Consider the following 288358-nt stretch of genomic DNA (forward strand, 5'->3'; position numbering starts at 1 on the left):
AATTCTTAGTTAGACACATAATGTGGGACTGATCTGGCTTAACTCAGACATCTAAATGCTAGATGCATAAGTCTGAGCCAGTCACTCCCAATCGCTTCAGTAACTGAAGAACAGGCATCTTTAAATGTTTATAATTAGATCAGATAAATTGCATATCTCCCTCTCTCCCCTTCCCCCTGATGCTTTACAAATAAAAGAATTGTCCTTGAAAACTAGACATGTGATTGTCTTAAAATTCTTAAAGTTTTCCATGTCATTGTTATGCAGTGTTTTGTTCACAGTGCAAGTTGAGAGACTGAAATGAGAGTGATAGTTTGTTGCACCATAGTGCAAGGTCTCCATATCTTTTCTGTACTCTTCACTGTAAATACCAAATGTCAAAATGTTGAACTTACTATCTTGCAATGGAACTTCAGTTCTTGTTTTCTGTTTCTTCATAGCCTTAGTATCCTTAAGTGTTTTTAAGGGATTAGGATAACCTTGAGAACAAAAGAAAAAGCAGAAGTAATTTATTGCAAGCAGTACAGCTGCAGAGGATATTATATTGATAAGGGAATAGCCCTGGAACATGACAAATGCAAATAAGGCAGGCAGTAATGTACTGCATGTTTAAGAACTACTTATATAATAAGTAAGCACTGGAGAAATTATTTCGTATCTAGTATGGCAGCTTTTGATATATGTTGTGAACACCAAAATGCCATTCTTAGAGATGAACCACTGCTTATCAGTCCTCCCTCCCTCAATACATACATATTTGTAAAAATTATTAGTAAGAACAAGCAGAATCAATTGAAATAAACTGTTTTATATATTTTAAAGAGTGTATGATTATGGGATGAATTTTAAGTAAGACAGCCAGCTCAAAGTACGTTTTAGTATGAATTACTGCAACCATAGTTTAAATGAGACAAGATATTTACAAGGTAATTAATCTAGTTATTAGAAAGGTAATTATGAGAACAATACATGTAGAGGTAAGTAGCTTCAAAAACATTCAGAAAACAATCCACCGTAAATGTTATGAAGTTATAGAATTAAAAGGGGAAAAGATGAACCTTTAGTAGCTTAGGGTTTTGCTTAGGGAATACATCTTTTCCTCTCTCATGCTCCACTGAAAGCTTTTCAAATCCTTCAAGATTGTAGCATGACATTTCTAGATGTTCATGTAGCTAATGGACGAATGGGGTTCTAGTTCATCCAAAGTGAAGTTAAGTAAGCAGGAATTAACACAAAATAATGAAATCAATATTAATTTTTCATCTTTTTACTCAATGATCAGACCTCCTTTTGCCTTCAGTTGTCTGTTTCATTATGGACAATTCAGTATATTTAGTATGATGGTCTCTGTCCTGTCAAATGTTTTGATATGCAAGGAAGCAATATTCTCTAATAAGACTTGGAGCTTCCACTGGTTTGTCTGTCAGAAAAATCTGCAGACTGGCAAATAACTCCCACAGGGCACTTTCTTCTTTAAATTTTTTAAATCTAAAAGGTTATCCATTCTCCTTGCTCATCTGGAGAGGTATGTCACTGCAGAACACTTACATGTTAAGGTACCACATTATTTTCTCACTTCTTGAGTGAGCTAGCTAAAAGAAATAAGAAATTTAAAAGTCAGAAAATGCAGAAAAATAAATTTCAGATTAGGAAACAAAAAAGTTATGGATCTGGTGTTCCAATACACTAAAGACTGATTGCTCCAGGATTTTGCTTCAGCTGATGAGAGAAGTATTTGTTAAAACAAGAAAACAGTTTTCCAGCATCTTGTATAGAGGAAGTTATACTTCTGTAGCTATCACTTCTGTTTGGAAGTCAGTCTGGTTTAACCTATATTATCCATGGAAACTGGTATGCTCAAATCCATGGTTAAGTTACTGGCATTTCTCAGAAAGTAAGAATGAAATCTTTGAACCTTGGAATAGTAAAATCTTTACTGATGAAAATTTTATTTCTACTTCCTTAGGAGTGACAACTTTAAAACATTTTCATATCCCTGTTTCTAATGGTCAAATAATGTCTTTTCTGAATATTTTTTTATTAAGGTTGCCTTTTGAAACGGAGTTCAGCTTTTCAATCAGAGTAAAGCCACTTATTTTCTTTAACTTTCCACTTTGTATTTAATGGAGACTTTTCTCTCTTCAGATGTTCAGATTATTTTTCTCTAGTGAAGCTAATGCAAATTCATACGGTATATGAATATACTGCTCCCCATGTTTTAGACTTTTGCCTCAACTAAGAGGATGTTTTATAGCCATACATAAATCAATAGTTCAGAGACTTCATTGCCAAAAAGTTGCTACAAGGCACTAACATACAAAGCATTCCAATGCACAAGATATTAAAGTAGGAAAAATTTGTCGTTTATCTCTCCTATTCCCTGATATAATTCATTATGTAAATCTTTACCATATGGCTATTGATTTCAAGATACAAGAACACAGAATGTTTTCTTTCTCCTTTTCTTAAAACAAAAAGCATTTTTAGCCACCTTCTGAGAGTTTTTGGCTACAATCCACTCACTAACTTGGAAGCAGTGAGACTCTAGAAGCCTTTTATGCTGCTGGTTGAGGAGTAATATATTCACTGAAACCAAAGAACTTAAAAGTTCACCATGTATCACTTATGCACTCTCTCTCTGCAGTTTTGCCTCTTTTGATATTGTTGGGCTTTTAGCTACACTGCTGGTTGTTTTCCTAGATTGTTTGCAATGAGGGCGTATGTGTGTGTGTTATTTTTGAGGCTTGAGGTATTGAGGGGAAGGGACATGAAGCCCTGGAAATGACGGCTGAAAATGCAAAAAGCTAACTTAGCTATTTAATTCCTCTTTGTGCTGAAGTGAAAGGGCTGACATCCTTTTAAAATTATTTTTGGGCAGGTGTGCAGCTCTTAAGCAGTTTTCTTCATTCCAGTCAAACATATTTCCATATTCTAATCTCTGTGTAAGAAAGCTTATGTAGAACAAAAGCTTATGGCTATTGGTATTTGTATTCCCCACACAGTCAGAGAAACCACACTATCTAGCTCATTACTGAAAATTGCTTTAGAATGTCTTCAGTATGAAAGGTGTTATTATAGTATCAAATCCTGTCTAGTCTGCATTTCAAACTCTTGATTAAAACAGTATTTTGGGCTAACAGTTTCTCTATTAACATCTCGCCTATATACTTCACCCTGAATAATTCTAAATAATTTGTTACAGCTAAGGAAGTTTAAGGCTGCTTAGAATAATAGTCTGCTATTACTGCTTCAAATGAGATGTTTATTGCAATACTGGATTCGGTATTATAAAATATTACATTCAATCAACTACTGCCAGTGATAGAAGCTCTTAAACTTCTGTTGTGAATGGGAGTTATATGACTGGGGCTGGCATCGTACACTGATATTATAGGTATACGTTCTTTGAACATAAGTGAACAGTAGATTGAGAATTTTTTCATTCATAGCAGAATGAAATAAAATTTTGATTACACTAAACTATCATCAAATGATGCATGCACAGACTGTCTTTTCAGTAAGTATTATATATACTTACAGTAGCAAGAGTATGGATAGGACCAGGATCTCTTGCTCTTACTTTTGGGAATCCAATCACACGCACAGCCTTAACATATGTGTCTCCATAAAGGCAACCACAAAGATGTACCTAAAAGAAATTAAACTATGAAGTTCTGGACATAGAAAACCAAGGCCTGTTTGTGCATTAGTGCTTGGTTTAGCATCACTTACTGTGGACTAGAAACAGGTAAGTATTCTGAAGGAAACCGTGTCAGAGACTGCATTTGTTGCACTCCTTGTCAAAAAACAAACTCTAAAAGCACTAATAAAATATCAAGGATTTTTTGGTTAAGGGAGCAGAGGCCTAATTTAATTTCCTGAGGTCAAGTCTAGAAGCTCTGAAACCCTGAACACCTCTGTATCCCAACCCTACAGCTGAAGGCTATGCTTGTAGGCCTTGCAAACCAGGCTGCTAGGAGAAGCTCTGTGGGGAAGAGCTGTGGGAAGCCTCCCTGTCCCTTTGTCCCAGGCTGTGGAGCAATGTTTACCTCAGGCCCTCAGCCCCTGCCTGAGCAATGGCGTCCCCACACCTGCGCTGGCCTTGTGCCCAGCTGACAGGGTGTTCCGGCCTGCCCTCATCACAGGGCAGCAGGAGGAGACCGAGGCTGCCTCCCCTGCAGGCCTGTGTGGGCCGGTGTAAGGTCTGCGTCCTGTCACGGGGCCTGATTCATGGGCCATGTCCTGCCATAAAGTGCTTCCCACTTATAAAATTGGCCCCAATATCTCAGGCTTCAGAAGATTCCCCTTCATCGACAACAAAAAGCCTTTTCTTCCCAGATTGCCAGTGCACACCCCAGCACTGGGATGCACCTCACAGAATCGCTTCCCTCTGCACAGGTGTAGCTGTAAGAGAATACCTCTGTTAATTTGAGATTGGATCTCTCCGTAAACTGAAAGGCCCACATCCTGGAATACAGAAGTATAAAAGCACTAAATCTGCTTCAGAAGCGTTTAATGCTCAAGACAGCAGGGAGTAGGCTGAGACAAAGACAGCTTCAGAAGTGATCTAAGAAATTAGGTCAGACTTAGTTACCATCAGGGTATGCCAATCCGTTAAGCGACTGATATATGCGTGTAAACTGCTTTATCAGAATACTTTCCTGACATCTTACACAAAGGAAAGTTTCTTTCTACTATTCATACAGTTGATTTCCAAATCAAATCAAAGGTTGAATTTAAAAATCAAATATGTGAATTTTAAAGGAAATTCCTTCTTAAATAACAGGTCACAGGTCCCCAAAGGCAAGAATTACCAAACCTGCAGGTAAATATGCAGGGATGGCTGATAGCCAGGAAACTGCAGCCGTAGGGATCGTCAATAGTGGGAAGACTGTGGAACTGCATCTGCACAAGTAAATGTCAGATACCTCAGGAGCAGATCTACAGAAAGGAAAATAAATTAGACATGCATTTAGCCTTGTAACATAACTTGGTTCAATAACCTTAGAAAATAGTACAGTTAGTAGGAATGTATCAGACACATTTTCATCTGCATCTGAAAAAAAACACTGAAGCTTCAAAATCTGTAATAATTTATGGCAGTTCATAATATTCCAAAATAAGTCCTTACATATCTTGGATGATATTTACATTTTCAAAAGACTTCTTGAATTAATTACTCATTTTAAATTTTTCACAGCCTCTGGAGAACTGCACAGACTGTTTTTCCCTGCATATCTATGGCGAGGAGATCAATTTGTTTCAGGGTTAACTGAGGCTGTAATGTTTCTTTGATAAAAGTATAGAGCAAAATATTTTCAACACTGAAGAAAGTAAAAAAAAAAGCTTACAAAATTTTTTGACAAGCTCAGCCTCAGTTCTGATGACCTTGCTCTAAGCATCTTACAGACTTTGAAATGCAGAACACAACTTAAAAGGAATGACAAATAAGTTGAGTCCTCTTGAGGCTCAAAGTTTAAAAATGCATATCTTTCAATACAAGACGAAACATGAAATTTATTTGGTTTTGCATTATATTGCCACTCATTCACTGTAATGTTAATATTTTCTAGCAGAGATCTTCACTGTGATGATTTTATCTATGGATTTGAATAAGAAGTAAGCAAAATATGTTCCAACCATAATTCAAACCAATCAGATCATACAATCATCTTCTACTTCATTAGAAGCACTACATAGATCTACTTCATCTCTCATTTTCAAATGCTTAGAAATTTTTCTCCTCTCCCTAACTCCTTAAATACAGCATATACGATGAGGGCACTAGGCACAAAACTATTATCAAGTTTCAATATCGATCTGGTTTAGCGAACTCTGAAAAGTGAACAGCTGAAGGTTACACTGTGCAAGAGGGAGCTGGGCAGCAATTGTATTGCTACAGACTTTTGAGATTTCAGAATATTCTCACTGTATATTGCAACAAACTACAGCACTGTCAAAGCTTTTCATGACAAAGAAAGAGGGAAGAGGAAGGAAAAAGACCAAAACTACATCTGTACTATTTGGATGTTCACTTAGGCTGTAGGGAACTTGCAAGTGTTTTTCAGTCTGCTAGACTGAAAGCAGGAACTTTGAAGACAGTTTTTCTTTCACAGGAACTACAATGGTGTGGGTAAGGAAATCCTTTGTTTTGCTCAGAATCAGTCTCTTGGTTAATCAGAAATTACCTTCTGGTCAGGAAAAGGGATCTTTGGGAAAAAAAAAAGTGTATTCTAGTGGAAAGTTTCAGTTTTTATAAACTTACTTTTCTTAAAGAAAAAATATATATCATCAGAAAATTCCTACTCACTTCTAGGAAAAAATTTTTCTTCAGTCTTTTGTTTCAGCTGCAAGCTTTGTCACTATAATTAAATGATTTGTTTCACAAGATAAAGCTCTTCTAGAAGCTAGTATTTTATTTGCATTTCTATTAATTATTCTGATTGCATGTTATCTTGAAAACACAGTGCTTAAATTACAGCATTTACTTTCTTCTACTGTTTATTTTGAAGGCATAAGATGTTCTCTGTACAGATATCTATGGAACTTTTAATAAGTAATTAAAATGTTTGGTTATTAAATGAAACTCATTAGTTCTCAAATCAATTTAGAATTCAGCATTTGTTCCTTTCTCTCATTCAGTGTTCAGAATCAATCTGCTCTATCCTGATACATTGTTCATTTTAAGGCTCATCCTGGAAAAAGGTTTCTGCAAGTACATATTTCAAGTACATATAAAACAAAATTTCTACAAATGTAACTTATATTTTAATGTTTTCTTCCTTCTGACCATGAATTCAAAATTCACAGTTCTCAGGATCAAACACAAGCAATCCAGGTGGCAAGGTATGATATAACATCTGACTTACCTTACCACCCACCTCAAGTTGGAATAGCAACAGATATAAAAACATGGGGAAGTGAACACAATTATACACATCTCTTAGCATCTTGATTCACTAACCTTGCAAAAATCAATTGCATCAAAAGCATTGACTGGAACTTTAATGAGAGTAACTATCATGGTTCCAGGTGGTACCAACTCAGTGATATTCACTCCACCCCTCTGCTGTAGAGGATGTCCTCTCCCTGCAAAGTGAGGACAGAACATGTGCCCACCCCCAAGCCTTTGAATTTAAACCCAACTGCAACTTTAATTAAAGATCCAGAATGTGACTAGAAATGGTTGAAACATTGTTGCATTTTACTGACTCTGTTTAGACATCAGTCACTTCTGACATAATGGGCAATAACAAAGAATATAGGAACTTTTTTGTTTTATGTATTTGTACTCATCAAATATGAAACTTGACTCCTATGAAAGAAGCTAATTTTTTTAAATCCTCATGTTATTCTATGAACAGAGGCCAAAGTATACACAATGTTTGTGTTGCATGTTGTGTTTCACAAAGCAATGTTTACATCAAACTCTGAGCAGGGAACAAAAGCCTAAGAGCCACTGTTCCAGCTTTCTAGAACTGCAGTACCAGACCAAACAACAGGTGGTTACCCAGCTCAGAAGAATGAAAGAGACATCGCTATCAGTAATAGAAGTCAAGAATGTAGCGGAAAAATGAAGAAGATAAAATAGGGTTGTTAGCTCTGTGCCTTGGAATAACTGCGGAAATATAAGGAGGGCACAATCACGTAATCCCTTTGTGAAGTAAGGATATTGTCTCTTCATTTTATTTAGTGCTTTAGAGCTTAGCTCTCCCATGTCAGTCACTGAAAAGCAAGTTTTAGATATAAAATGAGAGCTTTATCTGAGTTGTCTGAATTTCATGCCTTTCCTTGTTCTAAACTCTTCTAAACTTAGAACTTAATTTTATTCCACATTTTCTTGTTTCTCCCATTGAAATGTGGCAGGTTTTCAAGCACTCAAGAATTCATCATTTTCTGGCCTTCTGAGGACATAAGCTCTCATTGCTAGGACAAGTGAAATCAAGACTTAACAACTAGGATGGTGTGTAAACAGATTTCTTTCCTTAACCCCCTGTTGCTCATAGGATGATATTTACACGAATGTGTTTGTTTGCAGAGAAAGACTTGGAAAAGCTTGCATACAAATAATACGTACTATTTGTTCCCTGTGTGTTAAACACTAGATAACCCTGCTTTTAGTAGTTGTATCTTGAACTACCACTATATAAATAACATGGCTGTGCAGATGCCTCTAATACTGTTAAAAATACTTTTTTCCTGGTTAATATTTTGTTACATTTCAAAGAGCAACTGGGAGAACCTGTGCAGTAGTACCCTGGAAATGGTATTTCATAATACACAAGTGTTTTCTTCATTGGCTCATAATAATAGGGAGAAGATCCAAAAATCTCTTTCCTAAGTAAAACCAAGACAGCTGAAGTAATCCATTTTTGTAACCAAAAATCCCCCCCCCTTCAATTCCACACAATTTGCTTTCTAAAAACTGGTATTTATACAATTTTCTTTAGAAAATTTGGTATAATGGAAAACTGAGGCACATGGGAGGAGACGAGGAGAAATCCTCACTTTAATTCTGGCAAAGTAAATTGAAACTGCTTGGCATTCATAATTTACTATTTCCTGAGGAAAATAAAGCAACTATGACTTTTTTCTTTTTAAGTTTATCAAAATTATGAAAAGCTCTAAATGGTTATGAAGAAAATTACTTACACTGATTGAAATATTAGTGAGGTAAGATTGCCTAGATATAACAGCAGAGATAATGTTATTCAGGTAACTTTTAGAATGTAAAGCTTTTTAGAATGTAAGCACAACTTCAAATTTTCAAACTACTATCTGATGTTGATTTATGAAGACTGCTATATTCTCTTCCTAGACTTTTTTCTTTAGCCATTCAGATATTTGCAAGTTACTCTCCACTTTAACAAAAACTCAGTTTTGTTTGGTTGATTTTCAGAAATTGTTGTCTTTTTTGAACATACTCAGTTATTTGCTAATTAATATATGTGGCAGATTTTTCTCGCCACTATTGTAATAAAGATTAGAGGAAAATAGAACTCCTGTGATTAAATTTGCTTGTAAGAGGATAATATATTGTAAATCAGCAGCAATAATGGTCCATTACAATTAAAAGACATGAATTGAATGACCACTTTATGACAAAACATTTCACAAACCATGAAAAGTAATCTCATTAAGTATAAACTTAAAAATAGAAGAGTACAGCTGCATATGCCAAAGGTTTCACATGATTTTGAAGTCAATATGTAAAAGCAACTATGAAAATGGACTTTCATACCAAGTCATACATAAATTTCAAGGGATGTGCTGTCATGTATTAACATAATTTGTATTAATTCCTACTGTCAAATATAAATTTAATATCAATAATTAGTCGTCTTATGTTAATATTTGAACTCAATCCCTGTGCCTTAAAATACTCTTTATAAAAAAAACAACCCCAAATCATAATCAAATCAGTTTAGCCTAAGTTACAAATAATAAGAAGAGCAGATAAGACATCAGTGGCTGTAAATTGGTGTAATCCGTCTGCAGGATGTGAGAGCACACTATCACACATTTGAAGATGTGGCCTTTGCTTATTTTTCTTTAGGAACTGAGTGTGATATACCTATTTATTATAAATAGCATATAGCTCTTGGGTTTTCTTCTTGGCAGAAACTATCTAAAATTCCAGAACTAAGTCAGAGAAAGCTATTTATGAGAAAGCAAAAGGGAGTAAGCCAATAACAAAGACAAAGCCTTCACACTGAAAAAGGGCTTTTCTATACATGCATGTGCAATTAATTGCTAGTTCTATTATGGGCAACAGGGCTGACAAAGTTTTCTCTTCTTAAAGCTAAGACATCCCAAGAGAGTAAAACTTTTGAATCTGAGGTAATCAGGTAGTGATGAGAGAGAGCAGAAGGTTAGCGAGGATTTTACAGGGCTGAGAGAAGTCGTCCTGACTCTCCTTCTGTATGGGACGATGCACTCTACTAGCATCCTCACCGATTTTAGTCCTTTCACATCATCTTCCTTTCTGTAGAGCAAAAAAATACTATGTTTGATTTGAAAAGGTTTTTAAACCTTTCTGATAAGGTATGGTCACGGGCTCCTAAAAGGAAAGATTCATAACTGCTGAATTTACTTGGTCACGCTGTGTTTAACATAGTCTGGATATAGAGGACAAGTTCTATACTGTATTTAAATGCAGGGCTTCTCACTTCCAGAAAATAAATTATGTTTATATATTGTCTATCAGGATTTATAAATTATCTATCAAGATAATTGCTCTTTTTTGCAGTAATACTAAGTTACTGATGTAATAAAATAGCTCAGTGTAAAATAAATATCTCAATTCAATTTACAGTCATAAATGGGATAACTATTAACCAATGTAAATAAACTGGGCCTTAATTTCCCTCTCTCTAGATCCGTTTTTTCCCCTTTAGATTTAAATAATGTGTCATTTTTCTCTACAATACATCCTAACTTCTTCGTGTTCACTTGAGTCATTTTTTCCTTTATTGTCAGTTTAAATGAGATCTTAGTGCTCTACAGATCCTCCTGAGTCTCCAGGTGAACGTTATGATAATTGCCAAAACCTCTTTTTGAGGTTTTAGTAGCAGCAATAAGATCAGCAGCAAGTCAAAGATAATCCAGGGAATTCTTCTCGATGATCTGTTCTCCTTCGAAGATTTTGGACAAAAGGTGAAATACTGGTTGGGACAATGTCTTCCTGTCTAATATATCACCTTAAGTTGCTATCTTAACTTCTCTTGTCAAGTTTAAAAGTTGTTAGGCTAGGCAGATAGATTCAGCTGAATTCATTTTCATTTAATTTATCTTTATCTTATGTCTTTCGTACAAAGAATCTCAAAGTGCTTTAGAGTTGAAGATGAGAAATGGGAATAGAGTATTATAATAAACTGGGTACAGTTACCCTCATACAGATAGAAAGACACATGATTTTTGAAGATTGACTAGAGTCTGAAGAATAGGGTTAGTAACTGGGCACAGCAAGAAACAAAGAAAAGACAGAGATTTGAGAAAATCTTTCCAAAGCTGTATGTGTGAGTTTACGTATTAATACCTGTACATTCTTCACTTGGAAACACACAACTCCCAGCTATACTAACAATTCATAATTTACCCTTCATATTGGTACTGAAAATTAAGCAACACTAAACACTGAGTAAGAAAATTGCATTGATGTGAACATACACTCACTTGTCCGATCTAATGTACATTTTTTGATTTTTTTTTTTTTTACTAGAGTTCGAAAGATAATACAGAAGGAGCAAGGCTGAGTATTTCCTTCAAAATTCTGCCTCTTGCAGAACTAGCATCCACAATTCACTATCCTATTGGTATCCTATTAATGCAACAAAATCATGAAATTCTGTTCTTAGAATTTTTGTCAGGAATGAAACTCAGTAAGGAAAAAAAGAATGGAAAACCAAGAACAATTCAACAGATGTGGAGCGAAATTATTCTTTTAGTGTCCAAAGGTAAATACTAAAAATAAGATAAGAAAATAAAAACATCTACTGGAAAAAAAAAAAATCTGTGGAAGTAGAGAAACACACTTGGGAAATTGATAGGATCACGAATGGAAAAAAAATAAAAAAAGAGATGGGATTCTGAAATTGTATGTACAGAGTCAAAGATTAGTCTCAGTATTCTGAGAAAGATCTGAAAATCAGAAAGGAGGGATTTGGAATTTCTATAGTGGATATTGCGATCAGTAAAGATGGTTTTGCAAATGACATGAATATGCACTGCTACATGACAGTCTCTAAAACATAATTCATTCTCCTTGTGCAATTCATATTTAAGAAATTACTTCAGAACCTTGTTAAATATGCTTAAACCTTCAAGTATTTTGCAGTAGTAGAAGTCGTTAATACTTCCTTTCTTATATTTCAGTATCCAGGAATAACCCAAAGCTGAGTAAGAGCCCCAGGATTTGGCCATTTATTTTTCAAAAAGTAACACTTTGGAAAGACAATTCTGAATCAAAGTCCCTGCTCTATGCTTCTCTAAGACTTCATCCATATATGAGTTCAATTATTAACTTGAATTTTACTACTGGACTGACTTGTAACTGTTTATAAATCCTGGATTTAGTTTTGGATATTAGCTGAAATCCTGCTCAGATTTCTTCTTTGTTTCACCTTAAAAATAAGAAGATCCAGCAAGAAGAGGTAACACAGAAGTATATCTGGCTAGCACACGGAATGAGCATGTTAATACCTTAAGGACACTGTGGTCATCTTTTTCTACATCCTTTACCAGATGTAGCTCAACTGGTGCTGAATTTACCGCTTACTTAGAATAACTTTGAAATGTTAGTTTCTGTTAAACAGAATTAAACCTCAAATCTCAGCCAATGAAAATTCATGATCTCTCAGTCAGCACTGCATACCTCAAAACCAGACTATGTGCTTTTCCTGAGAGGAAACGGTTTTATCCATATAAGATGAAAGAAATGGAAGTCTATGAAGAAGTTTCATTATTTGAAGACTTACTGCAAACAGTTATTCCTGGGGATTGCATTTATTGCTCTATCTATTCTCATTGCTTTATTTAATGAAATGCATCCTAACTAAATGTGTTTCAAACAGCTCTATCACTTTTTCCCATTTTAAAATATGAGTAATAAATACAGTAATCATAAGTGCTTGTTCTGGAAGATCCTGTATCTTCATTATGGTGAGGAACACTAAGTGACATAAGTATGAAATATAATGCAGACAGACAGTTCACAGTTAACATGAAGGATGAAATGTAGGCAAATGTTCTAGAAAACATTAAATGGAAACCAAAATTAACTAATGTGCCCATCAATCCTTAGATACATTATGAACTAGATAGAAGATCACTTGATAGAGATTGCCCGTAAAAATACTGATATAAAATTAGAGTGCCAAATGGCTAAGTCTAAAGTTAAGTTTATAATTTAAATTTCAGGAATAATCTTTCTGAGAAATTACACGCTAAAGCAGTTGCTGTTGCCAGAAGGTGACTGTATTATTTCTTGGATCCTCAAGATAAAAGCTCCATTCATAAATTATTGTTTGAACAATTCTTGAATGAATGTACTTTGAAGTGGATTAATTTGTCACAAAGAAAATGTGGAATTAACAAGCTAATACCTTTTAAAGAACATGACTTAGTACGACTTGAAAGCAGACCCATCCCTCATATACACAGAAGGGCATTTTTACATTATAGATTCCATTCTGAGTGTAATAGAATCAAGAGATCGGGAAGTGAAAGAAGACAAACAGCTGTGATTCTGTCTGCTCCTGGGATTTAAGAATGACTATTTTAAAATTGAGCTTTAACTTTCTATAAAAGAACAACTGAGCCAAAATACATAGTGGAACAAGGGTTTTACGAGGAAAGAGTGTCAAGATCCTCTTGAATAGCCAAGTGGTTCTAACCTTTAAAAGGAAAGGAACTGGGAAATTATTTTGCTTGAAGTGAGATGTAAGTGAACATGGTTCCTATTTGAAAGCTAGTAAGTCTGGTTACTGTTATAAATCACATGCAGAAATGGTGACATTTCAAAATTTCTTCTGTTGTTTGTTCCCACCTCTACAGCTTGAACAGGCTGCTCATGAAGAGAGAATGAAGACATTATTGTGAAAATGGAGACATTTTCTCCCAGTATAGTTTTAAAGCTATATTAAAAGAGCTATTCCCCTCCCTATACCTTCACCTTATATAAATCAGGTTAGCCTACTGATTTCAGTGTGAATACCCCTGTTTACAGGAGTTGTCTCATTGTACCTCAAGAAGATTCAAACATACCACAAATATCAGAAATCACAGCTGTAAAGACTCAGACAATATTTTTCTCATCTAAGACAATAAAGTGAAGACTCTGGTAACTGACTGTACTGAAACATTATTCCAGTAGAAACAGTAAACTTCATATGTTCTACAAGAAAACATATAACATCTGTTATTGCATTTAAAAAAAAAACCTTAGCATTTTTTTCTTTCTGGCTTTAGTGACATTCTTTTTTTAAGCCTTGAAATCTCTGAACATGTTCGCAAGTTTTTTTTTTTCTCAGATGTAATGAAAGAATGTAAGTGTCATAGATTATGTTAGCTTTGTTTATTGTAGCTTTGTTATTCCACCATAGCTCCAACAAGCAAGGTTTTTAATGTGTAAAGACATTATCAGCAGTCTCCTTTCAGTACCTCATAATTTAAAAACAAAATTGACTTAATGGACTGGATGAAAGATGGTGTTTTCAACTAGGGAGGAGGCAGTCATTGAAAAGTGAGCTGGTGGAATTTAAGCTTTTCTGAAATAATGGCATTCAAACAATGTTACTGTTTAAATCCAATATGAAATAAACGAAGAAGATGGATGTAATAATTCGGGTCAACATGCATATAGAAGCTATACAGCATTTTGCAAATGTGCAGTTTGATACAGTTTCAACTGTTCTGGCTGCCTCTACAGGCTGAGCAAATCATAAAACCAAGGCCAGTCTCCAGTAATGAACCATATCCATACCCAGAAAAATCCTCATCAGCAGTCAACTACACATCTAACTATCAGGAAGAACATTGAAATACATCTAAGGCATTCACTGAAAAGCAAAACTAGACTTATTACATTACTACTAAAGAAATAGTGTGGAATTTTAAAAAACAAGAAAATGGTTAATGTTACGAATATGCAGAAAACCCATTAAATTATTTCCTGCTGTCCTGTCCCTATAGACAGTCTTCTGGTTAATGCATGTCACTGCAAAACATTTCTGCAATTGTTGTAACCGAGAATTACAAGTTTTCAACTTACTGCCACTTACTTGAGGAGGCTCCCTGGGAAGGGAATACCTGAATTTCCAATTTCAAAAGGTATCAGTTTCAGCTCATTAAAACATTTTCAGGATGTTTACAGAGCACTCAGAACTGTATTACAAACCTTACACAAGAAAGACCTTCTGCCTGGATGTTGTTTTCACTGATGAAAATCTTGGTGAGGACACGCAAGTATTTGTAAATAGCTGCTCTCTTCTAGAGGTCTCACTCGTATTCAAAGTTGACCTCACAAGGAGATGCTGAAATTCATCAACTTGCAAATTACTTCAAAGTACAGGTTTTAACAGTGCAACAGGACTATTGTCTGCCTGTTCCCAACTTTAAGTGTAATACATCCCTTCAGAATGACTAGACAATCATCCCCTGAGCAAAACAGAATTTACTAGTGTTTCCACAGTACAGATACGAACAAAACCTCAGGATGTGTTTCCACAGCACCTCTTTTCTAAATCAGTGCTGCCGTAATTTTGTCTTGCTCTGGCTATGCATTCCTGCTTCTTTCCAGATGCCAGCAATCATCATTGATGAATTGTGTGGGGGAGAAATTCAGAAGCTAAATTGGGGGTGATATTTCTCAGCAATTTTAACTCTCATCTGACACAATGCACAGACAACACAAAGGAAAGGACTGCTTGCCCAGAGGCAAGGATACATGGTGGAACTTCAGTAACACTGTCTACATTTAGCCCATGTCCAGGGACTAAACTACAGCCAGCTGTTCTATCACCAAATGACCCCTTCCCAGCTGAGAAGAGGAATCAGGAAAAAGAAAGGAGACCCATGGTTTGAAATAGAAACAGATTTAATAAAACAACAAAACTAATATTAATACTAATGCTAATAATAAATACATAGAATTATACTCAGCCCAATGAACACTGGATATCAAACACTGAGCGACAGTCACAACAAACGAGAGCAGGCCTCGGGAGCAGAATGACAGACAAGACCCTCCAGGGATGGTAACCATTAGCAAACTTCCCAATTTATAGTGAGCATGATGTTTATGGTATAGAATACACCTGTGAGCCAGCTTGGGTCAGCTGCCCTGGCTTTTGCTCCTCCTAGTTTAAGCACCTGGCTAACTCCAAAACTGCTAACAGCTTTGATCACCATGGAAACCCACATACCATGGAAGGCCACCAACTTAGGTGTCTTATCACCTTTGTTCTGCCATATCGCGTGCTGCAGTCTTCTCAAAAATGCAGCTTTTCTGAACAGAAAAATAATTCTATGATTCTATCCCAGCAAAACCAGTACAGACTAACTTATAGTCTTGCAGAACTGCACACTTATTGAGCAGCCATGCTCTTTCTAAGCTGAAAACCACATGTACACAATCAGCTAGAGAATCAGGTACAAAACAGTATATGTAGCTCCTTACGACTGCTGGCCATAGAGGGAATCAAGTGATTTGGGATGATAGAGGGTTTAGGGTGAATTTACAGATTTAGATTTCACAGATCTCAGCAATCCTGTGATGTACCAGCAACATACATGATACTTCTAAAAACACCTAGGAAGGCTACTAGACGTGGTGTCAGAAGTGTTCATCTCTCTCAGATTAAGTTCAAGAGGTAATATGACAGAACAGTGAGGGAAAAAGTTGAGGATGTGGTCTAGAAAATGGTTTTGACTCTCTGTATTTAATTACAGACCTCTAAATCAGCTGACTACATCAAAGAGCCACGTGTTCCAGTTTTTGGCTATTGCTGCCTTCTGGTATGATGTTTCAATTGTTACAACAAAACTCAGGGAGCTGCCAAGCTGGGCAGAACACAGCCTATCTCAATATCTTCCTAAACACTGGTGGCAGAGGGAGGGAGAAAAAAACCCCAACATAAAATATCAAACACCACACGGCTTGAGCTTGAGATAGCCAGAACCTTAAAGTGGGTCTGCCCCACATTTCCTTGAAATAAATATGCCCCCTTCCCCGAATTCCAGTCTCTGAAGGCAGGTTTTATTAGAACACAATACATCAGAATAAAATAATTCTTGAAATAATGACCCCAGTGGTCAGCTGGGTGCAACTGACTTTGGGAGAGCCAATCTGCGGTGTTCCCTGTGTCTTCATAGGGCAGCTACTTTCCTCTATTATTTAGTGGCTTTGAGGGCTGTATGAACTCCACAGGGCTGCTGGTCCCTGGCAGTGCCCCTCCCTCACCTTGAGGGCTGGTTGTGTATTCACCCCCTTCCTGCTGGCAGAAACCCTGCAGTCACCTCCCTTGCAACACCCTCTCCCAGTTTGCTTTTTAAAATGTCTGGAAAGCAGAGCATGTCCTGTTTCTCTAAAGTAAAATGCCACCCCCATCTTCCTCCTTACTAGGATAGATGATCCATAGTCCAACGGCCAGGGTATCCTGCACAGCATCGTCTTTTCTCCTCTCTCCTACCCGGCTGAGTCCTTTTTGCCTGTGCTGCACACTTAGACTTTTCATCACAAACAGTGTATAGAAAAGGCCTATTACCTATGTCAGGCAGTAGTGAGCTCTGAAAAAATTACCAGAATTTATTTTTTTTTGTTGTCGCTGGAGTTTTTCTTCTTTCCTTTTTTTTTTTTTTAATAAAAGAATCATCTGGAAGGAAATCAAATGGATTAAATTATGGGCTAATTATATAAATAAAGTTCCATTAAATAACAAAAGCAAAAAAGAAAACATAAATTACTTTAAAGCAAATCTGTCAGTCTTTCACTGTGGGGTGCCACTTGAATATGTGGCATTTTACCACAGTATTTGATTCTCTATTTATGTTTACATTTATTGTTCCCAGGAGACAGCAGTTTCCCTGTTTTCAGCAAAACAGTAACTAAATCAACTTTCTTGTAACATACCAAATGTAAAAGGTGCTAATCTTTAAGAGGAAGGGAAGAATTTGAAAAAGAAGAGGGGATAAAATGCATTCTACCCTTCTGCTCGGGTTTTGTCCTCCAGCCAAGCATCCATTTTTTAATACCTAGTTAAAGACTTCCCACTGCTGCTTATGCCTGGACCACCTGTTCCCATAATGCACTCAAATCAGCAGGTTTTGGCACTGCATTAGATAGTTCATAAAAATACTAGTTCAACATCAGGCATTTAGGGTGAGCAGTCTAAACCACATGACCTGAGTGCTATTTCGTCTCCATGAAAAAAGAAATGGTTATAAGTAGGAAGGAAAGAAGGAAAAATATAAAATAAATCTGATTGTAGGTCAAGTTGGTGGAAGTGAAGGAGAAGGGACTTGAAAGAAGTGCCTAAAGTGTATTTGTAGCATGAATGTTGCAGGGAGGGAGAAGGGGATGGTGAGGAGGAAGGAACGTAGGTCGTAATTTGTGGAGTTAAAGGAGTGTGGATGATGTTGAATGAAGAGAAGTAAGAGGCAACTTGTCTATTGATAGATACGAATAGGAAGAGCATGTGATAAATCATCTCATACAAAGAGGCAAATAAGTGCTCTATAAAAGAACAGAGCCAAAGGGGAAGGAGAAGGTGAAGTGATAGATGGCTAGCAGATTGAATAGGCAGGTTAGTTAGATAAATAATTTTTGAGTGCTAGTTTTATAAGCTCTCTGAATTATAAATTTTAAATCAACCATCACATCTGGCCTCTGACAAAACTTTGCTATCCATAGGTATATGTTCACATCTGGAAGAAAATATCCTGAAAGACAGATACAAGCCTTTTATATTTTGCTCATAAGAAACTCTTCTAGCTGCAAAGCTGGAGCTTTCTGATTTGTTTTCTTTAACTTCCTCTCATTGCTCCAGACATTAGACTCTCAGGCAGTGAGATAGTATTGCCATTCCAGGAGGTAAGGAAAAAGAAGAGCTCCTCCTCTTTCTGGAAGGAAGAGCTTTTCATTCACTCCAGTTATAGCAGCCGGCTCAGACCTCTATCACTTGACTTTTTCATGGAGAAAATACTTTATTTCAGGTCTTGGCACTGCAGTGTTCTTTGACGACATTCTGTCCACAGGGGTGGACAGACATTATCCCACACATAACACCATACTATGAGTGAATCCCAGCCTTTTAAATAAACAACACTAGATCTCAAACATTTCATCCACTAATTCTGGAAAGATTTTTTTTGTACTTTCACAACTTGAAACTGAATGTTCAACCTCATCAGGTCTGTGTCCACTGCATATTTCCTGGTAAAGTGAGAGGCTTGCTTGGATAGAGGTAGCTTTCTCTGAAAAGAACATGATACTTAGCTAAGAGGTATGTTAGTTCTGGAACTTCAAGAGAGGTTGAGAGATGGGTTAAAAAGCCAGTTCTTTGTATGAAGTAGTTCGGGAAGGTAGAAACAAATGAATGGTGAAAAAGAATTAGACTTTTAATGAACCACCTTGTACCTGACAGGGCTGGTACAGATCCAGAGCCAATAAAGCCCAACTATCCCCTTGTTCATTCACTCCAGTGTCTCTGCTTGGAGACTTACAATTACGGGCAAAAGGCAGGTCCATGACAGCTGGGTATGCACAGAGCTGGCTCAGATCAACAATGCTCAACAGTTTTCATAATGTACTTAATGGTTTCTTCATACACTTTAGAAGTTTTTGTAGCTCAAATGTTTCATCATCCACGATGACCTATAATACAGCAGATAAGTGAGAGTTAAAAAAAAATTTTTTAAAACAGTTAAAAAAAATCTTTTTATCCTAGTCAAAGCAGAAATCTAATTTTTCAGAAAAGATGTAAGAGAACTAACACAACATGAACCTAAATAAGTATTACAGTAGTATACCTCCTACTTCAAATACATACCTTCCTTTGGGATTCTGCTCATGTAAATACCATAAAATTTTCTTTTTTTAGATTTCACCATGCATGTGAAGTGGATATAAAGAAACATTGCTGAATTTCAGACAAATTATTGAAAGAAATTTAGATTTTCTTAGTCCCTAAAACTCAACTGAAGAATGAGTCCCCTGTTTATCATGCAGGATCGAGCCCTTCGTAACAGCACCTTTGCAGTGTCTTGTCACTTAACAAATATCAGTACATAGAAGAAGATAGAAATTATTCATATTTTCTGTTAAGAAAATATAGTAAATTACACTGCTTTTTAAGCTGTTGAACCTATTCTTTTCTGTTTCTTTCCAGGAACAAGGGTTAAGTAAGAAAGTAAGTGAGAGCGCTACATTTATTGTGTGATTGTCATTTCTCGATGAAAATAGAAGAACTATAATACTGTCTTATTTGACTGAGGTCCAGCTGACACACGGTCATTTTGTTTCCCCCACTGCAGAGGATTTAGGACTTCTGTATTTCCTGTATTCCCCTTGGTTCCCATCCCTCCACTAATATTGAACACGTGCATATTTCCTACACTTTTTGACATTATCAAGCTGGCAACTGTCTCATCCAATTTGCTGGAGCAAACCAAGGTGCTGGCATGGCTTTCTTGAATGGTAAATATCATCACTGAGTGTGTAACAGCTGAGAATGTTGCCTCTAGCATCTGCCCACATGCTGCAGGAGTATCTGGCACATCCACAATCTGTCTGCTAGCAGGAAAATAATAAAAAAACCCAAACCCACAACATACACACACAAAAAAACCCATTCAGCTCTAACTGAATTTAACTCTTTCTTTAACAAAGACAGAAACATTACCATATCTGCTTGAAAAAGTAAGGTTAACAATGAGAAAATCACTGATGCTACCTGCACTCTGCCTCCTCCAAAGCTGCAAACATGATACAGTTACAGAGGAAGAAATTCTGTCAAATTTTATGTGGTTACTGTTGCTTGGGAAACCACTTCCTTGGTAACTACAATGAATTTTCAGCATGTCTCGATATCAGTTTCTCTCTGGCTCTGAGACATGCAAACCTGCAGTATGGTGTGAAGAGAGAAAACCAAAAAAACAATTCAACAAAACCAACCTGAAGGAAAAAGGAGAGAATGAGCAAAAGATTTGTTGTTACTGTAGTTTCAAATATGTCTAAATGAAAAATAGCATAATTGAAAGTATATCTGGAAGTTTTTAACATTCATTGGAGGAGAAATTGTTGATGTATGTCAGTAAGTGTGTCTTGAATCATAAGCATGAGGTTGAAGACAGGTGCTTGTGTCGCTCTGGAGCACCAGCACTGACCCTGGTACAGACTCTTGGTTGTCGCTGGTGTTTTCTCTTCTCTGTTCCAGTTTGTCAGGTCATTTGTTGCTGAAACCACACTATGATTTAGAATTCAGCATCAAAAAACATCTGTTAAAAATAACTCATTCATATTCTAAAAATAATTTCTAAAGAAAATCGTTATAAAAAGAAGAGATGGTAAGCCATAGAGTCCTTTCACAGGCTGCTCCGGAAGCGTGGCTCTGGGAAGCCGTGACACCAGGAGATACTGCTGCTGAATCAGTGCCAGTTTCATCATTGCTAAAAGCACACTGATCTTTCTATTCAGAAATATTTACTTGAGCTTTTTGCATAGAATGCAAAACTCTGTTTATTCATCATTTCATACCAAAAACCTTGCCTTCTGCTTACCTGGACCTCCAGTTTCTCTCTGACACCAGGGCCATGCAGGCAGCTCAGCATAGTGGTTGTTCATGGACATCATAAAAGAAATCCAATTTTTATATCAAACAAATGGAAGGAGTGCTATAGTGATAGCATTAGTCTTTTTTTTTTTTTTTCAGTTTTGTTGTTTCTGGGCCTTCTATCAGAATCATTACTGTGTCATTTCAGCGGTCCAAATGAACTAACACAAAGTGAGAAAAGGAAACACTGAGAATTAGTGCCACATTAAGTATCCTATGTGCTATTCTTACAAGGCAAAGCAGACTCAACATCCTGTACCATATATAAATGTGTATGTAAAGGAGGTTTCATTTTGCACACATAGAAATGATTAGGACGGCAAAGAGGAGGCAGCAGGACCTCTCTCCTGCTCCCATTTCTATTAACTACCTTAGGACTGAGAGTACCTCTAAGCAAGCATGGAAAAACAAATAAGGATACTACAGAAATAATTTAAATCATCCCTGTTCTCACTGTAATGAACTATTCTTTTTATGTGTGTCTGTATAAATATATGAAAGTGTATCTGTACCGAGACACACACACTCCTGCCTTTTCAAGGACAGTAGTAAGTCCTTTTGTTAAATTTTTGCAGACCAAAATATTAACTGGCTGAAGTTACTTTGTTCTCATAGGGGGAGCATCATCCAAAACCATTAATAGTGTCATTTTAACACCTTTAGTTCAAGCATGCCTTCCACCCACACTCCAAATGGTGGAGGATATATGTAAACCATGTCTCTTCCAGGAACTCAGTAACTTGTTGAGTCAATGGACACATTGGTGCTAAACTGTAATAATATAGTCATCCCTTTCCTGGTGCTGTTTCCTGGATTATATACGGGGACAAATTAAGAAATCTGAAAATAGAAGACTAGAATTTAAAGTATGTTCTCTGGGAATACAGCAGTTTGTATGATATCTGCAGTATAATATGTGGCTAGGAAAGAGAGGCCAGGAGGATTACTCCTATTCTGATTACTAGAAAAGAGATGATGGAGGGCTGTAATAGATCTCTGTGACAGTAATGGGAAAGATAGTATCTCTTTCTGTGATGACTACCTGGGTGGGCACTAATTTCTCTTGAAGTATAGTGTCTTAATTTAGAAAAATAAATGAGAATGTCCAGAGGAGTTGAGCTGATAGTATATTGTGCTACTATTCCCAGGTACTTGAAATATTTCTTCGGCATATGTTTATGATACTTCGAGAATGAAAAATGACAGTGGGAAATGCCAAGTCTTCCATATTGCTGAGATGGCACTTAAAATGTTTTGGCAGTACTCCTTTCTCTCCCTGTGAAGTTTGATTACTCTATCCAAAAGCACCAAGTAGCCATTAAGATCAACATTATTCAAATACTGATGCCATGAAAGCTCTAGCCTTGAACATGAAGTTGTAGGTTTTCTGGTGTATAATTATTGTCACCAAATTATTCTTTGATGAAAAGCAGGAAGTTACATATATATGTAAAAAAAACCCCACAAAACAACCAAAATCACAAAGGGAATGGGGATAACTGAGGTTTTCTGATTGTTTTTTTAAATAAGTTTGCAAGGGTTGAATTGAATATTCCAGAAATGCACATGTAATAGAGTCTTCATTCCTGTCCTGTCACTAGTACTCTAGTTTGAATTTGAATACTGCAGTTAGACTCCTTCCTAGGGGTGGATGAAAGAAAAATGCTTGAGTATATCAAGTTTATTTGTAAAAGCTTATCACTGTAATTTCACCTATAAATTTGCATCTTGTAGCATAATAATATATATTCTTGAGTAATACAATAATGTATTAATATATCAATTAATATATGGTATAGGCTTTCACAATTATTTAAAACTTACTTCAGTGTATAGACTTCATCGAAAATTTCACCATTGCAGTCATGATTAAAAAAATTAAGGCCAATATTAAGCACATGTGAAAATAAGCATCCAGTGTCATAGGATGTTAGACTTGCACCTTGCATGTGGCCTTTTTCAGTGAGCACCACATAAAACCAATAAAATCCAAGGAGACTTGAGTATTTCGCATTATCAATTCCTAACTCACATAATAAAGATTCGTTGGTTACTAACAGATCAGGGTTCTAGGATTCACTGAGCCGTTGTCCCACAGGGTCATTGTGCGAGAGCTACTATTACAGCCTACTTCATGACTTATGAAATGAGGTGACAACAAATATATATCCATGTAATAATCATGTCTTGTACTGACTGCTACTGAAGTGATTGCAGATGTCAACTAGCAGTGATTTGAAAATCTGTGTTTAGAGATATATTTCATCAGTTATCAGAAGCCTTCTGCATGTACTTCCTAATGTCTTTCATTCTGGTATTTAAATGAAAATGAAAAATTTATGTCCTCCAGACTGCAAAAATTCATAGAAGATGAACCAAATCAAGATTGTATCTTTGAAGTCTCTATACATTGACATTTAACTTTCCTTGTCTCCAAATATCAGCTAAATGAGAAACTGCCAGTTTCATCTGGACTACCTTCTAATTTTCTCACAACACACTAACATCTTACTTCAAGAGGAGCCCATCTAGTCTGGGTGGGATGACTTACTAGAAATGTTTTAGACAAAGAATAATTTGGAAAAAATAGAAGCTTGTTTTAAAAGTCTCTCTTGTACTGTCTCACGTAGGATCAGATTCTCTGTCCCTCTGCCTTTAGGTAGATAAATATTGCTGCTTCTTGCATATTCCTGGCTTGATTCAAGCAAATCCATCTAGCTTTTTAAAAGTCAGTGTTTGTATATTTAATTTCTCAGAGGATTCAGTTATGTCTACAGTCCATGGAATTAAATTGAGATCATTATTCTTGCCTTCCAGGCATTCATTTGCAGGCACACCAGGTTTTCTGTGATTTTTTTTTAAATATGTTTGCCGTAAATCTGAGGGAGGAGTTCTTTTAACATGGAATGAATAATAAACTACCGTTTATCTTTTAACATGTTGGAAATCAAGGTATTAATTTATGTTACCTCAGTGTGCAAGAGGCACTGCAGTCCTTTGAGGTGAGATACTGTGCAATCAAACCCATTTCCAACACTGTTTCATTACAGAATTTTGTCTTTCTTTGAAATGTTCAGTACCTGTCCGTGAAGCTTTCCAAAGCATTCACAGAAAGTTATATTGCTCTTCAATATTAGAATACACTGATAAATTTTCAAAAGAAATGTTTTTAATATATGAAGATCCTCTAAGCATTTTTGCACAGAGACACAAATTAAGAAGGGTTATTCAGAGCAAAATTGTGCTGGAATAGTGGGGACTTCTAGTGAGAGCAAGGATTTACACAGAACAGGGACAGATATCCATCTCTTTCATACCTTTGGTGGAAGTCCTAATCGCCGGGATATTGGTATTCTGTGCCACTTCTCATACTTCTTTAAATATTCATCAAACTAACGAAGGGTGATTTGGAACATTGCCCATGACGTTAATGAATCAGGAAGAACAACACCTCAAACCTCGGGCTCCCAGCAGCTATTCCACTGTTGCTTTCTCTGATGTTTTCACAAACTTAATTTGTACGGTCTTAATTTGTTTCAGTGCAGGATAAAGAACAAATGTCAAACGCCTGCAATTTTAACAGAGCTTCTATTTTTCAGGCAGCCTTCCCTACCATTCTAAAGACTTCTATGGCCCAGAGGAGTCACATTCACATAGACAAAACCCAAACACAGTCCCATGGAGTATAGGTTTCCTCCAAACTAGGATAAATAAGAAAACAATTTGTCTAAATGCTAGTTAAACCTTTCCCTGTAGCCACAAAGAGCTCAAGCAAAAGCAGCTCTAGGCAAGGAATGATTTGCAGAGGAGCACACTGGACCATTTGGGCCAAACCAAGACCCCGTATTTCCAAACATCCTTCTAAACCCCAGCCAAGGAGCCACAGGTTGTACCTGTAAGGCATTAAGAAAGGTAACAGGGAAAGTCCAGAGAACACCACTGAGCAGTGGGAGCAACTGTTGTGGTGGTAAAGCAGGGATATTCCAAGGAAATATCCACAGAGTTTTAATAAGACTTTCATTATCTTCAGCCCATGACCTTGCCTCTTTTGACACTTGCCCCTCACCACCACACTACAGCTTATTCTCTGTAGTCTCTCCATTAAAATTAATTTTTGTATTATCCCTGCTCTGTTGCCCCTTGATTTCTTTTGGTTTTCTTCCCACTTAAGGTGTATGTTTCATCTACCTCATTGGTAAGGTTAAGGCAGAAAAGTGTAGTTGCTATTATTCTGCCCCTTGTGTTTTTAATCCACTTCTCTATTCATTATCATAAAACCATTATTATTAGTAAGTAAAAGTAACTAGTTTTTCTGCTGTTGCTAACTGAAGTGCAGCTGAACCAGTGGAGGCAGGTTTTCAAAAAACAGTCATAATAAATTAGCTGAGAGTATTCCAAACAAACTGGTTTTTACTCATTTTTGATGAGTAAAAATTGTCACTCCAGTTGGCATAGCACACCCTGGACTTAAACATCTTGCCATTTCTGTCTTCTCTTTCTGAATTACCAGTATACTCACATGACCATAATCTCAAAGCTCTCTTCAGTGCATATTTGTATCAACACAATTTCATATGAATGGTGGCTCAGACCATCGTATATTATCAAATCACTTTCTAAAACAAATACGTTAAAGCTAACACAAATAAGGCTGCTGCTAAATATTATGTCTACCATTAGGTTATTTGCTTTTTGTTTCCAGCTTCCTAAATAATAACCGTATTAGTGAGCATTCCTATAACTGAAAGTGTTTATGATACTTCTGTTAACACTTCTAACACAACCAAGTACTGAATATACAGCAGAGAGTCAGGGATCTTTCCTCTCATATTTTAAAACTTCAGTGGCATCATTAGCCAGGTTAGGTAAAAAGAGAGATGAAAGGGAGATACAATAGAGATCTATAAAACTATGAGTGCTATGGAAAAGCTTAACAACAATATTCATTGTTTGTTGTAACTAAATGACTAGAAGTGAAATTCAAACCAAAAGGAGAAACATCTTCACACAAACTAAACTATGGAGATTGTTGTTAATGCATGGCATAGACTCAGAAGTTTATATGGATTCAAAAAGTACATACACTAAGTTATGGAAGAAGAATCCACTAGGTTTATTAAGCACAGGATACCGTCTCTGATTCAATGAATTCTTGAGCCACAACTCACTAGAAGCTAGCAAATACCACTCTACAATTATCCTCTCATATTTCCCCCCTAACATCTGCACGTACTAGAGGTAGAATACTGCATTAGGTGGTCGTACATAGGCCAGGCCTATAACATATCCAAAAATAGAAAGCTCCAGCTGGTAACTTGGACCAATAATTTAAGACGCTCATCTATGTGGATTTAAACACCATCAGGGTCTAATTGTACCCATAGTGAAAAGATTCTGTCAAGTCCTGTGCTGAATGTTTGAGCAGGCTTTTCATGATGCAGGAGATCACAATCAATACCACAGAGAACACAGAAACCCTCAGCTACTCCTAGTCCCAGAGGCGGTTAAATACTTGTATGTCCCTCCTTCTAGTTTCACATAGTCCTATAGCTATATAGCTAACGCTCTGACCACCATGATTCTACCAAACTGAACTCACTTGCAAGCACCAGAGCTGGACTGGCGTATCCAACAAGAAAGCAGCCCTCCCCTGAGACAGCTTTTGTTAACATCACACTTGCACAGGGCAGTGATGCTGTTGATGGCACAGCAGTGCCAGTTCCAGATAGCCTTCAAACACCTTTGGTGAAGCAGCTGAGAAACTTGATTGATCTACCTGAGCTCAGAGCCAGGTCTCTGCAGCTGCTGCAGCTTTGGTCAGTGCACCATGATGGCTCCTGCAAGGGTCATCTCCCTGTGCCCTGGGTTGCCTCTACTTCTGACCCAAGAATGTTATACACTTAAGTTACTCTGTTCCTTGGGATGCTAAAGCCTCACTTGTAGAATCCACCTCAGAGGATCCTGGGATAGAGGAGCCCACAGCAAATGAAGATCTCAGATTGTATCAGTGCTTTTTAGGATTGAGGTACAGATCTAAGCCACTAACTTCCTGCTTTACCTCCTTCTCACTGTTCTTTACCACCTATACCCAAGCTTCATTATCTAACTTTATGAGTAGCTATGGTGATCAGATAGCACAATTCTACACTGTTTCTTGGGTAACATTATTTATCAACACATTTACTGACACATGCGTAAAAGTTCTAAGCAAGCCAGGTAAAACACAAATGAGACATCAGGCTGCTAGTGTACAAAGAAATCTTTTCTTTCCATCCTAAAGTCATGGGGTTTAGAATGAAAGTTGGGAGGAGTACAGTCTTTCCTTTACTCTCCTTAAAAAGTGACAACTGTGTGATCTTATATTGGTGGACAAAGGACCTGAGAGGTCATTAAGACAGCAACTACTAAGATGCAGAACAGCAGCCGCCTGACAAAACAAGGAAAATTGCTTCTTGCATGCAGCTTCTGCAAAAACAATTGCAAATGACGTGGCCATGTGTTGCTTGAATGAAAAAGACTACCTTGAATTTTAAAACCTAAAACCCCAGAAAATGTACAGTGCTTAAGGATCTGAACCACACTTTTGCAGATAAATAGGCTCTGGTTTCATCTAATGGAACTAAGCGCTTGAACTTGAACAGAGTTTTTCCTTAAATTTGGCTTATTGTTTCAAGTAGTATTAAGAACATGAATTGTTCTAAATACGTCATTTTCTTAACATTGACATTACCTTCATTTTAGATTTCCACAAAAATGAGTAAAGAGATAGTCTGGTCAAAAATAAAAGTTTTCCCTTTTACTTGTTCCTCTAATTACACCACAGTAATGTGACACTGTAAATATAGAACATACCCATAACTTTGGGGAGTACTTGTGTGAACTATGACCTTAAAGATGTTGCTTGTATTGTACTCAAAATAACCTCAGTTGCACTGAATTTTTTATACTATTATCAATGAAATGAAAAAGAGAAATGAGGAAAAATTAACAATTTGCCTTTGGAGCAATAGTTTATGCACTGATCATTTTTTTTAAAGACTATTTTTTGACCCATGTGTGTTATTTAAACACAGCCATCACATGTCAAGAGAGACTTTCCCCTTTAGCTGCTGGCTATAGTCTTGCTAATGCTGCCCAATATACAGCTGGCCTCATTGCTGCAAGGGCACGCTACAGACTTGCAGTCAGCTGGTTGTCCCCAAGGTCTCCCAGGCCCTCCTGTGCAAAGCTGACACTTTCTAATGGTAGAAGACTACTACTCACAGCAAAAGAATCCTACTAAACCTGAATTTCATATTCCTATCCCCTTTTACAATATTGATATTTATAAAGGCTGAAAAGAGCCCTTTTTTTGCATTATTCTGGATTATCTTCAGTACCTTCTATGTAATCATCAGATCTAGCACAGAAATGCTTATGTTTCTGAGTCTGACAAGGATCTTCATTAAATTGTTGAACTATTTTCCTACCCAGGAGTAGTCCAAACAAGGAAGCAAAATGGTACTACATTTCCAGTTGTCTTCACAGATCAGTAATTGCAGCCTACATTAACCTTTTTCCATTCAAAAGCTAACCTATGAAAGCTCTGGTTCTTCATTAAAATCAGCTTAAAATACCCTTTTTTATTATTTATGAACCTTCAGGTTATGCATGAACTTTCCTGATGTCCAGCTGATCTGGAGGAGCTTATTAGCTCCTTGACTTCACACAGCCTGCAAGGAATGGTTCAAATTTTAAATCCTCAAAACTTTTTGCCCCAGACTCTTGACATTTTCACTAACTTCATTCGAAATGGTGGTATTTGTATAGTACATTTCTTTGAGTCTCACTTGAGTGTATCTTAGAGCAACACCCTAAAGCCAAAAGAAAGCTGCAAACACCTACACGTAAACAGGTTTTTTTATGCAAACACAGAAAAATATGTTTAGCAAACTCCTTAAGTAAAGAAAGTATTTGTTGCAGAATATGGTTTAGCATGCCTTTTCGTACCCCTTCAAGCCTTCAGATGAACAAACCTTATTTAGACCCCGCATTTTGAAAGTGTGTTTTAAGTTCAATTGGAATGCACATCTTTCTGTGCGTTTCTGGTAACAGACACACCTAACTTAAGTCTATTTAAAAAATAAGAGGACTGGGCACACAATGTTGTAAAATGATCAGGATAACCATTCTGAGTCTGAAATTTTAAATGAAGACATTGAGATGTTCGAGATTCACCTCTGCACTCCTTTCAATGGTGAAAGAGAAGGAGCATTCAGAGACAGAGAGGAGTCCTTCCCTTGGGTTTGTTAAGTAACTCCCTAGTCCTCTTCTGTTCTAGAGAGAGAGAGAGGATTATTTTCTTAAGAAGGAATCCAAAAGAAGAAGGGGTAGGAGTAGGGACAGCATGATGTTTACTATTGCAAAGACCATCACTGTAACATAATTCCAGGCCAACATTCAGCTAAATATAACATGTGGTGCCAAGATATCTGGAGGAGAGGGCATACTTTCATTACCCAACTCTGCCTGTCCAAGAGTGGAATTTGAGCATATGGTACAGAAGAGTCCATTATCACTGCACATCACTTCAGTTCCACAGTTTTCAGGACTAATGGATGCCGTGCTACTTTCTTTGAACAAAAATTCGAATAGAATAGAATAGAATAGAATAGAACAGAACAGAACAGAACAGAATGGAATATTTCAGTTGAAGGGATCTCCAACGATCATCTAGTCCAACTGCCTAGATAGTGTAGAATCACTTACAAGGAAGGAGATGTTTCTTGCCTAAAAGAAGCCTCATTGCTGGGGACCATTTTTCATCATCTTAAGATGATTTAGAAAAAAATCAAGACAGAAATATTTTCAATTTTTACTTGCCTCTCTTCTTCCCTATATTCACATATAAATGTCTACTCAATGGAATATATTATCAGCTATTTAACCATGTCAGGAAGCCATATCAATTAGTTGCATAATAGTGTTGACATATATTTTTCATACTACATGTTAAAGCTTTATGGCAGAATTCCTGTGGATGTACTTCTTGCAGATAATGATTTGTAGTATATAGTATCCTGAAGGCATTTTAAGACTAAGTCTGCTCTTTTTCTCCCCTCTAAAGTGGTGACACTTTAACAGAATCAGAGTGTTATGCTTTGTTTTTAAAATTTTGTTTAAAACTGGCTGGAATTTGGAAGGATTCTTATTCTCAGCATACCTCAAAAAAGCAAAAATGAAAAAAAAGCTTTTAAATCTGTCTCACAGGGCACATTTTGAAACTATACAAGTAAAGTGCCATTTTCTATACGTTAGGGCAACTTGTGCTTCACAGTCTTTTCTCTCTACATGCTGTGTAAACTGCTTCGGAGCAGAAGAAATCATAAGCTCCAGGAGACAATCTGCCACTGTTGTCTGTTTATGTAGTCTGATAGAACTTACATGGGCTGGCAGAAAAAATTGCCCTTTGCATGCTTTGTCTCTAGGGGAATTTGGAAGTATGTCCAAGTTTTATGAAATAATGATAATCACACTATACACCCAGCATAAATAACAGATTTTCCAAGGGCCTTTTCTGAGCAAGTTAAAACTGTGGACAAACAGAAAATAACGGATAATACTTAAAAGAAAAGCAATCCATTTATGCATCAAAGTTAAAGTGGGTCACTCTGCAATGTAAACCACATTTTTAGTGGATATAAATTTAGCAGCTCTCTGCAGCATTATGCATGACAGCAGTCTTGTGATATTTCAAGTACATAACAGGTCCCTGGAGACACCATGTAATTTATAATGGACTAACGATAATAAACTGCAGCAGTCAGAAAAAGATTTGGTTCCAATGAAATAAGGCATGTTGGTATACTTGTCTTATAGGAACTTCCTATTGAAGATCTAACTTGTCTGAGATGAGACAGAAACAATGGGGAGGTTGGTTGTTTCATAAAAAATAATGCCAAAATGGAAGCTCTCCTTCTTTGTCCTTCAGAGAGTAAGAAATTAAAAGAAAGAAAACGAATACAAAGGATCGCAGTACACTTCTTCGGTTGACTAATAACTAACATCCCTTTCCTCCAAGTGCACAGCAAATGCCTTACTGTTTTTTGTGCTGGCAATGCTTTATCATAATTGGTGCAGTAACAAAATCCAGCAATACCTGCAGGGCCATAGGCACTGCCTTCCTCAGCTTTGCTGCGAATTAATTAGGCACCAGCTGTCTACAAAAGCACTCTATTTTTGACATATCTGTTACTTCATTATTTCACACGGTCCTTGCAGGTAGACTGTGGGTGTCTGTTTGCTCTGTTCATAGCTGCTGAGGACTGATCTGAGGACTGATACCTAACCACATGCACAGAAATATGAGAAAGGATAAGCAGATTAAAGGTGCTCATTTCCAAAACACAGGTGTATTTAGCATGTCTACTCAGTGCTGGGATCTAGACACTCTACAATTAATGAAACAATAAGGTTAACCCATTGCTATTTAAAACCTGGAAACTTCATTTCTAGCTACTAACTTCTTATAGGCCTTTGATGACCTGAGGAACTGTGAAAGACGTTATAAGCTTGGATGTCTGAAAGTTTCATTAAACATGCTCCTTTGAAATAACAGTAAAAAGTGCTCCAGTTAAGTCATGTTTTTCAGTTATCAATTAATATGTAACTAAGGCACAGTGTGGTGGGTTGACCTTGGCTGGACACCAGGTGCCCACCAAGCTGCTCTATCACACCCCTCCTCAGCAGGATGGGAGTTGGGGGAGAGAAAATAAGATTGAAAAAAATTCGTGGGTAAGATAAAGGCAGTTTAATAAAGCAAGAGCAAAGGCCGCACGCAGAAGCAAAGGAAAACAAAAGGTTTATTCTCTACTTCCCATGAGTAGGTGACGTCCAGCCACTTCCCAGGAAGTAGGTCTTCAGTATACGTAGCAGTTACTCCAGAAGACAAACGTCATAATAATAAATACGTCCCCCCGGCTCCGTTTTCTGAGCTTTTATTGCTGAACAGACATCCTATGGTATGTAATATCCCTTTAGTCAGTTTGGGTCAGCTGTCCTGGCAATGTCCCCTCCCAAGATCTTGTCCACCCGCAGCCTACTGGTGAGGGGGGGAATGTTGGCAAGACAGCCTTTGTGCTGTGCAACCGCTGCTCGGCAGTAGCCAAAACACTGGTGTGTTATAGAATAATTTTGAGTGGAAAGGACCTTTAAGATGATCAAGTCCAACCGTTAACCTAGCACTGCCAAGTCCACCACTAAACCATGTCCCTAAGCACCACATCTACACGTCTTTTAAATACCTCCAGGGTTGGTGACTCCACCACTTCCCTGGGCAGCCTGTCCAGTGCCTGATAACACTTTGGGTGAAGAAATTTTTCCTGATACCCAATCTAAACTTTCCCTGGGACAACTTAAGGCCATTTCCTCTTGTCCTATCATTTGTTACTTGGGAGAAGAGACCAACACCCTCCTTGCTACAAACTCCTTTCAGGTACTTGTAGACAGCAATAAGGTCTCCCCTGAACCTCCTTTTCTCCAGGCTAAACAACCCCAGTTCCCTCAGCTACTCCTCGTAAGACTTGTGCTCTAGACCCTTCACCAACTTCGTTGCCCTTCTTTGGACTCTCTTTATCACCTTAATGTCTTTCTCGTAGTGAGGGGCCCAAAACTGAACACAGTATTTGAGGTGCGGCCTCACCAGTGCCCAGTACAGGGGGGAGTGCCACCAACACCCTTCTAGCTAGCAGTACACAGCACAGTACTATGAGGGCTGCTATGGGGAAAATTAACTCCATCTCAGCCAGACCCAAGACACGCAGGTATTACAATACTATCAATGTAATACTTAACAATAGTTGTAGGACTGTCCTGTTGCAAATTGTTAGCAGATATCAGTGACCTAGGCAGTGCCATGTCCTCAGTGTTTGAATACAGGGACTTTGTTGCCTTCACTCTGCCACATAACACCCAACCATTCTGGAACAACAGAGGGGCACTTCTCTCTCCAAGGAGAGGAAGGGGCATGCCACATGGGATGAAAACCTGAGGGAAATCCCTATCTGACAGCAGGCCTGTCTACCTGAGAAATGTACTTAGAAATCCCGAAGCATCCTTCTAACCTCACATTATGCAAAAGCTATGGTAATCTTAAATTAATTCCTCAAAACAAAGTGACTTGAGTGCAACAAACAGTGCAAAGCAATTGATTATTTCATAGATATGCATATCATGGGTCTTACCTGTTGTAGCAAGCAGAGTTGAGGAGGCCAAATCTGCAGAGAGATCAACATGAAGGAACCTAGTACTCACCCAGGTCTCAGAGCTATACCTTCAGCATATCTCACATAGGAATTTTAAGCTTTTAAATGAAACAGCAGCTAAATCAATTATAAATTGTACATAATGAATCAGAAACTTTAAGGGTATGATCATCAAAGCATGCAAACTTTGAAAGTCTAAAAATATGTCAAATCACTACTAGAGTTTTCTTGTCCTTTCCTACTATCCTGATTCCTCATCATGCCAAATCTAAGTATTTCAGAGGTAAGCTGACTCCTGAGCTGATGTGTTTAGATTTTATTTTTCCAGACGTCTTGATGGGAAAAAAAAGATAAAGAAATTTTTCACTTATCCCTTCACATTTGAAATGAAAAATATTTTAGTTGAAAGGAAGAATTAAATCTCCCAGAAAAGAAAAACATTTCCATTAGGATATTAAAATAATTTTTTTTTTTTAAAGAAGCACTAGATAATGTACTAACATGATAACCTCCTTCTTGCATTGTGGAAAATACAAGTTTGGTTTTTTTTAAATTTTATTTAAATGAATATTTTATACAAATTCAAATCCAAATATATTGCAAGAGTTTACAATAGTATAAAATACCTACACAAAACAAATACCATGTTTTCACAAGTAAATATCCACAATGTAGGTATTTTTTCTATACATATTTTTGATAGAACTAGGCTCATCTAATAGTAAAAAGAACACTATGTTTTGTCCACGCAGTCACGACTGAGCAGTCCAGCTATCTATGGGGATATAAGGTACATAAGAGAAAATCATTCAGTGTCTTCAAAAGGCAAAGTAGTATCTGGAAAGGTCAAATTTAGACATTTTGTTAATGAAACAAAATCAAAACTCACCTATTACTTTATGCATTATGAATTACTGACAAAGACATGCTTACCATGTGCTTTTAAGCTAGGAAAGTACTGGCACACAATTCTCATCCTCTTTCAGAGATGGATCTCAAACACAGAAACTAGCAAGAGACATTCTGCATCTCTTCTCTGCTAAAGAACAACGGTGCAAGGGCATTACAATATGACTTTTTATATTTTCCAATGTCCATATGACTCTATTTCATTAGAATTAAATAATTCACTTTAATTCCGGCACAAATGAGAAAAGCCAACTCTGTTCTCAGTACTGTACACATTTTGCATAGTATAGTTTCCAGTTCAGCAATAGGCATGAGTGCTTGCAAAACCTGAGCAAAATGTTTGCATTTACAGCCCAAAGATTTGTCTTGTTATCACAGTTACTAGAGGAGAAAGACTTTCCCTCCCCTCCTGTTTTAACCACAAACATTTTTCAGGGTGCGCACAGGGATTGGAAGTGCTTGTTTTTCAACAAGGTGCTTAACACCTTGTGAAATCCTTTGGGCCTGAGCGTGCTCACCTGAGTAAAGGGAGCAGGATTTGGTATTTGATTTCAAGCCTTGTCAGGTGTAAAATACACACCTAGGGAAGAAGTACAGACTTATGCTGGTCCTCCTTTCCTTTCGTCAACACCAGGAGAGATTGCCTCATATGGCTTCCCCGTAAGCAATCTGAAATAGGAAAACCGGGTGATGGATGGCTCGGCTGCAGTTAAAAGACAGAGAAACATGCTATGCCAGAAAAGCAGCTGGTATTTACTTTAAAATCTTACAGCATGAGTGATAAAACATCCTTTACGTTTCATCTGCCTGTCCTTTCCATTTTTTTTTTTTTCCCTTTTCTAAATTTTTGCTTGGCTCTCATATAAAGGCTTTTTTTTCCTCTTTCTCTCATCCTTAATTAGTTTGAATGTCAAACCTGTTCAGTAATCACATCACTTTGGGTAATACTGAGGGCAAACAAATAATGCTTAACCTTTCTTAGAGAGATATGGAGGCCCTTCCAAAACCAATTAAGGCTTGTATGATTTGCTGGAATTAGCCAAGGTCTTCATGCTAAGTTTCCAAACTCATGTATGAAAGAAAACATTAAAATTAAGGGGTGGGGAGAGAGAAGAAAATACTTGTCCTTCCTACAGTCTTAAACCCTTCTAATTTTAAAGTATATTATGAGCGGGAGAAAAGAAAATAAATTAGGCAATGTAGATTACACTTTGTTGCTGCTTGGGAGGCTGGGAGGGTATTAGCTGGATTTCCCCATGCTGGTGTTCTTTTGCTTTTTGCCTTTTATTTTCCCCTTTTTCTTTCCAGTGAAATCTTTTTCTGTCTGTTTGGCACATATTTCTACTTCAGATATCTCCTGAATGGTGACTAACAACAACAACAATAAAAAAGCCTCAATCTTTCATAACGTAAAATACAGAAGAACAGCAAAACCAATTCAATTTATCTGAAAATCTTGCACATAAATCTTGCTGTCCTGACGTGTAGGTTTCAGTCTATTATCCACATTCCTTCTCCTGTCAATGTCCTCTCACCTGAAGAAACAATTCCTTTACATGACATGTAAGGGGAAACAGCATCCTCAAAACCAGAAATGCACTGATCCCTCCACGACCAAATTAGCCTCTGTGCTGTGGGTTTATCCCTGCCCATCTTGTCAATTTTGCTTCTATCAAAGAGCATATGACAGGACTTCCTTCCCTGTAACCTGCATGACATTGTACTCCTGTGCCTGCCTGTCATTTCTTTGTCATCAATGCCATAAAATTTCAATAAAAAGCTGAAGATTAAAGACTGATGTGATCAATTAGACTCTTCAGAAAAGATCTTTGGGAATATTTAACAAGGAGATCTCAAAGGCCACAGACCAGTATCACGTGGGCTTAGAAGGCATCCGTCTTTAGACATATCAACCAAGCTTAGAAATGTAAGTATGCGTGACTACACAGATCCATAGACATACACACCTGTCTAAGTACCATTTGAAAAACAGCACCAAAACTGAAAATGTACAGTTTACATGATTTAGTTTTCAAAGCATTTGTAAGGGAACCTAAGTAAGTCAATCAAAGACCCAGAACTTCAGGAAGATTTGGTTTCCTTGGCTATATTCTTTCTAAAAAAATAGAAAGTTTAAAAAAAGTAGTCTCAGCTGGAAGCATGTCCTTAGCCATTAGAGTGCCAAAATGAATGCAGTATGTCAGCTCTGACAACCTGTCAGAAAGAGGGAAAAAATACTTTTGTTCCCAGAATAAGACATATTCCAAAGTTTTACCCTGAAATTAAAACAAAAAACAAAACCCAAAACACACACACACACAAACACCTGCCTGGGGCAGAGTCTCGGTCAAAACAAGCATATCTCCATTTACATCACCTCAATACCCAACCCCCATTTCTGTACATAACTTTTTTTTTTTAATTTATTGCTTGCTACACTTGTATAAACATCATAATAAAACAGTCACTCCAACCATCCTTCAAGAATAACAAGCATTACGAATTAATAATGTCATGCTGGTCATTAATTTTGATAACCGAAGAATTTGCATTAGTGAACATACTTGCTGTGTAGTTGTTAATGTTACATTTCTTTAATAAGCAACAGTTACAATGTGTCAGAAGTCCGTTTCCATTATTTGATTCTTTCACAGCTGTTCAATACTTCACAGATGCATAATTTCATTCTTTAAAATATTGATTTTCCTTTTATAAGTTGAGAACTGTGATGTTAGATAATTTCTGAGGTTTTGTTAATTTTAAATTATCAAGATATATTCAACAGTGCAATTTACCAATAAGAAGCTGATACTAATGTTTCTAATTTGCAGTCAAATAAATTGAATGGAGAGGCCATGTTACACAAGTAATGAAGCAAGTGTTGAAGTCCAGAACAGAATAAAGGGAATAAATTATTCAAACACTCTGCAGCACTAGTCTTATTTTTGTGCCAGTGGATTTGATATAACACCTATTAGGATGTGATAACTTTAAACGCATTTATAGGTACAGACAGGTGAAAAGGTAGATAGACAATTTGCTTTATTTTGATTTGGAAATGATACTCACCAAGTATAAATATTTTTAGACCCTAAAATCACGAACCAGTCTTAAAGGTGAAATACTTTGCTTCCTAGCTTGTAATAATCTCTGAAAATAGGGGCCAGCAGTACATCACATACTTGTAACAAAGCAACTGTGCTGGCATTTTAGTCTTTTTCAGAACTTGGGTCTACTGTTCAGAAGCTTCAGAGGAAGATGTAATATATTTTAAACAGCAAAGAGGTGAAGTCGTACTTGAGTTTTCCTTAAGAGTCTGGAGTATTTTACTTCTCGTGTTCTATGCCTCCTGATACAGAGTCAGCATCCTGCCACCAGCAGCTCCTCACCTCAGTACCAGAGGCAAGACTCATGGATCTCCCCATCTTCAGTCTCTGCTCTTTCTCTGCAGAACTGGTGCTCTTTATCCACAGAAAAGCGAGACAGAACAGATCAGTCATTAAAGCAGTGCTGTTGTGGGGCTGGGAACAGAGACTAGCCAGGTGGATAACTTCAAAAGGAATTACCAACTGCTGTCTGCATTTCCAGACAAAAATAAGGCTTTGGCAGTTTTAGCCTTTGGCAGCTTTTTGCCTGATGGCCATTTGCTCTCTGTTCTCGTGCTCCATCTGCTCCCCCTGGTTAGATCAACCAAGGAATCAAGTTGTGGCAGAACCTGCGGGTGTGTACAGCTAAGGCTACCAATAAATACCCTGCCATCTCCCCAGTGTAGTGATACTTGGGGTTTGGAGTTCCCTTTTATCAGACCTGGGCTGGCGTAGAACAAGAAAAACGAACAGACCTGAACTGTTCTCTCAGGAGAGCAACCAAACATGTCTAATTCTGAAGTCTATTTAATGCTCAAGATCTACTAGGACAGAAAGAAGCAGCAAGAACATAACTGTATTTGTGGACATTTTACATCTTGGGAGCACAAGAAGAGATCCATCTTCCAGTCCCTGCTGCTGCTAATGATGTTTTGCACAAAACAGTCAGCAGATGGAGTACAGCAATACAGATGCCTCTCATGGCCACGCTTGACTGCACTCTCCTCCTGGTCTGTTAATCTGGAATTGTTTCTTAAGCAACAGAACTGCTCCAACATGAAAATCTGCTCAATCCACCATGCTGAAAGGGTCAATAATTTGGTCATCCAGGATCTCTCCTGTTAGACGTTAAGCAGGAAGAGGAAGGAATGGAAGTTGCGTCTTCCATATCTTAAATCCATGTAGACACTTCAGGCTGTTTAGACCTTTTTCTGTAAAAGGAAATACCATCTCACTGCAAACAGCTGCTACTGTATTTCTGTAAGGATAACACCAGCAACTTTCCATCAGTAACAGATTCACAAGAATCAGTTGACTCTGAGAAGGAGTCACCGAACTTCTGAGATTTTTCAGCTGTTCCCCTCTTCTCTGCATTTTCTTATTGACCAGCACTAAGTGCCTCACTTCACATTGCTTATATTCCCCAGACACTCAACTCCCCCGACTGCAGTACAGGCAAAGTAACACCGTGTTACGATTACCCCTTCGCATATGAAACCTACACTTCAGATGCCTCAACACCCAAATTCCTGGTGTCCCTTTCTGACACAAATTCATAGATATTCACTTTAGATGAGAACTGTAACCTTCTGCAGGTTTAAGAAAAGAGCCTGCCCAATATAACACAACTACATATACATCTTTTAGGTTTTCTTTATTTATATTTTTTAGTTCAAGAATTACACACTAGCCAACATTATTATATATTTACATGCTGAAACTGGCTGCAATAATTTTAAATTCAAGAAAATATCTCTTATGTGCTACTCATTTACAATCATCATTTTACTACCTCATATATCCCAGAGGTTAGCAGTCCTTTTGAGAAAGACATGAAGATCTGATGCAATGATATCCACTAGTATTTTGCATTTTCTAGACATTGGAAAATGTGCATTATGTGCATATAAGAAAGGCTACAAGGTCATTAGTAAGGCTGATGATTACTACATTATGAAGTAAATAGTACTAAGTAAAAAAAGATAAATCAGAACTGTGCAAAGACAGTACTAACAGAACCATTTAAACACCCATGCAAATAAAAACGTGTTAGAAGTCAAATCATAGTCAGCTTGTTAGAATTAAACGTGTTTCAAATGTTCTCTTTGTCTTCAACTGAAAGTAACAGGACAGACCATGAACAATATAGCCTGGTGAGTATCTGTCACATGACAGTAACAGTGAAAACATACAAAATGTTATCAAATTGGAATAGATGACCTCATGTCAAAAACATTAAAAAAATACAACCCTTAGTATGAAAGTAGAGGCGAGATTTTTCATTGTTTAAGTTTCATTTACTTAATGCTTACAAAGCACTTACAAAGAAAATAATTTTATACTTATGAAATGTTAGTGTTGCATATTACTTCAATTTTATATTAATGGATATTTAAATTATTACTATTTTTACAAAGTAGAATAGGGCAGTATTTTTGATCAACATTCCATTTGCTTCTTAAAAATTTAGACAAAGTTCCTAGTGCATTTTATTAAGCTTTACCTTTGGTGTTAAGCAGTGACAACTTAGATTTCCCTTTTAAACTTTCTGGAGTGAAGATTCTTTGGCTTTGGGGGACCGTGCTATCTAAAGACAGTCAAACATCCTTTTTTTTTTTTTTTCCCAAAGAAAAATATAAGTCTACTATTAGATACCATAAGAGAGACAGATTTCAGAAACAGACAGACGCAATAGGCAGGCTTTCTGTAATGAAATCACAAACAGCTGAATTCTCACTTACTCTGGATTCCTTCACGTCTCCACTCACTGGAGCAACATAAAGGTGCCTTATTGTAAGTGAAAACCAGGCCCTATTTGTTTATACTAATCTGAGTACTGAGTGCCAAGCTACTATCTTCTGTTGCCTGAACATTTTAACCATACGAAAGAATCGATTGTGCTAGCAGTACCATTGCTGCGATGGCTATTTTACACTACAGTACTTTCTGTACTTTTTAATACTGGAATCCAAATCTGTTTATGCAAAAGGGTGTTTAAATTACTCTGCTAGAGCACTGCAATTATTGTACTTAGTAAAAAAAAGTCACTAAACAATTACTGTATCTATCAACTGCTCATTTACAGCTTAATTATTTACATAATTTTAGGACACATTAATCTAAACCATAAGTAGAATTAGCTTTTTGCCTTACCATAAAGTACAAATTAGAAGTTAAAAATGTTTAAGAAATCTGATAATATTTACACATGTTCAGCTTAAGTTATGGTCGCTCACATTGTGTGTTCTATGTACACATAGCAAAATGTTATGATCGCTACTGATATAGTATTATACCCTGGCCATCCCACCTAGATTTTTTTCCAGAAATAGTTAATATTTTTGCCTTTTTTTCTTGGTTCCCTAAGGAATTTGTTGGTTTTGAAAACCTACTAGTGGACAATGCTGTTATAAAAAGAGAGAGAAGAAATAGGCAAGCAATGTGAGGACTAGTCTAATTTCAGATGCTAGGAGGTACAGTACTATCACCATGTCAAAGAGTGCAATGCTCCACATGAATTATAAGCATTGATCTGTTGATATAGAAATGCCCAGTTACCCTGTATAGTAAGTTTTTTTAAATACATTAATCTTTTTTTCCTCAAAAATATATTCATACAGTGGTTGATGGTAGAAACAAAACTATTATTAGCTTATTCCTTTAACACGCCAACATATGAATGTGTGTGCATATATATACTCAGTACGTGCACATATACACACATATGTCCATACAGACATTTAGGTATATATCCATATGCACATATAGCTGGATAATGTCTAACATCCGTTCACTTATGTTTAGTACTGTGTTATAGCATAGAATTGGAACACAGTCTAATAATTATAGTGAAAAGTAATTGAGCTTTAATTTTAATGCATATATGTCTGAAATAAATAGGATTTGTTCCCCAGGTGTAAGACCACCACTCATTTTCTCTATGCATTGTGCTTTTGTACCTTACAGATGTTATGTCCTTTCTATTAGAATGTAAAAACTCTCTGAAGAACTCTGCAACACGCTGTTATCTAAGACTCTGTTTTCCTCCCCTGGGAATGAGAAAAGAAATGGTGACAATGTCATTGCTTGAGTCTTTCTTCCCAGTCATTAAACTGCGATAAGATAGAAACATAACATTCCTTATGCAAACACAGAAATATGTTGCATGAGTTTTCAGTTCTGAAAATGTGTATCAATACTTACTAGCAGTCATGTACAGTATATATTTACAGTTTGATCTCAAAGATTTCATTAAAACTGTGCCATGTTATAGTCATAATTTGCTTATGAATTTCACAAAGATGAAAAACACCTTAATTGCTGGCTATCATGTCTAATAGTACAGTAAAATGTGCAACTATAATTATATTACAAGGTTTATCTAAATTATTAACTTTGATATTTTGCTTATTGAAACTAACAACAATTAACACAATTAAAAGGATCTAGAATATTCATTTTCGGTCAATTCTAAACTAAAAGCAAATTTATTCTAGTTTACCTGAAGGGTAGCACACATAGCAAACCCCGTATTTCACGTATGTTGGCATAACTTCTGACTTTCACTCAAGTATCTCAGAAGAGGAGTAAGTGCTCACCTTGGGCTTGAGTTATACTTTTCCCTTGACAGTGCCTTGCCACTCTTTCTCACCCCCATCTTTTTGTATCACAGTGTTAAGCCTTAGTACAAAATGATAGAATTCTTCTCATTCACTAATTTTATACATCACATTAATAACCAGTAGGACATAGTAAAAGCAAAAGTGCTCCTTCCCCCCATATAATATATCTTTCCTAGTGACACCTGAGCAGAAACCAGACATTTTCTTTCACTCTCTGAATAGCGACACCAGAGAGTATTATGGCTTGTACTGTAACTTCAGATAAATTAATGTGCAGTTCTAGGATTCAGTCTCTGTGGTTTTCGTAACAGCTGATGCAGTAAACCAATGCAGAGAGTCAACCTATTCTCTGTAAGGTTTTATATTTGCTGTGTATCAACCACAAACAGGCTGTGAGCTCCCTGTATTGACACTACGTATCTGTGAAATCAAAAAGGAGTTGGCAGCAATTTGTAGAATGAAAGAAAAGCTTGTACAGAAGAATACTATAAGACTGCTTTTATTTATGATAATTGACACCATTTTTAAATAACAGACTTTGAAGAGAAATACTGAATTTTAATGTGGCTCCTTTTCTTAGAATTGGGAAAAAATTCCAACATGATTCATACCTATCAGTTGAAATTCCAAATGCCTCTGCAAAGCTTGTTGCATTATGCATGAGATGTAGTCAGAAATTAAGTATGTGAACAAAAAAAGCAACATTTTGACTTGGAAAGCTAATCACATGGTGAAAGCCTGTCTCTACACATTGCAGAGACTGAACCTGGAGGCATTACGTGAACGTACACACAACTCCCTTGAAAATGACAACAGGTGGTGTGTGTGCCTGGCAAATCCCATTGAAGGCTCAAAACTATTCTCTCCCATTGGAAGCAGAAATAAGCATATGATATGCTCAAAACAAAGTCAGAAAATTGGCCTATTAGTTCCCAGAACTGTTTTCCTCCTATCACTGTCACTCACTGTCAAATGGGGAAAAATACCCACAGAAACTTGTAAGAAAATTACTCTTTTAAAGTAAGAAAAAAAAAAAAAAAGAAAATATTTTAGGAAAAATATTCTTAAGAACTATCTTGAAGTATTGACAAAGGAATACTTAAGTGGGGAAGAGTATCTGCCTGAAAAATTTTCTTTGCTATTTGGAAGATACTTGAATTCTTCTTTCTTTCAGAAATTTGTACACAGATGAAAGTTAGCATAGATACAACAGATGTGGCTTTTGCTTTGTGAAATATTTTGTGTCAAACAATATTGGGGATCTGATTTAGTAAAAGTCATCAGGAATTTATACTGTTTATACAGTACTTGTGAATTTTTTTTTCTTTCATGACAGAAAAAGGTTCCACAATGGACTACATGGCAAACTCTACTTTGCCTACAAAATTCTAATTTTTGTCTGTTCTATTTTCCCTGTAAGACTGAAGCTCTATGGAATTGAAAAAAAAACCCTTTTATTTCAAAAGGTTTCCTAAAGCAAAACTGAAATTTGCGAGTCTTTCAATGGAAATCACCCTAAAGAGGAAACATTCAAGACTGTAATTAAACCCTTAAAGTGATGGCTACCAAATGTTTCCCTTTAAAACAGTGCATTAAGGAAAACAAAATAAAAAGTGAAATGGTATTGCCTAATCCAGACCGAGAAAGTATCCTGTCAGTACTTTTTGTACTGAAGTACATATGCTCAGATCTTTACTGCTGAAAGAGGTAAGATAACTTTAATCAAGCTGAATGTAAGATGTTAAGCATAACAACAGGGGCAAGCATAACACTGGAAAGACTGCAAACGTGGAAGGAATCACACAACTCCACGTGACTATTTCAGACTAAGGTATGTACTATAACTGACAACATTCATTTGCACTCTCTGTGTGTGTATATATATATGTACACACACACATACACACACACTTTTACAACCTGCTCTAGTGGAAGGTGTCCCTGCCCATGGCAGGGGGGTTGGAACTAGATGATCTTTAAGGTCCCTTCCAACCCAAACCATTCTATGATATGTAGCCTGTCCTCTCCTTGACCCTGTATTTTATAATTGCTCCCTAGCTCTCCCTGTCCTAGAAAGGCAGAGCAACATTGGTTTCCTTCAGCCACCTAGAGAATTACTATTTGGCCAACCAATTTTGGCACTTTGAACAGGTGATTTCCTTTCCCCAACACAAACCAGCAGCATACGTACCCATTCAGAGTTAATTCATTTTTATACCACTATTACATTCCTCTGCTGATCACAACTACAGTCACTGTGATTGTGAGCATATGTTCTTTCGTTAAAATCCAAACAAAACTAGTGCTTTTTGCTTCAGCTTCTGTGCAAACACCCAACCTTAATATTATCAGTCAAAGGTTTAGTTCTTTCAATAAATAACAGGAAACACCTGAATATGGTTGGGAAACCTCTGACCATCATCATCTTGGAAAGATGATAGGCACTACTTGTTTTCAAGTTTACACATTTAAAAGATAAAGTGTATATGTTTTATAAGCATGATAACAACTTAGTACACTCTCAAGTGTAGATGTGTCTCTTGGATATGCAGTTTCCCTGGGAATGGTATGTACTGCTTCTGAAACTAGAACTTGTTTCTCAAACACTGCTCTGTAATTTATATCACTAAACTTAAATGGCCATTAAAAAAAAGAAAAAGAAGGGGGGGGAGAAAAAGAGAGTGTGAGGGACTATGAGACAGAAGTGATTGTCAAAATCCAATTTACCTTGTCACTCAAAATGCACTTATGTTTTGATAAGGGAATATGTCCATACTGCAACTTAACATATTTATGTTTTAGCAGATACAACCAAAACATTGTAAAACCAGACCGTAGAGTGGGCCAGCAACTAAGGTGTTTTGAAGTAACTTTTTGTCCTGAATAGAATTTTTCTAAGTCCCACTTTTGGTTGTACAACCGATTTGAAGAGAAATCCAGTTCTTGCTTCCTGTGTGGCTTTGCTTCTTAGTTCACATAGTAAAGCCAATAGACAATATTGAAGAAGGAAAAAACAACAGGGAAGAATATGCGCGACCATCGATCTATGGCATTTACATCAGTCAAGTCAGGAATGGTAATTTTCAGCTGAGATGCACGCCTCCGTAGCCTACTTTTCTTCTGTGCCACGTGTCGCTCCAGGGCGTTGCGACCAAAGCTGTGTCTGGGTAAGCCAGCTTTCCGGTACTGGATGCTTGAAGCGTCATAGGCCAGCATAGTGCTTCTAGGGTCCCCAAGCCCCATCACAGCCTCGGAGGCAGCCATCTCATTTTTAATTTCAAGTGTGCTCAACAAAATATTTTCATGTGGATCCATCTGTAAAAAATAAGTAAGCAGATTTAACAGGAGAGAAAGGAAGCCCCAACAGTTGAAAACAAGCCATGCTGACAAGGCCTAGAACTAACATTACCAATTCACTGGATGTCAGCCTGTCTAAAAGACTTTAAGCATAGCCATAACTATATTTATTGTCATTTATTTGTGAACTCAAGGAGCAGTAAGGCCAGTGTAGTATGATGGTACAAATGGTATATCCCTAGACCCCATGTTCAGTGAGCAGAAGCAATGCCTGGAAATGGAGGACATGCTCAGCTCCTGAAAGTGGGATTCTGCCACTGGGTAGGATATCTGGGGCTGACATTGAACTTTTGGGGGTTTTTGGAGGAAAATCAAATGGAAAAGGGTCTGCTTTGTTTTGGTTTTGCTTCTTTCAAATGAGAGGTTCTGCTCTGACAAAACCTCCAGGTATTCACAAGGTCTCTGTGCCTCTATGAAACAAGGCCCAGAGCACTGCACAAGGGAAGGCAAATTTTCAGTCCCTATATTCCAAACAGAACTGCTGGTTACTGGGGGAAATGGACCGACACAGTCTAACTATACCTATGTGGAAACTCCATTCCCCAGTGCTAATGAATTTCATAAATACAGTGCACGCTGTGGAGACCTGAACACTGGAATAGCAGAGATCTGCAATTTAGAGCAAGGAAAAACATATACAGATTGTAATCACATCAAATGTACATTGAACAGTTGTTTCAATGGGTAGTTTTAGCTACTATATATTTTTTTAAAGGCAGTTCAGTGAAAAAAATATTAATGCAATGTTGTTAAAAAACCCTTTAGACGATTAAGGGGATTTCAAAGACGAAATAAATTCTACTCTTAGGCAATCTGGAGTAGATCTGAAGTATGGTAGGAGAAGTTCAAAATAGTCCATTTATAGATAACAAATGTAAGGTTATTTAGGAAGTCCTAATTCTCCTCAGCCTTCCCTCTCAGTATATTTTTTGAATTGTGTGATTACAGAGTATAATTAAATAAAAATACTTTAATAGCAATAATAGCTAATGAGCAGCTAATTAAGTACACTGACTTAGTGATGGTAGTGCAGATACACTCTGGGCTAAATAAGAGATGAAACTGTCCCAGAGCTCCTTTAAGAGTAACTCATCCACATTATTAATTTATCATGTACACAACATATACAATTATTATTACTGAAAGAGCGCAAACTGTGACTTTTGTGGATTTCTAAACAATAATATAGCATTAGTGTATTCTGTAATATTTAGAAACCAGCAGTCGACAGCAGGTACCTTGCTGTACTACCCAATATAGCACCATACTTGCCATTATTTTAAAAAAAAACCCAACTGTGTAATACTTCACATGGCACAGTGAGAGAACTGCATTGAAAGCAGTTGCTTTTTAGTAGCATCCACTGAACAGTATTATGAATAGGGAAGTTGGATACTCACAAAAGTACTTTGTACCTACTGAAACACTGCAATTTGAGTGATTACATCTGTTCAAGTGACGCATAAAAATTGGCATCACTGAGACGCCAGATTTCCCTCTCTCTCTTTTTTTACCCCCCAGTCTATGTGAGTTTGCACCCCTCTAGTTTCACTATATTTTAGTTTTAGATTAAATGTAATGACTCAATGTGAGCAGCCAAAATCATCTATTTTTGCTTGCTTTCCATCAAAGCGATATGAAATCTTTGAATTTTCTAGTGTGTTAGGGAAATCAATCTTTTTTGAGAAGCACTGGAAAAATGGGAAAGTTGAGCTGGAACTCAAGAAAAATTCCTTTAAGAACTCTGTAGCATGATAACGAGCACAGTAAGGAAACACTGTGTTCTAGCCAGGAAGGCCATCAAATCAGCTCTCGTCTTCATTAGACAAAACTAAGACAAAAAGAGTATTCTGCTATCGTAATATGAACATAAGCAAACATATGCAAAAGCTTTCAAATAGATCTATGAAACTCAAGAGAGCTTGCAAACATTTTCTTATAATGAATGCAGTTATTTAGAAAATTCTTATGTGATTTTTGGGGTAAGACAAAAGTGGCTGTCATTTTTGTTATAAGATCTCAGACAAATAATAAGACTTTTGGTATCCTGAGAATAAAAGCAATTATAGGCACTTGGCCTTCATTGATCCCAAGAATATCAAAAAACAAATAGGGGTATTATCTTACAAGAGGGGTGCAAAGCCATTTGGAAACTATATTTTGCATAGTTTCACATAGCCTTAAGAAAATAATAGAAATTTTAGTTCCAATGACATCAGGGGAAGCGTAACGTAACATCCACTAATGCAATGGTTTTACCCCTGATCCCAGAGCCTGGGTTATTTTTCACCTCAATGTTGTGCATTCTAAGATACTCTCTTTGGAAAGATTTTAGTGCCAGCAAATTTGTTCACACTTAAATCTTCTTAAGATGAATCTACTTTAAGCATTTTATCTTTTTTGATCTGCAATGATATTAGAAATTGGAGTGTTCTTTACATACTCGTATACTTTCTGTGCAACACAAATGCAAGAAAAGTTATTTTAGTCTACTAGAGTTAGATAGAGACGTGTTTTACCAACATGATATCACTCCTTCAGTTAACTTTTTGCTTTGATTTTTTGTCACTTCTCATTTCAGTAAATCTCTTAACACAGCAAACTGCTGAGTTATCTGGTAATCTTGGCAGTAGTTAGTAAGATTAGTGCTGCTGGGCAGAAAAAACATTTAGCAGTATTCTAAACTATCTTCAAGGGCACAGTGTCTTCTTCTGCATGTATCACACTGATATTAGAGTTGGAGCACAGCATTTTTAATATTCCAAGTATTTTTCATAAGAAATAATGCAAAATACAGTAGAAATTAGTGATGGGCGAACCTTCAAGTGTTAGAATAGCCAGGTAAGCACCACAAAGTTCAGGTGCTTCTCAAACACTAATTTGACCCTCCTGCACCTGTAACAGTGGATTGAACATAGCAAGAACTGCATTTTTCATGGTATTTTGAATTCCAAATCTGAAGAACTCCCAGAGTTCCAACCCAGTAGTACAAATGAATGTGAAAATAAAAGCAAAAAAGAAACAAACGACAACAACAAAAAATAAAACCCAGAGAGAAATTAACCTAACTTTTCAACCTTTCACAAAACGTTCCTTTTCAGAGTAGAGAGAGCTGCGAGAGTTACTTCCACCAAGCAGGTTCGCCCAACTCTAAATAAAACATGCTTTTGTAACTAAGTGAAGCCTGAGATAGAATGATAATGAATTGCATTTATTGTACACAGCACCGCCCATTCAAAAGGATCCCAAAGCGCTTTACAAGCTTTAGAAAGAAGAACCACTTCACTTCCCAGTGAAGCACAATCACCTCTGAGGTGAAATGTGGTGACTGACAGTGCAGAACAATACACTATATTTTAGTTGAGGAAATGGAGAATGCTGTAGCCAATTGAAACTATGGGGTGGGTGAGTGGTGGTGGGGAATGTCAGGTAAGCAAAACAGTTACATAAATTGGTATTTGGCCAGACACTCAGGGTTGAGATGATCGCGCTCTAAAAAGTGCCATGGGATCTTTGATGACCATAAGTGGTCAGGACCTGAATTTTAAGTCTCTGAGGATAAAAACATTAGAAAACAATGAAAGATACCTTTGTTGAATACATTTCTGGACAATGATATGTGCCAATTATTCTTCTGTCCTGTAAGTTAATAAAATCAAGACCAGATTCCTTAGAGATAAGGCAGCTATTATCTTTCACTTAAAATTAAAGCACTCTAGGGTAATAATAGGACAACTATTTAAAAGATACAGGGACCTCTAAGCCAACAATTAGCATAAGTATATTCTGGCTTCAGAGGCACTATTACTGCCTGCCCTGCTCCTCAAGGTAACATAACTTTGTGATGCAAATGTATTTTTTCCAACTGGTCACTTGACCAAGGAAGATATGATGATATGAAAACAATTGTTAAAATTATTCTGGGGGAAAAGTAAGTGTAAAAGTGGTTTCAAAAGGAGGTGGAAGAAGGTTAAAAAGATCTCTTGGTGCTGAAGGATTGTTCAACCATAGAACTTGACTCTTTATGGTGAACAGGAGAGTTCAAACTTAATGGAGAAATTCCCAGGGACAAGGAAGGAAAGGAGGATGTGAAGATGAAGAAAAAGCAGCAGCAAGTACCATGGAAATAAAAGGTGAAAGCGGAAGTGGCAGAGAAATGACCAGAGCTCAGCAACCATGCAAGAGGGTGGGCTTTTTATAAATCAGTCATAAAGGTGGATGACAAAATATATGATGCAAATGATATTCACTTATAGGTCCAAGTCAACTGGAAGAAAAGCTGACTCTGGAGCCTTGAAAGAGGCCATGACTTTTCTGATGGCCTCAAACAAAGGGAATACAGAGGAAAGTGTAGAAATGTTACCATTATACATTCTTCCTGCTACCTAGAAACTCCAAAATGATGGCTTTCTTGAGGAATTCCTCTTACACTAATACATTAGCAACTGTAAAATACAAGGAAATTACAACTCCCACACACATACACACATACGTACATTAGGAATCCTCCAAGGATGACCAGCTCTTTGAAACTACTAACACCTAGTAAACCAGCATCTTGATGATTATGCTCTACTGTTATGCCAAACACAGCTTTATAAGTAGGAGGTAAATTTATATTGATGAATTGAAAAGATACAATATTGAGGCACTTGCTTCCTCATACGTTGTTCATTTTTACTTATAATCTTCAATTACAGGCAGGTACTAATGGCTCATTTTATGGCAGAATGGCTCAGAAGCCATGCATAAAATAGACAGTAGGGCTGGAACTTCTGATGGAAAAACCCTGTGAAACAGAACAGTTGTAAATTCACAAGAAATATCCTTTTGTTAAGTAGGGCTGCCACTAGCCAAAAGCAAAACATGGTGAGCTAAACCAAGAAGGGAGAACAGAAGTACCCAATCTATTACGAAGATTAAGACCTGAGATTAGGTCTCAGCATTTATAGGTTCTGTGAACTTAAGAACTGAAGACAGAAATAAAGATCCCTTTTGCAATAAAGACCAACATGATATGCCTAGACATATAATTTAATTTGTTAGAGATAAAGACCTTAGTATTATCTATAGCATAGTTTCCCACCTCTTACAGCTGAGCTTTGCTTGGAAAACCAGTAACATCGTATTCCTGACTCGTCACAGTAGCTCTGGCAAAATTAGGTTAAAGTACAAAGTGCACTTCATGTGTAACAGGGATCTTCCACCTCATCAGCAAGGTTTGGCTTATTGATTAGGAACCACTGACCTCTGGGGATTGCACTGACTACACAAGGTAATGTATGGAAGGTAGACAGTCCTGTATAAGCTGCTGCTAGATTCACTCTGGAAGAAAAAAGTATTAATGATTTTCAAATGGCACCTTCTTAAAGCTACACAGACATTTTTGACACGATAAGTCTGCTGAGATAAAGCTATATGAACTCACAAAGCACAAGTGCCGAATATTTCAAAACATCCATACGTGAAACAACGTCCTTAAGAATGTAACAAACACTGCATTTCCATTGTCTGTACAAAACTGAATTTATTGCCAGCACTGCAGTAACTTTTTATGAAACCACATTAGCATGCATTGGCTCAGATTGCATTATACACTTAAGATTTGGGTCAGGCTGTAAAGCATGCAGTTAGAGGACAGTAACATTAGGTTGACTTATAATTTCAGGTTACTCTGGTTTCAGGTCATAAAATCCAGAGAAACTCTGCAAATTGAATCACGATTTTCTTTAGGTTCTTGAGCTTTTTAAAGCCTAAAGTCTAAGCAAAAAAAACAAGAGACCTGTAAGAATTTTTTTAAAAAAAAGAGAAAATGCAAGATCTGGACACAGAGCTTTAACACTGCTCTAACTATTTGTAGTTCAGTTTCTAGGCATCTAGTTTTACCCTCTGATATATGTGATTTCTTGATCATTATCATTAGTAATGTACCAATAACTTAGTCGTAAGTATTGTAGGATTCTGAAGAAATGGTTGAAAACATGATTTCTTTTGGCATCCATTACTTACACACAAGATTCCATACTTAAGACATTGCAGGATAACTGCCCACATAAAATGAAAGAGGCTTAAGTATCTTTGGCTTGATGACATTTGTATAAAAATCATGAAATATGAACTTGTTCTAACTGCTGCACAGAATCCAATGTTCTAAATCAAAAGCCAACAAGTGAAACAGGCAAAATGAGGACTGTTGTTTGAATTACAGCACAGAATAGGAAAAAAATGGGCATATGGCCTACTGGTGTCCTGTCCTCAGCTTGAACCTTACACCAACATCTAAAATATTGCAAAAACATCCCTGGGTTTTTTGGAGTAAAGGGAGATAAACTGCCTTAGCCAATCAAGAATGAAAAATAGAGAGTACACTGTGATTCTGTAGAAAAACATCTTCCTCCATTCCACTTTTGGCCAAGATAATTCAGTCCAATGCAATCTCTAGTGAAGTGGAAGGAATAAATTATGTAAGGCCTTGATGTTGTACATGTAATTTCCGTTCTAGTGCAGCAATATAGTTGCCCATAAACAGTAAACAGATATCTGAATCAGGAAAGGAGCTTGCAACTTTCCTTAAGCAGATATATTAATTTAATGAGACTTAAATAAATATTAAGGTTAGTAATGCTTTAAGTGATATCCTGTGAATGAGACTTTCGCTCTCAATCCAAAACAACTAATAATACATATATACACAGAAGGAGGAAAAATTTTCTGTTTTTTTATCTTATAAGAACATATCACAGTGGTGGAGCTAAATATTAGTTAAGAGAAATGCTAATTGGGAAGTCTTCAAATGTGAATGTTTCATATTGTTGATATTTAAAGGTAGTTGCCCTCCCTTCTAGAAATTTCAGGTACAGATTTCTTTTTGCCTCCAGAAGATTGCAAAAACACAGCTCAGATGAAAACAATTCCTTGTAAGTGATTCTATCTTAAAAATGAACCTTTCCATGAAACAAGAAACCTCTTCTATGTTAAAGATAAACATCAAAAACTTCTCTAGGAGAAGCTGAAAAATTGAAAAATTAAATCTATCTGAACTTCCTGAAACCATTTATTTTTACAAGGCAAATTTTGTAAATACTAAACGGGGAAAAAAAACAAATCAGTCTTTGACTGAAAATAAACATAAAGGAAATAATGTAAGTAGAACTGGAATTTTTGGAATTTCAGTTACAATTTTCAGTGACAATTTTTTACTACTGAGACATTTAGGAGCAAGCAAAGGCAGGTGATTTAGAATAGAAGTCTTCTGGGGTAACAATTAACAACAGCTCTAAATCCTACCGTTTCACCAAGAAACAAGGTGTTAGGCTGCCAGATGCTTACTGATACTTCTCTGCTAAAATATTTGTTATTTATTTGTTAAAATATCATCCCATTTACATGTAGACATTTAATTCTCTTGGAGATAATATGAATTAATAACACACCAGCAAGAACCTACATCCCAGAAGATGCTCTCTTCTCTCTGTGATAAGTAAGACCAAAATTTCATCAAACTTCCATTATGCCCATCAGCTAAGTCTCCTATTACATTGTCTTACAAAATATACTTTAACAGATATACTTAGCACCAAAAATCTACTACAGAAACACAGCAAAATTGCTTATATACGAAAGCTTCATGAAAGATGAAAAAAGCACAGAATAGTTGATAATCATTGCAAATGGCAAAATTTCTAAGGTATAATTTGCATATGGTTTTGATCTATGAACTAGACAGTAAAAATAAGGGTGATAAAGTTACTCCTCTAGAACAGACTTCTGTAATATATATGCATGTTATTTTTCCTGTTTGAAGCCAAATACAATGAGCAAAGCACTATACAGTATATACTTGTCATGAGAGGGGTGGACTGTATAGAAGTCTACCAGTGTTTCATTCACCTGACCATGATATACCCACTTGTTAACAGATTTAGGCTCATGATTTTGGGAAAGACCAACAACATAATTCTTGGGCCCAACCCAAATATTAGCATGACCAGGGGCAGCATGAGGTCCAAGGGAAAACTCTGTGAGCAGTGACAAGGGCCAGATAAAACATTGGAGAGCAATTGCAATTAATTCAACAACAGCAGCAAAAAATTCTTGAGATTTTTCTATGGAAAATCACTGGCAAGTTTTCATTATAAGGAAAATAAAGATGAATTTCCAACTTTTGACAACGACTTTCCAAACTAAAAAAAAAAAAAATCTAGAAATGTACTTTTGATGATCATGTTCAATGCTGATTTAGAAGCAGTTCCACAGCTATAGATACTGCAAGGCTCAAAGGACTAGTCCTGACAATATTAAAATGAAAAATATTCTGCTTTAAAATAATCAAAAAATCTGATTTTGTTGACCGAATTAGAACATTCCTGCATGATTTACTTGTACACTGATAGTCTGCTGTTTTGGGGAGAGTCTAACATTTTGTCACTCATTTAAAAATGAGTGACAAGAATTAAGAAACTTTGTTGCCAAGACATGGTTAGTAATTTCAGATTTGTTTCTAAATAAATTTCTGTGTATGTAAAATATACATCAATATTATGTATCATTGCAAATTTTGTATTAAATTTTTTTTCTGCATACATTAATTCTAAAGAAAATGAAAACTGAATTATAGTTTTCTTCCCGACATTTTGGTGGTCTTTTGTGCTTGTAAATTTAAACCAAATTTGAGTTTGATTAGTTAAACATATTATAGTTCCATAGCAATATATGTACGCACACATACACATATAAAATATAAATATATGGATAGTAGGAGAATTTCAGAACACAGTTAAAATGAAGGAAAAAAGACTGCATTTTTTTTTGGCCATAGTGTGCAGTTTGTTCTTGACACGCAATTTTATAGAGACGAGAAAAAATAGTTTACTAACATGCAAACATGGTAGGTATTTATGTAAAACATGATGATGTTCCATGTCATAAAATTTTCATACGATTCAGGAAGGGTCATCTACTCACAACTGAGAAAGCTATTAACGAGTTAATGAGACCAAAAATAGGCTTATTTTTAAATTGCAAATTATTATATATTGTATATGCCTCATGATACAAAAAGGAAGAAGAAATAAAAGCTGAAGAATCATCCCCCACAACAGCTAGCCCTCTTCAAATGATGCCTACGTGGAATCAGCTTTTGGATCTTCTCTCCATCTATATTATCATGTACTTTAATAAACAAAAGACCTTCCACGCAACAATTGAAACTTACATAAACACACTTTTCCTACCCAAAAGTGCTATAGCTTGAAAGAAAAGCTCAGAATCCCATCTGGCAAAACGTAAGCTATAATCTTCCATTTCTGAAGACCTTCATTTCCAGTTGCCTGCAGGAACCTTTGAATACTCAAAGAATGCATGGACAGAAAGTGGCCCAAACAAAATACTACATGAAAATAATCATGTTGATCTAGGCTGTGTGACCTTTACTGTTGCATCCCTCAGGCCAGCACAAAAGCATTAAGTTTATGGCAACTACATTATGAGAAAGTTGAGTTCATTTTGAGGACCTGGGCAAGGACAGGTAAGCAGGACTTTTTGTACATAGCTTTAAGATGCTTTACATTTAGGGAGAAGGCTCAACAAGTTTTTTGGGTGCAGAAGAAAACTAAATTCCTGTCTCTCACATTTCTAAAAAGAGGAATGGAGACATAAGAATAAACAAGACTTAGACTTCTATGTTTTAATGTAACCTTATATCATTACAGAAGGATTATTAAAACCAGTATCTAAGGAGTAAAAAAGATACATTCATATATATAAACATATATGTCTGTATATATACATATGCATATTTAAATTTAGGCATAATCCTACCAGCCTCCTAACATATTTCCCAAGTTATGTGAGAAACTAACTCCTAGTGTCTATCTTTACCCACATGAAGAATTCTGGGAAAGCAGCTAGTATCCAAAAGAATTTACTAAGTGAATTTACCAATAAACTTAGGTCTTCATAGCCCAGGATGACTGTTTCATTAAATTTAACACACATATATGCAATACACACCCTCATACCCTTTTTAAAAAAGAAAATACACATATAAGAAAGTATACAATTTGTACATGTTTACATGGATGCCTAGTTCATATGCTACATTAGTAATATTTTGTTATGAATACTGCTAGCTATGTTATTTCTAGGTTGTTTGGGCTATTCTGCTCATTAACCTTGCTCTATCTTTATCTTTATGCAAGACAAGCAGTCTCCGTGGCATGCTGCAGAGTGACTGCACCATATCTCTCCTGGGAATTAGAGTGGTTCCACCGTTGAGAGGGGGAAAAAAAAAAAGATTTTGAGGAAATAATATTTTTGAAATATTGGGAAAAAGTCTTTAGAATGTGTCTGACACAGCAATTAGCTGGTTTTTTTAATAGAGTTGAAAGTATTAACTTGCTTCAGCCGAGGCAATCTTACAGCTTAAAGAGCAAACAACAACAAAGGTAAAGCATCATAATTAACAGTTACCAACAGACTAAAGATGGGCAAAAACTATAAGAGAGGGATTTGAAATACGTGTCCTCCTCCTTACCAGTTTGGGATACTATCATTCTGATTATGTAAACACTTCTGATATGAATTCTGGATCACCTGAAATCGATTTCCCCTAAATTAGTTATAACAATGTTTGCCATCTGCAAAACGAAACCAAACATGATCATTTTAGACACTATAAAAAAAGCAAAAGGGTTAACAGTCATCTACATTATAATAATATTTTTACCCCTTAGTGCCACCCTAGTGTACATAATCCAGTGATCTCAAGATTCATGAGCACAACTAGGTTACATCCCCTAGCACATAACGTTTAGAGTTACAACTTATTTTTTTGGATAGAAATTGGCTGACTCATGGCCATTCAATTAAACCTTACCAAAGTCTTTAGAGCTGATCTGCTCTGGGAAATCAATTTACCAAAATCACTACTCAGACATTCCTTCTGGACTGCAGCTACATATATTTCTTCTATTTCACTGTCCATCATTTGCCTTTTTTGTGCATTATTTCCCCACAATCTGAAATAATGATATAGACTACATTAATGGATTCTTTTTTTCAACCAAAAGTGTATTTGATTCAGGGTCACTGGTGGATATCAGGCTTGTAGATGCACTACAAAAGCAAAAAGGGATATCATGCTTTAAACAAATGGAGTGTACATGCACTGTTCTTACATTAATTAAACATGGCATTCGACAGAGTGCGGCTGCAGAAAGAAAAACTCATGCAGTTGACTTGACCTTTATTCCGATGTCATGTGGAATACCACTACGGATCACGGAATTAAATCACCTTCTGACTGCTTCTGCAAAGTGCTGTGGGCTAAAACTGGAACTTCCTCAAATTTCACTCCTATCAAACCTTGGGTTTCAACAAAACAAAACACAAAGAGGCTGGCTGAGCACTCTGTGCATCGCTGATTGTTTTATATGCAAGTTCTTCCTTAATAATGCATGAATGTAAATTTAGGAGAGAGGCTGAGCTTTTATAGTCCATGCCTGTTTTTATTACATGTCCTTCAATAAACTTCTATGCAAGGAATACCTTCTGACCTTGGATCAAGAATCAGTCCTCCTACATTTTTACCTGTACTGCAAACAAAAGGAAAACTCTTATTGGAGGGGAAAAGGATGAATGCTGTCACTGAAACCTGGACAGTGGCAGCATTAACTCCAGCGATATAGAGCAGTGAGGATTTGAGATTTTAGACTGAAATTTTAAGAGCTTCCTGTTGCCTTAGTGTTTTAATACCCTGTTCAGTTTATTAACGGAGTCTGTGCATGTAGCCATTTTAAAATTCCTCTTTTTTCCAAAAGTTTTAGTCTTCTGCTTACTCATGTTTTATACTAGAAGTACGTCTGCTACATAGGGTACAAGGTACAGTTCTATGTAAAAAATACTGGCTGGTTTTAGGTACCTTTGCAATAATTGCTGCTCACTAGAGGTGCATTTATACGATTTCTTCAGACAGAAATGAACAAATACTGCTGTGAACTGAAAAGGCCGGAGGCAAGCCAGCAGTAAATCAGAAGGGAAATAAAGGCATTAGCCAAGCCCAAGCTAATGAGCACTGCTTTGGAGCAAGGTATATTATCTCAGGCCTGCAGCCCTGTTAATGCATCTTTACACCTTAGTCTGAAAATTGAGGAGAGCGACCTTGTCTGTTTGCAGCCCACTGAAAGCTATCGCAAGTTGGCCTGCCAAGGGCCACATGTACATATCAATGGATTCACATTGGCTCAAGTTAACAGACTCCATCTAATTCCACCCCTCTTTTTCAAAAGAGACATCTATGGACATGACAGGGAAAAAAAATGCGCAGGCTTTTCCACTTATTCACCAGTGAAGTGGTGAAAAGAAGTTTGTAAGCTGTCATAGTAAATGGCTGCTAGCAAAGCAATACCTGAGCTGACTCTATGCCATTTCAAAGTGTGCTACTGTAATGGATGGCACTGTTGGCACAATGGAACAGAAAGTACTCAGTCTTCATGTTCTAACAGCACACGTACGAGAGCCAGCGAATCTGAAAAAAGGCACCTGGAGCAGAATGATGCTGTGGGAGCCCCGTTTCCTTGCTCGACTATATAGTTGCCAGAAACTGTCCATCCTCAGCCTGCACAGTTGTGGAGGTGAAATAATTAGGTGCAATCACTTGTGAAACAGGTAATTGCATGGTCTTGTTTGTCTTAAAACTCAGATAATGCAGTGGAGTCCTCTAAACATGAAAGATCTGAGGGGAACTATACAACTTTTCTGGTTAAACTTGGTCAGACTCTTTTCCTTGGTCAAAAAGGTGTAGGGGAAAAACTCAGCAGCTGAGACAATTTGAAGGGGAAGAAAGTTACAATGTTAAGTGCAGCTAAAGGCAGGTTAAGCTTCTATTTTTTCTTTCCTTGCCATTTTATCTCCTTTAGCAACTGTGTGCTAATTTGAACATAACAACACTGGATCAGGAGGGCAATGAATTGCAAAGATACTTATATTTATTTAAACCTTCTTAGCTTGCTAAGCCCTACATTCATTCTTCAGGAGAACATTTCTATTGTGATTCAAATCTATTAATATGCTGTTTAATCTCATTATCACATTCAAGTTCTGTATTCTCTACTTGGTACCCAAATTTCTGATAGAAAAACATTTGTCTGAGTGTTTCACTTGTTTGTGACTTGGCACTGTGTAACAGCAATGCACTGTAACTTTCAGGCGTGCTGACTGAATACCTTACGTAATACAAAGACTACCAAGTAAAGAATTACTCATTGTTTCAAAAATAAACTCAGTATATTTAAAAAAGTCTTTGTGTTCAGAAAAAAACCCTATCTAAAATGCAGAGGTTAGCAATGTCAGTTCACATTTATTTAAAAAAAAAAAGACTGAATAAATCTGTATAAACAGTTTCATGAAGTGTTGCATAATATCCTGACATTTTCCTCCTCTTTTCCAGAGGGAAATTGATTTATTAATTCTCACAACAACAGCATGATTGCAAAATTAGAGGTAGAGCTTAATTTATTTGACTTACGTTATCATATACTACAGGTACATAGCCTGTACACTTACAGCATCTCTGTGCCTAAGCTAGGTCGGAAACATCTAAGCTTCAATTATTACTGCAATTGTATACATGCTAAAACCACATTCAGTGGTGTATTTACGTTATGCCAAACATAATGCCGTTTCTGTGAAGAAGAAAATCAAATTACTTTGAAAGAATATACCACACAAATTTTATATAAGAAATGTTAATTTGCAATAATTAACTGTTCTAAACCTAGATACCTAACTATAAATAAAAAAAATAAAATAGTTTAGAAATAATTTAAACACTACTTGAATAACATGAGTGTAAGAATTAGAAAGACAGGACTAGAAATGGAAGGCAAGATGCACTAAATCATTATATGTTAATGCCTCTGTAAGGTTTGATATCTGGGTTGAAAAAATGTAAGTATCACATCCTGTTTCTAGCTAATATCCTGGTAAGGAAACCTATTGATGTCTAAGAAAAGATTGAGAAGGTGCTCCATCAAGAGATAGATCTGTAGTCCTTCTTTTAACAAGAGCCTTGATGTAGGAACTGATAATACTCACAGCAAGTATTGACTCTGTTGCTTTGGAAGAGGATGGCATACAGCTGCTTTTCCATTATAATCATCCCTTGTTAAATGTACAGCTGGCAAGATGCAAGAAGCACTTCTTTACAGAGGGAGAAGAATCAGCCTTTCATTCAGCCCAGTACGTTTACCATGGTCTTTACAGTGACAGTTCTGGTTTCCATTAAATTACCACATAGCTGTAGCAGAGTTTTTCAGATATATCCAGACTAACAAATAGAGACATATCACTGATATTGAAAAGCATTTTCACCTTACTTACACCTCCAGAGAAGTCAATTAATGTATGCAGTAGTCTGGATCAATTCAGTTAGATGAGCAACTACATAAAAACAGCAATGAATCCAAAAGGAAACATACTTGAATACAGAGCTTGGGAGGTGATCAGACTGCAGATCTTGAACAACACAAGGACTAGAAGATGCATCAGACACATCACAGTGATCAGCATCAGCAAGTCCATCTAAGCCACAGTTTCAAGATGGAAACATCTAAGGTAAAATTATTGGATCCAACAATGTACGAGAAAATTTTAAAATTAATCAAAACCATTTTGGCTACTAGATCCTGGAACAAACTTATGGGGAATAAATCAGTACTGAGAGAGCATCAAGAAGCTCATTATTTTAACTGCAATAACAGAAGTTAAGTATATTAAAATGGCTGGGGGTCTACATCAGAAATTATTCACTGTTGTACCAGGCTCTACACTGAGATCCTGGTTAGACTAATCATCTCCTTGAAGACAAAGCCAGACTTCATAAAGGAGAAAACTTGAATGGTTTTATCACAGGAGCTTGTTTCCCTCCCCCTGCTCCCTTCTATCCCAAAAGGAAACAGAAACCAATATTATAATTAGAAGAAAAAAAGATGCATAGAGGCTTCTAGACCAAATCCTTCTAGAACATTTTTATGTAATTACAGAATTAACAGATGAAAGTTATGGATTTCAGTAAAGCCTTTGACACATTATCTTAAAACTGAAAAGATGATGTGTCCCAGACATATGTACAATCACGCATAGGAAGACAGTCAGCTGAACGATATTGTGAAGCCAGAGGTCAGAATTTGGCCCTATTTTTAACATATCTCTTAATCATCTGGAAGAAGCACAGACAATATACTTGATTAGTGCCCTGAGCCTAAAGAAAAGATAGCATGAAATGTGCCTACAAAAGATCAAAACGATGCTGGTGATCGTCAACATTCCTATTTAAAATAGAAAAGTCCACAGAATAAAATTGTATAACAATGCATTAGAGTATATATACACCATATATTATTACACATATTAGGTCTTCAAGCGGAAATACAACACTCTCAGTTTACCTATCCCTATATACACACTTGCAGTACTATGTCTTTCAGAATAGAAGAGATTCAAAAAGTTGAGACTATAAAGATAATGAAGGCATTTGAAGAAAAAACGTAAGACAAGATGATAGGCTTGAAAAGAGAGGTGGGGAAATGATGTGAATGCTATATCCAATAAGTGAAGGATGTCTAGAATAAGAAGAAAGCCAGTGATTTACCTGTAAGCAACAATGTGACTGTTTACAGAGAGAAAAATTAGCCTTGACAAAGGCAAAAGATGACAAGTTAGACTAAAGGAACAAACTGCTGAATGCCGCTTGAGAAACTTCAAGAGTGGAACAGTCATACACACAGCCATTTTAACCTGAAGTCACTGCAAAGAAAATTGAGCATGTCCAATATGATTTAGCAAGTCTGTGATAACATATCTGCTGGTAATCGAGTCTGAGTCTTTCTTGAGTTTTATGTCCTTTAAATTTCTCCGTGTTTTTATTACTCAGGTTTCAGAATTCAAACAGCAAGTCAAGATATAGGCCCAACCCCTTCTCTTCCTTTCCCTTATCCCAAACAGAACCAACGCACTTTGAGAGTAAGGGAGTATATGAAGTTACAATCTTCTGTGGTGATTCAGACTAGACATAAGGAAGAAATTTTTTACGATGAGGGTGGTGAAGCGCTGGAACAGGTTGCTCAGAGAGGTACTAGAATGCCCCATCCCTGGAAACATTCAAGGTCAAGTTGGACGGGGCTCTGAGCAACCTGATCTAGTTGAAGATGTCCCTGCTCATTGCAGGGGGGTTGGACTAAATGACCTTTAAAGGTCCCTTCCAACCCAAACTATTCTATGATTCTAAAAACCCAAACCAAACCCACCACATTCATTGGGCATATGACATGAATATAATATGAAATTTAAAAAAAGATTTGGCCACAGTTTTATCTGGAATAGCCCAGAGGAATCTCTGCAGCCAGCCTGATGGTGTTCGCCCAAATGGAAAAAAGAGGACATTCTCCTCCTGAGTCACCAATTCTCCAAGGCATTACGCTGGATTCAGCAGATACCACAGTCATGGAAGAACAGCTTCTGTTGTGCTTCCGTACTGTTTTGTAGGCCCCCTAGTATATTCTGAATAACACCGAGCAAAAATAGAGAGACTACCAATGTCTGTGCCTGCCCTTGAATCTCTCCCAGCATAAAGGGAGTATGTATTAACTTCTATTTTGATTTTGCAAGTAGTTGTGGATGGAAGGACTAATCGACCCTTCTCTCATCACATTTTGTTCAGAAAAGTTGTAAGAGGCTGTTACAAAAATTGGTGTTGTAATCTGCAGAAATCTAGTACAGATTTGCTGGTCTATAATGTATAAACAAAGGTGCTGCACTACAAGCAGCAGTTCCAATAACTATTCATCCACCCTTTTTACAATGTCTATGCTGAATGCAGTAACAGAGCTGTATAGAAGTTTTCATCTTCATGTTTTGAGGTTTGTTACTCATGGCATTAATCTTTCCCACAAAGTATCTGAAATCATAAACATAAATCCATAGTATTCCACTTAATGATATAAGAGGAATCTAGTAATGTCACAAAAAAGTACTCATACTTCATAAAATTAGTTCTTCAATGTTGGATCCTAATTAGAGATGGAGTGTTTGGTCCCATTTCTAAAATATTTGGGTTTTCATGGAAACCTGCATCTGAACCAAATTCAGCAGTTCAGACCCATTTTTGTTTCTTGTACATTAAAATAATTATATAATATTTGGCTCCCTTTCATAGATAAAATATTCAGGTCCATTAAATATGAATCTGTTTTCTCGCTGCTGGTCAAACAGCAAGAACAGCTGTCAGCTCCTTTCCTCCTCCCCAGAGTAGTCTACACGCAGCAGGACAGCGTTCTCTGATCACTACTCTTTTCTGATCCTCTCCTGTTTGATTCTCTATCTATTGCTTAAGGGATTGAAAACCTGATGATCAGATCAGAGTGTATCTGGATACCAGAGCAGACCTGCCATATACTATGAACCATGCTGGCCCAGTATATTAAGCAAAAGGCTCAGTATAATAAAAATATAAATAAAGTTGTTCCCAGTATACTTTGTGTGAATCCTGTAGGGCTGGTGGATTTCTGCAACAGTTGTGGGAATTAATTTACTCTGCTTAAGGGACTGGATTAGCACACTAGTTAGCACGTTAAAATTCGAGTTCATGATTAGCAATTTGCCACTAGACTTTGGCTATTCTGTTACTTGGCTGAAAGATCTATTGTATGAATAAGTATATAGAAAATATCACAAGCGAAACAGTATACAAAAATATACCTCAGCTAGTGGTGATACTCTGACAGCTATGGACCTTAAACTTCCATTGATGTTAGAGGAAAGTCTTCAGGTAAATATAGATCTAGTCTCATAAAATTACCTACAGGGTTTCTTAGTTAATAGCTTTGATTTTTTAAAGGGAAACTGATTTTTTAAAAATAAACTTGACAAACTAAATAAAAGCTTGCAACTTCTTTTACATTGCTGAAAAATCACCAATAGAAAGAAAAGGATTTTACAGAGTCTTCATGAACTTTACAATGGTAAAATGTGATCTATGGTACCATAACATCAAAATTAATCTCATCATTATGCATTTACTTTCGTTCATATTTCTGTCAAATTAAAAAGATAAAAATAAATTAATAAATGGGTGAGATCTGAGCCATGACGATATAATCTTAAAAGACTATAAACTATAACCTATAAAACCAACTGTTTTACGCTATCAACATGTGATGGATTTTTGTTGTTCCAGCAAAAATGGAACAAAATGTTCTTCTGTCCACAGGCACACTATGGTAGTGTAGAAGTTCTGAACAAACATGAGAAATTCCACCACTAGAGCTGTATGAAACTTACGTTTCCACTTCACAAATAATCACTTGGGGTTTTTTTCCGATTTATAATTTTATTTTTAAATTCTGATTTTGATTTTTTCCCCTTGGAGCATCATGCTGAGTTACAAATTCAAAATCTTCTCATGCCTCGTCCCCCCCAAAAAAAGATAATTTAATTTTATTTAACTTTCCAAACTTGCATGTGTGTGAAAGTTTATATGTTTCACACTGAGTGCATTTTAGCATTCAGCCCAGATTTGCCACTGTGTGAAACTCATCCAAAATGGTCAAAGTGAAAGATGACAAGAGCTTTGTGATAAGTGCTCCATTTTCATTAAGCATAATGGATACTTTTTCCAAAAGTGTGTATCTTGGTAACTGTATTTTTTGCCTCAATTCTGCATCCCCAGGGGACCACTTTTAGGTTCAAAATTAAGTGCACAGCAAGTTGATGCTTTATTTCTGAGCAGTTTCTCATTTAGTCAACAGTATCCTGGGCCATTATATGTTGAAAATATGCAAACTTTTCAAGCTTTAAACACTTCTGTAGCAAATATTTCTTATCCAGGTCATCTGAAAGATTTACGAAAGTAGGTTAAATTTAGGTTTTATTTCCAACGTTCCATACAGCTCTTACTAGAATATCAGCTATAGCCATCATTTTGGATTTGTTCCTTTGGAAACAGATTAGACATATTTAACTCTACATCCTGACTGAGAAAACATCTCATAGTAAAGCTTAACTGAGTGCATGCTTTAGAAAAAAGTCATTCAGTTTTCCAGGCTAGAGGGCAGCATTCATTGCTGAGGTGGCTAAGTACGCTGCTCTGCAGAGCTAAGACAAGATAATAATAATCCCACTCCACTCATTTTCTACAAGAAATTACATTTTAAAGCTCTGTCTGGCAGAAGTGAAAGTCTGCCTTCCCGGGGCAATGCTGAAAATATATCCCCGTTGCAATTTACCTTATTGACATCCATTCGCAACTTCTCATTGTTGGCACTGGCAGCTTTTTCTGCCGCTTTCTTTTGACGTTGAGGTCCCCTACCAAAGAAGATGTAGTTGACCAATGCATACTCCAGCAGAGCCATGAAAACGAAGACAAAACATCCCATAAGGTACATGTCAATGGCTTTCACATATGGAATTTTGGGAAGAGTCTCTCGAAGATGGGTGTTAATAGTTGTCATTGTGAGCACAGTTGTGATTCCTGGAAAAAAGAATTGACAAGCCTATTGATTGAATTAGTTTTAATTTTCTAGCATAATAGCTCATAATATTCAAATACTAGAGCCAAAAAATTCTAGGAGATTTTTTTTTTCTCCTGGTGGGAAAAAACACACCCCCATCTCTGTATTCCTTATCTTTGTCTTCAATTTTTTGTACAGCAAAGACGATTACACCTGTGATAAATTGCGTTCAACCAAACAAACAGTAGTTGGATTCTATGAGTCTGTTATTAACCAGCTAAACTGTAACCTTCTCTAATGAGTCTCAGTTGTAAATTACCAGCCTAGAGTCACTGTTATCTTGCTTTCCTCCAGCATTTTCAGGATGTCTGCAGTCTTGAATTCTTATGGGAAAACACTACACAGACAGGCCTGGAAAAACTCAGACAGTATTCTATAAAATTAAAATGTCAAATTCTGAATTGTATCTTTTATGGTGATTTACTTATTTTATCTATATGAGGGCTGTACTGGTAGGAATCCATCTGAGTTATTCAAAATTTGGCAATTGATACTTGTATTTATTTTTGTAACATGCTTGGATCCTCTGATGAGGGGCACAGTATAAACAGACACATGGGATTAGTGATGAGATATAAATTAGGGAAATAGTTTTGCTTTTAGAATGTAAGGTAACAGTAAGGAAAAAAGCCCTCAACTTAAGGGGAAGTTAGCTATACAACCCTAGTGAAACTTTATTTAATTCATACCTTAAAGGAAAAGTAATTTATAATCCATAACACAGTGCTGAATCTGTATTCTGGACTGCCATGGGCAAAGGCAAACTAAATGCATTCTCCTTGCAGAAAAACAAGCAGTAAACCAACAGAAAACGTTGAGACAATTAAGCTAATTCTGGTTACAATGATTATACAGTTAGCTAATCGAGACATGAAATCACTTTAATTTTTATTTAAGTTGTGATGATTTAAATGCTGATTCAAATAATACAAAGCTTAACAAGCCAGACACAAAAAGATCTAACAGATTTATTTTTCAAATCATGCACTATCCACTAAGCCAGAAGCAAGAAAAACCTTCCGCTAATGCACACTGCATGAGATGTGTAAAAATGCCTACCTAAAGCAACTCTTGCAGCTGAAGCGTCATAATTAATCCAGAAGGAAACCCAGGACAGGATAGTGATCAGAATAGAAGGCATGTAGGTCTGCAGAATGAAGTAACCAATGTTTCTCTTAAGTTTAAAGCTGAGAGACAGCCTTGGGTAGGCACCTAAAAGAGAATATTTGGTATGGCCATAATTTACTTGTATAAAGCCTGAAAACATTTTTCTGTCATTTTGCTTTTATTGTTTCATGCAACATAGAGTACACACAGAGTTGAAAGATCCAGGATAATTAGCTGCAGAATTTCTAGCAAGAACGGAGATTAAATAATCTTTATTCTAAGGGTACAAGTATGCTCTAGGTGCATATCTGCTGGTAATCATAATACTCAACAATCAGCAGCCAAAATACACTTCAGAGCATCAAAGCATAGAAATGCTTCTTCCCTGACAAGCTGCAGTATGCCTACTTCAGCATAACCCTTATTCTAACCTTCTCCCCAAGCAATGCAACACCTGCCCTTTGTCACTGGACACCAGAAATATTTTGGTGTATGAAACACTTGTTGAAATAGGTGCCTAGAGATCACTGTTCAAGTCCTATTTCTGCTTGGGTTTGAAGAATTTGGGATGCGCAAGCCTTCTATACTCCCTCCAAAGATGTTTTCTATCCTTATCTAGAAAGTGAGTTTTGAAGATTTCTTGTTTTAACACACCTAGTAGCTTTCTCAAGTAGGCAGAGAACATCACGTAGTAATAGCCTGACCCAACTCTTGTCTCTCTTGAATGATTTAATGTCTTTTAAATGTTCTAGTTGTTTCGTGTTTTATTTTTTATGAAATCCAATCTTATTTTCTACTCCTTCTCACAAAGCATCTTTTCAGCCTTCAGAAAGTCATGTGCTTGCTAACACACGCTAAACTACAAATCATGTGGAACAAGGATTTTAAAGGCTTTACAACGAAGACAAAATAATTAGTCTAATACATCCACAGCCTGGCAGAAGAAACATCTAGAAATAGCGAGAAAAAGGTTCCTAAACTTCCTACAGGCTGGGTTACTTCTTGTTGGGTTTAGGGAGTTGAGGTGTGTACGTGGCTTAATCAGCTTTGATAGGAAAACAGAAAATACAGCTTATTTGACTGAGCCTTAACATGACAGACTACTGTGTCCTCTTCATATGTTAATGAGTGATGCCTTATACACTGTGAAAGCTGTAATAAAAGCTGTTCCTTTCAAAATTCACACTTGCTGCTTTAATTTATTCCTGTTTCTAAAACTTTTGCTCAGATCCTGAACTACACATTGAAAATTAACCAATTTCTAAAAGTCTTCCCACTGAATTCCCCTTTTAGCTTCCCCTCCACAAACCTGTAGAGAAAACAACATTCTTGGTGATAAGCTTGTAGTCTACAATGGAGAACTGTGGCAGTTCGATCTTTGTCACTCCTGTGACGGCATTATCACCCCCACGCCAGTAAAATTCAATGTCATCTGTTGTATAGCCATCTATAAAAACAGGAGTAAACAGTTAAGATACACATCTCTTCTGACATCATGGAGAACAGTTCAGAGAATTAATTCAGAAAATGGCTTCAAATATATTTCTAAAACTAAACCGTTATTAACATAATACATATAAACATACAGACAGACACAGGTAGTTCAAAATATGGCAATCCTAGGCGTATTTTAATCTTTGTTGTTTTAAAGATATATTATAGCAATATATTAGTAAAGCAAGCCTTTAAAAACAAATTAAGGCTACACACATCGCGTACACAGATAGTAACTGTACATTCAGCTTAACGTAACTTCTGATCCCAAGGCTGGATAAAACAGTGTGGGTTTGCTGTAATTTCAGCCCCTGGGCTGAAACATCAGCACTGGTAGCAGAAACATGAGCAGGTCACCAAGTGAGGCCTGGAAGAGATGCTTTTCTGTCTTGTGCACCATGATGAGCATAAGAAAGAGGACAGTGAGAGTAATACGGGTAAGAGAGAAGTTCAGCATACAGTTATGATATTTCCTCTGTATGCTATGTAGTTTATAATCTGACTATGGATGAAAAGGACAAGCTCCAGTTCAAATCCATTTAGATCTGACTTGTAAAACCAGGATCATTCTTTTTCTAAAAACAGCTTGAATGCAATAAAAGAACAGCCGCATTCAGTGAGGCCCTTATAAGAAGCAATTGTAGCAGATGCAACAGCCATCACTTTGGATGGCAAAAAACAGCCACAAAAACCCACCCCCCCCCAAAAAAAATCTCACCACCCACAAAAAAATCCCCAGAAGACAGCTCATGTTCACACAGTCATAAAACATATGCATGAAATACGAATCTGGGTTGGCCAAATGGCAGCTGAGCTAACTTACATACTCCAGAGCTGGTGTACAGAACTGATCAGTAGACATGAGAAATAAATCTGCTACAAAACCAGGAAATAAGATATTCATGAAAGTTTGTAGCCTTTTAAAATTTTTTGTTGATGAAAATTGAAAATAAAATAGACAACTCACAGACAGAATAATGACTGTGTCCTTTTGGGAAACTGACATAATAAAATGATATCTATCTGACCTTGATTTTAAATTCTCACCCACAGACAAAGGACAAAATTATATAATAAACACAATTTTAGAGTCCTCATATAGCACTTAATTTCAAGGAATAATGCAGATTATGCATATTTTGATAAACTAGAAACTATAAAACTGTGTTCATGCATCATTAATTTTTGATAATCCAAGTATAATCCAGGTGCACAGCAGCAGCAGCAGGTGAGTTTGAAGGTATCAACCCACTAATCTGTAAAAACATTGAAACAACCATAAAAATCTATCCCAACATACAGCAAGTTTTAAAGTATTTTGGTAGTTACATTCTTATAGCATATTGATAACAATTCCTTTTTTTTGTATACATGATTCTTCCGTTGTTTTTCATGGGGCTAGCAGAAAATCTAAGTAGTTTGAGGGCAGAAAATGGAAAACTAATTTCAGGAATCAGAACCATCTCATGCATACAGGTCAGATTTTGAACAGCTTGTCAACATCAAGAATTCAAGATGGAACCTGCTCTTCTTTCAAAGTTGGTGACACTGACTGACAGCAAAACTGATGAGAGAATAGATTTTTAAAATTTTTGTGAAATAAATTCTTCCTTAATCTTTCCGTTTACCCAGAAGTTCAGTAGCTGTAGCTGATGACATCAACCAAAGAAAAAAGAGGCTTGTATCTTCTAAATAACCTTCAACAGTTAAGGGAGAAAAAGCTCTACAATGTGGAATATGATATGCTTTTGACATATCCAGAACTCCTTCAGAAACACAGTTTAAATTCATGTCAACAAATAGCTTACATCAATGGTCACTGATTTGTATCACCAAGAGGAGAATCATTAAAGGAATAACTGAACATAATTTGGGCTAATAACTTCCCATAATATTTAGCTTCCCTCCTTTGTTTGGACAGTGCCATCAAAAAAATTGGCTACATTCCTCTATACTGAATTTTTGTCAAACGAAGAGTCTCATAGATATCATAATCTTTGCATTTATTGTATGTTACTTGTTCAGTGTCTAAAACATGAGAAGTCTGAAAAGGAGCCAAGATCTGTCAGTAGAAGGCCTATCCTCTGTAATCAAACAAGCATTAACCGTGACTCCACAATCATACTGATGCTTCTTACACACCTTGTGATGCAACAAAGTATATTCAAATTTGCTTTTTTAATCATCAGAACTCATCAGCTTTGAAGTTGTCTCATGAAGATCAACATTTGATTGAACTTTGCTTTTCACTTACTGCAACTTTGCATAGGAAAACCTTTAGCACTCCACATAGAATTGTCTCAGATGAAATTTACAGCACAAAATTGTTGCACGTTAACCAAGAGATGCTGTACTTAGAGATAAGAATAGTTTTAGCACATTTCCAATGGCTAAGCAATGTATCCTTAGTTCAGTCAAGACTGATAGAACTGATTTTGAATTGTCCTATAGTATCAGTTAAATTATTTCAAAAGAGTCAAATTACAGACTTGCCCAGGAGATTGGAACTGTTTTGTTCTCATGAGGAAATACTGTATTTTGCTGCTTAATTATGATTTTCTGAGACTGCCTAGTTATGCGAGAGCCTTCCTTCCTATCTCTCATTTCTTCAATTAACCTTATTCTACTTCCTCCACAATAGAAAGACAGCAAAAGGTACACAATGGAAGAGCACAATACTTTAAAGGTTTCTTTCCTTCCAAAATGACCTGAAATACTGAGGCACTTCTAAGTATTAAACATGTTAAGAAATGAGGAATACTTGTACTTAGCCACATGACTGAGATTACCGTAGTTTCTGAACTAGCAGACTTGAGCTGTTAAATACAACTTGAAAACTTTTGACAGTATACTGTAGTCTGGCCCCATCCTCCGGTTCTCCAGTGGATACCTGGAAAAGCTGTATTCCAGCAAACAGACTTTGTTTTTGCAGATTGTTACTTACCACCTGAATCCACTAATAACAAAAGCTGTTGTCATGCTCGCAAATACTGCATGGAAAGAAGGCTCTCAGCCCCTTCTGTGATTTACATAGGACCATTACACCTATTGGTGTACCTTCTCCCAGTGGAGAAGCAGTTGTCTGATGGGAAGGGAAATTACTGTTAGCACTGGGGCAGTGGCTGTTGACAAGTTGTTTCTGCTCTCTGCAGGATACCAGATTATAAGTACTGCTAGATCTGCTTCATTTGCTTTAAAAGGTACTTTTCCAGGAAGATCAGTGGTACATGGACAAAGGTCATTAACGTTTGTGTTTCTGGCAAGACAGGCCCACTTCAATAAGACATTTAAAGGAAACTCATTTGTTTCAGTATTTGTGGGAAGCACAAATCCTTCATTCAGTGCAGTAAGTTCTTTGGTCATTTTTCCAAGGGTTACATGGTATGAGGAATATGTGCAGATTCTGCAGACCTGAAATTCATCAGGTTGTCATGGTATCCTTTACTTTTCCAGTCACGTCTATCTTCAGAAAAAAGGCAGACAGCTTACTTATGTTTCCTTCTCTATCACCACTTTATATTTGTCAAGTCTCACTCTGAGCTTTCAGAGAGGAAAATAAAATAAAATCTAAAGTAAAATAAAGAAAAATGAATAAATTGACTGAACTTGAAATGTAAAAGCAAGTATATGTTATGAAAAATACCAAAGAACATCCTTACAGAGTTTAGAAAGAATAATATTAAATACCTTGTTGTGAGGGTTCACTCTTACTCTGTGATACTGCTGAGTTTTGCTGGTGTTCTATCTCAAATTCACCCTGCTCTCCAACAGCAAGTTCCAGATTCTAATACCATTGACTGAACTTGGTGGTATTAATCAAGGTAATTTATTTAATTTTGAGGTAATTTAACTGTTAAACTTCATAACTAATAAATCAATCTTTTCTTTTTCTTTCTGACAGAATAAATGCTAAAATAACTTACAGCAAGAAAAAACCAATTTTTTTATGTAAGAAAAAACATGTTTATAAAAACCCAAATGGCTCTTTATTTTATTTTTAGACCATCTGTTAGGAGAACTTTTCTGCTCAACTGCCTATACATGGTTTGGCCTTGAAGCATCTAATCATACCAGGCTTCGCGCAGGAAAGAACTCCAGGATTTGTGTTCCAGCAGACTGCGAAATGCACCAGCATTCCCCCTCTACCAGGAAGATGTGGTTAAGCTTCTCCCTGTATTCTCACAGCCTTAATACTAAGCAAATATCAACGACTACCTCTTGAGGAGAGCTGAACTCCTTTGAAAATCTCACCCAAAAGTTCAAATCAAAGATTCTAAAACAGGCAGCTTTGGGCTGCTTTGGGGAGACGGTCCAGAACTCCCCGCTGCTTAAGGTGCTTACGCTGGGAAACTGCTAGGCTGAGACTTTGACACTGAATGACAAGACTCGTTAGCAGGTATCAATAGGAATAATTTTAGAAGTCTCTTCAAGCTTTCATTAAAATACTTCTCTCTCTTTCCAAGAAGGATAAATTATCCCATTCATTTCATAACATGGAGAAGGAGAGCAAAGACCATTACAGTCATCTGTAAATGAATGCTATTGTGTACTGCTAAAGTACCCAAATGTAACTGGATATAAGTCTAATATCTGCAAAACATCTTCCAGGAGAGAGAATGGGCCTATTCAGGTCTCTGGTGGATGTTTTACAGATATTAAAGTCCAACTGCCTGCGGATATAATAAAACTACATCTGCAGATATTTGGGACTCAAAACAACTCTACTTACAAGTTAAAATTATTTAAAGACCAACAAATTTAAAATAGTAATAAGTAGACCAGAAAGAATAATCCGTGGCTCTTGACAACGAAAAGGCAGAATTAATGAATGTCAGCTCAATATTTCCAAATTATCAGATCACATCAGTAATGTAGAAAGTAAAGCATGCTAAAACCAAAAATGCTGCAAGTCATTTTTACAAGAATCTGAGTTTAGCACAAAACACTATTCGATTTAGATTGTAAAAGAACTGTTGGTTTACTATATATTAAATTGTATGTAGCACTGCTACCAGAACAAAGAATCTGATTGATTGCTTTTCCCTAAATCATTTATATAACAGCAGCAGCAAGATTTACTTCACATTCAGAAAGTTCAGTTTCTCATTTCTGCCATGCATCACACATCGGCAGTCAACCAAATCAATACATTGTCCTGGTAATATGGCACCAGTCCTGAGAGAAGCAAAACATTCTCGACTCCCATTAACATGGACAGGGAGTTTATCATTGCCCGTACTTCATGGAATGACAGAAGATGAAGCACTGTAGAAGAAAAATAAACAACTAGTACAACATAAAGTAAAAACCTCTTCATACAGAAACTACAAAAATGCCTATTTTTTTTCAGTCTATTTAAGAGATGTCAAAATTCAGAAACTCTTTAAATACAAACAACCTAAAATGAAAGCTCTAGCATTACTGGCTGAGCATGAGAATATTTAGACACAAGACAGTTATCAAAAACACCACACAAGGGAAAAATAGAAGCCAACTTTTCTGAAAAACTCAGGATTTATCAGTAGGATTCACTGCCTCACTATCCTTTTGTTTGTATATGACAGCTGGGCTGTATCTTATATTGATATATAGATACAAATACACATCTAAAGTGTGCACCCTATGTAGGAATTCAAGTGGTCTGTGTCACTAATACCACGGTAACACCTGGGGACTGAAGATAAGAAATTTGTTAATTTGTGGAAAAAAAAATAATGACATAAACATGCAAAACACTGAAAATGTGGCTAAAACACAGAGAAGATTCTGAGGCCATGCACTAACCTCTCTGCTCTGAACCACCAGCAAATTGTCTGAGCCTGGCTGGAACAGCAGTGGGCAACACATGCATACAATCAGCATCACATCCGAGCTAAGGAGAACTACTTCAGCATTAACAATCAGATTTTCTTTGCCTAGCCAGTCACAACACGGTAGCTTCCCAAAATCAAATGGAGACAACTGATGGATGATATCTATAGCAGACTGAATGTTTTGATTAAGAATACACAAAATATTCTTAGCTGATAGTCTTAAGACATATTAATTTATTTAAATTACCAAAGTAATTTTTAAGGTACCATGAGATTAATGCTATACAGAAATATTAAATAAATGGTTAATCCTGTTTATATAACAGATCACAGAACATCTTTAGTAGCAATATCTGTGCATTTTATTTATTTTTAAACATAGAACCACCAATTTCTCCTTTTTCAAGAATTTCTTCAGCAGTTTCTCCTTTGCATAGAGCAAACAGCAAAATTACTTATAAAATCATGAGTAACATGCAAAGCACATTTTGAAAATCTGAAACCCTTCAGAAAACTCAAACTTGGTTCACTGCATCACTTTATTCTTCACCATCCACTTATTCATTCAAAAGCACAGCCAGAAAGAAGTTAGAAGAGTTTCTTTGAATTTGCAGAGATCTTCAAAGCTAAGAAGAATACAAGTCACCATACACTGAAATCAACGGGCTAATACAAAGGGGAGAAGGAAACTCAGAGTTTGTGTATTGCTGAACACATTTGGCACAAGAGAAACTGGAAAAAGCACTCACACTCTCCTTTCTCACCCCCTCAAAAATCTGTCTTTCTGCATAAAACATTAAAATTCTTTTTACATTTCACTTCAAAGACTTTTTCCCCTAAGACTCTGAGGATTCGGATACAAAGGAGGATGTACAATTTTCTGACAACAGTGAAACTCAATTGATTTTTAGATTAAATTGGTAACATTCTCAAAAAACAATCATCTTCAAATTGTACAAATGGTTCCTTACTGGAGAGAGTGGCATGGGGAGAAGAAAGAAGGGAAAAAGGAAATGTGACTCCATAATTACTGTAGGACAGTACACAGCTATTAAAAAAAGAGGTGTTTTGATGGACAAGTGAAATTACAAAATTGATTCCAGGGCTCACAGTAGGCTTTTCATGGTGTTAGCAGAACCAGGTTTAATTTTCGTGTAGGCACTTCAGGCTGATTCTTGCTTACAGTTAACCTGGTAACTTATAGAGTAGATGTCCTGGTGCAACACATTAAATGTCATTGCTGTTTTTTTCCCAACTATTTCAGTTAAATCACCTGTACTTTAGGGCACTTGCTGCAAAATGCTTTCATAAGTAAGTTTCCACTGTTACAATACTTCTAGGAAGAAAAAAAAGAGAGATCAGAAACAGACAGGGAGACCTGTAACAATGCAATAGTATTCAAAAAAATTTAGCTTCTAGAACTTAGCAGTTTCTTGCAATCTTTCTGCTTCCATAAACTCAGTTACTCCCACGAGCATGAATGATCTAAAAAGTTATTGGATTCAACACCGTGGAGATCTTGCAAGTCTAAGTGTTCCTCACATAACGGAGAGATGAGTATATGCAGCATAGTGGTGCCTGGTGATATGAAGCTAACGATGCCTACTTAGCTCAAAGCGGTGCCACGTCATCTGAACTATATTCTTTCTGAGACTCCAGCAACAGCTGGGCACCACACCATCCAGTCCTAGTCTCTGCAGAGCTATACACTGATACTTTCGGAGTGGCTTGGAGTACAGATCTTTCCCAGATCTTTGGGAATTCACAAATCACGTGCAAGAATGCTCTTCATCTTTTTCTTCTGATCTCCGTCATTCATTTGTGCTTGCTGTTTCCTGCAGACCAAGTGCTATGTTTATGTATTAAGCATATCCCAGAACACAATAATGTATAATACATCTGATCCAGTATTATTTATTTAAATATCTAAAGTTCAGGGATTTCCATCACTGTTGAAATTACACATCTGATTTCTGTAGGCAAAAAAATAATGTTAGATAACCATGCATATTTAATACAGTACCTAGAAACATCCTATCCCATAGTTCTGCCACAGTTTATATTATCTAACTCACTCCATTTAGTAGAGGACCTCCTCTGAGGATAAGGTTGACAATGATATGTCAGTTTTGTGCACTGATTAACTCCGCGTCATCTTTGAAGGGGAATTTAGTGTAGCATAGGTGACATTAAGAGAATGTTATGTGAAGAAAACGTGGGTGGTGACTGTTGCCAACATAAAGATAAACATACTTATTTCTCACTTCCACTAATAGTGAAATTATAAAGAAAAAATCCCTCAATCTGTAAATTTCAAAAAGCAGATCAGTATACATTACAATTCAGCAGTAAAGTTTATTAATTCCCTATTAAACATATCACATAAAAAAGGAGTTCCTGAACACACAAGTAACTATATTAAACATGACAAATCTGTCTTATATGTAAGAGACTTTTTAACGGCGGGGGGGGAACCTTAGTTTAATTTGTAATTAAAAGTAGGCTATGGTAGGATACTGGGAAGCTGAATATTAAGAAGCCTAGGATAATGCTCTATTTTCTTGAAGCTTAATTTGATTTTCAGCTATACAGAAGAATCAAGAAATTTACTTTCACTTCTTATAAGAGTAGATCTTCAAAGATGCAGTAGGAAATTGCAATATATAACCATGAGGATGATATTAATTGTTGCTGAGGAAAGCAACATCTAGGCAGAAATAACAAATTGCTATTTAAATATGAACCACAGCTGATGTAAATATGGTAAAAATGAATACATAAATTCTTAAGTGATCTATTTCAATGCCATTAAATCACAAAATGGACAGAACTGAAGTGAAAATAACCATTTTGAAAAGACAAGTGCAATCAGCTATGAGCAGACAATGGGTTTTCTTTTCAGAGTAATCTACAAAGTGAAAATGTAAAGTATTTACTATGTTTCAAGGCTTAAGGAAATGTTACTGCATCATTCACAACCATTTTCTTCCACACTTAAGTCAATGAAATCAAATCAAAGTCAAATAAAAAGAATAAATATCTTCAATACCATGGTTTGGCATCAAAAATGGCTTACAGAAAAACGTCTGTTTCACACAGCTCACGAGATTTGACCTTAATAAGAAACTAAGCACATCTCCCATGAAGCTGAACTGTTGTATACATGTTGAAGGACTAACTCAGAATGCCAAGAGACTACTCAAGGCCTATGTGAACCTTCTACCATATGCAAAAACCTCCCGTGTAAAAAGTATTATAATTAAGTGCACATAATTAATATACAGGGCTAAAAATGTTCACCTGAACAAAATTTATTCAATGAATGATGCATCTCTTTAATATTAATTGGATCATTATATAAAATCCATAAACAAACAGGTGGACAAGAGCTCTGACTGTGATACTTCCAGTGGATTTGTGCAGTGTTCTGTTAACTTATTTCTGAAGGGACTGAATAATTAAACATGTATAGTATAAAAAAAAAATCAACTTTATAGATCTTTCAAAAGATCTATGGTACATTTTTTTCGCACAAGCAACCCATAACAATTGGATAATCAGATTGAACACAGTAAGTGCAACATTACCCATGAGAAGTCAGGCAGAGCTCTTTTGAATGAGTGGAAGGAAGCCACGAATACCTGAGGCAGTAAATACCATCATTCTAGCCTATGCTATTATCCTGGCCTTGTTCTGTTGACAGTACATTTCCTCAACCAAAGCAATTTTGAAGACTTGCCAGGGAAAATAATCAGTCTCTTTCAGCCTCTGCTTAGCCTCCACTAGCAAGTTTCTTGTGCCATGCTTCTGTGTATCTGAGCAAATTAATTTGATGGTATCTAACTAGCAGATTTGAGGAAATACCTGTATTAATAAGGACATACCTGCAAAATAGCTAAAAATGGAGCAGATTTTGCATGGGTAGCCTCATCAACCAAAGAATCAAATATGAAATCTCTTATGTGTTCTTAAATGAGGCATATGCATAAGTAATGATTCATTTTGAAAGTACTGTTATCTTTTTGCATAATATTAAAGATCCAACTTGGGTGCAGAGGGAACAATTTTTTGTACTTTGATGCAAATATATACTGAATTTCTCAACTGTATTCTACAAAGAGAGTTCTGAAGATTGATGGAAATGCCGTAAACCCCAACTTTTTGCACAAAACTGAAGACTGTTTCTGATGTTTGAAAGCAATTATTAGCAACTGTCTTATACTCTTGAGTAGGCCATGTTTCCAGGAACAGAACGTTTATGGTAAAATGTACATCTACACTGAGTGAGTGTAAATGACAATTTATTTTCTCCTCCCACCCTTTATTGACGACAAAGACCATGTGGGGAAAAGAAATACTTACATTTGCACCCTATCATGAATATCATCATCGCAACCTGTACTCATCCTCATGTTTTGAGCTGATCCCTACAATTTATCTCATTTAGCTACATTAATCTGAAATTTATGCAGAGAAAAACTGGTGCCCAAAACAATTATATATGCTTTTGAAATGACGAAGAGGCTCAGACATTCAATGTTGTTTTCCAACAGGTAAATAAATCTTCCAATTTTCTTAAGAGAAGATCACAGAATCACAGAATGTTAGGGATTGGAAGGGACCTCGAAAGATCATCTAGTCCAATCCCCCTGCCGGAGCAGGATTGCCTAGACCATATCACACAGGGACGCGTCCAGGCGGGTTTTGAATGTCTCCAGAGAAGGAGACTCCACAACCTCTCTGGGCAGCCTGTTCCAGTGTTCGGTCACCCTCACCGTAAAGAAGTTTTTCCTCATATTTATGTGGAACCTCCTGTGTTCCAGCTTGCACCCATTGCCCCTTGTCCTGTCAAGGGATGTCACTGAGAAGAGCCTGGCTCCATCCTCATGACACTTGCCCTTTACATATTTATAAACATTAATGAGGTCACCCCTCAGTCTCCTCTTCTCTAAGCTAAAGAGACCCAGCTCCCTCAGCCTCTCCTCATAAGGGAGATGTTCCACTCCCTTAATCATCTTCGTGGCTCTGCGCTGGACTCTCTCTAGCAGTTCCCTGTCCTTCTTGAACTGAGGGGCCCAGAACTGGACACAATATTCCAGATGCGGCCTCACCAGGGCAGAGTAGAGGGGGAGGAGAACCTCTCTTGACCTGCTAACCACACCCCTTCTAATACACCCCAGGATGCCATTGGCCTTCTTGGCCACAAGGGCACACTGCTGGCTCATGGTCATCCTGTTGTCCACTAGGACCCCCAGGTCCCTTTCCCCTACGCTGCTCTCCAACAGGTCTGCCCCCAACTTGTACTGGTACATGGGGTTGTTCTTGCCCAGATGCAGGACTCTACACTTGCCCTTGTTATATTTCATTAAATTTCTCCCCGCCCAACTCTCCAGCCTGTCCAGGTCCCTCTGAATGGCTGCGCAGCCTTCCGTTGTGTCAGCCACTCCTCCCAGTTTTGTGTCATCAGCGAACTTGCTGACAGTGCACTCTATTCCCTCATCCAAGTCATTAATGAATATACTGAATAGAACTGGTCCCAGAACCGACCCTTGAGGGACTCCTCTAGACACAGGCCTCCAACTGGACTCTGTCCCATTGACCACCACTCTCTGGCTTCTTTCCTTCAGCCAGTTCACAATCCACCTCACTACCCCATCATCCAGACCACACTTCCTCAGTTTAGCTGCGAGGATGCTGTGGGAGACCGTGTCAAACGCTTTACTGAAATCGAGATAGACCACATCCACAGCTTTACCATCATCTATCCACCTGGTTACATCCTCATAAAAGGCTATCAAGTTGGTTAAGCATGACTTCCCCTTGGTGAAGCCATACTGAGTGCCCCTAATGATCCCCCTATCCTTGATGTGCCTAGAGACAGCACCAAGAACAAGTTGTTCCATCACCTTTCCGGGGATGGAGGTGAGGCTGACCGGTCTATAGTTACCCGGGTCCTCCTTCTTGCCCTTTTTGAAGACTGGAGTGACATTCGCTTTCCTCCAGTCCATTGGAGGAAAGACTCCAATTCATTGAAAGACTATATATGTTGGACTTTTATCTGATTTAAGAGTTGGTCTTTTCAAAACTGGAAATAGAAGTGAAGGGTATATCCAAACGAATCAGTAAAGCATCATCTACATAAGCTCAATTTTTAATACCTTACAACATTTGGTCTTACATATCTAAGTTCCTCACAACCCACTATGAGCCTACATTGTGAATGCTGATGTACATCAAAAAAAAAAAAAGAGGAAAAATGAGCAACATCTGGCAACCTTAACATTATTTATAAAACTGCATTAATATTCCACTCTGCTTAATTATTCCATAGGTGTATTAAAAATACAAGGCCACAAGGAGAAAAATGTAATTTGTAAAAGAAAACCCTGCTGTCTGGTGCCTGTGCCATTTGTTCAATTTAGAAAAATATTTCTTAATTAAGATATGTTAGCTTGCCTTGCAGCTCACTGTGAGGCAATGTTCTGAAATATTATTCTGTCTTTACTTGCAGTATTCAGGACACCATAGTATCTAAACCACTTCTACTTTTAAGTAAAGATCTGGTTATGAAAGAATAGGAACAGTGCTCTTATCAACTGCCCAACAACATGTTAAAAACTGTTATTGATAAGAGTTAGACATCATTAGAACATTAAAAAAACCCATGTTTTTACCATGTAGAATTAAGGTTGGGTTTGGACACTTAACTGAGCTTGCAAAAATTAATTTTCTTTTAGTAATGAGTAAGTTATAATGAATAGTCTTCCTAAAGTCATCCATATATATAGATTTGGGAACTTTTTCTTAATATAGTTTCCTATCTGGATAAGTTCTCTGTCTTCTAAAAGATTTTTCAAGGATAATTACATGTACCTTTGCTGTGGGGAACTATTTATACAGTACTATGTGAATGAAGTTTATAGGAATGTTAATTATAGACCCTGACCTTGTTAAAACTACATCAATATTTCCTCAAAATTGCAATAGACCTGTAACATTCTTACACATCCTTCTCTCAGCCTGGTTGGTATCAGAAACCACATTGGTGCCTTCTCAAAATATTTCAGTGGGAGCTGAGTGCCTCAAGGCTCAGAAGACTTTTCTGTAGGAAACTCTGTTGTGGCACCTATACCAGAAAAGACAGCACAGGTTTCTTGGCAGTATCCCAACTACTTTCCTAGGATGCAGAAAGAGGTGAGAATAAATTTCTTTTGACACCCAACCCTCCAGGTTGTAGAAACAAAGAAAAGTTATTTGCTGGGTAACAAGCTGCTAATGGGTGTGGATAGGTATGCAGCACAAGGTAGCAGGAGCCAGGAGTGTTTTAACAGGAGATGGGACAAGGCCACAGAAGGAGGAAGAAATCTACTTCAGCTATCTGCATTTAATTGGCACAGAAGACTGTAACCCTGAAGAGTCCCAAACATGCCATTAAGCAGCTACCTTCTGTGAAATCCATGGCACAAGCAACCTCTTTTCACATTTTCCTCACTAGAAGAGTTCACTTACTCTAGTCCAGTCTAAAGTTTCAGCTCTTAAGTACCACAAAGCCATGTTAAATCCTGCTCTATAGGCAATATCCTGTTTTACTTGGTATCCTGTATTCCCTTCTGGTTTGCATTGACATTCCCAGGTACCGTACCAAGAAAACTTCATCACCACATTTCACATTTCAGAAGTTTTTAAGTTAACAAAATGTCTGTAACTTTTCTAACATTCACTTTTCTTCTGAGTAGCAACTCCAGGCATTGCTTGAGGCTATGCCTATTTCCTGAAGTAGATGTGATTGACACAAGATAATGCCAACCTTTAAAGGAACTTTTCCCTGCAATTAGATTTTAACACACTCTGTTGACTTTTATTCTGTTTTCCCCTAGCTCTAGTATCCTAACTGTGCCAGTATGCAAATATGTATTACATAAGGTTGCCTCTTGGGCTGGAAAAGCAGGATATCTGCATGTAAATGTTCATTAAAAAGAATCCAGTACAATATTTTAACATACATAAAAGAGAATCAGCCTCAAATACAGAAGTTAAAGCACTACATCTTTATGCCGAGAGCCCCATGTGGACTGCACCTCTCTTATGCCTTTGAAATAAATATCCTTCTTCAAAAAAAAAAAAGAGAAAAACACATGAATAATACAATAATGTGTAATACACAATGCAGCAATGGAAAATGCTATTATTAGTACTTCATAATCACTATATTTTTTCTGACACAACTGCACAGCTTCATCCTTGACGGAATTATGACTCAAATTCTGTTGCAAACTAAAAAAGAAAAAAAAATCAAGCAATTTGGCAATATTTTCGTATGAGCTTACAGTATTCCACACCTGTGCTTGTGTGTGCCCTATTTAAACTGCCTTCTTCCCTGCACAGTGACATTCCTGGCATATCCTTACAACCCAAGGCTTACTTGCATCATGTGTCAGTATCTACATTTATATTCCTATTTTCTAACTTTGCCCTTCCTTTGGAAAGTGTTATCCTGTATGTGTCTATGGGATTCATGAATCAGAAAATTATTTGCAGTGAACACATTGCTTCTGTGTAGAAGCAAGAAGCTGAAAATACAGTGAGCTTTGTTACTGGAAACATGAAAATTGGATTTCTCCCCTGCTCTGCAGCATCCTCAGTCTCCGGGAGGCTCTCATGGCTCAGGAGCACATCAGTGCCACAGGTATCTAACAGCCACCTTATCAACATGTTTATTAAGCCATTGTCCTACCTGTGTTGCTTCCAACTTTGTATAATATTTGAATTATTGCTGCAGTCTATGTTACAAATACATATATGCTGCAGTATTTATTGGGAAATATTTTATTACTACTATTGTATAAGGTAACTATTTGTTCAAAGCTTAGAATGAAAGGGCTCTTATGTAGCAAAGAATAAATGGGAATATGCAACATGTATCTTTGAAAGGCACTGAGCTGAAGGTACTGATCTGTCTCATTAGGGTTTTATCATGTCATTTTGCCACAAGTTAGAAGTGGGAACACTGAAGAGCTGAACTGTCCCAAGTGGCTTTTAACAGCCACTTTGCCTGGGAACATCTCATGGGACTGTTAGACAAGTGGAAAGGCTGCAAACTCAGTGTTTTCCTGGGCACAAGGTCTGTAATTACATCCAACTTGTGTGTACAGTGGTGAAATGGCTAAGAAATACTTTATTACCTTCCCTATACCAAGCACTCATATAGAAACACAGACTGAGTCTGATTCTTGCTTTGTAAAGTACTAAGAGTTACTGAAACAAAAAATGTTGCCAAGTCAAAAGGGAAGAAATAGGATATTTTTTCTTCAAGGAAATAAAAAACGATCCAGGTGTGCAAACTCGTAACAATGCAGAGCTATTTAAAAATTGTCAGTAAAGACACTTACGAAAACAAAACTAAAAGGGCCGAAGTGAAGTAGATCTTACTGTCGGACCACATGGGCTAGACTCTTCATTTTGGTGGAATTGTCTGACCATTAACAACATTAAATGCTATACTAATAAGAATCATAAACATAAAAGCACGTGAACATAAAGAAGAAGGTCAACCTCAACTCCATAAAAAACAAAGCACCCATATTCCTGTGGTCACAAGCACAGTAAACACCAGAAGCCCAGGAGCAGGATGGTGAGGAGTAGCTGTCTGAGAGGATGCCCCACTGAGCTTTAAGTTGTATGCTCGACCTCTGCACCTCCTCAGGCACACCCCAAATTCTCCCCGCAGCCTTACTGTACATATAGCTGGAGATCACTGATAAAAAAAACTTACAGTATCAGAACCACAATTATAAAATAGATCAGCGCCTGTAGAACACTTACTAGGACAAAGGGGGGAAAGTGTCTAATAATATTAAATGCTAAGTGGACCATAACTTTCCTTCCACGTTTGTTTGTTTGGTTTGGTTTTGGATGAAGTCACGTACGTAAGAGGAAGCCTGCCAGCTTAAGTGGAATAAATAAGACAAAAATCTATGGTGCACTGACCAAACTGCTGTCCTCTTCACTAACTGAAATGTATTCATGACTCTGTTCATTATAACTATTTGATGCATCATTAAATAAGGAAAATAGCACTATATTGTTAACATTTTCTGTAGGATCATCAGCACACTTGGAATAAGGTCGATAGTTGAAGATATGTAATTAACATAATACCAACATTTAAAGAGTCTACTGGCAAACTAGCAAGCAATCCATTAAAAAACAGCAGAATACAGGAAAAAAAGAAATGGAAATTTCTTTATAAAAACATACATAAAATATACGCTAAATTTCTTTTTAAATATCCAGATTTTGAAACGTTTAACCACTCTAAATAGCAGACTATGAATACATTGTCTAATGCATAAAACTATGCATACAAACATACACCTAGCTACAGACATTCTCTATATAACTTGAATATCAAGTATATCAAGAAAGAGCCCATATAAATAACAATGAATATCAGGAAAAAGAAAAATAGTAAACCACAAAGCTGTCATATATATTTGTTGAACATGATAATGGCAAAATTCCTGAGGAGTTATATCTGAAACTGCATATTCAGGAATGATACAGTCTTTGAAAAAGAATTTTCACTGACTTTGTTGAGAATAATCTTTTGAGTGTGTGCTGTCTTACCATGAGCAGACACATCAGAAGTTGCACTTATATCATCTGTGTTCTGCAGAGTTACCATAGGTCAGTATGTCAGAGCCACTGGTAACTCAGAAACCGCAGTAAGAATTTTTTTTCTGAGAAAAGATAGTGATACAGTGGCAGATGCTCAGATGGTGTTGATTGTCAATAGAGCCATGACGGTTCACACCTGTTGAGGATCTAATCAATAGATGTTTTTCAGCCCAGAAAGGTGATCGGAAAGAATGTCAGGCTAACCCTGGGTACTTGTTTGCAGTTGCTTTTACCATCATGGCAACATTAGACAGCATTAGAAACTCAATCATATGAAAAATGGCATTATCAAGGGAAAATTAATTACAGTTTAGAAAGACCAGAAGTATTTTAGCACTTAAATTACAGGAAGACAAAAATCAAATCAAATTTGGAAAAGAAAAAAAAAAGTATTGCAACAAAGAAAGGCCCTTCTTAAAAAGGAAAATTAATTATAAGCATATTAGGAAAAAAACAAGCAAAACAATTTTGCTTTCAAGCTGTCTGCCTTAACTTCAACCTTGGTAGACTAGAACGTGTTTATGGCTCTATTATTACCTAAATCCAGTTCAAGTATATGTTCAAGGTATGTGCAAATTAATCCATAACTTGTGAATGATCTAAAGCATAGAGAAAAACAATTTTTGGTAGCATACTTCCCAAATATGTCTGCCTCACGAGAACAACGTTTCAGCTTAGTTCATTTTACAATCTGTCTTTATACTATACTCTCTTTTAAATCACTTTTCAGTATGGATGAATTGGGGTTTGTTTTTTTTTTTTTAAGAAAGAAACACTTTACAGTTCTACCTGTACATTCCCTTGAGACAATTCTCTAACACAGTTTTTAGCAAAATAAAATCACTTGAGAGGACTGGGAGAAACCAAGAATGAGTTCTGTCTGATGAAGATTTCATGGAGTGTTGCTACTAGCATTATTACATTTTAAATCCCTTCACAACTGATAAGACACTCTATTAGGGCATAAGGAGTATGTCACCTACCAATTAAATGCAGCCATTTAATAGCACAAAGCAGCCTCACACAACAATTTATGGCATACAGTGAGGAATACAAAATCTAATTAAAATTTAAGGGGGAATTTAACAGGGCAGAATTTAATTAGCAAAGCTACATTTTTGCCAGGAGACTGTGGCTAACACCTGTTCTGAAGTGTAAAGTGACAAGGAATATGTAGTAACAAACGTTTGGGTCATAATTTACGTCACATTTCCTAGACAGCTCCTCTAGTCACATTTAGATCCTTGTTTCCCTTCGACTGAAAGAAGCACTGCTCTCTCAGTTACCAGCGCTGCTTACAGAAGTCTCTGACTCATTCCAAAATCCTAATCCAACCCAAGCAATACTGTTGAAACACTGAAACATGTTTATTTTCATATTTCTGTACACAGTTTAAATCCCACTTATTAGCATCTTTTATCTACTCTCTGTGAATAGCTACAATGCTTCCTATAAGCTGTTGTGAGTGGCCACAGGGATAAAATGGTTGTGCCTACACCACATGGCAAGTGTGCAAGGATGTGGTGTGAACCATCCTGAGGTCTTGTTCCCTTTGGAAGAAAACGAGGTCAAACAGGCAGGGAGAATGATCCGTGAATGAAATTGTCTTCCTCCTTGGGATACAGCTGGAATGCCTCATCTGAGAGAATGGTCAAGTGTACCTTAGTAACGTATGCAGAACCAAGAAGACACAGTTCCATTGTATTTTTAAAGTTGACTTGACCTGAGACTCTCTGAAAACTCACTCTAACTTTTGCATGCCCAAAGTAGCAATTAGAACATTAATTTACTTAAAGATATTAGAACACCTCCTGAAATACAGATCACTAATTTTTATAAGAGTTCCCAACAGTAGAAATCTTAACAATGAACTGAAACAAATCATGAACTGAATCACCATCATTTTTTCACTTGCTTAGGAGAAAGTTGGTATTTGCCTTGATACATATGCAAAACATCCACAGAAACATACCCTTCATTCCCAATTTTAGCTTGCAAAGTCTAAGAGCATTTTCTACATCTGGTAAATTGTTACAGTTACCAATGTTGTGAATTAAAATCCAAATTCAATTCTACTACCTTAAATGATTGCAGTTAATGTTTTTTTCTCTAGGTTCACTGGCAACTTCATTAGCATTAACAGCAAGTGACTGGACTACCTCACTGATGAGGAGATGAAGTCACTGATTAAGCCATTCATTATATCCATCAGCATTATACTTATGAGTTAAAATCCTATCCTATTAATGATGAAATGAAAGGAATAGATATCAGAAACCCAGCATTAATGAACCCTACTGCTAGTAAATCCACATGTAGCTGTAGTCCAGGACAAATAAAGAATCAAGATTAAAGCTTTGAGCTTTGATAATTAGAGAAAATAATTTTGAAAACCTTGCTTAGAAATTCTGGCAATGTCTTCCTAAGTGGAAATGCAAAGAGTGTTTCAAAAATGTTCACCTTTGCCTCGAGGCTGTCCTTTGAACAACAGAAATACGGAACACCATTATTTTAATTCTCATGTGGCATTTTAGATTCATTACTGAAAATACAACTTTTCATCATAAAATGAAGGTGTATGCTCTGTGTTTCTTACAATTACTTTTATGAAAAGGAAAATAAAATCTTGTGATTTGGGAAATTGTGAATTAAGTTTATGTGTTACTGGTTCCCCAAATCGACTAATACAACTTGAGGCTTTAATATTAAAAAAACACATTGAAAGATGAAAAAAAGAATTGAGAAATTATGTGACCAGTTCAGCTGTGTGTGGTCGAACATGGCATTGCCAGATCACTACACTATCTTTTTTGGAAAAGTGGAAAGGGAGAAACATCTGGTACTAACTAACCTACTGTTTTAACTAAAATGTTCCCACTGCACGGAATAGAGCTGTTGAAATGGAAGGGGATGATCATATTGTGTAGCATGAGGAAGGGCAGAAGTAGTTAATCCTTTAACTGAAATGTACTAAGTCCCATACGTTAACTATGACAGTGAAAATTCAGTAAACATCTGTAGAAAAAAGTTTCATAATTATTCAGTGCACTGAGAAAACGAGGCACTTTATATTCTTCTATCAAACAAAAGGATACTGAAGATGTGAAACTATCTGGCTTTGCCTTATAAATTTATGCAAAATACATTATGATCTGACATTTTAATGAGAAAAGGTGGATACAGTGTCAAAGTGGAGTAGGAATGGTTACAGACAAGCCTGTCTACGGCAAACCTTTGCCTTACTGTCTACAATATGACACTAATAATAATTTTCTTAACCGTTATTCCTGGTGGCATAAATAGGGAGAAGTAATGTGATAGATTCTTGCAGAGGGGAGAAAGAACATGAACAATCAGGCAATAATAGAGGAAAATATTTAGAGTAACATATCTAATTTGGCTGGAATAGAAGCGATCGCTGGTATATATGATCTTGAGTGAAAATAAGAATGTTTCGAAAGTCCCTCTCACAAAACCATTAAAACAATAGAAATTACTGTATTTTCTGTAGTGGGTTTGTTAAATATAGGCAGCTTTAACAAATCCAATTTATTTTGTAAAAATGTTTGCTTTTGTAAAGTTGCTTTTACACTGGCATGAAAGTCTCCAGGGCATGATGCGTGCTGTGTGAATGCTACTTGTTTGTGCACTGTGGATTTTCTTCCCAACCCACTTCTCACCTAAAGCATTTGGTTACCCTAGCTCAGCTCTCACTCAGCAAGTGACATTAATTATCCACTGTAAAGTGGCTGTGAGCTGTTGATTAAAGAAATGACTCAATTCCCATGTGTGCACCTAGCATCAATTATAACCTGCATCTATAAAATCAGGTATTTTAACTCTTCCCACAACAGCACTGCTTTTAAAACTCTACAATATGTAGGAATCAACATTTTTAAGAGACTAACATGTGACTTAAGATATCTTAAAGGGAGTTTCAGTTCTAAAAGCTTGATTGCTAAGGAACTTCTGAAAAACAGGTGCTGTCTGAGAAGGTATCTCAAAAGCTCTGTGGAGTATAATCTGTGAAGCATAGTCCTTTGGACAACGTTTCTGTCCTGAAACCTTTGCACTTTCCAGCAGTCACAGTGAGAGCCTATCTTCCATTGAAGATATACAAGCAATGAAGGAAGAGTGAGTGAAGCACTGTCAGGTTTTGAGTAAAGACAAGTATTGAGCACTGGCAGTCCTTATTCTGAAAAGCTCCTCTCTAGACTTATGTTCCATTTGTCTGTTGCAGTTGCCCTCTTTCCCAGGTTGCAATTTGGAGTCCAAGTTTGCTCCAAATCTGACTGACAAAAGACACAATTAATAAAGAATTACAGCATAGGCTTGAATCTCCATTTTCCATTATTGCCTTGTCTCCCACAACAGAAGATTTAAGTCTGTGTTATGCTGATCACTATTGCTATCCTTTCCACTGTGCTCCCACTCCGTAGCCACCTGGGTCACAAGTGCTATGACAGTAAGACAAGACTAAGATTACTATTGGTAATAGATATGAGAAATTCCAGCATGTGCAACACACCACCCTGTTCTGGGAGTTAATGCAACTAGGGACATATGTAATTGCCATGGAAGAAACAAGCTTCTGGTGCTTAGGTTGGGACTCACAGTCACATGAAACCATTTATACATTTTGCTGTGTAATGATTGATGCATATCTAACAATTGATACAGGCATAACCAGAGAGAAACATATACATATATATCCTTTCATCTAAGTTCAATGAATATAAAATGAAAATTCCTGGTAAATTTTCTCTCATCTAGTTCATCTTTCTTATTTTAATAAATAGTTTCTTGCATGCTTTCTGTCTGTGTCGAAGACGGCTGGTCTTAACAGTACCCAATAGTGAACTTTTTATTCTTTTAATTGCATGTACTAACAATAGCAAAATGATAAAACAATCTGTCAGCAGTTCACTTTTGCTGGTCAATTTTTGGTCACCTGCCCTGTCTGCTCCCCCCTGCAGCTGCAACCCCCCTTTGGTTCCTCACTCGTAAGCAGTGAGGAATTCAGCAGTGACCTTGGTTTCTCTAAGAACAAGTACAGCAAGAGCCTTACTGCACAACATCCCTACCGGTGCCTCAGCGATAACTACAAACTTCGAGCGTTATCAGTCCTGGAAGCAGACACTGTCTGCAAAACATGCAGTTAGTTTCAGAAAGTGCAGTTACTTAGGGGAGACTTAGCTGAAAGTAAAAATCACTGAAAGGAAAATCAGCCTGGTTTAGGCCAAACTGGTTTAGGACACTGTGGGAACACAAAAGAACATTTTGAGTCACTTGCATATGGAGATCACTCTCTACTTGATTTAGACACAAGGCACTACTTTATAACTGAGCCTTTAAAGACAGCCATTCCACCTCTTCCATTGATTTTCTGTACATTAATTTTCATAATTAAAAACTAGATATCTGTATTAGTACACATATCATTTGCCTACTTTAAATAGGCAACTGATGCTTCAGAAGAAAAAAATGCTACCTCATCTTACCTTATATACATACATGTAGATACATATACTCTGTGTATCTTTAACACAGACCTATTTAAAGGATTTCAATTTATATATACATTTTTTCCCCATGGAGTATTTACAAATTCCTCTTGTTTTCTTAAGACATATAATGAACTACAGGAATAGTTCAAGAATTTGCAATCACTGAGAAATCAACAATACCCCACACTCATATTTCCTCCCTCGCATCCTACTGATGTGCTTGAAAAAAACCACATATTCAATTAATAGAAAAGAGTACTAATTCCAACTGTTTCTTTTCTGTCTAGGAATAACCACCACTAAGCTGGATCAGCTGTTACTGAAGATTGGAGAAGTCCCACTTCATTGGCATTTAGACAGCTTTGATCAATATGCAATGCTGAGAAGTCACTTTAACACGTTATTTTTTCACATAATATTGTTCCTTCTTCCTTCTAAATAATGAGTTCCCTTAATAAGAAAAGGTTTATAACTGAAATGGGGCAAAGCAGCTGTAAGAAAATTGAAAAATGTGCAAGAAATATGCTTGCATACATTACATTGGCTTTATCCATCACATACTTATCAAAACTATCAGATTTAAGCAATACAACAACAGATTGATTCATGACGCAACTGTGTTGATCAGTGCTCTATTCCTTTTAGCTTTATTCTTGTGGCTCTTAACATCTGTGGCTTGTGGCTTTCACAGAGTGAAGAAGCCAGCTATATCAAATTTACCCTTTCTCTGAAATCATATTTAAGTACCAGTGATCTCAAGCAAATATGATCCACATATCCCATATCAGTTTTATATCTTACTCAGTAAAAAAGTAGGTAATAGTGTAATATCATCATTTAAATTTGTAACCCAGTCTCAAACAGAAAACCTCACACAGTATCTTATGTCCTCTATGTATTTAGTCCTGACTTGTTCTGACCTCTCACCTTTGCTTTCAGGGTTTACATTCCAGGAGAAGGGAAGAAAAACCACACCCCAAACAAAAAACCAAAGCCCCAACAAAGAGCTCTCAAACACTTCCTACAAACCAGATGAAAGCCCTGTCTGGCTGCAAAGATGACAAAATAATTGCAGTATCCGAACCAGCATGACCTTGTTGCTCAAGTTTTGCTGAAACCTCTGACCTGAGTGTTCCTCATTGAAATGTTCCAGATCCTCGTGTCTCTTTGAGCTCTCTTATTACTGACATGTGCAGCACGGCTTATCCTGGTCTCTGTTTTGGCTGTGTGTTGGGTTTTTTTTTTTTCATTTTTTTAAAAGTTCTACAAAGGAACGTCTATTTCCGCAACATTTTTCTTCCCACTGCACTCACACTCTTATATGCGAATGCCCTCAATATTCAAAGTGTTTAGTTTTAGTCAACGTCAACTTCCTCTACAGTAAAAAATAAAATGCACCAATTGAACCATTTCAGATAGAAGGAGGCTGGCCTGAGTGTTTCTGAAAATTACACTCTCTTAACTAGCAAAATTCAAAGTATTTCTCTGTTTTATAAGGGGAGGGGGGGAAGGGTATAGTCAAAGAAATAGACAAAGGGGATCAAATCAGGAATTCATGCATATATTACATAAATGCAATCAGGTGAAGTGCACTTAATTCCCTGGATTTCAAGATACCTGCTCTATTTTTCAAATCTTGTTGATATTGAAAATATCTTGATTACCTGAAATAATTTACTTTCCTTGAAAATACATAGATAAATAATACTGAATCCCTCTTTTTTTAATATTATGTGTGAGTACTGATAGGATATAAAAATTATTTTTAAGTAAATGTATCAAAAATATAATATAATCTGTTAATTGTGTTCAAGCAGGACAGACAGCATATAGCCAGTAATCTTCAGGGAGGACAAATCAGATTAGTGTACTCTTATATAGTGCCTGATGCTATCAGTTTCTGCTTGGAATCTGTAAGAAAAGCAAGAAACAATCATTGCAAAAATAACGTGTAACAGACTATAGTATTATCTCTTTACGTGATTTGCACTAATGGGGACCATCTGTATACAGTGTGCTTTCTCTTGGGGAATCATTAGATGCCCGAATCATAAAACAGTATGTGGGAGAAAAAGCTTTACGAAAATGGTTTTATTGAAAGAGGTAATTAGATGTAAAGGGCACAATGCTGATAGCAATTATTGCTGATAACCTGAAAATACAATGGACTTCAGTAGTTACTCCACAGTAGTATCATTCTGTATTAGAAATCACATTTCATTTATACTTCTCTTAACTATGAGTAGCTTCCTCCTAATATTCTATATTACTAACAACCAAATCATTCTAGATCGCAACAGCTTCAACTCTTACAGTGGGTTTGTTAGCCAGAGAAACATTAATATAGTAGAAAAAGAAACTATAGCACAAATAGATGTCACTACAGGCCACAGAAGTGACCATATCAGTAGTAAATGTAGAATCAGAAATCTGTTTCCCAGTCTAGTGCTATCCTGCACCAGATGCTCACCCTTACGGAGACACAACTCTCATAAATATGTTTTCTTTGAGAGGTACAAGATTTTTTCAACCTAGCAATAAAAATTAGTGACTTGATCCATAAAAAGAAATGCATCTTCTCTTACACCTTAGAGCAGCACTCATTAAATGGAAACTTTCATCAGGTACAGCCTCTAGGGGCTGGTGCCAGTGTGCACCACTTTGAAGTGGGTTACATGCCTGAGATACTTGACATTTCCTGCTCCTTTTCCTTGTAACAGTTGTACTCACATATCAATTAGCATTTAGTCACCAGTTTCATCTACAAGATACAAATTTAGCCAACAACTAAAATTAATTGTGTACATGGATATCTTTTGTTGCAACCTAGTCCTTTCATATTACTGAATCTACAAAACTGGGCATTGATTTCTCTCCCACTATCATTAGTTAAGGGGAAAAAAAAGAGAGAGAGAAGAGTAAGAAGACATGAAAGAAGTGTAATATTCATACATCTTCCAGGGTATCCAGTATCACTCAGTAATAACTTTCATCCTTACTTAAAAGAACTATTCTTCTATAGCAATGTATCAGATAGGATTTTCTTCAGTCGTCCTGTAACATAGTTAAAATAATTACGGAATGCAAAACCTAACTTTTAAAAAGAGGCTGGAATATGTCCATTTAAGTCAGCTATAAGAGTAGCCAGAATCAAGAGTGCCTGATCGTTTGTGAAGAGCCAAGCCCTTCCAACTCCTCGCCCTGACAGCATGAGACTGATAACAACTTTCCCTCTTGGGCACTGCCACTTCCCCGGTGCCGGAGAGCACAGTGCAGTGGAATGGCTGTCGTGGCTCCCCAGAGAGCATCAAGCTGGCTGGGACTTGCCATCCCTCTGCCACGCTTTACACCTGGTCACCCAGGAGACCTGCTGGGAAATGCCTCTTCGCCATCATGTGCAAACACTGCCTTGCTCCATCACAATATTTAGCATGAGTTTACCTTTTGAGAAAAAAATTTGGTAAAGAGATTTCTGCTCTCCTGTCCCAGCGTTTGGTTAATCAGTGTAGGTATAGCCATTGACACAAAGTATACTAGAGAGTATTTTGACTGCATCACCTGTGGAATTTTAACAAAATCAGATACATTTTTATGGGGCATTAGTGATATATGACAGCTTGTCACATTACAAATCACCTTCATTAAAAAAAAAAGGTATATTTAAAAACCTTCCATAACACAGAAAAATATTTACACTAAGGACCAATATGAATACTGGAAACTCACTGTGACTCGTATTTTTTCCATGTAATAGCATTTCTATAAAACCAAGCAGCATGATAATCAAAACCCTAGTCTATAAATTGCAATACATTAAAATAATTTAGGATTTTTCTTCAGTGTTAAAGACAGAGTTTTTTAAATTCCAGTTCCACTACAGAAAACCTTCACTTGATTACTCCTATATGAAATTCTTTCCCTCAGAGCTTCCTCTGAACGAAGTTTTGTCTGCCACTTCAGCACGACAGTTCTGTAGTTTATATTGTATTTCTCTAGTCTCCCTTTGCTGGGCTACACATGCTAATGCCCAGAGCAGCAATCCATGAGAACAGAAGACAGCAGCAACACAGATTCCCACACAGTGGGCTGCCGGTCTTCAGCATACTCCAAACTAGATACATCATTTCTCATTTTATAAATGCATATAGAAGAAAAAGAAAGTTTTGGTTCCAGCACTAAGACTGTTTTTGAGTAAAACTTGTTCTTTACATTGTTCTAAAAAGACTGCAACTTTCATTATCCTAATAAATTAACAAGAAAAGACATCTCTGTTGCAATCATGTTACATAAACATCTCACTGATATATCTCTATCATTAGATTATATTTTAAGCTCCCATATGTCACTAGAATTCATGCTGAAACCACCTTACAATGCAATCTTTATGACAGATTTCTGTGGATTAACCGGTTTCCAGTTTTCTCTGACATTTTGTTAAAACTTTAATACTCTAAGCACCACCGTTTGACATGCTTTCTGCCACTACATTTGCCAAGCACGAGCATATGTTGCAAAACAGTAAATGCTGCCCTTTGATTTACAACTTTTAGCAAGAAAAATATTTTGCACTGATACTGCATGTTGTTTTAAAAGTACTAAGCTGAATAATACTTTATTTTATACACATGTGACTCTGCTTCCACATGTTTTGTTATTTTTATCACAATCTGTTCAAATAGAATAATATGAAACTCATTGACTGTTTAAATATGCCATCACTACCGTTCCTTATCATATAAGAAAGCTGCTAAGGTTAATCACAGGAGAAAAAAAATTCCTTATATCTAAGGAGCAGGACAGAGTACAACACATACCAGACAGGAATAAAATGATGCTGTTTGAAGACAGAAAATGGACAGCCTCTTTCCAGCTTCTGGGCATAGATCATAGACCACAGACCACACGTTACACAAGTGCGCTGGCAGGGGAGACCCCTGGCATACCCACGTTTGAAGAAATACTATTATTCTGCCTTCTTGCTGAAGGTTGAAGTTTTTTCTTGAAAAATCTTAAATTAAGAAAGATGACTCCTAGATTTGAAACAATGAATAATGAGAAACCACATGGCATGAAGAATCCAAAACTAGATTTCTGTTTCATTCCTACATGTTCATCTGAAAAATCCTGGAAATACTTGCTGCAATATGGCATCTTTAAATAATGCAGCATGACATTCCCTCCCCTGCTGAGTCCATTCTGTAAAGAGAAGTGGAACCACAACATCAACATTTCTTCCTCACACTGGTCTCCTTTGGGATATTAGGACCAGCTATAAGTAATACCTAATTCCCAAAAGAATAATGCTTATTAAGCAGTAATAAAAGAAGAAACTAAATCAACATAAAAGGAAAAAACCTCATTTCCAGAGCAAAACATTGAAAGAAAAACAGGGTTAACAGAAATATATTAGTTCCTAAACAGCAACCCAGAACATTGCCAATTTCATAAACATCCAAAGCCAAGAATATTGACAATCTGAAATTGCTCAAAACCCAGCAATGACACTGTTAGTTCCAGAGGACATTAAACAAAAGCCTTCCAACAAGTCCATGTTTCCTGGATTATAACATCACATGGTTTTATGGGCTTTTTCTTTCACTGTCATAAGTAAGAGAAACAGTGAACAAAACACACACAGTACTGAAGCCAGATCATGTCTGCAGGTAGAAATTTGTCCCTCAGAAAAAAAACCCACAACCAAAACCACTAGTATCCATTCTCTTTTAAGGTATTTTCATAGCAGAGAAATTACACACACAAGGTAACTGAGGCATGATACCTACTTCCCAGGGCTATTCTAGAGGAAGACCCAACACAAATTTACAAAGTCCAAGCTTATAATGCTCAGCCTGTTCTGCAGCTGCAAATACGGAAAAGATGTCCTCTTTATGCGTACTTAAATACTCCCCAATGTGAACAGCAATGTATTTATTATTTACCAGTCCTTGTACACATCTCAAGAGGAAGCATATGCTATCACATGCAGAAAGTGTAAATGACCTTCTACTAGAAAATAAGTCAAAACAACCTTTACTCTCTTCAGATCTGAAAAGGGAGGGGAGGAGAGGGCACTACTATAGGTTAAACTCAGATTATTCTTGTTCTGCTTCAGACTGGTAGGAGAGAAATGCAAATATAGTCCTTGAGTAAGACATGTCAACTTCTTGAACTGTTTGTCAAGCCTTACTTTTGGTTTTTAATCAACTGTTTATACAATGATAATTTCATGCTAGTGTATCCATCTGCCATTCATACAAAAACTATTTATTTACAAGGTTAGGGGCAACTATATCTCCACAATTCCTGTCAGGCAGGGTTTTTTTGCTTGTCTTGAAAGCCCTCCTGTGGGTGGGCTACAGCAGCTGAAAGAGCCGCAGTCTATCCCTGCATCTCACTGTGGTTGTCATTATACTTTCCCATCCCCACCATCTTCACTTTCAACTTTCACTGCTGCAATTCAAGCTCATTACTTCTCGTATTAACCAACATCACAGAGAACAGATTATCCGCTTCCTCTTTGCAGTACATTTTGGATATTTGAAGATTCATCCCATCTCTTCCTTAGATTCCTTTTCTACCAGAACAACCCCCACCCGATCTTTTTTCCAAGTCATGTTTTCCAGGTCTTGGATTAACTTCATTGCTATCCCTTAGCTATTCTAAAATTCAACTAATCTTTCTTGAAGGTGCCCCCCTTGGAAGGACATAGCCTGAACATCGAGTACTTGACACTATAGAATAGAGCAGAAATATTAGGTATTGTACAAGTAGCATTTCCATTTATAGACCCTGATGTCAGCCTTACCATTGTCACAACACACTGATAAAGAATCAGTGTCACATTGCAATCTATGATATCTCCCCAGGGTTATTTTTTTTAATTTTGTTTTGATTCCCACACCCCTGTCCTAGACTGCCATCTACCTAGTTATCTCCCAGTTCTGAAGTGCCATTCTTAGGTGTAAAATTTGGAATTTCATTTCTTCAGACCACCTCTCCAGCTAGATGAGATCCTTTAAAATCTAACTCTATCCTTTCAAACTACTCAAATGTTTAGGCAAGTTTCATAATTTTCAGATCATTAAATGAAAACACTGAAGATAGACTTGGTTCAAAATTGTTCCCTTCCAGTAAACTCAACCATCATGTTCTTCATGTTATTTTCCAAATGTGGTTTTCTCTAATCTGTGTTTCCCTACCTTGTTTATAAGAATGTAATTCAAGACAACATCAGGAATCTTGTTAATGTCAAAATATAGGGCATCTACTGCCCCCAGCAAACTACTCTGCTGATAAGAAATGGGCACCACCACATGGGATCCACTCATGAAAAGGAGTGTTAGGTTCAAAATGAAGAGACAGTCACAGAAATAGGAAATATTTGCACTGGGGAGGGGGGGGTGCGGAATATACAGCTGACCAGCTTTGCAGACTAGAGATTTAAAAATAATAATTGGGAAAATAATTCTGTTGCTCATTTAAAATCATTAACATTTCCAACTCTTACTGTGACTGCCTAGACGTGATTTTTCTCAGGAGACTGTGCCTCTAATGGTACGATTGTGCTGGCAGCAGCCTCGAGGGCTCCTCAGCTGGCAGCAGAGTGTGCAAGGTCTCACTGTGCTGCCAGCTTTGCAAATACTCTGGTGCATGTTTTATTAAAGAAGGTTTGGAATAAGGAGAGCAATCCCTTGTTGACGATTTCAACACAGGAACTCAGAAAACAAATAATCATAATTTTAGCATAAAGCCGTCAGTAGTGAGATAGATTAAACTCTCTGTAATGTGGCAGGGTAGACATACAGACTGCGTTAACTCTTTGCATTTGCGCCTGTGCCACTGAGCAGGACGTACAGTTAAAGGCATAAGGAAAAACCTAGAAATATATTTTCTGAGTGAGGCATGCGTTACTAATCCACTTAACAGACACATACAGGGAAGTACATGTATGCATTTACTTCTACAAAGGAAAATGGTCACAGAAAACAAGGTAGAAAAAGACAAGGACGATCAAAAATCCAAACAGCCTAGAATTGCTTTTATGACAAAAAGGCAACTTGCCAATTTTCTATAGGCAGACATCCTTTTAGGAAAATAACAAAGAAAAAATTTCAGGTTTGATCAAATGTATGGACATCACAGGACATTTAACACGTCTGGAGTTACGACACAGATAACAAGTAATTCAAGTAATCAGCATGTCTAGAAATAACATGGAAACATGTAAGTAATCAACTTGGTTTACAATAGATGGATAACAACTGCTAAGCTGGTGCTAGGCTGCCATCCTGACATTGTGGGGTTTAGTACCAAATTGTTAGGCTGTGAGTTCACAAGAACATGGACTTTGTGAAGCTTTGAAAAAACTCCAGATGCTTTAAGAAAGGGTGGAATTTTACACACATGTGCAAGATTTTATTCATTGCTCAAGAGGCCTGTGATAACTCCAGCCTTCTTTTATGTAAGAAAAAACAGTCATCAAGTCAGCTGTTCCCTCTCATTTGTAGACTGAAGATTAATAAGCAAGAATGGATATCCTCATAGAAACTGAGGTTCTAAAGCTGATACTTTGGAAACACTTTAATATAAGAGGTGGAAGAATTAAGACTGACCATGTAAGGAGAATGAAAAGTGAATTTAAAAAGTAAACTTGGGACCTGGGGATAAACCCAACAGCTACACTGGAGGGGAAGCTCACACAGGCCACTGAAGCAGGAAAACTCCATAATCTGCAGTAAGATCCTAAAAAGCATCTTCTGTGTGTAAAAAGCACGGTAATGAAGCATTAAGTATATGACAAAAAAACAAATGGGATGGAGTGAAATTCCTCCTTGTTACGAATAAATTGACAGAGTGCTGCTAACACAGGGCTCTCCTCTTGTTCACCCAACCTGCCTCATGCCTTTTTTTTCCTCAAGTATTCCAAAGCGGAAACAAAAAACTTGTATTTTTAATCCAAGTTGAAATCCCCCCGTTTTTAAATATTTTATATATAAATTACCTTCTTATATTTGATTCTAACAACCTGGAAATTCAAATCATCAACTTCAAGCATACATAACATTTGAACTAGCTGGGCCAGTCTTCAGGAAGATGCTAGCTTTTCTTCATGTTCTGAAAAGGGAATGCTATGTAAGGCATCAACTCCAATAGGCCACCTTTTCTTTCTTAAAGTACCCTCAAAGTTACAGAACTTTTTTTCCCATTCTTTACTATCATCAATTTTCAGAGGAGTCATGCAGAGCATACAGATAGGCAAAAAATGGATGAGGAATGAACAATAACCCTGTCCTATAGAAGAAATATTCAACCATTAGCAAGATTTATGGAAGCACAATCATGCTTTCATAAGCCAGCGTATCTATCCTTGCAAAACAGAAATTTCCAAGAAATCTATCTGATCATACACATCCCAAGGTCTTTTTGCACTAGCTTGGACAACATAAAATGCAACAATATGTAACTGAGCTGCAGACACCCAGTAAATAACACCCAATAATTCCCTCATCAAAAACAAAATTACAAATACAGAAAACTTATATTTAAATGTGTTTAACTAAACTGTTATATTTATTCTGAAACACAGACAAAACAGTTTTACAAATTAGTATTTATTTTTGCATTTCTTACCATAATTGTAATGCTGTATTTCAAATGTGGCTATGTTGATCAATGTCAGTCAAGAAGGAGTTCATGTTGTGTACATTGAGGCACTGATGCCAAAGTTAGGAGACTACTCAGATAGTCACAGGAGACAGGTCGCCCTTGAGGACAATACAAAGCACCAAAACCTGCCTTGTCCAGATGGCGATTCAGAGCAGACTAACCTCACAACTCTGACATTTAACAGTAGCCATCAAGAAGAGACTGCACAAGTTCCTCTCCAAATAGGAAAAATCTCATTTAGCCACTGTATCACACTGATGACAGCAGAATGCTTCTGTGGGTAAAACTCAGTACACTGATAACATTTTCCCATTCTCATACAATAATTGGGAATACAAATGTGTTTATTAAAGGGTCTAGGTCTATTGATCACCACGCATCAACAATAGCAGGTATTACGAGAGACCAACATTCAGCTCAAGAGGTACACGCATTTTCAGACCATGTGTTCCAGTTGCAATAATGATGTGTTTAGATGAAAACATCTCTTCATACACAAACATCTTTAAATGGCAAGACCTTTTAGTCAACATTTATTTGGTCAGATTTTAATAAGAGATAAGGACTCTGCATCTCTTTTTGCCATGAACTCCTCTGTTCATATTGACCAGGAAACTACACTGGCATCAGCCATTCCCATCACAAGCAAAATCAGAACTTTTACGTTCCACATACACTGTAGGATGCACTGTAGAAAATAACACTGAACTACTGTTAGATATTCCTTTTTGCAGGGAGCTGCAATGCAGTGGACAGATACTAAGATAACCAAGGGGCTGAAAATAGTCCAGGTTAAAGTACACAGAGCTCCACATCAGCTCATCTGCCCTTCTTAGAGTCTGTAAGAACAGATGCACACTATCTGCTAATTATCTTCCTCTGTGCAACTGATTCCGATATCTTGCTCAGATATTTTTACTGCACACTTTGGTATTTTTATCATGATTGGAAAAACAATTTAGATAAAGAAAGATCTAACTAAAAGGCTTGCCTAATCATCATCCTCATAATTATTTAAGGCTTACATTTGGAAGCAGTTTGTAATCTATTCTGAATAACTCACCAGGGATGATAGCGCTTGAGCGGATAGCTGAGCTTACTTCTTCGAAGGTCAGACACTCATGGAACAGCCAATATTCATAAGCAAATTACAAAATTTGGAGATATATTTGTCATAACAGAATTACAGGCCCTTAATAATAGCACTTAAAACAAGGTATTAGCTCCTTTTTAACAGACTGAGGTCATTTTTGGCTGGTCAAGCGGCCTCAGGTAACACTCATGAACATGTGGAACCAACAATGCGGTATTTTCAGTCCCAGCTGGAGTCTGCCTAGTGAGCTTTGTTCTACCTTCTAGCTAAAATACTTTCCACAATCATCCAAATCCCTGAAGGGAAAAAGGATTAAAAAAAAAAAAACCTGAACTCAAAAACAAACCCACACAAAACAAGCAGCTGCTTTAGGTTGCCTAAATCACTGTATTTAAGGAAAACATGCTGCATTCAAAAACGCAGTATTTTCCCAGTAAGAGCAAGCTATATCACAAAATCACATTGTTTCTACATAACCTGAGATCCTTCTCATCTCCAGAGTAGCCATGTTAATATCACTGTATTAGTTCAAGATAATGCTTTTCTATTCCAAGAAAAAACAAACTTACAGAAGTGGTCACAGGAGCTTGACTCAGTGGGAGGTGCTAGCTTATACTCAAGCAGGAAAGACAAGTGCACCAGCCCCTTCAAGAAAGTTCTTCTAACAGCAGATTTCATACCTAGAAAAGTGCAGTACTCTTTGTAAAGGAGAGACAGAAAAGCTGCTTAGAATATAGCACTGTTTTTTTGGATAGTATCTCACAGGTACAGCAATACAAGGGAGCACTTTTTTTTTTATTAAGTAAGTTTTTACTGTATCTAACTGCCTACTTTTCAGCATAATCTTCATACTCATTCTATCTGTAAACCAGTGAGTTCATGCACTGAAGAGTGAACAAAAGTGGTCGATTCTACCTTCCAATCATAGAACAGTTTGGGTTGGAAGGGACCTTAAAGATCAGCTAGTTCCAACCCCCCTGCCACAGGCAGGGACACCTTCCACTAGACCAGGTTGCTCAAAGACTCATCCAGTCTGGCCTTGAACACTGCCAGGGAGGGGGCATCCACAGCTTCTCTGGGCAACCTGGGCCAGTGTCTCACTACCCTCACAGGAAAGAACTACTTCCTAATATCTAATCTAAATCAATTGGTGATATATCATTTATTTGTTTATCATGTCAGGATATCCCAAAGTACTTTTGAATGTTGCATCTGTAAAAGTCTCCCTCTGTCCTATTTTGTTGGATGAATTTTTTTCTTTGACTTACTGTTGAATGCCATAGACATCAAATTTTCCAAGTACTTCTCTGATGTCTCCTAAACAGCTAGAATTCTAAATAAATTGCTTAGTTTTTAAAACTTTGAACTCATCTGTTAAAAGTATTTTCCTCCCCCTGCAAAAGCTCAGCCAACCAACCTTGACCACATTCTTGCCTATAGGTACACCAACCTAGAGTGAATATGTTCTGAATAGTCTAAATAAAATTGGGAGCCCTGATATTTGTAAGCATTTTCTATGTCTACAAGAATATTTTTCAAAGGCTGAGCTGGGCCTTTGTCTCAGCAAGGGATCGAGTGTCATGAAATTTGTTTGACTAATATGGCATACAGAAACAATTCAAACAATCCTCAAGTGTCAAGAGTTCAGTTCTTTTGTTGGCTTCTATCTCCACAGTAAACTGCTAACAGGCCTTACTAATGGTCTTTTAAAAGTAGAAAAGATCATATGGAAAATATTTTAAAATAACAAGCCCTTAATTTGACTTTGCAACACTACCGTGAGAGATTGTTGTACAGGATCTGTGTGAAACTGCTATTTGCATTTGCAATACTCTGCCTCGAGGCTGTATTATATCAGAACTGGCAATGGTGGATTAAAACATGTAAGATTGCTTATGGACACTTGAAAACCAGAACAAGTGAGAAACGGAATGGCAGCAGAGGTTGGCTGACTGTCACTGGTCGTAATACACTCAAAAAATACCCTTGCTCAAAAATGGCTGTAACGTTGTAGATGAAGCACCCTGGTTCCAATTTTGAACTCTGGTTCAGGATTCCCAGAAGGCCAAAGCCCAGGTTTTAACCAGGCTAGAGAGCTCTGGAAAAACAAGTCATTTTAAGATATGCTTTGAAGTATGAGAACATGTTAAGATGCCTGTTCATATATGATCATTAAAACGATGAAAAACATCCTTAAATTATAATTACACCAATGTATTTATAATTTGTTGTTTGGTAAGATTACGGCCATACCATTTGTAACAGGCATAATGACCTAATTTATCAAATATCTTTTTTTTTTAATTCCTTAAAATCAAAAGCAAGTTGGCATCCAGCCACAGAACAAAGTGTCCCTGAGGACAGTTTCAAGGCCAAATAAGAACTAGTACATATGTAAATATGTGCAAACAGGAGCCTAATGTTCAGTTGCAAAAAAATGTATCTTCAGAAAGAAAAGGTGACTAAAAGTCTGTACATGCAGTAGTATAAGACAGGAATGTGCACAGTACAAATGCTACTTATATTTGCATCACTTTCAAGATCTCCCATTCAAAATAAATATTTTTTAATATATAATTTTTTTTTTTTTTTTTTTTTTTTATTTTGGTATATAAAACCTGAAAAATCGGCTGTCAGGGATTGCAATCTTGCAGTTGTCTTCTCTCAGCAGACTTTAAAAGTTTCCCATGTTTTACTGTGTTCAGAATTCCTTTATACTCATAATGAAACACACAGACACAATAGTTTAAAACACTGTTTTATTTCTTTAAGAAAGCTAACATATTTAGCAAAGACCTTGTAATTTTATAGCGAAAGTAAGTTTCCCACACCCATACAATCAATTCCACAGTATTATCAGCAGCACATGAAGAGTCATTGTAAAAGAAAAAGAGAAGGCCATGCTGCGCAGAGCACATTATAGGGTAAAATGCAAATTTTGGACACACTGAGGTAGAGGTTTTTCTGCCATCATAACAAAATGTAAAACCCACTTCTTTAATCCCATCTTCCATAAATTAATAGAGATAAGCAAAAGCTAGTTCTTCTTGGTCAGCAAGAGAACAAACTTTGATAGGAACTTAGGTAGGTTTTGCAGGACAAAAGTATCATGCATTTACCTAATAAGACTGTGATCTGCCCGGACTTGCATTAAGTTGTTCTTGAAACCTGAAAGGAAAACAATACTCTAGTTAGTACATGTATACAGCACCACTAACATCAAGTATGCTACAGCAACATAAGCAACTTACAGCATAAATGCATTACAGTTGTAGCGCTTTGATGCTCATCTGCTCCCCTGCACATTCATGTTAGCTGTATGTGAAGAATGAGAAGTTGCTTGGCATGGATACCGTCCCTAGGACAATAATTTTGACAGAATAGGAGTCACCAATGTTACTGTTTATATTACTCATTTTGGCTCTGCAAAGAAAAGAAGATAGAGAGGGACCACAGGTAAAAAGAAGAAGAAGAATCTACTGTTGTGTTCTTTGCCCCTTTCCAGAATTACCCCAAAATAGTGATAGAACATATGTCAGGCAACAGATTACAAAGGTCCAGACACAGAAAACCCAAAATGAATAAAAGCAAAATTCACAAGCAAAAAGTTAACTTACCAGCATTTCAGTATCACTCAGGTTGTCTGTGTAACATTTTGGTACAGATCAGTCTTCCAGAAGCAAGCTGTTGAAGAGACTTGATCATTCCAGGCTGCGGTCAGGAGAAAGAAATTCCTGTTTTCTTGAAGAGCCCCTGATGTGCACAGATGAGCTCCCACACAGTGAACGCAGGTGCCTGCTCTGCTTTTATGAAACTAGTTTGCGTAGCAGCCCACAACAGGTCTTTGCCTTGAACAAAGCTGTGTCTGCTATTGAACACAAACATCTAATATATGTTGACTGCCAATTAATTGTTTCAGAAAACAGGATAAAAGCGATGATTTTACCAGGAAATTGTTGTATGAGGTTATGCAAAAACCATCAAATACTTGGATAATCATCTTTCACACATCAATAAAGTACCTGGATTCAGCACAGTACTTTATTCCATTCATGATAAATGTAGACTACTAGTATTACAAGTTGTTATTTCCAATATTGCATAATCTTCTCTAGAGCACAGTACCTGTACACATGTCAAAGTGGAAAGGTGTATTCTTAGACATATGGCTGAATGCCGACTTCTGTCAATTCCTTGGGTTTTCCGTCACGTTACCCCGTGATTACACAAGATAATTGCCTGGGCTGAAGCCTGGCTACAGTAACAGATCAATCACAAGATGAGACACGCTTGTGTGATAGCAAACCTGAGCAGTGGATTGCTCTGCAGCTGAAGAGTAGAAATATGACATACCACAAATTTCAAAGCTGTTACCTAAACAAATGCATTTCCAACATATTCCTGCAAAGCTGACTATCCATATCTGTGCTCCGTAGACATAGACAATAAAGACAACTTATAAGTTTTGTAGTTACAGAATACAAACAATTGCCTTTTAGATGTGTATAACAGGAAATGTGTTACTAAGCCAAAAGTTGTAACAAAAATGCTTAGATTATCATCCAGGGGAAAAGAATCCTTATTTTGAGAGTTTTTAAATCTTAAGAGATTGAGAATGACAAGGTATACAGAGACACTTCAGCCTGTATCTCAGAATCAGCTAGGTTGGAAGAGACCTCTGGGATCAGAGTCCAACCTTTGACATAACACCACTGTGTCAACTAGACCATGGCACTACGTCTGCCACATCCAGTCTCATGCGCTCCTGCCCTGAGCTCCCTCCATCTCATGTGCTCTGCAATTCCTCCCATCAGCCACAATGGTCCAGGCAGCCCCTGCTTGGCTGGCCTACAGGACGCCAGGGTTATTAATAACTCGTATATGGTGGGAATAGTACCTGTGTAACTAAATCAAGAGATATGGATCAGATTACACCACACCAGAAGATCATAAATAGAAGGAAAACTATATAGTTTAACTTATTAAGTCAAAGATGCTTTTGGCAAATTACAGGGCTACTGGAACGATATATTAATTCATTCAGAGCATTCTCATGATATTGTCATTCATTTATATGACTTATAACTTATCTTTTTAACAATACAGGTTGCACAGCACTTACATTCTATTTCAGATTAATAACAGTAAACACTTCTTTATGAGGTAGATGCAGCATGCCAGGACAGGATAAACCAGATACACAACATGGCCCCTTTCCACAACTGCAATGAAACTTCTTCACTGTTAGGAGGGTCAGGCACTGGAACAGGTTGCCTAGAGAGGTTTTGCACTCTCCATCCTTGGAGGGTTTCAAGACTAGACTGGACAAAGCCCTGCGCAACTTGGTCTGACCCCAGAGCTGACCATGTTTTGAGCAGGTTAGACTATAGACCTCCTGAGGTCCCTTCCATCCTGAATTATTCTTGAAGTATGCCTTGAAATATAAGCACACATTAATAGTCTACTTAGTGACTTCTCTTTCCCCACATAAAAAGGAACATTGAAAACAATACACCTAAATTATTAAATAAGAAAAAAAAAAAAAACAAGCAAAAAACCCCAACCCTTTTATAAACACAACAGAAATGACTGAGACTATGATCTTTATGATTTATCTCAACTACTTAGATATCCCTTCCTTTATAAATGTTCTTTTACAAAACATATTTCTGAGTATACTTAGAGTAATAACAGTATTATTTGCATTTAATTTTGACTCAGAACAAATGCATATAATAAGAAAGTTTACCTAAGAGTTAGAATTTTTCATACATAAGAGATACAACTCTTCTGAATTTCCATCCAAATAATTTTGGACAGCTTGTCAAATGCATATTGAATACTACGAGTGGCATATGTACTAGGAATATTTTGAAATTAGAATAATTTCCCTGTGTAGTATTGCTTTTATGATTTGCATACCAATGCAATGCCTTAACAAATTTGCAATCACATTTTTTCACATCAAATTGTAGTAGCGTTAGGCTGACAAAAGACAACTAATTCCCTAGCAATGCCAAAAGTTGGATAATACTATGACTGAATTATTTTTAAATGAACTACTACTACTGTAAGCAATACTAACTCTGAACTCAATATATAGATTTAAGACATGGGAAAATGGGACTGCATCCAGTAACAGAAAGTAGCTTATATTTTCTAGATGCAGGTGGAATTTGAACAGTCTGAACTACCAGTACCAAATAACATGAGCAACTGAACAAAATTAACTTTGTTTCACAAAGCTCTCATCATTAGAAAGGTGCAATATACTGATCAAAGGAATGAAAAGATTGTGATGTTTAACCTTGCCAATGCTTCTGCTAATTCAGTTTCTTCTCTGTTATTCCACCGAAGCAAAGCAATGTTTCCCAGGCTTGTCTACTTGAAAAGTCAACCCTTCTTCCACCCAAACCCAATGTCATAATCAAAACAAAAGATGATCTCATTCACTCTGGCTTCTATTTGCTGAAACAAAACCAATGAAATTGTTTTTCCCATTCAATGACCAAAAATGAAATATTGTGCATCTGAGCATTAGTAAGAAAAGTAAAGGAAATTTAGAGTTTGGGAGAAACAAAACAAAACCACTCAAACAAGAAACCTCAACCCTGCTGGAGAATACAGATATTTCTTCTCTTTAATAGGAGCCACTGAGGAAGTTTAAGCTCATATTTGAGAGATGAAGCTCCAATTCCTACTCTAGAAACTTATGCCAAATGGAACAGTATCAATGGAAAGTGACCCAACACAGAACACTGAAAGTCTGGTCATTTGGCTTGTCCTTCAAGAAGCAAATTCAATTCTCTTCAAAGACAGGAGGAACCTGAATGAGCATTGCTACATCTCACCCAAGTCTGACTGCTGTCTGTAGGCAAAGAAGGGACACTGTTTCCCAGTGTAGGGTATGAGTTGATCCTGTTTTGTTTGTTGGTTGTTTTGTAAACAGGCCAAACCTGCTAGTCAAATTTCACAGAATCACAGAATGGTTGGGGTCGGAAGGGACCTCTGGAGATCATCTAGTCCAACCCCCTGCTAAAGCAGGTTCACCTACAGCAAGTTGCACAGGGTCGCATCCAGGTGGGTTTTGAGTATCTCCAGAGGAGACCCCACAATTTTATGGTAACTCAAATGTGCATTTTCCAGTCTTTTCCCATCTTAACTAATTCAGTGTTAGCATAACTATTTGAACTGCTGTTATCAGTGGCCAAGTGCAAACACACATCAGACTGAAAACAGACTCAAACAATTGCCTTCCTGTTCCTAGATGTTTTGCACACTCTTCTAAAAAAAAAAAAAATTCATTCTTTAAATGTTGGTAATCGAATTTGATGAACGAAGGACAAGTACAGTTACCTAAGAAAAATACTTCTCATTGCTGAAACATCCTGATGACTAAAAGTATATCTGAAGCCACATATAGTACTGCTTATTATTTGAATTTCAAAAGCTAAAGTATCCAGACAGATGTTTGCCTCAGCCTTTAAAATTAGGGATAAATAGTTTATTAACTATTTTTTGAGATAAAAGGCTCAACACTTTGAAACTATTTCCTTGAGGGAGAACCAGCAAAGGGGTTTTGGACGTTAGCTACATCTTCATGAGTTTCTCAGCTGACTACTTTTTGCTTCTTTGTCTCCAAAAGACATCAGGAACTGAATATAATTTGATCAATGGGTAAAAGGTGAATCAATGGAGTATATTTTGATTTCTCACAATGAAAAGGAATTTATACTTATTTTCTGTAAAACAGTGAGAGAGATGCTGGGGAAAAAAATGATCTTAGGGAATAAAATGACTGTAGAAACACATTTCAATTCTTTTCACAGGTATGTGATCATCACGAGATAATCAGTCTCCATTGCCTTCTAAAGCACAGGACCTGAGATCAAGTGATTCCAGCATCTGATAAATATTACTATTTCATAAAAGCTCTACCATCTTGAAGAAATTATTTCATTTTGAAAAATATAATTGACTACTTAAGTAAAATGATACTATGGAGGAGAAACCATTATTAGCTTTCAACGCTGCTTCCATCACTTACAATGACTGTAAAAAAATTATTTTTAAAAGAAGGACCTAAACTTCAGAAGTGTTTGTTTTGTTTTAAATCTCTCCTCTCATTTTAATTTACATTCAAAAGACAACTTGAGACCTAACATGTGGGCACAGTAATTTCACTCAGTAATTTTTTTTTCCTTGAGAGAAGAAAGGATGGTCTTCTATCGTTAAAGTAAAAATATTTTTTTCTCCTCTGAAATCCATAGTGTATAGGAATTCCAAAGTGAAGGAACATTTATCTAAATCTGTGAATGAAGTAAAATGACAAGTTGCCTGGGAATGGGGAAAGAAACAGTAAAGGATTATTTATTTATATAAAACTTTTCACATTCAAAGAACAAGAAGTTACATAAATTGCAGTAACTCTGATTTGGCCACAAAGTGTTTTGTAATGAGACACAGATTTAGGTGAATAAAACTCCTGCCAAAAATGTAGATTTTGTCTGGGTTGTTTTTTTTTTTTAAAAAAAAAAAGCATAGACTATAATATATTTGAAGTTTGCTACTTACAGAAAGCCTGATGAATATTCTCATTTCATCATGAATTGGACATATCCAAAGAAATAAAGTACAATAACCAGAAGTGGACTTAGCACTACATATGAATGCTGAAACACTTCACTCTTGCACAAAAAATAATGCAGTAATTACATGTTACCTTTCTATCTGCAAGAGAGACACAACTGCCACATACAAGTTTTTTTTGACAGAGGTTGGAGTAAGTGCATTATTTACAAATAGCACTTTGTTATTTAGCTTATTTCACTAAGTCCTGAATAAACCTTCGTTTGGCACGAAATTCTGCATTCCAAGTAAGCTACGTATTGCAGGGAAGCAAAGCATTGTATGTCAATAATGGTTTTGTTGGGGGAGGGAAAGGATTATTTGAACATCCCACTGCAAAGCCAGGTATGTTAGCTGTTATGAACCCGATGCAAATAAACCTCACAAGAGTCCATAAAAGTTGTTACATAAGCTACAGCTGTCACAATGATAGAATAAAGTTTGACAAATTAATGTGCCATTAGGCCAAACTCAAGAAGTGCTGCCACCTTAACCCAGTGATCAGAAAATTGATGGTATTGCCTCTTCAAAACAATGGCTACTTATTACCAGGAACAACAGCCTCTGATGTAACGCGACCTCTTGCTGGCATAAGACAATGCATGCCAGCACTGAGCATATTTTTTCTGCGCCTTTGGGAGATCTGTGTAGATTCAACTGTGATTCTACAGTTAGCAATGATCAGGTCCAACACTTAGAAGCACCAGACAGCAAGTGAAAAAGCAATTGCTTTTGTGCCTAAACCAAAGTAGGAGAACTTGGCAGGGCAATGAATATTACTAATAGACTCGACATACACCAAATATTCTGCCTAAATTGTCTACTGACTGAATCAAGGCTTTAAAACATTTTAAGTACAGCAAACTTGTAATAAAAATATATGTACTCCAAGGAAAATAATAAAAATAAACTGTAATATCAGGTCACACAGCACATAGACCTAAGATATGTAACAGTATCACAGATGTCCTTTCCAATAGCACTTCTTTTTCTTGAACAAATCACCAGTTACAAGGCGTTTGAAAAGAATACTAGACTGACAGAAAAACATTTGCATAAAGTATGAGAAGTTACAACAGAGATCCTATTACTCAGTTTAGTAAAAAAGTGAATATTTACCTTGTAAAATTCATACCTTCTGGAAACAGGTCTGTAAAGTACTGACCCATCAGCTTTCCACACTTCTGTATAATTTATTGCATATAAGATTATCAGAGTAAATGTTAGAAAAATAGTCTTTTCTCTTGGAGGGCATCTTTCTACAGCATCAGAGATGCCTTCACGGACATTTAGTTTTTCCCCAAACCTTTATCAAATGAATCTGGTGCTTTCTGAATATGGATTCTTGAACTGGGCCCTTTCTGTTTCCAATAATCCCTTGATAAAAGGGAGGGTTATGCGCAATAAGGACAAACGTACTCTAGCTCAGCCTGGATATAAAAGGCAAAATGCTTTAGAACCATTTGTGTTCTGTCTCTGTGTCCTTATTATTCTATATATTCTTCATATTCAATTGTAGAATGATAAAAAAAAGGAGCTTTGAACTATGAATTTCTCTGTGGAAATCTACATTGCCTATATTGTCCGGTTCTGATAAGCAGAGACTGGATATTAGTATCTTGAATTCCCTTCTAAATTTAACTCCAGGTTGCTTCAAAGTATTAAGAAGCTGTCGCAGAGTTTGTGTATAATTCTTCTCTCATTTGCAAACAGTACATCATCTTGTTTGTGTTATGAGAGCTTCCAAGATGTAGACTGCTGCAAAGATGCACAGAGATATAAAAAAAAAAAAAAAAAAAAAAGAAAAGAAATATACTTCCTTCCTGTCAGCATGCGGGATGTTACGTGAGCTCCAGTCTGAAAGCCTGACTGAAGTCCCCAGTTGTTGCAGGGGGGTTATCAAAACCTTACAAACATTGGTTCACTTGTACGCAACCCGCCCTGATCATATGCGCCGATGGTCAGTCTAAATTTCCCTCCCCTCTTCAGACCAGCCAGAAGAATCATCTACTGTTGGGTTTTTTTTCAGCCCTTACTGAATCATCCTATCTACACACTGAAAAGGAGTCAAGGATTTCGTGTTCACTGCCAGTGTGCATTATGCCACTGCAATTATACCTCTTCCCTTCTCAACATACTTGAGATGAAATTACTAACGACAAATAAAAAACGAAGTATCTGTCCCAAGGAAGCCACACTATAAGCTGATGTTGCTGAAATGGACAGAGAGTCCGTACAGAGGTGGAATTCATCACCGTTTGCTAAACAATCTATGTCTCTTCCCTCCACAAAGTGCTGTACAGGTTGAACTATCATAGAATCCATATTAAGACATTAGAACATACAGACAATGAACAAGGGGGAAAAAGGGGCACTTTGATAAGGTCAGCTTCTACTGATAGAGGAATATCCCTCCCTGTACAAGGGCCACTATGTAAACCAGACTTAGCTGAAGGGACAAAGGGGACAGGACGCATGCTCAACTTGATAAATGGAAAGAAAAAATATTAAAAAAATGAACCACTATTAAGATTCTAACCTTCAGCAGCCCAAAAGTCATATATTTAGCTTTCCACTTACTGTGTAATTGTTGGAAGTGACACGTTCCCATGGTATCCTCCTTTGCCTCTAACCCAGAAAAGCCTTGCCTGGTCGGCTCCTGGAGTTCTACCATTTGTCTCGTATGACCTGATTATAGCTTTGATCGATGGCCAGAGCAACCATCTGCAAAGTACTCAAGGCTTCAGCAAAAGGCATCTTTGATTTCTTTTCAGTGCCTTAAATGTTCTTGTAAAGTCACCTTGAGCACACAAAGATGACTTCTGTTTCTCTTGTTGACGAGCTTTCAGATGATCTGATTAGAAAGTGTTTGATATTGGGCTGCACTGCCACTGGGAGGAATGATATTCTTTCACCTCTGTTCTTTCAGGCTTTTTCTAGATTGTGTTATCGAATGGAAGTTTTTAACTTATCTTAGTGTGCTTCTCTGGCCTTTTTGTCATGAAACAGAAAAAAAAACCCTAATGATTTCTGATCCAAACACTCCAGGCTGTTATATAAATGAAATTGCCCGAAAACAATTATTTCTCATTTGTCAGCAAAGCAGTCCTTCCTCCCCTATCTGTGTGTGCTGTTCCGACTCTGCCCTTTTCCCTGGTCAGTTCATCTGAGTGGCAAGCTCCCTGTTTGAAAAGGCTTCAGACAGCAAGGCTTTAATGCACTTTTGTTAATGCCATGTCTTTAATACACTATGGAAAATGTTTCTGAGAATATACTTCTAAGGAGAAGCTCAGTGTGTCCTTGTTTGTTCCACAGCAATAAAGAAATATTAACACTCTCCCCCCCCCCCCGCCAAAAAAATCACTGTCACAAGGCAGGCAGATTCTGAATTATACCTTAGTACAACATAAATATAGTTATACCAAACACAATCTGAAATGAGACAAGAAGGAATTGAAGTGAATATTTTTCTTTATGTGGCACCACATAATTGAAATGGACAAAGGTCCAAATGTACAAGATGAATCTTGAATGATTACATTAAAAAAATACTTAAAAGAATCACACTCGTTTCTCTCTGTTAATCTAGAGGATGTGCAATATGATATTTTATTTGTTTATATGAATAAGAAGCATTCTTTAAACTCCCTTGTACTACTTTTTGCCTTTTGAACTTCCACTAGTCTTATGGTTGATTAGCAAAGATGTTCCTTTCAACAGTTACAATTCCAGAGAGGCAGGAAACAGCAGAGAAACAAATTTATTCTAGAGCATCATCAGAAACTCAGCAATTCATACTGCAGTGGCAGAGGTAGGGAGCAGAAAGGAGAGGTTTTTTACTGAGTCAAGTCAATATTCAACTAAAAAGGAAAAAGCTCTCTGTTGCCTGCAAGTTGGGAAACTAAGAAATGAATACACAGGAAAACTGATTTCCCTCTGGTATTATAACCCTGCTATTCAGTGTGATGGGAAATAACAAAAGAAAGGGAGAAGTAAAATAGCTCTAATTAGACCCCCTTGGAAATGATGGCCTACAGGTTTAGAAGCATCATAGCAAAACCAAACATTCAACACATTTCTTCCCTTTAAGGATGAGCAAAACAAAAAATGATCACAGAGATGTAACTAGTTATACATGAAAAAAACAGGATTTCAGTTCTCTAAAGTGATACTCTTTGAACTAACGGGGAATAGTCCTCTCTTACACTTTCAGCATCTAATCTCATTAATACACACATACAATCCTTTTCCACCATAATTTTTATTTTACAAAATAATCTAGATTTATGCAAATCTAGATTAGCAAAAATTTGATATTGGCCACAAATTTCAGTAAACACAATGACACATGGAAAAATGTAACCCAGTCAGCTAAGCAGCAGCCAGTCAACTCTGGCACCAATAACAGGATGAGGTGGGGAAAGGAAGGAGGAAGCAGAGAAAGAAAGGAAGGACATTAGAGGAAATGGGATAAAAATCTATCATGACTTAATTCAAAGGATCTGGTTAGATAATAATTCCTTTTTTAAACAAAGTATATCTAACCTGGATTTTATTAAAACATTTGATATAGGACTGTCTAAGAACAGACAATTAGTAAAGATATATAAAAGACGTGTAGAAAATTGTACTGCACTGAAAGAACAGATCACGCTTAGCACCGAGAATGATTATAAGCAAAGCTCTTCCGTCTTGGCATTAATACACTTTAGCATTTGTGTGTTAATGAAATTTCTAATGAAACAAAATCTGCAGGCACTGTTAAGACAAAAGATGATCAGAACAAATATCACAAGAACTGTATAACCTTGAGGACTGTAGTAATATTAAGAACGTTTATTTCTGTGAACAGTGTTATGAAATGCCAAGTCATGTGTTTTTAGTACTACGCAAAAAAAAAAATAATCTACCAAAAACTAGAATCCACTGCTGGAAAATGAGTGAGGAAGGGAAAGGCCTTACTGTACTGTTCCAGGAAAGACTATCACCTGTGAAAGTTGTGCAGTTGTGAAGAAAGGCAAAGGTGGCTCTTGGAAAAAGGGCAGGATTAATGCCATAGTGTAACAGAGATTGCATCTGGGATACCGTTTATGGTGCTAGTTATTCCTAATGCTAGTTCTGAATTTCTCTTAACATACTCTTGCATGAGAAAGTTAAAAGGCACTGGCATATTCAGTTTCATTAAATGAAGCCTATGAGAAACTATGACCCCTTTCTTTAAATGTATTGTGAAGGTCTCAGTAGAGCTGGGGAAGACATCGAACAGAAAAAAAATTGTTGACACAAGCAGTGTATATAATTTCACGCCCTCACAGCCATGAAAACACTTGGGGTAGAATTTAGGGAATTTCTACCCATCATAAGAGAGCAGTGGTGAAACAGACATCCACAACAGGATTAGAAGGGTAACAAACCAAGCTACTTTTAGCAGGCAGCTTAACCAGTTTAAAGAAGTGATTGTGACTTGAGTACCTGCATTGAATGACTCAAAGCCACTTTCAATCTTTTTCACTCTACCTTTCTACCTACCAGCATTTTTGTCTGAAGTGATTCATGAAGATTAGACAGACTCAGGTTTTTACCTGAACAGAATGACATAGATAAAGAGCAATAATTTTCTAAAGCAGCATGAAAGTATTTCAAAACCCAGTTCGAGTATTACCTCTATCCACATTCTTTAATGGCCTTTTTTACTGCAATAAAACAGGCTAGCTACATACAGTATCCTGATTTAAACCCATTTTACTTTTGTGATGCTGCAACAGAGCTAATAGATCCACAAAGGCGCTCTCCTACAAGCATACTAACTGCTATGGTAAATTAAACTCCTACCCTTTCTGTGATACAATGAATACTGTGCTCTTCATACTAAGCAGAGCAACAATTTTGAGAGCTCAATACCCTGTTTTCCAGGATTGTTTCTTGAAAGATAACTGATCTGGCTTCAAACTTCTACTCCAAATCAGATGAAAGGGAAATTTCAAGAGGTCCCGCATGCGAAGTCTGAAGGAGAACAAGTGCTCTTATTGAAGAGCAGACATACTTTAATTTTCAGTTTTGAATAATGACTGATCTGGGAGGTATTTCCTGCGAATATTTCCCAGAGTTGGTCCTGCAAGCATGACAGGCAGAGGATATCTGGTTTGTGAATCCCAAGAAGATTCAGGCATCTCAGCAATGCAGAGAGATGGCAAGACTTTGTTGACTGTTTAAACAATGCTGTAAGCAGAGAGAAAGGATGTCCTCTGACTCTCCAACTTTCCACCTTACACACACAATTGGAAAAAAAAAAAAAATTCCAGGTCCATGCTACAACAACAATCAGAAGACACCGTCATAGTAAGCCACATTCTCAGTAATAATCTCTGTTAACCTGAAAAATGTTATGCCAGTAGTTGTCTCGCACATTAAGATCAGCCTACTATACTGGTAAAAGGCTGCAGGTATGAAATTTTGAATCAAATACTATCAATAGAAATTCTATAACAAACTGAAAAAAAACCCACAAAGATTTTATCCATTCTCAACAGAGCGAAGTCCATCATCACATTTGCTGCTTGTGTATTTCAACATAGAGAAGGGACGAACTTTAATGATAAAGACTCATTGTACTTATTTTACGTGTGTAAATTTTTTCAGACAGCAGTGTTACAAGTTTAATTCACAAAAGAGATTTTTGTATGTCTTTAAATTACACTAAAATGGATGAAACCTGGACACAAATTTAAAGCACATTCTTAAATGCTTTCTGGAATAGGAGAAAGAAGCTCAGCTGTTCCAAGTTCTTACCAGACTGTAGCACAAGCTGCTATCATTTTGTACTTCAGTGCACACAGAAATCCCACATAATCTTTCATAATACAGAAGACACTTTAGAAATACACATACTTTTATGTACTATATCTTAAAACATGCCATTAATTTCCATTTGTCTTGCCACATACAACTTAAAACACCCCAGCTGAATTACCTATGGTTCTCCTGAAAAAGGAAATGTATCTTGGAAGTACTGATATGATCTTAGAGTGCCAAATAACGCACACTTACAATATTGTCTTTATAAAAGTGATCATGAAATGTTTTCTCTCTGATGTACTTAGATTCCCTAAAGATTTTTTCAGTGAAAAGAGATTCCAAATTTTATTTCACAACACAAGTTTTATATATAGAGAAAGTTTGACAGAAACGCCAGCTATTAAACCAATATATATAACGGACTGTGTTATATGTGTTCAAAGTTTAACTACAGCATAGGGGTTAGAAAAAAAGCTCCACAAAACGCCTGTTTCAAGGACAATTCTAACCTCTTGCCATCATTTATAAATGGAAGCAAGCTGCCACGCAGTTCAGCAGTAAAGGAGGACAAAGAACTGATGATAATCCTCATGTTCCTCACACAAACTCCAAGGCATTTGAATGACACTTTTAAAGCTGTAAATTGTCCATCAAAACACAGAACAACTTTTGCTAATCCTTGTGCCACAAATTACTAATCCATTGGGAAAGCTATTTTTTTTGCATGTGTTTACAAGGATCTAAATGTCGTCAGACAGAAAGACAACTAGGTTAGTAGCATGTTAAAAAAGAAAAAAAAAAAAAGACAGAAATAACAACTCTGAGGCAGTTGACCACAGAATAAGGAGGATTTGCAGAAGTACTTACAGCTCTCAATCTCCAGCGTGCAGTTCTGCTCATCCAGTGGATATCTCCGTAGGTCCATCATACAAGCCGCTGTTGTTGTAATCCTAGGAAGAAAACAGAAGAGCTTATTAATGTGTCTTGTTCCAGTCTTTCCTTGATCACACATAGTTAAAAGAAGAAAATGTATTTCTACATAACCAACGCTCTTGCCTATTTTTACTGAAATACCTTGTCTGCTGCTTACTTGTAACTAATGCTGTTCTAAGAAGGTTATGCCAGTCTGGTGAGAGAGCAGAGTGCTTCCCCTTTACACGTCATTATCACAGTAGTGTAAGCTTTAATAATCATCAACAAATTTATCCTGACAAAATGAAGCATGAATTAGGGTAGCAGTATTTCTTTCATTTTATAGTGGAGGACTGCAAGCCAAAAAGGAAAGGCTCAAAGGAAAGTGGCAGAGGAAATCTAAAAAAAGAACTGAGAAAGACACATACTTCATATCCTGGGTTAATACCTTAATCCCTTCATGAAACTTAATTCTTCTTTCTTCTATTCAATAGTGCTTTGTAAATGAAGTATTATTTTATCTTCATGTTTGAAAGCAAATATTTTCAGGACCCTTTTCACAAAGCATTTAGATCATATTTGTGCCTCCAGATTACACCAAACCTACTAACATCAACATTTGTCAAGCGTGCCTTTTGGATGTTGAGAGAAACATCTTTACCATCAATAAATCTTTTCCTGATAAACCTCACAGAGGAAATATGACCCTGAACTGAATATGAACCAAGGCAAAATTCTCAGCAGCATTTTATTAACTGTGTTCCCATCAAGTCTTAATATGTAGACAAAAATCAATTCTTTATCTGTTTGGTTTTTTTTAACCCTGACAGCATCCTATATAACTCTGTAGTAATTTTAAAATATTGCAATTTGGAATCTGCCAGCAGTCAACACATACGCCACAAAGGGCCAGGTGTGGATTTAGTGCATAAGCTGAGAGGTTTCTAGCCTTTCTTCTTTCCCCCTCTACCTGATCAGAGCCTTTCTCCTACAGCTGCTAGAGACTGGTGATTTATACAGACTCCTCAGAGAGACAAGGATTTTCTCCTGTGTGTTAAGTACTGCTGACTGGCCAACTGCATCAGGGGAATCTGCTTCCACACCCGTAGAAAAATGAGAGCATTGCACAGCAGCCAACTGTACAAGCTTACTTCGAGCTAATGGTTGACCAAATGATTTAGCTCAAATCATAAAATCCAAGATGATGCGGGTGTGCCTCCAAAGTGGGACCCCAGTGAATAGATGGAGTGCCTACAGCAAACACCGACACCGCGTCACCCGACAGGAGCAGCAGCGACATCTTTCCAGGGTATTCATGACAGACTGGGTGATGAACAGTTTTCTTCTCAAAATCCTGTCCCCCTGTATGAGGGTTACTGGCCTTTCACAGTAGATATTTAGACTGTTAAAAGAAGCTTTTTAAACAGTTATTTACTTTCTTTGATCTGACAAGACAGAGAACTCTTTCATTTGATGGACCTCATTCTTTCTCCTTAAATACCTTATAAGAGCTTGTTAAAGCAGAAAACTACAATTGCCTGAGAGACGCTCAAAATTCACTCAAAATTGACTCCAGCAATCCTTTCCACAAGACACTTAAACATTGAAGCTATACAATCTTTTCCTTAGTATCTTTACTGTCCTATCTAACAATGCTTTACTGTCATTTTCAGAAAAAAAAAAAAAATCCCTGTAAATTTCTTCAAAGAAAAGAGAGCAAAAGTAGGAGCAACTTATTCCTATAAACACTTGGTAAGTCCGACCTCTTTCCTGTCAATCTAGACAAGATCTCTTCATTTTATATTTTGACCATTCATATGTATTGAGCTTTCAGAGAAAAGGAACACCTTTTGTCACTAAGTTCTTCCTTCAATCACTACCTGGGTACTCACAGAATTACTTTTGAAAATATATTGTTTTCAATCAGTGTGGGTCACCACAGACGCCTCAAAAGAAAGCTTCCTGGAGTGAACAAAAGCAAGGGAAAAGAATCCCTTGGCTCTCCTCAATAGAAGTCTTCCAGCTTTTAACAAAACCAGGCTGCTGAGGAATACATGTTTGTTGATAGCAAATACAAATGGAGCAAGCAGCAGCATATATTGTTAAAAAAATACTCTTGGCAGTTCATACTTGGTTCCTTATTTTAAAATTTGGAGGAAAATCAAAGAAATTCCCCTGTTCCAGTATCTATGTAAATGGATTGTTTTGGGGAAAACTTCAGGAAAGGTGCAGTGTGACCAGACAAAAATTAGAGCTCATGTTTTTTGGTTGGTTGGTTTTCTTTGGTGAGGGGGTTTGTTGTTTTGTTTAATACCCTCAGTATTTCCATATCTATGTGTATATTCTAGTCACGAGTTTTAGAAGACTTTCAGTAGTTCACAGAGAAAAAGGCAGAAGCATAGATTTACAGGCAAGGTTTCAGTGCACAAAAGAATCGTGGTAAATACTAACCTGGCTGACTACCACATTTTCTAATACCTTCCTGTGCGCTGAACATGTTCTTCCTACCAGAGTCTGCCAGACTAGGGGCTTCAACACAGAGATAAAACCACACCTGTGCTATCCTCAGCAAAGCGTCTGTCCATACTGATGGCAGAGCTGAGCACTCACAATTCTGACAGATCTTCAGTAGGATTTCTGGGCGCAATGAATACCACAAAAGGGGCCAAAGGCTGCAGCTGGCTGGAATAAAAGCTCTGTAAGGAACATTATCAAATCATTAAAAGACACAGTGACTTACCTCATCAGAAAGTAAAGAAAAAACGTGGCACAGTAATGGAAATAGTCGGTAGAGTTTTAATCACACCAAAACAGCAGTTTTGAATAATGTATTTAATTCGACATATTTGTTCATTCATATCCATAATGCAAATGCATTGAAATAAAATAAGAACTTTGTCCTTTCCTCTCTTCATACCTCCCTCATATTTTTACCCTGACTTTTCTCACATTTATGGTAAAGTAAAAAAAGTTCTCTTTCATCTTCAAAATTATTTAAACAACAAAACTACCTTTTGATAAATCTTAACGCTTTGCAACTCATGGCGAATAGCTAAATCAAATTACCAATGCAAGAGCATGCAAGAGTTACCACCTTAGAGTACTTTCAGAGTCAAGACACATGACCTATGCCTTTTCAGACAAAGAAACAAACAGCAGTTCATTGTAGCAGTTAGAAATACTTGAAACCGGCATAAAGCCTCTTCCCCAGAGCAGAGCTATTTCAATTTTCATAAAAGGATTAAAAATATTTTTATACAGCCTGGACTAGTGTACAAAATATAACATCGTATTTTGCATAATATAACCTTGAGAACAAACAATGAAAAAGTGAAAGCTTTTAAAAAACAACACTGTGACTGAACATACTACACTTACTAGGGATGATAACAGAATTACCATGCTCTCAGAGAAACACCATATGAAATTAAACACATCACAGAACTGTCTCATTACACTAATCTATTCTTCTGTTGTTAAAGAAAGAGAAACGTTGTGATATTTTATGATTCCTAACAATGCAAAGCAGTCTTCATCTTCTTCTCTTTTATGATGTGTATTTTGAATGCAGACTGATTATGGATCACCAAAAAAAACCCTAAAATCTGAAGCATTAAAATATTATGAAGCAGACCTAAAGAAAACTTCATATGTTAAAACATGCATAGCTAGAGTGCAAAGAAACCTGCACCGTAACTAACTTGCAGGGAAGGTAAAGTTTGCTAAAAATCATTCAAAATATTCAGATAAACTATTATTTCTGAGAAAGTTGAAAATATGCCCTTGTCTCCAAACCTTTGGGGAGGTTCTATGATTCAAATAAGAGCTGGAAATTGGCACTGTTCCTTTCACAGGCCAAAGTTGAAGGCCATAAAGAACTTTTTTGTAACACTTACAAACTTGAAGTGATGCAGAAAATAATACCCGTAACAAATACTATCCCAGCAGTGCTAATAGTTCTCATTTTTCAGTGCTATGTAAGGGACAGTTTTTCAAAATCCCATCGAGTTTGCTCTTCTGACAAGTTCAAGTGGGATTTGAAATTCAAAATAGCAACTTAAACAGTTCTGACATCACCAGTGAAACAAAAACAGCACTGAAAGACAGGAGAGCAATGCTAATGATATGCAGAGATGGACAGAATCCAATTCCCCCTCAGAGCTGCAGTGGCTCTGCAAAGCTACGGGGAATAAGCAGCAACAGAAATTTATCTGCCCTGACCTGTTATTTCAGGTTTACAGACACAACAGAAATGATGAGCAAGAAAGTGACAATTTCAGATAGCTCCTCTGAGTAGAGTGGTTGTATGAGAACTATATAACACTCTCTCAACTCTAGCACTGACAAATCGTGATCCTATTGAGTCAAAGACAGCTGAAGCCCAGGAAAATACAGAAAAACTAGTTCTTTCTTTAAATGTACGCACATACATCTTGTTGAAAGCAGTGTGGTTCTGCTTCAGATTTGCATATCTGAAGGAAGACTATGATTCCCCATTAACAATATCAGGAGCAATCCAAAGAGCTTGCAAGGATACCATGCTCTATAACAGACTGCATCTCTTCAGCATGGGCTTCATAAGAATCCTCTGCACACACTGACTGGGAGTCACAAAGTCTCTGAATTAGCTACTGAAACCATGTACTGCAGCTAAACCCATTGTTCACTTCTGCTTCTTGGAAACAGTCCTGCTGCGCAAGAGTTGGAAACAGCGGTGGCAGCAGCAGCCAGTAGAACCAATTTCAAATACATGGAAATCTGGGAACAAAAGTGTAATGTGATAAACCTCTCTCCTGAGCAATAATATTGGATTTAGACATATGTGTTAAGGTTGGTAGATATACTAACATATCTACTTTTAAATTAAAATAGATTTATTGCTAATTATAGAGTTCACAGAATTCTTCCTCCTTCTGCCTATTCATGTAAAAGGTAAGCTTCCCTTCTATAATCGTAGGTCAAGAGTTGGTTTTAGGAAAGGATAAACCACAGTGACCTTTTTACAAGTCCACCATTAAATCTGAACATTCAGCTACTGTCTCCTATAATCTTTCAACTGTAAACTGCATATAGAGTTTCTCAGTGTAATTTTATAGGAAAAAAAAATAGCAATTGTTTTATTGATGTTGATGTCTTGGTTTGAGATTGAATGATATGCTCAGACTACACAGAATCTGTAATATGCTCTCTTCTAATACCATCTCTCAACATTTCATGAGTATTCCAGCCTAAGTTCCAACTTAGCTCATTTTTCTTACTCCATTTGGGACTGGCTATCTAACAACATGTAGATATTTTTCCCTTGTTCCTGTTGTGTGCAATCTTTGAATAGTTAGGTACTCTCTGAAAGCACTTTGTTAAAGCTAGGAGGCACAACCATAAAACAAGTTGAGGATAAGAAGAATAACATGCTAAAGCGTTTTCTAAATGTAATACAAGATAGGAAAATACTTTAGTAGCTGATAAAACACAGGGAGTCAGAATATACACAGAAACTTCAACCTCGTTTTGTTGTTTACGTTGCTGGTAAAAGAAGCATACAAGATTTTTAAGAGGAAACTAAAATATATGTGCCTCTGATCCTTCTAGGAAGAAGCTCTGCATTTCTCTGCTGAAGGATAGCCTGTGGTGCCACCTGCATGCCCGCTGGGAAGGGTCATGAAAAACTGGAGAATATGGCTGTTATTTCATGGTAAAACAATTCTCACTCAGAGGAACCAGAATTTTGTTGCAGATTTCCTTGCAATGATGCCCAATTTGCTGCTATATCTTTCTGCATGTAGCTTTCTAAATTGTTCTTTAAATTAGATAGCTTTGCCTACTACCTTGTCATTGAGTCCAAAACTCAGCCACAATATCATGTTCATAATTTAAATCCCTGGAAAAAGCACACATCACTCTTCAGTAAAATCTGGTACAATAACCTCAGCTTTAGACCAAAGTTATTCAAGCCTTTCTCTGAAGTAATATGTGCTCCTCTAGAAGATAACACCCGTATAACACAATGCAGCAGCTATGGCAGAAGAGCTCAGAGGAGCACTTCATAATTTTTATATTTTATCACTGGGAAACAGATCCTTGCCTTTCAGCATTCACTTCATTTCTCCCTTTCAAAAGACATAAAAATAAATAAAAGGGAGAATGCTAAAAAACTACAGGACTTACAGAACAATGAAACAATATGAGCACAATGGCTGAGTGACGCAGTATGTAACAACCAACCTTGAAATAAAGAGCTAGTACATCTCCTCCACTTATAAAGAGTTTATAGTCCTTTTGCTTTATGACCATCACTGGAAAACTGAAAGTTTTACTTTCAAATATTTAACAAAACATGTTCCTTATTCTGGTTGTGAAAATTGCATGTCCATTTCACTGAGATAATGTCAGCCTTGAAATAAAAAGTGTGTTATTTCAGCTTCTTTCTCTTAAAGATTTATATTGCTACCACCCAAGACACGTTGCATACTACAAATAAATCATATATACAAAACGTCTTAAAACCTGTTGTGTCCTCTTGAACAGGAAAACAGTTTATCATTCATAAATTTCTCAGAGAAAACTGTAAAACTTAATGCATTCCAGAACATATGAAACACCTTCCTCACAACCTTTCAGGGGGGTGTTCTAGTAATTCAACTTTATATACTTGAGAGTACAAGATTAAAATTTATTGCACTCTCTTTAAAAATAGCTATCTTACAATTCTGATATTACATTAAGTTTAATACACTCTCTTAAACTATTGAAAAGAGCTAGAACTTTGTAAGGAGACACATGGATGTGGTGGCTTTTTAATTAATTCTCAGTGCCTGAAATAACGGGTGCTTAGTTCTAGTGAATACGTTGGACAGTATACATACCCTACATTAACATTTTTTATTCCAGGATGATAACGATACAATGTTTAGTTAAATAATTAAAGAGCTAGGGGAAAAAGGGAATATATTCTCCACAAAATATGCACTGCTTCAATGCACAAATTGCGAGGATAATACTGCTGTTAAAGCGTAGAAATAAGGAAGTATAGATTATCATGGATAAAATAGTACAAGCTTTGCCCATAGGCTACCTTTTTACATCTTAAGAGAGTAACAACTGCAGTAGCTCTACCACCCTATAGTGCAACACTTGCCTTTGGAAGAACACCGTCTTGTTTCCTTCAGTAGCCTGTGTCTGAATGTTATATCATGAGGGTCTTAGAAAACAGTGTGTAACCCTATCCTCCCTACCCCTGAAATGTCAGCAGTAGTCGACCTCCAGCAACTGCTGGACACCGCTCCTCATGGAAACCGCCTTCAAGGCGGGTGTCGGTGGCGTTTACACAGCCCGTGGCTCCTGCGCCTTCCTCTGTTAGTGAAGAACTTGTGTTCTGCATCATGATGATCAGCTCACGCGGAAACTGCATTCACTTCTTCGCTATATTCTTAATCTACGCTTTCTGTGACAGATTCAATCCTGCAAAATCCTTTCTTCCCACAAAATGCCACCTAGAATATTACCGATTACTTGCCTATTCAGGAAGACACCTGAGTGGAAAGTATTGCCACTGTTCTGGAAAAAGGAAGTTCTACTCAAGTTAAAAATTAATGTGAAAGTCAAAACAATCTTCAACAGAAAAGGCACATTCAGTTTTATGATTGCAGCTTATTTAGTAATTCTTACAGAAGAAGAGCCCAAAGAATAAGAGCCCAAAGTTCCTATTCCTCTTGCTTTTGTAAGTCGGAATAAGGCGGCTCATGTTCCGCAGGGAAATGTCAGTAGAAATAATAAATTTAAGTGGATTCTTCATAAGCAGAATTACTCTCAGATCCAAAAAGTTTGAAAAAAATCAGTAAAAACCCTCTAGCAGAGACCTGAAATTATTAAGTTTCTTTCAAGAATCTTTACAACAAAGCAGTAACCCATAAAATTCAAACCCTCACAAAATTCTGACACAAAAGTAAAATGAACTCTCCCTGTCCTAAAGCAGAAGTCATACTTTAAAAGCAATCAAACAGGGAGACAATTAACAGTCAGAAAAAAGGTAAACTGTGTAAAGTGTAGTAGAATGATAGACACACAGGTTATTACTGATTAATTCAGTTATGATTAGAAATTTTCATCCACACAGACAGGAATGCAAGGGTAGTTGCACTGCCTCTCTATGTCACTGTAGAATTTCAATTAGAACATTTACTTTCTATGCTTTTTTCCCCCCATTAAACAATCTACTATATAACTTTCTAATTCTAGCAAAAAAAGCTCACAAACGTATAATTTCTTACCTCTTCACTCTGCTCTAACAGAAGTTCAACACTGCTAGGAATGAATTATTTAATCACCTTCTACTTTCTGTCTACAGACAACCTGACATTCCTCAAAATGCATCAGAAACTTTTTCAGCAGCATGTCAAAGTGACCACTACACAAACAACCATGGATTATTTGCTTATCATGAAAGAGAATGGGTAAGGGAAAAAAATCCTCCTCTAAGCAGATCTGCAGCCAAAGCACTGTGTGCTAACACTGGTGCCTTTGAGTAACCGCTATTGTCCAGGCTATTTCTAGTGCCCCATTCATGTAAACTTTGTAGATAGCATTACTCTAGCCTGCCTTTATCTATGATCAAGTCTCAAACAAATTTAGATGCCTTTTTTTCCCCTGCTTTTACTGATGACAGTGAGGATGTTCTCCCCTTCCTTTCTCCCTCAATAGGTCTAAAAACCAAACTGCCATCCACCAGATGCTCAGATTCAGAAAACAGAGCATGCCAAGTGATCCCCAAAAATAAGAGCCACAGATCTCCTGTGTCACAAGGGAGCTCACCCTGACCAGTTCAACCCACTTCAGCAGTTACCTCACCTACTGCAGCTGTAACGCACTCTGCATGCCTTGAAGTACTCTTGCAAAATGGATCTCCTTACCTCTGGTAACAGATACCTCTTTCATTCTCTACCTGAGAGAAGTCAGCCACTATCAAGCAGCGGTACAAAATCAAATTTTTTTTTTTTATTTCTCATGAGAGCTGAAAGCACAGACAGTAACTAAGCACATCAGAAAAACCTTTATGTTGATGTAGTTAAAATCTCTGCTGTCCCCACCTTCCCTCTCCCTTCATGCTTCTTCTAAGCTTAACACGATGCAACAAGAAAAAATGAGAATGAGAAACTACCCCTTTTTGTACTACTATTGAACAAGCTGATTAAATCTACTGTAATCATTCAGTACAATAAACCAAATATCCTTGTAATTGACTATTGTCATAAGATCAATATCTGTTGCTTTGCAAATAAATATTTCATCTTTGCTCTGGTATTTAGGGAACAATAAGAGACATATCCACATATGTAATTCCATCCTACTGACATCCTTTCAAATATCACTGTAATATCAACTGTCAATAAAGAGAGAATACAAAGAAATAACACAAATTATCTTAAAGCTCCAAAGCATCTGAAGTACTGCCCTCAGACTTTACGCCTGCTACGCTAACATATTAACATTACCATTGGCTAGAGAAGCACATTGATACTAAGATATCATTTCACTTAATTTTACTGAATGACCATTATTTTTAATTAGCAGATGGTAATGCTTCACTCCCCTGTGGCAACAAGAGTGGGGTGAAGCCCATGTGATAGATTGTGAAGTCCATGACAGATTTTGCAGGGCTCAGAAAGGCATATATCACTGCTAGTGGTAAAACAAAAAGTAAAGGGATATTAAATTTCAGTGAGGTTGAGACTGTCCATACCACCATTAATCTTGTATCTACAACGTCAATGCATGCAATACTAATTGCAAGCATATTTGAGTATCCTCACCTGATCAGCATCTCCAGGGGCTGTGTACAAGGTTTTAAAAATATATAAACAAATAAAATTACACCTGTAACAAGATTCCTGCTTCCCCTCTCTCCCCTGCCCCTCACTTTTGATTGCAAGCTTCATGGTTGATATTTTCAAAAACACACCTTTCAGGACTCAAATTCAACCCAATGACAAAGAAAAATGGGAACCCTATTTTTTAGCACTCCTTGGAAGAATCTGTCTTGCTATATATGTTAGGTGTCAAGTTATATGAAAGTATGATTTAAAAAGAAGAAAATAAAAATACCTTTGAAACATTTACAGCAATTCAATCAAGTTCACAACTGAGTAGCCATACCAAAACCACTACTGACTTCATTTTGTGTTCATATGCATCATGAATGACAAGTAACACTAATATATTCACACACACACATATATATAAAACACAACATAAATAATACAAGCTCCTTAATCATCCTTCCTTGATGCATCCTGTTTCTGATATGTAGGGCTTCTCCCTGCAGTTGTATTTTCCTTTTTTTGCAGTCAAATACTATTTTCAATCCCTGCCAAACAGGCTTACAAGACTTGGCTTTCAGTGACTGAGAAGTATTAAAATCACCTAGTTTGTTATCCTTGATTTTACACAAACCTTTATCATCAATAATTCATGAACTGTACTTCACTGCTGCATCATCTATGTGAATTTATAGATTTAACACAGAAAACAAAAGCTGACCAAAGTATTAATGCCACGAGTCCCCAATTAATACCTAGCACTAATCTATACAGTTTCATTCTCAAGAATCTTATTTTTTACTATGATTTTTATCTTATTTCTTCACACTATTTGATTAACATATGAGTTACAGGAATCAGTAAACAATAAATCTATCCCCTTATCTCAAGGTTTTTTTAGGTTTTAGTTTTTATAGCAAAAAATTAACATCATATGACTGGCAAAAAGTAATAAATATAATTAGACTGAATTGTTCTTTTTTTTTTTTTTTTGACAGCTCTGATGTCAGCACATCACACAGACTGCATACAAACATATCATTGGCCAGTTTCCACAGCCAGTTTTCAAAACTCTAACACATGCATGTAAGAGCGTAGGCACAGCAGTACTGAGGGCCTATTTCAAGATATTGGAGTGGTACAACTGACTTAATACATAATGACCTGGAACATCTTGTAGAATTAAAAGGGGCAGTGTGAAACTACAGACAAGTCCTTGGGGGAAGGATTTAACGGTTCTTTCTGCAGCAATTGTCATGTCCATAGACTAGTTATTACTGAACATTATTGAGTTTATCCTTCATGAGTGAGAAAGTGTTTCCCTATAACAGGGAGACATTTAAAGGGTCAAAAGCATGCAGAGAAATTAGATATCAAAAAATACGGACACCGCCCCCCCCAACAATACACCTGTCATAAAATTTAGTTTTGATACTGATGTTAATCTTGCACCATATATAGTAAGTACTTCACACTAGTCTGCTTGTACAAATACAGATCTGCAAGACCTCTAGATCCAACTATCTTTAAGTGCTTTACAGGCATCAGTTACTGAAACCTCACAAAACTGCAGAGGCAGAGGCATAGGCTAAAGACATTTTTAAGGCAGAAAGAATTATTTCAGTGGCACAACCTCAATTAGGATTCAACAGTCAAATTCTTTAGTCCAGTGTGGTTAATCATAGACTATTTCCAACTACTTCTCTTGCTTTTAACTTTTCTTAGGAACCACTCCTCACATGCTTGCCCTGAGCTACAGAAAGAGGCTGATGCTGCACTGGTAGGTGAGTGGGAGGCAGTATTATCAAACAAATGAGAACAAGCAGTTATGCTGCTGAGGGGTCTTGAATTGCCTGGCTTTGTTTCAGTGATGTCTTTATTTCCAGATTTGTTTTGGTTGTATTAAACATACCACATCATTTATTCTGTAAAACAGACTTTTATTTAATATTTTTAAAAATATGTATTATTTATCAGTTAATGTTTTAGTACTCATTTATTCTTCCAAGTTACCTAAGCAGATGTGCATGTATGCCAAACAGGACCTCACATCCTGTACTGAGTAAATAAGATGCCATGTCTGACAAAGAGCATAAAAATACAGACAGTGAGTATGCACATATGAAAAAATGTATCATACTAGTATACATTTTTTCCATTCCAGAACAATATTTTGAAATTATAGAAGAGAAATTGTCACTTAAAACAACTACCAGAATTCTTAAAATTGGCTACAATTAATTCCAGGTTTTCCTAACCATTAAATTACTGTCTATAAGGCACAGATCAAAGAGACACATATTATGTAAAGCATCCTATATGTATGTACCAAGAACTAACCCCTAGGGATATAAAGTTACAGAACTTCACCATTCACCTGAGCATCTGCCGGAGGTTTAATAGCCGGCCCAGCTTTAAACCGTGACAGCTCTGTATGCCCAGACTGTTAGTGGGGCTTCTTCAGCTCAATTAGCAGCTGGATCTCAGGCAGTTTAAGCTGCCTTTAATAAATCACCTGTTTGCATCGTAGCCACATACCCCATCTGAACAACTATTCCCATGTGAACAGTATTTAATGGAGGACATTGAATAAAGATTTAGCAGTTATTTTTAGGCCTAATTCACAGCAGACAGGTTTCAAATCACAGATTCCTATTAACATCAATTGACTTTAGGTAAGGCTCCTGCAGGGGCGGCAGGGCGAAGAAAAAAAAAAAAAGACAGATGATTTTATATATAAAATGCTACAATGAGGAGCTGGGAAAGGAAAAGGATCCTTCTTATTAATATAAATACTTTAATGTAAGTCTGACTTGAACAAAATATGAACAGTTTATTCTGCACATTTTATTCTTAAATATTGAAATTTTTGCTACTTGGGCTAACCTGCAAGCAGACATCTGTGGAGAAAAGCCATTTTGCAGCTATTTCTGATCATACCCCCTCTTTTCTTTCCCCTGACAGAGAGGTCTACTGACATGATACCTAAACCAGCAGAATTTTTTTTTCTTTGACAATGAAAAAATAAATTACCTAAAACTGCCCCCATCACATTCCAGATGTCATGCCTGGCCTCAGTGCTCTGCTCATCTATTGTGTTCGGCTTATACTGTCAATCCTCCATTTCATATCTGGTCCATTTTAGACACCAAATATACTTATTACTTTAATACAGTACTAAAGTAGCAGAAATATTATTTTGAAAATGGGAAGCCGTGTTCTCCTTTAACATTTCCAAATCAGTATCCACATTTCAGACGAACTTTAGTTAAGGGTTTATTGAATGCATGAGAGAAGCATACAGGTTTTTTTTTTTCCTTTAACGATGAGTCAAACCTAATGACTACAACTAACAAGCATCTAAGTTAACTCCAGCTATCCTGCTGAAATCCACACCGTTTTCCAAGGGCCATATCTCCTCCTGTGCCAAAGTTAGGATGTTCAGTTACGACCTTTCTCTTCCTCATCTTCATTTCAGAACATTCATAACTTTGCTCCAACCAGAAAGGAAAAAAAAAAACCTAAAACTTCTGCCATACTAGCTACGTCATACTGGCAAGAACTTAAATCTTGATAAGCTGTATAAAACACTGAACATCTGAAATCTAAGTAGAAAAGCTACATAGAGGCCACTTTTTGATATTCCTTTGGTCCTTTCCTGTTTCTGAAATAATACCTTTGAAACTTCTGAGTCACTGGATTGCAGGGGCTAGAACTCTAATCCATACACTGCAAAAAAAAGAGGGAGTTTCCTCCCAATGACCATATTTTGCTGCAGAATATATTTTCTAATAAATAAAATTTGTATTAATTTAAGACAAGCTTCAGTAATCATACCAAGGTCCCTCTTTTCCATTTTAATGCTAGTAAAATCCATCAGTTTCTATAGTCAGTTATTTGCATTTATGATCAATAAAGATATTAGATTTGGACGATACTTGACTCTGACCTGCCAAACAGCCTGAGATGATCCTGTATACGATGGAGTATCAGATAGCATATGACCTGAGTCTTAAAGAGAATCAGAAGGGTCCAACTGATCCTGAACAGAGTTTAATCAGGTCTCTGCTTTTCATATACTTATGCAGACAGTGGGTATCTCTTAACATTTCGTATGTCCAGAACTGCATTTTAACACTTCATGCTGCAGCAAAGTTGAATCAATACACGGGTTACATATGAAGGATTTCTTCCTATTGTGTATTTTACAATTTAATTTAGAAAACATGTCCCCCATTGCTTTTCCTGTTACCTTGGCTATACATGAGACATTCTTTTCTCCAAGAAACAAGTTATGAGCACTTCACATTTGAGGTAAATGAAGAGACAGATGAAAAATATCAGTCCTACCCTAAATACAGCAAATATACATTTGATTAGAAAATAAGTGCTTATCAGATATGTGCTGGACCTGTCCTGGAGCCATTCCCTGTATTCGGGGAATTTATTTTTTTTAATGTCATCATTTTGCTTTAGAAAGTGCATCTTTTTTCTTCTTTTTTTTATTTTTTAAAACAATCTCTAAAATTACTACCATGATTTACTTAAAAGTCTTTTATACATAAACACATGCTGAAACACAGTAAACTAAATTCAGAGCATCAGGAAGACATTTACTTGATTAAATGCACAGGTACTTGGAGGTGAATGAAAACAGTGGCATAAACTCACAAGGTGAAAGCATCACTTGCATAGCAGGTTCAGCACAGAGCCATCCTAGAGGCACAGTGGTGAGTTTGATGGCTGCCATGTCCTTTTTTACACGTCCTTACCCACTCCTGAGCCCAGGCGTCGGAGCAATGGCCATCCAGCCACAGCCCTTTGGCAAAATGTGGATGACATCTCACAAAATCAGTCTGTTTGATAGGCTTTAGAGGAGGGAATTTCCAGCAAGAAAACAAATATTTCCTGGTATTCACACTTATAAAGCAGTAATTTCAAAACTCAAGAGGTTGAGTTTGTCCCATTATATCAAATCTGGTATTTATCAGAGGAATTTTCACTGTGAAGACCACTGAGCATCCTTTTAAATGTTATTTTTCACATTATGAATGTTTCCATGTCAACACTTTTATCTGATACAAAATGATGGTAAGAGGACATGCTAGCTTCCATTAACCACCTGGCCAGAACACCTTTTTATTTTCTTAATGTACAAGGATAATTATAGTTTGCACCACTCCCTCCATGAGGCAAAATACTTATGGGAAAGATGTTTGAAGAGCTTTTTAAAAATTATAACTCAACAGAAAAGTCTTCACAGGGATGTAGACTTCAAGTCAGCACTGCCTGCAACATGAGGACAGTAGGAGAGAAGGCTGCATAACGAAACAGCCACACTTTTATAGGCAAGCGGATTTCTCAAGTGAGAAATATGGAAAGGCACATGAAAATTATCTCTGCCATGTCTTGAATGGTTAAGATGGTTCTGTATAAGCCAGTCCCAGCATTCTTCTCATTTCACAATACATGTTCCCAAGTATCTAGTTAAATGATGTACAAGGAGAAATATCCATCTCGCTGTTTTTTGCTTGGTTTGGGTTTTGTTTTTTTTTTTTGTCACAACATTTCAGTATTTCACATACAAACTTACTTTCAGATATTTCAAGCACTGACCGGAATTCATCACTACTGTCATGCGTTACATATGTTTATTTAACCTAAAGCTAGAGCTAGTGACTCTGCAAAATCTCTTTTATAGGTGGTAAATCTCATTTCTAGAGACCATAGACCAGAAATTTAGCAAACAATGTCAGCAGTTTAATAAACTTCTTTTTAAGGATAAATATTTTTCCCCTGATGTTCCTCCAAGCTGACAAATGAGAAGACTAATCATATGAACGTCAGTACTGCACTAAGGAAAGCAGGCCTTCAGGAGCTGGATGGAGTCTGCTTAATATTGTAATCCACATTTCATAGAGATACAGACACCGAGGTGATAACCAGCTTGCTCAAAACTGCTGTACTTTTCAGAATTTTCAGCAGTCAACAATCTCAAATTTATGATGCTGAAAACATGCAAGTATGTTTGCGGTGCAGTGGATCTGTCTCAGCTTTTCATTTACTTGAATAAAGTCATTTTCTAGTCAACTGGTTCAATCATGATTTCAGTGCCTTAACAAGGTCTTAATAACTTCTCTCTTCTTGAAATAGCAGAGAGCCTCCGAAATTCAGAATATCAGCACCTCACTCAGAGGGCAAACTACATATTATGCAAAGCCTTTGCATCTTCTGCGTTAGGTAACAGAAACAATGCACTGGGTGCAAGCCTACAACTCTCTACATAGGAAAAATGAGTTCCTTTCTGGTCATTTCTACTCCTTTTTACATCACTTCTCCATTCACATTTCTGACTGTCTATATCTCAGGAACCTTGACACTTGCCAAACATAGCCCTCAAAGCCACTCCTCTGTCTTGGTGTCACTTCTCTCTCTCTCAGCATCACTCCTCTGTGATGTAACGACTCATTACGCCCTTGCCCCCTCCCCTTGCAAGCAGCTTCAGGTACAGAGGTATTGAACACAGAAATGGCAATACTATTCTGTGAAAGAAGCTCTAGCAGACAATTTGCTGAGTAGGATGGCCATGACAGACAGACAGCATCAAAGAAGAAATGAAATTTTAAGGAATTTTCTTTATTAGTTATGCCTAAACTGTTATTTTTTCCTGTTGTTTCTTGCAAACCATAAGAATGACTAAATGTATGAGTAAGAAAGCAAAACAATAAAAAAAGCAGTAAAAGTATTTACTTTCCATCTGTCACATACAAATCACATTTGAATTTGCAGTGTAACTTAAATACCTGTAAATCTTGGCTTAAGTTTTGGCTAGGTTACAGACTGATAAGTCTGTGAGTCTTTTGAACACATAAGGAATGACTTACAGTTACCCACATAAAACAGTCACTGCAAGTTTCATGTGTTGTCAGTAGGAATGAAGATGAAAATTCAGTGCTTCTGGCTGTGATTCGCCGGAAGGGTTCATGCAAAGCTTGGCACAGGTGTGCTTAAAAGAAGAAAGCGCACATACAAATTCTGCCTCTTAGCAACAAGATATAATCTTAGTATTTGATTTAAAAAGCAGGTGATGAATCACAAATCTTCATAACTAAGAAGATGGCAATACACCCTCTTTGAATGGTGTAAATGTCATGAGAGGAAGAGATGGAAAGCAAACTATCACATAGCTAAGTCACTACCATCTGCACAATTAATATATGTTCTAAGCAATCAGGGAGTAGGAGGGAAAAGCATCATCACTTATGACTATGTAGTCATTAGCCAAGATCCTAATCTTCATTAGACAAACAAATTAAAACTCACCATTTACTGAAGCTGTCACAGTGGCTCCAAAACAGTACTCTAAAACTGGTCCCACTGGAGTTGGATGAAAACAATGCACTTTGAAGGAGCAGTTAGTAAGTAGAAGCATGACATCAAGACAAATTGACAATCTAATGCTACTAATCTAAGGCAACCCTCCTCCCTCCCCCACCAATTCAAGCAATTTTTACAATAAGGAGGAAAAGAAAATAGAGCACGTCGCAAACTTTAGAGGAAAATGATGACTCAGGGGATAAACAAGGTCTGTAATTGAATTAAAAACTGACCACAAAAACACAACTGGCTTTCCAAAAGATTTAGAGATTGTACAGACAGATTGTACACTAGGAAACTGCTGAACAGAAAAGCCTGGATGAGCACACACTGATGAGGCAGAATAGCAGAGTTAAGCAAAGCCAGAAGGGGAGAGGATAATGCATTTTCAAAGCAAACACAAGGAAGCAGGAGAACTTTGTCAGTGCTAAGAATATATTTGGTCAATTACAAATTGCATGGTGCGGGAAACCTTTCACACTGTCAGCCACAGATCTCAACTTCCTTATACTGTTTATTTTCATTACTACTCAATATTGAAAATAATATAAAAAGTAATGCTCAAATGGGTAAGGGGAATGTTTTTGCTAACATTGACCCTTTTTGCCAACATTGAGAGGCACTTGTTTATCTAAATGGAAACTCTCCCATGTTCCTAGCTACAAAATGGCTTCACTAAAACTTTTTTAGCAGATAAATCCTCTGATGCAGAGCTGACACCCTATTCTCTTAACTGATATCACACTTTCAGGATGAAGGACAAAAGATTATTTGTCACGCTAGACCTGAACTATGAAAGTCTTTTAAAAAGCACTTTGCACATCATATTTTCCAGGGCTGGTAAGAACTGCTGAACAACAAATAACAGCAAGGAATAGAAATTTTCACTGGCTCATCCCTATCAAAACTAATGAACACAAATGAACCCTCATTTTCTGCTCATTTCTCTTAACTGAAATGGAATTTTAAAAGTCTGAAAGTATGAGGATACCTTATTTCTATAAATACTTGTGTTTTTCTGCCGTGGGCACATTATTAAGTTTGCCACATTCCCACTCCATTTTGCAGGGGTGGGAAATTTAGGAATACAGTAGTGATATTCTGAGATATTTGCTCAGACCCAGCAAACTTTCCAGGTGTATCAGCTTGGCCATCAGTAACACAGCTAGCATAAGACAAAACGCAATAAACAGATCCATTACTTAACAAAGCAAAACTAAAAGCCATTTTTGGTACTTACTGCACTGACAAATGTAACGTAATAAAAAAAGAAATCTGCCTGAGAAAAACGGCTTTATCAATGTTTTTTTTTCTTTCATAAGGTTAAGTCATAATTATCTTTCCCTTCTTGAAGCTACAGGCATTGCATCTTAGTCATGTATTTCCTAATTGCCTTGCACTGATATAATATCTATGCCTTCCTCTGGACAAATTACTGTTAAGATTCTGTAATAGTTATAATGAATAGCAGAGGTAACATTTAATATTTAATTTAATTCTTGACATTAAACAAATATTACTCTCCATGCCTGTTTCTTGTGTTCAATTCTGTATGGTAGTATTCCCACTGCTAACAATCTCAGTGCCTTTATTCAGCTTTACCATTATTTCTATGACCAGGACACAGAGCATATTTTCCTAGCAATCCCATAGATCACAGATATGGATTGTAGTGAAATTAAAGCTGTATTGAAATAAAATGAAAAGATGTAGCTTAAAGAAAATTAAATGAGGTGAAGCAGACAAGATGTGACCAGATAAGACAGATGGAATGGGAGTCTATCTCCTTCAATACCTGAAAAATACCTTCAGTACTTGTAGAAACAAAATATTAACACAGAAAAAAAAAATACCATACCACCACAGTATCAGCTTCTGAAACATCCCTACACATAACATTTTCAGACGATTTTTGAAAATAATTAATGTTAAGTGTTCAATACAACAAAAGAAGGAGTGCCACGGTATGTAAATGTATTATAAGCTTCGGGTCTGTACAGTTAGATCAAAGCAGGAGCAGAAAAGAGATGATGACAGGAAGCCAGACTTAAATGGCAAACAGCAGTTGCTGTTGATTTACACAAGTGGGACCCCACGTGCAGCATCAATGGGTACCTACAGAGCCACCTGTGCAGGGGGAATGTTTCTTCCTAATCCTTGTGTAAAAAGATCTTTATACTCTCAAACAATGGGATTTTCATCTCTTCTGTAACTGTAACTTGCACTCATGCCTCCTCAGATTTTTCACTTTTTGGGTTGGGTTTTTTTAAGCTAACTAAGTATTTTCAAAACGTCGTAACTCTGAATCCTGCAGGATAGGTATCTGGAAAAGACTTCAGGACCCTTCAGAACCAGGTTAAGTGTTATGTATTTGTATTATTAAAGACATATATAACTGCAAACTAAGATCACCTTCCTGGACACCAGCATCCAACATTTAATCAGTATCTTTCAGTCTTAATTACATGTAAACAATTTCCCTGAAATTATACTGTGTCTTCTTTACGATATAAAAACATCTTGCACGAGAAGCTGAACACAGAAGGCTATGAAAAGTAATTAATCTTGACTATATCTTCAGTATCCCTTCCTTCAAAAGGAAATTAACTACTCAGTTTGGGGGGGGGCATTGCTGTTTGTTTGTTTTAACACACAGCAATGCCTTTACACAATCCTTTTTCAGATAAATATTTCAGCTGTAGAATCCATTTTCTTGAAAGCATATCAAAGTTATATAAAAATGACTAATGGCATATCTTTCTTATGGCTACTCTATTACCTCTTTAAAAAATCCAGCAGCAACAGAAGTCATTTCCTCTCTGCTGTACATGATATTTCTCCAGAAACACTAACCCTATGAAACAATATTCAAAGGCATTTCAGGATAACCATAACATAGTATTTGTACATTAGAATTATATGTGCTTTAGTGACTGAGCCTCTTGTAGAAACAGCCCACAGACTAATGTTTAAAGATGCACAGTGCTTTATTCTCACTTGTTAGTCGAGAACAAAATGTAGTCAGGGATGTAATTATGAAATAAGCTTCTAATGTGTATAATTAAAAATAAAAGGATGGATGAATATCCAGTACGTTCCTCCTTGCCTGTGTCTTGTTTCCCATCTTGTGCCCTGGTTGTCATCTCTACTTTTTACATATAGAACCAAATGGAGCCGATATGAGCCATCTTCTAGAGAGAGAATGATAAGATGAAAACGTAAGGTGAAAACACAGATGATGATATCTCACTGAAAGAATAGAGCTTATCAGCAAGGTCTAAAAATAATTTACCTCCTCAGCTGACCACATACAAACATTCTGTAGTCGTCTGAGTTCAAGGGATTTCTAAGCTCTTTCCAAGTGGTTTTCATTGCTTGAAATTTGTAATATTTTGGTAAAAATACCTACAAAGTAGATTGCGAGAAGCCTTATGATGATGGTAAATTAACGTTTTGTTACTCTCCCACATAAGCAGAAGCATTCAGAATTTTGTTGTACTGTTTCTTCCAGCGCAGTACCAGCTATATTGCCTTGTTAAGGTACATGGCTATTATTCCAAAATACACACCTTGTTTCTAGATATGTAAAAAAACCTGACTACACAAAGACCAATTATTGTTAGCTATTTTTTCCTAGCATTTCTACCAGTAACAACTGCCGTAAAAATTGGCATGACAAAGAAAGTCACAAATAGCGTGTGACAAAAAGGAGACATAATTTGTGGATGGCAATATTGTAATAAATTTTTTTCTTCTAGCTCCAACACTTCTGATGTTTACTCAGACACCTCCAAATGAAGGCAGGTTCAGGATTGACAGAAATAACACACCAAAGGGGTTTAGAAAAATTATGGTCCATGAGACGGAAATCTGCAAAATAAATGCGAGAACACGTGGTCCTAACCATACTGCACCAGTTTCAGTTAATGCAAATGAAATAGAGATCTTGAAGTGTTTCCCCAGCAGCTACTCATCCCTCTTTTTTTTTCATTCTGACACTGAAGAGAACATGCGATAACATTTTTCAGTATATACCGAATACATTTTCCATAAGCACTTTGAATATGCAAAACACTGGCATGCAACGCCCCCTACAGTAAAACTAACTTAGTCTTGCAGTGGTTGTTAAGATCTATCTCTACATTTTCCAAGTGGAAACAAAGGTTAGCTTTATAATCCTCAGTGACTTTACAACCCTGCACAGGGCTTTGGGAAAAGTAGGATTTTTTTTTTCATAAGAAGTTCATATGCTTTTATATGCCTTTCACTTTTTAAGATTAATTTTTGGAGCAAATATTTTTAAATGTCAGAGTTTTGAATTACAGTCCCAAGAAACAAACCTTTGTCAGTAAATGAAAACATACTTATAAGCTGTAACTATTTTCACACCATTTGTGAATTGACATTCACTGTCAGTAATAGTCATCAAAGAACGGAATTGTAACCCGTTGAAAGATGTCATATATATGCAATAGTCTGCATTTATTGCAATTTTTTTTAAAAAAGCGTGTTCTCAAGAATGACGTATTGTACCATAAGAAGATGGAGAAAACAATGATTTCTCAATTCAGAAGCTGAGGAGGATAATGCACTCTGGCGAACCTTCCCCGTGAAATGCTCAGTGTGGATTTACAGTCCATATGCGAGAATAATTTAGGGACCTGAACATTTGTTCCTTTCTGGCAGTTGCCCAGAAATGAGAGTGTCCCCAGACTACGTGCCATGAGGATCTATACAGTATTGATTACAGCTCCTTGAAACATCTTTTGCTACGGAGCCAGTAATTTCTGAGGGACCAGTCTCCAGGTCACATCACTGCGGTAACTGCTAAGGTCCTTTTTGTTCTGACACTAGGAACATGTCTGCATGTAGTTGTTTCCTTGTGATTTGATCTCACAGCCTCCTTCTGGCCCTGAGACATTTCTCCCATCTGCTCATACAGATGGCACATTCAACTGAATTTAAAAGAATGGTTTTCCAAGCTTTTTCTGTTCTCCCTCTCCTCAGATCACATGGTTCTAGACCAGCAGAAGCAGGGAGTGTTCTAGCGATGCCTATTCAGAAAGAAAAAAGCACAAAAAGAAAAAAAAGTCTTGCTTTTTCACACAAGTGATTTAGAGGAAAAAAAATACCTATTCACTGAATAGCTAATGCAAATGCCTGCATTATAGCCTAAAGATCAGTGATAAGCATGGCTTAAAAGTGCTTTTCTGCAGAAGTTTACACACATCCCTGGAGTCTGGAGAACTCATCTGGAAGCACAAAAGCCCCAGAATTTCTTGTAACTTTATCCTAGTTTCTCTCCTTCTAAGCAGGACTGAATATCATTCCAAGAAAAGTTCTTCTCAACTGCTTTGCACATTGAGGGCCAAAAAAAGTTAAAAAATAAATTTATAAAGAAATAGATAATAGACGCAGGAGATACGGAAAAAATATTTAAAAAGTAATACTTGGATTTTAGGAGTTCAGGCAATTCTTACTCCTCAGAAACCATTTTACCATTTTGTAAAGCTCAATAACAAAATATCATAAAACAGTTGGTGAACAAATAGGCTATTCTCTTCACAGAAAGTGCATTCAAAAATAAAGGAAAACTTTTTTAAAAAAAATCACTAAAACTAGATATTTAACCGGAATGAAAAATAAGCCCAAGTACTTGCACTCTCAGATAAAACACTTGCTAGGGAAAAAAAAAACCAAACCAACCCACTCCTTTCATTTAACAAACAGTATTCAACAATGTCTTACAGTAATGTTCATAAAAGTGTAAAAGAAAAACTAAATCTGTACAATCACAAGAACAACTAGAAAGTGACTATTTGTAACCCACAGAAACAGGGGATATAAAAGTTATTAGCTCTAAACACAATGTCATAACATTTTTTTTTTCTTATACGTGCAAGGCCTTAATATTTCAGTCATAAAGCTCTCTGACCCTGCCCCTACTTATGACATCAGTCTTGGATTTTACTAATTTTAGACAAAAATTGTGTGCAAGTTAAACTTTATACATATATAACATGCACTGTATTTATAAATCAAATATATATATATATCATGTATTTAAGCATACGTGTGTATACACACATTTAACATCCATCTCATTAGCTAAGTCTTGATCAGAGCATTCTGATATTTTATGTATGTCCTTCCTATATGAAAATTTCCATTGTCAGGGTCACCAACTACCAGCTAAAATGATACAAGACATTACAGAAGGGAAATAAAATAGATTGCTGTAATTCTAAATTATGCTAATATTTACATTTCAGATTAAGATTAAATGTGTTTTGGAATATGCAATACCCTTGGAGCAACTTAAACTATTACATGGCTCTATAGCTGATGGAGTTTTTCTTGCTTATATACAGTAAATGCCACAGTTTGTCTGTTAGGCAATAAAATTCAGAATTTTTTTCACTTCATTGCAATCTAATAATCTTGGATAATAGGGCTTTTAATGGAAGAGAATCCTTTGACTTAAAGCTTTTTCCTTATTAAGCTTAATTGAATTAATTATTCATATACTAATGATTTAACATCCACTTCATATAAAATAAAAGTAAAAGACGCTCTTGAACACTTATCTCATACTTAAGATCTAATAAAGGAACTGAAGTAGAAAGACATCTTTATTTTCTTTCAGATAGGGGAGGTATTTAAAATCCAACCACGCTCCCTCCTGCTGTGGATGGAGGTGTTCTGAAATGATACCATTCCAAATCCTATAGCAAAATGTGTCTTTAATCTACGAGTTTTTAATTGAAAAAGATATTTATGACAGTCAGTGATCTCCACTTTATTCCAAAAATTGCATCTTTCCTAAAATTGGCTCATTTTGTTAATGGGATGCTATGTAGGAAAAGTGGAACAATGTGATTCTAAGGAGAATGAAACAGATTTGTATCTATAAAACAGCTATCCCAAGGTGCATATGAAGGCTGGCATTTTATAATTCTTCATAATAACACTTGGCACTTATGTGGTGTTTTATGGGATCAAAGCACTTTCTAAACTAATTAATTAATCTTCATAACATCCCTGTGAAAAGACAGGGTTTAGTATTTCAGTTTAATAAATGGAATAACTGAGGCAGAGGAGCTGTATGATTTGTTTCACGTCACAAAGAGAGTCCAGGTCTTTAGTTTATATATCATTGGAAATAACAGTAGTAGTATTTTTGTGGTGAATTCCTTGGGACTTTCAATGGAACTATCTGCATGAATAAGGAAAACAGAGTCTGGCCCATACCTTGGGCCAGAGCTGACACCTTGTTTGGTTAAAACAACAATTCACTTAAGCAACACGCTGGGATTCAAGTTCCATTCCTTATGCTTATCTATATTCACTGTGCAAGCCAAGAGCTGTTATCTGACTTGTCCTGTCCTAGGATTTCCAAATGATGAGATTGGGGTGGTAATGCTTCCTGGTTAATCCAGATGATGCTTTGTAGTCAAAATTCTACATAATTGTGCAACATTCTTCACAGGTAATTCAAAGTTTCTCAAGTCTTCACAACAGCTTCATTTTGAGACAATGTTTTACTACATTTGCATTTATTTCTGCCTGTTTTCATTAAGTTCCTGTTTTGAATACCTGCATGCATGATTTAAGCGTTCTTATAAATGTGTATATACACTCGTAACAGCCTCGACAATTTGGACACCGAAACCCAATTAATCTCATTTCTCATGCAAAAATAAACAACTGAATGTCAGACTACGAATTAACTTTGGCAAGTGTTGGCAACTGAAAGTTGCACGTATGAGCATTAACTAGCACAAAAAAAATTACGCAGTTAACATAACAGAAACCCTTGTTCACAGTACTGAGATACTCATGTTCAAACAAGCCTTACTCAAATTACTTTTCAGTTACTCTCTGCAATGCTTGTATATGCTCTTATTGTCACATCAAGAAATTTAGTGTTATATGTTTACATGAGATAAAAAGAATGACAAGAAGTGATATCCAAAATTAAGAAATGTTTAACTGGGGCAACAGAAAGCTACCATACCATTTAATTTCTTATTTTATTTTAAGACAAATTTCTGAAACTTTACATTCAAGAAAACATTTTCAATCTGAAGTTCTGTGTCATTGCATGACACATTGTCTTTCCACTGGACCAAGAGACAGTAAAAGGGCCTAGTGTCCAAGACAGTTAATATATTTTTCAAATTGTCATTTAACATGTAAATTTTTGGCCCTCGAATTTACATTATGCTTTTATGGTGATTTGATGTCCCTGGCATGACAGTTTCAACACCCGTTTACAAACGGCAACACTACTTTGAGATGCTATTGAAAGAGAAAGCTGGTGCTCAAGCTGATATACTAGAGTGATAGAACATCATCTCACTGTAGGGCTCTTTATGTCACTACAGGGCACACTTCATTACAATGTTTATTTCCTTTTCTCTCCTGAGGCTAGGCAAGACAGTAGTTTGAGTGGAGGGCTGCACAGCCAAGAGAGGTATCAATGTGATGGAACCACAAACACCTGCCCCCTGGACAGTTACCATGATCAGGAACACAGCATCCAAAATAACATCTCCCCCCCCTCCTCCCCAGAAAAGCAGCTCAGGTCCTTTTTATCCTTTCTGAAATCCCAAAATTCAGAAAGATAAAATGCTCTATTTTTCAGAAAATTTTTGCTTAGCGTGAAAGGGCATTAAAAAGTCTTTACACAACTTCTGTCCGCCATCTGGAAATATACTTTTGTAGCTAAAAGGCAGGACAGATCTCTCTTTCTTTCAGAGGACGTTTGGGACTCACAAGGATACTTGAAATCTTATGCGCAATCCAAAGAGGTAATTTTAATTCCAGCTAGCACAAATGATTGTATGGTCCTGAAACTGAAAAATGGTAAATGGAAATTTACCTCCAAGTTATGCTTATGATTTTAACAAAAAAAAAAAGCTCTATCAGGAAAGAAAAAAAGAAAAAATAAAACAATAAAAGTAGCAATAAGTAGCAAAACAAATATCAGATTATTTACCGAAGGATGTCTGGTGTGAACAATTCACCTCTCAAACAATATGTTCTGAGAACTAAAGGCATTTAGAGAAAAGCAATTGTTTTTTAAACTGTTAATCAGATTTTGTAGATAACAAGATATATATAAGAAGTTAAATTGCTGAACAAGTCTAATTGACACAATAAAAATGCCCAAGGCTATTTTAATAGGGCGAAGTGCGGAAGAATCTATTTTACTTGCAACGGTGCAAATATCCAAGCAGCTGAAACTGAGTGAGCAGACAGCAGAAGGCACAGCTGAGACAACACAACATGCAAGCACCCAAGACTGTTTTGAATTCATGTGACTCAGTGCTGGTAGCAAGAAATAAAGAGAGAGCAAAGCAAGATTGTCATACACATAATTCTCTCATTTACGGGAGATTACTAGGTTATAACTGTCAAACAGCTAGGAATTATTGCTGGTTGGGTTGGATATTTATAGTTGGCAATGTCTTGAATAAATCTTGGCAAGTAAAACTGTTGGATTTTCAAATGGGACAAGTCTTTCATTTCTAACAAAACTACTCTGTTCCTTTTGTTTTTCTTTTGGCTAAAAAGGATGGAGATGTCATCACCTCACAGGATGGTGCCCCTATCAGAAGTTCTGTGTGTATTTTATTTTTCAGCAAAAAACACCCACAAGCTTCAATTACAAAAAGCATAAAACTGGCTTATTGAAGAGATACAAAAGTATACAATACTCTTTGTCACATGCTTATCGGTCCTCAATGACTAAACACACTGTCAAAGAGTTCACTTGTGAGGACTGTTAGGAAAAGTGTACGTAAGACTAAATATCTCTAAAAACAGCCTGTTAACGGTGCAAAACCACATGAAATATCTTTGTCTTCAGCCACTTCTTCAACTATATTTAATCCTAGTATTCTAAACTTTTCATCCTTATTCTGACACACAACGCCCAAATACTCTCTTCCAGCAAAGAGGCGAGTTCCAGAAAGACACCCTAAGGAAGTTACATGAAAACTAGTAATTCCAAATTGGCAAACAGAAGGGTCTTGCTCCTCACCCTTCTCAAATGTTGCATTCCAACCCTGGAAAAACCCTCAGAAAACTTTCAGTGCTTCCATAGGCCACAAAAATCAAGAGAAGTGATTTTCCCTTTGAATTACAAAGAATAAACCAAAAGTCAGCTGAATTTTCTGCATTTTAGAACAGATTTGATGTCAAAACTCAGGAGAAAATTTTATATATATAAAAATAAATTTAAGAAACAACAAATCTTATCTACCATAGCAACTATTTCTGCTATGTGTATTATATAAATCAGATATTTTAACATACAGAAATTTAGTTAAAGCCATATCTTTTCCTGAGTTCTGGCTGCATATCTTATTCAAGCTTTGCTCAATCTACTGTAAACTGACTGTTATCCTAGATTTGAATCTTGGTCCTCTAAGTTTACTTTTCTATACACGTTGTCAGATCACTAATATCCTATTATTAGTCATCGTAACTACCAACAGATAGTAACTTTTCCTGCAATGACTTTTCATTTGAGACTATATGTTGCAATTTTCTACCATTTTAGTGCTTTAAGTATATCATCTATCGAACGTCCTGGTCTCGGCAACAAAGAACAATTTTCTTGCCAGATGGAATATGAAAATAATATGAAATAAAACATTTTTTTAAATTGAAAAAAAAAAAAGAAAGTTCAGTCACATTTGTAAATACTGTACTACAACTAGAATGCAAAAAAAGCATTTTCTCAAAATATAAATAGCTGGCAGCTATCCCTCAGAAATAAAAATCCTTCTAAACCTAAAAGTAACCAGCATGTTACGTTCTTTGTAACAGTTTCATTACAATTCAGTTATGCCCTTAACTAAGGCCCTGTAGCAGTGAATAGGGCAGGCTATGAGGACATCATAACTACCACATAGATGTCTACATGCATTTTAGCCATTTCTCTCTCTCTCCCCCTCCTTTCAGTGACAGCATAAGCCAGGTGCTTACACAACTGCCTCCTAGTCCTTCCTGAAATTTACCTTCACAATGTTAAATCTAATCAGATCTGACATGCATACCATGTATGAGTTCTGTTAGGAAAAACAAAAAGAACAATGTTAAGGGATCACTGCTTGCTATATCCAACATAGAAATTAAACTATAGGGGCATAAAAGAATGGGATGGTTACATTTATACATTACCATTTTGGTAATAAGATCACTTGCAGTTCAAGGAATTTGGTTACAGCAATCAAGGTAAATGAAATCTAATTCACAGAAACATATGCATATATGTGTGTGTGTGTACATTCATACACGTATTTATATATAGATGCATGGGGAGGCAAAAGTAAAAATTTAAGACTGATATTTAAAGGAATCTCAGTGTAGTAGAACACGTCTCAAAGTAAGAACATGCCACTGCAACTATAAGCTTAAGTTAATGCAGCAATAATAGTGATTTTCAGAACAATAACAGTGTACAGGGTTTTTTTAAATGATATGTGGAAATTAATACAAGCAGCCATTCTTAAGATATATGGAAATTAATACTAAGCAGGCATTAAATATATCACTGCTGTGAGACACTTTAAATCACATTAACTTTGAATTAATTTTAGATGAAATAGATAGTTAAAGCTATTTAAAGCTATAAAACTTAAACCTTAGCATTAGAATCATATAATTGATTGCTACATGGTCCAGTGAAGGCAGAAGCAGAATACGCCCAATCACATAATTCTGTTGTGTTGCCAGCATGTGTATTTGCCCCATCCACCCCAGTGTTTGAAAGACATTTTAGCCAGAAACCTTTCTGAGACCTACTCAGCTGAGTCTAAGGATGAGGAAGAAGAATCTTCTACATTTCATCACAAAAATTTGTCCATGGATCATTAATAATTAGGACATATAAGAAGGGGGTTTTGAGGGTAATTATCCAACTATGACAGACCTATATTGATATTCACAGAATCACAGAATCAATCAGGTTGGAAGAGACCTCTGGGATCATCGAGTCCAACCGTTGCCCTGACACCACCATGTCAACTAGACCATGGCACTAAGTGCCATGTCCAGTCTTTTCTTAAACACATCCAGAGATGGTGACTCCACCACCTCCCTGGGCAGCCCATTCCAATGTCTAATGACCCTTTCTGAGAAGAAATGCTTCCTAATGTCCAACCTGAACCTCCCCTGGCGAAGCTTGACGCTATGTCCTCTTGTCCTACCGCTAGTTGCCTGGGAGAAGAGGCCAACTCCCACTCCACTACAACCTCCCTTCAGGTAGTTGTAGACTGCAATAAGGTCACCTCTGAGCCTCCTCTTCTCCAGGCTAAACAACCCCAGCTCCCTCAGCTGTTCCTCATAGGTCAGACCCTCCAGACCCTTCACCAGCTTGGTCGCCCTCCTCTGGACTCGCTCCAACACCATCAACATTAAGGTTTGTCTCTTGCCCTTGACAATCCCCTCTTCCAAGGAGGACTGCAACAGGTTACATCCCAAGAAGGACAGGCAGATAGAAATCTTACAAACTGGGGGAGGGGGGGAAGCTAGAAACAGACATACTTCTTTTCAAAATCATAATAATATGGCCTTTGCAACACATTCTTACCCAAACGGTGTAATATTTTGATATAGATATATCACAAACATACATGTACACAGATACAGTCTAGTTTTCCCTAAAACAAACTTAATTATCCAAATAACTGAGACCAAAGAAAAACTCTTCATCCAAACCCATTACCTATTGTGTCTTTAAATGTTTTCTTTTTCTTTTTAACCTGAATACATCACAAAACCTAGAGAAAAATGCTTAACCATAATTTTCTTTTTTTTTCAGTTGAAGAATCAAACATGGTTATGTTTCCTCCAATAGTCAGAACAGAGTATGTGTGTGAATTTATATAAGAGGGGCAGAACTGTATGGTAACCTATCTACTGTATCCACTCTGAAGTGCATCTTTCTAAATGCAGCAAATAACCTCAAGGACCATCCCCCACAGGTGTCAGTAAGGTACAATGACAAAAAGAAAGATTTTTATTAAACTGGCATTGCGAGGTCCCCATTTCTGTGCAAGTGAGGATAATAATTGTTTTATTTCTAGTAATAGCTGATAACTTTAATCTGACACTCCTCCCAGAACTAGAGGCTATTGAGTCACTCTTGCACATGAAAACAAAAAGGACTTTATGAATATCCCATGGTCAGAACCTGGACCTTTTCTTGCCCTGTCCTCCTCTATTAGGTTTCTGTTTGTGTTGCAGAGTCTTTATGCTGCCTCTCCAAGAAACAAGAGGTGTCCTTCCCCTCTTTGCTGTTCAAGCACACAGTTGCAGTAGGACCCATGACAATTGCAGCCCCTAATCTTTTCTGACGGGTAGGGGGAGTACAGGGTGACAGTCATCTTGCTACTGTGTACAATTCATTTCAGCATAACGAGAGAACGAAGGCAGAATTCACGTCCATCATTCATCTTGTACCAGCTTACAGGACAAAGAGAACACTTGAAATGTACCAAGCAGAGTCTTAAAAGGGATTTAAGAATTCATAATCACAAATATGAGACGGCTAAGTATACTGAAATACTAGAAAATTATTTCCTGATCTGAAGTTCTTGACCTACAAAAAAATTCTTCTAAACACCGTTATTTTGGGCTGTGCACAAGTTCTACAACAGAAACAACATACAGAGTTATTCTAAAACCATTTTGGATACCATTTTGTGATTGCAAGTATTGAAAAAAATAACTCTGGGAAATAAAGGATCAAAGCATTAATAATGTTTCATCTAATTACACTAAACAGCTTTAGGTAAAAAAAATACAAGATTTCACTTATCACATCATCAAAGATATTAAAACTGATTTGTTATATGTGCTCAATGAACAGAAGGAATGGTTTCACCCAAGACAAAGCAGCAGCACCAACACCAAATCAGCTAAAAAAAAAGACTAGTAAGTTCATTCTTGTAGTGGTCCAGAACATTTTATGCAAAGCATTTTCAGAAAAAAAGTCATCTTATGTAAGTATATTAAAAACATACAGAGTCTTAAAAATTGTGACAATCAGAATTGTTATAAAGAAAAAAAGTAAACCTAAGCTTTTAGTTGCCAATTTTTTTAAAGCCATCAACACCTTGTTTCTTTTGTGAAACAAACAAACAAAAAGCCCAAAAACTTAAGAAAAGTATTTGTCATGAATGGTTTTAAAGATTCTAAAGAAAATCTTTCTTTTACTTAATTCTTCTATAGAACAATTTTTTGTGAGCTCTACTTACTGCTTACCAACATTTTCAAAATAGAAATTATTATGGATTGTGAAGCAGTCAGAATGAAAATTACTTGTCACAAGTATCAATGAAAAGTCAGAATTACTGAAAACGTAATTTATTCTGAAAAGTAATAATAAACATGATGATTTCAGAGTCTTAAATTGAAAACTATACCAAAACCTTTGTTATGCTGTTATTGCTCTCACTCCATTAATGCAAATCTGTGTTAGGTATTTGTTTCATATTTCACTTTATTGTAAATAAAAAGTTTCACCATTTTAAGGAACCAAGTATCTGTTGTTTCACTGAACAACTACAAAAACTCCAGAATTGCTCCCAGCCATAGTGCCAAAGCCTGAACTGCTCTCACACACGGAATACACAATTGGACATAATACAAACTGGGAAATATAATAACCAGCACAAAAGAGCAGAATCTGTAAATCAAAATTAATTCCATTTAGTTATATATGGCAAAATGTTTCTCTACAGTTCATAAGAGAATATCTGGTCTGTGTTACAAATCTAACAATGAAATACACTGTTTCAGTTTCTGTTAAAAAAAAAAAAAAGGATATTATTTTTGCAAGTTTTAACAAAATTGTCCATCTGGTCTCATGTTTCATAAAAATTGCCATGCTGCTGCTCTTAAATTCACTTACATGCTTTCCCACCGTGATCATACTTCAAGAAGGCATACTTTTGCTATGTACCAGATGTAGCTACTTAATTTTATTTCTTGTAGTAGCTACCACAGCCATTTATTTTTCTTCCTTTACTTTTTAAGTAGAAAAATAATCTGTTAGCCATAAAAGGCAGTGCTATTCCTTAAACACAGAGGAAGCTAAGGAACCTGGAAAAGCCTTCCCACCAAGTGGAAGATGTTCTAGGTTCTACAATGAAGGATGAAATCAGCGCCTTGCACATTAGGAGAGTGCCTCAAAAGCATGAAGTACCTGCTAAGTGAACATTTTCACACTTTTCACCCCCTTGTTCTGGAGGTGAATCACCATCTGGCACAGACTGCAAGAGTCCAAGGATCATCCAGACAGGAGGCATTTGAAGCCTGACTCCAGCATAGTGGTGAGAGCACTGATCTAGTCTCTCTCAGTCTCAAGGAGAATGGTTTCTACCTAAGAGCTAGAAGCTGCCCGTCCTGAAAAAGGAACTTCCTGGCACAAGTGACTGGCTAAACTTCACCATCCTGGAAATTTTCAGGTTTGGGTGAAAAAATTGAAGTTAAATGCCACAAGTGTTAAGCCTGAAGTCCTAGGACAGCTTAGGACTTAGTTTTAGCTGTTTGAGTTCTGCTTTAGGGGGCCACGTTCTAAACAAAAACCTCTAAAGCAAAACATATTAATACATATCGACATTAGTTATATTTGCTCAGCTGTCTCATTAATCTAAGTAGTTCATGGTAGCAATTTCCAGAAACACCTGGACATTAAAGCACAATAACAAAGCTAAAGACATCCAGATTCGTGACTTGCAACAGATGATGTTAATTATATACAAACTTCATGGCCCATGTTTGTCCAAGAGACAGAACTAAATACGTAAGACTCTGCCGCTTTCCTTTACAGCTGGGTAAAAATAACCAAGTTAAAAGTGCATGCTTCTTGACATGACAGTTATAGGCAGACAACAGAAAAATCCCACTGAAAATGAAAGAAATACATTAATAAAAGTTTTAAGAATTTGCTTTCCCAAAATTATTTTTGTATATTATTCTCCATATGAAAACATGAGACATTCTACATTTAAATTCTGCAGCATTTTCTTTTTTTTTAACCCAGTCAATGCTTGCTTTCTATTTTGTTACCTACTCACATCATATTAAGTCAGTCATCTTTTGCAGGAGTATATTTAAATCACTTTCTCAGTAATTATTTTTTCTATAAACACTGCTAAACAGACATTTTTCCCTCAGTTTCAGAACTGCTCAAGAGTGAAGTTCTTCTGTTGATTTCTCCAGTAACTATTCTCCATACAGGCATATACAATAACAACATCAGGCTGAAAAAAATTTCGACTTGTACCTCATCTTGGTGAAAATCAGAAAACTGATTCACCTGCGTAGCATACAAACTGATCTAATATTCGATCAAAAATACTTATAAAAGATATCATTAGTTAAACTATCAATTCAGCTGTCTCATACATCTTCCCTTTTTTTCCTCTAATCCTTATTTTGTGTTTCTTATTTCAACTCCTTTGAGGAAGAAGTTCTAAAACTGGCTTTTAATCCAGAATGAGTAATTAAAGTAATATTTACAGTCTTATCTGTTCTTAATGGGACTGAACTGTACTAAAAATGGTAGTTTATCTCCAAAAAATTCAAAAAAATCTTTATCTATTCTTAGAATACTTAAGTTAAAATTATTTCTGGAATATCATCAGTTATATAGAATACAGCAATACAAAGAATAGCATTAAAAAAGGCAAAGAATGAGTTTTAATTTGAAGCCGTGATTAGAAGACTAAAAATAAAAGAGTTAGAAATGATTCATACTGACCTGAGTCCATAAAGGACTGTCCCATCGGGATGCAAACGGATCATTCTGTTCTTCACAGTGACACCATGTACAAATGACTTCTTGTCATTCAGAAAATAGGTATCGGGAACCCACAGCTGATCAGCTACTCTGTTGTCCAGAGTAAGGTTTAGAGGGATTACATTATACGACAGCCTCTTATCCCTCCACGCTTGCTGAAAGTACATTGTCAAGGTATAGTCCTGTGATTATAAAAAACAAAAAAAAAGTTTGCATTGAAACATAGAGCATACATATGCAAAAAAAAATAATGCAAATAGACGTTTATTCATTGCGACTGTTCTTAAAGGCAAACATTTCTGTTCAGAATGTCTATAAGTAGATTTATTTATTTGTACGGTACTGAACATCTTGTGTATACTTAACAGAAACAACAATACAGAAAGGATGGGGTGTTTACATTTTATGAACAACTTGGCAGTTCTCATTTCAGTGTTTAAAAACAAAATGGAAAAATATTTGTAGACGCTTAATGGTCTGCAATTTCTGTAGCGCTTTACAAGCCTGGGAGTTCTAGGAAACAGGAACATTCACAGATCTGAATTTCATCTCATGGTTTCCACTGTATTCAATAGAGCTCTGGATCAGGCCTTGTATCTCTGAAGTTGCAGCTACCACTCAAAACACTTCTCTAAATTAAAATCTCTTCAAAGTCTATTAACTTTCCCCTGGGCACTGAAATCAATGGGAAGTCTCTGAGGTTTCTATGCTGCAGAGTCTTAGTCTTCTATTTAATTTTACAGATGAAGTAACTGTGGTTACTTCAATGGAACAATTCAGAGAACATAATTGAGCATCTGGGTAAATATTTGCAGTATTATGAGACTTGCTTTGTCGTGATGCAGGCCACTAATGTACAGTACTTTGGAGATGTTTGGATCCTTTGCTGTTTCAGAGAACAATATAATTACAAAAAATATATTTTTGTAAGACCTGTTATACAGAGGCAGAACAGTCATTATATATTAGCCTATACTAAAAAAACTCAATAAATAATACACAAAGGAGCTGTATATCTGATCACAGATCGCTGGGTCAAGGGCTGTAAAACAATACTGAAGCAATACCAAAAGGAGCAATGTTCTAAAATCAGTATTTTGTTTTGCTTGTTCTACAGAAGTCAAAATCAGGCCTCAGACTATTTTGATTTAGAATTCCTAATTAACATGGACTTCATTAAACAGTGAGAACTGTTAGTTTACAAAGATTGCTTTCAACAGAAAGTCAACAGAAGCTGCTGCGATTATCAGCAACCCCAGGATTCAGTCAGAGTCTGAAAGTCTGTATCTATGCATCAGTCTGAGGCACTTGAAATCAAGAAATCCCACCTAACTTAAAACAAATCATTTGCTATGGTGACTGCCTCTCACAAACTAATTTCTAGCACTGCATAACAGAGAAAAGCATGCAAGATATGAACATTTTAATAAACTGCAATATTAGTTCTCATTAGCTACTTTATATTTTAAAGTAGAGACCTCTATTAAAATTATATTTCTATTACAGTTGGTAAAGAAACATTAATCTTCCTGCTGAAATACTTTAAAAGCAGCTGTCACAACTGTATTTTACAAGCATTTTCGTTTTTAAAAAATATGACACAGAACTACTCACAAAAAACAAAATTAAAATCTTATTTTGCAGTTTCACAGACTAAACTTAAAAAAAAAAATCTACAAAAATACCCCTGTAAGAAATCACTGAAATGGACTTAAAAAGAAAAGTTTTACATTTCTAGAAATTATCTTTTTACAGGACAGCCTAGGACTTGATAAACACCAAATCTCACAAAAGATACATGGAAAAGTTACCTTCCTTGGTGAATGGGAAGACAGACACACTAAATTTCTTCCACTGCTATGCAGAGAGGTGGGATTCATTCTGCTTAACTTCAAGCCCTGGAGACACATCTCTCTCCACTGATTTCAGAACATCTAGGGCAATCAGTCCTAACCTATGCACATCAGTGGAGCGCCTCCAGTTAAGTGACATGAATTCAGGCCAGTGGCAATGGCAAATTGAAGAAAATCAAAATCAGATAACTTTTATTACCTGTGTCTGAGTAACCAGAAAGCTGTTTTTCCTTTCTCTATTAACGAAACTGTTTACACATAAATTAGGTTGCTATAATCATTCACTTTAAAATGTACACGGTCCACCCTTAAATACATGCATTAGGGTGGGCCTGTGACAACGACGGCTGTTCCAGAAGAGTTCTCTAGTCAATGACAGAGCACCTAGAAACTAATTGACCCTTCCTCTTCTACAGAACAGTATGCATGCAGGTGAATCAATATGAACTGGTTTTCTACTGAGATGTGTATTTCCGTGGTGGAAACACCCTTATTTTTTATGCATCTTTCCCCAGAAAGGCTCACATAGATGACCTTCAAAATGCCTCTTCAGTTTTCACTGAAGCAGGGAGAAACACATGTTCCTGTTGAGAATAGTTACAACATTTCTTCCTTATCAACACAAAACCAGAATAGCAATGCTGTCCCTTCAGTCTTCTTCCTATTTGTGATGGTTAAAGGTTAATTATCATCACTTGCTATGCCTTCAGCCCTACTCTGCAGTTGCTAATGGAAGCACGTACACCCAGCTCCTATACAGAACACTGCTCAGCTTTGGTAGCGTGTCACAAACATTAACAAAACAGCATGGCTACTATTAGGTAAACACCATATAAGTTTTTCCAATTATTTTACCACCAAATATATTTACCTGGTAACTATTCTAATCTGATCAGTTTTAATGATCTGAAATCTCTTCCCCTTCCACCTCCCCAGGATCAGGATGAGACTCTGCTTTCAAGAATGTTCCACCTACATCTGAAGAATTTTACTGTTGTGCTTCATCACTGTTCCGCAGTATTTGATTCATAACCAAATACCAGAAAATGTTCAGTAATATATTGCCAGAAAGAAAATATATCAGTCTTCATTATACTAATATATCAGAAGATAAAATAGATGAGCTGTAGCAATTTCTCCCCTATTATCCTTGGAATGGTGCATTTTATTCCTAGTCTAAGGAATAATCTACATGCATTAATATATAGCATATATATAGAACATGCTTCCCTCTTTACACCTCAGTGAAAGGGGAAAAGAAGAGGAGGAAGAAAACTAAACATGCATGGTTCAGTGCATAAAAATGAATTACATAAAACTGTAAATTTGGAGCACAGTATAGCTGAAACAAAAGCCAAGTCACCAGGCTGGAGTTCAGAATCAAACACACTGTGTTCCAGAAACAGGACTGGTGTTCCAACTAAAAATTATTTCTCCTCTGTTGGCTCTAGTTTTCAGATGTGACTGGAGTTTCTGATGGTCAAAAACAGGATACCTTAAATATTTTTTTATAAAACTCTCACACTCTTTCAAATTTAGGTGTTTTTTTTAATTATTATTAAAATTAAATGTGTTCCAAACTACATATTTCAAAGTACAAGTGGTTAGAAAAAAAAAAAAAGGAAAAGCTGTCACAAGCTACAGTTCATTCTTTAGAAAGGAGGGAGGCATCTGTTTTCAAATCCCAAATGAAACAATTCAAAAAGATGATGTGCAGGTACAAAATGTCCCTGAAGTATCCTAAGACACTTTATACTTTGAGACTAAGAACGTGCACATCTAGCAGAAATACTACAACAAAAAGTCTGTTAATCTCACATTAAATATGGGAATTCCCCTCTATTCTTAGGATAAACATCAAAACAAACATGCAAATATCTTGTCGTTTTAGGAAGACAGGCACATAAAAGAAGTAGAGGAATAGAAGTGGCTAGTAAAGGATGATTTTAATTTGTTAAGGCCTTGACATCCTATTAAATTCACAGGGTGGGATTGTTAGAAGCTTAGCATGAGTATGAAGCTGAAGCAGGAGCGAATTCATTTAAAAAGCCTAGCATGAGGCAGTAACTACAATGAGTTGAAAGACATATGAAACCAAGCCTCATGATGACTATGTCTGTGCATACCATTACACAGACATAAACTGCAAAGGTACAGACTATTTACAACACAGGCATACAGAGACACATTGTACAAATATAAATAGGTTCATCAGTTACCCTGAGCATGTGAAGCTTGCAATGCTGTACAAAGTTTTATTAGTATAAACAAAATTACAAGCAAAACCTAGAATATAAATAGGCAAATACTGTATTTTCTGAAATTACACAAATATTATAATTTGTATAGCTGTCGTCATTATTCCATTGTTCACATACATTTAAATTTAATAAACTTTTTTTATTCTGTCCAGATGCAGAAATCCAATTTTCTTCTTCTTTATTTCACACAATGAATAGAAGAGCAGCAAATATGAGACAAACTTAATTTTAATGCAAATTTGCTCATATGAATAAAAAAGTAACAGTTTTATTAGTATTAGCATACTTATGAGTAACTTTTATCCTGAATGTTATCTTTGTGTGGTGGTTGTCTGGAAAAACTTTTAGCTGCTGGAAATATATAAACACTGGGAGATTTAAACCTAAATTTAGATAAGCAGAATTGTTACAGAGAACCAAGCTGTCAGTTAATGACCATCAACTTCAAAGATCCAAGGGAATATACTGTGCAGGAAAGCATCGAATCTGAACACTGGCACTCTTATTTACGTTCTCTCATTTCATTAATACTCTCAAATAAAAGTTTTCTTAAGCCAACAAAGAAAGGACAGTTTGGGCCCATTATTAGCTTAAAATGATTAGAATACAGGCCTTAGCTCAACACACCCATGGGCCAATAACTGTGAAATGTATATTGCTGGTCCTCTTTTTTATATTGGAAAAAGGATCAAGGCAAAAAAGGAAATAAATTTCATGAACATTCAGGATGACAATGGGAGACTAATGCAAAAGACTGTGCCAGATGCAAATTTTTTCAAAGCACGAGGATAAGGTTGAATATGAGAAAAACAACATTTAAAATATAGCTCGCTCTTCTACATTACACAAAACAGGGCTAATTCACAGTGCAGCTTAAAAACGTATACCAACACTTGTATTAACAGGAATATAACACATCTACTGAAACATTTTGGAAGTAGTAAAATCAGGACGCTTCGGAGGAGTAAAATAAGTAAGTAGAAGGAACATTCTGTATATTATAAATAACCCATATAGCAGCATGGGGTTGAAGAAGCTATTTATCTCTACTCATCGGCAATGAATGGAGAACTCATTTGTGGTTTGGCTTAAGTCCACTTCTCATCACTTTCCTGGTTATTCCTAACTTGAAAAAATACTTTACTACATTTCCCAGCACAGCATCTTTAAAGCTAAGTAATTTCCTTCTGAAAATGCTTGTAGCTGAAGATTTTGCCTGAATGCTACATTTATTTACCACGTGCATTTAAAAAGCTGTCTGTGGATAACATTTAAAAGCATCATTAAGTAAATCATTAAAAGTATATATCTACATGGCAAAATGTATTTTAATGTATTAAAAGCTATTATATACTTAAGAAGAAAGGAGTAAATTCTACTCCCTCCTCAGACTCAAATGAAGTTATCGCTGATGTGTACAGTTTCTACAGTGGGAAGAACACAACATGTTTCACTACTCGAATGGTACATAAAACAATCCAAAAAAAAGCACTTCAAACTAAAGGAGATTCAGTGGATTTCATTCAAAAAAATCTTTCCCTGAGTGCTGGCCGACAATCCTTTCAATCCTCATTTCATTTAAAACCAACCACTACAACATGTTCAATTCATAATTACCTATCTCAGACTCATGTCAGGAAAATTAACATAAAAAGTCTGCTCTGTTAACACTGGAGACACCACAAAGTGACTGACATAAAAGCAGAATGAGCTGTTGAAAGAATGGGTGATACCAAAGAAGTGTTAAAATAAATTCTGTCATCTGCCCTTTCAAAAAAGTATTTTTCACATTCTGTAAATCTTTACTTCAAAAAAATGACGATGACATCAAGAACCTTACACGTGGAGTTCAAGTTGAACTCTCTCAATCTATCGAGTCCCACTTCCCAGGCTGGCTTCAAATCCATGAAACACTTCTAGCTAATTGTGTCTCCTAAAACTTACCAGGTAGTTTTTCTTGATGGGAATTGTATGATCTAAAGTCTATGATCTTTCCAAAAAGGAATAGATCTCAACAAGTAAGCTTACCATTTATCCTGCAGCAACCATCCCAGAATTATTCATCAGCAATTCTCATTTCTCAGCTGAACAAATAAGCAAAGATGGGCTGTTTATCTCCTACAACAGTTCTTAGAAAAACACAGTATTATTGAATCAAGCAAGAGACCTGTGTATGAAAGCCAAATGACTGTCAGCAGAGCTTGTCTCCTAGACATAAAAATCCTTACTACTGATCTGTAGGAAGAGACTGCTTACAATTTCAGCTACAAGATCATGAATTTGTGTCTCCTTAGCGCTACTGACAGTAGCCAATATTTATATTGTTTCTACAGTGATTTATATATTGTACTGTGATGCAGTGCCATTATATTGCATGCACTGAAATGAAATAAACCAGTTATGGCTGATATGTTTCCTGTAACGTCAATTAGTTTATTAAGACACTGTGACACGTGATTTTAATTTCTCACAAGTCACACAGACTGAACCATGATACTGCACTTTTACTGAGCCAGCCATCTGCATGTCATTCCAATCAAAAAGCATATGCCATGTCTTTTAGCTCGCTCTGGTTTGCTGTCTCTGGATAATAAGAGGAAGATTGATTAAAGTGAATTTGGACTGAAAACTGTAAAGTAACTGCTACTTGCTTAAGAGAGTCATGTATCTTGATATCTTCAGATTTTTCTCTTTTGAAAGGATCTAGTCCTCTTTATACAGCATTGCAGGATTCTCAGATGAACAACGCAAATGCAAAGTAAGATGAACAAATGCAAACTATACTCACTTTAAAGAAAAGTGATGGAAACAGTATTTTTCTGCCTCAGACAAAATTACGTGCTATTATTATTTAGTCATGTCTTTGAAGTAGAACAAAATATTTTAAGCCACAAAAAATATCAAGAGTTTATTTATATTTCAATTTCAAATTTTTCTTTACTCATGTATCACAAGCCATTTCCCAGAGAAGGGAGAATACTTCTGAGTTCACAGATCATTTCCTATACAATTGTACAATCCTACAGATCTTCAGAAAGGTAAATACCTACAACAGAAATAACATTTATATTGCTTTTATTACTAGGCTTCCCTTATTGTAGCTTATTATTAATAATAGTGGAAAAGAATAAAAAATAGTATTGAAAATACTAAAGAACAACAAAAAAAATCATAACTTCTTAAATAGAGTGGAATTAAACTGGTGATTAAGCAGAACTGGAGATCCAATTGGAAAGTATGATGAGAGCAGATGGTGGCCTAAGCTATTGTTTTGCAGAAAAGATTCAAAACCAAAAAAAACCAGAAACAGCTATCAGAAACCTGCATATCTTACTGGTACTTTTAATGAACAAAAAAAAATAAAATACTTTTCCAGGATAAGAATATAGTAATTGATATTGAGATTAAATCTGGCTGAAACATGAGAACTCAGGTTGTGCTTAGGTGCAGAACTGAACTGGCCTAATATTTGGATGAGTGCTCTTTTTCCTGATGCTTTATAGTTTCTTGAGTTGCTAATGTATAAACAAAGCTGTAAGATTAGAAACCGAAAGAACTGTCACGTTAATGCTGCTCTGTATCATTGTAATTAACTTCTGAACAACTTACAAAAATAATAATAAAATGAACGGGTGTTCATTTAAAGCATATAATATGTATTTTTAAGATAAGTATTTTGCAATATTTTTCAAGGAGAATATTGAAATGAATGAATAATCCCAGAATTTATTTATTTATTTATTTTCAAATATAGCCTTGCTTCCTTCAATCAAGGAGATGTCATTCCATCAAGGAAAGGAGACTTCAATGACAGAGGTCCCATTAATATGCCTGTTATTAAGGTAGCTAGGTCTGTCTGCTTTTTCGCATCAAAAAGGACGTATAACGATCTCTAAACTCCCAACTGCACGCTTTGGTCCAATAGAAACAGAGACTTAATGAGAATAAAACAGTTTGAGATGCACTCAGCATTTTACTGCTAGAACAGGTTGTTTATTTACCTCCTTCACAGTTTGACGAAAGATGAAACTGCTGGAGAATTTGGCTGCCCATTACAGAACCTGTTTAACCCTCCTGAACAGCTACAGTTCTTTGCGTTAACATACAGCCTGCTCATATTTTAAGGAGTCTTGTATCACCTCACTTAACCTCACACACCAGAGTGTTCATTTTCTCTGAACTACTAACAATTACCAGCAATTCAAAATATTTCAACCTCAAGAATTAAAATCTGAAGAGCTGTAAGCAAAGCATTCTCAGTACCAGGTCTAAACTTCCAAATGTTACTATACCAGTAATTCCCTAGAGTCCAAACTAAACTACAAGCAAACTCCCAATTTATCTCACTAAGCAGTCACTTCTGCTGCTTCAGGCTTGCACAGAACTGGTAGCACGTTTATGTTTTAGGATAAACAGTGAACCTCTGAGCTGTTTTCAGCGATGAAGTAATGGGAACACTCTGAATGCCTACAAAACGATTAAAAACAGCAATAGTAACACTCCTGTTGCTCCATTATCAGTGATGACACAATTATCCTTTCAGAAATACTAAAACAAGCCACAAAGTTATCTCAATGAAAAAGTATAAATTTAATTTTAGTATTAAAAAGTTAAAAGAAATGGCTGACAAAAATTTGATTATCTGAGCTTCAGACAGATTTTGTATGCTTAGTGCTGTTGAGAAATGCAGTATTCTAAGAAAAATATGTCCCTTCTGCAATCTCATTTAATTGGGCTGCCTGAGGATGTACTTCTTGAAAAAGAAAAATACCATATGAATATTTTATTGGATCATTTTTATAGGCAAAGGAATTTACGATATTTAGTTTGTTTTAGTAAGCAGTTTGTTTTGCTAGTATTTCCTTTCAGGTAACAAGCTAGCTGTCTCCTCAGTTAGCAATGGAGAAGGTTTCTGCAAGATAACTTCCACAACAGACGCACTAAAGAAAGCATATAATGTATATTCTTTATTTTCCTAAATACACTCAAGTCATTTTTCATTCTGCTGTTCTGTTCTGGTATTACTGCCACCCTCTGTTTGTCAAATCTATGTCATATTCCCTCTGTATCACAGAATAACAAAACACTTCAAGTGTCTTTCAGATATATTTTCTAGCCTTCAAGACTTTTTTTTTCTCCTATGAATTCTTTCACAGGTGAGAACACTATTAATTTTTGCTTCGCTTATGATGTAATATCTGCGAGATCGAGATAAATAAAATCTTATTAACCTATGTCAAAATGCCTTTTTGACTGAGGGGGTCAAAGGCATCATCTCAGATAGTCTTACTGTAAGTATAACAGTTCTTAAAAAAAAGATGAAGTATTAATATTAATCAATACTAAGGCAATATTTTGAGCAGTCTCAGCATTATACTATTACTAAACATCACCTCCCTTTTAAAGACAAAAAAGTAAAGAGAGCTGAGAAGCTCACACTAAAGTATTCAGTCATACAGATTTTAGGATGCATCAGAGCGAAATTACTAATCAATCTGGGCAACCCTATAATTTTTCAAAATTTAACTTAAATTGTAGGTAGTCAACAGTCAAGAAGACCCTGTTATATTAGCATTTGAAAAGCGTACAAGGTTAGAGTGCTTTTCAAAATGTTGCCTTGACCTAAACAAAATGTCTGATAAGATAATACAGATAACTCATTAATTCATTAAATGACTGCTTGCTTCAGTGCTTCTTGACACTGAACACTGTCACATATTCTGTTCTGACTTGGAATATCCTTTAGCAAGCTACAGATTCAGTTATTGTTCAGTTTTGTCAAGGCAGTTATCTTATATTTGTAACACTTCTAAAACTAAACCATCAAGGATATCTTAAATAATAAAAGCCAATTTTAAGATCAGCTCACAAAGCAATGTTTACACTCATTAAACAACGTCATAGAGAATATTGACGTAAGAGACAGTGAGAGCAAGAAAGTGAGTTTGAGGAAAAGGTTTTTTTTAATAAAACCAAAACATTTCCTCTAAGATTGAGAGTTCATCTCAAAATTATAAAACCAACAGGATACATACCATTTCCTTTAATAATGTACTGTATAACTGAAATAAAGCTAGACTAATTGATTTCATTAGCTTATAATGATCTCCAAGAGCTGCTGATACTTCACAGAAATTTATAGGAAAAAAACAGCCAGGTATGTGCATGACACACCCCGATTTTATTTTTGCTCTATTTTTCTTCTAAACAAACTCAAGAGTCCTTCTCCCTCTGTCTCTACGTATGCATTTTCTCACACACTACTACTAATCACGCTAGATTTCTATGCTGTTTTTCTTGGTACTTTGTGGGTTTTTTCTTTTAAATAAAAAAATAAAGGTTAGGTGGAAAACCCAAACACCTCATTTGCCTTTTATCAAATGCATCCACTTTGGAACAACAAATGGAAACGGTTCTATGCAACTGTAATCTGCCAGTTATTTTTAATGCCATTCTCCACTCGCATACGAAGCACCAGCAGCAATTCACTTCTGTTAAACACTGTCACAGATCCTGCAACACTTTGTCTCTCCGGGCTGCTGATTCCAAGAAGTTCTCTAAAACGGTTCACTAATCTGTTAGTGACAAACTGATGTCTGGAAAGAAGCAATGTACTCTGAAGAGTACAAGTCTCCCACAGATACGTTCCTATAAGCATTTATATATCATGGTCAAATACCCCAGAAGCTACACGCTGTGCTTCAGACTAATGTGTTTCTTCCCTGTTTACATATAAATCTCGTGGGAATAGACCAAACGTGCTGATTTAGCTGCCTTCCCTGGGCAACAATCTCTTGAATCCTATAACCTTAAGTGCAGATTTCATGGGATTTGGACAGTGAAGAGTGTGAGGATGAAAAAAAAAGAAATAGCATCATGTCATATAGGCCTTTTGCTGTATTTTAAATGCTCTCCTCCTCATAACCCAAGACTTGACAGGCTGCTTCTCTCAAAAACATCATGCACTGCAGAGAGCTGCCGGCACTGAAGTAAAAGGACAGTTTTAAATAAGTACATATAATTTCTTTCATAGTGATGACAAGTCTGTGGAAATTGATAGAAAGTCCAATTTGCATGAGAGCCCAACAATTCAAAGAGAACACACTTAGTAGAGACACTTCCAAGAGAATAAGTGATGTATTCAGATGAAAAATAAATTAATATTATTATGTTCTAGGAAGAAAAATCTGAAAAAAATATTCAGGTGGAAAAATATTGCATCTGTAATAGTCATCACACCTGCATTAATTACCCTTTAAATTGTTCATGGTTCAGCAAAGCAAAAGCCTATTGGAATATCCCACAGGGACAAATTTCCATTCTGACTGCCTGTATTACAAAGGTGTATTTTCCTTGACAGATACAGAAAACTTCATATCAAAGAACTGCTGCAATGCCCACAACAACAAAATACACTTAGTTTTCCACCAGAAATCTTAATATTTTATCCACAAAAAAATCATCAGGAGATTACTATTGGAAAAATTTGCAGGGACAATGCTGTATTAATATTTTCATATTTTCACAGGATCAGAGGAAAACTCAGGTTGGAAGAGACCTTGGGAGTCTCTAGTCCAAGCTCCTGCTCAAACCAAGATCAGCTGTGAGGTCAGACCAGGTTGCTCAAAGCTTTATCCAACCTGCTCCAGAGAACCTTGAAAAACAGAGATTTTCCTTTCTTTCAATATGAATTAGAACATTTTAATAACAATGACATTGATATTTGCATTTAGAAAGAAATTCTCTATGCTTCAAAAAGGAAAATCAGTATGGTCACCTTAATCTAGCAATGACTGCAATTCAATTTCATTTTGATTTGAAATCACTGTTGTCTGATTTTTAGAGCCATCGCACACTACTGCTTCTATGTCCTCTGTTTAGTGTATTATTCCAGTCTTTTTTTGTCACTTGCTCAGTAATTCCCTCCACTCTATAGTCTCACAACTATTTGAGCCACCTAGAAAGCAAGAGGATTCATTTACCACTGAGTTTTTGAACATGTATTGTTCAGTATTTCCTGTACTCTTCAGTTGTCACCAATTTTACTTCTCATGAAACTATTTCCTGTTCCTACACAGTACATCTTTTTCTATCAGCCTGCTTGTTGTAGAAATGGTAATAAAAGTATTACTGGTCCCAGATTTTTATCCTTTCACACAAACTCGGATATAAGTGCAGCAGGAAATTACTCAGGAAAAATAGGTCCCATTTTTAATTAAGCAGTTTCATTATAATCGTACTTTGAATGTATTTGATTTGGCAGACACTCTTCTGACAACACGCAATTTTCAGATCTTGCACAGAGTGAACTTTCAGCTTACACAGAAATTCCTTCCAACTACTCTTACTGGAAAGCATTTACACAACTTGTTAGGACTCTTGGTTTTACATTATTCCTTCCATCTGTGCATCCAAACCAGTAGTCTGGATGCAATCTTTTCTATCTTCTCTCTACTTTACTCACTTGATATTTATTGAAACTTCTGGGAGGCGAAATGCCTAAAAAATCATGAACTCTATGAATACTCAGAAACAACTGAATAGTTTTGCTTTTCCTTCACTCCTGAAGGAACACTAACCCAGAGTTTGCAAGAGCAGTAAACCTTTTGTGCAGGTAACAGAATGCAATGCATTTGCTTACTTTTTTGGCATGTAGAATTGCATTATCATTCTCACATCTTTATATATTTGGGAAAGATCAAAATTGACCAAGTGAGTGTGGTCTGTTAGAAAGAAGTCTCAAGGACACATTCCCACTTAATCCCTCTCAATTTTTACATTAAGAGCTTTTTCAGAAATCTAATAAAGATGTGGAAAACAAACTAATCCGGGGATCAGAAACACACTAAATTTGCAGCAGCAGGAATCATCAAACATTCTTCAAAACTTATACAAAACATGATTTCATTCACCAGATTACTTGGCAAAAGAGCTTCAAGCCTTAAGTTTATGAAAAAAGCTATTAGGAACTTTCCCTCCCATAGTCAGTAGATGTCAAACAAATTTTGCAGTCCTACTGCTGGAACATTGAAGAAAAATGAAAAGAGGTGATTCAAAACTAATTCTTAAAAAGTTTAAGGTGGGGCTGGAGAATACCAAGAATCTGCCCCCACATAGCAGTTTTTATGAAAGTTATCACAGACTGATCCACAGGATACTTTGCAATTAAAAATACAAATACCTTCCATCAAGAGAAGAGGTATTTTCCCTAAAATGCACCAAATTTATTTTTAAAAATGTGGGTTTTTTTCAACAAAATGTTTGTATTTCCACAATATAAACAACTTCCTCTTTAACTTGTGTTTCTGTCTACTTAACCCTTTCCAAATTTAAAGCCAGATAAGAAAAACCCATAACTGGCTCGCAGTCACTGAAGCTCATATGTATGTTCACTGTTCTTCCCTGCCAAATAAACTCCATTGTACTGGATGAATTAAAGTTCCATAACACAGACGGAATTCCGTAGACTAATACTGTATCCATACAGTTATACAGTTCCATAATACATACTAAGTGTATATAAAAATATATATATAAACATATCTCTATGTGAATGCATACACATTACCAAGAATATCCATTTTGAACAATTCAAGCACACACATACACACACACAAAATAATCAAAAAACTCTGTGATGACTCCATTGACCTTGTTCTGAAAATAGTGACCCATCTGGCAGCTTGTTCAGTCTTGATGAATTTGTAACACTAAATTTCAGAATTTATTTTGTACCTTCACCATAAAGATTTTGTTAAATATTATAGTCCTAACAGGTTCAAAACGACATTAGCTGAAGTGGTTTTTTTCTCAAATTATTAGACTTTAAGCTAGTGCAACAAGCACATAGCTTTAGCAGGTATTAGACAAGCAAAATCTCAAATAGTTCATACATTTCTAGCCATGGCCTCATAAGTGCTTTATACAGTATTTCTGCTTGACCACACTACATGTTAGTCAGCAAGCAGAACACATCGATTTGAAATCTACTAGTTAGTAGCTGGTTAATTCATGCATGAAATGCATTTATACATCAGTTCACTGGCTTGATTTATGACACATCCATTCTTTTAAAAATAACAGTATCATTTTTTTCATCAAGAGTCACAAAAATGCTTTACAACATATCCTATATTGCTACACAATAAATTCAGGGTTTTTTTTAAGAAACTCTTCTTTCAACAATGTCCAAATGATATAGAAGTTCTCTAAAGTTTTCCCATTAAGAATAATTTTGCCTAATTTGAAAAAGTGAAATCTTAAGTAATGCACTTGTCAAAAAGGGTGTTTCACTCCAGTGTCAGTGATCTCATTCTCTTCCCCATTTTCCTCCCTCCCATTACAAAGAAAGTAAGCACAAAACCCTCAGCATTACTTATACACTACAAATTTGCTCCTTCAGGGCTTTGCTTATCAATGCTCTATTCTTGAATTCTGATCATCTTTTCCAGAAAGTCACAGTGAAAATGAGAAAGGACTCAGATTCATATTTGTATCTTTATTGATTTTGCTCAAAGTGACTTATTTATTGTCACTTACCACTTGCATACAACGTGGTTTGAAGTTTTGATTTATAATTCTAATCCAAATTCTTTATTGTTTGCTTTTTGCTTTGTTACTTGAGGTAATATTTCTTTACTACCTGGACCAAAGCTCTGCTCCCCTTTACTACAGTATATTATGGATGCTTGAAATATGTTGTAATCACACTGGTATCTCTAATGGAAGCACTGTGTCTGCTAGCCCAGACACAGGGACTCATGGTCTTATCTAACAAAACTGCTGCAAAATGTTGAGGTCTTTTTTCAGTGGGAGTGGAGGGGGAAGAACAGCGAATGGAGGCAAGAATATTTGATCTTGCAAGGTCCCTTCCAACCTGGGCTATTCTATGAACATTTTGAGACAAGTATGCCCTAAATTAATTTCTTAATTTCTTGTATTAGACAACTTGTTATTACTGTCACCAAATATTACAATTAAGTAGCACTCTTACATTACCTCCTCATCTCTGCAGTGTTCAAAAAGTCAAGCTAGACCTCGACTGGGCTACAGCATAACATGATTATCTATAGCAGTTCATAATTAATGAATTATAGTTATGCTGCATACGCTCTCAAACACACTAATATAAGAACTCACTGAAATATGAATTTTAGTATCTTGTTTGAGCTATTCAACAAGGAAAATTTACAACTGAAGATGCTCTCAGAACCTGAGAATTAAAGACTCTTTAGATGAAATAAGAAAAAAAAAAATCAAAAACTAATTATAGCAAAATTTGCACAAATGAAAGGCAAATACATACTCTATACTTCATGAAAGCACCTCTCCTGGGGAAAGTGTTAAGTGCTTAAAACTTCCTTCAGTGCTTCCTTCTGTGCTTTCCAAAGATGCTTTGAGCACTTTACCAAATCAATACTGAGAAGGGTCTTAAGAAAACAAACCAAAACCCAGGTAAATTCACAGGTAAAATTAGTTCATTTTTGCATTTTCATGAAGGCCCAGAGATTTTAGGCACAAAACTTGAAACCTCAGTGTATTCATTAGTTCGTGCTTATTTGTAGCACGACAACACTTTTTACATTCATCTTAGTTCAGTATAATTAGCCATTCTGCTTAGAACAGAACAGACACTGAAATGAAGGGGTAAGATCAGGCAAAAGAGGATTCAGATTCAAACCACTGGATAATTTACACAATACCCATACATATTATTCTATTATTAACACTAAAACTCACATTTTTAAAAACTGGATGTTGAAATCTAGTATTCCTGGCTGCCAGCCATGCATAGAAAACAGACAGGCTAACGCTAAAAAAACCCAAATTTTTGTTCATTTACCTTCTGTGTGAAATGAACTGTGCAGTGAATTATTTAGAAGAGGAAAAATTGTAATTGCATGTGTAATAAAGCTGAAAATTAAGGAGAAGCAGATGGAAGACTAAAAGTTCTTTTTTGTAAGTGATAAGAGGATGATTCATACGTATTTGACGTTAGTTAAAATTACTTATGGAAAAAATGTTTATGGAAAAATGTTCTTCTTAGGACAATGTGCCATCACACAACCAGCAGAGAATTATCTCAATTGAGACCCCTAATCATAAAGAGAAAATTAAATAAACTAAGAAAGAAGAAAAAGGGCAAAACTCGTTCACTTCTGAACTTCAGTGATTTGTCTTAGCTTCCTACCTCAAGAATTCAGGGCATTATCAAAACTGTCATAGATCAATTAATTTCTAGCTTTAAGGGTACTTTATACTGTCACAAAATGGTAACGCACTGCCTAAAGTCAGCTCAACGGAATGTGGGAAAGGATAAGTGGGATGTAAGCGCATAAGATTCATGAAGTTACCTCACTGTGTTGTAAGCAACCCTGAGAAAAGGCTTTAAGTCTTTATTTACTTCTAGAGAAAAATTGAAATGAAAGCCAATGATCTTATCCACACTTACATTGTTACATGTTACTTGAAATATATTAAGTGAACATTTTCATATATAGTTAAGTATTTAAAGTATCAGGAATAATTAAAAATACACAAATTTATTTTCATGCTTTTCCTAATGTCATGTGAAAAATGCAGCTACCTTGGAAATGATCCTTCAGTGTTTTTTGTTCACAGTAAATAGGCCAGAACTTTCATTATGCAGTCAAGGGTTCTCCTCACTCTAACATTAACACACAGTATTTCCCTGCAGTGCAGAACCCAGCCTTGTAGGAGGAGCGGATGCTGCAGAACAAGACTTAAGTGGTTCATTGTGGTGTTTCAGCAGCAGATAATAGGTCCCTTTCCATTCTAGTGTCAACAGCATTCATGCTTTAACCCAGATCTTTTGATATAGCAGACAACTTGAATTTAATAGAATCATAGAACAGTTTGGGTTGGAAGGGACCTTAAAGATCAGCTAGTTCCAACCCCCCTGCCACAGGCAGGGACACCTTCCACTAGACCAGGTTGCTCAAAGCCCCATCCAATCTGGCCTTGAACACTGCCAGGGAGGGGGCAGCCACAGCTTCTCTGGGCAACCTGGGCCAGTGTCTCACTACCCTCACAGGAAAGAATTTCTTCCTAATATCTAATCCAAATCTACCCTCTTTCAGTTTAAAACCATTCCCCCTCGTCCTGTCACTACTTGCCCTTGTAAAAAGTCCCTCTCCCACTTTCCTGTAGGCCCCCTTCAGGTGCTGGAAGGTGCTATAAGGTCTCCCTGGAGCCTTCTCTTCTCCAGGCTGAACAGCCCCAACTCTCTCAGCCTGTCTTCACAGGAGAGGTGCTCCAGCCCTCTGATCATCTTCGTGGCCCTCCCCCGGACTTGTTCCAACAGGTTCATGTCCTTCTTATGTTGGGGGCCCCAGAGCTTGTGCTAGAATTGTGTGCATGCAAATGCACATGTATACACTATGTTAATTTGGAGGTAAAATTCGAATTACACCTGGAGTTAATAATGCAGTAAAGCACATCTTAAGTCTTCTATGAAGCTTCTGGTTTAAAATATACAGCTAAGCATTACTGTCCATTCATAGCACATACTCTTCTAGGTCACTTTTTGAATCACTCATAGCCATATATTACTATTCATAGGTATTTATTATGTCATCATGTCACATACGGAAGGGTTCGCTGAGAATTTGCATAAATTAGTCCCTAACCTCTATTAACTGTTAATAAGCATTTCAAAAGATCTGTAAAGGCAGTCTGCACATTGGGCTTACTCTTCCATACCGGTCATTTAAATTGATTACTGTAACACAAACCGTTCTAATTGGCTCTTCAGTATTGTTTGGAGACAGAATATAAATGACAAAATGATAATGCCTGCCACAAATTTGCTTCAAAATAACCAGCCACTCAAGCTGTACTTTGGGTTAAAAAACTAGAATGACAATCCCAAAAATAATTTTTAATTTTCTATTTTTTTCAATTTTTTAAATACCTTAATATTCCCCTCAGTTTTACTATTGAAATTTCATGCCATGACACAAAGTTGTATTAACCTGCACAAGTGATAACAGTGATCTTATTTTGCTCAAAGAACTTTCTCATTTTATTCTCAAATTGAAGAAAATACACTGGCATGAGTATTATTTCCTTCCTATTAGAATACACTATTAGATGAGGCAGGTTATCCTAAGGATTGGACTTCAGTACCTCTTGGTCCTAACCATGACGTTGGAGAACTGCGGCAGATGACATTCAAAAATTCACACTTAGAAGTGGTAATAGAAGAGAATTCTCTTGCTTCTTCAAAGACTAACATTTTTTTTTGCATCCTTTTACACTAGTGTAACTGTAGAAAAACATACCTACTTAAATCCCCCTGTACTGGCAATATACTCACTGATATCTAAAAAATGAGCATTGAAAGAAATTATAGTTTTACACCTATGAAAAATGTTTGACAAAAAGAGATGACAAATATTTTTTTACTTTTGACTTGTTCTTAGATACTTTTTCTCCATCTTCATGCAATGTTTTGAAACATTGATACGATTTCCTTCATGTCCACCTGGTCAACCTGAGCACGGTAGACCTATATTTTGGGGTTAATGCAGCCTTTCAGTTTATATTCTGATACTATCTAAATACACCAGTCTTTCTTCACATAAAGGTAGCTAGTGTTTATCCCATAGCCCTTGACAATGTTTTGGGAATTAATCTCACCTGGCATTTCAAAGAAAAAGTATGTTGACTTTGATTCCCCTGGATTTCTCCAATTCGCTTATCTATCTTCTAGACAGGTTTATAGATTACAGGATTATACTTATCTTAAGTATTTATAAAGTGTCCATCTGTTTAGTTGTTAATATGGCCATCAGAGACCCAGCACTGCTAGTTTTACCACAGATATTTTAAGATCTCTTATAGAAATGTACAAACCCAACACAAGTTTGCAAGATTCTGCAGCCAAACAAGCAGAGGGTCTATCTGAGCAGAGGAGCTTTGATTCTGGTCCTGTTCCACATTACTGCACACCTAGTCCGATATGCTAATTACAGCAGTTAGGTTCACCTGTCAGCTGCTTAAAAATTTTTCCAATCTGAAGCAACTTAACTGCAGTTAAGATTTGGATTTTGGGATGGTTTCAGTTAAAAACACCTTGTAAAAAAAAAAAATCCTGTTATGTGTCTTATGAAAAAGAACCATACATTATACATAAAACCTAGTAAAAGACCACTTTGAAAGCAACAGGTGCCATTGTTGTACACGAACAACAAACTTAAACACGGACATAACCAATATTTCAGAAACCACTGGTATCTCCCTTTGGCAGACTGCTTCCAGCCTTTCACATATGGATTTTAGTGGCTGTATTGCAGACTTAACACCTGATGTTCTCCGTGTCTGCTCCTTAAAGAGGTAATTTTCTTATGACAAGCAAAGTTACCTTCAACTAGCTAAGGATACCCCACATCTGAGCAAAATATGAAAGCAGCAGGACATTAACAATATCAGTTCCACAAAAGCAAACTGCATATTTGCAAATTCAGGGAAGGAAAATGGCATTGAGGCAAGTATAAGAATAAAAGAAGACAAATTGTGGCTTTTGAGAATACAGGTCATGCTACAGAGATGTCCAGATACAAATAATTTCTGTCACGGAACAGGCTGAGAAATTTATTTCCTGAGGTGGTTTTGGTTGGGTGGGGTTTTTTTGTTGTTTTTTGGGTTTTTTTGTTTGGTTGGTTGGGTTTTTTTTAAGAGTCCTAGTACATTATTTTACACTGACCATTTTTAGTTTAGTGAAAGATAGAAACAAATAGCCAAGAAAATTCCTGCAGAAAGTGTCATGCTGGTATCATATAACACATGGCAGAATCCAGGACCTTGTGTAGCAAGGAATAACACCTCTGCCAAAAGCCTGGCTGTTACCAAGGCTGAAATTAAAAAAAACACAAAAAAAAATACCAACAAAAAAATGCCAACAAAAACAAACCACATATCATAATCTGTATTCCAAAGAAGTAGAAGGTTAGTTGTGTGGTTTTCTAAGTACAGTTTTAAGATTCCACCCTGCAAAAAAAAGCATCATCAAAAAAAGATTGCCCTTATTAACATTGTTCAAACCATAAGAAAATCTTAAATGTTTCCTATCAATAAAACACCGTGAGAACTGTCCCTGCTCACAATCCTATCTCAATGAAGGGAAGATGCAGAAGATAAACAAAAATTAGCTGTGTGAACCAACGTAAACTTTGCATTCACATTTTGTTTTCTGTGTAGAAGGAAACAATTATGCCTAGACAATTTCTTTCTGTAATACTGTGTTACTTAAGAGATAATGCTGATGAAATAGTGCATTGTTCAAGGATAATGGTCTCCTGCTGCTATTAAATGCTAAGGCACAGCTAAGCCATTTATTTGCAAAGCAAGGGACATTAATCCTATGATAATATTCTACTACAAATGACATTTCTGTTATACTGAACAGGGTATGTTGATTCAATCATTTGATCTGATACCTGGTATTGCGACAGAGCAACAGTTGCTCAAACATGCTCCTTTGAACTTGCAGCATTTGAACTGACCCCCTACAGAACCCTGCAGCATTTGCAACTTCTAATCCAAGCATATAAACCTCAGCCAAGTCTCAAATAATATTAGATATGTATTTTTATGGCCATTTTGTAGACAGAGAAACTAAGACTTGCCCCACCTTACAGTACAGCTTAGCAGAATGACCAGAAGCAGAAATGGAGAAATATTTACCTTAAAGAAGAGGTACACTTTTCTACTTGGGTTTGCAACTGTTCAGTAGCACGTAAAAACTTGGCTATATTTTATACCAGCAGCTTGAAGAGCTGATGTCCTTTCAACCTTCAGAATGAGGTATGCTGTATGCCAAGAAAGAGGGCATGGAGGGCATGTGGGCATCATATTTAAAAGATTCCTGGTATCTAAAGAAAGTAGACTGCTCTTTTCCTTTGACTCATTGTTCATGCACCACTCCTGTACAGGGGGGACCTCAAAGTGGTAATAACTTTGAGATTTGTTCTAAATCTCAGAAGCATCATTCAATCACTACTTTAAAAACATTTGTTTTCTGGATTTCTGCACTGAGATGAACAAGCAACTCCTTGAAAAGGCCCTGCAATCCTCCTTCACCTGAGGGAAAAGCAGATAATTTGAGCAAAGTTTCACATGTCCATGGACTGGTTGTATCTTCAGACATGTTTTCCGTTTCCTTTGGATGGAGATTTTGGGATGGCCTGTGGGGGAGTCTAGTGTAAAAGAAGAGAGAACTATGACTACAGGGCTTGTTGGTAAGTGCCTTGTTGCCTGTCTATAGCTCTTACTAAGTCCATACAACAACAGTGGATAGAGCTACTGTATCAAAAGTGCTGGCTCATCAACAGCCACCCCAAAACATATAAAGAAGCAAGGAAGTCACTCTAACTGTTGGATAACTCTTGGATAAGAAAGAAATGCTTACAAAACATTTGAAGACAGTGCAGAGACTCTTCATATTAAAATGGAAACCCATCAGGGAGTCCAGAGCCATATGGGCTAAAATCCTCAGCCACAGTAGTGGTAAACTGACTCTTGTTGCACAAATAACTGCTAGGAGCAAGGCAGGTCTGCTCAGTGCTATTGGCTGGTTCATGGAACACAAGTGAGGGGGCAACAGCATCTCTCCCAAGACACATGATGGCTTGCACACTGGTGATGACGCTCTGGCCGAGAGGCTTTTCAGAGCTTCCAGTATGAGGAGAAACAAGCTGAGGAATCTGAAACTTTCTGGGCATCAGTTCATAGCCTCGTATTTCAGCGCTGAATAAGCATCTCTGGATTTAAGAAAGTACTACCCACTGGCTGGTTTCCTAACACAACCTTGACAAAGTGGATAAGCACCACAGTGCAATGCAAACTGAACCATGATCATAATTAGTTTATGGAAAAACATAACTGCAAAGCAATTTACTAATTAAAGCAAGGATTCCCCTGTGGTCCAACTGAATATAGTAAAAAACTACACTTGCCTATAACTTGGACAGCAAGCACTTGAGAACAATAAATGCCCAACAAAAGATCCATTTCACATTTTAACTACTAAAAATATCTTAAAATTTGGGAGCTCGAAACATGCATATCCACAGCAGAACACATCTACAGACAATCACTGGAAGGAGAAACAAGACTCTTCCAATGACAACCATGCTCATTTCAGCAACTAATAGAAGAGCTGTACAGTAAAAACTTCATGAAAGTGTTGATTTTTACAAGCTTGCTTCTGATATTTTATTTTCCTTAGTATAATTGTCATCCAGCTAGCTATAATTATCTGTCATAGATTTCATGTTTAAACTGGATGTCACTATCTAGCTTACATGGTTGCTTTTAGAAACTTCAGGCTTTATTGTATCTCACAGAACTCTATTGCACTATTTTTTCTTTCAATTTATATGGGAATTATGAGTAATTGCTCAGGGAGCTTTCTTAATAAATAAAAGCACTGGATCTGTCACAAGTAAAACCATCCATACAAATCAGTAATTCAGAGGTAACTGATGTCATCAGTGCCCATCCAGTTCAGACCAAGAAATGTATGCATGCAAAGCCAACATGACATAAAAGCTTAAAACAGTCCTCTCAAGAAACTGCAAAGCATACAGCCTTGGTCTTTTTTGATTTTCTTCCATTTTTAATCTGGGGGGGGCAGGCTAGGCACAGGGTATTTTTACCCTCCTCTCTCTTTATGCAGTCTCCCTTCCTTGTTTGATGGGATAGCAATTTGGGCACTAAACCTCAGTTAACTTCCTCTGCCTTCTACAAAATCATTTTGTAATCAGAAGCAAACCACTTAAGACGTTCTATAAATTAAGCTATATTTTCCTGCTGGGGGAGGTGTCTAAGTGTGTGATTAGAAGACCTAGATGTGCCAAAATTTACTACAATGACCAGAAATCTATAGATTCTTAACCTTATCTCAGCAGACACTAAGAAATCATTAATGCTCTGGAGGTAGACTCAAATTGCATGTGCTGCACATTTGTGTTTATGTATGTCTGAATAAAGGATTGTTATTTGCTTCCTTATATTCCCTGTGGCATAAGGTAATATGGTAGCTAAAGTAAACAGAACCAGACAGACTTAAAAATTGATCCTACAGTTCATTCTACATTTTCCTAAAGGCCCTTTCACTAGCAGCACCAAGAGAGTGAAGAAATAACTTACCTTATGTAAGGCAGAGTTAATTATCCCACATTATAGCCCCAGTGACCAACCTATAAAACAGCTGGTAACATCTTTTTTTAATTCCAAAACCACTGTCTATCTATGTTTTTTGTTTCCAGAAGGCTATGTGCAATTTTTCTTGGTAATTTTTGCCTGCCTGGTAAAAGCTGATCTGATTATCTTCACATAAATAATGCATTACTGGTGTCAGAGCTTAATAGATGCTAAGGAAGTGCAAAATTCCCTTTTCAGTTTTGCGAAATCTAAATGATCTTACAAAAACCTAACAATTTCCACTTTGGCATTAAATTTTGCACATGGTGTAAGCAAGAAATTTTATGAACAAGTTCATAAGTCACTAGTAATATTTATTCATAATGGATTAGGGCTATCCTGGATCAGAAGCTTCAGACTCTCTTCTAAAATAAACGAAAACAAAACAAAACAAAAAAACCCACAGAAATCCCCAAACAACCTCAAACCACAGACAACACACACACAGAGCAAAGATGTAAGAGTCCTGCAATAAATGTAATAATTTTCTGAAGACATCAAACTTGCAGTGAGAGAATTGCATATCTATAATCAATCCACATTCTCACAAATAAATTAAAAAAAGTGATAATTTGTGGACACAATAAAACCTCAGCCAACTACAAAGCAAATGACACTCCTAAAAACCCCTGTCTGACCAGCAACATACATATACCATTAATAATCTTCACAGGGAAAGACACCAATTAATAAAGGATTTACATTTTAAGGATATCTGCTCTTTGTGGTTCCTTAGTATTTAGCAAAGCCATGTTCTATATAATTATGAGTAATACGTTCATCTTAAGCCATAACCATTATTCAAATATTTGATTTGAAAACTTCTGACATACTTTGTACAATGAACACCGAAAAATACGGATCTTTTTTCATTCCACATTACAAGGTATGCAGCAGCAATAATCCCAACACATCACTATGCTTCTCACAAGTAGAAGAATTATATTTTAAAAAAAATGTGCAGACAACATATTTTATCATCATTTGATTTGCTCTCTAAAGACTTATGTTGCTTTAAGAAAGATAATAACAGTTTCCTTTAATTAAGGGGTATCATGATTCTACTGTAAACCAAAAACTTACTTCGTACAATACAAAGGCATCCACAACCTACATGTAATGGCGTTGGCTTTTTAAACCTGCCTACTATCCTGATAGGTTCTGCGACCTTAGTATTTTTGATATGTGCATAATAATGGAATAAACCAGAAGGAATTAAACAAACTAAACATCTGTATTATAGTTCAGTGCAATAAAAATCTTAAGAACAGGTGAGGAAGTGTGGAAATAGAGGCATTTTTTATTGTACCCCTTTACCCTGACGATTCCACTGCTTTCTATTTCTTTATTCTCATCATCAGGTCATCCCAGTTGGCCATCACCAATTGATAAGGTTGTTACAGAACAAACCACCCTCCTAGGGCTCTGGTAGAACCATTTCAGACGGTTCAGATCATAATTTATGCATAAAGTACACTTCTCCTTGCAGGTATGTGTCTCTCTTTTTTAAAAAATTCAACGTGCATATAACACCAAAATAGATAGAAACCTTTGCTGATATTAAGTGCATGAATACTACTGAGAGAGGAAAAGAAAATTCTTTTGTTCAGAGACCTATCACAATGTTACTACTTGCATGACTGCAACTAACTAAGGCAAAGCTTACCAGAATTATTTTCTTACATGTATATCTTCTGACAAGAAGAGAGCATTGATGAGGACTTGCTCATTTTTTCCAAAAATGGAACGCAACACATTTTTTTCATATTTCAAGTTCAAAGCACTTACGATAAGAACAACTTAAAACCTGTCATTGCTGCAGAAACGTTTAAGTGGTATTACTGGTATATTACAGAAAGGAATCCCACAATATTAACAGTATGTAATAGTCAAGAAAGGTGCGGAGGCAATGACAAGTGTTTAATTTTAAAACATGGTGATACATATTAATGAGGTATTATTATAAACTCCAAATGTATAAACTTGTGCAATGCCATATACCAAAGAAAAAAATAAAAGTCAGAGGACATTTAAAATGAAATTGGTGACCATATTTATGTAGTCATAAATAGGCTCATTTAATCTTAAACTCAGTGCCAATGAATTTGCAAATGTAAAATAGAGCAGGAAAATGAACCAGAATAGACCCTTAATACAGAGCAGCTGTGGTACCACCAATTCAAATATCTTCCCTCTGCTAAAATTTCTTTGAAACCACAGATATTTCCCACTTTTTTTTTTTTTTTTGATAATTCCTGATCATTCCCCAAAACTCCCATCATGATACAGATGTGTTTTTCAGAGTGCAAAAGACTGTTCAGATCCTTCCTGCTTCAGATTAGGTGTGAAATTAGTATATAGCATATACATGATAACTTGGCCATTGAGAATCTATGCAGGTGAATAGAGAAGTGCTCTCCTGTGTCTCCAGTAATTCATAAAATGTGAGAGTTGTTTCTGTAACATCCTTAAAAGCTATCTTCCAAAGTCAATTATCTCTACAGCAATGCACAAACAAGCCAAGTTTCAAGACAAGTGTACCCCTTTTTAGAGAAAACCAGTGGTCAAAAATTCTTGTACCTATAAAAGTAATAATCTTTCAGATAATGTTTCTTTCTAACAGAAGCCTTGCAGGAAGATGCGAATCTCTGAATGACATGTTTTTGTTCTTTCTAAAACCAGATGCTAACACAGATACTGCCTTGAAGCTGAAGGACTCACTGATCACCTAATTTTTACCCTAGTTAACGTAACTGCAAACACACTCTGAAATGAGTCAAAATGCCCAGCATATGATTAATTTAAAAACACACAAACAAAAAAACCTCACCCCAAACCCTTTCAAAATGGTGCTGAAGTAGCTCTTGAGGTCCAAACTCCTCCATCTTGACCATTATTGTGTGGCTAATGGGTGTTGCTTTGGCTTGACAGGGCAGTTGTCTTCCTGAATCTTTTTCTGTCCTATGAGCAAGACCTCCCATAAGCCATCTCATGGCATTTATTACATAAACTACTGTGCTTTAAAAACAAACAAAACTCTGAGTGGAATAAAGCAGATTTTCCCCAACTGTAATTATTTCTACCATAGAGCCTTCTCTGGGATGCACGCAAAAGTCATTATGAGTTTCTCACCCTGTTGATTGTGTGAGGAAGGGAGGGTGATGCAGAGAGGAGGGAATAAAAAGCAAAAAAAAAAAAAAATCTTTAAGCATCTTAATCTTAAATCTTAATCTTTAAAGCATCTTTATTGCTACTGATGTGAAAAATTCGTTTACTTTTATCTGAGGCTTTGGATTTGTAACTATTGCTATTCAATGCATCTTAATACCTCCAAAAGCATTGAAGGTATTTGAAGTATATTGATTCACCTAAAATTTGTAACCTAAGTGTTCCTCCAGACAAGCAGCAACTTAGTCCACCTGAAGATTTGACATGAGAGAAGAAAGAGTATTACAGTGAGAAGAATGCAAATAGTTGTATAAAAGTGCATTCCTTTCTCAACAAATATCAAAAGATGAGAGCTAACACTGCCAAACTACCCAGCTTTGGGCTAGGCAAAAAAAATTACTTCCACACATCCAAAAAAACCTATTATGAACTATCATAGACATTAAGAAAGTGAAAACAAATGGTAGATAAGCTTGTATAAATAGCCCATCATAGATTTCACTTGGGTGACATCATTAAAATGCCAAATCTTTTAACACAAATTTGACATAGTTGTGTTCTTACTCTACTTCAGGAACTCTGGAAAAATTACTATTCTCTTCCGCCATAATAATTCTTCCTCCATTTCCGAAGAGACTCCATCTTTTTTTTTCTTGTTCAAGTTCTCTTTTGTTTCATAGCTCCTGAAGTGCCTCTCTGTACAGATCCACTCATTTCAACATAGTCACTGGGAATCTTACAGCAAGGTGACTGGCATTCGTTACCTCCTAGCTTCTAGTAATCTAATGCCTCTTTGCATCCCTGCTGCTATTACTAATGACTGCATTTAAATGTTTCTGTGTAGATTTAAACACCTTCATATTACAAGTTAGATTGTGATATAGAATAGCTCTGAAAATAGATCTGCCTGTAATTAACTGCTTTATCCATACAGTTACACAGTCGTGCCTTTTCCTGAAGATCACTTGCTTCAGGTTCTTAGCATGACAGCAATAACTGCTCAAATGTTATTGCCTATGGTTAGCACTCAAAAGCTCTGGCAACAAATTAAAGCCCCAAGAGGGTTGGCACTGGCCAAGCACGTAATAAAAGAATGGTTTCTGCCTCAAAAAACTCATTTGAAGATTACACCATTCAACTGTTCAGAGCTGTCAAAGCTGCATCTTCACAAAGACTTTCATCTCAAACAACAGAAATACTGCTCTTTACACTTACAGCTGGCTGTCTCCACTGAAAAAAATCATCAGTTCCGGCCACTCCCCATATGCCACCTGTTTGTCCTCTCTCTCATGTTGTGGTCCTCAGTTAAGTACCTATCTGTATCTTCTAAAATAGGTCCTGCTTCCTCATTCAAATTACTTCTTTAAACCGACCTCTTTAGTACCATTTTGCACTTTTCACCATCGGCCAAATGACTTTCTACTTACTGTGGCGCACCTAAATTAAAATGTAAGCTCACAGACAGGAATGTATGCAATTATGTGCACAATAGAATGCTCCAGAAATACTGTTTCCCTCAGTAGAAAGCAGATATATCTTACATTTTAAAATCAATATTTTGTCTTTTGTCTCAACATGCAGTTTATGCAACAAGGTTCAAAACATGGCAGACAGACAAGAGAATAACACACTTCAAAATAAACAACCCCAGCCCTCACGCTCTGTGTGGTTCTGACACACAGATACCTATCCATCAAAGACACTTCAAATTCATCTGCTTCTAAGAAACTTACAAATTTGAAAACACACATGCTCATGAAATCACAGCTCCCGTTTCCCATCAGAAAATCCTTAACAATCGATCTATGCAAAGGTGTGAGGAGCCATGATTAAGAAACAGAGAAGATGCAGGAGAGCAAACAGAAGCACCTGCAAATAGAAGGAGGCAGTCAGCAGGTAATAGGCCCATACCTGAGGGTAGGGTAGCAAAGGCAGGTGAGCTGCAGAAGCCTAAATCAGAAGCTTAAAGCAAAAAGCCAACTCTTTGTTTCTCAGAAAGGTTGGCTAAGGGGTAGCAAGAGCAAATGGAGAACCAGAACCTTGCTTTAGAGTACAGCTAAATTACACGTTCTTCATACGCTAACAAAAAAAGACTTTATTCCTCCTATATACACCTTCCAAATTATAAACAAAATATACAGCCCAAGAGAAAACAGTGGAATTTCCCAAACAGACAAGAGCTCCACACTGAAGACTTTGAAAAAAATCCTCATCCCCAAAATGTCCAAACAAAATAAAACATGAGGATAGAAAGGTAACACAGTTGATGTGGTTACTAAGACCAATTATTAATACATAGAGCAAATAGATTGCAAACTGAAATCTGTCTCCTTACTCCCATCACATCATGAATCAGTTATACATTGCTCACAGCAAGAAAATGACGTTACTAATTTTAGTTTCTTTTGTTCAACTTCATTCACTTCTTTAGCTCTTGGTTCACTTGACTTACTGACCGTCCTAAAAAGTAAAAGCAAAATTAAGAAACAACTTACTTTTCTGACTACTAAACGTCAGCTAACTAACACTGACAATTGACATAAAAGATAATGGCTGCTGCTCTAAAATGAGTATTTCTTAGTTTTTGGACTCCTGTTTTCATTCTTATTTCTTGAAAAATATTCCTTTTGAGATATTATGAAAATGAAGTGTGAAAATAAATACAAAATTTTCTACCCTATTTTCTATGACTATTTATGAAATAAATAGTCAACCCTGATGCTGAAAAGTGGATTATGGCATGCAGCTGTGGTCTAGAGGAACTGTCCATTACTTATATGAGCCACTTCAATTATATGGATTTTTTTTTTTTAAAAAGCCTTAAATTCAAAAGGCAATTATTGAGATACTGAACCTTTCTTGAACTTCCCTTTTTCATATAATTAAAGTCTTTTTAAATGGCAGTGATTTTTAATTGCACTGCAAACACTGGTTTGAATTGTGTGCCCAAAAATTCAGCTTTTCAGGTGAAGCATTTTAACACAATGCATGCTTTTGTCTTTCCTCTTTACTCTCACTCTGCAGTTCAGTCCTGAGAGGTAAGAAGTAATTGCTGGGAAGTCCAGTTCCCATCATGTCCAGCACAGATGCCACTCAGCTCTTGGTCCCTGAAAAAACACAGGGCTTAAAGCATAGATTGACAAAAACAAGTCAGTTCCCAGTGAGAATGTCAATATCATCAGGAGTACATATTTGGTATTATCTGATAACTCTAAAGAGCCAGAAAAGGTTTGGAGTGCAAGAACTTTTCTGGAGATTACATTATATATGATATGCTGAGGTTTCCACAATACAGAAGCCAAATAACATTTCCTTTAGTTTCAGCCTTGCGTGGACTATTAATGGAAATTGTCTGCTGTCTGTCATCACATTGTCAGCTGCACATTGCCCTAAATGACGAGCATTCCATTAGCTGGTTACTAATTTTAGCTGCTTCTATTCATTTTAGCTCTTTTTGGCTTTTTCCTTATTTACTGTTACAAAAAATAATAAAAAGTTTTCCAAGAGACTCCATTCTAATAATTCATGAATGCTTAAAGAGTGAGCTGTCTTTTTTTTGTTAGGTGGAGTACAGCTCTACTGCTTATTTCCTGCATTGCTTTCTACATATTAAAATATGCGCACATATGGACATAAACAGCCATGCAATCTTTTTTACATCCCAGTTAATGAAGATAATCAGTTGGCTAGAAAATATTCAAAGAAACGCATTCCTTAGCTTAGTGAAAATGCTACAGATTATTACTGTGTAAGACAGGAGTAAGGCATACATGCTATAACTTGAAATCAGAATTTGATATAATTTACTTCTGAAAAAAAGCCTAGTCACACAAATAGGATTTTCTATAAAGTAAGGTACTTCTCAATGTGAGGACAGCTACAGTGCACTGTTGTAACTAACATTTTGTACTTCAATTTTCTTATCTCTGTTCCTGCACATATTCTTCTCCCATCAGAATGTAATGACTCTCAAGGCCTACTTATAGTGTGTATATACGATTAAAGTGCCCTTAAAGCCAAACTGGAATTACTTTAAAAGCAGAACTGTATTTTCTGTTTTGGGGATAAGACAAAGATAATAGCAATGCATTTTTCAATATAATTATAGAAAAGCAGGTAAGATTCTACTGCAGACAAGTACATTCAGTTTACCTATATTCACTTCAATTTTTAAAAGTGCATTAACTCTTAGACAGCCTCCTAAAAGTAACTTGGCATTTGCCTAAACTGTACAACTGTAGAACATCAATACCAAAAGACTGCCATGTTTGTCAAATTACTTTTACATGTCCAATATTACTCGACTCAATTCCCTCATTCACTTCACCGCTTCTCTTTTTGTACAACCTAATACACTTACACATATAATAAAGTACTCCATCAAAGACACATACGTGTCTTCTAGGCCACTCTGACTTGCCCTCTGCCAGCATGAGAATAATCCCAGACTGCACTGAAGAAAAAGTCTGAGAGTTATAGGTATAAAGGATTTAAACATCTCATATTCAGAGCTTTATGAAAATTTAAATAAAAACTCTGTTCTCTGGAGAAATAGCATACAGACATCAAAGGCACTGTATCCTTTATTGCAAGTGTCTCTCAAGACACGTTGGTCCCGTGTGACAAAGTTTGTTGCAATCGTACTTTCTGATGCACATTAATGACAAGATCAATAAAATTACCTTAGCCATAGGATAATGGCATGTTGAAAGTTGCTGAAGCTGAAAATTATGTTCTCCCATCAACTTGAAAGATAAATTAAATCACTGAACAACAAAAAGTATGACTCTAAGATAATCCTGCAGAAGTAAGGCTCAACCGCTATCTTTAACTCGTACCATTTTTAAGCAACAACTTAACCATCATTTGTTGACCTAGATACTTAGCTTACACTCCAGATGTTCTCACATTCTTTGCTGCTGGATTTGCTTTCTTACAGGCAGTATGAATGGGTAATCCATAAAAATTCTCAAAGCACTAGATAGTCACAGGAATACAGAAGTGGTTTTCACATTCTTTCTTAATGCTCTTATCCTACATTTTTGTTTCACTGGTTTTGTTCAGTAATAAAGGTTTGGAAAGTGTTAAGGAAAAAAAATTAAAACAAGTTGTTAAGAAAAATGGGTTAACAGCACCTAGAGAATACTCACAGTAGCCTCTAACCTAAGTGCTAATGTCACTACTTTTTTTAGTTAACAAAACTAGTGCTACGTTACTGATTCTCTCTGTGCTACGGACAGCCTAGAGCTAGGACAGAAGTTCATAATCAGACATTTAAAGTTAACTAGACCACCCATTTAATTTGCTGTTCAAACTACACAGGATTCACAGCAAGAATATGGCCAAAAAAACCTGGGGTTCAGCTCCTATATTCAAAGGACTTTTCTACAGAACCGAGAGGAACCCCATGACAGTGCTGAGATGCTCCAAGACATGATGCACTAAAAATCACCCTTCACAGATTACATTGTCAGCCCAGAGCACTGCATGCTGTATGCTAGCCATATTTCCTTCTTCTCTAGGCCACACACTGACATCCTTCTAAAAGAAAGTTTAGAAGGATGCAAGAGGAAAAATGATAGTGTAAAGAGTGTGTATTTGATAAAAATGCTATCAAACTTTATCTACATAGAATAGACAGAAATGTGTACATTAGAAGTGTCAGAAATGGAAAAGGCAGCATTTACCTGGAGTTGGTACTCAAGGATTTTAGAGTGGTTACTTCCAAATATACAAAAGTTCTAGCTCAACTATCACTGTGTGGATGTCACTAGTAAGCAAGTACTTTTTAAAGGCAGTTACTGCAGAAGTTATTTCAAATCTTTTAAAATAATCCACAAGTCAGTTTATGGATAAACACATATAGAGCTAAAGGTCTTATATACTGTCTGAAGACTTGTAGCTGTCAATTTGACACCTGAATAAAAAAATCTTAAGTTTTAATCCAAAAAGGGGCATATGCAGCCAGACTGCGCAACCTCCAGAGAAAACTGCGAAGAGCCAACAGATGCCCGAAGAGGAAATCATTAACAGTCTTGAGCTTTCGTAAGTCTACTGTAGCATTATTTACTATAAATAACATACAGGTTCATAAGGAAATGTTTCCCATCATTATAAATACTACAGTTACCTCCAGAAAAATACTTGTGTTAAAAAAAAAACAAAACAAACAACAAAACGTCAACAAAAAATAAGCAAACAAGAAAACAACAAAAGTAACAAGAACAATGCTTCCTCCCAACGCTTAACCATAAATTATGTGAAGTCACCTGCTGCTATTGCCACACCTCAATTCAGAAAAGAAAGAGTATAGGTAAGATGGACCCAAAAAAAAACAAACAGAAAAACACCACACAAATATAAAGAAATGCAGAGTAATAACAGCAATGCATGGAGAACCAGGCAAAGAGATCACACTGAAGATTAAGTGTGTCACTGTCAGGCAAATGGATTCCTGGAAAAACTGCAGCCCACTGTTTTGGTTTGCAATGTAATGACAGCATAACCTTTTCTAGTAGAAGAGAGGAATACTGAATAGTATACTTATAAAATCCTAGTGATGGTAACTCAAGGAGTGCTGCTTTTAAATGCTTGCCCTTCTGTGAATATCTTTGCAGGTCTGAACGATAAGAAGGTTTATGATTTATCACTACAAGCAAACACGTGAAGGCAACAAACCAAAGAAATGACAGAAAAAAATAGGAGTATAAAGACAGACATCGGCAACACTGCAGATAAGATGAAACGCTGGTTATTTTATTTTGCCTGCGTCACTTTAAAAGACTATTTGCATAAAAACAATAATTATGGAAAACTGATACTGCTGATATGCTGGAACAATTGGCCTACCTGAGTTCCACCTGTTCACTTTAAACCTCCTTCTTTTCTGCTACTCTGATTCACCTTTAGAGAAATCATTACCCTTTTCTTATTAGACAATGCCTTAGGCTGAAAACAGAGGAAGTGAAAATCTCAGAGTAAGGTGAATAATTACTACTTTCTCAAAACCAGGTCTTAAAAAAACATTCTGAAAGTGCCTCCACAGTTTGGTGCCTATAAACAGGAGACAATCACAATCACTAGTCTCATAAAACCTCAATGCTGTAGCACATTAAGAACTCTGCCTTTGCTTAAAATGGTATTTCCTTATGAAGAATTATTTTCATTTTTGCCAAGTTATGCTCACTTATAAAGTAAATGACTAATATGATATTTTATTTTCTCTAGACATATTAATGCAGATGGCTTCAGGAACCAGACCGCTGTTGAGTTATATTTAGAAAATATGAGGGAAAATAGCCCAACATAGCAATTATTTTCTGCTGAAGACTTCATTTGAGACAGAAGCAATATGGCAACTGTTCTTAGCTTCATGAATAAAGATCTATGTAAATTCCAGCTGTGAATTAGCAATCAATATTTTTTAGAAGAAAAATATTTGCTATTGTTAATTCTTGTAACAGGTGCTGAAGGAAAGGAAAATTTTCTGAAATCAGTAATAATGATATACAAGCATGAAATTGAAGTCTCATTTATAATGTAGCCACTTGTGTAAAATGCTGTGTCAGAGGTGTACAGAGGTGGTATGGTGCACAGCACCATTGTTCCACATCACTGAAAAGATATATAAGTAGCATCGTGGGAGCCCAAGCACAAGGGATAGTGGAGTTCCTCCACCAGAGAAAAGTCTGCTCTCACATAAGCTTACTATTATCAGATGATTAACATAGTCATGTTGCTAAAAGTCTAACAAAGAAGCTAATTCAGACTTCCATAAAATAGGATTGGTAAGAGTTTGGTACGTTTGAGAGACCTTCCTGAAACCCACGTCTTTCTCATATTTTTGAAGTTTTCATCATATGTTAAGATAATGATAAGCAACGATTGCCATCATATAAATAAAGGCAACGGACATTACAGTTAATGCCTATTCACAGTTCCCAATTCTTTCTTATAAGTAGATGTAAGGATAAAATGAAAGGAATCAAAAAACCACTGCCCTCTCCCACCTTAGCCAGCTGTAGAAGGTCAACCAGTATTTAGTATGCCAGATTTGAAATGGATGCATTTGAAACTGGGAAACAACAAATTACTGTAATATCAGTCTAACTGAAGTGAGCGTTCCTAGGTTTAACAGCATGCTCAAGTTCATAAAGAATGACCTTTGAGGTCTTCAGATAGGAGTTAATCAAAGCCTTAATTGTCAACAACACCATTGCTTTTTACATCAGTTAATTTAAGTTTCAGGTTCTCTTAATATCAGAAGTATAACTACACAAGCAAAGAGAAAGAAAAAAAATAATTAACACACACCAATAAAATTCTGCCCATTAAATTTAGCAAGTCCAGTCATTTTATTTTTGTAAGTCACAGACTTACAACAGACTTAACAAAAGGTTACTGGAAAATAAGTGTTTTTTTCTGGACTCATTGGTTTGCTTTTAAATACAGAAGCAGGATCCAAGCTGGATAAAACTTGGCCCCTTCAGTGGTAAATATTTCTACAGTGGATTGTTTGCAAGTTTGCACTACATTACCACTAGTTCTGGAAACCCTTTCCTCACCAGTGAGCTTCAGAAGTAAAGGTTGTTATAAAACACTACATTCAGCAAAAGCCACGTAATGTTTCTCTTACTTTTTGTAGAAGCTTTTGTACATGTTTTAAAATGAATCTTTTGGGAAGTCTTTCAGATAGCAGGGGAGCAAGACTGTTGGTTACCACTTTGAGACAAAAATTGCAGCTCATTTCCTTCAAGAACAAATCTTTGCCCTTACTACAACGACGTCCTTACAAGGGCTGGTAGCTGCTAATGCAAAATAAACAGCACCTGTAATACTACATACCCCACAATCTGAAAGCTCTTATTATGCCATATGTGAAGAAATTCATGAGACTGTCAAGCAAAAATTAAAAGCTGAAGTCAACTTCTACATAAGTTGAATTAAACCTTAATTCAAATTTAAGCATTCTTTTTGTCTAGATAGTCATGGAGGACTTAACTTCAAATATCTCAAGACCGCCCTAGTTCAATCAAAATCACAATCAAGTTTCCCAACAGCCAACAAAAAATAGCAATAAGTATTTTGTTTCTCCAGAATAATAACAAACAGCAAATTTAAAACTAGACTCATTTTTGTCTAGAAGTGTACAGAAGAGATGTGACAGAGCACTTGCTCTACTGATAATGTGATATAGTTAATACAAATAATTTTTTTCCCATTGCTATTCATATACCGCCACTGACTTTCACATACAACTGAAACTTTTTTTCTTTTAAGATAGTTGTTATATTGTGCCACCAAGATCAAGCTCTCGCCCCAAAACCAACACCTTTCTCCCTTTTCCCCAGAGAAAACCGGTTCAAGCTTCACTGACCTCTCAAGAAGTAATTTTTTCACCTTGCAGTTCCAAGAGGCTACATGGTGTAAGTTCAGTAATCTTGAAAATTTTTAGTTTTGGTGCAAATGGTAACTTACATGAGTGCTTGCCTGCAATGGCTGCAGCAATACATTTGTTTTTTCTAGGAAGTTCCTATACCAGGCTACCACAAAGGCAGTAAATGGCAAGGGCTGACTAAAATTTCCCATGCCAAGTAAATTACATCATAGCTTTTTTTTTTCCCCCCAGATAAAGGTTGCTTTTCCATCTTCCCACTTGGCCTCCAAGGTACCTGGCCACTGTTCAGTGTAGCACACTCAATTATATCTAGTTTTACAAATTGCCATACTGTTATATATTCTAAATGTAATACTTGGCAAGGCAAGCTTTCTAAAAATAATACCAGTCATACATGAAATAAGTCTATGAAATCTGATGACTACAATCAAAATACTTAAACAAATCCTTAACTCAGGAATTGTGAATTTTAAATACATTAATTAGTTTATTTCATATTTGCTACTCATGAGTCAGCTCTGATCTGCTAAAATAACATACAAAAGACATTCTTTTCCCTCTCAAGATTTTTATTTCTGCATTATAACCAAAATGCTTCTTTTGTTAGCATTTAAAAATGACACTAAGATGACACAGCAAAGTGGTGTGGGTGAGAACGTGTGGGAAGCTGATCAGAAGCACAACGAACTTCTTGGATGTTCAGAGAACAGCTGATGCCTCAAGGGAAATTTGGAAAAAATATTCTGCATAGAAACAATTCTGCCTATATATCACATTTTATCTGTGTCTCCTAAGGTTCTTTATCACTAAGAATATTTGCTGGAAAACAGATTTTCTCTCTTGATGGTTGTCTAATCTGCCACTTACAACTCACGACATAATCCTGTTTATGACATTACCATTAGTTACAATGGAAAACTCCTCCACCTCCTATATTCAATTTTGCAGACTGAAGCCGGGATGATCAAACGGACACTGTTCAGTAAAACACTTTAAGCTTAACTTCTAGCATATGCTTATGTCTTAAAGGATATGTGTCTTCAGCAAATGAAGATGTGAGGACAGAACATACAGAATTTCTTTTGCTGTCTTGGTAAGCACTCAGGTTGCCATTATTGCTGCAGTCAGTGTCATGATATAACAGCAGTGCCAGCTAGGTTAAGGCCAAGGGTCAGACATTTACACCCTACAAATTCAACTTCATGTTTTTTATTTGTAAACATGCTTACACTTTCTAAACCATTGATGATCAACCATTTCACTGTATCAGCCAGAATAAACATAACAGATGCAGGGAACTGAACGAACGGGAACTGTTATACACAGATAAGGGGAAGAGGGGGAAACAAGCACTGCAGACTCAGGCCAAACTGACAGAAATCAATGAACAATCAGTAAGAACAAGATAAAACAGTGGAGAAACAGATCAGCTGTGATGAGGAGAGGTTTGCACTTCAGCTGATGTTCAATACAAAGAAGTCCACGAACACATTTCAGCTTTCATACATGATTTGTGTGCCTGTATTATCCAACATTGTTGTGCAAGTGAAAAATATGATGGGAAAATTCACGAAGGGCATAGAAGTCACAAGGGCTAACTTTATCCCTGGAGACTACCCCTCCTCAATTCATTCTATAACCAGTAAGAAAAAAGGGTTTTTTGCAAAATGCAGAATGGGGTCCCAGACATGCTGCCTGCAACAATGTGGACCCAACATAAACTGGAGGCTGGGGAGGGGGAAAGGAACGAATTATGTTATGGTTTACCATCCTACAGTAAAAGGATACAGTAGCATCTGAAAACAGTCAAGGGGGGGAGGCTTGGTGGACTGGACTATGGTACAAGGAAAAAAAATATTTTTAAAGGCCGCAATTCTCAAGAAAATGTGGTGTCTCTTCATGCAAAACAGGGGCACACTGGAAGAGTAGCATACTCCAATTAAAACAAAATCTCAGATGTACCTTTTTAAGCCAAGCTTAAATAAACCCTCGGTTATACAGTGGGCATTACAGAGCAAATAGATGTTTCAAATTCAAAACCAACTATATGTTTCATAGATTTGATATTACTGACAATTCAAGAGCAGATTAATGATTCTGTTAAGGGTGCTCTAACACAAGATGAAAGTCATGAATAAGACTGTATTAAAATACAGAAATCACAGAAATGCTGATTTACAAAATCCCTGTCCATAATCTACCTTCACCTATCTTTCTCAGTTAAGCTTTCACTCATCTCTTACTTAAAAAAAAGAAGGTAAGGGAAAATTCAAGTACTCATTCTACTTATACAGCCCAAATAACAGCAGTAACAGCATGTGGTTTCTCCTATTGCAAAATGACATATTATATATTCATCTTTACCAAAGAAGCTAGTCACACAGCCACACACACTGGCATTCTCTTCCAGATCTTTGAAATGACACTAGTTCCTCCAGCCTACAAATATATATACACACACACATACTACTTTATGTCTTCTCTACTTTGAGTTTGGAAGATGCATCAATATATCAACATGCAGAACAAATGTAATTAAAAACTACTTATTGTATTCATCCTCTGTTAATTTCTTGCTTCTTTTACTATGGCTCTCTTTCATGGCCTCTGAAACTTAGTCTTTTAAATATCAGTTGGTCCAGACTTCAGTGATCAAGGAGAGATGTACATGGGATTTGAAGAGACACTATTTTTGCGTAGTATCTGATAGCACCATGTTGTTCATTTTCAGACTTAGCCCTGGATCCCAGGACATGTGATAGGAACCATCATTTAACTTTACCTTTCATCACAAAAGGTTAAACTATTGTGGTTTGTTACTGGTCTTGATGACCATTCAGTTATTTAGAGTAAGTTCTAAAAGAAATAGAAAATCTGAAACCGGATAATTTCTTCCTTTCACTATTACCTCATTGGTTTCAAATTTCCTACTGTGGCAGCCTGCATCCCAGGGCTGAAAATTTCAAACCCAACATGTTCTTCTCTTCTGCCTCTCTACACTCAGCGATGTGCCTGCTTAGTTCTTAACCCCTTTTCTGTCTTTTCCTTTATATAAATAGATACTGTTCTTCCATTTGTTACCCTTCTCACAGACCTTATGCGCAGAACAGTGCAATCTGCTGTTCCTCACCCACCTAAGGATTCCTGAGTAAGAATCCTCCTCAAAAGGAAAGCTTATCCTAACAATGTTAGCAGTAAGAGACCCACAGATGTAATAAACATGGACTTTATTTGGAGAACGAATACAGAAAAGGTCCTGGTTATTACCAACTTCTGCAAAGTAGGTGCACTTTTGGCACAAAAGATAAATGTATGTGAAGATCTGCCCTGATACTAGGCTTACATCTTTCCCCCAGAAGATGTGGATTTTAAAAATCAGCAGATGGAAAGCTGCATTCAAAAACACTCTCAACAATTCCAACCCACAGGCCCAGTGAGTAACAGCAAAAGTAAGTACTCCCTGTTCAGTGACTTCTGCTACTCCAATGAACAGTGACCCCAAGATTTACCAGTTCACAGCTTCTTACCAGGGTAGTCAATGATTTTCTTTTTTTAAAACTACCAGACAAAACCAAGATATAGTTTATACATTAATAACATATGCAAATAACTAGATTTACATGGTCTTCCCTAATGTACTGTCCACAGTGCCTGGTAAAGGTATTAGACTGAAACAACATTCATCCCTCAACAGTTTAAAAAAAAAATCTAAAAAAAAAAAAGAAGAAAAAAAATCAGGTGAATCATAATCTGAAAGAAAAGAGAAGAATCGCTTTTAGGAGCACAATTATTCTCTCCCCCATTTCAGGCCCATTTCTATTGTCAAAAAAATGACTCCTAGGCCATATCTGGCAATCTAATACAATTACAGAGAAACACAGCTAACAACGTAGCCTTGATGATGCAGCACGTAAAATCTTAAAGAGACTTGAGTCCTTCTAGGTTCATGAATGTAAAAAATGTTTAAGCTGTGCAAAATAATTTCTTATGATACATTACTGTATGACTATATGTACCACCATAACTAAATCAAACAATTTAATACATGTAAATACTGCCACTTAACTGCTGGAATTACTTTTTCTCTTGCTGCTTTTGTACAGCTCGCATACCCGAATATCACAACTATCAGAAATGTAAAACAGTTTGTTTTCATAAACATGCTGTACTACAGGACCAGACCTACTTCCATATGTGGTTATTCCTCTCAGGACCCCTTGTTCAAGACTTTGCTTTTCTACCTTCTCAAACCAAGCTTTTGACACCTGCTTTCTAACTAGGCCTAAGGAAATAAAAAGCAGCAATTAAAGAAATGTGATCTTGCTATATGTCTACACAGAGAAGAATGTCTGTTATTTTATTTTTAAATGGCTATGGTTACTTAAGCTCAACTGTAGTTTCCCTTACCTTAAAGGTAATATAAAAGGTAAGGAAACGTTAAGGGATACATTTTTGAGGCAAAAAGATTTCAAGACAGAATCAAAAATTAAGGTAAAAATCTGAGTCTTACAAAAATATTTCAATTTATCTATTCTGTTGATATGTTACAACATTATTTTCCTCATATGCCCATCAGATATACAAAATTATTTTTCAATTTGTGGAAAACAGTCTGATTTCAAGCTTGAGTAAGCAGTCTCTCATTTACCATTGAGCTATGAAATAACATTAATTTATGTATTAACAGTGCATTAATAGTATTAATCTATAAAAATCTATTTAATATTCAGTTCCCCATTACCTAAGACAGTGAAATGCAGATGTTGGCTCACTCCTTCATTTCATAATTAAGGCTGCCCATTTAAGATATCATTCAAAATAAACAAACAAAAATCTTTGTTTAGAATGCTAACTGTAATGAAGTCATGTATTTATGATGTAGAACTCCTGCTGTGCATTTCTCACTCCTTCCTTTTCTCCCAAGGTAGGATCAACTAGACCTATAACCTTTCCAATGAAATCATAGTCTGTCTTTAAGAGTAACCTAATCATCAATTTCAGCCCTCCAGCATTTGTACTAAGTAAAAACTTTGGCTAATATTTGACCTGAACCTTGATGCTGTGGTTCCAAGGTATTACATCTCTTATTTCATCCTGCAGTTCTGAATAGTAAATTTAAAAGCGGCAGAGGTAGACACAGGCTCCCAGTCCCACGCCAGCCGAACACCACAGTGACATGTTTCTTTTGACAGCAAATGCTCCTCAAGCACAGAACTCTGAGCAACAGTTTTCAAAAGCCAAACAGTAATTTTACTGCTGAGTTACAAATAGCCACAAGCATACAGGAATTCCCTTCTAAGATGGTGATGTAAGAGTGCTGGCTGTATGTCATTCATCAAGAAACACACAGCAGAGTATGGGCAGAAAAGGCAAAATTAAATAAACAAACCCCAAGAGTTGTGGTATCTTATTAGACTGAACCTGAGAAAAGTGGAAACACTAATCTCTACAGCTAAATATTTTGGTTCCTAACACCAACAAAGTTTAAAAGGTTCTGTATATTGCAGTCAATATACTATTTAACTATAAAGAGATGATATCCAGTTTAAAAAAAAAAAATTATGTTTTTTCCAATATAATTTGCTAATAGATACTGAAAGGAACAAATGCAAACTATTTAAAACTACAAAAGAAAAATGAACAATAGTTTTACCTGCCACAAGTACTACATGCTCCATTTGTAAATGTTCTTTGGTATGAATTACTTAATGAGAAAACACATATGCACATTCTTTGTTTTCAAAAAGTTTAACTCAAGAGATAATTTAAGTAATATATAATATGAAATACTTCCTTACAAAAACAATTGCTTCCCCATAAGACTGATTAAACCAGAATCTTTTTGTATACAAGAACAGCAGTTTTGATTGAAATCTCATTCTGAATCTTTACTAAATAATTGCTGCCTTCATGCCTTAACAAAACTGTTATCTAGTCAGCATATTATTGTAGCATAGATGCCTATCTCTAAAATGTCAAATGCCATATCAAAAGTTCATACATGATTGTGTTCTCAAAAGTCAGTTCAATTAAAAAGGTAATCAAAATTGAATTCTATTTAAGATTTTGCATTACCATCTACCTCACCCAAGATGATTTTATGATTCAGAACAAAAAGGTTCATTTTTGTTCATTTAACTCAAAGTAAAAAAAAGGATGCCAGAAAGTCATTGAAGTAAACTGATGTCTTCCATTTATCAAGAGGAAAATTTTAGCCCTCGTAGAAATCACATGAGCCTCCTCATGCTGCCTCATCAATGCATTTAGTTATGGTACAGACTTAAGACTAAGAGTAAAAAAGTACACTCTTCCTACGATTGGACTCATCAGCTTTTAATATCCTTAAATCAAAGCTGCCAGCAAGGTGTTACGACTTTCTGGCCAATAAAAACTACCAAGTACATCCATTCACTTCAAAAGAGCACCTATTGCACAGCAACAATTTTGGAGACTACTACCCTGTCTCCATTCACACTTAATGTCTGAGGCATTATAGGAGGCACCTTGTATTGCATTTCAAGTCATTGAAGCACCCACAAATCTTCTGCGAAGACAGGGCAGATATAGCCTCCATGGAAAAACCAGCGTCAGATTTACACATTTTAAGACTTCCAAACAAGTCTCATGTGGAACTCGAGCTCACAGAAGCATTCTGCAAAGCCTATGCACAGAGGTGGGTACTTTTAACTGCAATTTTGAATGCAGCCAGTTAACTAGAACTATTATGGATTTCTCTGTAAGCAGTCACTTGTGTCACGTAACAGTAGATCAATGAAAACTGTATTAATTTCTAGGCATTTACACTAACAAGAATGATTATAGTTAAGAGTCTCCTGGGATTTCCATTACAAATCTATTTGTCAGGGACTTATACGTCAGCTATAATAATATATTTTTGACTGAAACTTGATATGAAAGGTCTCAGCTACGCTTAACTCAGTAAACGTTCCTACGCCTTTGAAAGGCTTCTTTCAAAATTGAAAAACTAAAGTAATTTTGCAAGTCATTTTTCTATCTACTTAGGTTGTTAAGCATTTCATCCTGAGCAACCTAAGGTGGCATATGCTACAAGATATGAACATTACATCTCTAATTCTATTGGGGATGGAATTCCTAAAAGCATCTTGCATTGCAAAACATCAGTGAAAAAGAGCAACAGGACAGTATAACAGATTGAGCGTTGACATATATTTTAGGAAAATTTCAGATTGATTAAAAGGCTTCCTTGGTCATTTCTGGACTTACATGATTAGTGAAACGATGCAATTAGTTGCAAAATGCTGCTTTTCATTTATAAGTATGATGTGCATATTTAATCCTATTTCCTTCTTCCCTCTATGTTATCTAAAAGAATAAATCATTTCATAATAAGGAATAATAAAAGGGTTATACTCCTAAATTGTTTAATTTAGAACCTCAGTCTACTGGACCTTCAAAATAATTTTTTTACTTAAATTTTATTACTCCTTCAGTGCACATCTTGTCAAATATGGATAAACATTATTACTCTGACACCCCTGAGGGAGCCAAGAGAGCCTATTGGGTCAGCAGTCCTTGAAAGAAACAAAATTTCCACAATGCTCTAAAACTCCTTTGGAGCTGCGGGGTCTATTAACCCAAAAATATACTTTATAATAGAAGCAAAGATGTATTACACAATGGACCATAACGACTTCTGGACTCTTGGGTAATAACTGTTATGCAAATCACAACACACACTTACGCTTATGGACCATAAGGACTTAACAATATTTCACTACTTTTGCTAAATGGATGCAATAAAGTATGTATATATTTTTTTACAAATCACCTTTTTAAAGGTCTATACAGAGAACAGACAAGTTTGAGCACTAATTTTGCTCAGTTGAGCAGAAAGGATCTCTGTTCCAAGTATTAAAAAACAATTTAAACTTCCATTAAAAAAAAATGCAATACAAATTGGGACCAGATTTTCAAAAGGGCTCTGCATCCATGGCAGTGAATAGTTTTTCAAAAGGCTTCAGTATCTTATTCAGACACTTAGTTATTACATGTTTTAATAAATAGTTCTTACTGAGAAAAAAATGCCTTCAGTTCCTTGAAAGCAAGAGGAACTTCTGGCTGTTTCACAGCCCTACGCAACAGAAGAAGTTGAATGAGAAACACTTCTGAAAATCTAAAGCACAAAAGTCACAGTTCTCAGACACCCAAAATATACAAAAACCCACAAACTTTTCTGGAAGTCCTTCTTATCTCAAATGGGTTAAGCATGACCTTTACCTAACTCTATGCTTTCTGCCCCATTTTTCCCCAAGGGTTGTATCTAAAAAAAAACATCTAGGGCATTTTGCACATTAGGGCCCTTTGCCCTATGTCAGTCCAAAAGAACTTTTCAAGAACATTGTCTGTGATGATTCACCTCTGGAGTTTCTGCCATTTTGACTCTTTAGTTTCCCAATTCCTGAATATCTGTACTGCACTTCTATTCAGGATGGAGCTGTGCCAGGTGAACAGGCATGTTGTTCCTACTTAAGCCCATTCAGACAGGTTTACAATATTTAAATCTCATGAAAAAGTAGATAAAGCTAGTTATGCCTCACATAAGAGCAAGTCATGGTTACTGTAATGCAAAAAAATTTCCAGCAGAGAAGTTAACGAATGTGTTGGCAGCTTTTCGTAGTTTAATTCATGACATGAAAGACCTCTGTTCCTGGTTCTCTGCAACCTGAATGGTTCCACTCACAACCGCCATAGGCTAATAAGCCATCTAGAATAGAGATTCACTGCACCCATGCTACTATGCAGTCAAGAATTAAAAACTCGTGACCACGGGAAGGAGACATTCAAGACCAGCAATTGGGACACTGAACTGTGAAGGAAAAATCTGGTTTTTCATCCATTTTCAGAGTTGCTTAGTTAATGGAAATGCCTATTCATTAAAGAAGAAAAGAAAGAAGAAATAGTCCAGAGAGCAGGCACTGGAACAAGGACTTTCCACTTCAAGCAGATGCATATTTTTTAATATGTATTCACTAGGGAAATTTAAAATAATATCCTTGTCCAAGGCCAAACTTCCTGTAATTTTTATTTCTACTTGTTCAAAATTTATAGAGCTGAATTGCCTTTCAGCACAATCACAATGAATCACTGATTTGTCTGATATGGGAAAATCAGTGGAAATACTCTGAACTGCTGTATCTACTACAACTGCACACATTTGAAATGCAAAACACATCTCGCAGAAGGGTTGCTTTTTTCCCACATAGCTATATTCTTATTACTTGAAAGCTAACAAATGAATCCCTCTGTCAGTATTTACACAATAAAAATTAATAGGATTTAACCTTGATAGAGATACGCAAAAAGCAGCTCAAGACAGACAGAAATAGCACAGTCTCCTTGTTCTTTAAGTCTGGGGACATGGAAAGAGCTCAAACTCAAAATGCTTTATCTGGTCTGTGATAACCTATGTTAAATATGATCTACAAATTCTATATTCAGGTGCATACATGGCAACCTCATGAATATTAGATGTCTTTTCGTATTTAGAACAGAAATTTTAGTTTTAGTTGGGAAGTATTTACATACTTATTTACAAAACTCATACAAAAAAAGACACGTGCAGTAGATGTGATTCCAAGTCTGGGAGAATCTTTGCATCGATTAGCTAATTTGAAAATACTTAGCCAGACAATTTATGCAAAGATCTTCGTAGGCAAAACCTATAAAGTGAAAGCACTGCTACTTCACAACCTGGCCTTCAGACAGGTAAGACTATAACTGTAAATATGCCCACTATATCGCTGTTCTTACAAGGCTTGTGTTATAGTAGCCATTATATGTCCATTGTACATAACACTACTGTCAAGAAATGTGGGCAGCGTGGGAATCCCTGTGGAAGCATAGTAAGAGTAATTACAATAAAGCACAAAGGCTGCTCCTGTCCTGTTTATCTTTTTGTCAACCCACAGTATGCCTACAATTTTAACGTAATTATGCATACTATTTTTAAATTAAAGATTGCATCCATCCATAGTAGCCAATTTTTCAGTATTAATAACTCCAGATTTTTGACTGTTTCTAAAGTTCTTAACTCTAAAGACAAACAAGATTCTATCTTCCATTACTTAGACAAGGCATTTCAAAAATTACCTCATGGATGAGCACCCTCCTTTGAAATTAAGAGACTAAATCTTATTTACGTAAAGCACTTGCTGAGATCTACAGCATTAGCCACTAAAAGTCTACAGGGAGTCTGGATTACTTCTAAAAAAATAAAGAAACTATTAGTATATAAAACTGTACTTCAGCATGGTTGAATACTAACGGTTCTACTATAAACCTTGCAGAGGGCTGCACGGGGTATGAGGATAAAAAAGGGGGGGAGGAATAATAAAGATTTAGTCATGGTGCACTGACAGACTTTACAGTCACTAAGAAGCACAAATACAACCATTGGAACAGCTTAAACTTGTTACAAGTTTGTAGAGCACAACATAAAAAAATCCTTCATTCTACTACATGGCTCATCTATAAAGATTTTATGTGATTTTCAATACAGAAGTTATGAAATAAAACAGCCTATAGTAGGAGCTAACAAAGTACACTTCATGTTCATTCCAACGCTTTAGCACCAAGACACTGCTCATAAAACATATGAAAGATAAATATATCTTTTCTTTTATGGCAGGAGCCAAATTACTTAAATATTTATAGGTCAAGGCTTTCTAAAAACAAGAAGGCAATAATTATTAATTCAGTTGTACAAATCACCTCCAAGGCAATCTCTTTAAATCACTGACAGACATCCCCTGGTCTGTGGAAGCAAGTGATCATTTTGAAAAATCACCACCACCAATGAAACAAGAAGATTTTCTACTGATTAAAGTTTTGCAACACTGTAGCACACTGAAAGTGCACTCCAATTAACAAACCATTTATACTGACCTTAAAAAGAAACAAGGATTATGTCATGCTTCTAGATATATATAATATAGATACACATAATTATACAAATATATGTAACATTATTGCTCTGAACTAGCTTATAAAAGTAGTTACAAGCTCGCTAAATTTCTGCATATATGTTCTAGAGAAATCATTTCATACTGTGGCTACATATATTCTAGCAAAACCAACATGAAAACTTCATCCACACATAGCATACCAACAGGAATACTTGCTTTAGTCCCTAAGAATAAACATTTTACTTGAACATGGGAGCTCTTATTTACTTTTGCATTTCTTAAAGCTAAGAAAGGAAAATGTATGAATTAGAGACATGTAGTAACAAGAAATGGAAATCCATACAAATGTTAACGTACTCCAGTTTGAAATTAAAGGTCTTGTGATGTTATCCCAAACAATAACTGAAGGAACAGGTGAAACAGGGCTTTCAGTAAAAAAAGTTCTGACTTTAAGATATACATCACCTACTCTGCATTCACAGGAGTCTCTGTAGACACTTCAGTATGAGTCAGCAGTGTACAAGCACAACAATTTGGCAAGAGCCAAATTCAAACTATCCGCTGAGAAATGCAATTTTGTGTGAAGCAGCACATGCCTCTATGACACAGGGGAAATAACAAAACCAAAAATCTCTTGCAGCAGGAAGTACTTGGGATTAGGGAAGCAACACCTTCTCAATATTTCTAATATTTCCTTTTCAATGCATTTTCAGTCCTGTTCTCTCCTTATTCTCTCTACGGGTCATGCAGAACAACACGCAGAATGGATCGACAAAAGAAGATATTGCTGACAGGAACCATTTTCCTCACCTCTTTCTATACCAGTGTACAAAGGACACTTTTTCACGTTTTATGATTTTCTTTCTCTTCATTTTTCTTTGCCAGGACTTTTCCCTTGAGTTTTCTGGTTTGGAACAACTCCACCCTATTTCCTTACCACTTAACCCCCATTTCTCTTTATATCACAAGCCATCTCTTCCCTTTTCACACATAAAGGTAACTGCTGCCACACAGCTCCCATTGTTTTCATAATTTAAACCTACATCTCTTGAGCTTTGTTAATGTCCCCTACTTAAAATACCTCAAGAAAACATGAGAGATTTTAAGAAACCAGTAGTGGGTCTCTATCATCCAGAGCAACTGAAAGTCACAGGTCTATCAGCAAATTACAGCTGTGCCTGTACTTTTTTAGACTGAGAATATTCTGATCTATGAGTATTATACTTACTATTTACTATTTTATGCGACTTTGGCATATCTTGAACACAGAAGTGAAACATAACACAAAAAGCTGCTTTTTTTTTTAGACCTTTGAAGTTATTAGGTTCTGTTGTATAAAACTTGGCATACACTAATAACTAAACCTTTCCCTGACAGAGGATAACAGCTCCTTTGTTTCTCCAACTCCCACTTGATGGAAGGATTATGCACTCAATCAACCCTAATGGCTCCCACTAAGACAAAACAATCTATTCTATCTATTTAACTCCATGTACACATACTGAGTCCATGTGCCAAAATCTGTACTATGATAAGCAAGCAAACACTTTAAACAAACTGTTCAGATTCCTCTCTGCAGAACCCCAGTGACCCACAGCATGAATACTTATGTTTAATTAAACATACAACCCGTTACCTCAAAAAAAGTGTATTTCCTGGGTTAAACAAAAAAATATATTCATGGAACATTTCTCTCTCTTTTCAAGAGAGAATCCCAGAATAGCCACATATCAAGAAAGGAAGAAAAAAAAAAAACAAAAAAAACACAAACAAAATGTTGACCTATTTAATAGGGAATAAGCCAAGACATTAAAAACCACCCCGTGACAAACATTATCCATAGAAATCCCCACGTCTTATCTAGATAGATCAAGTGCACGTTATGCAGAATCTCCAGTAGCGTCTAGAGAAGAAATTTCTGTATTTCTTAATGAACCTGTACCATTTTTTTAAAACAGTTTATGAGGGAACTGTTGGGAGGAAAGAGGAGAAAATTAGAATCAAGAACAGTCTTAGTTGCTGTGTTGTCAAGGGGTCTACTCCAATAATAAACTAAAGAGATGAAAATGTGACGTCCCAGCTAGCACTGGTTATAAAAAAAAAAAAAGAAAAAGAAAAAAAGGAGACTATTAAGCTCTCTGGAGATATTATTTTTACAATGAGTGGTTAATACTAAGGAAAACAAAGCTAAGAGAAAATTCAAGAACAGTAAGAAACACCAGGAAACTATCTTGATAACACTGTATTAGACTTAACAGCAATACGGCTAATCTTATGTAAGATCAAATTCATTAGCCTAGGAAAAACATGTTAGTAGCTTTCACACCTCTCCATGTTTGTTGTCCATTGTTATCTGAATAAGGGAAACCTTAAGAAAATCTACAGTATAACTAGCATAAAGCGTACACTCAACAATACTGCAGGGCCTGGTCCAGACAGGTGAGTGGAATTAGCCATAATCATTATCATACTGCATAAAATCATTACCTGACGTACATTATTTCTTTGCAAAATACAGAAAAATAACTCCAAATAGTCATGACACTTGTCAACGACCACATACGCCTGAAGTTGTCACTTTTCTCGTGTGCATTCAGTGCATTCCCCAGAGCCGGAAGGAATTATGTTCACAAGTACCAGTACTCAGAAACCATTTTTGACAACGAAGATATATGCCAGTTCAAGTTTCTCACTACGAAAGGTTAAACAGTTTACAGTTTCAACTCTGTTACATAAAAGAAATATTTGGAAGGCAGCTGTAAAGCCTGTTACACTGTGAGTTTGTTACAATGTAAAGTATTTATCACCTCTTTAAGAATTCAAAGTGAACAATAATATTCTTGAACATTCTAAACACATATTTACTTTCTAACACAGTGACTCTAAATTCTCCTGTTCAACAAAGTAAAAACTTCATGATTTACTTCATGACACTGGAGACAAGCCTTCTGCCTACAGAGCAGCACAAATGTTTATGGTAGATGGAATGTGTCAAGACTGGAAGAGAAATGTAAGTATGATAATTTTAAAGTAAGTTAACATTAGAATTGACAGAAATTATCTCAAGCTAAATAACTATGATTATTTAGCTTTCCTCCCAAGGCAAAAGTTTGATTCCATTAATGTTAATACATGACCCCAGGCAATGATTTGCCTTTATCTCAGTGGTGTTTGCCATGACTACAGGCAAAGCAACAGCAAGTCCATCACTCAGAAAGTAGGTCCATAAATCCAAAAGATTCTTTCTGTGTTTCTCATTATCTCAGAAGGCTTTGCATCAGCTAGCATTCATTGATATTCCTCCTGATTTCTACCCCAAGTTCTGGTGACTTTACAAGGAAAAAGTTAAGGCCTTGTATACTAAGTATTTTGTTGCCTGCTTGCATGTCTCTCTTCTCATTTATTTCAGGCCTCTCAGGGTATATTAGTACTTGTTATGCTATACAGATCATTGTAAAATGAACTGTTACATGGAACATTTTACAGTTAAGCAGATTAAGAAAATAATCTTGGTTTGGAATCTCTTCTGAAATAGTAAGTGAAAAAGACCATGTAAAATGAATGCCTGGTTTTAAGAAATAGGTAGCTGCTTAAATGCTTTACGCAAGTGTGTGGGACAAAATTACCTATACATTTCCCTCCCTCCCCTCAGAGTTCTGCAGATAGTCTGAAAAGACTTTTCTCACAAAGGTCAAACATTTCATTATAGAAAGACAACAAACTGACTACAGAATACTAGAAATAATGCTCAGTTTTATAGTTAGTCCGTAAGTGTCAGATCACACTATTCTGATATGCTATCACCTTTAATTGGAGACCAATTTTCTAGAAATCATTGAAAATAACAAAGAAAAGAAGATTCACAAGAATCCTCACAATCTTTTCGCAAAAAAAACATTTGGCGCTACCTTCCACAGTTTTGAAGAGATGCAAGGATATAACACTGACCTAGTAGATTGCAGTTCCATCAAGAAAACCCTCATCATTCCCACGCTGCTCATGGCTAAGAAATAACTCTGTATGTCCATCTCTCCTACCCATAGTCCTTTTAAGGAAAAGCAAGTGGTACAAAATACAATGCCATTCTCTTTCTTTGCACTTAAAGCTCCTGAAGGTAGAGTAATAAGTTACAAGTTTACTGAAACAAAGTTTGGAAGGCCATTTTAGCCACTTAGAAATATTTCACAAGTAATGTTGCTCAAAGTGAAATTATTCAGAGTTTTCCTGGTATCTTGGAAAAGAGCCCTATCAAGCTGTCACCAAGATCTCCCAGTCTCACAGTACAACCACCAGTAATGTCATCCTCAAATTAGGCCAAGGGCTGTATTTTACGTTATGAAAAAACTCCTATACATCACACAATGTATCCACTTTAAGAACAAATGTTTGCCAATTCATTCAATGCAACATGTCTGAGAACCCAAACATGCCACTGAGCAACTAAACAAAATATTTCGGTAGCAGAATGATATTAACACAACCAATAACTTTCAAAATAATATTTTCAAATGCATCATTACAGCTACAGCAGCATCCCTAAAATCACATTTGTATTGAGAAAGATGTTTCCTTACAACTTCTTCAAGAAGGATGGAGTTTGTTTCAAACAATCAACTTCTATCACTAGTAACAAATATTTCACAAACACACATTTATTTTGTATCAGTTGCTGCTACCATGCTTCAGTGTTTTTATTTTGTCCTTCTTGTGTAAACCCCTAAGAGTATTAGGCCAGTAGGATGTAAGTTAAGATAAAAACTTCAAAACTTGACCCCAAACATTTCCAAATCAGAAAAGTGAACGTTACAGAAGTTTAGTCTAAACCAAGAACAGCTTCTTCTACAGTATGAATGTGAGACTTCTCCAGTTTTCTCCACACTTCATTAGTCTCACAGATAATGAAAGCAAACATAGAAAGTGTTGAGTTATTATGCCATGAACAAGTTTCAGCATTTGAGCAGTCAGTTCAGACCATTCAGACAGAAGAAACAAATGTCTTTAAAATTTAAACATGTAAAATCATTGACTCAGTCACAACCATCCAGAACAGTGTCAGGCTACAAAAAAAAAAAATGGTAAGTTTGGATACACACAGAAGTAAAATCCACTGTGTTTTTTTAATCCAAAGTGCGCTGCTGAAAGAAAACGGCAAATTATTTTTGCGATATCACCAAAAAAAGTTAAACCAAGAAAGGCATCAGACCAGGTTAGCCGTTAAAACCTCGCCTCCGTTTCCCCGCGAACCCGAAGAGGTGGAGTCGGCGGGGAGCCCAGCGGCGCGAGGCGCGGGTCCGATGCGCGGGTGCGGCCCCCTCCGCTCGGCGCCCCGCGGAGCGGCAGCGCGGCCAGGTGGCGGCGGGGTGCCGTGCGCGCGCGCAGCCGGCAGGGGGCGCCGTTGCTCGCGGCAAGGCGGCGCGGCGCGGCCGTGCGGGCGGCAGCGCCTCGGGAGCGCTGCCGCAGGAACCGGCCTTGCGGCCGCCGCTGTCGCCCCGGGGCTCCCACCTCCCCCGACTCCATCGCTCGGGGAAGGGGGCAGACACGACCCTCCTCCCGCCCCCTCCCGCCCAGCCGACCCTCTAGGAGGCGGCGTGCCCGGGGGTAGGAAGCCACGCCGGATCCCCGCACGCCCGCGAGCGCCGCTCCGCCTTGGCAGAGGCGGGGGAAGCGGCAGCCACCCCCTCAGAAAGCAACCAGCCCGCAAACCTAAATACTCACCATATTGACTTCTGAGACCATATCTATACTGGCAATGTCTATGTTCATGCCAACAGCCACTGGGGGACCTGCAAACCAACAAGATGGTCCGCAATGTGATCTCTAAGAAGTTAACTCGTTCTTACCAGAGTTAGCAGGACTAAGACCGCGTAGAAATGAAACGACGTTTAAACAAACCCAGAAAGTCAGGAGGAAGGCAAAAAGTGTTCCCCACGCCCTCTCTCCCCCGCCCTCCCAAAAGCAAGCAACAGCAGGCCCCCACCGCTCCGCGGGCGTGGGCACCGGGCTCACCCGGTGCGCCCCCCGCCAGCGGCACCGCCGCTTTATGTAACGCGCACACACGTGTTAACAGCGCGGCTCTCCGCGGCCGCGACCCAGCTCGCCACCCTCAGCCCTGCGCTGGAAGGGGCAGCCCAGGGGACAGCGGCCAGTAAGCCCAGGGGGTGGGGGGGAGGAAGGGGACACCCATACGTCCGAAATAAACCAATTAGTTCGAAGTGGTAGCACGCAGGGGGTTAAATGACATTTTTGTATCAGTTAACAGCACATCTTGTACTCAAAAATAGTAACTGTGATCACAGGCACATTAGGCTGAGAGGAACAAACGTTGGGTAAACTTAAGAGATTTGCATCTCGATAAAACCAATTAAACAACGGTTTAAATATAGGTTAATAAAGTATCAGCACACACAAAATGAGGGACCGATTACAAATATGCATGAGATTTAAGTGATGGCATTAAGAGCATCCTGTGCTAAGAAAATTGAGTAACAATGGGCTTAACTTTGGATCAGCTTGAGAAAATGGCAACACACACACTCACCCCAAAGCAACAGCACCCACAACGCGTTTTAAAACCACACACCAAAGGTACACAGCCCGGATATGGTGTAATCTCTCTTATTCAAAAGCAGTCAAATTACCTCCAAAATCTGGCCTCAAGCGAATGTCATAGCCCTTCAGCAGTCTATCCACGGTCTCTTTTACCAGTGACATATTACTAGGGTCATTGACACTAAAGAAGAAAAAGAATAATACTGTATTATTTCTTATTTCTCAGACCCAAGCTGTACATTCCTCTCAGTAGCAGCACGCAGTGCAATTCAAAGTAAAGCAAAAGAGACACCTTCATCACTTACCTCTGTGCACACACCACGGCTATTATTAAAGGGAACGACCAAATCCCAAAGTAACCCTTTTTCCGGACTCTCAGCATCCCTTTAGCTTTTGATATGATTTAGGGTTTCAGTGAAGAGAAGAAGAGATCCAACTTATTCTGGCCAGTGCAGTAATTCTACTGTGAAGCGCATGCGCACGGCGTACCACAACATCAAAAGGAGCAGTGGTTGCTGCTGGAGATGGAGCAAATTTCCTTGCCAGAAAAAAAAAAAAAAAATTAAAGGGGAAGAAGGAAATGCATTATTAAAAAAAAAAAAAAGTCATCTACAGGAGGATCGAGTACATTTTTGTTGTCCTTTTTGTTAGCGAAGAATATAAATCACAGCAAGAAGAGAAGTTTTAGGAGTTGCAGAGTACAGCGTCTTTGAAACACAGTTTAAAGTGGGGGGGCGGGGGCTGGACGGACTCGGATTAGACAGAAGGGGAATAGGTTAAAAAGGGGAATGTACAGCGTACGTATGTCGCCAGGGGCAGGTGGGGGCGAAAGGGGGCAGCTTAACTTTTTGGTCCCTGGAAAGAACCGCCTGAAGCGAGGCGAGGTGCGGGCAAAGGAGCCGGCGCTTGCAACGGGGGCGGGCGGTGGGGGAGGAGGGGAGATGGGCGCCTACAGTATTTCTCATAAAAAAAAATGATGACGAACACTTTCTTGTAAAAGGGGATTAGGCTGTTTAGTTCCTTACTGTGCTGCCAGGCGCTGTTCCAGGGGCAGAGGCATTGGGGACGGAGGGGGTCGCCAGCTGTCGCCGCCGGCTCCCAAGGGTCATTAGCTGGTGCTTGAGGGGCGGGCGCGGAGACCCCACGGCCCCGCTCCCCCCCCCCCCCCCCCCTCCCCCAGCCGGGTCCGCCGGCGCATTTTCCATATATCGACCGATGTTTAACCCAGGGATCTAAGTTCCTCAGGTAGAGCTAAGCCTGGCCACGGGGCTGGGGAAGCGGGGAGAAGGGGATGAAAAACACCCCCCTGAAAAGCAGTCAAGCTTTTAGTGACCATCCAGACCCAGTGCAGGTTCATAAGCCCACTTACCTTCGTGGGTAAAACACCCGAGCTCTTCAAATGTAGCGTGTGATCCAATTAATGCCTCGGAAGAAACCGGAGACGAACGGAAAGCTGATTTGGGGATGCTTTGAGTGACATTTAAATCCTGAGCAGAAAAAAAGAGATAGAAAGGAGAGAGAGAAGGAAAAAAAACAAAACCCCGAAAACCAGCAAACACCGGAGTTAAATTATTCCTCGCAAATCTGCCTTGCGCTGGTAGCTCCTTTTCCACCTCCTCCTCACGCACATACCCGCCGGCCCCGCGGATCTGTGCTGCTCCACCGAGCGGATCTGGGCGTGCACACGTCCTCGGCCGGCCCGGGCTGCGCGGAGAAGGATTGGGAACACTTGGGGCGTCAATTAACAAAAGAAATATTTAACTCGCTGCAGGAGGGTGGAGGGAGAAGGGGGGAGGGGAGAGGAAAAAAAACGGGGGGGGGTGGTGGGGAGGGACACGGGTGAGGGTGTTGCACAGAGCAAGGCGGGCTGGAGAGTCCGCTCGCTCGCCGGCACAGCTCGGTCCCGCACGCACACGGCTGGGGCGCTCCGGAGCTCCCTGCCCTGCCCCGCCGCCCCCGGGCCCGGCCACCGCCTCCTGCACTCCGCGGAAAGCAGAGAGAGCTGCTCCTGATGGCCGAGGCCGCCCCGGGTGTGCACGGCCCCAAGCCCACACATACATGCACTCTGGCCCGGGAGCAGGAGCATCCGGGAGGGGTACAGGGCTGGGGGGTGGCTCCCCGGGAAGGGCGAGGGAGGAAGGGCTGAGGTGGGGGCGGACAGGGGGGAGGGGGGATGAAGCCTCACCTGGGTGGGGGGAAGCTGCCCCCGAGAGACGGCAGGGCTGCTAAAAAAATAAACAGCAAACCCGTAAAACAGCCGTCAGCCCCGAAAAGCAGGCAGCCATTTAATAGGGACCGGCAGCTACCTTGGCTGGAGCGCTAAAGAGCGGGGAAGCCCCGCGACGAGCACCGCAGCATCCACCTGCCGCTGGAGCGGGGCCCCGGGAGCCCCCCGGCCCGGAGCACTTCCCCGCCGCGCCGTCCTGCGGGCGAAACACACCGGCGGGATTTCCAGCGGGATGAACAAATCATGTCCCCCTCTCCCCGCCCGGTCATTGCCTTAAAACACCACATTGTGCCTTTGAGATCGAGTAAGTATCTGCTTGATTTTTGCTTAAAAAAAACCCACACAGACATCCTTTGGGGGGGATGTTTTGTCCAACACATTTTAACCACTTTCTCCCATTGTAACAATTTGTAACACAGAGGGAGAAAATACAGTTTTCCAGATGAACAGACAAGATTTTCTGTGTGTGATAAATATAAAATGTCTCATTTGTGCATTCAAAAGAAAAAAAACCCAAACAACTAAGGTAAAGAATGTTTAAGCATTTGTTAAAATTACACCACCACCACCCCCTGTTTTCATCCTTCTGTTCCATGGCTGATGTTACAGAGCCACTCTGCCTGTTCACCAGTGGAGGTTTCTGTTCTCACACAGCTAGTCTGCTTCACTGCCTAACCTCTTAAAATATAGCCCTGAAAAGAAGATGGTGGATACTCTGTGCAGTGAATCATTTTACTTTAGATGCATAATAGGCACTTTTTTTTTTCTTCTGCAATCATATGATAAGAGTAGGAGGTCTCAAGGTAAAACACTTTAATCTGCCCTGTGAAACTCACCTGCAAGTGCTAACTTGGGACTACATCTGACACTCCTGATTTCTGAGTCTCTGCTATTAATTACCATTACACCACAAAAATGTTTCATTGACCATGTCTGAATATGAAACAAATATCAACAAGAACCTGAGGCTGAAGGCTGGTAATGTTCAGTGATGGACTGATAGGAATTTTTTATTTACGTATCAACATAAAATCAGGGGCAGAAAAGTACCATATTTCCACGGGAATGTTAGAATAGTCCACCCAAAGAATTCAAGCTATGCCAATATATGTAGCATTTGTTCTCTGATCTGGTGTATGTGCTAATAATCAGGGAATGCTTGTTCTGGACCCAGAGTACCATGCTGCCATGTGTAGTGAAACCTGCTCTCAGCCTGGCTATTCCAGCAACAAGGAATGGAACATACCTCAAACAATTTCCATACATATGGATATCATGGTGCATTATGCATGGAAAATTAATGGATATCCTTGGGATTTGGAAGTATAAAGGCTCTGTTAAGCCATGCTTGGGATGATCTGCATAACTCATTTTTGCTGCCTGTAAATGCACCACTGTCTAACTGTCTAAATGGGTCTATACCAGTAACACTTCCTTACCACCATTCCAGGCTCTGTGTGCCCAAGCAAGTCTATGTGATAGGGGTATCATCATTATACATTGACATAGAGTACAAAGTCATACAATACTTTTCCTTTTGCAAATGGTTTCATGCTTTGCTATGCACTTCTGACAGTACCACTTTTTCTCTGACCACAGGGTTCTGGTCTATCTCCATCATTCAAAATTTCTCAGCACCTTCAAAATCTCCCATTTATTTTAAGCAACTTGTCAAATAAATCATTCCCCTCTTTTTTTTCTCACTTGTGTCTGTGTGTTTGATTGAAAAGGAGAGGAAATAACTGGTGTGAATGCCAGTATTGGCAAGATGCAGAATTGTTCATGTAACATGTTTAAAGATTCCTATCTAAATTTTGTGTGTCTTACAATGGGGAAACAACCTGGTTCCCAGCTGGATATGATACTTCTAGCTCTAAAAATATCTCAATTAGATTACAAGTACCATAATCTTGCAGAGAAGCCAGCAAAGATGGTCATATTTTAAATGCCAATTGCAGATTTTGATTCTTAGCTTTCAAGTTCGAGGAGTGCAAAAGAATACACTCGAAATAACTCAAAATTAATGGCCCACAATCCTTGCTGACCAGTGTGTGACACTATGCAACAAATGGGCTATAAGCAACATCATACTTCGCTCGTCTTGTCAACCCTTGACTGTAGCAGTATATTCCTGTCACCACAAGCAATATCCCAGGCCACGTACTGAGAACTACTCTAAAGTGGCTTTCAAATGGTTTGCTGTAAGTGTTATGCATGATTATGCAAAAAATAAAAAAGCTTTCAGATGGAGTAAGAATTTCAAGATAGGTTCTCAAGTGATCCACAATCACTCAAGTCAATAGAGACAGAAGAGATGCTGATTTATGCTAGCCCAAGAACAGTAGCACTGTATCAAAAGTAATGTAAGTTACAATGGCAAAATCCTACTTTAAAAAAAAAATTCTTTTCACTGCACCTCAGCAGGCTGGTATGAATACAGTTCTATGAAGATGATGTTTCCTGAATTTTTGGGCATTTGGAGAAGACACAGTAGTATCAGAAACTCTCAGATGAGAGTTGTTTCCATGTATCAGATAAGATTTTATTCTCTAATTTACAGAAGAATCTTAGCAATAATTTATTTTGATATATGATTTCCATTTCCAACTCCTGTAAAGCTATAAATTCATGTAAAATAAAATAAAACAAAACAAAACATAGTCAACCCTTGTAGAAGTTTCCTGAACAAAGTTTCAGTATACTTTATCTTGGTTTCACTTGTCATTTTAGGTTTTCAGATCTTGTACGTCACAGTCCATGTACCACACGCCATCCCCTTAGCAATCAGCCCGTCAGCATAAAGATCACTGTTACATCACAAACACAGGAAAAATTATTCATGCAGGTGTACCTTGATTCTACTTTTCAGGGACAACAGAATCACTTTTCCATAGTGACAATCTTCCAGGATTTACAGGTTCATATTAGCTTCAACTACTGTATTATATAGAAGAGTCCAAAGTGGTAAAGCTATCAATGAAAGCAATAGTGTATGACCTGCCAATTATACTGCTCTTAGCCCTTAAAAAAAATCAAATGATCGGTATTGTGTAGAAACTGAGTCTGACAAGTTGCTTAGGAAACAAGTACCACTTGATACAGCATGAGTTACACTTATTGCAAGAGAAGAGCAAATGGGAGGGGCAAGTAATAGTCTCTTATTGGTTTACATCCTTATGTAGGACTTTATTTGCTGGAGCTCATATGCGTTCATTCTGTGACTCACTGCATGGCATCTCCACAGGGTTAAAGATACTATAGATAAGAACTTACCCCAGATACTGGCCTAGGCTGTACTTTATGAGTCAAAGACCCGCTATATCCTTTAACAAAAATCTTTTGTGTAGCTTGGTATCAACAGATCTTGGATGTATATTGAGGAAAGTCTTTTAATGTGAAATTGAATTAGAGATTTAAAAAAAGCCAGAAGTAAAAGGTTGCTCAAGACATCCACAGGTGCTTTGATTGTAGACAATTGTTAGCAGCTCAGTGGGGACTGGAGTGAAATACAAAATGCCTTGCACCTAGAATTACGATGGAATGAAATCTACAGTCCTCTTATCAAATCATGAAAGCACCACAAAAAGCCCTATTTCCTTCAAAGTGCTGGCATAAATTAGTTTAACAGCTCTATAGACAGCAATTTTTGAATTCCTCAATTTTAGCTACATTGACACTTAGATAGCTAGGAAATATCTACAGTATATGCATCCTTTGATAGGAAGGCAGGGCACAAAGAGTGATTGCATAGGGTAAGGATAGTAAAACACTTAAAAGACAGCACAAAATGTACACTAAGATTATGTCACTCTGTGTCTAAATCTCCTCCGTGCTGTTTGTGTAAGATTCAGCCCTGAAAGCAGATTGCAGAAACCTGTTATTAAATTAATGGAGTGGCATTTGTCTGCATCAACTGATTGCAGGATTTGATCTTCCTTTCTAAGCTCTCTTGGACAGAGAGTTGGTTTCCTGAATTTTTTATATTGGGTAATACATTCCAGAATACTGCTAGAAACAACATCTGAGGGTTCTAAAACTGTTAGGTTGGAAGCTTTTGATGAAAAATGGTTTTCTTTTTAAAGCCATGCCATTTAGCTGCAAACATCAGTCTTAGGTCTGGTATAACTGTATGCAAGTTTTCAGACTAAAATGGACATAGCTTTAGCTGGATTTTTCTTAGCTGGAAGGACCTCACTACTTCTGAAAACTCCTCCTCTTATTACCATCATCACCTTGACTGGGTGAGGGGACAATAGTGGGGAAAAAAGAAGTAGAAACCAAGAAAGGAAAATTAATAAGTAAATTAACAGGGCATATGAACAAGTAGTGAAGGGGGAGAGAAGGAAGAATGGAGGAAGGAAGTGTTATGCCATGGCAAAATGAAATATGAAGACAGGAGAGCCATTTAGTTAACAGGGACTAAAAAAAAAAATTACTGCTCATTTAAGCAAACATGTAAAACATGAAGCAGTCCTTGTATCTCAGAAATAAACACAGTTCTCTAGACAAAGGGAGGTTACTGAAAAGTGATCCCTGGGACTCCTGACCTCTGTGATACCAACTATCAAACATGTTTTGAATCAGATTAAATATTTTTAGACTTAAAATTTATTTTTCCTGTAAGGGAACTTCACAGGATACTTTTAATCTAACTTGCCATTTGTAGTTGTAAAATATATTTGCACATGAAAACTGTCTTAATAAAATGAACAACACTCAAAGACACCAACTGTGACCAGCGTACAACAGCCAAAGCATAACCAGTGGATTCTATTTTAAGAATTGTCCTATCCCCCAATATCCCTTCCCTAACTGAGAAAGGAAATTGGGAAAAGGAGGGAGACTTGGGGGTTGAAATTGAAACAGATTTAATAAAATAAGGAAACCAATATCAATGCTAATACAAAAGATGCAGTTATACTTAGCCCACAAAGTGGTGGCAAGTCGCTCCACGCATAGCAATCGTTGAGAAGACAGGAGGAGGAGAAAGAGGAAAGGGAGAAGACAGTAAAGAGCTCCACCCATCCCCAGCAGCTTTCCTATTTATAATGAATGTGACATTAACATTGTAGAATACAGCTGTGGGCCAGTCTGGGTCAGCTGCCCTGGCTTACTGCTAATGGCCTTGATCACCATGGCTGGCCACAAACTGAAACAAAATGTAACAGAAAAGTGATTCTATAAATTTTATCCTCACAAAACCAAGACAGTAACAAATGGAGAACACACAGGGCTCCTCATCATCTTTCATCTTCTTGCATGACCACCCCAAATGTGCTTGTGTCAATATTCCTATTCTTTTCTTGCTATCCTAAAACGCCAACTAGTCCTAGTGAGGAGACTATGTCCCACAGTGCTGCAGTAAGCATAAATACATGTTTTGTAACACATTTTGCCCTGACTGATGCTTTCTAACTTTGTGCATGCAGGCCAAATGTTTCATGGAATCAATGCTTGCTCTACATGTGATCTGCTTCTATTTACAGATGCTAGAAGGTAGAAATTTCACAGACAGATGTTTCTGTTCAGCAGCAATTACTAAGTCTGAATGGAATAGTTTTGCTGACTTGAGAGTGTTTCTGTAGAGCTGCATTACCCTCCACAGAAAGGGTATTATTACTTAAATGATTGTCTATGTTTAGCCTGCATCCAGGGGCCAAACTATAGCCAGCTGTTCTGTCACTCAATGACCCCTTCCCAGCCAAGAAGAGGAATCAGGAAAAGGAAAAGAGACTCATGGGTTGAAATGGAAACAGATTTAATAGAACAACAAAACTAATATTAATACTAATGCTAATAATAAGTACTGAGAGTTATACTCAGCCCAATGGATGCTGGATGTGGAACACTGCACAACAGTCACAACAAACAGGAGCATAGGCCTCAGGAGTAAAACAATGGTCAAGCCTCTCCAGGGATGGCAACCATTGAGGAACAGCCCTGTCCTCAGCAAACTTCCCAATTTATAGTGAGCATGATGTTTATGGTATGGAACACACCTGTGAGCCAGCTTGGGTCAGCTGCCCTGGCTTTTGCTCCTCCTAGCCTTGATTGCCATGGAAACCCGCATACCATGGCAGGCCACCAACTAAACTGAAGTGTGTTACCACCTTTGTTCCTGCCATATCAGGTGCTGCAGTCTTCTCAAAAATGCAGCTTTTCTGAACGGAAAATTGATTCTACAATTCTACCTCAGCAAAACCAGGACAATGGCATACCATGGAAATGAACTGAAGGCCCATCAAGATGGCAAGGCACTTGTCCAGCAAATGCAAAAACACTGTTTCTACTCACAAAGAGCACTTGAAGAAGCAACTTACATTTTATGGGTATGCATGCATCGAAGCACGTCTGAAGCAGTGCAAAATAGGTAAGACCAGATGAATGAATGAACCACAAAAGTGGAATTTGAAAACAGAAAATAAAATTAACTTAGTATGGAGTGCACAGGTGTTGCAAATCAGTCCTAGAGAAAATTATAATAATCCTGGGAAAACAATTCAGAATGCCAGGACAGAGAACAAAAAAAAATACCCAAAACCACCACAAAACCTCAAACCAACAACAAAACTAACTGTGAAATAATGTCTCTCAAGAAGCTAAGCAAAACTTAGTAATACTGTCCGTATTTATCACTTTGCATCCAAGGATCTCTCTAAAATACCTCAATGTTTCTGCAGATAGTTATCTTTCATTCTCTCCTCCCACCCCATTTTGTGCTCATACTTGGTAATTTACAAACAGCTCCAATCTGGAAGAGATCTCATTCGTGCAGGTAAGTTTCTACAATATTATTATGCCAATTTCACAGATGAGGTAGATGAAGCAGACACTGGCTAAGTACTCAAGCCAATTCCTACTGAAATTCATGGCAAAATACACATTCAGCTCAGGAACAGCATCATCAAGGCCCATCTTACAAAGCACTAAATGGTAGAAAATTGGAAGAGTGCCCAAGAGTCATCATTATCCAATAACTTCTTACCAATACGGTCTGTACCACATTTCCAGGGAAATTAAAAAGAAATACTTTGTAATTTTTATCTAATGAAGTACTAGATGGAAAGGAAAACATCCTCAGGTTCTTGCCTTTTTTGAAGCTAGAGCTTCCAAAATAGATGATGTGTCTTATTGTACAGAGGTAAAAGTCTGGTACAAGTATGCTCAGTCCTCAAGCAGTGTTAGGGGGAGCTCACAGAGGGTCTGCAGCAACTGTAAATTACCATTCTGAATTTGATTTGGGTGACCTCCTCCCTAACGTCTAGGGACGTATTGTATCTATACCCCATGTGCCAGCATAAGGTCTCTTTAACAACTAGTATTATTGATCACTCTTCTAGACATGGACAGTTCAATGAAATCTTAAACAGGGCAATAAAACTGTCTTCAGAGCTGCTTGAAGAATTGTGAATTAACCAATCAGACCAAGAGTCATTCACTGTCACTGGAAACAGAACAGCAGCTCTGGGTAGTAATACTAATCGTGGTATTAACTTAGTAAATTTATTTTCACAGGTGAAAAAAGCAGCCAATTCATACTCGTATTTGATGATGTTACACAGCAGACTCAAAGTACTGCTCTGCATTTTCTGTCTTAAAAACGGCAATTTTGGAGATCTCATACTAGTGCAAATCAGGAGTAACTCTACAAATTTTACATGACAAAAATAAAACCCAAAAGTAGAGTTTACAGTAAAACCTTCTCTGTATAGTAAAATAATTATGCATCTTTATTTATGTATTTAGCTTATCTTTGGTTACATCCAGCTGTTTAACTCACTATGAACACTTAAGTATGTTTTATGTAACTTCAACAAAACTTGATAATCCTAACTCTGTACATGAATAACTTGTATGTCCATCATGCCTTAGAGTTCGAGTTCAAAAAGAGCTCGACCTGTCTTTCAAATATCTTTTAATGTCTCCAGTTACATTCTATAAATATAGATAAATTGCATCACCATAAGGCATCAAGGGTTGAACACATCAAGAAATTAAGGGTTAAACACTTCCTTCTCTAGTTTCTTGAAGTTTAAGTCCTGTTTAAGTTTTTTCTGTTTTGAGTTTGACCAGCTTCTTCCCAGCATTAGTCCCTATTATGACCTTTTACGCTAAGATAACAGTTGACACTGTCACTACTTCTTGTTGAGGCTATGGATAAGAGTTCTCTTTTCAGGACAAGGCTGATGGATGTTGTTGTCATTCACTTGCAATTTTTTTTCTGAACCCATCAGTTTTCTGATGATGCTGTATGAGTCCGTAGCCCCACAGGGGAACATGCCATATGCACAGGAGATTTGTCCATTACTGCCATATACAATTCTACATGAATGACCTCTCTTTTCTTAAGGTTATTACAACATAGAAGTTCATTATGATTCCAATTTGTATTGCCTCTACAACCTCAGTGATTCTTTCACCATTCCTTCATTTCAGACTTTGTTTTGAGAAAAAAAAAAAATAAAAAAAATCAACAACTACATTCCATTTCCTTCTCCTATTTCATCATCTTCAAATATTCTCATAATAAATTTATTTGCAATAATGAACTTGTCTTGCAAGGAATGCAAGCACTCCAGTGTCATTGTTTTGAATATCCTTATTAGTAATCCTGCCTTTCTTTTAAGAAAAGGATTTTAAAATTCTCATTCCTACAGCCTATACCAGGACAGAAAAATGGTGAATAGTATAATAAATCCTTTTGAAAAAAATGCATTAGTACAATAAATGAATAAGTAACAAAATCTGCAAACATGAGAAGATTTAAGGTAAGCTTCACAGAGTTTGGAGAAATTTTGCACTTCTGAAACATGACAAGAGAAACATTTTCAGTCAATGACAAAAGAGAAATACATAAACATGTCTATGAAGAAAATCAGGGTCTGTATAAACATTTGGGAATATGTAGTGTGTTTACATTGTATATACACAGTTGGACATACACTGCCCTGATGGTAATGACTCTGTTGATGACTATATACATCCAATACAATATTTTGAAGGTCACATCAATTTATATTGTCTTTTCACACTGCACTGAATATGTGGTTCAGTATCAATGTGACTCAGGAAGCGCATCATGTCTGTTTTCCCTACCCCAACACTCCTGCCTTTTTTTTCCTCCACTAGATGAGCACTGAACTGGTACATCAAACCTCTGGTTCTGTGCACCTGAGGGTTAACTGCTATTCTAAGATGGTCTTTCTTGGGCCAATTTAGAGTGATTTCTACATAAACAATGTTGTATATGTAGGCCATCTGTCAGAATCTAGATAGGTCCACACTACAGCATGATCCAGGTTGTAGAATACTCTTATGGTTGAGAGTGTTTGCTGGTCTTCAGAGACCATCTGTAACAAAGTCCGTTAGGACAATTATCATACCAAGTATTAATGAGTTGGACATCACATCACAACGTAAATTGGAAAGACATTTTTGAAAGTAATAAACAATTGCATCTTGGAACGGCTCATTCTGAAGCATAAAAGAGAATAGGCTATTCTTGACTTTGCCCTAAGAAACTTACTGAAAAAATTCCTGTAAATAAATATGATTGAACTGCTAAAGAATAAACATAAGATAATTAAATTTGACATGTTTTGTGAGAGCAAACTAAGCAGTAGTTTGCAACCCTGAAATTCAGAACCTGGATTCTTTTTAAATTAGTAGGCTACAGAAGTTTGAAAGACAATGAAGTACAAAGAATAGGAAACTAAAATCCATAGAAAGCAGCCTAAACACCATCCTGTTAATCAGTCAGGGAAGAGATCTGAAAACTCTTGTATACCAAAACAACAAAAATGAAGTGAACAGGGCAGGTACTGAAGTGGTTTAAATATAAAGTTTGTAGGCCTTCAAGCCACTTTTTCTGAATGGAACTCAAATTACAGCAGCAAATAAGATTCTAAAAAATGGCTGGCTAGGCAGTTACAATTCAAATATGATTACCAAAAATAAGAACAAAATACAGTAAAAAACAAAATTTGGAAGCTTAACAATTCATGTGGGATGTCAGTATCCCTAGAGATCTTGCAGAGACAATCCTTTTTACTTAGTTCTTTAGACTTAGTAAATATGAGATACTTATATACAGAAGTGAAGTAGAAAGCAGCTTTTGAGACAGAGATATCAAAAAGTATAAGAGCAGTGGATGAAGTAAGAGAAGAAATCAAATTGTTATAAGAATTATATGACTTTATCCAAGAGTTTTGAAAGAACTGACAAATGCAGTAACAAGCACTATCAGATAATCTATGAAACTCGGAGTTAATGCCTTCATGATGTGCATACACCAGACTAGGTTTGAAAGAACTGCATTTCTCTAACTTCTTAGAGTTCTTTGGAAAACTGGTAGAAAAAAATGTGTAGAACTCCTCAAAGATTAAGAATGTTCTTTCAGGTTAAGTCTGAACTGAGACATACAAGGTTTACTATACAGATTCCAATGAAGGACTCATAGGTATGGTAACATTAGAGTAAAATCTTATGCCAAGATTACTAAGACAAATAAAAAATAATATATATCACCACTTCAAAGTATCTCCACCAGTCAGATGAAGCATCTGTGAAAGGCTGAGACTTTCTCAAGAATAAATAGCTAGTCAAAAGTAGAAACGGGAATACCTATTGCCTTCTTTCCTGCTGTGAATTCTGGACTGCAATTCACATAGGATCATAGGACAAGACTTCCAAATTAGTTGCATCATGGGGTTTCCCACTTTTCTTTTAAGTTCTATCATTGACCATTAAAGTGAATAGACTACTATTACAACATAGGAATAGAATACATATGATAAAACCATTGGTTTGGGTCATTCATGTCTAGATGCAGTGTGCATAGTACTCATGCCAGCTTTAGTTCCTGCTAGCTTTGGAGTCAGTCCATGGCTTACTGTTCCTCATGACGTATATAATTCAGGACAAATTTCCACTGAATAATAGGAAAACTGAAATGTTCACAGTAGGCTACAAAAAGGTCTGTTACGCCTATCCCATTGAAGCCCTGTTTTGATCCTTCAGGAAAGACTGAAGTAGTGCATTGCCTGTGAATTTGTACCTCTCCAAAAACACATCTATGCTACTGTATCTTTGGAGGGGCTTCCTGTGGAACTATATTTAGCCTAGGTATCAGGAGCTCAGCTATAACAGCATGGAACTCAGCATGCACTAATTAGTCAGGCTTTTCAGAAAGCACTTGCAGGCCACACTGAGCTCTACTATGCTGCAGCTTACTGCTGGTATTTGAATTACATCCTAGCCTAAAAGTTAGCTTAGTCTTGTTGTAACTGCAGTTTAGGAGACCCTACAAAAAGATGCCTTTTGCCCTTGATTGCAGGTGTCAATATGCTTGAAAACAGCACATCAGGCAGTTGAGGATGAATATAAGATATACACATATACTATGTTATATTATATCTTAATTATATCTTCTCTATATATGTGTCTAGAGAGAATATATACCTATATCATGTATAATATTATATACACTTTTGGCTCTTTCTTTGCTTTGCTTCAGCTGAAAGTTAATATATTATGCACAAAACAACTGAATCATGAATAACAAAGGCATGCTATTTCTCTTAGTGGAGACCAGCAATTATTATATACTGACTGTTCAAGGGTGTTATTTTTGTAAACAAGAAAGAAACTAAATGAGCATAGAATTCATCATTAGGAAATGGTCTCTTATTCAATTAATACACATTCAAGAGAGGCCCATATGCATGTGCTCTAGTAAGTGAAGTACTGCAGGAAAATAGGAAGAGATCTCCAAGGGTGCAGCACACTCTGCTTTCTCTACCATATGCCTTCTAAATATGTTCCTCCATGTCACTATACCCACAACGCAACTTGCTGATTGTTGGCAAATTTATTCTGATACATTAAAAACATACAATACCTAAAGAATAGGCTTTGCTTATTAAACAAAAACCGGAAAAACTAAGAAAAATACCCTTACAGAAGTGACCAGTGAATTCTGGCAACAGATGTATACTTCCAAAATCGTGGTGCTGTCCTTTACTTTCTGGAGTATTTCCATCTAATATCCCATTCCTTTCCAACCTATGGCCTCAACAAAGTGCTGAAACCCAAAACTCAAAAACCTGAAGACATACTCCATGATGCACGAAACATAGTAGTAGTATTTATTTGGATGAGGTACTACAGGCAAGAGTTATTATGAGTTTAAAGAGAGCAGGACATAGATTCAGGGAAAACAACCTGTTTTGAGTTTAGCCTAAATGTGGATTAAAAAAAATTTTGTGAATTTTCAAGAAGAAAACTGTAATATTTTTGTTTTGTTTAAGTCTAGAGGAAGCCTAAAGTGTTCAAATAATTAATAAGCTGCTAGTAAGTCACAGACTTTAAATAATATAGTAAGATTTACACTGTAAATGTAAATTTTCAATGCTGTTCTATAAATTTGTGCAATAAATTGGGCAGGAAGCTTTGTTCCTAAAAAGAGACTTTTAAAGGCACTCCAAATAGCCACAGAATGCGGAACTATTAATTAACAGGAGATGGTCAGGTAGAGGATAAGAGAAGACGAAATAAGTGATTTATATAAAATTCAAAGTATATTAATACATTTTAAGGGGTATGTGTGTGTTATAAAAAAGAATAAACTAAGGTGAAGTAAGGTTGGGTAAAGGTAAAAGCAGCAGTAAATTAGCATCTACAGGTGATAAGTGAGATTAGAAATTCCAGAGTTGAAACATTAGCAATTACTATTAAAAACTCTTCGATAACTGAAGAGATATCAGTTGATTGGAAACCAGTGATCTGTTTCAGTACTTAGAACAGCTTTCTTAAAATTATTTAAAATAGGTACACATCTGCAAGTTCTGAATATCTTTACTGTGGGCTTTAGAAACACAAATTTCAGTTTGCGTGTTGTCTCTTTGCTTCCTAAACCCCAAATGAGTAGGAACACTTTTCCCAGCAACTCAGGAAACGTGAATTTCTAACTACACAGCCCATGGATCTGCCAAGGACTGCTTGGATTTGGGGAAAAAAAATGTTCTGGTGCTTAATATTGCTTTGCCCAGCCATGAATCCCAGAATACTTTGTTCTGTTTTATCTGAACTTTTGCAGTCAGTGACATCCTAATTACTAACTGTCCTGAAAAGTGCTCTTAGAACCAGTTCTACGAATTGGCAAATTTCATTGAGTCCAATGGGCAGAAATAATAAACAAAAAAAAAGTGGGTATATAAATGTTCTGGATTAATCAAGAAACAGTCTTGGAAATAGACAAACTCACATGACTCTATATTATGCGATATAATAAATAGTTTTTTACAACATGAAACATTCCTTTTTAATACAGAACCTTTTTACAAATGGCTGTTTCAAAATATGAGTAGAAAAGTCCATCTGCAAATAAGATAGATAGGGGAACTAGTGAATATTTGCTGGGTAGATTCAATTTATTTTCGTTGTGCTCAACAGAATCCATCAAAATCCATCACATACAACGTAGAAAAGATGGGATCTATGTTAAGAAGATTTTAGTGTTTAGAAGGCTCAGTATAAATCTTTTTACAAAGTAAATCAAAACCTAAGACATTGCATGTTATGGTAAGGGGACACTAAGGAAAATTTCAGCTAAAACTTGACAGTGATTCCTGGCATAATATCATATCTCTTAGAAATTCATCATGTCCATTTTAAGGAATTCAGCCATGCTATAAATCACAGATAAATGGAGCTGTCTTATTGTATATTCATACACCTCACATAATATGCAACTCATTTTACTTATCTTGACTTAAATTCTAAACAAACAAGACTTTAGTTGATCTAACATAATATATAATAACAAAATATGCAATGACCACTGATAGCATCAACAATATAGTGTGTTGCTGGAGAGTTATTTTTTTTTTTCCCCCCATCTTTGAGGAGTAGCTTTCTGTTCCTCAGAAAAATACGCAACTGGAAATTTGAATCTCAGGGGTTTATTCTACATACACAGATAAATCTGCTGAATAGTGCACTCCTTTCAGTAAGTCTCCACCTATACTCAGGGTCTGAAGCTGCATCACATTGCATTTTTGCCACATATATTCACTAATACATGGAGATCATATTTCTATGTTATCAACATTGTGTTTTAACTTGCTGTCTTTGACATCAGTGGGTCCCTGGGCTTAAAACTGGTCCCTTCTTCAATACTCAAAATTTCCTAAGTAACAAAAATTCTCATTCAAACATTTTAAGAAAATCATCTCCTTTAACAACAGAGAATAATGTAAAAGACTTCCCATTACACTGTTCAAAGAGATTGGTGTTTAATGACATTTTTTAGGTTAAAAAAATGCTATATTATGTGCAAGCTATTTGCACACTCAAAATTGCATTCCAGTACAACACTAACACTTTGCATGTAATTTTTTTTTTTCCTCAGAATTTTGCTAAGTTTTATCTGTGCAGATCTCTTTCTGGCTATTCACATTTAAAGATCCTTTTGAGACCATTTTGAAAATGTAGTCACTAATGAGAGGGATGATTAAGAGACCTGGTAGTTTGCTATTAGCATATGGAAAACTAAAACAGTTTCCATCTGCGTACCTATTTTTATCTCTCTGTTTCTTCTCCTGCCCTTAAAGTAGAACTATAACATTAGGTAATCTGCCTTGTTAGGGCATTGGAAAAGCAATCCGAAGTGGGAAGCCTCCTATGATTGCTGAGTGAGCCAGTCCAGAGAAGTAGTGGCTCATCTGCCTGTTATTATCTTTGTGCTATAGTCCATCATAGAATGAGCACTATACCTGTGTTAACTGACACCTTTGACTTTAATTTAGTAGTTTTTTTTGTCAAATTCTTTGAGGATATTTCAATACTTCGGGTAAATAAAGATGCATACAAAGATGTCGTATATTAACAGCAAGTACATTAACTGATAAGTGTTATATGTTAAGCATCTCTTCCAAGTTCATACATTTAGCTTTTGGCTTTGATCCTATCACAGATCAAATGCGTTTGACAATTACTAGTGAATATTCAATGCATCAGGCTTAATCTCTGACATCCAAGGTTAAATCTGCTAACAGGTTCTTATTACTCACAAGACAAAAAAAAGTAAACAAATCCATCTTCCACTAGAACTCTGCACTTTAATGTATGTTTTAATGACAAAGACTATCCAATGCTTAGGAGAATGAACAGATTCAAGAGTAGTGATAATCTGAAATTCCAAATAGGGTTCATGTTGGGTTCAACTTAAAGACGACATTAATTATTCTTCAACACAGTAGCAAAATTATAACCATTTCCACATTAAAACAATAGGCATACCACAAAACCCAAACTTAGTCAAATTCTGTAGTACTTGCTCTGAATTTCTTGTCTTTAAGTTGACCCCAGCAAAAAGTATGTCAAATCTAGATGGCCAAGTTAGCTTTAGAAAAAACTATATTAGCCAGACCAGGTAGAAGATTCGGTAGGCAAAAAAGAGAGCTTTTGAAGGAAATTTTATTAATCTTACAAAGGTGGCAAGGAATTAGAATTTGAACAGCTGGTCATTGCCTGCCCTCATTTTTCTGTTGCCTCTTTCCTAAAAGGGCAGGAAGGGACCAAGGTCATACAGTATAGAATCCTAGAATGTGCAGGTGTGATGTTTCAGTGAGCTCCAGGAATACTCATCAATGAACTGAAGGAAGTTTCTGAATTCCCTCACTGCGTACTCCTTGACTGTGCTCGAGTCAGGCAGACATCCTCAAACCACTCCTCAGCACCCAGCAACAAAACAATTTCAGTCAGAATAGCCAGAAGAACTTAGAGAAGTTTGAATTGTTGTAGCCTTTCTACTTCCTACAAAAAAATGCCTGCTCATTACTGTAAGTTATGAGTTTCAAATTAAAACATCTAATGATGTTTCTTAAGCACAAGTAGTTCTATGAATTTTAAGCCACTGTAGATTATTACTAGTCTAAGTATAACTTTGGAAAGAAAAGGGGGGGGAAGGCAGGTATCCTTTGTCCGTTTTATCAGCAAGTTTCTGCATTTATTTTAATAGATTTTAATAACATATTCAAGAAGTATTTACACAATTTGAATCAAATATTCTTCTGAACATCAGGCTAGAGATCAAGTGCGTGTATTTTCAGGGAAATAAAAAGCCACAAAGCAATAACAACAAAAAATAAACCCCACACACAATAGCCTGACCAGTATTGCTTGTCTGGGAACATGAATAATAGTAATTAGACAAAACAGTACCAAACAGAAAGCTACTTCTAGAAAGTCTAGAAGGATGGATTTTTCTTATATTGCAAATATAATAGTCTGTCCAGAACAATATATATAGCACAGATACAATAAACTAAAAGCAAGCTTCAGAGTGGCTTACTTATCAGAACAGTAAGAAATTAATAGCAAGCAACTACTAAACTATTTCAGTACCTGAAATATATTTTAGTTAGTATGATGCAGTAAATGAACTTGCCTAATTTCAAGGAAAAAGGGAGATAAAACCGTGCCTCATCTCAGAATCCCCATAGACAAGGACTGATTCACCTATTTCCTCTTGAAAAAATGTTGCTATATGAAGACAGTCACCATATATTTGCATTCTAACAATGCCTATCATCAAGTTTGGACTACAAGAAGCAACCCTGCCCTTTCTTATGTAAATCCAGTCAGGCAAAGATTTAGTTGCATTGAATTGGGCCTGTAAGCAGCCTAAACACAATCAAAACATTGATACACATTCATTGGTTTGAGGGTGTTTTTTTGTTTTGGTTTGTTTTTCAGTTGTTGTTGGGTTTTGTAACCACCACCAGCTGTTACAGCTGCTCTGTATCTACCAGTTCGGCACAGTGATGTTTCCTAGGATGCAAATATGAACTGATGCAAGTATGATCAGGCTGAGAATTTTACAGCTGACTTAACAGGGAGATGACAGCTGAAGTCAGGCATAACCTGACAGTTAGCACTATTCCTAAATCCATTTATGGAGACAAGGTGAAGCAAGAGAGCAAGAACCAATGGACAAGTCTAGAGATTGTCCAGGAGACACGAAACAGTATGAATGGAACAGCTCGATACAGCAGTGTGTTAGGAGAACTTCATTATGGAATACTGGCCAACAATCTCATGCAGCCAGAGTAATAAAATGGTATTAAGTTTTCCAAACACAGAAAACACTGTAACTGATGCTATTCTGGACTTTGGTGGTCATTTAGAGACTAATCATCCTGACCAATTTCTTCCAACATGAACAGGCAGCACTCCCCATCTTCACTGCTTAAGAAGGTTCTCTTTCCCTTAAAATAAGAAACCTGTTGGCCTGAAGAAAAAATTAGAAAAATAAGATGGAAAAAATCAAAGGTTTCTAAAGACCAGAATATTAAAAGTTCTAAGTTTATGATAGTACTAGAAAGAGACAACTTAATTTCAGTGATCAGGTGAAGGTGAAAATTTGATTAACAAAGAAAAGTGAAGGAGATAGTAAGCAATATAAATCAAAAGTTATGAAGCATGGAAAATTGATTAGATAAAGTAGTGTCTTTATCCCAGCAAATCTTAAGATATTTAAGCATATTCTTATTTTTCAACTTTGATTTTAGGATTAGTGGTACAGAAAACCTTTAAGAAGTTCTATTCTTCACGTTTCAATAAGAAATATAGCCATCTCAAACCATTCTGTCTCAATTTGAATTTAGGATCCTCTCCCAGACAGTTGGGCTGCTAAGATTAAGTCAATTCTGTCATTTTTAATTTGGAATAAGTTTTGAAAGTTTTTTTTCCTCCTAGGTACAATCAGCCTTAGCATGCTGTTCTATATAATTTAGTGTAATTTCATGAAAAGTAGAAAACCCCTATAAAGGAGAAAAAAAATAACTGTAGTATATGTACAATACCAAATGATATAATTCATAGCATAAAAATGAGGGATACAATAAAAAAAATAGTACAAACTGTAGTGCTTTATATGAAAAAAAAAGAAACACAAAACCCAGGTTAGGTTGTTGCAGGGAAAGTTAAAAAAATAATTTGTTGACAATGAATTATTAGAAAGGATGCTAAGGGAAGCTTATCAAGGACAAACATAAAAATCAGAAAACCTACAAGAAAAAAACCCAAAAACACAAACAAACAAAAAAAAAGCCCAAAGAGTACTAAAGGAGAGGAGGTAGAGGAAATCTCTTGTCTGCTAGTGTTAATTTTCTAATAAATCATGGAAAACTGGAGAAACTCCAGAAGGTTATAAGAGAGACAATGGTGTGCCCCTACTAAAAATGCCAAGAGGGATGAATCAGGTAACCACAGGCCAGATGCCCAACTTCAGTTCTTGGCAAAATAACAGAAAGCTGCTGCAACAGTTTGACAAATTAAAGTACAGAAAATACTTAATTCCCAGCTACATGATTTTAGAGACAATTTGTCTGGACAAAAAGCTTGATTTTATTCTTTCAAAAGATTACAAATTTGGCTGATGGAGGTAATTGCCTACATGTAATAAACTTAATTTTTGTGAGGCATAAAAAATGAGTACAATTCAGTGTTGTACTCCATCCATGCAGAAAAATGTAGCTGATTGCTCTGGAGGGTTAGCCTGAGGGTTCCTGGGGTTTTCTGCTTTGAAAGAATGAGTGATATAGCTACAGTGGAGCTGAGAGATTGGAGCAGCCCTGCAGATATCTCTGTCTGGCTGTCTGTGCTTAATATCTGACTGTCCAACTGGTGAGAAAACTTGTCAAAAGTAAGACAGGAGCTTGCTTTGCTGCTGTTTTTGGCTGGGATAGAGTTAATTTTCTTCATAGTAGCTAGTATGGGCTATGTTTTGGATTTGTTCTGTAAACAGTGTTGATAACACAGGGATGTTTCAATTATTGCTGAGCAGTGCTTACACAGCGTTGAGACCTTTTCTGCTTCTCACACCACCCCACCAGCAAGTAGGCTGGGGGTGCAGAAGAAGTTGGGAGAGGGCACGCTGGGACAGCTGAGCCCAACTGAGCAAAGGGACATTTCATACCATATGGTGTCATGCTCAGCATATAAAGCTGAGGGAATAAGAATGAATGAGGGACATTAGGAGTGATGGCATTTGTCTTCCCAAGTAACCATTACGGGTGATGGAGCCCTGCTTTCCTGGGAATGGCTGAAAACCTGCCTGCTGACGGGAAGTAGTGAACAAATCCCTTGTTTTGCTTTGCTTGCGTGTGTGATTTTTGCTTTACCTATTAAACTGTCTTTATCTCAACCCATGAGCTTTCTTACTTTTGCTCTTCTGATTTTCTCCCCCATCCCACCAGGGCGAGTGAGCAAGCGGCTGTGTGGTGCTTAGTTGCTGGCTGGGATTAAACCATGACAGTCACTTTTGGATCACATGGCAAGCACAGGAGCCTACCAATTAATAGCTTCACAGCAATAAATTAGATTCAGAGCTTTGCTCAGAATATTTTTGACCAACCTGAAACAGAAAGGAAGAGGAGACTTCTGTGGTCACCACTGAAAACTTCAAAAGCAGAATTCTGCATCCAGCTTCAATATATGCATTACAAAAATGTTTAAGTATTTTGCCCTATCCTGTCCAGGGATAGGAGCAAATCACTTACAGGACAGACAAATCAAGTGTTTGTCTAGTTGCTTGTCTTGAAATAGACTGAGAGATAGCTTGCCTGTTGTATTTAAGTATTCACTCACAATGAGAGAGGCACTAAGTACAAGAGAGTTCTTTAACAGGACAAGGAGTAATGGAAACCAATAACTAAAAGCTACAGCCATATAAACACTAGCTGGAAATAAGAAACAATTTTCATGAAGATGGTTCATAGCATAGGATAATTCAAGCCGGAAGAGACTTCAGTGGTCGTTTAGCCCAACCTCCTGCTGAAAGGAGGGTCAGCTCTGATGTCAGAGAGGAGCACTCAGGGCTTTATCCAGTCAGGTCTTGAAAACTTACAAATGTGGAGACTGCAAAACCTTCTTGGGCAACCTGATCCATTGTTATTAATTACTATCAGGGTTGAGCATAGAGGTGAAGATGTACTTTAGCTATACACTCTTTTCTGAATTGAAAAAGTGTCTACAATTATGAAGAAAGTATTGGAGTCATTCAAAAATCAAAATGAAATGCTACTCCTAAGAAAGTAGCAGCTGAAAAATAAAGATGGTAAGTATATCTCTAAATGGTACAGTAATTTTACTTTACACTCTTTCTTTCCTCCTAATACAATCATATAAGCATCCTAGAGTAGTCTGGGACATTAGCTCTCTGCAATGTGATATAAACTCTTCACTAAGAGCAGGTATTTGACTTTTTTGACAGAAAATGATGGTCAAGTAACATTAGATACTGAAGACAATACCAAAGTATAGGGGAAGTACTTTATCATCTACGACTTTCTAAAGAATTTATTGAGACAATGATTTTTGCTTTATGCCATACAATTTGCCTTTTCAAAAGTAACTGAGACAATTTGACATAAGGAGGCCTTAGTCACCAGTGAATTTTTGCTTGAAAACAACAAATGTGTTCCTATATTACTGAAAAAAAATGTAAGCAAAGCACTATCAAGGATCTTGAATGCATCAATCTATAGCCCATCAGTATTCATGAAGTCAGCAATGTGAGGACAGGCTAATAAATAATTTTGACGTAAATTCTTAAGACATAAAAAAGGGGAAGAATATAAACAGGTCAAAGGATGCGAATTGCTCCTATTCTTCCGACAACATAAAATATAAGATTATATTTTGTAACAGTAAATAGGTTCTTACAAAGACCTGTCCCGTTTTCAGTATGAGGTTTTAGGACTGTTTGGGGGCTTTTTTTTTTGTTTAGGTTTTTGTGGGGTTTTTGGTCCTTCCTCTTAGTGCCAGAAGCATATCCCATAGCAGATATCATCACAAAAAAAAAAAGCAAGGAATAGCTCTAGATATGAAATTAAGAGTTAAAAGTGTCAGGGGGCAGGGGAGGACAAAACCCAAAAAACACTATAGCTTCAAAAAAGATGAAATTTTCAACCCATTACTGATTCCAATCAAATTTTCAAGGCACTACAGATGTACTGTTTCATGTTGCTTACTTCAAAATAAAAGGTGCAACCTATGAGATGTCTGCCACTTGAAACTGCCCACGACTTTAATAATCAATTGGAGAACGCAGCCAATCAAATTTCACCCCATGATAGTTTCCAAGGTAACCAACAAAGATACTGACATGGACTGCATGCAGTGGAAAGAAATGCACAAAAAATGCTGCCGCATTTCCACTTTTTTCAATACTTTGGGGATTGTATATTATAAAATTCTACGAAAACTAAATCAGTATTGACAAAACCAGCAGTAAAAATAAATCAGAATTAAAAGACAGTGAGGAAGCACTTCTGTCTTCAGTGACTCAGAAGGCTAGAATGCCTTCCTGAAGCTCTGCTTCTCATAAACTACAGTATGAACCCCTCCCTTCACTGGTGAACCATGGAAAATGAGAGCAGCATCTCATTATCACAATTAGGACACCTTCTCTGTTTTGTCCCTGTAAATACTTTATTAAATTGATATTTGTTCATCAGTGATCCATGCATTAGTGACCCATCTTTGTCATGATGCAGTATAAGACACTGATTTTTACACATAGGTTTATGTTAGAACTTTAAGTTGTCATCCTATCATTCAAAGCAGAATATGCATGGGGAAAAAATGTGGTTGGTTGGTTTGTTTGGTTGTTTGGGGTTTTTTTGGGGTTTTTTTGGGTTTTGTTTTGTTTTGGTTTTTTTTGGGGGGGTGTGGGGGGGAGGGGTGCAGCATTGTCCCTTCATGCTGACGCCAGAATTTCAGGTCCTAGTTTCTTTTAATTAACATATCTCAGAAAAGCATGATCTTGGCAAAATGAACCTCCTAGAGCAAAACTGATCTTCTACTACTTAAAGACTTAAAATTGGGATTTAGCAATACACAGGTTCTGTGACAATAGCACTGAGCATTGTGCATACATATATTGGCACCTTTTTCAATGGTTATTATCAAGAATAAAGCACTTCTATCCAACAATGCGCTCTGATACAGGAAGGTTTTCCTGAGAAGCATCTTGACACAGCTTCTCTAATTTTGAAGTTTTCCTGATCAGAGATTGTCAGTCATGTTTCTTAGTACAAATCCACATAGTGGATAGAGATCACATTCCCCAGAATCTAATATGATCCTGAGGCTTGGTTTCTCTTGTGAATTCATCAAAACCTGAATCTTTGATCTCCAGAAAAGAGGAATGCTTTCTGCATCAGGAAAAATCTGCTTTGTCTACGAAGCTGCCTTCTACAAAGAAACAAACCGTCACACTCAAATAACAAACCAACCAGAAAAACCCAAACCAATACACACAAACATACACAACAGACTCCAGTCACTGGAACTATTTCTCTCTGCCCTCTGATTATCATATCTTACAGGTCAATTCTTTGGTGGTTAGAAAGGAATAGCTCTTGTTCATGAAGGCATTTAATTATCTTTTATAAAGTGCTGAATGACACAAGCTGTTTAGTGATGCTTGTGAAACTGACTCTTCAAGCTCACAGACTGGTCTGAGTGGTTTGAAATGTACTACAGACTCAAATGATTTTTAATGTTTTTAGTCAAACTGGTTAGGTTATCACATTTAACAACTGTGCAGTAGTTGCTAAATATTTTTAAATACAATAATACTTTTCAGTTATTGAAAAATTTAATGCCAGCACTCTGAGATAACCAAATATGTAAGCATTAGAGTAGATCAGAAGCTGGCAATCAAGTTCTAATTTTAATTACATGTACTTCATATTAAATCTTGCTGTAAGATAAAATGGTTTCAGAACATAACCCAAATTCATATATATTCTACAACCCTTGTGAAAAAGAGGCACAGTGGAATCAACTTCTTAAAATATTTAAAAAACAGCTCTGTAAATGAAATGAAGGCCAAATTTTGAATGCAAGGTGCAGGTAACAAGACTGCAACAATATTTTTTTGCACATGCAGACAGGATAACTACATGCTTAGCCATCTGCCTGCAGAAATACCAGCTTTTATTCTTTGACTCAGAAAATACAGTTTTGAAATTGTACCCTAAAACTTCATAGAATGCAATAAAAAGTAAGATTTATTTTTATAGTCCTCATACTATGTAGTAGTAAACAATAACAACATTTCTTGGAAATATAAAGATGCAATTCTAGCTTGCCCATTTGCATTACAGTTTCCCGTCTATTCAGACTGCAGGGGGCGGGGGAAAGAATGTGTTTATTAAGAATTTGTATGAGAACAGATTGACCCAAGTGTCTGTTACCAAAATAGATTATATTAGCTAGAATGGAGTGTGTTGCTTCCATGCAATCAGCAACAGCCTTATGAAAATGTCAACTTTTATATATACATTCTGATGCAGGATAAGTCAAATTCTTTTTTAAGTCTGTGAAATCAATACGTTAGAAATACCATACTTTATACTATGAGCACAGAATATAACTCTGCTAGAAATACTGTTCTTTGCAATCAGTTTCTTTCAACGCTGAATTTTATTTGTCACTCTTGGTAGACTACCAAAATAAACCAACCAGTTTCAGACAGTCCTCTCAAGTCATTAATCATTAAGATTAACAGATAGACAGTTGCTATGATCAATAGCGTCCTCTGATAGACTAGTCTAGAGCTTCTTGCATCTGGGTAAATCACCACTGAGCATAAGAGTACAGCAGCTTATTCTTGTAGATTTAAGATAATATATAATTGTGCTGTATAATGCAAAGGATAGGCCAAGTCTTTTGCTCTGAAAACCATTAAGTGCTTACATTTCATCTTGCATATCAGAATGAACCCCTGGGTATCAAAAATGCCAAAGCATTTAAGTCTATGAAGACATTAAACCTGAAACGTTTCGCAATCTGCTCTAACAAAGATGGTGCAACTTGCTGTATTCCACTTTCATGTTTTTCTTAACCATTTGTCATTTAGGTTTTCATTTAAATGCATCTCTATAAGTGCACATACAGGAGAGAAAGGCCTGTTTTAGCCTCTGTAAGTTACAGCTATTTCACTTTTATCCACAGTCTTCCAATAATTAGCTAACACAAGAACAGCAAAGCTCTAAGATCTGGGTTAGATAAAAAGTTACTGTAGAGTTGAGTGTCATCTTATTAATAATGATCTCCAGAAGGTTTCATAGTGCTACTCATTTGGTAAACCAGTAAATGGTCATTCAATTCATGTTAGAAAAATAAAGCAAAGGAAGAAACAAAACAAATAGAGAACCTCTTTTGGGTATAAGCATCCAATAGCAGCTTACAGAGTTAATAAGGTCTCTGTATATCATCTATAAGCTGTTTCTCTTGTTGGACTCTCCTCCAGAGTTTTGTTTGCAATTGGTAAACCATTTACAACTCTATATTTATGTGTGAGTGATCAATATGTATATATTCCCTTCTAATAAAATATTTTTTTTGCAAGTCACAGCTGTTTAGTCACCTTTTAATTGTTTTATGTATTTATATGCAAAAAAAATGCTGTTGGCTCACTTATGAACTGGTAAATGCTGTTGCTTTAGTGTTCACCTTTTACACCTTTCAGTTAATTCAGCTACATCACTTAAGTTATCTGATGCTTCTTTTACTTCCTGAATAGATTATCCCAAAACCTACTGGGAAGCATATGCAAGTATTTACTGGGAATACTCACTTGCTTGCAAATTTATGTGCTAACCTTTTCATTAATAATCTTGCAAACAGCATTTCCTTACTAAAATGCAAGTACCAACGAGCCATGGATAAATGTAGCAATTTTCGTGTTTTATATAAAATTGCATCTTCAGACATCCTTAATGAGTAGTAACTAAAAAAACCCTCTAGCCTGAAAACTCAGCATTAAAGTATGAATATGTTTTTGTAGGCTATAAGCTTCTGGGTTTTATATAAATTGGTTCATTATAAGAACAGGTGCTTAAAAAAAGAATAAATAGTATTGGCCTGAGACCATACTAGCAGTCTCACTAATCTTATCCTTCCGTCAAATCTACCTTTCTTAGAGTGAAGATTTATATTTATAATGAAGCCATGAATATTTTGCGCACAGATTTAACATATTATACGATGCATTCGGAACCCTCTTCCATGCATTCAGTTGGATAATATCAATAAAACCAAATGATAATATCAATTGAGTCTAGAAAAGAAAAACACTGTCCATTCTCCCCTTCTGTGTTCCGGCATGGAATCATAACAGGCGGTTGTATATGAAGATATGTTTCCATTGTGTTGGTTATATGAGTCATCTGTTAAATAAACCCATCAAAGGATTTGGATGCTTGTTTTTGAATTGAAGCATCAGTAGTGGGTGTTTTACTCATCCCTAGTCCATATTACTGTGCAAGCTTAAAAAAGTAGAAAAGTTTAGTATATATAAATTTAAAAAAACAAAACACACCACCAAGCACTGTAATTTATGTCTCCTACTCTGTAGGAGTTTGTTACTTAGAAAAGTAACAAAACTCTGTTCCTAGAAGGAAACAGCTATACTTATTTTGATTTATGATTTGTTAGTTTTGCAGAATATTAGAATCAGTATTCAGCCAGGGATGTTTAATAGTTTGATCTCTGAATGAGAGGAAAAAGAAAGGAGAAAAAGGAAAGCTGGAAGTACAGCAGTTGTGGTTACATTTCTTACAAAATTAATTATGTTAGCAAAAAGTGATACATACAGGTTTCTAACAGGTCACACTGACTAAATGTCACAAACAATTTTAATATCCTCATTGAACAACAGTCTCCAAGGTTGAAACTTCTATTAATTTGAGAACTAGCCTTCAAAATGGGATTCTCTTCCAGTAGTGGAAAACAGAAAGCTACCCATAGTTTTAACAGATTTCAGATATTCAACTGCCTTTGGGCTAGATATTTAAAGTGCCTGAAGATGTAGAAGACACACATGGGATTTACAGAAATGACTAAGTGAAACTCAGTAAGAAGTAGATACTGCTGTCTAAATTACCTTTAAATAATTCTATTAAACGTCTGACTTTATCGTCAAAGCACCTAAATAGATCTTCCCTTAAGAAACCCATCTCTTGGTCTTCAGCATTGCTGGACAACATGTCTAGTTGCTATAGATTTTTTTGTCTAGCAATCACACCAGCTTTGAGACGTTGAGAAGCAGTGGGTCATTTGGAAACATTATTTGAAGTAACTAAAAAGTAGTGTCTTGCAACCTGGAAGTCGTATTCCACTGAAGTCTCTCAAATTCAAACCCAGAATGTTTTCAAATTTTCAATATATAGCCTGCGCGTTGTACAAAATGAAGTCTTCATTTAGTTTCACTACTTTCAGAATAATATCTTTTACAATTATTTGATTAAATTCATTTCATCATCTTTTTCTTGTGATCATGTTATACAAAATTATGTCCTCAAGGGAGGAAAAAAAAACAAAAAACAGGAAGAGGTGAGACTATCGTAACACACATATCAGAGAGGGCAATTTCTGGATTTCTTAATTCAGGTTCAATTTACAATCTAATAAGAAAGTTATTTTGTGATTATTGGACTTGGTTTTTTTGAGGGAAAAAGATGTACTAGGCCATCTTTCTCATCAGGCTCTGCCCTGAGAGCTCTGCCTGGCTGATAGGACATGTGCAAGGAGAATGGCTTCTGCATTCCTCTCTCCCTACTGCAAAGGCTAGATACCCATCACTCACCTCTTTACTTCCCACTTCAAAGTCTCCTTCAGATCAGGAAATGATACTGCTACTACATTAAAGGAACTAAAACTGATTAGAATATTTTATATGTAATATACGCTCTCCTGAACACAGAAGTCTTTCACTCTTAAATCTAGAGCACTCTTGTGTCTTCAGTTTTCCTGAAGACTAATAGCAATATTTTGAGTGCCTTCAGGTTTCAAAATTATTTTAATTAAAATATATTTCTAAATGTTTAAGGGTATTTGAATGTGGAAATTCAAATTAAATATCACCCATCTCTTAGATGCCAGTTAACCATTTGTTCGTATTGAGTGCTACCAAATACTTTGGCCTAAGAAAATATTTTCTATTGTTTAAGATTTTTTCACCGCAATTAAAATTGCTATACATCTTCTAACATGGGATAAGTTCCATAAATCATAACTCAAGGGAAAACTATCCTTACAGTAATTAAATTGTAATTCTCAACTCTATCACCTTACAAAGGTTTTGTTCAAGATACCAGTTTGATTCTCCCGATCATTACAAAACCTTTAAATTTGTTGCTTAGAAAAGATGAGGCAGTTCTTCCCTTACTGGTCTATTTTCTCACTTTAGTAATACAAAAAGGTTAAGCTACAGATACTTTGTGCACGTAGCTATCCTGCCATTGTATTTAATGGTTCCAGAACTACAATTCCAATTCTTGTATCAACTGGATTTTTGATGCATTGTCATCCTTCCCTTCCCCAGTTTGTGGTAGCTCAAAAGTGCCCAATTCCAAGTGTTACTTTTCTCCCTGGCATGAGCAGAATGGAGCACATTTTTAACTTGCTAGAGGTGCCACATTGCCAATGAAGCTCATTAATGGGCTTAAGATGAGCATTATGCAGAGATTTACTAAATTCTTGCTGCAGTTATGTCATCGCAAGAGTGTTTGAGGTAAATAACAAGATTGTTTATCTACATCAGTAGATAGAGTCATGGAATGTGAGTATGTGGAGACTTCTCCAGTACTTTGATGCATAACAAATTGTTTTATAATAATTGTAATTCTGTTTTAAGGTCTTTTATTTGAAACATTCTCAGTACTCCCATTTTTACAGCAGATATCTTTTTCTTGATCATGGGAAAGTTTGACAGCAGAGATTCACCTATGACAGCAAAACTTAATCAGATTTGGTTTTATAAGTTGTAATAGAATCACCACTTCCTGGCAATATTTTTTTGTTGCAATTACTTAATTTAGGCAGCGCACAAAACCTGCAAAAATTTCCTTAGATCTCTACAGTCATCCTTCCCTCAGATGATGGCGAGCAACTTATTTGGAAGCAGAAATTCCATTTGTTGCTACCAGAAGTATCTATGGTTGAGAAAGATGAGTGGGAAAAGGTAGGCTTTTCAGATGAACATGTAGGACCACAACCTAGCTTTAGATGGTTAACACTTTCTTCTGGAGTTTCAAAGAGCATTAGAAATTTCTTCTTTCCCTTTCTCCAAGTGAGAATAAGAAAATCCTTGGAAGTGAAAGCCATACACTATAAGTAGGGTACCTGAAGGGTATGCATTTTAGAATCTGCTTTTATAAAACTGAAACATCATTTTTTAAAAATATTTAAAAAAATAAAATCCACCATACTGAGTTCTGAATTCTAAGTGTTCTCACAGAATGGAGGTGTTCTTTAAATAAGGAAAATTTAATCTGAATTTTCAAGTCGCCTTTTGTCCCACTAACACAGTTTTAGGAGTTAAAGTCTTTCTCGTTTCCCACAAGAATAAAACTTCAGTAACTAAACCGTATTTTCTGACAAAGCTGACAAATTTATCACTTGCAAGAAGCAAGAAAAGACCTTGAGCCTGAGATACTGAAGCTGAGAAAAATCAGTTAACTTGAATACATACAAGTATGTCCACCTGTATTGAACATAAATGTATCAGTATGCTGAAATAAATAACTGCCTTTATAGGGACTGAAGTACGCATGTTGCATAGGTGTAACTGTAGACAACAACTATTAAAGATATACTAAAAAGGTCATACATTTTTCTTTTAGTACACCTGCAACCTTCTAGTTTTAATCATAGTTTTATGCACTAACAGATCTATTCCAAAATATCTGATTTTCTTCCTCAGTCATCGTTGGCATTATTCAAGAAATGTATGCATTTTATGCCCTAATCATCATCTCAATAACTGGAAAGATTAGGGGAAAACAAATAAACCAAACAAACGCTACCCACCATTGCCCTACAATTCTTTTGGTATAGATGTACTGAAAAAGACAAGGTAGTACTAAAAGGACTCCACAATTCCAAGTTAAATCATCATTATATCATATCTTTAGTGTAGATCAGCTAATGATTTTACTGAACTACATTTAAGCTCTATGTTTAATGTTTCATTAAATTGGATGATTTATTTGTGATATGATCCAGGAAAAATTTTAAAGACCCATTTCATATTGGAAAAATCAGAGATGGTAATAAGATTTAGAAGAAGTGGAAAGACCAGAAAAGCTTACTAAAAACATTTTTGTTAGATTATTTAAATGTTGCTAGCAAGGTAATCACAGAATTGAGACTTTGCTTGCCAAATGACATACTATGAAAAGACAGTTTCAGGTTTAGATGGGGCAAGATTTATAGAGAGGGAGAAAATAGCCCACACCTGTAATATACACTGAATAGCTCCTAGAAATGGGAAATATGCAACAGTTTTTTGTTAGGATTCTGTTTTGAGACTTCTGCATAAAGACAGGTATCTGCTAAAAATAAAATTACTTTCTCCAGTGTATACAACTCAGCTATGTACATAGATGCTGCTGTTGACCGACCCAGTCAGAAGTTCAAGCTGTCAACAATTTCAAGTAGGACTTTCAACATAACATGCATGAATTACACTCTGCAAAACCAAAAATCAATGTATAAAAAGTACCGTGGAGAACAGGAGTACTATGCCGGTGTTATCCTTTCATAGCTTGCTGATTTGCACAGCGGTCACATCTCAAGAGGGCTATCATAAGTTTTGTAAATATTATATAATTAATATAACAGAGAACAGCTAGACTTCAAAACACTGTTGATGCTTTGCATTAGAGAAGGGATGAGCTGTACTTAATTAACAAATTCCTGAACAAAAACCACAATTCTGTAAAAGCTGTTATACTTCAATCAGGTATTTCTCAGCTGTTGAATACCAGTTATAGTGTATTATACCAAGAACAGTTGCTTTTTGAATACTGATTGGTCATTTTAATCTTTTGTTGTCTTCTATATATGCATGAATGAGAATCTATAACATCATATAGAAAGAAACCATCTGTCATACCATTGTCCTTTCAAAGAAAAACTTCTTTTTAAAGCTCCCACTCAGTCAGTAGATATGTAATTCTTAAAGGCATGGATATCCTTTCCTTAGGAAAAGATATTTCCTACTTAGACAGCAAAACCTATGGACTTCATAGGACTTCCATACATAGCCATATTTTTGTTTCTGGCTAGGGCCAGCTGAAGTAAGTTGTAATATTTGGTACGAGTTCTTGAAATACAATAGAATTCTAAACTCAACTTTGATGCACATGCAATTTCCTGGCCTTGAAACCAAGGCTTTATTACTGACTATGTCAAGAAACACATATACATTAAGACAATCTGCATTTCAGTTGGTTATATAACATTCATCTTACAAGATTGTTAAAATAAAAATAAACAGCAAAATTCAGCACAAGGCAATTAGAGACCAATATAGTTTTCTTCATATTATAACCATTTTTATATCTTTTTTTATTGGCTTTGGATCAAAATTGACAAATTTGTACATAAAGAATGCACATCAAAACTTTAGTTTGATCATATTTCAGATAGAAGAAAACACATAATAGTAGCCTGATCATCTTCTTGAAATAAGTAGTAAAATTTTCAGACTCTGTTCCTATTAAAAAAAAATTATCAGGATCAGGCTTCCTAAGGGGGAAAAGTTACTCATGTAACCATGTTCAGATAAAAGTAAAAATAATCTGTGATGTTCAAGCAGGAGTTAGATTTACATGCGGTTGAATGAACATCTGTACACATAATTTTTGCTCGGATAAAAATATTTCAGTAAAATATGGCACAGAGTAAAGGCTGGGCATAAAGACATTCTTCTTGCATAGTACTCTACACTCAGTCAAACTGGCTTTTGGTGTACCACAAAAAAAGTAAACTTCAAGACCAGCAGCTGCCCTGCTAGGAGTTTCTAGTGCCTCCAGAATATGGGAGCAGCAAAAATCACGCAGAATAGTCATGCAAATCTCAATTGGTCCAATAAGCCAAAGATGTCAAACCCTACTTTCTTCTTTACTTACAAAAAAGGAATTCAGTACATTGTGGATAAAGAAATGAGAGAACATGACCAAAATTTCCACAGCTGTGGAAATATATAATGGACATAAAAGGTAAAGTAACTTTGATAAGGGTACAGAAAATAACACACATTTTATTGTCAATTTTAAAGCACTAATGCCTCTGCTTTCAGAGAATTTGCCAGTGAAATTCCACAAGATTTGCTGCTGTAGTCATAACCAAACTGTTAAATTTTAGACTACTATTTCAATAAATTAAATATTTTTGTAAATGTTTTAATAAGTGTAACACAATTAATTAGTGCTATGAACAAAAACTAATTAATAAAAATCAATGATGCCTCAATACTCACGATCAATATATTTTATTTCTTATTGCTACTCTCCAAAACCTTGTGCCTAAGAATTATAGGGCAGAGGAAGCTGAAAATAAGATTGCTAACTATTTTCAAGACAAAAAAAAAAATATAACTCGCGTGCATATTATATTAATTGGTTATTGCAGTCATTTAATATGATGCATAACAAAAATTTAGCCGAGTGCTAAACTAGTCTTAAAGTCTAGGTAACTACACATGCCATTGAAGGCTTTTGTGTAATACAGCCTCCTCCCGGTAGATGGAGATAGGAAAACAAACGAAACTGATGTATAGCCGTCAACTTCAACTTTTGTTGAACTTTCATTGTTTTGTTAGGTATCTGCATTTGTCAAAATCATTGCAAAACCTAGCTAGGCCAGTGTTCTCTTTTATTAATGCTGTTTCTAAGAATACTTTCTCTTCCTCAGGTACTCAGAGTACGTTCAGTCAGAATACTTTTGAAACTGCATTGTGGTAGAGCACAGTGGGCTAAAGAAGACTCATTGCTACTCTGTCATCATTACACCCCATTCCCCTCCCTTCCCATTTTCACCTACAATTTCACATTCTCTGTTATACTCTGTGACATAGACTATTATTATTTCCTGTTTTTCACAAACAGTGTCAAATGCTGATTATGTAGTTGTATTACTTTCTGGCAATTCAGCTAACTTGTGCAGACTGTCATCAGCAATATGCGCCGGGTAGATCAGAGAGGATGGGGAGGAAGGTTAAATTTCAAACACAGTAAGAATTTCACTGATGACAGGACTAACTTTTGATCCAGTACAGGAAGGCTGAACCCAAGTCACACCTTTCCCTCCCACTTCAGATAGATTTTGTTATACATTGAAAAGATTTGGATTGTTTCTTTACTTTCTGGTAAACAGTATTAATGCAGTAACATAAAACATGAAGAAAACAGAGAACAGATACAAACTGCAAGAATGGAAATTCCAGCTAGATATATAGGAATAAAAATTCGGAGGCAGATGGGTCAAACATTGGAACAGACTACCCAGAAAGGTTGTGAAGCTCCATCCTTGGAAACACTCAGAACTGGGGTGAATTTGACCTTAAGCAAATTGATTTGACTCTGGAGCTGGATCCAATCTTTGAGCAGGGGGCTAGAATAGATCACCTCCAAAGGTCCCTTCCAACTTTAATTATTTTATGATTTTATGAAAGTATATTGCTCCTTTTCTTATCTCAGATATACCAAAAGAAAAGGTCTAAATATCATTTTATTAGCAAAGGAAAAATTAAACTGAGTTTGTTTTGTTTGGTGGTTTGGTTTGGTTTTGTTTTGGTTTTTTTTACTTTTTTAGGACATAATAAGAAATAATAAGAAGACAGAGGACCAAGGCCTGAAGATATTTTACTTGGGAAAAAATGTTAGTAAAACTAATATTTTTTTCTGTTGATGAAATTCTACATCTCAGACCATGATAACTGGAATCATTTGGTAGTCTTTGGTTGCTGAAACTGACAGACATTCAACAATACTCCCACAGAAAGAATTTTTGACTGGAATTTAGCTGTTAAATCTGCTGTTGATTTAAAAATACATTATTGAGGAAAGCTGGCAATTCCCATGAGGTATTTGATTAACAGTTTTCAAAGATTCAGTAGATAAATGTTACCCCATCAATAAAGGCTGTCATGCAGTAGCACCGCAAGATCCAATTGTACTAGGCACTGCAGAAACTAAAATTATCAACAAACCTCTGCGAGCTAAATAATCTAAATCAGTAAGGCAGACACACAAGAGAAAGGAAAGATGAGGAAGGTAGTATCATCATTACCCTTGATTAGGAAAAGGCAAAGGTTTTTTTTCAATGGATTCTGACATTTGAATTTATGATGGACAGCAAAATCCAGAAACAGGGACATTCTCTGGAAAACTTTCACTTTGTTGCAGCCTTCCAAGAGGGCTTTCCTGATCTGTGGATAATGGGGGCCCAGATAATAAGACATGGCAAGCAGCCACTCTTTCCACAGCTGCTGTTGGAAGGACAGAAGCCCAAAGGCTTAGATCATGCTCCTCTATTTAGCAGACAGTGTGACTGCTGAGGATCTGGGTCAGAAAAGCCTCAGAAGCCTACAGACATTCCTCACAGGAAGAAGCCCGAGGTTCTTTGCAGCTGAGACAAAACAGAAGAGTTCCCTCAGAGTTTTTATTTTGACAAACAGATTTCAAAATGAAATTTTATTATTGTCAGAATTTTTCCATCTGGCTATTACTATAATTTGTCCTTCATCACAAATGTGGACTTTTATAGAAAGCTGTACACAAAAACAAATTTTATTAAGACCTGGGCCTTTATAAGACTATCCCATCTTGTCAGCTGAAGTCTTCTCATGAGGCAAGATTTGTATATACAAGTTCTCTCTCATGTATCTAGTATTCTTGCATTTATGTGAGCTTAAACATATGTGCTTGTAGGTTCACACACTAAAATATTATAATTAGAATAGTACACCCAAATAAGGACACTACTAATAATTTCACATTTCGGGGCAGCTAAACTAAACCAGAAGTAGCTGAGGCTTCAAAGACTGAAAATGATGAGTCTGCAGAGAGACACTTCCTTTGGCTGGCATGTAAAGGTGGACAGAACTCATTGGACACAATGGAAGCTGGCAAAAGTTAGCACTGTCAGGTAATCTAAAATTACTGCTGTAGCATTTTTCAAGCACTATTTTTAAAGCAAAGGCTGCCTGAGAAAATGTTTAGGGTTTGGTACAGAAAATTCTATTCACTTAAAGTTTGAGTAACAATTATGCAAAAAATAAGCACAGTAATACACTGTACAGATAGTGGAATTGCCTTCTCTGTTGAAAATTTACTGGACAGAAGCTGTTCTTTATCCAGTCCAGCTCCCATACATGTCATATAGCAAACCCAATATTACAGTCTCATCAATTCAGAAACTATACACAACAGTTTTCATCCACTGATCATCAGTTTCATGCATTGATCTCAAGGCATTTCAAAGGGAATCAGTACCCTTCTCCCCATATTCTCAAGCACTCAGACTTTAGAGAGTTTTATGTAGTTTGGGATCTTAGGGCCACTATTACCCAACATACTGGTTAAACTGCAAGGAATAGCATCTGTATCTTATTATTTACAACTCTAACATTTGCATAGATCTACTGCAGCACTGAAGGAAAGAGAAATCATGTTTAATATTCAATTAGAAATACCAATACTGTCAGAAAGAAAGGGCTGACATGTCTAAATGGAAACTATGTGCTTACAAAATAATACAAGCATTAAGCAAGATTTTTTAAAATGCTATGAATGCTTTTGTGAGAAATGGAGAAAGGATAGCTATAAAAATTGGGAAAAACAAATTAAAAGGATACATTACAGCAAAGGGAAAAAAAAATTAGTATATTCACAGAAGCCTGAATGCAGAAAGGAGGACACTGATCCAGAAATAATTATACTGGGAAATAGGATAAAGAGGATAAAAATAGCTGCCATTTAACTGTTATTTTTCCTCCAGTTGTCCTATAACATAATGCTTTTTCTCAACTGCCTAAACTATTTTGTCTCATATATTACTTCTATTAATACGTATCCAAAAAGATGGCAGAGCCGATTAAGATTACATATTTATATGAATATACATAAATATATTAGCTACTATAAACAAGAACTAACAAACACAAAGCTGCCAAAGTAGTAGAGGAAATGGAAACCTTTTAGGTGAACTAAAGATACACTTTCAGATGGATTTAATTTTAAATTGATGGGTTATTTCACTATTATCAAGTTTGAATAAGGCTATGGAAAATAAAATTACCAGTGGTGAGGTGAAAGGACATGAGTGTACTGGGAACAGAAAGGCACCAAGTTTGATAGTAAGCGTTCTAATAAATCTGCTAAACTATGGCCTCACTTGATTGGAAAAGACAACATCCATGCTTAAACTGCAACTGCTCCTTCTACAAATTAACACTGTGCAGCCTGTAGATAAAAGCACATGGGTTTTTTTGTTGCTGTTGCAAGTAGACATACCCGTTATATTTGTCTTACTGCATGTGACATAATGCAACTGCTGACTTAGACTTTCTCCAAGGTTCAAAGCAAAGCAGCAACCCAACTCTTTCAGTCACTGTGTACCTGAGGTCTAGAGCTTTTCTGCATAAAAGAGTTCACTGCCATCTCTTCATGTTGTTCGGTAAAACGAAGAATTCTGTATTACAGCTCTCCCTCCATAAGTCTATATGTAAGAACCAATGATGTTCAGGATCATATTTCATAATCCTTGTCCATGTTTTTTTATTTGCAAGAGTCCTGATGATTATAATAGAAGATGGGAGAGTTCACTAAGTAATATGAACAAGGCTGGAATATTTGCCTGGAATATCATTTATATATGAAGAGCTATCAAAAATTCACTTCAGTCCAGCTCTTGACACTGTGTTTATTTATGTATCTTTCTATTCCAAGACTGAAAGGAACAATTTTTCATTAAGATAGGAGTGTTAGCAACTTGAGAAGCCTCTGAGTATTATATCTATTATAATAAAATTATTCGAGAATATATTTCATTCTTTCACTATATATCATGTCAAAGAACATCTGGCAAATATTTGAAGCAAACAATTTCTCTATTTTCTCTGTCCCTGTGTCTTTGATTTCAGTGCCTGCCAGATCCCCTTTCTAGTAAAGGCTATAAATATCTAGAAATCACTTATTCTAATTAGTGTTTCTATATTTTATAACCAGTGACAAATTACTGATTCCAAGATGCTCATCTGAGAAATATGATTTTATCCATTGTAAAAATAGCAGTAAAGAATAGTATATACAGTACTGTAAATCTTTGAAGATAGGAAAAAGTCTGCAATAAAGTAGAATTTTTGAATGCTGTTGTAAAAGAGGAGCAGATGATTCAAAATTCTTAGGAATTGTGAGACTGCTAAACAGCAAATTATTAAGATATTAATAGATTATATGGCTTTTCCATGAAATGCATCATAAATTATTTTAGGTTAAATATATAGCAAATACATGAGCAATTTAATAATCTTTTTGATTCACATAATTTTCTATATAAATAATTCTGCATGAAACTTTTGAAATAAAACTGCATCTTTAAATTGTCTTATTCAGAATTTCATTGGAAGAGGGTACTTACTATATTTACTGCAAATAATTTAAATGTTTCTGTTGTGTTGCAGTGGTTGGGTTTTTTTTTTCCCCCACAGCTCATGCTGTTGCTTTGGTTGATTTTTTAAACATTTACATATAAATAATATTTACTTTTTATGCTAGGAGAGGGTGCAAAAATAGATACAAATTTGTGTCCTAAAACTGTATTATATTCGGCTTCATTTGTCAATATTTCACCCTTCAAGTGTATGTGTCAATTGCCTGAGATAGCTAGCTCCTGTTTATAGTAAGGCATTTAGGGACAATCATTACAGAAGTATACAGCAAAGTAACTAAAAGTTTTATGTTCTCTAAGAGGCCTAACAACATTTGTTAGAAAAGAAGTAAATGCAGCACCCTGGATTTAAGTATGTAGCAATTTAACTGCAATGTAAGAAAGGGCATATAGATTTTTGCAGTATGAGCAATTAATAGTTTAGTGCATTCATTTGATAGTCTGAAATGTTTGCAAACAGGTAAGCAAAATATTTGAGTATAAAATACCTCAGAAGGAGATTTACAAGGACAGGCTACAGTTTTCAAGATGTTTGGAAGGTTAATCTTTTACAGTACTGTAACTTTGATGATACTGCCATATAATATTGATGTAAAATAACAAGTACATTTCAATACTATTATGACTAATATGCAGGTTGGATAAATACAAAGGTTGAGAGAGAGAAAAAGCTGCTAGGTCTATGCTTACTAATACAGAGCATTAAACATACATCTTAATGGTTCCTATAATACAACCATATAATCTTTCCTAATAACTTCAAGCAACTGTTGAAAATGAACCTAATTAAGGAATACTTAACTGGCTTATCTCTATCTAAGCAGCCAACAAGAGGGAAAGATTCACATGTCAGAAGGTGCGTTTTGTGCAAGCATAAAAAATAGTCTCCAACATGGGAGGTAAAAGAAATTTTGATATTGTGAAACAAAGGAAAATAAGCAAAAATCTTTAAGGATTACCAAACGATCCACAAGTAATAATGAGAAATCTTACTTCTTCTCCCCTCGCCCTCTTTTTTTTTTTCATGGGAGAGGGTGCAGAAGAAAGAGGGGAAAGACTATCTGTTAGTTATAACTACATGAAAAGTATTTGCAACACTAAAAGGGAAAAGTAAAAATTTTCATTTCGTATATTTATCTTAACAGATTTCTTATGGTGCTCTGTAGTATGCAATATTTAAAATATGGTTTAACATCTGACTGCCAAACAGCTTACATGAGGTACTTGTTTTCTGTTTAACTGAGTATGCAGCTAATAGCATGTACTTAAATGTACAAAAATACAAGCACATGACTTAGAAACTCATGCATTTAAATTACGTATTTCAATTATATAACTGTTTCTGAGAGAATGTATAAAACAGAGACAAATATAGATGAATTAATTTTACTAAAGTGCTTAGGTGAGTATCTACAGGGAGGCGACATAAATCCAATCTCTGGTCACAGGCAAGGAGTGTGAGCTAGAGGGGATAATACTGGTTATCAATGTACTTTACAGTTACTCCAGAGTGAAATATTAATGTGTTTAGTATAATAAAATATATATTTAAGACATTCTGGATCTAACGTGCATTCATCTTATTCAGAGCTACTGCAATAAGTTAACACTTCTACATTAGTTTGTTAGCTAACACAGAACACCCAAACCAGTGAACTATAGCATTCTGAGAGAAAAATATGGAGTCTCTAACCACATAAGAAGTCATCCAGGTAATACAGTGGTTTAAGTGACTCTGAATAAGAGGCAAACGAGCTCTGTCTTTCTCTCCCCCTTTTGTTGTATTTCACTCTTGTGTAAAAACAAACAAAAACCTCCCAAGATTAAACAAGAAGTTCATTATTTCACATTTTTTTCAGGTCTAAAATGAGTTGAAGGTTTTTAACCATACTTTTGGAAGAAAAAACAAGTATAGAAATATCCATATCCAAGGAGTAAGTTTATAAGAAAGTTACTTTTATCCAAAAATGATAGGAAAAAATAAATTAAATTTAATCCTAAGTCTCTATAATAAAATAAACCTCATGGGGCAATAGTTGATAAAGAGTTATTAAATATACATCTGAAAAGTGGGTTTGTTCCTTTAGGTTGATTTCTAAATGTGTACTCCTAAGGAAATGTGCTCAAGGAAAGAATATTAGCCAGCATATTACAATCTCTTAAATCACTTGTCTAATTTTTGTATCTTGTGCAGTCTTGCTTATTTTTATCCAGGCAGCTTTATCTTTATATCAAAGACAATGATATCAAACGTGACTACGCTCTGTCTGCAAATCCTTGATAGTCTACTATCTACATGACTGAGTAGAAATCCATTTATCTACTACTGTGCATTTAGGCTTAGCATTCTCTCTAGACAATGTAGAAAAGGACTGACCTCCAAAAAAGCAGAAATCTTGAGACTTAAGAATCTGTGTTCACTGATTCTTGAAATGTGAAGAGTGCCAGGCTAGAAACCATCTATTTCTTGTCAAATGGTTCCTGTTCACTGCGAAGAAAGAATCGCCACCATCATTACTTTTATATAACCACAGGGTTTACTATTAGTTAACACTGTTGAATTCACTAAGCTTCACACCAATTCAGGTGCAGTGAACCTGCAGTTGCCAGGGCCTCCTACCCCAGGTGCTGCTGCTGGAGAAGGGTTTCCTTCTCATCTGGAGCTTGCACCTCACACCTGTGCTGAAAACATATCCAAACAATCACAGGACCAATGCATGCTGGGTTGACAATCACATACAGAGAACTTGTTTCTTCTAGATTAGGACTGGGACACTTGCCAATGCAGTCAAGATGGCAAATTTTATGCAAGATTCAGAAAAATAGAGAATATACAGTAGAACCTGATTCTCCCCTACTATAACCATCTGTCCTGAGACAAAGGATACTATTCTCTTCCTGGTAAATTGACACTAAGCCTCATTCTTTAGTTGTGAATGGCTCTGTAAAGATTACCTATATTAAAATAATAATGGGTAATTAACACCAAGTCCAGTTAACATAACCTAGTGAATCAGATTTTTCTTTCCGTATAGTATCTCTGAGGTATGAGAGAACATCCTCTTTTAAAAACACAGGTCTGTCTTTCAAATACAAACTACTGAAATAGCGTGAAAATTGGGGACCTAACTACATAGATGAGATCATCTGGAGAACCAGCAAGTTTTCAAAAAGTAGAGCATTCCTTCTCTTATTCACTTACAGAAGGATCACTCAGCCATCAGCCCTACTGTTGGTGATGGTGCTTTAAAAAAGGTGACTGAAACACATAGAAGCACAGGATGACACAGACTGTTAAATAGTATTGCTGTCACTCCCTGCTTCCTTTCCCTCTGCAATTGAGACTAGGAAAGAGTTGCTGCCACTAACTAAGAGCCCTCTTGTCAGTCGATATTGAAAGGCAGCTGGTATGGCAGATGGCAAAAATATTAACAAAAGAAAAGGTCTTTCAAGAACTGAGGCAAGGGAGAGTTACAAAGCTTACTCCTATGTGGTTCCTACCATGCCTGTTTTGCAGTGTTTCACCTCTATACAATAGGGAAGGAGCCTGTGGGCCTCAGCTTGGTTTAGGTTATTTGTAGATGGCACGTGTATGAGGCATTTAGAGAGAGCCATCAGCTTCCATAGAATGATTTGTGCATGGTTCGCATTTCCCAGAAATGCTTGAATCGTTATTATGACTGATAGAAATCACTACAACAAACAAGAAACTACACAATACCTGTATCGATTTGCACACTACACAGCCAGTTCCATCTGTACTTTGAAATGTCAGTTATAAACCTGCACAGTAGGTGGAACAAGTGCTAACAACTGAACAGCAGTCTGTCCCATATAATTCAAAAATGTTTAAGAATTTGTTTAATTTGCTGCCCAGTAGATCTGCCAAAAGCAAGCTTCCTTCCTTTACTGAAGTGTTTATTCTAGACTGCACATCGAATAATGTCTAAGAATCAATCTGTGATTTGGAAAAATGTGTTATGGTTTCTACCTCTTTGGGCATTTGATTTTCCTGTACATAAACACAAACTCAAATTCAACCTCGTACGCATACAGGCTCAAATATTTAAGCATTTAATATGTAAATATGAGAATGTATATTTGCATATGTGTTTGCAGGGGCATAACTCAACTTTGTACATATCAACTAAAAAACAATTTTTCACTGCGGTCGAGCTTTGTACAGGACAAGAATGAGTAGGACAACAGCACCTTTACCATAGCGTGCTCCCTCAGTTCTGAGAGCTGCTCTGTCCTGTGCCAGCTCCCCGCGTTGCAAGGTACCAGTAAGGCAATCTGTGAGCAGATGACTCATCCACCCTCAATATTATCAGTGGCGGGGTGGGGTGAGCAGCATAGGTAGCAATATGTGAATACATTCTCCCTGAAGATTTCCCAAGGCAGAGGAGATATACTGAAAGGATAAATAAACACTGTCCTGTGACAGAAAGATGACCATGAAGGAACAGCAATCTGGCATACATCTCATTTATACAGAATTGTACAAGGATAAAACTATTTTACCTATATCTCTGCTGTATATCATCTACAAAATGAATTTATTCACTGGGAAATAAATAAAGCTAGTAAAAAAAAAACACAAACCCACACCCCAAAACCTTGAAATCCAATTTTTTTCCACAAAGTAAGGGCACTTTTTAAAGAAAGTTTCCCTACGTCCCTTCCATTAATTTAGTAATCACATCCACATCATAAAAGCTTATTTATTCTTATCTAGCACGTAGATGCTGAGGAAATGGCAGGGACACACAGACACACATCTCTGTCAGGGGCTGAACAGTTAGCATGTATCAGATTAACAGCACATACTAGAGACTTAACTGCAGTCTTGTAGCCTTTGTGCCAAATTCATATTTTAACTTGCTAGTGCCACAGAAACTTCAGTCAGAGTATCTATTTTCATTTCAGAATTCCTCAGTTTCAAGAATAAAACAAACATTTCTCAAGAATTTTTCGTCTGTTGCAAAAATCATTTAGTTTTCAGCACTAGTATTCCAAATGAATCAGAAATATCATCTTTCATCACAGTGCTAATGACATCCTACCAGGTGATAAAATTAGCAGCTGGAAAGTGTAATCTTGCCACCACACTTCTCAATTTGCCATTCACTTCTTCCAAGCTGTTTTGCAGTTCATGCCACTTTTTCAACAAATTTCCAAATTGTTTGCTTAAATGCCCAAAGCATATGTTACTGACAAGCCTTTTATAAGATAGGCATTTTCATTATGCTCACAAGAGTTTTATCTCCCAAGAAACTTTGTCTTCATGATCACTATTCCTTTATAAAGCTTGCTCAGATTACTTATTATTCCAAATAATTTTATCAGCTATATTTATTCCTATACTGGCCTGATAACCACAGGCTCATTAAAATTTGCTGGTTGTTTGATCTTCTCTGATAAAGGAATTTGTGTGATTGATAGTGTGAGCATTTCTCTTCATAATTAGAAAACAAATACATGAGCACACTTCTTGTTTCAAAGAATTTCAAAACTGCTGAGAAAGGGGATATACCTGTTTCACTCTTGAAAATTCCAGATCCACAAAAAGAAAACATTAACTGAAAGTTCAAGATAAATTAGATATTTTAAAAAATCTATCCAGAGCCTATTTCAGCTCATGAAACCATCTAGCTCTGCAACAGACAGTAAAGTCCCTTCTACTGCCTTCATCATGCAAAGGCTGTTTTTAGCATTTTAGAAGGCGGGCTGGAATATTTTGAAAGGCTTTGAGATATTTTTTTCCCTTGTCTCTGACTCTTCTCTGCAAATGCCTTACAAATAATATTATCATGTTATTTTCCTGCAGGGAAATCCCAGACTGAAATTCAATGACTCATTCAAACTCTGCAGTCCACTTGCCCAAGTTATCTGCCTTGCCATCAGAGAACCACACTACCATGCAAGAATTGCTAGGCTAGACTCTGAAGTGAAATAATAACAGACAACTAAGGGAGTCCAGAGAGTGTTCAAGTTGATTCACGTGTATGTTTCTTCAATACACATATTACACTAAGCTGGATTGACTCTAAACTCTCATTGATTCACTGCACTTGGACTCACATTTAGCTCCCAACTTGCACTCCTATATTTACAGTATTCATTTATTAATTTCAACAGTAGTACAACAAAGCAAAGCCCAGTGCTGTGTAGCAGTATGAAAGCTAGCTCAGAGACTGAGAAGGGAGTAACTGTTGTCTTCATTAAGCCCGCACCTGGGGCTAAACAATAAACAGTTTTTCTCTCACCCAATGTCCCTTCCCCAACTGAAGAAGGGAACTGGGAAAAGGAGGGAGACTCACGGGTTTGAAGTTAAACAGATTTAATAAAATAAAAAAATCAATATCAATGACAACACAAAACACACAAAATTATACTTATCTACAGAGCACTGGCAAGTTTCTCCAGGAATAGCAATCATTAGAAATAAGGAAGATGGAGACTAGAAGCGAGGAAAACCACCCCCTCCCCCCCCAAAACAAAACAAAAAAACTAAGCACAGCTCCCCCCAAGCCCTCTCTTTTATAGTGAACTTGATGTCGATGATATAGAATACACCTGTGGGCCAGACTGGAGCAGCTGCCCTGGATTTAACTGCTAATGGCCCTGATCACCATGGCTGGCCACAAACTGAAACCAAATCCCAATGAAACCAGGACAGCTGTGTAGCATAGAATCCCATGCTAATTTACTTTGTTACTCCTGTACATTATCCTTTTCAGCAGGGCAAGCTGGCATTGAGAGTGCACTGTAAGGAGCACTATGCTCCTTACAGTGGCAATACTAAGCTTGGATAACTGAATACGACGCTGCTAGATCTTGCTTAACTGTTGGCTGAGATTCAACACAACTGTCCTGATTGAGGACAAGTGTCATATTTTTATTTTGAAGGCAAATACTGAATTGTTTATTTGTCCAAAACATCTCTTTAGCTTGCCTTATCTCAAGTGAAAAGGATAAACAGAGCACAGCGAACTCCTAGAATATTTAAATTCACATAGTGTTTCTGTTCTCTGTTTTCTTTCTTTGTTTTCTCCACAAAGCACCTATTTTTCAGTCTAAGTTATGAAGGCTTCCATGGATGGGCATATATATAAACCCAAATTTCTTAAACCCTGTACTTACATAGATGCTTTATCTGCAAGACTATCATAGATGTCCCAGGAGAGCTGCTGCTCTGTAGGTCCAGCCAGGTCCAAAAAGTAAAAGTATTAATATCTCCCCCAATTTCCAGGGGAAAAGAAACATTCCTTTTCTCTGACTCACATCCTAGTCTACTCTTAGTGAATGAAACAGATGTTTCTCTTTTTACACAACAGGAGTCTAATTTGGAACAGGGTGCTATTAACAAAATGCAGTTTTAACAGATATGATTAACAGAAAATATGTTCTTATCTAACTGACAACAAAGTGAAGTGAAGGAAATAAGGAGTGGTTAGTGGCCCAGTGTAGCACTGGCTTTTAATGCTCAGAGATACTTATTAAAAGAAGCTGCTAAAATAAACCTTTTAAAAGATGACAAATTGGATGTGTGCAATTAAGCTGGGGGATGCTGATCGGACAAAGCATGTGCTTAATTTTAAAAAGTTTGCTCCTCTTACACATTTTGTGAATGAAATTAGAATACGCTTGCTAATATTTTGCGAAGACTTCTTTTTCCTTTCATTCGAAAAGGAAAAGGACATTATTCCAAGAGGAGACATAAGGTAAGCCACAGAACATAGATCTCTTAGCAGTGAATGAAGTGATCCAATGGAGCCAGAAAAAGAAAAAAAAAAAAGACTTTAAAATATGTTTACATATTTAATACTAGTGGAAGCATATTTGCAAAAATGGCTGTTAGTGGTGTTTATATGCTAAATGCAGTTTTAATATTCTGAGAAGAGTGATGCACAGAAAAGCCTAAAACATATCAGTAAGATCAAACATATTTGAAAAATGGGGTAAAGTTTCAAACTGGTAGGTTTTTAAATCAGGACCAGATAGAACAACATAACCCGCAGAAGGTTCTGATTTGCTGATTTCCTTTTTCTACTTTTCCCTTTTCTACCTAGTAGTTCATACAAGCCTTCAATTTTCCATAGATGCAGTGCTAATGTCTGTGAATAAATTTATGCATATAAATGGTTCTGAGTATCAACAAAAATACTGAGCTATACTACCTCATGATGAATTCACAGAGATCATGTCTTTGGTGCATTGATAGAGCACCAAAGCCTCTCAGGAATTTGAGTTCACAATTGTTCAAAGGCAGAGCCAGAGCTCTGTCTGTGTGCAACCAGCCACTTTTATGGATTATATGACATTACTGCCCACGACAACAGGGAAAGGAACTCAATGACAGAGGATATCCTGTATTTTTAATCACATTCTTATATTCTCTTGGTTTCGTAGCGTCACATTCTTTCTTAAACACACAAAACTTGAGCACAGAACCCCAGCATCAGACTTCATCTAATCTTACTGCTGAATAAATACATGGTTATGGTTCTCCTAGTTTCATGCAAATACTTATTTTCCATTGCTTGATAATTAAGTATATTTGCTTAGAAGCTGGTAATGCAAATGCAGTTTATGCAACAACATTTTATGAAAACAATTAATTTGTTTTGGTCTAGTTATTTGTTTCTCTGTATTACCATGAGGAAAGAAAATTGACCCAATTTCTTTGTTTACGGTGTAGCTAAATGACATAGGTACTACATCATTCATTGACTTTATAAGAAGGAATAAAGTCACAGAAAAAGCTGGAGCAGCCTGAACTTATTTTCCTTTAGGGCTGACTGCATTAACACACTTACTGAAGGATGTGACAGTAATGATCCAGTCAGTACTTATCAGGACAAAATTAGTCATGATACACAATCCCAGTGGTTTAAAAGTAAGGAGCTCCAATTCTAACAACAGTCCTAGCAATGCCCTGGTTTAAAGTCCGAGTGAAATCTGTGTATGTAACCCTCCAAAACAGCTTAGTACTAAAAAAAAAAAAAAAAAAAAAAATCTGAACCAAACCCAACTTTTACTGTTCAATGTTCATATATTAATATGTTCAGATATTCAAACCCTCTGTACAGTTCTGAAGGATTGATCATGAGGAAATCTATTGAGAAAGGTAAAAAAAACACCAAACAGTAAATTGGAAACTGTAGGGTGGTGGGTTTTTTTTTTTTTCCAAAGTTCTAATAATGCAGAAGCTGCATAATAATCTCCCTGTGAACCATAAACATAATAAAAGCTGAGGCCATTTCTAACATAATCTCTATCAGCAAGATGCCAGCGCTTTTCCAGATTTCCTAACGGGTCCCTGCTAATTCCATGCCAAAACTAGCAGTGGATTTCTTCCTTTTAATCTCCCCTAATGCCTTATTCGATTATTGTCACTGCTCTCCGACCGCGCACCGTCCCTTCAAACCCTAATTCCCCCACTGGAACGGTCAGATGAGGCTGAACGGCGGTGGCGAATCCAAAGGACACGCACGGCCACAGACACCCCCCCGCCCCGGGCAGAGGGCGGCCGAGGACCACGGGGAAGGGGGTGAGCCAGCCGGGCTCTCCGATATCCTCACCGGGCGGAGCCCCTGGCCAAGAGGGGAAGGAAGGATGAGCACGGACACTTGCTCCAGCTGACGGGTCTGAGGGCACCTGAGCGTCCTCGGACATACCTGAGGCATGGCTCTGCTCATCGCCTGGGTATGCGTCGTTGTGAGGTGAGTGAGCTTCCCCCTCTCCGTCCCCAGCCCCGCCGACCCCCAAAGGCTCCCTCAGGCCCCGCCGCAGCCCGGAGGAGCAGGCGAGGGGGTCCGGGCCCTCTTCCCTCCTCTCTTCTCCCCTGCGGGCCGGTTCCTCGACAGGCGCGAGTTTGGCGGGAGGGCTGAGGCGAGGGGACGGGGCGCGAGCCCGGCGCGAGGGCCGAGGCGAGGGGCTGACGGCGGGACTCGCCCCTCCTTGCAGCATAGGGCAGGCGGTGGCGGGCCAGAGCGACGGGGGGGACCTCTACTCGGAAAACATCACTCGGATCCTCGACAAGCTGTTGGACGGCTACGACAACAGGCTCCGGCCGGGATTTGGAGGTAGAGGGAAGCTCCCGTCCCCTCGGGGAGCCGGAGAGCGCGCGGCTCGGTGGGGGAGGGCGAGCGGGAGCTCTCCGGCTCCCGGTGGAGGGGGTCGCCCGAGCGGGCGCGGGGAGGAGGGTCCCGTCCCGGACCCGGCAGGAGGGAGGCGCTGAAACCCGAGAGGCTGGCGGCAAAGGAGGAAAGTTTCCCGTGCCCCGCATGCCCCCAGCCCGCCGGCCCTTGCGGGGCGGCCCCGGTGCTGCGCTCGCACCGCGGCCCCGAGAGGCCCCGCTGCCGGGAGCCGCGCCCGCCAGCCCCGGCCCGCTCCGCTCCCAGCTCGTCTCCGCGTTCCGCAGGCGCCGTGACAGAAGTCAAAACGGACATCTACGTGACCAGCTTTGGCCCGGTGTCCGACGTGGAGATGGTAAGGGCCCTGCTTGCCGCCCCTGCTCTTCTTTCCCGGGATTCATTAGGGTGGTATCTGAGTTGACCGTCATTAAAGCAGATTACGAGGCTTAATCTTCTTTACAATCTGTAGGGCCCAGCAGAGCAGTCTGGCTGGAGCTGCATATAGCTATTTCCCCAGCCGAGTCAGCCAGGACAGCCCGAGGCTGGGCCCAGAGGGCAATGCTAACCTCAGGTGAGGGCATGGAGGGGAGGTTGAAGATGCCTCTTTAACCTCATTATGATTGTAAGCATCCGTGGCCCAACACATAGGTTTGCAGGAAGGCTGCATGGTACGTAACAACCTAACGAGCAGCTGCAGGGAAATGGTGCCATTTCTAAGACAGCTGCCCCTTGTCATGCTGGGTGCCCCCAAATTCAGGTAGCTGCAGACTTGGGTGAACTTGTCAATTACAGCAGCAGCCCCAGGAAAATGTTAAGCCATCAGAGGATGGCATTGCTGTTCTCATTCTGGAAATTGACTTTGATCGCTATTTTTGCCCTTGTACGCTTCCTCCAATACCTGCTCACCTGAGCCTGCAGTCCATTTTGCAGACAAGGAACTGTGGATCCCAAGATACAACCAAAAGTTTTTCCACCTCTCTTCATCAGTCAGTCTAAGAGAAGGCATAACTTTGCCGCCTTATACATTTGCCTCCAGCCAAGGTTTAGCTCCTTTTCCTAAGCAACTTCTGTAGAGAACTCCTTTCTGAAGGCTTGTGAGAATATTACTAAGAATCCTTAAGAAAAATATCTTAGAATAATATTAATTTGACACCATAATCCTACTGTGATGTGACTTACTCACATCAGCCCTTTCTTTGATCTGGACAGGTTGGATAGATGGGCCGAGACCAACGGCATGAGGTTCAACACGAACAAGTGCCAGGTCTTACACTTCGGCCACAACAACCCCATGCAGCGCTACAGGCTGGGGGAAGAGCGGTTAGAAAGCGCCCGGTGGAAAGAGACCTGGGGTTGCTGATCGACAGCCGGCTAAACATGAGCCAGCAGTGTGCCCAGGTGGCCAAGAAGGCCAATGGCATCCTGGCCTCTATTAGGAATAGTGTAGCCAGCCGGTCTAGGGAAGTGATCGTCCCTCTGTACTCGGCACTGGTGAGGCCGCACCTTGAATACTGTGTCCAGTTCTGGGCCCTGCACTTCAAGAAAGATGTTGAGGTGTTGGAGCGAGTCCAGAGGAGGGCGACCAAGCTGGTGAAGGGTCTGGAGGGTCTGACCTATGAGGAACGGCTGAGGGAGCTGGGGTTGTTTAGCCTGGAGAAGAGGAGGCTCAGAGGTGACCTTATTGCAGTCTACAATTACCTGAAGGGAGGTTGTAGTGGAGTGGGAGTTGGCCTCTTCTCCCAGGCAACTAGTGATAGGACAAGAGGACATAGCCTCAAGCTTTGCCAAGGGAGGTTCAGGTTGGACATTAGGAAGCATTTCTTCTCAGAAAGGGTCATTAGACATTGGAATGGGCTGCCGAGGGAGGTGGTGGAGTCACCATCTCTGGATGTGTTTAAGAAGAGACTGGACATGGCATTTAGTGCCATGGTCTAGTTGACATGGTGGTGTCAGGGCAATGGTTGGACTCGATGATCCCAGAGGTCTCTTCCAGCCTGATTGATTCTGTGATTCTGTGATTTGGGAATATCCAAAGTAAGCTGCAGAAGAGGCACTGAGCATGTCTTTTTGTTCCTGGCAATTAAACATTGATAGTTTGTTTTTGCACTTTGAAAGGATACTAAATTAGACGTTTGTATTTCCTCAGACCTCAGTCACTTTGAATTAAATTATTATCTCTGAGAGGAGAATGATTTTTTTTTTCCTTTACTCATATGAAATTATCTCTTCACTGGTTAATTTGTAACTATTCTTTAAATAAGAAGAAAATAGGATATTTTTTTCATAGACTACTTTTTTTTTAGTAACTACTTAATGGTAATAGGATTAAGTGTTTAAGGAGTAAATGAAATGCCATTGACATGTGTTAGGTTCTTTCATGGAGTTACCGTATACACAGCAACTTGGGACTGCTGGCCCCCACACATAAATCACCCACCTGTTTATTTTCCATAGGAATACACAATGGATGTCTTCTTTCGGCAGACATGGACTGATGAGAGGTTAAAGTTTAGTGGGCCAACTGAAATTTTGAGATTGAACAATTTAATGGTCAGTAAAATTTGGACACCAGACACATTTTTTAGAAATGGAAAAAAATCAATTGCTCATAATATGACAACTCCTAACAAACTTTTCAGAATTATGCAGAATGGAACTATTCTTTACACAATGAGGTGAGAGCCTATTTTGCTTTTGGTTGACCTTTTTTTGATTCTTTCAGCAGTATTCCTGCATACCATTTTTTTTCATTGTCATTTACTATAATGTATTCTAGACTAACCATTAATGCTGATTGTCCTATGCGGTTGGTGAACTTCCCTATGGATGGACATGCTTGTCCATTGAAGTTTGGAAGCTGTAAGTTTTTCTGCATTTTTCAGTTTTTTTATAGTAATACATTTGGTCTACATGTATGTGAGAAGATCAGAAGTGAGATCTTAGGACACTACTTAATGACATAGCTGAAATTTTTTTTATTTTTTTTTTAATTATATTTTTATTATTCCCCTCCCTGGAAGTGTTTAAGGTCAGGTTGTATGGGGCCTTGAGCAACCTGGTCTAGTGGAAAGGTGTCCCTGCCCATGGCAGGGGAGTTGGAACTAGATGATCTTTAAGGTCCCTTCCAACCCAAACCGTCCTATTGTATATTTTTTTATACTAGAATCTTACTTTCTCCTCTGAGACTCAGACCATTCATAAGCACATGGATTTATTCACTGAAGGGTGAATGTTGAAGCATATTTTATTGTTTATTATTCTTACACAGGTAGTAGTCAAAGTGGGTCCTTCGACAAGTCATAAAATCTGTCGTACGTTTATTATATTATTTCTAGTTTTGCAAAATGAAAATATTTAATCAATGTATGTGTTTTATAGCAAATTAAGAAAAAAAACTAGTGCCTATCAGGTCCCACCTCAACCTTTCTCTTATTTTTGATTTTTTTGCATTTTGTTGTTAATGAGGTTAGGAACTTGCTGGAGCAGGATGCATGTTTCTATGGGTATTTGAGCCACAAAAGGGAGCATGCTACTTATTTTTTCAATTGCTTATAAATTATGCAATTAATAATAGTAATTTTTCCCTCTTTAACTCAGATGCTTATCCAAAAAGTGAAATAATTTATACATGGAAAAAAGGACCCCTGCATTCAGTAGAAATTCCACAAGAGTCTTCCAGTCTCCTCCAGTATGACCTCATAGGACAAACTGTATCTAGTGAAACAATTAAATCTAACACAGGTAAGATGTAGCCATGTGTGAACCACTGACATTATAAAACACATCTTGAAAATAAATTACAGGCGTTTTTTTCCAGATAGCATTGAATTAGATTAATTATCTTTTGCTATTTTAAAAACGAAAATCCTTGGAAAGAATCTAACCATTGTCTCTTAAAAGATAGCTTTTCAATACAGTCCCTTTAAGCATACAATTTTTCATGCAATTCTTAAGAATTCCCCCTGCCTCACCACCCCAGTAAAAACAATACATAAAATGAATATTATTCTCCTCTGTTTCCATAAGGTCACTTTCCCTTTTTTTAATCAGCTTATTTTTATTATGCACTAGGAGGCCTGTAAGTGCTTTCGTCAGAACATAGTATGTTGGGTTTAAGCCAATAATGTTTACTCATATGTTGCCAAAATAATGCTGACATGCTTGTCTCTTAACAGGTGAATACGTAATCATGACAGTTTATTTCCACTTGCAAAGGAAGATGGGCTACTTCATGATACAGATATATACTCCATGCATTATGACAGTCATTCTTTCTCAGGTGTCTTTCTGGATTAACAAGGAGTCTGTTCCAGCTAGAACAGTTTTTGGTATGCTGCATAAGGGTCTTTGAACAGCTCAGCATCGCATATACCATTTATTCATTACTTTCATTGCTTGTTTGTTTTAGGCGAATATTCACTTCAGCTGCTCTATTTCCATCTTCAAAGGAAAATAGGCTACTATCTCATTCAGACATACATTCCATGCATCATGACTGTAGTCCTGTCTCAAGTTGTGTTTTGGATCAACAAAGAATCTATTCCAGCAAGAACCGTGGCTGGTATTTGTGTTTGTTCTTTTATCATTCACTTCATTCACTGTATTGAATCCATTGCATCAAACAGTTACTGTAATCCAGTGGGAATTGGAAAAGACAGCTAGTAGATTTCAGTGAACAAAAGTAAATACTAAAATTAAACCAAATAATATTCCATCTGCCCACGAGGGTCAAAATTCTTTACTCAGAATGTTTGGTTAGCCAGACTTATTTGTGATGTTTTTCGTCCCCTCAATATTTCTTTGTATGCAGGAAGGGACAATTTCAGAGTAAATGTCAACCTCTCCATTTTTTAAATAGGAACTTTCCTATTGATTTATTCTCTTGTGAAATCAATGTGAGTTAAAGGTTTAAAAAAACCACATGGGATGGGATTAATCTCATCTGACATAAGGTTCTTCATCTAGCATTCATTCTGAAGTGCTCTCTTCCCCTTGTCTACAATGATATCTAGACAACTAGCAAGAACTTTAGACGGATAAAGTTAGGTGAGATGAATCCCATCCCTAACACAGGTTGGAGTTGTAATGTGAAGGGTGTGTCCATATTGCATGGCAGGGCCCTTTTTTCTTTCCAGTGGTTTGAATTAATGCTCCCAAAGCTGTGAGTTTTGTCTCCTTAAGTTTTAGTGTGTGGTCTGCTATTAATTTGACACACAGCCCCCACTTCAACATTGATAGGCTCTGAAACTGCACTCATTGTTAAGGGGTAAGCTTTCACTGACTGAATTGTGTTTCTAGAAAAATAATCATAAAAATACTAAGCAAAAATAATAAAACTTGTCAAAAACTTCATGAATCCACTGCCCATACATATGAATTTGCAACCCTCTCTATTTTCTCTTAACCCAGTACTTCTATACAAAAAAATCCCTTTGTAAGACTTGTCTTCAGTAACAAAAAGGCTACAGAATTTGTATAATTTGATTTCAGTCAACTGGCATTTCCTACCTGTGTGGAATGGTATTCATGAAAGCATTGCAAACTTTTAGGAATGCTAAGGGTGAACACAACTTCCTCAGGTGCCTCTGAAGCAAGATCAACACTTCTGTTCTTGAAATCCCCTTTGGGAGCTGGGATGCAGTTTGGCACCATTAAGTACTTACAGGTATTATTTTCTGGCAATTGGGATTTCTTTAAGTGCTTAAAAATATTAAAATATCAGGCAATAGCTTTTCAAGGATATTTATTGCAATTGAAGCATAAAATATATATAGGAGGTTCGTACACCAAATATGATGCTACCTGATTTGGCTTTATATTGCATCTCTGGACAAAACATGTTTTGCTACCTAGTGGGCAGTGGAAGTCAATTCTCTATGCTTGAAATAATGTATAAGTCTTTAGCTGATTCAGTAATAATTACACAGAATAACAACTCTTAGATGTCATACTGAAGAGTAAATATAGAATTAGAAACAGAAAATATTTTAAGAAAATAGTGAAATAGACACCTTTCTCAGTATTGTGGAAAATTAGTCATGTTGGCAGTTTAAAAGAGTATTTCAATGCTTATTCCATTCTTATTTCTCCCAGGCACAGTCTGAATTTATAGTTCTTACTAATTCAAAATCCCATGGATTCTAAATACTTTCATCTAAGGAAAAGAGGGCAAATTCCTTATGACAAAAAAGACTTTCAGGCCCCAGTAAAAAAGAAAAGGTTTAAAATGCAGAAGGTTTAAAATGGAGAAGTCAGTCTCCTTTCTGCATCATATTGCAAATACTTGAATTATAAATTTTCAGTTTTACTTCTAAGTTCCTAAACTGTAAGTTTGAGAGGAGAGAAATTAATAGTAGAAGAATAAGAACAGTGTGCCCAAAACAGTTTCTCAAAACAAATTCATTTAGCAACTCTGTTTACCTCCAAAATGGATGCCAGATATCCTTTGCAGGTAATATTACAATAAATACTCTGAACATTTTGCAAAGATAAATTAATGGTCATAAGCACCTACTCTTTACAGGCCTGCAAGTGAAAAATGGGCGACAGAAATACTTGAAGAGGCACTCCTGCATTTTTTATAATTGTGTCATTGGAAAACAGCAGATTGCTAATACGAAATTCCTTATTTTATGTGGAGCTATGTATGTAGCCATACATATACATATATATGTGTGAAGTTTTATGAAGCATGGCATTATCAGAAACTACTTCGAATAAGAAACATGGTTATTGGAGACCTAATTTTAAGTATGCTCTGACTCTATATAACAATAGCTATTATTTCACATTTTCATGTGCCTTTAATCTTTTTTATTCCTGGCAAAAAGTCCATCTGTTATTTTTCAGAAAGATAGTAGTCAGTTTCTACCTTCCTAGCAGGTCACCCTGGGAATTTTAAATTAATATCTAGTCATTAAACTTTATTTATAATAAAGTCTTCAATAGGAAAAGGTGTTTGGGGTTTTTTGTTGTTTCATTTTTAATAAGAAAAGGTAACATATTTCAGTATTTGCATTACGTAACAGATTCCTCAAAACTTACCAAGAAATGTTCAAAGTGGAAAGACAAGAGTAAACAATAATCAGTTACACAGTTTACCAACTGTAATTTGGCATTCAGTTTGATAAAGTAGTTTTCCACAGTGCAGAGCATTTCATCAATATTCACTCCACATTGAGAGAAGTCTTATCTATATCTGTAATAGAATAGGAGTCCTATTCTTAAGTTTAAATTCCTGCTGCAATAAGTTTTTATTCAGACACAGAATATATCATTTTTATTACTAACTAGCACATGGACAGATTCTAATCTAATCACACATCATATTGAAAAGTTCGTTCTGGACCTCTGAAATTGAAATATATCTCAGCATACTTGTATTCATATTATAAAGTGAGTCTGGCAGATTTGGGAGAAGTAGAGCTCCTACATATTTTTATACCATTTCCTATTTGCATTTTATTAAAACATGTTAAGTAATGACGTTGGGACATAGCTAACGTCAGACAGCTGGCAAGCTACATCATATGAAAGAGTTGCAAAAAACCTGAAAATAATCAAGTCACCCTGTCTTGATGCTGCAGTATGCAATGACACTGCATCCTTTCCACTGAGCATCATTCATAGCATATTGATTCGTCATCACAACATGACGATTATAACATCTTTTACTTTCCCACCTACCCTTTCCCAACTGCAGAAAAGAGCAGAAGAGGGTATTCTCCACATTACTGTCTTTAAATACCTGCAGTTTTCACATTATAGCAGGCATAATTATAAGTAAACATGAGTCACAGAGGCTTATATGTTAACGAATGAGTTTGTTCTTGCACTTTTTGCTTGTATCAGGCATCAGTGGGAAGTGTATTTCCTACATTACTAATGCTGTACACTCCAAAGCAGAAAGAATAAATTCATGAGTTCATGTGAAGAACACTATGGGGCCCATGAGCTACATGACCAGATTTGTTGTGTTAAAATAGACAAGCAGCTCTAAAGAAGTAGCTTTTCTATCATTTCATATTTGTAACTATGGGTGCTTTCAAATCAAGATACTGTTAGTGAATCTTAAAGAACGTATCCAGTGATTAAAGACAACTGCACAGAGGACCAAACTCTTATTACTAGAAATATTTGGATCATAGCCTACCACTGATTTTAATGCAGAATTTGTTTGATTCAGTGAGGGTTCTGTAAGTCACGCTCTGTCTTGTGCAACAACAGGAGAGAGGGTCACTGTTGGGTAATGACAGTATGTTAATCTAGATTTCTGCCAAACGTTCCACTCTTTCATAGTTTGAGTCTGAGTTGTTACACCCGTTTATCACAATTCTATGAAGATGCACCATGTATTATGCAGTTATCTGCTCAATGTATTACGGAGGTTTGTTCAGAGCTTTTAGATGCTGAAGCTAGTATACATGAATTACTTAATACAAAACATTTAGCAGTTTTGTTAGTTAGCTGGTACATAGGATGACAGCTAAAACCAAAGGAGCTGGTGTTTTTTTTAATATATATGAATTTAAGAGCAGCAGGGTTGAAGCAAAATTCTAATGCCCTCATTTTCTTTCTTCTATTTTCAAGGAATCACTACAGTTCTAACAATGACCACTTTAAGCATCAGTGCACGCCATTCTTTGCCCAAGGTGTCCTATGCTACCGCCATGGATTGGTTCATAGCCGTGTGCTTTGCCTTTGTCTTCTCTGCACTTATTGAGTTTGCAGCTGTCAACTACTTTACCAATCTTCAGACTCAGAGAGCAATGAGGAAGGCAGCCAGGGCAGCAGCACTGGCAGCGGCACTATCAGCAGCAACTGTACCGGCAGAGGACGAGATTGTCTCGGTAATTGCTTGCTTTTCTGATAATAAGTATCATATAGGAAGAGACAGCTGAAGTAGTGAATGCAAAACAATATTAAAGTGATCTTAACCTGAAACAGATTGGGTAAACAGATCATGTCATTTTATCAAAGACATTTTCTTATTTCAGAAAATGAAAATACTTCATTTATTCATACTGTTTATTTAAATTTGAGATATGATTTACTAGAGACATGTATATTTGGTAAATATTTAAGTAAAGCCATTAGACTGTTACCCGTAATACTTTTCTTGAGCAATGCTGTAGGCAGTGTGGTTAGGCAGCTGTGGTTCTCTGAGTAAGTCTGCAGAATTTGTAGGACACTGTACAATGGAATGAACATGTGCATTGACCAGATGATTATGGGATCACTGTAGTACACTGGTACATACCATAAGTGGGTCATCTGGAAGAAGAGGAATTAGCCTTTACATAAACTTGGCATCTGTTACTTTCATAAAAATCTGTGTTGGTGGAAGCTTGGGGAAATAACATAAATGTAAAGATTAAGGATATATTTTAGTACATGAAAAAGAGAGGAAGGCTTTCTAGTAGCAAAAAAAGTATGTCAGAATTGCTTGTAAATATTATTCCTTACATCTCGGGCTAAGTAACAAATGCTGTCTCACAACATATGTTAATATATTTGTCACTATAGCCCTCCGGCTTTCAAAGTCAGTTTTACTACCACCACATTTCCCAGGGGCAGGCTGGCAGGGGTGATACTGTTGTGGGTGTCTATTACAGGCCACCGGATCAGGATGAGGAGGGTGATGAGGCCTTCTACAGGCAGCTGAGAGCAGTCTCGCAATTACAGGGCCTGGTTGTCATGGGGGATTTCAACTACCCTGATATTTGCTGGGAGGCCTACTCAGCCAGCCATCCCCAGTCCAGGAGGTTCCTCCAGTGCGTTGATGATAACTTTCTGATGCAAATGGTGGATGAGCCAACTAGGAGAGGAGCGCTGCTGGATCTGATCCTCACTAACAAGGAGGGTCTGGTTGAAGAGGTGAAGGTTGAGGGCAGCCTTGGTTGTAGTGACCATGAGATGGTAGAGTTCAGGATCTCATGTGGCAGGAACAGAATAGCTAGCAGAATCACAACCCTGGACTTCAGGAGGGCCAACTTTGGCCTTTTCAAGCAATTGCTAGGGGAAATCCCACGGGACAGGGTACTAGAAGGTAAGGGGGCCCAAGATAGTTGGTTAGCATTCAAGGACTGCTTCTTCCGAGCTCAAGATCAGAGCATCCCAGCAGGTAGGAAGTCGAGGAAGGGTACCAGGAGACCTGCATGGTTAAACAGGGAACTGCTGGGCAAACTCAAGTGGAAGAAGAGGGTGTACAGATCGTGGAAGGAGGGGCTGGCCACTTGGGAGGAATGTAAGTCTGTTGTCAGAGGATGTAGGGAGGCAACTAGGAAAGCTAAGGCCTCCTTGGAATTAAACCTTGCAAGAGAGGTCAAGGACAACAGAAAGGGCTTCTTCAAATACATTGCAGGTAAAGCCAACACTAGAGGCAATGTAGGCCCACTGATGAATGAGGTGGGGGTCCTGGAGACAGAGGATAAAAAGAAGGCGGAGTTACTGAATGCCTTCTTTGCCTCTGTCTATACTGTTGGAGGCTGTCCTGAGGAGGCCCGGACCCCTGAGGCCTCAGAAGAAGTCAGGATAGAGGAGGAATCTGTCTTGGTTGATGAGGGCTGGGTCAGGGACCAATTAAGCAACCTGGACGTCCACAAATCCATGGGCCCTGATGGGATGCACCCGCGGGTGCTGAGGGAGCTGGCGGAAGTCATTGCTAGGCCACTCTCCATCATCTTTGCTAAGTCGTGGGCAACGGGAGAGGTGCCTGAGGACTGGAGGAAAGCGAATGTCACTCCAGTCTTCAAAAAGGGCAAGAAGGAGGACCCGGGTAACTATAGACCGGTCAGCCTCACCTCCATCCCCGGAAAGGTGATGGAACAACTTGTTCTTGGTGCTGTCTCTAGGCACATCAAGGATAGGGGGATCATTAGGGGCACTCAGCATGGCTTCACCAAGGGGAAGTCATGCTCAACCAACTTGATAGCCTTTTATGAGGATGTAACCAGGTGGATAGATGATGGTAAAGCTGTGGATGTGGTCTATCTCGATTTCAGTAAAGCGTTTGACACGGTCTCCCACAGCATCCTCGCAGCTAAACTGGGGAAGTGTGGTCTGGATGATCGGGTAGTGAGGTGGATTGTGAACTGGCTGAAGGAAAGAAGCCAGAGAGTGGTGGTCAATGGGACAGAGTCCAGTTGGAGGCCTGTGTCTAGAGGAGTCCCGCAAGGGTCGGTTCTGGGACCAGTTCTATTCAATATATTCATTCATGACTTGGATGAGGGATTAGAGTGCGCTGTCAGCAAGTTCGCTGATGACACAAAGCTGGGAGGAGTGGCTGACACACCGGAAGGCTGCGCAGCCATTCAGAGGGACCTGGACAGGCTGGAGAGTTGGGCAGGGAGAAATTTAATGAAATATAACAAGGGCAAGTGTAGAGTCCTGCATCTGGGCAAGAACAACCCCATGTACCAGTACAAGTTGGGGGCAGACCTGTTGGAGAGCAGCGTAGGGGAAAGGGACCTGGGGGTCCTAGTGGACAACAGGATGACCATGAGCCAGCAGTGTGCCCTTGTGGCCAAGAAGGCCAATGGCATCCTGGGGTGTATTAGAAGGGGTGTGGTCAGCAGGTCGAGAGAGGTTCTCCTCCCCCTCTACTCTGCCCTGGTGAGGCCGCATCTGGAATATTGTGTCCAGTTCTGGGCCCCTCAGTTCAAGAAGGACAGGGAACTGCTAGAGAGAGTCCAGCGCAGAGCCACGAAGATGATTAAGGGAGTGGAACATCTCCCTTATGAGGAGAGGCTGAGGGAGCTGGGTCTCTTTAGCTTGGAGAAGAGGAGACTGAGGGGTGACCTCATTAATGTTTATAAATATGTAAAGGGCAAGTGTCAAGAGGATGGAGCCAGGCTCTTCTCAGTGACATCCCTTGACAGGACAAGGGGCAATGGGTGCAAGCTGGAGCACAGGAGGTTCCACTTAAATTTGAGGAAAAACTTCTTTACGGTGAGGGTGACTGAACACTGGAACAGGCTGCCCAGAGAGGTTGTGGAGTCTCCTTCTCTGGAGACATTCAAAACCCGCCTGGACGCGTTCCTGTGTGATATGGTCTAGGCAATCCTGCCCCGGCAGGGGGATTGGACTAGATGATCTTTCGAGGTCCCTTCCAATCCCTAACATTCTGTGATTCTGTGATTTTGAAAGGAATAACAGAATTTGAATGACCTTCTGCAAAACCTTTGAATCTGTAGTTGAATAAGGAAGTCAATCTAAGAGCTACTGAATATCAGGGCAACAACTTACCCACCATGTAGTCATTTTTCCACATTTGCTTATAAACAGCAGTTAAAGTTATACCATGTAGGTACATTCAAACCGTTAAATTCATAATTGATAAATTCCATATAACAGCAAAACCAAAGTTTCATGGCATCTTGCTACTGGTCCTCATTGGAGCTAATCAACAAATATTCTTCAACTGGGCAGCATTGTGTTTGTAAGCCATATTGTATTTTGATTACGATTTTATAAATATTGAAAAAAAAAGTGAAGATATTGTAAGATACAATAGAATAAAGAAATGCATTTTATTTTCACTAAATATATAAATGCAAAAAGAAGCAAATCTTTATACATTTTAACTCAGAACCACAGCTTTTTTGTTTGTTTTACATAAAGAAAATACAAAAGAAAGTGCAAAAACTTTAAAGGGATCTTGGAAGCAAATGTTCACAGAATCTTGCACTGATTTTAAAGAGACAGCAGAAAGGCTGATTTAGTTTTGGCAATATTTGCAATGTTCATATCTACATTTATTTTAACTAGTAAACTTGTATAATTATACTTAAACCTTACAAAAACCATGAGAGGAAAAGGGAGTATGCATTTGCCAATATTTAGGACATACTTCCCCACTCCCCAATATCATATTTGACTGAGAAGTACTCTGGACTGAATGAGCAGAATATTGCAATGGTAAAATAGTGTAAAATAAGAAAAATACTGTTAAGACTGAAGGAACTTTAAAATGTACTAAAGCTTCATTTTTAGTCTTCTGTTGACTTTTTTTTGAGGGCAAGCTATCAGAAAGAAGTTAAAGAGATCACTTGACTTTATATAGCATGAGGAAAATATTTATAGCTGCTACATAATAAAGAGGAGCAACAGCTCTTATCTTTCCTACACACACTTCCTTACTCAAGTTTGAGTTAATCATAAGGAGGTTTCCAAGAAGGAAAAAAAAAAACCACCCCTCCTTTTTTTTCATTGAAGTCCCTGATGAGTGATGTGAAAACAGTTTGTCCTACTCTGCCCATGCTACTGCTGGTGAATTCACAGCAGATGCTACAAAGCTACTGCCATCCTCCCCCCCCCAATCTCTAAAGACAACTGTTTCAAAAAATAACCCTCTGCACATGCCCAGATATACTAGAACATATTCCTGATGATTGTGGCTCCTCCAGTACTTGTGGGTGAGAGTTACACAGTCTCTATATCATTGCAGACCAAGCTAAGCACAAACTACAAAACTGCTGTTGAACAAATTAATAAAAGAAAAAGAAATTAAAAGACTTCAAGTTTCTTATCAAGGGCTTCAGCCACAAACAAGCACAGAGCCAAACTGAAGACACACTTTCCTCATTTTGTAAATATTTACTTGTTAGCTTTTCCAAGTAAGAACAAGCAAAAAAATAAGCATCTAGGAATAAAATAAACTTCTAGGAAGCACACTGCAACCATTTCCTCAAGAAAACTATTTGCAACTAGCTAACAACATACAGATTTAGAAGAGTAGTAAACCCTATAACATCAAGGTCCCAAGGTAAACTCAGTCTCTAAAACAGCCCACGGTGTGCACAAAATTCTATAGTCCTGATCTTTCTCAAAGCTCATATTATCCAAGACAGTAATTTTCAAGCCCTGTAAGTCCACCACTTTTTTCTCACAGGACCAGTTCTCTATGAGAACCCACTCTGCAGTAACAGAAAAAGCAAAATCAATGAGATCATAAAAATAACAGGTACTTACAGAAAGATGATGTAGTCCAAATGGCTTCTAGAAGAATTAACTATTGGATTTAAAAGGTCCCATTCCAGAAAGGCATGCTGGGAAAAAGGAGCAATTACAGGATAACAGATTTTAAGAAGCTTTTTTTTTTTTCTTTTTTCTTTTCTTTTTTTTTTTTTGTGTAGTGAAGGTAAGGGGAAAGAACTTTTGTATGTTATCACATAGATGGATATACTGAAGTCAGTGATATTATTTCAGCTGAAACAGATCTGAACGAGCTAATTTGAATGCTAACAGTGTAGTTAGCACAGGCTGATTGTACGAGTATATGACCATTTCCTCAGGATTATCATCCTCTGCTGAGCTTTGTACTTCTATAGCTACATTACTGGTCTTAAGGCAATTATGTTTAAATAAGGCACACAGCATAATACACAGTTTATTTCTTATTGTAGATTTAGGAGTTGTTTCTGAGGTCCTGATTTCACCTTTCTTGCCCCATATCCCCCAACTTGTTCCATTTGTTTGCCTCTAAATTCTTTCATCACTTTTCCTTCCAGATTTATCTTTTTTTGGTTGCTACAATGCCCAATTCTTATTCTTCACCCCTTACATAATTTATCTTACCTCTCCCGCTCTTCTCTTTGCCTTTTCTCCCCATTTACTCTACCTCTCTTCTTAAAATGTTGTTTTCTAGTTCACTAGGAAAAAAATCTATTAGGATTGATGTTTTATACATTGTTTTTTAACTGTCTACTTTATTTGATTTAAAAAAAAAAATAAAATCCTTCCCTTCTCTCATACCCTGGGCTTTGGTACCTTGTCTTTTCTAATCGTGATTATTTTTTAATTTCTTTTTGCTCTTTTAGATAGGATAGTAAAGTTTTTCATCCACTTGTAATGCTATTATTTTTACTTGTGATTTTCAAGTGCATGAAAGTTTTCAGAATTTTAGCTATATGAAAGGGCAGGTATAGGATGAAGAGTAGTGAAAAGTGTGTTAAAAATGCTTAGTCTTCTGCATTTATAGAAGTTTGATGGTATTTTTACATTGAGAAAATTTCTGAAGATTGTAAATGTTTACTTAGTTTTGGGGAGTCCATTTGTAAAAATACAAGTGAAAAGGTGAGATATACTTGCTTGAAAATTTTCATGGCTATACAACTGTCAATGGAACTCTGCTACCAGTAGGAACATTAAGACTAACAACAGACTATATGTTTTTAATAATCTATTACCTTAAATTGCCTGAAGAGTGGCTAAAGAACATTGTGGTGGGAATAACTTTAGACTCTCTGAACTAGTACTTTCTGTATGACAGGACATCCATTCTCCTGCTTTGTGTAAGAGAAGCCCAGGGAGACAGTTTTTGCATAAATGAAAATTCAAAGGAGTTATAAAACAGCCAGTTAGAAGCGTTTGATCCTTGAGTGAGGGCCTAAAATAATCAAGATCAACATATTTACAGAATATATTCTTTTTTTTTAAATTGCAAATTAACTATGGTTCCTGAAAAAAAAATCAAAAAACTTTCAAAATACTACCAAAAAGCCTCCTTCCCCTTCAGTATAGTTAATTTTGCTTTATTCAAATGAACAAAACTTTTTCTCATGGGTTTTTCTATTGTAGCCAAAAAACCTGTACACTCAGAAAAGAGAGATGGCAGAAGACCAAATTCTGCTCTACTGTGCTAATGAAAGTAGGAGAAACTGATCAGGTCATTGGGCTACACTGGTTTCAGTAAGAGAGACAATGGTCCGAGTATGTGCTTAGTTAACTGATAACAGCCCAGCATGCCTGTTCTGGTTTCAGGAAAGCCACTCTATTTACCTCAGTTAACTGAGAGCAGAATTTGGCTTGCTATCTTTGTCAGCTGCAGGCAATCCCTGCATGAAATCCAAAACTATGGGTGTTCCACTCCAAAATACAATGGCAACATGCTGAGTGGTCATCTGGACCCTGACAGAAACCTGTTTTTATTCATACGGTAACCAACCTTGTTCTAGCATGTCAAAATCAAATATTATATATATACATATATATAAAACATTATGGCATTTAGCTTTTTAAACCATTTCTAATGTATATTTTCTACATCAATCATATTGTTTCATCATTGTGGCTACCTTTATCCAGGAATATCCCAATACTGTAAGTTGCAGGGGAAGGGGAATTGGTGATACTGTCTGGAGTGCACCATTTGAAGTAATGCTGCGCAAGATGGTCAGGGAGTACACACCATGGATCAAAAGACATCCTTTCCATGTTAGAGACTACATGTAAAAGACAAAAGATTGTTACAGGGTGGTAGCTTGATTACACTTATTTTCCGAAATACCTGTTGTTTTAACAGAAAACAGGACAGAGCAGTGGAATAGTTCTGGGAGAGCTTCCTTCTCCCTACAAATAGCCCTGTCCCTCTGTTTCAAAATAACATCGCTTGGTCAGAAAAGGATTCTCATTCTCTTTAACAACCCTGCCCAACTGCAGAGCAGCCGTATGTCACTTCAGTATAGAAGATTTAGTTTTCTATAATTACGTCAGAATATATTGAGTATGTTTAATGAGTATCCTCATGTAATGAAAGGAGAGCACTTCTATTTGGATTACCAACAACCCTTTATGAGATCATCCTAGAAACAGCTATATGCATTAAAATCTTGACTGAGAACATGGCACTTTCAATCGAATTAGGGAGACCTTCCTGCTTCTCCACAATTACAGATTATCAAGTAGACTATTAAAAACAAACAACAACTTTCAATTATATTGACTTTGTGTCATCCCAACAAGGAAAGTAGATGCTGATTATTTGGTTCTGCCTGAGTTAAATATTTGTCTGATTGACAAAGCCAATGCAGGGCAGTAAGGAAGGTTTGGAAGTAGCTGATATCATACACCAAAATAGAAAAATTCAAGATGAATTGGATTTAGACCTTTTTTTGTTAAACATTGAAGTCTAATCCCAGTACCTTTTTTGCAGGGGGGGCAGTGAGAACAAAATAAGTTAAATTATAGAAAAAAAAACCCAAACAAACCTCTGTAGTGCTGTTTGTGTAATTCTGCCTCTTTTAGACACTCAAAGAAGTAGTTTCTACATGCTGCAGAAATTTAGCAAAGTAAATGTAGAGATAGGGATTGTTCTGGACTGACACTGACAAGTTTAAGAGCTGAAAGTGACTTTTAACATTTAAATCTGTTTAACATAAACACAGATTTTGACAGAGGCTCTGTGCTAATATCATTTTTCTGAGATGCGACCTATAAGTGTTAGGAAGAGACTCTACCACAGTACGTTCACATTGAAAAGAGAATGACTTGGGTTCTAATCTCTGCTCTCCTTAGTGCTTACCTCTTTTGTATGACAACAATTTTAATACAATGGGCATGGTGTATTTTTCAAAGTTACGCCTTCTGCCTCTAATGGCTCTCTTGATTTTCAATGCAAAGTAAAACAGCTTTGAAGTAATAAGGCAACAGCCTCTTCCCCTAACCACCTTCACCTGATGGTTAGGCTATATTTTGAGAGAGATGAATTTCAGCCCCTGAAGGTTAAGAAGGAATTACAACATGGCTTTCCCATGCTCCAAGTGAGTAATTTAACCCTTTTACTAGGGTAAAGCACAAAGAAAACAATTTTGCATGTTATTCCTCATAATACTTCTAGGAAAGGAAACTTAGAATTCCTAAAGCTCAAACTATTAATGACTTCTAAACTATATTCAGCTTTTAAGTATTCAGGACACTGTTTATAGATGTTTGCAATATACATTTTTTTGAATCAGATCCCACAGATGAGACATGCAAAGAGGTGTCTAAATTACAGGTTATAATGAATCTCTGGCATGAGATGGGTACTTAAACTGCACAGGACTGTAAAGATTGAGGCACCTTAGTGCATGCCCAAAAGGAGATCTTACATAATGTGCTGAACTTTCCTGCTGCAAGGTGCTACATATGGATTGCTCAGTAGCTAAGCAGAATTTTTACAGATCACACTGTAGCATGTAGGGGGCTAAACAATGCTTAACTCCCTTTTTTGGGAGCTAAGTCACTAGCATGTGATTTTGTGTGTATAATATGAATGGTTGAAATTACTCAAACTGTATCTACTAATGAGATGGGCAAGGAAAGAGAATATTATATATTTAATTTAGTATTCTGCCTTGTACAGACATTAAGTTTTGGTCCTAGTTTTTTTGTTTGTTTGTTTCTGGGTTTTTTGTGTGTGTTTTGTGATGTCAGCAAAATTCAATACCCTTAATTCAATAAATTATAGACATTTTTTGTCTGAACTTTTAGAGTTTATTCTCATGAACCTCTCTTTACTGCATTGCCCACAAGAAAAAGAGGCATAAGTGAGGAAAAGAGAGATAAGGACATACAGATACTAATTTGTTTAAAGTTAGCCAGTATCTGAGTGCATACGTAAGATGCTCATGTTACTGCTAGGTCATAAACTAAACTGATAGTGAGAATATGTATTTGCAGTACAAAAGAACAGAGAACAGTAGAGAATTTTACAAATATGAATTACAGAAATCTCTTGAGGAGGAGAAGAAACATAAGAACAAATCACAGTTAATCTCCATATAAACATCAGAAAAAGCAGACAAAGAATTCCATTTACTCCAAGAATATATATGCTGTAATTTTTTTAAACCTGGAAGCCAAACAATTTGCTGAGAGCCTCCTGAGGTATTCTGAACATAAGCAAATTCTAGTTACATTGATGAGAGCAGTGAGAGTGCAGCATCTTTACAGACAAGATGAGACTGCTTTGTGAGCTTTCTAGGGGATCAGAGAGCTGAGCTGCAGAAGCTTAATAGAAGCCAGACTATACTAGCCCATATACATACCAGTCTTTGTCTAGTCCAGTTTTATGGTATCTCACATTAAATAGTGATCTTGCAATCTGTTCTGTGTCACAGGGTAGTCACATGTAGGAACAAGTTTAATTGCCTGATGGGACTGACATTCCACATGAGTGCAACAGTACTCTTCTGAATCAGGATTCGGTAACTCAACAAAATTCATTATTTCATTATGACACTGTGCCACGCCTCAGGTTTCTTGTTTCTCTTGCTGGTTGTAAAGCAGTCCTTACTATTTGCATGATTGGCTGTGTGAACTATGTAAAATAGGCTATTCATTCCTATTTTCTCTGTGTTTTGCTAAAGTTTCATGATGTCATTGTAGGTAATCTTTGTTAAAGGAAAATGTTAAATCTAAATATAGTAGACAAATTACTGTAGCTGCTGTTCAGCACTCAACAGTGATAAGAAACTACATGGTTTCTCCTCGCCACCTCCTCCTCTTGGTTTAGCAGTGAATTCCAATGAAAAATGTAAGTTGTGGTTCTGGGGCAGCAAGTCTGGTCTATAGTCAGCTACCACATCTTCATTACACATCTGAGATAAATTTGGACTTAGATTTCCATATCCTGGGTAGTGGTATACAAGAAAATAATCTTGACCCTGACGTGCTGGATGGGCACACGAGGGTGTTTAAGACAGTGTAAAGAACTACTCAGGGACTTTCTTAATGATTTATTTCACCTCTAAATCATCTCCTCAGCAGGTGAAGACCATGACAAAAAACTGTGGCTTTACTGAGACAGTTAAATGCACTGGTCCTTCCTGAATATTGGAACAGGCTATTTTAGGTAATAAGAAGTTATTAATATCACTCCATTGATAAAAATGGACCTCAACTGGCCCCAAAATGGGAGCATAATCAAGGTAGTTAGTGCACTTCCCAAGTTCTTAGGATATACACTGACTCCAGATCTTCCTGTCTCCAACTTGACATGAAATCACATTGAGATAATCCTCCTTCGACAGCAAACCTTCTTCTATAGGAATGAGATTTAATAACTATTATAAATAAAATAACAGCCAGGATTACACTTTTGCAAGTGCCTATTCAGATGATCACAATGATTTTACTACCTCTGCATTCTAAATATGTTCAGTACTGAACCTCATCCACAGACCATATGCTACATCTGTTCTGCCTACTAACAACTCCATCACCTCAGTACAATAACTCTCAATTCATGCTTGAATGATCCAGAGCAGAATTTGACCCACCTTATACCAGAATATTGCAGATAAAAAGGGCTAAGATTCACCTTAGCGCTTATATTTTTAGGAACCGTTCATTAGCCATGAAGCTATCTTCATGGCTATATAGTCAAGCTATCTTGTAGTAAAGTGAAAAACAAGCTACCTTACGACTTCCAATTCAGTTCAAAGAAGGGCATACAAGCAAAATGGAATAGCAACTTGAATGAAAGCAGTAGCCCAGTCTCTATCAGTCTGTTTATAGAGTGAGATTATTATTATGATTAGTGCAAATGGACATGGATAACCCTCTTTCTGTTTCTGAGACACATCTGTAGATCATCCTCCATTTAAATCTGTCTGCTGCTTGCTGTGCTACTGGAAAACACAAAAACAGACATCTGCGTTCCAGATAGGCACAGCCACACAATATGAATGCCATTTAATATCCATTTAAAACATGATATTAATCATTTAATGTGTAGATGGCAAAGCGGAAGAAGGAGGGATATGGCAAGTTGGAAGTGTTGAGATGGGATATGGGGGAAGAAAAAGTTAATAGGTAAAAGAGAGAGATACAGAAAAAGCACTTTTTTTCTTCCTTTTTATGGCAAACAAGATGTTGTTCTCTCCACCTTTCACTTAGACTAAAATCAGCTGTGAGGAATCCATCTCTCCCTCATTTCAGTTGGATACCAGTCCATTCATCCACAAGCAGAACTTGGCATCATGTTGCAGCAATGCTGCTTGTTCTGATACTCTGGCAGTAACACTGACTGCCAAAAGGATAATTCCTGGTATAACTCTATTTTAAGTCATACATGAGATACCAGGTGTGTTAGGTTAGTCTTTTATCTAGAAATTGTGGCCCAAGTATTAGTATAGGCAATGTATTTCAGAAAATACTTTTTTCTTTTCATGACCCATTCATTTATCTGATTGAGTAAAATCGCTTTCCATGAATAAAAATCTTGCAAGATAAATCCCAAAAATGCTGACAGTGGGCTACATTTAAGTGGATAATTGTCACTAAGTCACTCCCAAGGAATGACTTTGGAAATTGCATATCTAACAGAATTTTGTTACCTTAAAACCATTCAAATGTTACTATTCCATTTTACCATAGATATATATACTGTTATATTGTAAGTTATTTACATTGTCTAAGACTTCCCTCATTAGCTTCAGTCATTTGGTCATCTAGTTCTGCTGACCAAAAAAATCTGCTTTTTCAAAGCCAAGAATAGCTGCGTAAGTTGTGCAGTTTTGCTGCACAATATTTTTCATCAATAATCTGGAAGTTTTGCAGTCCTTTATTGATGAAGCTTTAGACTCAAGCTCAACTAAAATGTTATATGTTATCATTGCTTGTTAGAGTCTAATGTCTCCCTATTAACGGAAAACTTGAGTACTTCATATCAAAAAAATAAAAAACTTGACACTCTAGCGTTCGTCTGTATTTTCTCAGCCATCAGACAAATCTTCTGGCTGCTGCCACGCATCCGCATTACCAGCAGTAGTGCTGGGTAGTGGCAGTAGCAGCAAGGTTTTTGAAAACTTCCTCCTGTTTGATACTGCTGTGAAGTGGGTAACTGATACCCATTATAGCAGGCTTAGAACCTATGGTAGATCCTATTCCTAAGCCATTTCTGCCAGGAAGAAATCTACTACTTCTACTCTTGTGAAAGTAAAAATTGCGACTTGGCCACAAATAAAACAGGTGTACATAATGAATATACATGTCAGGCTAGCAACTAAGAGGTAAAATCTAAATATTCCTGAGGTCTGGCTAAATTTTTGAGTTTTCACATAGCTTTCTGAAGAGTAATTGGACCTGACTCTGAATATTGCACAAAATATAAGAATAATTTTGTTTCATTTTACCATAAATAAAAATAAAAATAGTCCCATTACAGCTAGGATGAGTGTTTGTCTTTAGCTGTATGCATGGAGCTGCTGTGGGAATCATGAGATATATCTGAAAATGAAATTTCATCCTGGAAAAAACTACAGGACAATTTAGCATTCACAACTTCAGCACCTGTAAAGTTAGTTCATTTCCTTGTGTGCATCGGTTTTCTGGTTCAGCAGCAGCTAGTTTGGAGACTAATAACAGTGTGACAGCTTGACTCCATTCAGTGAGTGTTTCCCAAAACTCATCAATGGGCTCACACAGTGAAGACTGCACTTGAGCCAGCCCATATGTGCTATTTTGTTTAAACTTGATTCATATCTACCTAAACTTCAGTCAAAACAATATATTGCAATTTAGATACAGCATTACCTTCTTTTATTTTCCTTTTAGCTCCATCTTTTCTTTTTCTTTCTTTCTTATAGCTTCCATTTATTACCATGTTAAAAATACGGAAAGCACATATTCTTTCATGTTTTTACAGCAAAGCTTTAGGCCACAAATGTACTTCTGTATATTTGCATTATTTTTGTGATTTCCTTAGGTTGCTCTATAGCAGAGAAACAGCAATAAAATCAGAAAGTTGAGTGGAAAGATCGAGAGAAGCCTAATGATCACAAAACCTAAGACTCTGTATCTAAAAATCACCCTATTTTTCCCCTCCTTTTTCTTTTTTCTTCCACAGCATTCTGACTCCAATTGTAACCTGAAGAAGCGAGTAAACTCCGTAACGTCTCAGGCAAATCAGTCTCCTGAAGCCAGCATAATATCAAATAGTGCATCCCAGTGTCAACCAGTGTCTGTTCTTCCACCAGTCCCACCACCACCACCTATTGGAGGCACAAGTAAAATAGACCAGTATTCTAGGATACTTTTTCCAGTGGCATTTGCAGGATTCAACCTGGTATATTGGGTCGTTTATCTTTCAAAAGACACTATGGAGGTGAGTAATAGAATTTCTAAATACTTGCTTATAATATGTTTACTTGACCAATATTATTTCAATTGTTCATTTTGTTGCCATGTTACACTGAGCAGAACACGTTGTGCAAGACAACGTATGACGCCATTCTCAGCAAACAAACTAATCTTAAATCTTCTATTTCTTAATCTTCCTATCTGCACTAAGGAATGGTAGACTTATCTGTTGAAGCAATGCAGTGAATGAGATAAGAACTTTAGTATCTCCTAAGGTTTGCTCAGTGAGGTAATAAGATAACAGTCTCCACAAAAATGTTTGTTATTCATTCTAAACATTTATCCATAGTGTGAAGAATTAACTACTGTAGTATACAGTTTGTGAATCGAGTCCACGTTTTTATACATTTTAACACTGATTTTTCTTGTTTCTTCATATAGCTGAACAGTTTTATGCAGATACAGCTGCTGAATTCTTTGCTTAAGTTAGTTTGAATGAGGCAGAGAATGATCATCTCTTTAGATATCCATGAGGTCCAGAAGAGGTGTGTGCCCTGCAAATTGAGCATGTCTAGAATAATCAGTCAGTGATTAGCTTATAATTTTCAAGCAATCATTAAACTTTAAGTCTTTAATGCTTTAATTCTCTAATTTTTCCCTTTTGCCTAAATACAGCTAATGGTGTCCTGTTTCCTTGGTAAAAAATACATTCATTTGCCTTGTTGCCATAGAGTTTTTGCATCTCACTGTACATTGCAGTCAATATGATTGGTACATTTAGCTTTATTTAGGACAGCTAGAGAGATAATGATGGTATTTAGATAGTACTGAATGCACAAAGTCCCCCATCAATAAAAACAGAAGCTGGCAATCTGGTGTGAGTAGTGAGCAGATTGTACCTTTATTTCCCAGATTAGAGGTAAAGCAGGCCAAGGGAAATCTCGTGGACAGCCAAGAGATGTTACAGTTCAAAGTAACAAGACAGTGCTGATCAGTTGATTGGTGGCATCTTGCCTCTGCTTGAAGCAGAGGTTACTAGCCTCTAATTTTGTTAATTTTTGCTGCTAGTACGATCTGTAAAATGCTGTCTCTCAAAGATGGAGCATGTTGCCAAGCAGCTTATATGAAATCAGGAGGGCAGGAAGATAGGAGGCACTATCCCTTACAAATGTTTCTGCAGATGTCTCTCTCAAGAGGTCACAGCTGCTAACTCCTGGCCACTCAAAATCTGCCCAATGCTAAATTTAGCATTTGTGCCAGAGTTACTGATCCTGCTATTAAAATATTGACTATGTGTGCAAATTACTTATCTCAATCAGAGAAGGGAAGTATCAAAAAACTCATGTATATTCATTACAGCTTCTGTTTAGAGGCCAGTTCCTCAGCTTATGTATCTTCCCGTTAACTTCAGTGATTTCATTCAACAATTCACTTTTTGGATCTAGAAATATTTGGAACATAGTTGCCATTTCCCTTGGCAGTGATGAAATATTTACACTGATCCTTATATATTAATAGTTATATTAGAACTAGGCTTTTAAAATACTTCCAAATTCTAGGACATAGTGCTGACTATAAATATTTTTTAAATGCCACTTTTACAAGCTCACAAACCTGCTCGCAAACTCAGAAATTATGTTCTGTAGTAGCCTTATAGAATGACAGAAATCCAGAAGCAAGATTTAGAAAACAGAACAGTATTGACAGCTGGGTTATTTCGAATGATGAAGAATGTAAACAATTATGTAAAATGTTGATAAAGCTCTTCTTCATAAATTACATTTTCCTGTTTGTGTAGTCAGTTATAACTAATAATGATTGTGATATACATTGCTAGGTTTCTAATTCAATATGTTGTATCACTTTACCAGTTGTTACTTCCAAGGAAAACCAGGATTGGTTTTACTTTAAAAATATATTAAGCATATGTAAGCCTTTCCATTGAAGCAGAGGAGATACAAAAGTTAGGTGAGCAAAGCATGGCATGCTTCAAGGCCAGTTCAACTCAATCACAGGCTCAAGCCCAAAAGATTAAATATTAGTACAATATTACTCAGTTAATAAATTTAATTTCATTGAGAAAGTGCATTTTGTGCAGTATTTCAGGTATATTAGCTTTTCATTTGAGTTACTTTGAGTTCATTTGGCTTTTGTTTAAAAAACAAAATGAAAAAAAACCAAACCTAATCAGTTCATTGAAACAACCAAATTTCCTGTGCACAAGTTCTTGTAGAGCACCTTTCTAGGATTTTGATTAGTGTAGTTTGGAGTGCGGAACATTATTCACCTAAGTCTGTTATTATGTCTTTGGACAGTGCATATAGAATAAATCAAACATTTCATGAATCTTCGTAAAAGCAAGCTATTAGCACTGGAATCAAAGGTAATTTTCAACTTCTGTCATGATCTTCTGGCCAGATTCTTCCTTTGACTTTGAAAGAAGTTCAAGAATAGTTTTTTACTTAATGTTCTGGATTCAGAGCCTCAGCATGAAATGAGGAGCTCTCTCCTAAGCTGTTTGGTAGCATTTCTGCGCACTACTAGGCAGTTTTCTTATGGCTTAAGTAATGGGCCATGTGTTGCAGAAATGAAGAAGTCATTCTTGTGTATTGTATCTGATAATATTTATAAGAACCTTGGGGCTTGAGTACTTTTCAAAGTGCTCCTTGGAGTACCTTTTTCTTCCCTCTCCATTTAATCTTTTTCTTTTTGGAAGACTTCAGGTTAATCACCCTTTCTCTTACTATACATGTAAATTAAGAGGATGTTAATTACACAGAAATTTTAGGATTTCAAAGTTTGCAGAATGAAGAACATGTTTCAAAGAAAATGAATGCCTTTAAATATTTGAATATTATTTTTCAGAACAGCCAGTATCGGGCAGATAGCAAGAGTATCTTAGACTGAACTCTGTATTTGTACTTCTGTATATATTGAATCAAGTCCAGCTCAGCAAATCAGGAAGTTTAGTAGCAAACTTTCTTTGTAAAATTAATCTTTTGCTACATTTTTAAGCAAAATAGCACCATTCTCACACTGAACAAATGAAAAAAAAAAAAAAAAAGAAAAAAAATTCCAAGTTGAAATTAAGTGCTTTAACTGAATGCTTTTTATACATGGATGGGGATAAAGTTATTTTCTGGCCTTAATATTTAAATAAATGGTTCTATTCTCCATTGGAACAAGTGGGAAAACATTCTTATTCAGTAGCAGTTGTCCACCATGCAACTTGATACATAAAAGATATTTCAGTGTAAGCTGGTTTGCATTGTGGAGTAGCAATAGCATTGCAGGACAACAGTTACATTGGTAAAAGTATAAAAATGAAGCTAATATAGTTCTCTGCCTGCATTTTGCTAGACAGCATGTTGTTAGAACCTAATATAAGCAAAGGACAACATAAAAGTAGAAAAAAGGAGGTACTTGAAAATAATTAGATGACAGAATCCCCAGTTGAAGTAACAGATGCCAGCTTTTAGACCACAGAAAATGCTGACAGAATCATAGAATAGAATCACAGACTGGTTTGGGTTGGAAGGGACCTTAAAGATCATCTAGTTCCAACCCCCCTGCCACAGGCAGGGACACCTTCCACCAGACCAGGTTGCTCAAAGCCTCATCCAATCTGGCCTTAAACATTGCCAGGGAGGGGGCAGCCACAGCTTCTCTGGGCAACCTGGGCCAGTGTCTCACTACCCTCACAGAAAATAATTTCTTCCTAATATCTATCTAAATCTACTCTCTTTCAGTTTAAAACCATTCCCCCTCGTCCTGTCACTACTTGCCCTTGTAAAAAGTCCCTCTCCCACTTTCCTGTAGGCCCCCTTCAGGTGCTGGAAGGCTTGCTAGAAGGTCTCCCTGGAACCTTCTCTTCTCCAGGCTGAACAGCCCCAACTCTCTCAGCCTGTCCTCACAGGAGAGGTGCTCCAGCCCTCTGATCATCTTTGTGGCACTCCCCTGGACTTGTTCCAACAGCTCCATGTCCTTCTTATGTTGGGGGCCCCAGAGCTGAACGCAGTACTCCAGGTGGGATCTCACAAGAGCAGAGTAAAGGGGCAGAATCACCTCCCTCAACCTGCTGGCCATGCTGCTTTTGATACAGCACAGGACACTGTTGGCCTTCTGGGCTGCAAGCACACATTGCCGGCTCACGTTGAGCTTCTCGTCAACCATCATACCCAAGTCCTTCTCCTCAGGGCTGCTCTCAATCCCTTCTCCGCCCAGCCTGTATTTGTGCTTGGGATTGCCCTGACCCACATGCAGGACCTTGCACCTGGCCTTGTTGAATTTCATGCGTGATACTTGTATGACAAGCCCACCTTTCTCTCAAAAGGTTCTATAATGGTAATGCTGGCAGATGTTTAACTATAGCAATATCACTGTGCCATTTATAATATGAAAAAAATAAAGCATTAAAATTACCCTAAGAGGACTTACTCCCTGACTATGTAAGGTCAGTTTGTAATTAATTTAGATGGAAAGCTTGAAGATGTGACATCCCCATGACTTATACATGCAAAATGGAACAGGCATGTTTCTATGGTGCATGTTCTTCTGTAGAGTACAGTAATATCTGTCATCCACAAAAAGCTCTATACAGTAACAAACAACACACATTTGTCTAGATTAGCCAAATAGAGAAGTTCTTGAAAAGAGAACAAACCTATCTGACAAATGAGAAAAAGTCATACAGCATTTCTGGCTTTATTTTTGGCTTTAAATCTTGATAAGTCCTTGAGCTGAATACTAATTTATGACAGTGACCTTGGTAGGTGAATTGCATGCTTAGTTTATTTTAAAATGTGCTTGATTTAGAATGCAAAGAGTGCCCTATTAATGAGAAGAATATAAGTACTTAGTCTACCTTTGCCATATAATTCACAATGCATATGCTGTTCTCGCATCTTCTTACACATCTTCTTTCTAAAGTAACCTGTCTTAAGCTTTATATGTAATGTTATATTACACTTTTTAATGTAGTGAAATGTGAAACGATGGAGTAACTCAAACTAAAGAAGGATATGATGTTAGAGTTTTGAAGATAAACTGCACAAAACCAAGCAGAAAACAGCTTTTATGTTTGGGAGCAGAGGAAGGTACAAAGTCACTGAATGTGCTAAATGTGCTGAGTCCTGGCTATTATTTGGATGCAGAGAATGTAGTATGATGGCAGAGAAAGAGTTATGTAACAGGTTGAAGGAGAAGATGAGATGCTAATGACACATGGGTCAAGTGGGAAGAAACAAGAACAGAAAGAAACAAAAACTGGAAAAGTATCTTCAGCATGTTAATATTCATAAAGCTTGCAGTGCATGTTGTTACATCATGTTTCAGTTTAAACACTGGAAAAATAAAGTTCAGGAGAAAACAATCGTTGCCATATATACTTACAATTGAGCTTTGATGATCCATGTAATGAACATCAAGTTCTAAGAGGATTCTCCCTTGTAATGCAGTTCTATTTGGAGTCTGCTGAGACAGTTAGAAATCAGGTGGTTTTGTTGGCTAACTTCGTTGTTAACAACCTGTAGCTTAAACTCCTCTCTAAACTTTTCTTCCAGTTTTTTGAACCTAATGCAATGCATCTTCGAAATGACCATCAGTCCAACTGAAGAACAACTCAAGACTTCAAAGAAATCACTGAAGGTTGCGTAGGGTTGAAGGGACTTCAAAGGATTTGTCTATCCACAGGTGCTCTCAATTTTCAAACAGGGAATATTTATATTGGACATCACCTGGAAACAAACTCTGGACAAATCAAAAAGAGAAACTGCACAGGATTGTAACAATACTTTCTTGATATTTCTTACATTGATTCTATTACAAAAGTTCTTGTTATTTTGTTCAATTGTCAAAGAAAAGAATGTGCATTTGTACTAATTCTGTTATAAACAATTGAATGTTTACATAATATAACACATCAATAACAAGATTATTTTTTTAAAATACAAGAAGGATTGCTAAAATAAGCCTGATTCTGAAGTATGGCACGGTTTCACTGAAAGGTTAGGAACTGCACTGGTTAGCAGCACTTGAAACTGAGCCAAAATAATGTTAAGAAATCTCATAAAAGGGAGCTGCAATCCCATCATGTTTTCATTACCCTTTCATAAAAAAGATGAATTATGAATTCTGATTATAATTTCATCTCCTTTAATTTGAGATAATATTTATAAAGAACAAGATATAAGGAAAAAAGAAATAGAAACTATTGTTTATGTACTTTCGCTGGTTAGTTATGATACTGTAACTTTTTTTATTGAGAGTGACCATGGAAGTACAACCAGTCTAATAACAAGCAATTTCTGGGCAGGATCTAGAAATGCAGGACTTCGATGTCAGGGAGTTTTCAAGGTCTAAAGCTGAATAGACAGAAAGATGCAGCTGCTAATCAAGCTAAATGCAAGCCTCCAGCTCCAGGGAACTTCCTGGAAGCAAGTCTCGATAGCTAGTTAGGGAAAAAGCTGCATTTTATCAGCTGATTCTATTAAACTGCCTGAGGTAAACTCCCTAGAACTTTTTTCCAGAGGCAAAGTACTGTCAGCATATTCAGAGTTTAAAGGTAATAATATTTTAATTTGTCACTTTCAACACAAACAGTCACAGGATTTCTTTCTCATATTTCATAGTCATCTATTATTTTATTTTATATTCACCCATCATCTCCATAATCCTTCTTAAGAATGTAATTAGGGAAGAGATGCCTAATCAAATCAAACCCAAGCCAACTTTGTTGCAGGTGTAATGGACACTAGTGGGAGTCAAAAGCACATAAAGAAATTTTACATGCAGCCAAATAAAAATTAAGGACTCCTATCTTGAAATTAATTTTACTAATTTAAATTAAATTAATTTTAACAGAAACAGGAAATGCTGCATTGATTCAGGAAATTCAAGGTCTTTTGCTTTGTCTAAAGAAACATCTTAGTCACTGTGAGAAAATATTTAGGGGCTAAATAATTGGCTCCAGTAAGTTGTCAACCGCTTTATTGACACTATAACAATTTTAACTATCTGATGACCTAGCTTCAGCTGTTTTCCTCCTCCTATATCAAGAGGAGCATATAGCTTTTACTAGTGTGGTAGCTGGACTGAACATATGAGATCACTTTTTGTACTCCCTGTTCTTTAACTCTGAAGAGCTTAGATGGCAACAATTTTAAGTAGACTCAAGTCAATAATAACTATTTGCACAGAGATGTCATGTTTGCAGTTTGCTTTTCCTGACTGGCTGCAGGCTTGGATGTATTTGTAAGTGCACTGAATTCTTTCTTCATTTTGTTTTGAAACTAAAATTGTGAACTTTTTTTCCCATTTTCAGCCTTTATATACTATTTTTTAAAAAAATCAAAATATGGACACTGGGCAAGTGTTTTATAATTTGTAAATACATCTTATTTTGCAAAAAGCAATTGTGCTGTAGGGACCTAGAAGTTATTTTTCAGTATAACTATACTCATTCTTGCTTCACTAATTTTCTATTTTGAGGATCTTAATATCTATAAGAGTTTTCAGAGTACTTTAAAATTGGTTTATGCATAAAATGAAAATGTTTAAAAGCTATGGAAAAACAAGTGACACTGAAGAAGCTAAATTTTGTATCTGATCTTAGTTTAAAAGAAAACTCAGTATGAATTTTACAGCAGATGCAGAGAGTTACTAAATAGTCACAATTTCCTTGGAGTGTAGTATTTCAATGCATAAAACAGTGGTGACTTCTTGATGAGGAAGCTATATCAGCATGTTAAAATGTACTAGCAGCTCTTGGTATTTAACAGCATGTTTCAACATGACCACAAAGGCTGCTTATCTTTTTTCAAAGGAGCTTTTCACGTGGAAAAGATAGAGAAGGGTTGATTCTCCACATCTGTTTGAATGGTAGGAAGGGAATATGTATTTTTCCTATTAAATGCTTTGTAGATACACAGGTGTAATAAATAATAATGTTAATAATGTCAAGTATATCTTAGAATAAATGTAATTACTTAAAATTAATGTCAGTTCTTAACAATCCCGGTTAAGGTCAAACACTAGCCAAACAAGCAATGCAGTAAAAAGAGCAGCTAAACAGAAAAGGTTTTTTTATATATATGTATATATTTATGTATGCCTATATACATATGTATTTCTGTAGAAAATATAAATAATATATATTTCTTTATTTAATACAAGTTTAAAGGAAATTAGGGGGTATGAGTTTCTGCCAGTATTTTTGACTGCATTGCAATAGAAAGAGCAGGAGCTAAAGTTGCTGTAAGATGGGAATTTGTATGCGCAAAACAGGACACTGCGGGGGAGAAGATGGGCAGTTACCTTGAGCTATCGCACTCCGGTAATACATTATTCAACATTGACCCAACTTTCTGTGTATGCTGGTAGACAGGATGGTCTGGCTTTATCCCACACAAAGCCCTCAAAGGGCCAGAGTATAACTTAAATTCATCTTTAGCATGTTCTGCTTAATCAGAAGTGCAAGAAATAGCAGAACACAATTACAAAATAATAGTACAGTAGAAACCTCAATTACATATTAGTCTTTATTATTATTGATCTGAGTCGTATGTGTGTTCCCCCCGTCCCGGTATTTTTTCATAATTTCTAAACCAAATAAAAATCCAGTGGTTTTAGGATACAGAAACTATGCAATGTCACACTAGATCAGCCCTAAGTTCATCCACTACTGTGTCCAAAGGACAGTCCTCACCAGAAGCTAAAGCAAGAGTTGGATAAACCCCAGAAATGGGAAGGTGAAAGTCCTCAACACTCTTTTGATATAGCATACTGTCCAGTGCTTTGATATTTTGATGCATCCTGTCACGTTACTAACTCAATGCCTTTTATACTTATGCAAACAAAATTCAGAGGTGACTTGGTCATTGCTTAGTTCATTACATTCTTATTTCTCTTCCAGTTCATGACAAGAAGAGCATTCCTCTTCTGCCTTCTTTATAAAAGTCGTTCTTGCAGGATTTTCCTCTAATCAGTAAGCAATCAGAGCCTTTCAACTCTGCATAAATGCTGTCCTTCACCTGGCTTCATGGAGAAACCTGTGAAGAAAAAAGCCCTTATCCATAGGCAGATTGGGTAGAGACTTGGGGAGTAAACTATTCTTTTCTGCATCACTACTTCAATAACATCATCACTCAGCCATGGCTGGAGTAGTGCTTGTGTACAAAGAATAAAGATCTACAGTTCATTTCCAGACAGCAGTTTGATGCAAGTGGTAGCAATTGAGTGTCAGCAAAGTATATTGAAAGTAGAAGTTAGTGACAAAGCACGAATGAGACTCAGCCATGCTTTCCGAGATGCAAGTCTTAAAACAAAGTTTGACCAAGAGAAACGAAGGAATCCAAAGAAACCAAAAGCATCCACACAATTGTAAAGCAGGCAACACAATTCCATACATCTTGAGAGTAGTTTTTTAAAAACAACAAACCTATTCTAAACCCTGTCCAAAACCAAAATATATGCAATCTTTCAAACACAGATGAGGAAAAGACCCTAACTCATCTATTTAATGTATTTATACAAAATAAGACAACACAAGTAATTTCAGAACTTCATAAACCATGTAACATGCATTTTTGCTAAATCACTTTGCAACACATTTGCGTTGTTATCAAAGAGGTCGTTAGTTCATGGAAACATAATCTGACCTCAATTATGACTAGACTATTTTTTACTCCATAAATAAGAGTAATCTCTAATAGTCTTAAGGTACTAAATTCTTTACATGCCTTAAGGAGCAAATAAGCCTTCTTTAGGCCATGTATAGTTACATATTCAAGCACTACTGCAAAGGTTTTTCTCCCCACCTCACACCTGCTTTGTTTATAATAAAGATTTCATAGAGCAGATAGAAGTACTTCGTAATTTAAAACTAAATAAAACTAACGATCTAAACCTCTTTACTGGAATACTGATATTTGCTATTCCTGTACATTGAAAAATATAACTGAATACCAGCTTTGCTTTGGTAAAGTTAGGAAATACCAACTGTTAGAAGTTGATTTTTCTAAGGGCTATAAGCTCAGCGTGCTGATTTGAACTACACAGAGACATGGTGTTCCCAAGGGAGATGTGGGGAATAGTTATGAGATTTAAAAGTGGGTTCTCAGCAAAGAAGTCACAGGTTCTATCTGCATGTGAAACAAATCATAGTAAAAGACAAATGCTAAAACTCAAACTATGGCCTTTATTGTCTGCTTTCATCCTCTTCATGTCTACCAAGTGATCTGACTCAACTATGATTTAAGTCAATGCATAACACTTGCAATCTCATCAGGAAATTATATTAAAGAATTGTTAGTTACACAGACGAGTCTGTGGGAAAGATCAGATTGTGATGGTGAGACACGCTAGAAATGATCAGAAATAGACTTGTTCTTTATCCAAAGATTTAAATTTCACTGGATTGAACTTATTTTAAAAGGCAAAAATATCTTTGTATGAATAAAAAGTGGGTTTTGGTCAATAATCAATATGCATTCTCAAGTTTTAGTAAGTTATGCATTCCTTACGAGTTAAAACTTGGTATACTTCCCCCCTGCCCCCATTTTAGATTAGTAAAAGCTTCTGTTTCCTTTCTGATCCAGTCTTTACATAAAAACCAACATTAATTGCTTGGTATGAGATGTCTGCTTGTAACTTGAATCTATTCAAAAGTAAAAATAAGTTTTCCTTTTATGCTTAATCAGTTTTAGATTTTACCCAAGTACACTTTATTTTGAAACACTCTTTAGCCTTCTCACTTCTTTTCCTACAGTTTTTGTGAACTAAATGAATCTACTTGGACAGGGACCTTTTAGAACTGAGCAGTAAACAACTATTTGAATAACTAAAGTTTATAAGGTATTGAGTTACACCAGATCAACTACAGAGCCCTGAAGGAGTAGCTGAGTAAGTATTAATAAAGAGTAGTTTTAGTGTTATTAATACCTACATGAGAAACCCAGAGTGCAGCCTCTGAATTACGTAGTGATCTATTGAATTGATTCTTCTACGACATGCTGCTGAGAGCAGGGTTTCTCTTTTGTCAAGTAATTTAATTCAAAACAGAAAAAAGAAAAGATTATTACAACAGTAAAGCAAAAAAAAAAAATCTCATTAAATCTCTCCATGTGGGCAAAAGCTTGTGAGCAGACTGGTATGTGATTGGTATCTGGTGTCTTCCATGAATGAAAGAGATTCCACTAATAGTAGCCAGGGCCCAAAACATGGACCGAGGGCAAGAAATTATCTTATCTTCATATGTGTAAAACGCAGACCTAGCATGGAGGATCAGTACATTTAATCTTACCGTTGGATTTTTCTGAATCTTACTTCATTTAGTTACATTTCTAGGTAGGTTTTGTTTTAAGGAGTAAACTGCTGAATCACTCACAGGCACAGTAAGACCTTAATAACACTGAATATGGTCTCTGTAAAATAGTTCAAAACATTTCACAGTGCAGCAACCATAAAATTCATGTTTTCAAATTATTACTTCCCAATTTAAGAACTAACAAGCACATCATCTGTCTAGTCTTGGATTTGAAATCATTTGGACATTTATACTTCAAGTATAATCTGTCTACAAATTATACTATATGTGTCTCCCCACAAAAAAGCCCTTTTCTGATAAGGTGGACAGAGCTTTTGCTGACAGATGTCTATGTACGTGTCCGGCAGTTGGAGTCAGACTTCATGCTTTTAATAGCAACTAAAGTTTTTTTCAGGTTGGTTTTTAAATTATTATGACAATGCAGTCAATTTTGCCCTTACTACTTCAAAGGCTTTATTCTGATGTTACTTCCAACACCATAAAAGTGGAGTAATTCTACTGAAGCAGACCGAAAAAAAACTAAAGTGGAAGGAAATAACTGAGACTAACTGGTGCCATATTTAAGAAGCTGTTTTAAATACCAGGTTTTAAGCCTATGCGATAGCTCAGTTGTAATAGTACTATATTACTTAAATTTAATATGGAGCAACCTATTACATAAATGCATTTACCATAGGTTGAGATACCTTAAAAAGACCAGCTAAAGAAAAGTAGTCTACAACTTTCAGTAATTATGTGAATTACTTAAATGCTATACTTGGGAATGCCTATTATAGTACATTTTTTAAAGAATGAAAACAAAACACAAACCGTCCTTTATGTGCCCTAAGAAGGCAACATGAGGAGATTACAACAGTGACTAAAGGAGGAAAGACTCAGGGGCGCAGGAACTTAGAAGCCAGAAAGACCACAGATGTCTTTATAAGAAGCTGTGTACAGTGTACCTATTTGTACTTCTATTCTCTATGAGAAAATCACTTTCTGCGTTTGAGATCTGTTCATTAACAGCCCTTTACAGAACAGTCACAGGAGTATTATTGTGTGTTTGAAATAAGTTAAAATCACTGGGT

General features: G+C 36.9%; 2 protein-coding genes across 4 annotated transcripts; one reads left to right on the top strand and one right to left on the bottom strand.

The window, feature by feature from the left end:
- Nucleotides 1-45155: 45155 nt before the first annotated feature.
- On the bottom strand, nt 45156-204596 carry GABRB2 (gamma-aminobutyric acid type A receptor subunit beta2). Of its 3 annotated transcripts, XM_068417199.1 has the most exons (10): nt 204520-204596; nt 204304-204395; nt 203381-203448; nt 150775-150995; nt 116758-116840; nt 67527-67664; nt 66170-66322; nt 64826-65070; nt 49134-49184; nt 45156-45503 (listed from the first exon to the last, which is right to left on the bottom strand). In XM_068417199.1, the coding sequence occupies exons 1-10, from the start codon at nt 204594-204596 to the stop codon at nt 45156-45158; spliced, it is 1476 nt and encodes a 491-aa protein (XP_068273300.1). The 3 variants fall into 3 exon arrangements, with proteins under 3 accessions (XP_068273300.1, XP_068273302.1, XP_068273301.1); XM_068417201.1 differs by lacking the exon at nt 49134-49184; XM_068417200.1 differs by lacking the exon at nt 49134-49184 and having other exon boundaries at nt 45156-45505; nt 64822-65070.
- Nucleotides 204597-252523: 47927 nt separating this feature from the next.
- GABRA6 (gamma-aminobutyric acid type A receptor subunit alpha6) lies at nt 252524-281717 on the top strand. The gene is made up of 10 exons (XM_068417167.1): nt 252524-252706; nt 252951-253069; nt 253408-253475; nt 255575-255795; nt 255897-255979; nt 256718-256861; nt 257296-257448; nt 261710-261969; nt 275733-275990; nt 281527-281717. Exons 1-10 carry the CDS (start codon nt 252669-252671, stop codon nt 281575-281577), a joined length of 1395 nt encoding a protein of 464 aa, XP_068273268.1. The 5' UTR covers nt 252524-252668; the 3' UTR covers nt 281578-281717.
- The last annotated feature ends 6641 nt before the right edge of the window (nt 281718-288358 follow it).

Source organism: Nyctibius grandis, chromosome 22 (assembly GCF_013368605.1).
Source record: "Nyctibius grandis isolate bNycGra1 chromosome 22, bNycGra1.pri, whole genome shotgun sequence".
In the NCBI taxonomy this organism is placed as follows: domain Eukaryota; kingdom Metazoa; phylum Chordata; class Aves; order Nyctibiiformes; family Nyctibiidae; genus Nyctibius; species Nyctibius grandis.

Bases quoted from the DNA above. Each gene is read 5' to 3' on its own strand.
- GABRA6 (XM_068417167.1), top strand. From the start codon at position 252,669: ATGGCTCTGCTCATCGCCTGGGTATGCGTCGTTGTGAG. The intron at 253,070-253,407 runs GTAGAGGGAAGC...CGCGTTCCGCAG, and splicing joins GCTCCGGCCGGGATTTGGAG to GCGCCGTGACAGAAGTCAAA. The intron at 256,862-257,295 runs GTAAGATGTAGC...GTCTCTTAACAG, and splicing joins AACAATTAAATCTAACACAG to GTGAATACGTAATCATGACA.
- GABRB2 (XM_068417199.1), bottom strand. From the start codon at position 204,596: ATGCTGAGAGTCCGGAAAAAGGGTTACTTTGGGATTTGGTCGTTCCCT. The intron at 66,323-67,526 runs GTTTGTGGAGGG...ATTCTCTTTTAG, and splicing joins GAATGTTGTTTTCTCTACAG to GTGCCTACCCAAGGCTGTCT. The intron at 49,185-64,825 runs GTAAATTGCAAC...ATTAACTTACAG, and splicing joins TGCGAATGGATGTCAATAAG to GACAGAAGAATAATTGGCAC.